We start from the raw sequence: 248,427 nt of genomic DNA, 5'->3' as shown, positions 1-248,427 counted from the left end.
TTATTTCTCTCCGTTGAACCTCAGGTGGTAATTACTGGTCATAGAAGCAGCCAGAGGGCACCGCCTTCAGCTGTCATCATGCCACGTGGATGGCATGGGGGGAATTGTATTTTCAGAGTCATTTTCATCGGGCTCTCATTGCATCACTGCTTACTCCAGGTCAGCAAAAGAGAGTAGAGAGATGCAAATGGTAACTGGTCTTTTTTGAAAAGTTCACTGCTATACACTGCAATCAGGAGAGCACAAACTGAACACCTAGTACAACCCAATTTACAATCGTAGTTGCTATAAATTAGCTCAGCAGGTTGGAAACGGCTTAAGACTTTCCAGGGCAGCCGAGTGTGAAAGGCAAAGATCTACGTTATCTATAAACTATAAACTCTCTTTCTGGTTCTGGTGGATGGTTTTTCAGTTGTAAATAAGGAGATTAATTTGGTGCCGCCCCTCTCAACTCCGTTATCTGGGAGCTTGCGTGCATTCCAGGCTTCATTTCTTCCTTTAAAATGTATCTTGAGCAGACAGCAGCTCACAACAGAGACTCTTCTGCATTGAAGTGCAGCTCACAGTTTGGGCTGCCTAGAAGTCAGGTCCTGAGGCCCCTCTTGGTTAGCATCTGGCTCTTGCATCACTGTTAATTATAGCCAGTGTAGTGACTCATTTGTATCAGCAGTTTTTATCTTTTCCTGCCAGAAGACGGCATTTCTCTGGAGAAGCTCAGGACGAGCATGGCAAACGTCAGCAAGTCAGAGCGAGCCAGGTTTCACAACAAAAGCAGTCACATTGTTTCATCTGCGCTAGGAAGCCCAGAGATTCTCACACTACTTTAGCAGGTTAGCTTGCAGTTAAGGTCATGGGCTTTGGAAAGCAGACCAACCTGGATTCAGATCCTAAGTCCTCAGTTTCCTTATCTGTGAAGTGGGGCCTTTTTGTCCCTATCTGTCTGATAGGGTCGTAGTGAGGATTAAATGGGGGGGGGGGGGAAGCATGAAAGCATCTAGTACATTGCCAAGGCTTCATAGGCATCATCTAGGAAAATGATTACCTGAGAACTCATGCTAATTTCCTTTACCTCCCCCCTCCCCCCCCGCATCCTCTTGCAGTGTCCAGACATCTTCATGCAGAATGACAAACAAATCCGTTTCCATATACTACAAACCAGGGTTAAGGTTTGCAGCAATAGGGCTCTCGTCAGCCTCCCCGCAGAGACCACATCTATTTGCTTTGTGCCTTTTGTAACACACCCAGTGGCATTGAGTGTGTGTTTTGAGACCCGTGGAGTTGACCACGAGCAGATTGTCAGGATGAAAGCTGGTCAGAGGGAGCTCTCTGTAGCTCAGGCTAGAGTCTATATGAGGTGCAAAGGTCAAAATGTACATTTTTCCATCTTGCTTTAGTAAAGTGTATGGTCCAATATCTTTAAAAGGCCACCTTCAGCCCCCCAGTGTATCTTCCCAGACTGTCTCATCCGGCACCTCTGTAGCACTTAGAGTACATATCATTTAATAGTATTTTTTATGGGTATCATGCTTTCCCACCTAGGACCATCTACCTATAAGGTAGACAGGACAAGTATTATTCCCACTGTACAGATGAGGAAGCTGAGGCTCAGTGAAAGTAGTGGCTGAGGCAGGACTTGGTCTAGGGGTTCTGTATCCAAGTTTTCTTCCAAAACGTGCTCGATGATATAGACATGCACTCTGCTCCATGGTTTCATATCTACAAGTCATATCTTCCTAACCATGTGTGAGCTTCTAGAGGAGTGGATCGTCTCCCTTCCTGCGTTACTTCCTTGGGGACTTCTCAACCTTTAATATCGATGGACATTCCCTGAGGAATCTGTTGAATCACAGACTCCTATTCGGAAGTTCTGGGCTGGGGCCTGAGACTGCATTCCTAACACGCTCCCAGGCGATGCCCACCCTGCTGATCTGTGGACGACACTTTACAGAGACCTAACGGCTGAGCTCCAGAAATACTTGCTATAAGGTGACTGATGAGTTTTGCACCTAACACTCCTGAGACTGTCCCGAACCTTTTAAGCCTGTAGAGAGCGGCCGTGAAGATGGCCCGGGGCCCACTGCGATGAGCCCCGGGGCTGTGGGACAGGACATTGGTGCTGAATACAGTCAGAAGAGCTGTATGCAGGAGAGTCCATCCATGAGGAGCTTTGTTTCCAAAACAGCCTGACCGTCCTCTGTCAGTGACTTTCCCCCAGGTAAGGAGAAGGTGGTACACGGTCCCACCTGCATATCCAATCCTCACACCTCACTCAGGTCACATCTCCACAGCAGGCCTCTCCCTCCCTGATGCGTGCCTTCCAGCACAAACTGAAACCTCGTGGTCTTGGAGCAGATTTACTCCCTGTGAGTCAGGCAGGAATTCCCCACGTCTTGTCCCTACGAGGAGCCACTTGCTTAGCTCTTTGGGTACCAAAGGGAAAAGGAAAAAGGCAATGTCTTCCAGAGCCCTGTCCTCCCTGCAGGGTGTTTGCATCACTGATTTTGGACTAACAGGTGTGTCAGGAACAGGTGTAGGGGTGTGTGTGTGTGTGTGTGTGTGTGTGTGTGTGTGTGTAAATAGAACAGTGGTTCCCAGCTAGGGGCACTTTTCTTCAAAAGCTTGCAGCAGGCAGAGTGGCTCATAGGAACTTCTCACAGGTGAATGTATAAGAACTACAGTAAGGGAAACAAATCCCCAAGAAAATATGAAGGTCTCGGCCCTTTTTATTCAGGTCTTTACTTCTAGTGACTATTTTATTGTATTTCAAATGATTGAAATCCACACACAACTTAATAAATAAATGTAAATGATACAATGTTGATGACCACATGGTCTGATTTCTTACACTGAGAAAGTAGCTGCTTCAGTGGAGGGCTCTGGGCTTTTCTCCATTTTTCAAGCAGCCTTGAGAAGGAAAGAGCGAGCCAGGCAGCATGGGAAGGGTCATCTCTCAGAGGGCTGGAGATCCACCCGACCAGCCAGCAGACAGCCATACGCAGTCAGGACCTCCTGAATAAAGTTTTGTTTCAGAGACTCGTGAGGGGATGAGGACCAACTCCTGAGGATGCAGATGCAGGGAAGTCAGTGCCTTTAAGCACACTGTGAAAATCAGCTAGCTATGAGTGAGAGTCTCAGACAGATCTCAGATACAAGCAGCTAAGGCAGACCAAGTTAGCAAATGTGAGTTTAGGAGTTAACAAGATATTTTTATGGAGCAGGGATGATTGAGAGATGGTCCAGGAGGAGGGGCTAAGATTAGTGTAGAAGGTGGGTTGGCTGAAACAGGTGGCTTCTCCCCTTCTCGGCATCCTGGGAGCATTGACGTTGACACTGGGCGAGAAGGATTGCCTGACACGGCAGGGATTCTGAGGGCCACTGAGGAGGCAGTTGGACTCCAGGAGAAAGAAAGGAGGGGTAGAAAGAGGGGGACAACTCTGCGAAGAAAGATGAGACAGATGAGGGATGGAGTGCAGATATCAGGGAGGTCTGTCAGGAAGAGGGGGCTTCTGTCTGACAGGGCCCGACGCCCCATGTGAACCCACCCCAGCTCTGTTAACACGCACCCATGGCCTTCCCAAATGGGAGATGCTCAAGGGCTAACATGCAAATGATAATAATGGGGCCATTTATCGGACATTTATGTACAGACCAGTGCCATTGTACATGCATTCTTTTATTGAGAATGTTCCCAGTTTACAGATAAAGAAACTGAGACCCTATGCAGTAGCTCACACAGGGTCTCACAGCTCACGTATGGCAGAGATTCAAACCTAACTCTGACTCAGAGCCCACACTCTCAAACCCTTCATTTTACAGTATTTATCCCCCTCGTCTCAGGGCATGTTGGCCTGGAGGAGGAACAGGAATGCCGAGAGAAGGCAACAGTGGCGCCTTCTTGCCCACCGGCTTGTTCAGATACTAGGAGTGTTTGCCAGGTGTCCAGAGGAAGAATAGGCATGGTTGGCAAAATGTTCCCTCCCCCCGTTTCCAGTTGCAGAGCCTGTTCGTAAAGTATGGTTTTTTTTTTTTGTTTTGTTTTTTTGCGGTACGCGGGCCTCTCACTGTTGCGGCCTCTCCCGTTGCGGAGCAACAGGCTCCGGATGCGCAGGCTCAGTGGCCATGGCTCACGGGCCCAGCTGCTCCGTGGCATGTGGGATCTTCCCGGACCGGGGCACGAACCCATGTCCCCTGCATCGGCAGGCGGACTCCCAACCACTGCGCCACCAGGGAAGCCCGTAAAGTATGTTTTCATTCAATATTTTATATTAAACACCAGAACTTAAATGACCTAGCATAATGTTAGCCGGACAGTGATAAAAGGGGAAAATTGAGAAACACATCTAAAAGTTCAAGGTCAATGAATACTTTTTTAAAGCAGCATCCTGCTTTCCCCAGGAGCTCGGTGTCAGAGGGAGCGGGTGCAGGAGGAAGCTACTGGCGTCTAGTGACGGTGGAGGTGAGGGAAGCTCCTGACGGGTCCCATGGGTAGGATTATCCCCTTGTCTCCGCGGGCAGCCTCCATTTTTCTAAGATGTCTCTGGGCCCTCACCATCCAAAGGAAGAAGGCCAGGGAGCCTGTCACAGATGTCTCTTGTCCTAATTTTTCTGAGGTCTAAAAATATAATGATCCATCTCAGTGGCCTTTATCACTCACCGTGGGCACAGCCTTCCTTCCAGTCCCCACTGCAGCAGACCTTCTCCCCTGGCAGGGGAGAAGGGGCACAGTGATCCTTGGTAAGGGCTTACAAAGGTCTCATGGGGGAAAGAAGTCCAGGGAGGCCGCACCTGCCCTCCTCCTAGCACCAGGCCGAGTGAGGCAGAGTTCATCCCTTCTCGTAGACTCCTGATGAAGATGCCTTTGAGTTCGCTGGGTGGGCAGCACAAAGCACGCTCTGAGGAAGATTCCTGATGCCGTCCCATGGAGACAAGCTGCCACTGTTTTTAGACAGAGACTCCTGGGCCCTGGGAGAAGCAGCTGAGGAGCTGTGACTCTTGGAAGACCCTCCCCGCACCTGTAAGTGTCTAGTAAATTCCAACCGCTAGTGGCAAGATACAATGGTTCAGCTGGCTGATCCCGCCCCTGGCGAGTCCCTCCATTCACCTCTAACAGGAGCGGTCTAGAAGGGCCCAAAGCAAAGCATGAGGATTGTTGAAAGAGGCCTTGGGGTGAGCATGCCCCCCAGGAGGCAAGAGCATCCCAGCAATGGGATACAGGCTCAGACCATGAGGCCTGAAACACTCGGACCTCAGCTTTTGCTCAGATTAACAACACTGTTCGCCTCCACGGAAGGGGATGCCACAGGGGCTTAGTCCACACGCTCAGGCAGGGTAGCCAGTTGTGCATCGAGCAGGGCAAAGCCATTCAAGGAGGACTGAGGCAGAGCCTGTCCCTGGGTTCTCGCCCGCACTGGCCCTGGGCCACCCCACCAGCAAGCCGTGGCCCGCTGCACTGCAGAGGAGACATGGGCCGCGCTGGGCAAAGCCAGGAGGGGCAGGTAGTCAGCAACTGCCCAGCTGCACTTGTCCCACAGTTGTCTCTGTGATCCTCCAGGAGACTGAAGGGACTGGGACACAAGGTCACCTCGCCACCTGTCAGTCACCCTGGCCAGCTGGTGGCTATCAGACAGGGATAGCTGGGACCCACCCTCATCAGATGTCAGGCCCGTGCCCAGGTGTCGTGAGGCATCTTTCGTATAAAGGTCCTCTCTGAACCCATCAAAATGCCTGCTGCTGGTTTCAACTTCCCAAGTGAGAGGAGAGGAAGAAAGTATTCAGAGGCCTTGGCTCAGGTAGGAAACATGGAGTGTGTCAGCAAGAGGTACAGTATCGAGGAACCGGGAGAGCTGTGGGTCTCAGTCTGGGGGCCAGTTCGGGTCTTCGGAAACACCTTGCTGGCTCCGCACTCCTTCGTTGGTATACTGAACGAGAAGAACAATAGCTCAAAAAACCAAAAGCAGCAGCAATTAAAAACTCCTGGTTCTGAGACGAATTTATAGTGCGTGGGTATTTTCAAACCCCAATGATAGATTCATATTTTATCAATATTTTACTACGGTCATCACGGTGCTACTAAACCTAGATGAAAAAGGACAGGTTTATCTGACCTGCTGTTGCAGAATCTCCAGGTATTTGTTTCATTTTGCCTATTTTCCTCCACACTAGTCCTTTTAGGATTACAGGCTGTGTGGATAGATGACACTCAGTTTCATTCCCCAGATCTGCCACTTAACCAGCCCCATGACTCTGGACGGCTGGACTGAAACCTCAGTTTGCTCATCTCTAAGGTGGGAGTGTAACACTGACCTCATGGGACAGTTGTACAGGATAAATGTGGCAAAGCGCCTCGCTGTGGGGCTCGGCACATAATGGGAAGTTAGTTAATAAACAGCAGCTTGTTCTTATGATTTTGTCTTTGATACTGTGGGCACCCACTGGGTATCTGGCTTGGCATGCCCTGGGCAGCCTCTTGGCCTTTCCTGGACACCCCCCTGCCCACTGGAAGTCAGTGAGGGGAGCCCAGGATAGTGGCAGGACGGCTGGTTTAGGCAGGGCATTCAGGCCTGGTGAATCTGACAGCTCTTTCCCCGTGGCAGGCATTCCTTGCCAACTCCATGAGGCGGAATGCAAACACCAGGCGAGTTCCGTACCACGCCCCAGCCTGCCAGGATGCAGTCCTAGAAGCAGATACGTGCAGGCTCCAGCCCGTCAGAAGAATTCATTAGGACAGCCTGTGATATGGTGCTGAAACCGGAGGCTCGTTCAGGCAGGCCGGGGATGGGGAAGTCTCGTCCCTGCTGAACCTCTCCAGCTGATAAAGGCAGCCTCCGCTGGCAGACTTCATTTTTCACTGGGCCATCTGCAACCAGTCAAGGATAACTTGTCTTTCCCAAAAAGCTCCTCGTCAGCATCAACCCCGCACAACTTCCCCCCTCCGTGAGTCAGGCACCACTCCTGGTGCCTGGGGTCATGGGGACGGGTGTGGTGTCAACAAACCAGTGTCATCATAATACAGACAGAAGCATTGAAGTGGCCGGGTGTTTATGTGGTTGATGCCCTGTTGCTTTTTATCAGCCCGAGTTATTGCCTATTTAGTTCTGTGTTAGCTGGTCTAAAATTTTGACAGCAGTGTTTTTATTTTCTTAATGTTGTCATTGCTGTTATCCGCTCTTATCACCTGTGTATATAGGGAATGTTACTACTCTCTGCCGTCGTTCTTATTCTTTATCCTCCCCTCTCACTCTCTCCCTTTTCATTCCCTCCCTCCACTTCTCTCTTGCAGGTTGGAAACTCCCAGTTTGAGAGGGTTGGTCTAGCTCTTCCTTCTGACTCTGGGGTTCTTGTGTCAGTCCTGAGGGGACATCTTAGAGGACACAGTCCATCCTTGTGGAAGGCTTATAGGTTTGGGGGGAGCTTAAGAGAAGGATCAAGCTCTTGCCTTCACATCTACCTCATCTGCCACCTTTTTGTGATTGCCGAAAAGTTTAAGGCCAACTGTAGTGGCTTGGGTCTTCCCAGAACATCCCTTCGGAGCTGAGATTGGCCAGAAGGAGCTCTTACCCTGCAGTGGACACTTCCTGCCCACAGCTAGAGAAAAGACATACCCTGCTAGCCACTGTTGTCCAACCACTACCAGTAGAACTGCTTTTATGGGCCTTCCGGAGACAGGGACATTTCAACTAGGTTAAGGAGTGATGTCATTCACTGCCTAACTTAAAATCAGAGATGAGTTTATAACTTCATTCATTTAGCAGTCATATATTGTGAGCCTCCTGTGTGTCTGGCTCCTAGTTCAGAGATGAAGCAAGCATGGCCCTCTCCCCAAGGGACCTCACAATCTAGTAGGAGAAGCAGAAATTTAAGCAGATAATACAGGTGTGGGCAAAGGATCGAGAATGAGCTTTGCCTAAAGAGGCTAGGGAAGGCTTACCAGACAATATTTTTCAGCCTGGACGTGAAGGATGCATTCCTTCCTTTCTTAGAAGGAAAAGAAGGGGAAGAACACCCCAGGCAGAAGGAACTGTAAGAATTAAAAGGACTGGGAATATCTTGGTACACCTGGAACCATAGTGGGGAAGGAAGGCAGTGGGCCATGTCCAAAAAGACTCTTGCTTTTTCAAGATGGTATATCCTCAGAGCTGGCTACCCAGTGGTACATGGCGCTAGCTTCCACTGCCTTGTGAGAGCCAGCTGTTACATATGTAGGACTTTGCAAGCTGGTTGTCAAAACATTAGTAGCTTGAATTGGGAGTGTTTATACCGTGGAAATTGGCAAGTGCTGCAAAGCAGGACTGCTCTTGTTAGTTTGTTTTTTAGAGAGCCAGTTTATACACACTGCTGTAGGCTACTCTGGGTGGTAGGTGTGTAGTTACATCCCAGTAGAGTCTGGGCAACGTGTCTCTCTGTACTCAGAGTCAGTTATTCCCTTCTCCCAGGAAGGCCCTGCTGTGTGGTTCTTCTTCAACACCTGCTCCTAAAGGATGAGGTCAAGGAGACATAGAACAACAATCTGATTCTTTCTGTTTTGAAGATGGCTTGGTTTGCGAGACCTGTGTCCCTGCCTATGTTCTTGTACTTCCTCCCATGTGCCTATTCGAAAGCCTCTGTCACTTTAGAACCTAGGGTCAGTCCCCCCTGTGATCAGTTCCATGCCCTTGATTTCCTCTCTCGTCGGTGGGACAGCACTCGTCCAGAAAGAGGTCCTGCAGGGCAGGGGCTGGGCCTCAGACCCTGGAGATCCCAGTGCAGCCAAAGTCGAGAAAGGACTGACTTTTTAAAGACATATATTTTTCTTCCTTTCACGGAATTGACCAGTTATTTCATTGTCAGTTGCCATAGCCTTGGCCTTGATAACTGTGGGTATAGTTGCTCAGACTCTGAAATCTGTGGCCACAAACTGTTGTCCCAGTGCAGTGTGATAGAAGGAGTCAAACAAAACACGTTCAGACTGCGGCTTTGCTGCTGACCAGTGGTGGCAAATGTACACGAGTTATTTGACTTCTCTGAACCTCATTTTCTTCATCTGTGTCGTGGAAGTAGAATAACGAGCTCACTTCATAGGGTTGTTGTAAAGATTAAACTAGACTATGTGTACAAAGTACCTGGCTCTGCTAGTTAATGTCTTTTTCCCTCCCCTATTGCCCTGACTACTCCCACCCCTGCCTTATCTTCATTTAGAGAATTGAGGCTGATGCTAACTTTTAAAAAAAAAATCAATGACGATCTACCTACATTTCTTCTGCTGGACCCCATTGGTTAGGTTAGGGGAGCAGTCAGTGACCCACCTGGGGAGAGAACTCACAGCTGTGGCTGTATGATCACTGTGTTCTAATCTCTCTGAATCTGTAACATGGGTATAATAATAGGTTTGCTGTGAGTATCATAAGAGATAGTGCATTTAAGGTACTTAGCAATTTGCCTGGCACATTGAGAGCCCTCAATGATGGAAGCCACTATGATCTAAATTGCTGTGATGAAATAGGCTTGAAAGGATTCTGAGTCAAAGGACCATAGAACTGGAAGGGAGCTTAGAATCCAGTCTTCTTGTTTGCAGACAAACAAAGGGCCACATAATGAGTGGCAGAGGCAGGACTCAAATCCAGGTATCCTAACTCATAGTCTAGAGTTCCCTGCATCCAATCAGCAGGAAATGGTTAATCCTTGCACAGGACTTTTTTTTTTTTTTCCTACCAAAGCTGGAAGACCAGAACAGCCCTCAAGGAAGATCATTAGTACTGGGGTTTGTTATTTTGAGGCTAATTGGGACTCACATTGCTGTGTTCCCCAAGGGAGAAACTGTAAGGGAAGGCTGGGGCTTCATTTCCAGGAATATGGAAGCTGTTACACGCTGCCTCTGAGCACAACCCCAGTGGGGACCAGAGTCCCTGAGAGCTTATGGGACATACATCATCCAGAAATCTGGCTGCCTTGAGCCAAATACAAATACAGACGAGACCCGAAACTGAGGTTTCAGCTCTCTTCAGCAAAATGAGGCATTTTAGCAGATAAGACAAAGCTGGGGAAATTGGCAAAAATCAAATAGCCTCAAAACCAATGTATTTGGAGAAGAATATTGACCATATGTAAAGTGTGTAAAAGTGATTTTTAAGTAAATTTTTTTCCCTTTTCTATTCTTGTGTGTTTATTTTGGCCATTAGCTCGAGATGACATTCTTGACTCTTGAAAATCTTCCTCTAGGAGCTGGTCTCATTTTTGCATTTTTTGCCCTTGTTTTAATCTGAAACACCCAGGACATATAAGCCTGGGAAAGGAGCGGGTGAGGGGAGGTGAGCCCATAGCTCTGTCTCATGTGGTATCTTTACACTGACTCCTAGTTAGTGGAGCAGAGTGGTGAAAATCCAAGGCTTTAGAGCCCACAGTCCCGAGTTTGTATCCAGCTCTGCCGCCGTACTCCTCATGTGATCCTGAGCAGTCATGCAGCTTCTCTCAATCTCATTCTCTTATCTTCCAAAAGGAAATAATAATAGAACTGGCCTGTATCAATCTGGGTCCAGTCAGGAGACAGAAACCACATAGTGATTTGAACAGGGGTGGTTTAATCTAAAGACGTATTAAACTCAGATAGGTGCTTAATTACAAAGATATAAAGAGAATCCTAAAGGGGACCCCAGGGCTGAGGGCAACTACCCAAGGAAGGACAAACACGGCCTTCCTGGGGCTGAGGTTCAGACTCCATTGGAGGAGGTATGAGTGGAGCCCACCTGGTCTGCTGGGTTGTTTGGCCCAGAGCTGTTCCAGTGGCCAGGCAGTAGGAAACAGCACACGTACAGGTGAGCCAAGGTGGGTGGGCAAAGAGAAGTGGGGTGTTGGGAGTCTACTTCCTGGCAGGTGACACTTGGCCTGGAATTCATGGTGTTGATGTTGGGAGGCCATGGTAAACAGTTGTCCGGGGCACAGGCCAGCAGAGGCTGGTGGGCAGATATACAGGGGATTGGGGAGCCTGGGGAACACTTGGAGTGCTTGCATCAGGAAGGCCAGAGCAAGGTGGTCACTGGGCTCCGGACAGGGCTCAAGGTTGCTGAGGAACTAGGCACCCTGGGTGGGCTAGAACACCACTAGACGTCTCCACACGTGCATGGGCAGATGCACAGAGCAGTAGCAACAAGCAAGGCAAAACAGCACATCAAAACCAGGAAAACTTCTTCCTCCCGTAATGTCTCTCCATTGCCCTCTACTGACAAAGCTTAACACTGTGCTTAGTGTGAAGAAGAAATACATCAAGAATCCCGTCTATCATTGCAAAGCAGGTACTGAAGGGTGAATTTGGAGCTGAGAGGAAGTAAATTGGAACAAAACTTCAAAGAGTTGTTTGAGAAATTAAATGAAAGAGACCATGGAAGGACAATGGCCTCACAATGCCTGGTAACTTTCTCACAATGCCTGGTAACTTTCAGTAAATGGAATCTGTCCTCTTGATTCCTGTTGATTCATCAATAGGAGAAGGGATAAATAAATAAATTGTGGTACATTCATACAGTGGAATGCTATTTGGTAATAAAAAAAGAATGAATGAATGATCAGTGCAGCAAAATGGATGAATCTCAAAAAATTTTGAATGAAAGAAGAAGCCAGAAATAAAAGAGAATGTACTGCGTGATTCCTTTTATATGAAGTTCAAGAAAAGGCAAAATTACTCATAGATAGAAACCAGAACTGTGGTTGCCTATGGAGAGTGGGGAAGAGGGGGTAAGGGAATTTCTAGGGTGATAGGAATATTCTATATCTTTATTGAGCTTTTGATTATGTGGGTTATACATTTATCAAAAGTCATCAAATCGTACACTTAAAATCAATACCTTTCATTGATTTTACCTCAGTTAAAAAAATACTCCAGTTTGCCCCATCATCTTTTTGGAGGAGGAAGGGAAAAGAATGTTTGGAATAGGGTCAGTAGATAAAATAAGAATGGAGATGTGGTAAAGATTGTTGAGGCTGGTTGTTGAGTACGTGGCGGTTTAGTGTACTTCTCTCTCTACCGTTGTACATGCTGAAAATTTCCATAATATTTTTAAGAAATTAAATGCAAAAGCGAAAGTAGAAGAACCCAAGAAATTCTCTTTCATGATGGAAGGATGTCCCTTGTTACCACTGCTATTTAACAGGAATTGGCAACACTGGCAATGACTATTCAAGGATATATAGAGACAAGAGATAATGGCATAACACAAAATACAAAAATAGAAAAGTTTTGAACAGATACTTCATCGAGGAAGATGCACAGGAAAATATATCCAAAATATCACTTATTTGTAGGTTGCATAATTATATAGCTCGTTGATCTCAGGAAAGCACCCAAGAAAGATTAGTGAGAGAAAATGAGTCCAGCAGCTGAAAATATAAGAAAATTCACTAGAATGGATTTTATTTGTGCCTTGTATCTGAAATACAAATTTGATAGAACAAATTCTCTTAAGCAATACACTTTAAACACCAAATACATACAGATGTCTTAACACAAAAGTACTGGTATTTTTTTTTGATTCTCTTGCCATGTCTATACTTAAGTATTCAAAGTCCCCCTAGTTTTTGAATTAAGGAAGCTTTTACCCTCCAAGGAAACAATTTCATTATCCCAAACACTTTTGGGGTTGCCTTTGGTATGTTTGAGCCTGGATGCTCACTACAGAACTTTCCATGAGACTGATGGGACCCAGTGAGCTTTATTTTTGGTCCTGTATCTCAGGCTCCCCTGGATTCAGGTCACACAATGCCTAACCCTTGTCTCTACTTTCAGAAGTCTGTATACCTCCCAGTCTGTTACTTCACTTGACTGGATTTTGCATTTCTTTGATTCTTAAGATATTTAAATGTCTCTGGTCTAGTTTTAAAGACCTCTAAACTTGGTAGAATCCTGCATTCTTTTAATATTTTTCCAGTGTTGGAGTCCAACAACAAATAAAAGATATTGAAACAACACCCAGCTGGATCCTGGATATTTCTCATTGCATTGTCTGACCTTGTGCTCACAACTTTCAACGTTATCCTATTGACAATGAAGACAGGACAGGAATTTGAAATGCTGTAACTATTTAGAGGTAAATGTCCCTTGAATTCCATTTTTCTCCTATGAAGTAGCTATGTTCATAATGATAATATTTAAAGGAAATAAATTGCCTCTGGTGCCTCATAAATCAAAACTTTCCCTTGTACCAAATGGTACTTTTGCCCAGGAAAATTAATTCCTCTCTCTGAGGGGGCAAGTACTAATTAATTCCTCTCTCTGAGGGGAAAGTATTAATGTTAAAATCCTAGGAGAATTTGCCCCAGTCTTCTTACAAGTACTTGTGTGCCCAGATGTGTAGACGGAGAACTCTCTTTGGTGACAACATGAGATTGAAATCAGAGTGAAGAAAAGAATCAACTCATTGCTTTTGTCGCTGCTGATGATATTGCCGAGAAACGGCCGCCCCACCTCTGACGCCCACCCAGCTCCCCATCAAAAACAAACCAGCCTGGAGTTAATCCTAGCAATGGACCCAAGCTTCCCTCCTGCCTCCTCCAGGGGATATCGGCAAATTCCTGAAAGTGCACTCAGGGTAGTTTTGCTTTCTCTGTATTTGGTTCATGCTAATTGATAACCCCACGTCAGCAGGCAAACTGCCATCCTTTATCTGTTAATCCAAGGGAATAAGAGCACGGACACGGATACAGCTATGGAATAACCCTTTTCCTTGCTCTCCTCTCATTTATTTGCCTTCTTTTTGTCCCCCCCACCCCCCCCCCCCCCCCGCCCTCTGATGGCTCCCAGAGCATGGTTTATTGAAGCATAGCCCAGACCGGAATATAAAACTCAAAAATAGTAACAACACTTCATATTTATTAAGCACTTAACTATGTGCCAGGCACTGGGCTAAGTGCTTTCCATAGATCTTTTAGTCCCCACCGTCCAATGACACAGCTGCTTCCGAGGCATCTCCACTTGGATCTTCCACAGGTATCAGCAAATCAACATGTTCACAATGGAACCCATCACCTTCCTCCCCAAGCCTCCTCCTTCTCCTCCTCAGTGGCTCCAACGTGGCTCCAGCCAGAAACCTGGGAGTCATCCTGGATTCCTCCTTCTTTATGCCCCCATCCGACATCCAATCAATCACGATGCCCTAAATCTAAATCTAAACCTCTCTCCACTGCTTCCGCTTGTCCCCAGCCCCCAACCCCATCATCTGTCTCTGGATTATCAAAACAACCTCATAATTCTTCTCTCCGTCATCAGTCTTGCCCCCTGTAATCTCTACTGGCTCAGCAACCAAGAGGGACTTGTGTAAAATGCAAGTCATCTCACCTCGTCACCTGGTTCCCTTAGGATAAAGCCTAAACTTCCCAGGGGTTTACCAGGGCTTTGAACACCTGAACCTTACCTTGCCCCAAAACTCATAGCTCCAATAATCTACTTTATTCTCTCTCATCTTTGAGCTTTTGTTCTAAATTTTGTTTGAATCCCTCCCTCTATAGCTTCCTCTTCCCATTTCTCCCAAACCCCTCTTATTCATCCTCCAGGTCTCAGCCTAAACAGAGAAGCATTCCCTGATCCCCAAGCCTGCTACCCCTGTGACCCCTCACACAATCCCACATTTCTCCTATTATTGCACTTACCATGCCATGCTAGACTTTAAACGTCCTATGGTAGGCAGAATAATGGCTCCCCAAAGATGTCTCAATCCCTAGAACCTATGAATATGTTTCCTTGCAAAAGGCATTTTGCTGATGTGATTAAGTTAAGGATTTTTTTTTTTTTTTTTTGGCGATACGTGAGCCTGTCACTGTTGTGGCCTCTCCCGTCGCGGAGCACAGGCTCCGGAGGCGCAGGCTCAGCGGCCATGGCTCACGGGCCCAGCTGCTCCGCGGCACGTGGGATCTTCCCGGACCGGGGCACGAACCCATGTCCCCTGCATCGGCAGGCGGACTCTCAACCACTGCGCCACCGGGGAAGCCCTAAGTTAAGGATTTTTAAATGGGGAGATTAAAATGGATTTTTGAGGTGAACCTTACATATAAATAGGAAAAGAGACGGGAGAGTCTGAATCAGAAAAGGAGATACGATAAAGGAAGCAAAGCTCAGAGCGATGTAGGGCCATGAGCCAAGGGGCAGCCTCTAGAAGCTGCAAATGGCACAGAAGCAGATTTTCCCCTAGAGCTCCCAGAAGGAATGTAGCCCTGAGGATGCCTTGATTTTAGCCTAGTGAGGACCATTTTGGACAGCTGATCTTCAGAAGTATAATATAAAAATCTTTATGTTGTTTTAAGCCACTAAGTTTGTGGTAGTTTCCTGTAACAGCAACAGAAAACAAACACAACCTCTGTGCAGATTTTGTTCCCTCTACATCACTAGCACCTAGAACAGTGACTGGCTCATGGTATGTACTCAGTAACATGTGGCAGGATGCTATTTTGGGAATATTACCTCTTTATTTTTCTCCTAGCCTTCTGCTCTCCCTCTTCCTACTGTAGCAGCTAGTCCCTGGGTTCTTTTCCTCAGGAAATAGGTATGACAAGAAGAAGTGGCCAGCTGGTCCTGCTTTTGAATTTTTATGTATTTTTATATTTGTATTTGTCAAAAAGTCATGAAGGGAATGACTCTAAGAAGAAATTACCAAGATTTAAAAGAAGCAGAAATTTCTCTTGAAGACCAGAAAAACATTCCTTGAGGTAGGAGGAGGTGGAAAAAGAAAATGCGGCTTGAGAAGGGAGAAGGCAAGCCCCCAGGAGGGCATGGCTGAGTGATGTGTCTTAGGTAGTCAGGGTAGATGAGCACCCTAGGCGGCCCAGCTGAAGATCCAGTGCCCTCCAGGCCTGGAGGGGCCAGGCAGAAAGGAGAAGCATCTCAGTGGGTACCTACACACACAGATTCCTGGAACAGCAGAAAGACCACCTTCCATGCTTTGGCAGTGAGTCCCCTGAAACATAGGCTAGAACTTCTAACGTTGACCAAGATTAGACCTCAGTGATGTGGGAGTTTGACGTATAGGAATTAAGTTCCATTCTAAGAAAAGAAAGTTATATTTCTTATGCTCTTGAATGTGTGGGTTGAAATTCAAACCCACCACAGGCATCCATCAAATGAACGAACTACTCCATGGCTTGATGTCTGTGCTTCTGGCTTTCACGTATCCGCAAAAGTCAACTCTGTTATGGCTTAAGTAACTATCCCGCCACAATGCAAAACTCTTTCTTAACTGTCAGAGAAAATATATTTTAATATCCCATACCACAGCAAGTGATTTAAGCCTATTTTTTTGATTTTTGAAATGAAAATTTGGATCTCTAAGCCTAATATTTTTTGTGTGTTCATTCATTAGTTCAATGCATTCAAATAGCAAGATTATATAGTATAGTGCTTAAGAGCAAACACTCTGCTGGGTGTAAATCGTTGCTCTTTCTCTTGCTAGCTGTGTAACCCCGAGCAAGTCACTTAACCTCTTTACAAGAAGCCTATGAACTAGGCTAACACATGGGCTTCTTGTCAAGATCATTTGAGCTAATATAGGTAGAATACTTCTGTTTGCATGCGCTGCCTAATTTACTTGTGTTGAACCTTTAAAGAAGATCTGATACGTGCATAAAGATTGAACGAATGTCGCGTGCTGTAATTGGAGATAAAGAGACACGATAGCTTGATATGGAAAGCACTCTGCTGGTGGGTCAGGCTAGTTGTTTTTAGCCCGTGCAGGCTCTGTTCCAGACACCGGGAATGTCAATGAACAAAACAAAAAATTCTGCTCCTACGGCGCTTACATTCTATTGGGGGAAATAGAAGAAACATTAACAACTAACCCAAATGAAGAACAGCAAATCAGGGTAAAGGCATAGGTGTTCCATTTTAAATAGGGTCGTTATTTGGAAAGAGATCCGAGGGAGGTGAGGGAAGAGAGTGTTCCAGGCAAAAGAGCCAAGTGCAGAGGCCCGGGATGGGGCATCATCATGTACTTGAGGGCCGGTAAGGAGGCCAGTTTGTTGGGGCCAAGTGGGCAACTAATGGATGAGAAGTTGCAGGAGCAAGATCGTGGAGGGAGCTTGCAGGGAATTGTAAAGATTTCTGTTTTCATTCTGGCTGGGAAGCCATTGGAGAGTTTTGAGCAGAAGAGTAACATGATCTGACTTAAAAATTAAAAGGATCGTGACCCGGCAATTCCAATCCAAGGTATATACCAAAAATATTGGAAACAGGTGTTCAAACAAAAACTTGTAGGAGAATGTTCACAGCAGCACTGTTCACAGTAGTCAAAGGGTGGAAACAACCACATGTCCATCAACTAATCAATGGATAAACAAAATGTGGTCTATCCAGAAAATACAATATGATTCAACTATAAAAAAGAACGCACGGTGTAACATGAGTGAGACATGAAAGCATGCTAAGTGAAAGAAGTCGGGCAAAAAGGTCACATGTTGTATGATTCCATTGAAAGGAAATGTCCAGCATGGGCAAATATATAGAAAAAGAAAGCAGGTTAACCGCTGCCAGGGGTGGGGGGAGGAGAGAATGGGGAGTGCCTGCCTACTAGGTACGGCTTTCCTTTGGGGATGATGAAATGTTTTAGAGCTAGACAGAGGTGATGGTTGCACAACGTGGTAAATGCACTAAAAGCCACTGCATTGTGCACTTTTAAATGTTTAATTTCATTTTATGTGAATTTTAACTCGATTAAAAAAAAATATTTAAAAGATCCCTCACTCTTCTGTATGGGGAACAGACCAAAGTGGGGTAAGGATGAAGATCTGTAAGGAGGCTCCTGCCACAGCCCGAGAGAGGTGGCTTGGACAGGCTGGTAGTGGTGGAGCTGGTGAGAAATAGGCAGATTTGTATATACAACCTAGAAGAAAAGTTCCTTGGTGTTCTCTCTGAGGCTCAGTTCTCGTGGGACCCCACGGGCTTTCTCTGTGAGAGTCCCGGTAGTTACTCTCAACACTGAGCAGATCTAGGAAGCCTGGGTATTGCTCATCTCAAGGCAAGTACTGGGCCCGAGGATGGCCACAGTGATGGGATGCTGTGGGCCACAGAGACCTTTCACCTGGGTCCATATGCTGGAGTCCCATTACCCGTGATGAAGGATTACACTCAAGAGTGGATACCATGTTAAATCTCTATATAAACGGTTTTCTTCCGACCCATCAATAAACACTGCTCTGAGAGAGAGATTACCAAATGCACTGATGGGTCTTAATTGTCCAGAACAATGACTAAGCGCCACTTGGTCAAGATTTTCTTGACTTAGCAGCTGTCCAGAAAGTGACAAATTTATGATTTGAGAGCAGTTTCATTTTTCTGCCTGAATCACACAATAATTTGTGGGAATTAGCTACCTGATAAGATAAGGGGTGAGGCTGGGGAGATGTGGCGGGGAGGGGAGAGGGCATTCAGTTCCCCTCAGTGTTCCAGGGAGGGCTGTGGAATTTTCGGCGCAGCCCTGGACACACTGCAGGGACCATTAAAGGATTAGCGGGCCCTGATGGGGCGGCTGTGCAGCGGTGATGTTAGTAAATCATGGGAGGCCGGGTCATTATCCTGGGAATTCATTCAAGTTGTATCCGCAGAGACACCAGCTATCATCCCGAGTCTTCAAGGAGAACACCAAAACCCGAAGCTGAACTCCGGGGCTCGAAGGGCTGAGACTTCCAGGTCACAGGCAAAGGGACTGCTTTCTCTTTTTGGCATAAACCCTCTTCAAAATCTTAAATCCCGCCTTCATTATCAGCACATTTTTCTGGGGGCAATCCATTGCAAGTTTACTTCTCTCCACCAAAAATTGTATCAACTTTGCATTTATTTCCTTCAGAAAAAAAGTTTCTTTTCTGAAACAGTGTATCGGACAAAAGGAAGTTTTCTTCCGTGGCATTTGTCAACAGCAGAGGCTTAGGTTGTTGCCTTTCCTCTTTCTTTGTATGTGGTTTTTCTTTTTATCAGGGGGAGGTGGGAGGAGGTGTCTTATTTCACTTAAACATGGAACTATTAGAAAAAAACAACCCTAATTCATCTGGCGTTATGGAATATGGAGGTTCTTGACAAAGGCAATGAGTGGAAATAAAAAATGTATTTGAATTGCTTGTGTTTCACTCCCCAGATGCCCAGCAAAACGGCAGCAAATCTTTTCCCCTGACCCTTTTCAGGACATTTATTAATTATGCTGCCGAGTGAGACTCTGTTTGAGGAATCTGTCTCTGTGTCCTCATGGACTGATCTGAAAGACCAATTTTGCAGAAAGAGAGGATTTTGTGTTGCTGGTTTAAGGGCCCTAACGCGCCACTGCTGAAGGGCTGTTAACAGATGAGGTGGAAGCATTCTGCTCGATTCCATCAAGTAAACTGCTACCAAGCAAAGGTCCTGAGGGCGTCAGGCCTGGGGTGGGTGGCCTGACAAATGAACTGAGGAACAAGCCCACCGGGAGCGGGAGGCAAGTGTGTGGTTAAGAGTCCCACAGCTTGGATGAAGTCCTGACGCCGCCACTTTTAGTCTGTGACTATGGACAAGTCATCTGATGTCTCTGAGCCTCAGTCTCCTCATTAATAAAGTGAGTAACGGTACTTTCCATTTAGGATAGTTCTGAGAATCAGGAGAAGTAATATCCATGAAGTGTCTGATACAGAGTACGAACTATGTAGCTAGCTATTATTATCCTTGTTTGGGGGGCAAAGGATTGCTTCCTTTGCTGTGTCCAGGAAAAACACAAATCATGCCCAGGGATGCTTTCTGGTTCAGTGCTGGACTGTGCTTTGTTTGTGGTGACTTGCCTAATTTCCCCTAGTGGAGGGGAAAGAACATTGGACTTGGGGTCAGAAAACTTGGTTTCAAGTGCCTTCTCTTCCACTAATGAGCTGAGCGCACTTGGTGAAAATTCCTTAGTCTCTCCAAGCCTCAGTTTCCTAATTTGTCAAGTGGGGACACTCATCTGGTGCTCACTGATATACTGTGAGGTTCAAATTAGATAACTAATTCATGGGGCTGTACTGTGTAGCTTGGAAAACACTCTAGGGATGGAAGATGGGGGCAGTCATGAATGAGCTATTGGATAATAGGCTACTGATGCCATGGGCCATCCCAATACCCTCTGATGGCCTTGGTCTCAAGGAGGGACAGGGGATGGAAGATAGAAGGGGTCAGAATGATCTTAACTCCATAAATGCTTTCACTTTCTGGACGTGGGACAGAAGTGTCACCCTCACCCGAGATGCCAGGTAGACCTTTGCAAGACCTAGGCCCTGTCTTGCAGCAGCTCTGCTGTGTCACTAAAATCACATTGATAATAGCTAACTTAATCACCTCATTCTCCTGCCTCCCCTGGAAGAGCCATTCTGAAGTGTGGTGATTAACCCTGTCCAGCTTAAGCTCAAGAGGCCTGGGCATGTGCACAGCAGATGGAGTGGCCTCAGTAAATGTAACTGGCGTCCATTCCCCAAGGCCAGGGGAAACAGAGCAGAAGCTGACCCACGCCTGCTCTCAGCAACTCGTGCTTTCACCTTGGGAGGAAAGCAGCAAAGACAGACCAGGACTTGATTCAGAGGAGGGCCTGGTCTCTCTTCTTTGCACGGCTGAGCTCCCTTTTATATACCGTGTGATATGCTAAGCTGAATGGTTTTGTAAAATCCCACGCTCAGAGCAATAAATGTTCCTGAATGCAAAGTGCCTTTTTTAGTACTTTTTTCTTTGTTTGGCCGCAGCATTTGGGATCTTATTTCCCGGACCAGGGATCGACCCTCACCCCTTGCATTGGAAGCACGGAGCCTTAACCACTGGACCACCAAAGTCCCCTTAATACTTTTTTTTTTTTTTGCGGTACGTGGGCCTCTCACTGCTGCGGCCTCCCACACCGCGGAGCACAGGCTCCGGACGCGCAGGCTCAGCGGCCATGGCTCACGGGCCCAGCTGCTCCACGGCATGTGGGATGTGGGATCTTCCCAGACCGGGGCACGAACCCGTGTCCCCTGCATCGACAGGCGAACTCTCAACCACTGTGCCACCAGGGAAGCCCCCCTTAATATTTTTATCTGTTCTACTCACCACCTTAGCAGGGAGCAGCTCTGGGTCAGATGCGAGGGAGGTCATGATTTTAAACATGAGATACCCAATTTCTCTGCATCATCAAATACCCCCTAGATGTAAGCCTTCCCTGCGAATTGTGCCCAGGTTTGGAACTGTGGAAGCTGGGTTCATCGCTCCCTTGCCTGTGTCAGCTCTGCTTCTTTCTGATGAGAACTCATCGTGGGCTATTACTGGCATCAGTCTCTAAGAACAGAGATCTTTGATCAAAATGCTTTGTGTTGTAGACCTCTGCAACATCACCGAAAATCATCTGAGGAGACCGTTCTGCATGCTTAATTTACTCTTTCCTCAGTTTAAACAAATGCATTCAGAAATGTACTTCCAAGTTATTCCATGGCCTTCCAACTGAACTCTTTTAAATCCAGCAACCTTATATCTAAATTGCCCTGAGAGAGACCTTCCACATGACCCTTGTATTCAGCCCCTTCTATTCTAGTCCACACCACAGTCTCTAGTAAGTATTGGTTCTCAGTCAAGATGAGTTGCCGAGAAATGGTAAGTGTGCACTGTCTGATTCAGTCATGGGCATGATTCCTATTTTTGGAGGCTAAATTTTCAAGAAAATTACTATTACAAAAGTAATGTTTGCTATCTGAAATAATTCAAAATGAAGTGTATAGAATAAACGGTAAAAGTAATCCTTTCCCTTGATCCCACTCGCCTCAGGTATGGACTGTTCATATATATATATAACATTCAAGAGAAAAACGGGATCATGCTGTATATACTGTCTGCAATTTATTTATTTTTTCATTAAAAAATATCTTGGATATCTTTCCATGAGTGTAAATTTTAGAGCAGGAAACAGGGGCCCGTGGATCCCCAGGGGAATCCACGAATGGACTTTAGGAGTTCACGCACCCTGAAATTTTATGTGAATGCACATGCATTTTCCACGGTTCATGGCATCTTACACGTCTCAGAGGGTTCAGTCACCCCAAATCGTATGAACAAAAGCACCCCAACCCCATAGTCAAGGCTTTTCTGGTACTGGCTGCTCTAAAATCACAGTTAAAACTTTTAGACATCATTGTTGAATTGCCATGGTGATATATTAGTCTAATGATGACTTTTATGAAATTGCTTTTAAATGCTAAGTATCTTCAAGCACAGAAACTCACTCTAACTCAGTAACTTGCTCAGTAGACCACATTGTACCTCTCTTTGCTCTGTAAATTTTGCAGCCGCCTTGGGCCAAAAGCAATAAAATCTGACCTGGACAAATCTGTGTAGTAACAACTGTGCTATTAATGGGGTCTCTGTGCTGGGAGGCTGCGTGATGTTCCATCCAAACAAAATGGAAAGTGAAAGGCGAGTGAAAGATGGTCCTTAAGTCAGGTAACCATTTCAGAAAAGAAATGGTGAAAGAACTTGAAGTCTAGGTTGCAAATCACTTTCTTATTCTTTGTTTTCTCCAAAGGTAGCACAGGTTAATGCTTGTTAAAAATTCTCCTAGCAACTCTCCAACCCTGCTTCAACACAACTGGAAATTATCTCGTTAATTTATGCTTCCTTGTGTATTATTTGTCTCCACCGGCACCTCCCCAGAATGTGATCTGTCTTGGTAGTTTCTGTTTCCTCAGTTGCCTAGGAAAGTGCCTGGCAAACAGAACTTCATCAAAGTCAGCTGAATGAATGAATAAATCAGTGAATGAATGCTGCCCTGCTACAATCAGTGAGAACTGAACGCCTGGAAAGCGAGGTTGGAGTCGTTCACCCTTCCTAATTGTTAAGACACAGGCCCACGTTCCCAAAGGAATAATGAAGAGAAAGATGTCCGTTTGCAGGTCACGACTCAGGCCTGCAGCAGCTCAGCCCTCAGCAAGCCATCAACTCCAGCTTTGAGGGGGTATGAAGGACAAACGCCTTTTCCATTCCCTGGCTCTGGAATGGGAGAATGCTGCTTTTTAATTTGTAACCTCGTCTTCTTTCTAAGATGACACAATGCACCAGCGTGTACCATGCAATGATTTCTCCCTCCGACACAAGCAGAAGGGGCCGAGTGGAGATGCGAAGCAGCTGCTTTGCTTTTCACCGGCACCCTGACCCTGTTCAGACCCAAAACAGTCAGCAGCCTGTCCTCTGGGCCTGCCGGGCAGCCCAAAGCCAGGTAAGGAGCCAAGGCTCCCGGGGGAGAAGTGGCTGCCGCCCGCCCTCCACCACCCCCTCACTAGCACAGCCATGTCGTTTCTTGGACTCATAAATCCCAAGCCAGTATTTGATCCCACAAGGCAAGATTGCAGTTATCTGGGTGGATGGGCCTGTCATGGGGCCTGCAGACAAACCACAGCCAGGCTGGGCCGCGCTGGAGCATTAGTCACCAGGACAGAAGTTCTGCACCGGGTCAACACCAGGGCCAGTCCAGCTCTGGCCTCGGACGGGGCCCCCAGAGGACAGCTCATTATTGTTCTCAGGAACTCAAAGTCAAGCCTTCCTGTTCTTTGGGAGGCGAGGGGGGAGGCAGGTGAGTAAATAAATCTCTCACATCTGTCGGCAGTGCTTTTCAAACGCTAGTGTGCATAGGAATTACCCCAGAGAGTGTGTTATAAATGTAGTTAGCTGACTCCATCTCCAGAGATTCTGATTCAGTGGGTCTTCTTCTAAGATGACCCTTAAAATCTGCCATCACCACCTCAAGGCTGTCTGTGCTGCATCCAAACACTGGTTTCATGTTGTCTAGGCATTGCTCCCCTCCCTCCACCCACAACCCCCAGCCCTGTGTGGGAGGCTGCAGAACAGTGAGAAGGGAGGGCTCTCTGGATTTCTGGCCCAGTGCAGTCCACGCCTCCTGCGTTAGCTCACCTGCGCTGTGTGGGACTGGGACCAAGGAGCAAAGAGGGCCAAGCCCGGAGCCGCCTGGGCCTGACACTGGGAAGCAGGTCAGCTTCTCAAACCATAACATTATGGACAATAATAACATTGATTACCATTAACCGAGCACTTCTACATGCCAGGTACTGTGCCGAGCAGTTTCTGTGCGTTATCTCATAAGGCAACAACCCTACGTGAGAGGTGCCACGGTTCTGCCCATTTATCAGATGAGGTACTTTCCAACCTCAGCTCTATGACTATGGAGGCTGTTCTAAACCCTGTCTCTCCAGGTATGGGCCAAGGACCAGCAGCAGTGGTATTTGCGATGGCTTTTAAAATATGTCCACAGAGTCTTGAGTCTCTGCCTGACAAGGGGTGGAGCTTAATTTCTCTCACCTTCAGTGTGGGCTGGAGTTAATGACTCACTTCTGATGAATAGAATACGCAGGAGTGATGGTTTGTCACTTCTGGGATTATGTGTAAGGAGACTGTGGCTTCCGTCTTCAGGGAAGCCATGCCACGAGCTGCCCTGTGGAGAGGCCACGTGGTGAGGATCTGAAGGCTCCTGCCATCAGGGACTGACGTGCCTGAGCCTGGAAGCGGAGGATCCAGTCCCTTCGGAGACTGCAGCCTGCCGCCATTTCACAAGCTGGCTCTTCACTTCATGAGAAAGCCCAAGCCACAGTCATCCAGCTAAGCTGCTCCCAGATTCCTGACCCTCAGAAACTGTGTGGGATAACAAGTACTTGTTGTTTCATACTGCTCAGTTTCGGGGTCATTTGTTATGCAGCCATCGGTAACTAACATAGTATTGTCTGGGAGCCTTTGAGAAGTGCAGACCTCAAGCCTCACCCCAGAGGTGCTGCATCAGAAGCTGCAGTTTAGCGAGACCCCACCCCAGATGATTCCCACGCACCTTAAGTTTGAGAAGCACTGTTTTAAGCCACTCCATTCACAGTCAAGAATAGAGGGATGAATACATATCTATCTCCCAAGGAAAGTCTTTTAATCTAGCTCATCTTGTGTCTTTCCTCTTTTGCCCTTTTTCACTCCAGTAAGGAAAGCCAGCATCCTCTGCCCATCGCCCCACCCAGACAGCCAAGTCCCTTGCTCTGCTGAGCATCCTTTCCCTCTGCCCCAGACCCGGCATGTGACAAGTGCCTCCTTGCACAAAAATCTCAGTAAGGGTTGATGGGAAACCGCTCAAGGGAGTACTTTAGATGGGAACCCCGGGAGAATCATGGAGGCCAGATAACACACGAATTGGGAAAAGTACCCGAGGGATGTGATGCCATAACATAAAAGTGTGAGTTTGATTCATTTCCTTGACACGGGGCCAGCTCGCCTCTAGGGGTCTCCTCCCTTTGGGGAGTTTTTAGTGACTTCAGAGGCCAAGTCAACATATTGGAGAGGGAGTAGGAAGGGGGTGGAAGGGGGTGTTTTGATTTCAAGTTATGAACAGAGGGTCACTGAGAGAACCCGTATTTGGGTGGTTGTTTCTTTCTTGTGTCTGTTGACAATGTGTGCCTGCTCTGGCCGTTGGGCACAGAGACTTCCTGGGGGCCTGAAGGCCAACTCAGGCCTTCAGACTGGGGAGGCAGCCTCCAAACTGGGTTGGGTGTCCCTCCCCTGTGCTTTGATAGCACCCTGGGCTGTCCTCCCTTATGCTGTTTATCCTCTGTAATTGCTGACTTACTTCTCTTCCCTCCCACACTGGAAGCTCTGGGAGGGGCCGTGTCTCAGCCATTGTTCCATTTATCAGAGTGTCTGGCACACAGTAAGTGCTCAATATTTATTTGTTGAACAAATACATGAATGAAGATTCCCTGTGCCTAGAACAGTGCCTGGCCCTTGCTACGCGTTCAGTAAGGGGTTATGGAATGAATGAGGGTGTGCTGATCAGTGTCTGGAGAGGTGAGAAAGTGGTGGAGCTCTTGAAGGAAGACCCCGGAAATCCTGGGAAGCCCCTGGAAAGCTGCAGCTGCTCTGCCTGGGTCCATCCCTCTCACACTGGAGCCGACTGTAGGCTTAGCTAGAGCCCGGCTTTCATCATGCTTGTTGCTCCTCTCACTTCTCTTGACTTGATAAATAGAACTGAACTTTCTGGTCTGAAAGGTGCTGCCTTATTGATTCAAAAGCTGGCAACAGTGACCCCAGCACAGAAACATTTCCTGGGGATCAAATAACCGGCTCCTCTCAGCACTCATCAATCTGCAGCCCGGCTACACGTCCACTTACTCTAGGACTTACTACCTGAACCCTAACCCTAAGTCCCCCAGGCCAGGAGATGGCCTGAATAATTTACTATCATCTTGATTTCCCAGGGTTGTAATTTAGAAGGGCTTGCTGTCTGAGGCAAAACAAAGCAATACCTTGGTTCGCTCAAGGTTCTGAGTGGTGCTACTTTCATGGAATGAAAATAACAATCCCATATCAAAAATGCTTTTTACACAGGGAACTCTGCTCAATATTATGCAACAACCTAAATGGGAAAATGTATAACTGAATCATTTTTCTGTACACCTGAAACTATCACAACATTGTCAACCAACTATACTCCAATATAAAATAAAAAGTTTAAAAAAATGCTTTTTACACAGATTTTCTTATCTGGCTTGCATAAAAAGCTAGAGATAACCATTAATACCTCCAGTTCATAAATAAATAAATACGCTGACGGAAGTTGAACAGGTTGTCCTCTAGTACAGGTACAATGCTACTGCAGATGATAATAATAAAATAGTAACGACGGTTATTTCTTTAGTGTTTATCGTGTGTCAGGCCCTGTATTTAGTACTTTTTATAGATAATCTGATTAAATGGTCTCACCAGTCTTATAGATGATGCATGACTATTACTCTCATCTGACACTTAGCAGTTACTGAACCTTAGAAAAGTTAAATAACTTGCCCAGGATTGTGAAGCAAGTCTGGTTCTCCTAGTTGCTGCTCTGTAAACTCCATTAGGACAGGGACCACATCTACCTAACCCTCTACTGAGCCCTCATGGCCAGCACAGAGCTAGCAGGCAGTAGGGAGTAAGTGCCTAGTTCTTCTGTTTCCAAATCTGACGTTCTTTCTGATTTTCTGTTCCGTCTCAACCATGAAGAAGGCAGGTCAGTGCCATGTGTCAGGAGGCCAGTCAGGCCCATTTTGTATCCATTGCCAAGGCTTTTTATACTCTGAGCCTCAGCTAGCTCACCGTCAGAACGGTCCTTGTTACGGCCGCCATGTATCGAGCAGACTGCACGTGCAGCACTGTTTCAGGCACTCTGTGGGCCTTGCCTGGGTTCCCCACACCACCCTGCAAGGGAGGCATTACTACTTCTGAGAGAGGTCAGCTGGATTCAGAAAGTTGAAATAAGTGGCTAAGGTCACGTAGTACCTAAGTGGCAAACCTGAGATGGAAGCCACATGAATGTCAAAAGCGGACTCCACAGTGTCATCTCTCTCTCTCTCTAAAACAGCTCTATTGTGATACAAGAAACCACGTAATTTGCCTATTTGACCTTTAAAATCCACTGGCTTTTAGTATAGTCACAGAGTTGTGCAACGGTCATCACAATCAATTTTAGAACATTTTCACTACCCCCCAAAAGAAACCCCTTACCCATTGGCTACTTCCTACGCCAATCCCTAAGGCTCTCTCAGCCTTAGGCAATCACCAATCTACTTTCTGTCTCTATAGATTTGCCTATTCTGGACATTTTGTATGAATGGAATCATATAATATATGGTCCATTGTGACTGACTTCTTTCAGTTAGTCTAACGTTGTCAAGGTTCATCTAGGGTGTAGCAATATCAGTACTTCATTCCTTCTTATTGTCCCATAATATTCCATTGTATGGATAGACCACATTTTACTTATCTATTCGTCAGTTGGTGGACATGTGGATTGTTTCTGATGTTACGTCTCTTACCCACCCTATTTGCCTCCCAGGGATGTTCTGAAGACCAAATAAAAATTAGGAAAGCATTTTCTATTCTAAAGTGCTGTACAAGTAGGAGACACCAGTTCTTATTGAGCTGATGGAAACAAATGAGGGCAAGTTGGTTTATGTTTATTTGTTTCCAACGAAGCACAGCATATCCTGCAGCAGTAGTTGGAAATTTAGTGGAGGACTGAGAACTGTTTGTGTTCTTATCACTGCTAGTGCCTCTTCAGCATGCCATTCTGTGATAATAGTTTCTATCTTGACTTTTATTTTTTGCTATAAAACAAATGATAGCAAGTGACTCTTTAAGGGAATGTTTTTTATTTGGAGTGATTCAAAAGTCTGGCATTTCACTTTTTATGGAAAACAGATCTATCTTCTGTCACTAAACCAGGGAATTGTTGACTGGAAATAATCTTACTAAACCAATTAAAAAAACTATTCGTGGATCTTTCTCATCAGCAGCTCAGCAATTCATATATCTTTCAGATATCAGAAGGGGCTAATCATGTGTGTGTTACTAAGGAATCCGCTGTGTATATTTTGTAAACACACTTAGATGAGCCCAAGAAGAAAACCAGGACAGTTAGGAAACTTGCATCCTCTTTTCTTCCTTATCCTGGGGTGAAATGAAACAGAAGTGGGAGATTACGTTCTTTTCCTCATCTTAATTGAGCAAACAAGGAATTGTTTCAACTAAGTCCTATAAAGATGGCATATGCCCACAAATATCCCTCGTATATAACACACTTTCGGCTTCGGTTTTTCTGCAGCCAGTCTGAAGGCAGTGTAAAAATGTCCCCGTAAAATCCTTCCTGTGTTCAGCTAGAGGCTGCTTCCACTATTTTCAAAGGGGCCTCTACACAATTCAACAGATTTATTGAGTGCTGACTGTGTCTGGCAAAGGACATGGAGACAGACATATAGAGAGGTACCAGCCGGAGCATGAGAAAGGTGATCACCAAGACAGGAAGGAAGGACTAGAGTGGGGGGGGGGGGGGGGGGGGGGGGGAGAGAGAGAGAGTGGGAGAGAGGCTGTATTGGGATAGCAAGTAGAAGGGCCGAGATGAGATAGGCACGATATACTAACAGCGACTATTTTTGCTTATACATGTACTGTTTGCTAGATACTATGCCAAACACTTTACACATATTTCTTCATCCAACCAGCACAATTGAATAATGGTAACCACCACCACAAGTGGAACCACAAGTAAGTATCATTATTAACCCCCCTTTTAAGATGGGGACTTACTTGTCCAAGTCATACCCTTAGTGAGTGATGGAATTCAGGCCAAGTTCCTAACCACTGCTCGAAATCACCTCTCAGTCAAACAGAAACCAGCCTACTCAGGATGCTCCATTTAAGAGAATACTTTTTTTTTTTTTAAAGGAAAATGAAGTGTAATTTTCTCACTGCAAATTAGGCAATTTAGCTCTGAAATCCAAGTGCTGAATATGAAAAGATCAGAGTTTAACACTTTCACCATTTGAGCATTCTTGGGATGCATATGTTATTTTGGTGGCCCTGGGTAAGGCTGGGAAGAGGGTGACTTTTATCTGTGGTACTTCTAAACACCTTCCTTTCTCCAGTGTTCAGGGCTGCTAGCCTGTTCTCTACCACCTTTCAAATGACCTTGTGGTTGCCCATTACACCCAAGCTGTCCTGTGTCCCAGATCCGATATTTGTTTCCTGAGGTTATAGAGGCGGTAGGATCTAGAGCTGGAAAAGACTGAAAGACATTATCTGCTCTAACCCTCCCATTTTGCAGATGAGGAAAACTGAGGCCCAGAGAAGTGAATCACCCCAACTCACAGCTGGATAATAGGTCTTTGATGAATTGTTCCTCCTTATGTATAACTGTTGCTGCTTTTTGGAGAAACATGAAAGGAGCCCACAGAATTCCCTAATGTCTGAGATCAAGACCACTGGCGGTTCTCAAGATGATTTAGGTGATGTTCAACAGCATTTCACTTCCTGTCAATCCTTCTGGTTCAGGTCAAGGAGATAATTTCCATTTGGCCCTGTGTTTAACACCTAACACTTGGTAACCTCTAAAACAAAGAAAGAACAAAGCTCAGGCTCAGAGTCTCTGACAGGCAACTAGCCAGCAAGAGTCTAATAACCTTGTTTTGTTTTCATTGTACTTATTACTATGCCACTATTTATGGCAAATGATACTGACTTTCTCCTTACAGTACTGATACAACATTTCTCCTAAAATGTATCTATTTATGTTTTTAAAAATTGCTAAACTCTTTTAAAAAAAGATTTATTTCTTATTTATTAATAATTTACTATTAATAAATTAAAATTATTTATTTTTATTATTTATTTTTGGCTGCTTTGGGTCTTAGTTGCTGGCACGGGGGATCTTTGTTGAGGCATGAGGGATCTTTTACTGCAGTGTGAGGGCTTCTCTCTAGTTGTGGCACACAGGCTCCGGGGCACGTGGGCTCTGTAGTTTGTGGCACGCAGGCTCTCTAGTTGAGGCACGTGAGCTCAGTAGTTGTGGCGTGCGGGCTTAGTTGCCACGTGGCATGTGGGATCTTAGTTCCCTGACCAGGGATTGAACCTGCGTCCCCTGCATTGTTAAGGCGGATTCTTTACCACTGGACCACCAGGGAAGTCCCGAAAATTGCTAAACTCTTAAGCAAATAATATTTCAGATGGTTCACAAATACGATAAAAATCTTCATAATGGTAAGCAAATGACTTAAAAGCAGGAGACATTGCTGTAAACCATTTGAGTGGCAAAGAGTCATGATTTGGGCCCCTATACAGGCCCCTGAGGCAGGCATATCTCAGATCACACTGCCTAGCTCCTTGCCTATTACGAGAAGGGTCATCTTTGTGTGAGGATTAGGGATAAATTCATGTTGACAAATCACTTAGCCTCATCCATTGCCCGCCCCAGGATCCTAACATTCCCATGGTCTGGCTTCTCCCTGGTGTGCCCATTTGTTCCTCTTCCCCCTCGCTACCCACTTTTCCCTCTAATCCTGCAATGACCTTAAAGTTCCCCTCTCTTCTCACTGTAGACTCAGACACTAAAGATGCCAGATACCGCAAAGGAATTACTTCACACGGAAGAATGGTGAGTCACTGTGGCCTCCCGGACCAGACTTCAGTGAATGAAAGAATGCTGTGTGGGGCAGTGAACGATGCTGGTCTGGGGGCTCCTCACCCTGCCTCTCGGGAACTTGGTGGGCCTCCATCTCTAGGCCTCAGTTTCCTCAGCTCTACAACAACTGCCCCGCTAACCCGGAGGACTCTGGGAGTTCAAATGGTTCTGTCCTTCATTGATCTCACCTCTTGGCTCACAGGGAAGGTGGGATAAAGAAAGGAGGAGAGAGGAAACGGTGACGGAACAGGGGTTTTCCTGATCTGTGAAATGGGAGAGAGACGTGTAGCCAGTTAGAGGCCCAAACTCATAGGGTTGTTGTGAGGATTAATTAATTAAGACAATGTCGGACTTTCCTGTGGGTCCAGTGGTTAAGACTCTGAGCTTCCAATGCAGGGGATGCGAGTTCTATCCCTGGTTGGGGAACTAAGATCCCACAAGCTGCGTGGCATGGCCAAAGAGAAAAGTAAATAAATAAACAGATTGTCTTAAAAAGAATAAAAGCTCAAATTAAAAAAAAAAAGACAATGTCTAAAAATGTCATACCACAACGCCCAGCACACAGTAGGTGCTCGAACATGATGGCTAGTCTCATTGTCGTGGGACTGCTGAAGAGGTGAGCCACCTTCTAGACACAGTGGAGGATGCTGAGACGTAGCAGGCTTCACCCAGGGTCCTTGAGTGGTGGAGCCATCCCTCAACCTGGACCGGCCTCTGTCGAGTCTAGATGGAGAATGGGCCCATCCCCTTCCCCTGGCTCTGACCAGGGACAGAGGGCACAGTCAGAAAATTAACACCAGGAAGAGAGTTAGGGGATTGGAGGCCCCTGTTTAGAGAAAAAAAAAAAAAGACAAGGAACTAGGCAAAGGTCAGGAAATCAATTTTTCTTTTCTCCTTACAGATCTATAAGTTTAGAGGCTTGTAAAGGTCAGTGTTGTTTTTTTAAAGTACCTCCAGGATTTACATCCTGAGGAACACTTGGTTTCCTCCATGGTAAACATGAAGATCCAATTAGTTTTCCCTATAATTCAAAGAGATCCGAGAAACAGGGACCTTTCCGGTTGGAGTCAGTTTGGCTATAAAGTTTCTTGCTACGTTATTCTGAGGATGAACTTTAATCCATATCTTATCTCCTGTTTGAAAATGAACATCCCTTTTCTTCTTATCATAATGTTTCTGCTTTCTTTTTCACTTTTTCCCCCCTTTCCTTAGGAGCCTTGGCCATATTCCTTTTTGGCAATTAGAGTGGATTCTTCATACTTAGTTATGTGCTGCACTCAGTTACCTTAAGAATTTTTCTCCCTGACTTGACTCCAGAAGGCATTTTAAGGTCCTGTCAAAGCAGAATGTTGCTGGAACCTGAGCTTTCTGGGCCCCGATTCTAAGTCTTTTACAGTGACCTGAAATGGTGATCACTGAATATTTCTCTTTTTTATGGCATCCTTGGTCAGGGATGAAATCACCGATGCAGCCGTTCCATGAACCCTGTTTACAAAGGCTGCTTCTCAGTCTCTGGGTTTCTCCTTTTCCCTCTGGGTTTACTAATCCATCCTGGTCTGTCCCAGGGGACTGCAGGGTGAGGTGGGCAATTGCCAAGTACAAACACTGCCCCCCTCCCCAGGGTGGGCTTTCTCCTCATGCTGTGCTGGTGTGCTGCCACGAACAGGGCTAGTTCTGGATTCCTGGGGTAAGAGGATGGGGGTGTTCTTCACCTCCTTTCATGGAGGGTGAGAATCAGTGCTCCAGGCCCTTCTGAAAGGCAGGACCGAGCTTTGAGTAAGAGAGTCTGTGCATGAGCTAAGAAGTTGTGCAGTTGGAAATCTGCAGGAATATTATTTTGTTCTCTTTTGACCAAAAGAAGAGGTGTGAGCTCTTCAGCGACAAGAGAGTGTCTTGTACAGAGATCATTTGGAAGATCTGGCAGGAGACGCTGGTCCTCTCTAGCACAATCCCCAGTTGACTGAGGATCCTGATAATCATAATAATTAGCATCTACTGAGTGTTTGCTATGAACAGGCCCCATTAGAGGCACGTTACATGTATTATCTCATTTAATCTCAGAGCCTCCCTACAAGGCAGATACTATCATGGTCTCCGTTTTACATACACAGAAACCAAGGCACAAGCAGTTTAAGTAACTTGTTCAAAGCCCAATAGAGTTAAGTGGCAGAGCACATTGCATGTGGCAGTTCAATACATCGTTTTTTCTCTATCTTTGATGAGAGAAGAAAAGGATGATGGATGACCACGCACCTACCCATATGGTTCATTTATGGAGAGGTGTTTTCGCTTTTGCCTCTTAAAAGATTGCCATTTGGTTTTCCTCTTTGCCTGTCGCCTAACGGTCTAGATAGGAAGTATATCAAATCAGAATGCATTCTGAAGTTGCAAAGAACAGAGAATCCAACTCAAACTGACTTTAATAAAGGAGATTTTTGCCCTCACGTAATGGCAAGTCCAAAACTACAGTGATCCAACACCTCGGTAACGTTATCATAGGCTTAGTTTCTTTCTGTCTTTCTGTTCTGCCTTCTGAGGCATGTACTTCTTCCAAAGGCTAATTTACTTCATGGTGGCAAAATAGCATTCTTGGCTTCATATGTGAGTAGCTGAGAAGGTAAGAGAGCACTTCTTTTCCGGCATTCCAAGCAAGAATCCAAAGATTCACTCTGGTTGGACAACTTAAGTTGTAGCTAACCCTTGAATGGAATCCTCCATTCAGTTCCAGGGGAGTGGAATTTATTGACTGACTTAAGCCAACCAAGGATCACCCCTATAAACAAGGGAAGAATCTGCTTCCACTGGCTACATGGGATATAGAGAGAGGTTGGATACCCAGATAAAATCTGGGTACAGTCAAGAAGGGGAGAGCATATCAACAGAATGAGCACTGGGTAAATAATTCGTATCTTTGAATCATTTAAAGATAAAGCATGCTTGTGGCTGAAAGTGATAGAATGCCCAATGGCTGAAACGTAGGAGATGATTAATCTCACTTTGCATGAAATGTGGAAGCAGGCCATTCCAGTGGGTGTAGTGGCTCAGTGATATTCCCAGGGACTTGGGCTTTTTCTCAGTTTCATGCTCGGTGTTTCAGCAATGGTCACAAATGGCTGCTAGAGCTCCTGGCATTACCTTCTCAAATGTGACCCAAACAGGAAGAAGCAGGAAGAATGCAAATAAAAAGGCTCTCCACCCATGCATCTTGTCTTTCACTGAGGTAAGAAAAATCTCTCCCCCAAATATCCCAGCCATCTCTCTCTTCATTCCAACTGGCCTGACCTGGATCATAGGGCCGTCGCTAGCTGCACAGGAGGCTGGGAAAGTGAATACCTGCCATATTCAGTCTCTGTCATGGGAAGAGACTGGCAAGGAAAAAATGGATGGAGAATGGCCTTGGGTAATCATCTAGTAATGTCTTGTTTTGGTAATTTTGTGCAAATGAAGTGAAGGCCTGCCCTAAGATTTTACTAGTATCCATTACAGAGAATCTGTAAAGTCTGGCTTAAGGTCTTTTCAGCAAAACTCAGACTCACAAGTAGTTAGCATTCATCCATACTATCTTCGAATACAAAGTTCAGTGTAGCATTAGGTATTCAAGTGTTGACATCAATGAGAGGTTTATCGGAAACACATTTAGGCATCAGCCTACTTTACATTGTCAGCAGTCAAGGAACACCTCACACCGAGTTAAAAATCAGACATCGAAAGTAGGCCTATAAAAATTGGAAATTCCAGCATAGACTGTTAATTAATCTGAAGTTTGCTTTTCCGAGATGGTGAAAACATTTCTCTACTAATTAACTGCCTAATCTTCAGGGCTATAAGCTCAGTCTCAAAGTACATTACAAATATCCTATCACTCAGTAAATTGCAGCTAGTATCAGCAAAATATTTTTGGCTTATTTGAGGACTGGCTCAACGAGGCCAAGAAAGTGACTCAACAGATTAGAGAAACGGTAGAGTGAAAGATGCTGAGAGCAATCTGATTACACGCATATACATCCATTATGTTTTCAGTTTCGAACTATTCCAACTGTGGAGATTTTTTTTCCTCCTAACTTCCTTTGAAAAATGACATGAACAAATTTTTCACTGCAGTTGGAAGCAGATTCTGTTAGAAGAAAGAGGCCAATACCCGGGGAAACTGTGACAAATGAATCTGCTAGGAGGAAAGAAAAACTTAAAACATTCAGAGAGCTGAGGATCCAGGAGTAATTGCAGTTTGGCTGGGTAGGGCCAATGTAGACTTACATTTAGTACTGACTCACAACCAACATTTCATGGTGCTTTAGCATTTATGAGGCATTTTTACTTACGCTGCCAGTTGGCCCAGGCTCTAATATATCTCCACCAGAGCATATTTGGTATGTACAATTATACTGGGATGTAATAGGTATTATTTTTGGCAGCCCAGCAGGTTATTCCTCATCTTCCCTTTCTGGCAGCTGATTCAGGCCTGGCCAATCATAGTATCCATTCACCTGAACCCATGGAGGACCAATCAGGGTCTTCCCCTGGGATTTTGACGTACAGCCAATAGAGTTACCCATCCACCTCATCAGCACCCCATGCTGCAAAGCTGGAAAGTAAGACTGGAGCTGTAGAGGAGAATAATGGAGATGAAGAGAGCTTAGCAACTCTTTTGGACCCAGGATCAATCTTTGCCAGATGCCAGACCCCTTGGGATGTCCTAGTTAGGTGAGCCAAAAAATTCCATTTCTGGCTTAGCTAGTTTGGGTTGAGTGTCTGTCACTTTCATAGAAAGTCCTGATTGATGCCACCATTTAAAAAATCTACAATCCATCTTTGCACGTTCAGCTTGAACTGAGGCTCTTTGACACAGTCTCCCCTGATGACTCTCCTCCTACCCTTCTTCTTTCCAGTAGCCACATCACTCACTGATTGTACCAGCTGGCACAGTGTCAAATGCAATCGTAATATTCTGTGATTTTTCAAATGTCTTTTTAGCTGTATTGTATGTAAAGTCTTATGGGAATGGATAATACAGTCCCCAGTTAATAAACAGGAGAAGTTCTGAAAGGATTTTTGGAAGTTGTTTGGTTAGAACTTGAAATACATGTCTCCAGAGAAGTAATATAAGCAATGGTTAAATTCCCAGGCTAGCTCACAAAAGCCTATTTTATGAAAACGTGTGTACAATGGCAGAAAATCACAGAAGAAGTATGCAGAAAACTACTGCTTGGAAAAAAGTAAGTTTGATTTGAGGAAACCAGGAGGTAGAAACAGGCTTTTCTGGACTTTCTGGAGAAGCTTTAGAGTTGTGTTGTTCTTCTTTTTTGAAAATCAGTTTCAATTTTTACCAAACTTATATATTCACATGGTTTAAACAGTCAAACAGTTCTCCAAGATATACCACAAAAAACCAGCAGTTTCCAAACCACTCCATCTCCTCAATTTTCTGTTTTATTTTGCAGGCAACTGCTTTTAAATCTTATAGTTGTTTATTTTGGTATTTAACACATATATCTAAGTCACCTCTTGAGTTTTCTTTTTCAGGCATTATCTGTTGATTTCCATTAAGGCATATAAGAATTCAGTTTCCGTCCTCACCTGCCCACCCTGGTACGCAACACTCACACCCTCATCTTCTTGATGCAGATCTAGCATAAACCTTTGGTTAGATCGATATGTAGTGTTCACATTATCACGACTAGATAACATGCAATTCACTGCTGAGTCACGTAGTACAAAAAAGTATGAAGATTACTTTCCCTTTGTATCACAACATTAAGTTTTCCTGGGATTAATAATTATCTTATTTTTTGTTTGTTTGCTTAAGTTGTTTTAAAATAATTTTAATTAAAAAATTTTTAATTGAAGATTTAAAATTTTTTAAAAGTTAAACATTTTTAATAAAAAGTTTAAAATTTAAAAAAATTTTAATTAAAATTTTTTTTTTTTTTGGCTGCGTTGGGTCTTTGTTGCTGTGTGCGAGCTTTCTCTCGTTGCAGCAAGGGGGGCTACTCCTCGTTGCGGTGAGTGGGCTTCTCATTTCAGTGGCTTCTTTTGTTGTGGAGCACAGGCTCTAGGCACACGGGCTTCAGTAGTTGTGGTGCACTGGCTCAGCAGTTGTGGTGCACAGGCTTAGTTGCTCTGCGGCATGTGGGATCTTCCCAGACCAGGGCTCAAACCCGTGTCCCCTGCATTGGCAGGTGGATTCTTAACCACTGCGCCTCCAGGGAAGTCCCTGCTTAAGTTTTTATGTAATTATTAATTTAGCTTCAAATTCTCTCCCTGTTAGCTGTATATCTTCTCAGTAAGTTCAGAAAAATATCATGTCTTCTATCAATTTCATCTTTTTGGAAACTTCACTCCCTGCACCTTCTGAAGTGGTTGTTTCCTGAGCCTGATGCACAGCCGCTATCCCAGGATCTCCCTTCTTCGTTACCTGGGGGATTCCTTTGCCTTACTCTTGAGTCGGATTTCTTGCTTCCTGAATCCTAACTTTCCTCTGTCTTGCTTCACTCCCTCATTTGGGCAGCGTACTTTTTCCTATAGGAGCTTTTTCTTCCTTTTGGTAAACTTAACATAAAATTTACCATTTCAACCATTTTTAAGTGGCATTAACTATACTTACATTATTGTGCAACCATACCACTAGCCATCTCCACTTCATCATCCCAGACGGAAACTCTGTACACATCAAACAACAACTCCTCATTCCTACCTCCCCACAGCCCCTGGTAACCAATGTTCTACTTTTTGTTTCTATGTATTAGACTATTCTAGACACCTTATACAAGTGAAATTGTACAATAATTGTCCTTGAGAGTTATGAGAAGTATAATTTTTGAGAATATGCGTATCCAAAAATTATCTACTTTATCACTTAATAATAACTTGGCCAGGCATATAATTCTGAGTTGCATAAACTTTTCCCTTTTAATTTTGAAGGCGCTGCTTCAGTATATGATATACCCATTAGGATCATGGGCTCTGGAGCCAGTCTGCCTGTTTCAAATCCTAGCCTTTATTACCTCTGTCATTTGGGCAAGTTTGTCAGCTCCTTTGGACCTCAGATTTCTCACCTGTAAAATGAAGGCAATGATAGCACCTATTTCATAGGGCTGCTGTGAGGATGAATTGTAAAGCACTGAATACAGTACAATATAGTTAGAGTCTACCTGAACTATTAGCTACTATTGCCTTGCACCTTCTGCTGCTGCTGAGAAGTCTGAAGCTGTTTTGATTCTTGATGCTTTCTAGGTCACTCAGTTCTTTATCTTTAGAAGTGGCTAAAATCTATTTGTACAAATATTCTGAAATTTTATAAGGATGTTCCCCCATGTAGGTTTATTTTCTGGGCACTCAAGAGGTCCTTTCAATCAGGAGACTCATGTCCTTCAATTTGGGGAAATCCTATTGATTAATTAACTTATTTATTTAATGACAGCCTCCCCTCTATCTTTTTCTGTCCTCTCTTTCTGGAACTCCTATCATTTAGTTGATCTGGCCTGTCCTTTATTTTCACCTATATCGTTTATCCCTAGTCATTGTTTTTCGAATAGTTAATGTCCAAGAGCTCTGCCTTGTTCTCATTTCCCTTTTTTTTTTTTTTAACAGCTTGTTCTTGTTTCATGGGTGCATATACTCTTTTATCTCTCTGAGAATTTTCATGAAAAAAAAACAAACGGGTTTTCTTTTCCATTAATAGCCTTTGTTTTTGCTGTCTGCTCTACCATCTCTTTAACATTAGAATCTTTCTTCTAACAAGAAGTAATTCTTGGTATCTGCCAAGTGGGGCAAAAAAAAAAAAAAAAAAGCTAATTGGAAGTTGTGCGTGTGTGGATGGGGTTTGTCAGCTATGGGCTTGGATCTGATCAGGAGCCTGTCATGTCAGTATCTTTTCTCTCTTCTCTTTGGCGGGCCAAATTCACCAGAGAAGAATTCTGCAATCTCCTCTCTGGAAGACATATGTCAGGCTTCCAGCCTGCTGGAGAGGGCTTGGGCAGTATTTAAATTTTCATTTAATCCTCTTGTTTTTAATGCACGTAGCCTCTCCGGGAAATAAAGCCTCCAGTGTTTTGCTGGGGTGGAGGACGGTCACCCAGCTGTAATGACTTGGAGAGGACATTGAATTGCTTCTTCAGTAGCCTTCCCACTACAGCTCTGTGTTCTGTGGTTTTCCAGTTCTGCAGTGCAAATTAGGATTCTTTTCAAGTGTTCATTATCATCAGCTTAGGAGTCTGCTTTCTTGGGTCTTCTGTCAGTTACCACTAGACTTTTTTTTTTTTTAAACAAGAAGAGAGCAATTGTTCATGTTGCACTTTTCACTTTACTCATCAAGAACATCTCTCCAAGTCAATAAATATTCTTGAAACTATGTTAATAGTTGCCTTGTATTCCTTCATATAAATGTACCATCATTTATTTAACCCACTTTCTACTGCTGGATAAATTTGGGTTCTTTCCAAATTCTTTCTATTATAAGCAACTGTGTGTTGAACATTTTTGTTGCAAATGTTCTGTTTATGCCTTTAATTATTTCCTCAAATTCAATTCAGTGCTACTTCTGTCTGCACCGTCAATACTTTTGACCGCTCATTAGTCCCATGAGATGCTTTGTGAAATAGGTTCTGCAAACAAATACGTTTGGGACTGCTGAGATTCTGTGTGGGTCTCGGTAGTTTAAAAAGCTCCATAGGTGCCTTTGTTGTGCAGTTCAGTTTGGAAACCATCTTGATCACAGACTCTGCTTCTGTTTCACCCAAGAAAAGCTGTGCTGTTTGAGGCCTGAGTGAAGCAGTATTAGAAAAATTGGCAGGTGTCCTAGTCCCTTCGGGCTGCTATAATAGAACTCCATAGACTGGGTGGCTTACAAACAACAGAAATTTATTTCTCACAGTTCTGGGGACTGGGAGTCCAAGATTAAGGCACAGGCAGATTTGGTGTCTTGCGAGAACCCACTTCCTGGCTCATAGGCACCATCTACTAGCTGCGTCCTCACATAGAGGGACGGGGGCAGAAGCTTTCTGGGGCCTCTTTTACAACGACACCAATCCCGCTGGCCTCTGTTTTCATGACCTATCATCTCCCAGAGGTCCTACCTCCAAATACCACCACACTGGGGATTAGGTCTCAACAAATGAATCTGGCAGGCAGTGCAGGGGGAGCGGGTAGGGGACATAAAACATTCAGCCTCCTGTAGCGTGGCAGGAATATGTGTGGCTCAGAATGACAAACAGGGGCTTCCCTGGTGGCGCAGTGGTTAAGAATCTGCCTGCCAATGCACGGGACATGGGTTCAAGCCCTGGTCCAGGAAGATCCCACATGCCGTGGAGCAACTAAGCCTGTGCGCCACAACTACTGAGCCTGTGCTCTAGAGCCTACGAGCCACAACTACTGAGCCCCAGTGCCACAACTACTGAGCCCATGCACCACAACTACTGAAGCCTGCGTGCCTAGAGCCTGTGCTCCACAACAAGAGAAGCCACCGCAATGAGAAGCCCGCGCACCACAACGATGAGTAGCCCCCACTGGCCGCAACTAAAAGAAAGACGGTGTGCAACGACGAGGACCCAACGCAGCTAAAAATAAATTAAAAAAAAAAGACAAACAGCCCAAACAGCCCTTTGTGCCTTAGCACAAGGCACAAAGTATAGCCCACCTGCCTACCCTCAGGATGTGCTCAGAGCTCTATACAGCGGGAAGTAATGCTTTTGGCATAATTTCGTTTAAAAAAGTTCATGAAATAAGGCACAGTTTGTTTGGAAGTCAAACTTTATAGTCTACATTTGGAAAAAAAAAAAACAGAAAAAAAGAATGTTTAATACCGTTGAGAATTTTGAGAGAGGGCTCCAGATAGAAAAACAAGCACCATTTCAGCAATGTCAAACAAAGGGCCAAGTCTAGTAATTCTCAAATTATAGTGAGCAGACACTTCACAAGGCAAGCTTGTTAAAAATGCAGATTTCTAGGCTCATCGCTCGTAATCTAACTCGTCATCTATAGTGTAGGCCCTAAATCCGGAACCTACAACAGGGATTCCCCCAGGAATCTGCTGTAGGTGGTTCGGGGACCAAAATTTGAGAAACTGGCATCGGCAGTATTTTGCCAGAAATCACTAGGGTTGCTTGAATCTGGAAACTTCTCTGGAGTTTCCTTGTTAGTTGTCACAGGATCTTGGGGTTAAGGCTGAGAACACTTTTTCCCATCAAACAGGGCACCAAGCCCAGAAGATGTGCTGGAGTGACCCACTTTGGAGTGGTTTTTACGGAGCCCAATGTGTCAGGCAAACGTTTGCAATGGAAGGGCTTTCTAACCTTGTCTGGCTGGCTATTTCCTGGGCTCACCTAAAATTCATGCAACCCCCTCAGAAAACAAGGCTGTCAGGCTGAAAGGCTATACAGACCCTGGCAAAGGACTTCAAAATTTTAAACAGCAATTAGAGAAAATGAGAAAACTGGTCGGCTTGATGTTTGGTCCAAGGAATAGGAAATGGCTACTCAAAATTCGGAAGCACATTTTTGGGGTCTTTTTGTTCCTCTCTGCACCTTAACTTTTTGTGCCCTAACGTGCTCCTCTTTCATCTGAGGCCTGTCTCCTACTCTAGAGTGTGATCAAAGCGCCAGCACTCCAATCTTTGACCCTAATAAGTAGCCAACGCCCTCACAGACGCTGGGCCGGATTTGGCGTTCGGGCTGCGGCGTGAGGCTTTCAAGCGCTCGCACGAATTTTACTGCGAGCTCGAAAAGGGGGCGCCGCCTTCGCGGCCCAACTGTCCTCCCCATCCCCAACTGTTGCCCCTTCCGGCCACCGGCTGCAGCCTTGCTCGGCTCCTAGGCTCTCGGGTCAACGGTCGCGGGCAGAGAAGCCCACGGAGACCTCGCGTAGAGCAGCCCCGCGTCCCCGGAAGCTCAGGCTCTCGGGCGCCGGGCTGCGGCGTTCTGGGAGTTCGCTCTGAGCGCTCCGCGGCCCGGCCCACCGCATCACTCACGACCGGTCCCCGCCGGGCCGCCCCGGTCCCTGGAAGACAGAGGGTAAGCACTGCGCATCCCGTGGACGTTCTGGAAGCCGGCGCGGGGCCGCGGGCGAGCCCCGGGAGGGAGTCGGGGTCTCCGGCGGCTCCTCCGCGCGCCCCGGGCGCAGGCCGCCGTCTGGCCCGAGCCCGCCCCGTATCAAATTCAGATACGCGGCGGCTGTACGGCTTCCCTCCGCTCCTCCCCGCCCTACAGAGCGCGGTGGACCTGGGGGCCTTTCATTGCGCGCGGACAACGCTCCTGCATGGCACTGGGCGGAAAAGTCCCTGGGCACCGGCTGTGTACCCCCAGCCCAACCTCACTTTCTGCCCTTGTACACATTGCCCTCGCCCAGCCAGGCCGCGTGCCCGTCTCGACAAGTTCACCCCCGCTCGCCAGCCAGAACCAGCTGCCTGCTTTCTCTTTGCTCAGCTCATGAATCCCCTCTAGAAAACAGACCGGAAGGGGGAGCTTTGGGCCTAGAGAAGGCTTTTCTGTCCCAAAAGGCCCGCCTCCCGCGCACCTGGTTTTAATCAGAGCCTAGGGAGAAATACGGCCAGGGACCTGAAGAATCCCCAAGAAACTCTGTCTAGAGAGAGAAAGAAGGGCGCACACGGATTGTACTTGAGCAGGCGCAGTCACTGTACAAGGTTGTAAAGACCTCGTGCACTTTTCAACTTTCTTTGGCTTGGAGAGGATGTAGATGGTAGTGATGTTAGAAATGGGATATAAACAGCAGTTAAAAACACATCTATTAACATCAGAGGACAAGGAGATTGCACAGTTGTGCACGTGTATTCTTTTCTACCCAGTTTTAGTAACAGAAAAGGAATATTGAAGACAACCTTGCCCCTGTTCCATATTCCCCACCGCCTAGTCCATGTGCACACAGATGTTTACATAGTTGCATTTTCAGAGGTACACGGCATTCTTATTTCAAATTCTGGAACAAGGGAGGTGAATTACCTCCTAACAGAAGGGAAATCTTCTTTAGTTCTGAGCAAAAGATCTCTCAGTAGTGAGCTGGAAGTTACAGATTGTATCATGCTTTCAACCTATGTTATAAAAGTTGAAAGGATAAAGGACATGAAAGGCTTTTTTAAAAGACCCCAGTGAGACATATATATTCACACACATTTTCTTTGCTCTTCAGTTAAAGCCAAGAACAAATTTTCCAATATAGCACTTTGATCTTTGCACCCTTAAGAACTCAACTCTACCTTGTACTAGAATTTTGAGAACATTAATTTTTCAGCAAACATTTCTTAAACCCCTAATCAGCGTTAAACCAGAGAACTCATGGTTGTACTGATGTCCCCTCTGCTTGGAATGATTATCTCTTGCCTTTGCTTCCCTTGCTCGGCCTAACTCAGATCTCTGCTCCAATATGCGTTTCCCTGCCCACCGTCATGCACCAAAGATACTTTATTTCTTCAAGGCACTTACCACGATCTGAAATTATTAATTTGATTATTGCCTAGCTCCACCGCAGTCATTTGGGGACCTGGCTGTTTTATTTGCTGTTAATGTCCTAGAACCATACACTGGCCAGCTCCCGGGGTCTACCAGGGCTCGTATTGAGTAAATATTAAAAACAAAAAACAAAAAAAAACTTTGCAGTTTAGAGTGTAGCCTTGGGAGCATTTGCTAAGTGATTGTGACCCTCAAGGAAACGTCTCCTGCCCCCCCACCCCCCCTTTTTCTCTGGGTAGCTTGGGTGCAGCTGCTGTGTGACCCACTGGCCCTTCTAAGGACCCACGCATGGTGACCCACCAGCCCCAGGAAGTAGGCCCTGGAGGCAGCTCAGGCAGTTTTTTTTGGGTCCAGATCTTGGACTAGAGAGCGAGTGGGATTCTCCCCCAGAGGCCTGGGACTGCTGGCCACACAAACCCCCTGACCCTTTAGCACTTCCTAGTGCTTGGCTGCATGCATAGGGCTCCAAAGTTCATGGTGGGAGCTGCTTATGAAAGATGCGCTGTTATTGTTGGACTCCCAGCACAGGGAATAATTAGGGGAGTGACATGCGCTAAAGTCGAGGTCTTTCCTTGTGGGCTGGGTCATTCACGAAGCCACGACTGGCCTGTTGCTGGCAAAGGCTCTGGATTCCTACGTGGTTCACTTCTTGGAGGAAGCCTGGGTGAGGAAGACGCTGGGGGTGGGGGCAGAAAAGTTTGGAATCTTCCGTGGTTCCTCGGGGATTGGTTGTGGTTGAGAACCACCTTGGGCAACACTGAGGTAGAGCGTCTGGGTCCACTTGCCTTTCCTCAAGGCCACTCTGGGCTCCCGGGGCCTTACAGGCTGCCCTGCACGTCCTGGGGGCTGAGTTAGCGACCGCAGCAGGGGGAGGAACCCCGAGGTTCTGGAAAATGCCAGTTGCCAGCAAGGAAGAAGCTTTTCCTTAAGCTCTGCAGTGCCCGGCATGGTGTTTGGCACATGGTGTGTGTTTAATAAATGTTCATTCAAGTATGAAGCGTGAGAGGGCGCTTCGAACTGTGTTTCAAGCCTGGCTGTGTCGGTGGACAGGGACTCTCGAGGCATCCCCATGGCCCACACTCCTCACTGTAAGATGCGAAGAATGTTATCCACTTCATGGGGTGCTTTTGAGGCTTAGATGGAGTAAATACTAGAAAGTAGTATACTCAGAGCTTGGCACGTACTAATAGAGGAGGTGCTAACACATTTTAAAAAAGTACAATATGGGAAAGGTAGCAGTTACCTCGTAGGAGAGAAACGGGAATGGAGTCAGGAAGGGGCACACTGGGGACTTCAAAAGTAACCATCGTTTTTTCTTTCTTAAACTGGGTGGGTTTTGTGATGTTGCTATTCTTTATACTTTATGTCTTATAAATGTTTTAGTAACTGCTCCATAGATGATAAAACATTAAGACTGCACACTCTGATGTCTCCTATTTATGTGACCTGTCTTCTTCTTGCACAAGCTTATGAGAGAGGAATTATTATTATTTCCAGTTTACAGATGTGGGAACTTAGGCTAAATAACTTGCTTAAGTTATACACAGGTAAATAAGAGATCCCGGATTTAAATCAGTCTGTGTTCTTGACTGCTCTGTGTGGCTTTCTTATGTGTTGCTGATATAGCAGGTTGTATCTACGCTTTAGAAATAACGAAATTCATTACCCTACCAATGGTCCACTGACATAAAATTGCACATTATGACTTATCTGTGTGAATCAGTATATTCTCAACTGTGTGAAACCAAGACAAAATATAGAAATAAGCTTGATCCAGAAATGGCTGATTGCAAATCGCCACTTCTCACCCTCTACTTGAAATTTTATATTCATCAAAACTGCCTACTGTTCTCAGTAGTTCACTTAATAATGAGAAATGCTAAAATGCTATATATTTTAATTTAAAATAAATGCATATAAAATGGGATGCCACTTATATGTGTTTTATTTACTTTTTATCTAAAACACATATGAAATCTCTCTATAAAATATGTATTGGGATTCCATCTAAGATTTCAACAGAAGAAAGGTCCAGGATGCAAGAAAAAGAAAATTGACTATTGCTGGTTTAAGAATATAATTGAGGGGACTTCCCTGGTGGTCCAGTGGTTAAGATTTGGCCTTCCAATGCAAGGGGGTGTGGGTTCGATCCCTGGTCATGGAGCTAAGATCCCCCATGCCTCGCAGCCAAAAAACCAAAACATAAAACAGAAGCAATATTGTGACAAATTCAATAAAGACTTTAAAAATGGTCCACATCAAAAAAATCTTAAAAAAAAGAATATAATTGAGGTTTAAAAATTTGATAGTATGAAACAGCTAAATGTCATTCAACAGACATTTGTTAAATGTTATTTTTTGTATAAAGCATCGTGTTAGGCACTTAGGGAGAATACAGAGATGAATAGGATAGTTTGATATTCAAAGTTGTTTGTAGTCCTTCAATGTGTAACATGTTAATATACCATTGATTGTTTTGAGATGTGATGCTAATCAAAACTGATTGTATTACGAATTATGAGATTCCAACAATTGAAGTGTTTGGGAGAATGCAAAGCAAAGATCAATGATTTCACAGCAATTCCAGTATTTGAGCTGGACTTCGAAGTTGGATAAAGACAAGGGGAAAATGAGAAGGTTCACTGAGGAGAGCAAATGCGGGGGGGGGGGGGTGGGGGGTGGGGGGGTGCGGTTGTTAGGAAATCTTGAGGCCTGCAGATAGTTCAGTTGACTAGAACGTTAGGTGGGAGATGAGGCCAGGAGGGCAGGTTGGAGTGAGAACCACGAAGAACCTCACTTGCCAGACTGAGGGGTCTGGCTTTCCTGATCCAGTGGGCAGTGGGGAGCCACTGAAGATTCCTAAGCGTAGTTGTGACATGCTCAGCGCTTCAGCCTAGAAGCATTCTTCTGATGGTGGTTGTTGAGGGAAGAAAACAAGATGTGGAGACCAGTGAGGAGGTTTTGGGGATAGTCAAGAGGGACAATCATAAGGACTTCAACTAGCATGATGGCAGGGGACATAGAAAAAAAAGTTTTGATGGAAGAGGTATGGCTGGAGCTGAATTTATAGTTTGATGACTGATGGAATGTGTTGACAAAAGGAGAAATTAAAAAAGGCTCTAGGGCTTCTCTGGTGGCGCGGTGGTTGAGAGTCCGCCGGCCGATGCAGGGGACAGGGATTCGTGCCCCGGTCCGTGAAGATCCCACATGCCACGGAGCGGCTGGGCCCGTGAGCCGTGGCCGCTGAGCCTGCGCGTCCGGAGCCTGTGCTCCACAATGGGAGAGGCCACAGCAGTGAGAGGCCCACGTACCGCAGAAAAGACTCTGAAGATTTGAGACTGGATGCCATTGACAAAACAGAGAAGTCAAGAGGAGGAGCTAGGGATATTTTTAAATAATTAGTGCATGAGGATGTGAGAAAGCTGGAGTTGAAATTTCTATCCTGCAGGACTTCTCTGAGCCTTTAGAGAAAGTATCATACACCATTTCCCCAGCTGACCACAGAAAGCCCCTTTCCTCCTCCCCAAACATTTTTCAGAACGCTGTTTGGAAATGTATAGCAGACCAGTCCTGCAAGGAAAGAGCAAGCCGAGTACTTTGGACCTTTAACAACATCAGTACCACAGTACAGCCAGGACACACCTCATAGGACACCTCACACCCAGGACGCTGGGTTCTGGGACCCAGGTCAGTTAGTATTTGCCCCTCTCTTCAGGCTGCTGTTCTAGGTACCACTTCATCATGTCTTGGGTTTATAGCAAAGGGAAAGCGCAGTATCAACTTTGAATGGAAGATGAGTGAGAATTTCACACTCTTTCCTGAAGGGTTGGGAAATTTGGGGGAGATTTTGAATTTTCTTAGGAATCCTTTCTCTTCCTCCTGAAGGGCTAGAAGACATGGAAGCCCTGTTTCTATTATTGGTGCGCTGCTACTGTTCTTGTTTAGACATCATTTCCTTTAGAACAGGGTCCTTGGGTTTTGAAACCTCATGTATGTATTTAAAATCATCCAAATGGACTCATCTCTAGGTTTGCTGCAAGCTCTCCAAGTGACATTTAGGGACATGATTCCAGTTAAATCAAAGGCTCCCCTTACCACAGAGTCATCTCCATGATTTTTAAAAAACTATTTTAAACACAAATTTATTTTAACTATTTTAAAATGTATAATTCAGTGGCATTAAGTACATTCACACTGTTGTACAAACCATCACCATTATACATCTCCAGAACGTTTTCATCTTCCCAAAGTGAAACTCCATACCCACTCATTTCCCATTCCCAACCCCCAGCCCCTGGCAACCACCATTCTATTTTCTATGAATTTGATCTCAAGGGACATCATATAAGTGGAATCATACAGTATTTGTCCTTTTGTGTTTAGCTTATTTCACTTAGCAATCCATGTTGTAGCATGGGTCAGAATTTCCTTCCTTTTTAGATGGAATAGTACTCCATCGTATGTATATGCCACATTTGTTGATATCTGTAGACATTTGGGTTGCTTCCACCTACATGTGATCTTGATTAAGTTTTTTAAGTGGTCCCTGCACGGAGCTTCCTTCCGCACACGTTGGTGATGACTTTTGGGTTTGTTTTAATTATATTTGAGTTGATAATAGAAAATCACAAATCATCTCATTAAATCAAGATGTGAAATTGGATTCATTAAGCTTTAGAGAAGAAAATGCTTCTTAATCCCTATTTCAAGTGGATTTGGATAGCAGTTCTGGACTTGATTGGAGGGCTTGGTCCCAGGAGCTAACTAGTGATTCCTGGCAGGAGAAAATCCCTCTTGATTTGGGAAGGGACCAGGGCTAGCTCACTGATAGCAGTTCAGTGTTAGGGCCTGCTGTGCTTTCCTGCCTCTTGGCGTGGCCTCAAAACAGTTGGATAGAAAGGTGGAAAAGTCAGTAGGATGTTTGGAGATCCAGGCTCAGACACCATGGAGAAGAATTTGGGAGTTTCCCGGGGACATGCTGCTTTGGAGGATGCTGTTGGTACTTAGTTTTGAGTTGGGGAGAACGGATTAGAAGAGGACTTTGGTGGAATGGGGGGGATGTGGAAACTATGAGTCCAGAGATCAGCTCAGCTTCCCACACTATCCTTTTCTCCTTCCCAGAAGGCTTTTGTTCAGAGAAAACAAACTAATTTTGACCGAGCTATTAGGTTGGAATAATTTCAAGGAAATTTAATGAGGTTTCTTCCCCCTTTGCCAGCCTCACAGAGAACAACCAGCTTTATGATGTGAATCTATCGATTCTCAAATTATGCCCTGCGGTGCCTGGGGGTGCTGCAGTAAACTCACAGGGTGCTGTGAGATAGTTTAAATTTTTAAGGAAAGCAGAGCTGTACTCAACATCTGTGGGATGCTCAAGAACCACTAGCTCGAAGTGTTCGTGGTTTCACCATTAGATCATGCTACATTCCTTTAATGATGTCACATCTTCGCGGAGTTGGGTTTTCGGTGGCTGCTGTGATAAAATCGAGTATGGGGGTGGAATCAGTGTGGAGTAGAAAATGAGCGGAGCAGTGTCCCATCTGATTCCAAAGTTTAGGAAGTTGTACAGTGCCCAGTAGGTGTACACAGTACATGAATAAGTAATTGTGATCATTTAAGAATGAAATGAAAATTTTTTTTCACTTTATCTGTATTATTCTTTTAAATGGCTACTAAATTACTAGGACATAAATAGTAAGTTGTTTGGACTTAACTACTTAACAAGTGGAACTGGTAGGCATTTCTTTCATCCCAGGGGTACCATAAAAAATTACTGAGACACCACAGGCACCGTGTCCCAAGAGATTTTGAAAATCTTTGCTTCAGTCTATCAGAAAATTCTCAAGGTTGTGTATTTACTTTTAAATACATCAAATATGGGACTGGAGATGAGATGACAAGAGAAATAAACACTCTGCTTTGAGATTTTTCTGAATTAAATAGCTTTATTTTTCTATTATAAAATTATTATGTATTGATTATTTTAAAAATCCAGAAAGATACAAAATACAAAATAAAACCCTCCATGTTACCACCCTCTTTTTCCCTCTCCCCCACTAGAGATAACAGCTGCTAACATTTTGGTGGGTATTCTTCCAGACTTTGATTTTTCCTGTGTATGTTTAAGAATAGATATTTATAAAAATTGGACCATATAAATTCTATTTTGCTTATCCCTTTTAAAAATTCACTATATTGCAGCTATCTTTCCATGTTAACATGAGTAGAGTTGTGATCACACATAATGTGTATATATTTACTTTAAACAGATTTACAAATACACTTCGAAGGGAGAAAAGCCTTTCAATTCTAAAGGCCTTATTACTGGCTGGTGGATGATTCCACTATTAGAGTAGCTCAACCATGCCCCCTTGTGGCCTAGGGCAATATTTAACATTTTTCTTCAAATTTGTGTGTAAGGCCTCGTAGTCTGACATGGAGGCTACAAAAGTGAATGAAATAAGATCTTTTTAAGGAGCTTACAGTCTGTAAGAGGAGATGAAATATCTAGTTAAATAACTATGAAAGGGAATAACATGTAATTAGACATATCTGAAGAGAGCTACCCATACGAGGAAGGGGTTAGTTCATCTTTGAAGATTAAAGACTTCATGGCAGCAACAACAATGATAACGGATAAGGTGTATTGAGTGCTTATGAACCAGGAACTGCTCTTTGCACTTTTTTATCGAAAAGATAGAATTTCCCTCCTCTAGGCCTTTAAACATGGGTAGAATCTTGTCTTAGAGGAGTGAAGAGGAGATGGAAGGAAGACAGGGGACAGTACTCCAGGTGGGGAACTGCAAGAGCAGACTCTGGGAGTTTGTACAGAGAGGAGTGGTGGGCCTTGCAGTGGCCCTTGCACTCACCTTGGAGTGATGTGGGAAACGACATTAGAAAGAGGCAAGTGCCTTGAATCCCAGCCTAAAAGATGTGATCTTAATTCTGTTGTCAGGCAATGGGAGGCAATGATTCAAGGTTTTTGATCAGGGGAGTAATTTTATCAGAGCTGGACTTGGGAAGATTAACTTTTCAGCAGTGTGAAAAATGAGAGACTCAGGGCAGAGGGGCCAGTTAAGAGGCTACTGCAATGGTCCAGGCAAGATATAATGCCCTTCAAGAGGTGCAGCAGAAAATGGAGAGGAGGGAATGAATCTGAGCTTGGTTAGAAAGCCAGCAATGACAGGATCTCTTTCTTGAGTTTTATGTTTTGATTGTTAATGTAAAACACTTCAGTAACATTTCGTGAACTTTGAACGGAGGTCTTCATACCCAGTGGGTTTATTCTACACGAACTAAATAGAATGATTTGCCAGTGTTCACATGCTGATTTCCTCCCTCTCCTCCAAGAAACTAGTTCTCTTAAGGACACCAGCTTGACCACATTAGCTGACCACATGGTCTGGTCATTTTGGCAGGGCCCAGGTCCTCTGGTAGGGCTCATGATTCCTAGCCAGTCTCTAAATTTGCAATGGTGGCATAGTATTTGGAGAATGGTGTCACAAGATGTCTCTTTTTTCCAATGAATATAAAACCAGAGGGAATGTGCTGATCCTAAGCAAATGGGATTTGGATTAGACCCGAGGAGCTGATTCTAAGGATGGGAGCTTCCTGGAATTGCACGATCAAGGGGGCTGCAGCACACTATTTTGTGGCCACTTAAAAAGATGAGACAATTAATTGAGATGGTTGGAATTTAGTGTGTCTTCCAAAATAATTCATTTTACTTACATTTATGAACGCTTATAAAAGAAATCCTACCTTTAATATTATAAGCAGAGAATCACTAGAGCAGTGATTCTCAGAGCGAGGTCACCAATTCCTTGGCAAGCCATCAGGATCTTCTTGATGGGCTCAAGCCTATCCCATAAATGTAAAGGGTGTTATTTTATAGTAAAGAGTAAGACACATCAGCTCACATTTATGCCTTATGAAGCTAATAATAAGTGGATCAGACATCTTCCTCCCAGGTCTTCCTTATCACTGGCTTTCCTGTGCCTGTGTAGGCATGTCCCTGTGGAGTATGAGGGTCCCTGACGTAGAGAGAAGTGATTATTTTGACAGCTCTTTGTGCATTTCCCCAGGAACCAGTGAACGTTTCTGCACTTCATGGGCCCTCTTACATATTGTTTCTTGAGCAACTATCTTGAGTTATATCACATTTTAAAGATAAGTAAGTTGAATAGGGAAACTAAGTCAGGGGTTTCTAGGGCATCCAGGACCTAGAATTTTGAAAGATTCACATGGCTTTTTTATCTGAATGTTAGAGAATATGCTTCTGTTCATGGGCGAAGAGGTGTGACTGAATATAATATATAACATAATATAATGCAGTTCTTGAATTTGTGGATCCCTAATTCTCATGCTTGAGCTATTTCAAACTTTGCTGGAGTCATAATTCAAAACTGATCTGTCATTGGTATACAGCAGTATCATATTCGAAACCCTATCAGATTATAGTTATGTACTTTATCACTTTTTTTTTTTTTTTTTCTGCGGTACGCAGGCCTCTCACCGTTGTAGCCTCTCCCGTTGCGGAGCAGAGGCTCCGGACGCGCAGGCTCAGTGGCCATGGCTCACGGGCCCAGCCGCTCCGCGGCATGTGGGATCTTCCCGGACCGGGGCACGAACCCGTGTCCCCTGCATCGGCAGGCGGACTCTCAACCACTGCGCCACCAGGGAAGCCCTTTTATCACTCTTTAACCATTTAAATTACATTCCTGTTAATAGGATCTGTGTTTTAACGTCAGAGGGCGAATTGGTGGATTGCACGGTTCATGTCTAGTTGAGTTTTTATGGCTAATTGCCCACATATATAGTAAGCTAACCCCTCTATTTAGAAGTGAAGGATTTTACTAAAAATGAGCATATTTTTATTACAGGCAGCTTAGTTTCATCTGCTTAAGTAGTTTTTTTAAAGATGAACCATTTTTCAGTACAACTGTATCTTAATGTGTTAACTGTATTTTTCAAATGCAGATTTTTTTCACTAGCTTAATGGGAATTCACAGAAATCATAGCCTTTTAATTAAAGCCAGTATGTTTCAGTGCCAGACATTCTGAAGGATTCCAATGAACCAAAAAAGAACACAATTTCTGCACTGGAAGTGTGCATATGGGACCCTTCAGAAGCCTGACAGAAATGCCTGATGGAAGGATTTGAAACAGGAAAAAGATTAATAAAAAGAACGTCAAAGTAGGTTTCAGAACAGTTTAAATAATGTGTGTAGCAAAATAATTTTCTACACCAAAGGGTGGTTTGATTGAAAAACTGTGACTCTTGCCTCATCTTAATATTATAAAGGCTAAATCTAACTTCAGTCCATTTAAACTAAAAAAGCTATATTTTTCAAACCTAAAGCTGGTACAAATGACTATATTTTCAGAACTAGTTCAGGTGGTCTGACAAGCGAAATTTGGAAGATTGGAAGACAAGGGAACAGAACATTTGAAATTGAAAAGATCCTTGGAAGTCTGGAGTATGCAGTCATTGTAATGGCAGCTGTAAGGAAATCACAGGATACATTTGGTTACAGTTTGATCAAACAGAAAGAGCCTGTGACCAGAAGTCAGATGACCTAAATTTTAATCCCCGCCATGCACTTAACTATCTGTGGGACTAGACAAGTCATTTAACCTTCCCATGTGTCTGTTTTTTTGGTTGTAAAATCATGGTTATAACTACTGTAACTATCTGATGGTTGTGAGGATCCTAAAACCTTCTTGAAAAGTAACGCTAAAGTGTTATACAAATGGAATTATTTCTGTGGTTTTGAATAACCATGACCAGACAGAGAACATGCTTTATTTGTCATTGCCTCGCTCAAGTGCTTGGTGTTAAGGAAAGACTCCATAGACAGTGCTGAATGCATGGAAGCATGAATGAATGGTTCCTTTCGCTCTAGTTTTATTTTTCTCTGTCAGAGACTCGGGTCAAAAAAATAGAACTAAATGTGTGATTTGGAATTCTTTAGAGTTTTACACAGGTGTATGTGCTGGTACCCATCCAAGTCTGAGACACATGTATAAACACAAACATAGTCTGGTAGACATCCTAGTATTACATGTGTACAGGATGTTTGGTGGGTTGGTTTTTTTTTTCCTACAGTACTGGATTTGGCAACTAGAGCCCTGGTAGAAAATGCAACATTTTAAAGAAAGCCAATGACAGTTGTGGCCCCTCCCTTTCCCTTCTCCATCCCCTGCCTCCCCTTCACCCCCTACTTTGGGGCAGCCTACTTGGTCCTCTACCTCCACTCATTGACCCAGTCTCCTCTCCCATCCTGAAGGCCTTTTATGGAGGTTATGGAGGAAGGGAGAGAGGAAGAGAGTCTTTTTGGCCACAGCCTTTTGGAAGAGCAGTGTTGATGATTTTCTCCTCTTTCAGCGAGGGAGAGACAGAGGCTAGGGGGTAATTCCTTCAACAAATTAAATGGTGGAAATTCCTTCTTGCTTGCAAGAAGGGAAAATTGGCTTTAGGTTTCCCTACTGCTTGGGCTTGCAGATCTGTCCCCTGGCCTGCTGGAGCAGAGGAGAGGGCTGGAGCGGGATGGCAGGAGGCTGAGGGGGCGAGGATGCCTGAGTTTATCTTGGTGTCAGGCGTGCACTGTGATGAGGGCTGTAGCGTTTGACTCTCTTGCTGGTTTTCCCACCTGTGAGGGCGGCCCACTCGGTGAGGGAGCATTCTGAAGAATCCCACGTCCAGCCCCAGCCTGCCCTGCAGGAGAGGGAGGTGATGAGATTTCAATCGAGTTAGTTTGAGATTTCAAACGGAACTAACTAGCACTCAGTGACAGGAACCCAGAGGTAATGGAACTTGCTTGAGATCCACCACTCCAAATGGGAAGGGAGATTTGACAGCAGTGATTAAAAGACAGAAAACAAAGCAAAACCCAAACTGTTTCATGTTTGTCTGGCACTGAGCAGAGACTCTTCCATAAAGTTATTACCCTAATTAGAAACTGTCCTCATGTGGTTTGACTCCAGTTACTTAATCACAGAATCCAGAGTCTGAGTAGAAAAGACCTTAAACATAATTCCTCCGAGGCCAGTTGGTTTCAAATGATGTTCCAGGAAGTCCTGAGTGGTGGTGGCAGCCCACAGAGGTTGCTCAGGACCCCCTGGGGGAGGGGGGGGATGGGTTTAGGCGGGAGGTGGGTATGGAGGAGGGTAAAGATGCTGAGAAGGTAGGTCTTCTGGTCTCTCTCCTCACCTGTAGCTAGAAAACTTTTGCTTTTATCTGCTTTATACATCAGTTTTCATTGTAAGATTACTTTTGTCCAAAGAATTCCCCGGTTAGAAGAAAAAAGCCTTCCTTCAAATCCATCCCCCTCATTTCTGAGATAAAGAAACTGAAGCTCAGACTGGGGAAGTGACAGGCTACAGGCCACAGAGCCTTGAGTGGCAAAGTCAAGACACAGGTCAGATAGTTTGACACCCTGTCCCAAACTGAAGGGTAGAGTTAGCCTCGTGAATTCAAGGTGCCTTTATTAAGCAGCTATTAGATAGAGTCATGCTGTATGGTTTTCTTCGTCTTCTTCCTAAAAGGTTAATGCAGTTATTGCATCCATTTGGTGCCTTTACTGCCGGAAAAATAACAGCCAGCAGGAGCTTTCTTGGGTTCCGTCGGTAAGAGAATCTCTGCAAGTCAAACACTATTAACTTTAATGAAGCGGCTTTGATGGTGGGGAAGAGACAGCTGACACCACATTTCCCTAACAATAAACCACTCTGACAGATAAAAACAAACAGGCTCAAGATAACGTATAGCGTTTTGAGAACAGGGCCAATAACGAATGCAGACGGATGTGAGTTGGGGTTTGCTCTAAAGCTGTGTCCCTCCATCTGTTGTGGAAACTTCTAAAAGGCAGGGCAGGACGATCTAATCTGGCTTTTACAGAAACCACTGCCTGGGTTATTATAAGAACAGCTCTGGGAGGAGATTTTAAATAAACCTAGCATCACCCTGGGCTCTTTCCGAAGACCCTCTTTGCTCTGATTTAGCCATTGAATCCGAGTGCTGATGGTTTGTTTATCCAGTTCTAGCAACCTGGGTCATATACTCCTCCACCTTCCCTGCCATGGGGTGACCCAGCCTGCTGCTGTCCTCTCCCTGGGGCGTGCGCCCAGCCTCCAGAACCGAGCCTGTGACTGGCCAGCATTAGACACGGAGCTGCCGCGGCTTACTCCCTCTTAGCAGAGCCCCCGGAGAACTAGGCCTAAAACAAAAGCCATTAACAACGACAACACCTAAAACAGTCACGGTTAGACTAGGTTTGGTGCTAAAGCCTGTTGGAAGCAGCAAAGAGGAAACTGGTGTGTAATTTTGAGCTCTGACATGATTTGGTCGTTAGTCATTAAATCTAGATTTCATTTAAACTATGGTGACACATATTAGTTTTTAAAAAATGTTTATTTCAGTTCCCTCACCAGGCTGTGTCACTTAACAAAACACCCTATATGACGTCCTTTCATGGGGGGCTGCTTTTATGTGTGCAGTGGAGGAGGGTTCATTATAATTATACTTTTGAATTTTTAAGTCATTTTCTACATGTATTTCATGTATTTTCTAACTGGGTCTTTACAACTTCTCTACTGAAGTAGATTTTCGATAGTTTCACTGATTTGCCCAGGTTCATCCAGGTAGCATCAGACCCAACACTGGATGGATTTCAAGTTTTATTCCAGTCTGACGGAAAGCTCTTAGGTTTCTGCGTGTGTGTGTGTGTGTGTCTTGGGGGTGGGGTATGGGGGATAGTGGCTAGAAAGAAGAGCCTGCCTGAATTACTTATTGAAATCCACAGAACCCTAGTGTAGCCTTACATACGAGGCTATTTTCTCTGAAGTGTCTTTCCTCTACTGAGACAATTAACAAGTTGCCCAAGTACCTGCTTTTATAATGGTAAAAACTATTACATAGCAAGTGCCCATTGTACTAGGCACTTATGCAAACACAAACACATAATCATATCTTTACCTTTCACACCAGTTCTAGAGGTGCTCTTAGTACTCTGATGTTCTACATGAGGAAACTAAGGCTGAGAGACCTTAAGTAACTTGCCCAAGGTCATGAAGCTTCTGAACCTGTGCTTGTCCCACTGCACCACACCATGTTTGGGTTTGGGTGTGAACACGTGGTCAAGGCTGAACAACAGGAGACAAAGAGGCCCTAAATTGACCAAACTACACATTAATAATAATAAAAACAATAATAACAATAGTTACCATATGTGCTAGCCCTTATGCTAATATTTCACCCACATTATCTCATTCACTTTGACAGTGCACCCTACAGGTAGAGACTCCCGTCGCCCATCAATGCCCTCTACCCCTTCATCCCTTCGTACTTAGCTTTAGATATTAAAATCCCTCTCCTGTTCTGTGATTTGACCATGAAAAAAATTGTATGTTAAATGCATATAGTTTGCCCTGGACATGCCGCCTCCCCCTGCAAGCTAGAGATGACTTAAAGCTGGGAGAGAATCCCACTGGAGATTCAGAATAACCTTAACAGGCTGAAACCTGCACTGAAACCTGCAAGAATAAAAATATGCAATTCTATATTCAGGGCAAATGTTCAGCTGGAGGCGATGGAGGTCTGCTTTAGGGGTAGCCCCTGTGAAAAAGATACGGGGCTCTTAGGTGTCCACAAGCTTAAGACGAACTTGCTATGTATGGGGCATGGCTACTGAAGCCGCAGATGCAATCCCAGAAATAGTTTTGAACCATGGATTGTCCTGGGATCCCTAAGGAAACTAAGAGGGAATTATGTATTATTTTACAGATGAAGAAACCAGGCATCTATTTATGAGATCACAAGGTGAATTTGGAGTCATTTCCAGGTGATGCGCAGAAATAGACTTGCTTAGATTAAGGTCACCCTCCTTCACCACACAGTTTCTGGTGGAAAAGCAGACCATCCCGTGAGGCGGTGGGCAGACGGAGGTCTGCGAATAGAGGCTGACCAAAAAGTAATCGGCACTCAGGGCTTTGCACGGATTACCTCATTACCACATTCCGGCCTCTTGGTGATCCCATGACATAGTTAATCTTATTCTTACTTTTTAACAGGTTAGGAAACTGAGGCTTAGAGCAGTTCGGCAGAGGCTGCCTGTATGAAAATTTTAATTATACCTGGTGTGGGACTCTAACTCAAAGTCTGAAAGAAAGAGAAAAGTCCCATTGCCCCTTCCCACACTCTTAGCTGAGATCAGATTTCTCTCTGATAGACACGCTAGGAGGACATGGGTTAATGAGGACCCTTACTGCAGGGGTGGGTGATGATGGCTGGGAATTAGTTCTAACCCCTGTGTTCAGGTCCCCGAGCAGTGAAGGGATTCGGGGCCCCAGGAACATACTTCCTTGTCTTCCAACATGAGAATGCCTCTTAGAGGCCAGCGTGACCTCTGGGTTTTGTGGGGTTTTGTAGGAGCCATCCGTGGCAGCCTAGGAGTGATTCAGAGCTCAGATTTCTCCCAGGCACTGTTTTCTGTGTATCACAGCGGCCCTCAGGATACTGTCTTCAACTTTGGCCGCTCCAGGCTAACAGCACAACAGAGGCCAGTGAGAGTTTTCAATGAGGGCTGAAAGTAAGAGCTGCGTTAGGCCTGGAGTGTATTTTCCTGATATCCTGGCTTTTCTCACCCAATATTTTTAAATGCAGATGAAATGAGAGTAAAATGAACATCAAGGCCTTGCTCAAGGGGGGAAGGACTGCAGTGAAAAGTAGTCTCAGGCATGTGAGTGGAGTGCTCGGTGGGGGAAGCCCCTGCTCACCCGCCTTTGTTTTCCAGGCGGTGAAGGATGCTGGTGCGCACTGGATGTCTGAGCCTTGGCTGTGTCTTGACCCCTTCGGCATGGAGCGCCCCCTTCTGGGCGGCCCTGCATTAGGCAGTAACTGAGCCCCTCACAGCCACAGCCCTGGTTTCCTTTTACCAGGAGGGATACAGGGCCTTTCAAGGGTCTTGCCGAGCTGATCTCCCTGTGCTGTGCAGCTGCTTCCCACTAGCTATCTACCTTATGTTTGGTAGTGTATATATGTCCATGCCTCTCTCACGCTTTGTCACAGCTTACCCTTCCCCCTCCCCATATCCTCAAGTCCATTCTCTAATAGGTCTGTGTCTTTATTCCTGTCTTACCCCTAGGTTCTTCATGACATTTCTTTTTCTTAGATTCCATATATATGTGTTAGCATATGGTATTTGTCTTTCTCTTTCTGACTTACTTCACTCTGTATGACAGACTCTAGGTCTATCCACCTCATTACAAATAGCTCAATTTCGTTTCTTTTTATGGCTGAGTAATATTCCATTTTCATATATGTGCCACATCTTCTTTATCCATTCACCCGATGATGGACACTTAGGTTGTTTCCATCTCCGGGCTATTGTAAATAGAGCTGCAATCAGCCATTCTTGTGATTACCCCTGGTAGCAGCCAGGAAGCTGGGCTGGTTGAGCAATTATTAATTTCAGAACATCGCAAAGCTCTGCCCTCTAGTGGGTCTTTAGGAAACATTCATATTCTCTGGGGAAAAAGAAAGGAAGCAAGACAACATTTAATGCTAACATGCTGATGGTATTTTAAATAGAATGGCCAGAAAGCGGAGTGCCTGGAACTTCACTGTGTTGAACACCTCTTTCTGCTTCAGTCACTCTTTCCTGGCTCTTGACAAGTTTGGGAACTGTCGAAACCAATTTAGACTATTTTAATAAAAAATGAAATGACACATCCCTAAAAACAAAACCCAGTTTGAATTCCTTGTCCTTGCTCAGGAGGGTGCCTCTACAGCCTGTTAACTTGTAACTGGTTCGTTTACATTACTGACTGATAACACAGTTGATTCTTGGGTTGCATCAACCTCCTCTCTGTTTTCTTTATGAAATATCCCTTTGGCATTTCTCACCCTATAACAAATTTTCTATTTTCTTGTGTGTAGAGAAGAAAATCCCTTTAGTAACATGGGTACCTTAATATTTAATTTTTTCTATTTTTTTTCTAAGTGAGGACAGATCTTAATTTATATGGCAAGCTGAACTGTGTGCTCCCTTCCTAAAGTTTTTAACTTTACCCTTAAGTTGACTCTTGCCTACTTGGTGACCCCACACCCTAATTTTTCCGTTTACTTCCTGTACTGCATTTGAAGTGCCTATAAATCACATCGTAGGTCAACCCTTTCCTTAACATGAATAATATTTGTATTCTCGCTGTGCAACACAATTTTACAACAATGCCAATTTATTTTTTGGCAGTCTAGACTTTCATTCTTTTCTTTTTCAAAGCCCTATTAAATTTCAAGCCTCTCTTTTAGCACTTGCAGTGATTACTGCTTTAATGCACTAACTTTTCTCTGCTCAAGGTGTATCTGGAAAATGTCACATGTGAGGATCTAGGCGGGCTGACCCAGTTTGATGTGGGTTCAAAGCAAAATTGGGCCCAATCAGGCTGTGATGTGGAGGCAGAACCAGAAGAAGGGATTGGTGAGCCCAACCGTGTTGAGTGGATTCTCACCTGATACTTGGGTTGCTGCTTACAGGCTTACTGCCCCTCCCCCCTCCATGTAGGACCCTCCTTTAATTAAAATAACATACTTTAATGATCTTGTAATCATTGGTTTGTTTCCAGAAGTTATCAGATTGCATGTGGAAAAGTCAGTGGAGCAGAAACAAGATCCACTGACCTCATCCCCCCAGTCACGGAGGAGGGAAATTCAGCATTTGGTATAGGGAGGATAAAAGCAGATAGAATTTTTATTTCAATCATATCTTCTAAGAGCTTAGTTTTTTATGATAAACTCTGGCCAGTTCCTTTCTTACTATTCCTCCCCCTTGTGAAAAAATCATTCAGTTGTACCCGTTTTCGCTTGTGTCCTTAGTAGCTGTGTGTGTGTTGAATGTTCTCTGTTGGAGGGCTTAGAATTCTATTTGTGCCCTTACACAGTGTGAAATCACTGTGCGCCTGCTCAGGCAGTGAGCAGTATTTACAAATCTATGGGAACTCAGGACTTCAGAGTATTGTACCTCTCATAAAATCATGAATGTGGCCCAGTGTTTTAAAAATTGAAGTATAGTGTATTTACATTATTGTATTATGATTATGGCCCAATTTGCCTTTCAGAGAGGTGTAGCAGAGTGTTAAGAGGAAGGGCCCTTCAGTCAGATGAACTTTCTCTGTGACCCTGGGCATGTCACTTATCCTTTCTAAGCCTTATTGTTTTAATCTGTAAAATGGGAATCAGGACAACATTGGGTGAGGATTCAACGAGGTGCATATAAAGCTCCTAGTACCTAGTGCTCAATAAATATTAGTTATTATATTTGAAGGTGGAAGATCCATTATAGGATCAGCTTGTGTGGGATGAACCTGGACTGGGGGATCAGAAAGGCCCGAATCTGGACTCCTACCTCATCCATGTTAGCTCAGTGACTCTGGACACCTCTTATAGCCACCTGAACTTCTGTGTTCTCATCCGTAAGTTAATGACCATATCCCTCAACCCCAGGGGTGTTGTGAGGCTTCTGTGGGATACAGGATGTACCAGGCTTGGCACATAGAATTTAACAAATGTTAGCTGATCTCCAAATCCCCAAGTCTCCTAAGGTCATATGTACTGTCTCCAATAGGCATTTCAACTTCATTTTACTTGATATAAGTCAGAGATAAAGAAAAGGCAACACCTTAGAATGACACCCCCCTCTAAGTTAAAAACAACTATTTAACACTTCCTTTCTTACATCTTCAAAAACCCAGGAGCCTTTGGCTCCACAGTTTAAAATACTAACTTAACTGAAACAAATATTGCTGTTCTGTTAAAATTCAGTGAATGCATATCTTGGTACAAAATGATGGATTGAAAATTCTAATCATTCTGCTGTAGAACGAAACTCCCTGACTGGGAAGTGGTACACAAGTAATTTGGGCACCAAGCGCTTTGGGCATTAACAGTCTGGCTGGAAAGATGCCATCACCGCATACCTCCAGCGTGCCTTAGTCTCCTGGCTCGTACCTACTAGTGCAGCTCTGGGCAGAATTTTTGCTTGAGTGCCCCAAAGGACTTTTTTTCTTTTGTAAATAAAGAATTCAGCCGATAATCAGTGCTTTCTGGGGGTTGAAGCAGTGAGAGAAGGGGTTCAATGACACGGGAACTATATGAAAGCTTCTTTCTGCTCTGCTGAGACGTCTGCTCTGAGGGCAGGTCTGTGAGAAACGGACCTGCCAGAACACCCTCTCTTGGTGTGAGTGGTCTGTTTTCTGCTTACATACACAGACTTGATTTATAATCCCAGTCCGGACAGCATCTGAGTCTAATTACCTGGGTATATGAAAGTTCAGGAGATCTCAACTAAGTTAGCAATTCAGGGATGCGCTTTACCAGAAGCAGATGGAAAAAATAAAACACTTTAGTTTATGACTATTTTTCTATTTGGGGGAAGGAGAAAGAACAAAAAGAGTTGCCAAATTGATCCTTGTCAAGCACTAATTAAATATTATTCATGATTAATTCTGATGTTGATGTATTCAGCGTTTTAGCGGTGTCATAGATATCTGAAAGAATGAAATAACTCACTTTGTGTAGCTGTAATAAATCATGCATACCACAGTCCCCACGTGGCCTCCTGAGCCATCCCTTTATTATTATTTTTTTAAATACATACACTTGTAGCGACTTTTATGGTGTGTTATTAGAGATGTGAGAAAATAATTTCCTAATTATGCCTTGCTGCCATTTCACTTAATTAAAAACAAATATGTTTTAAATGACAAAGAATGAATCTTTTCTGTTATTTAGAGATAGATACTGAAATATTTACAGATGAAATGATATGAAACCTGGGATCTGCTTTAAAAGAAGATCCAGGTTGTCTGGAAGAGGGGTGAGTGTTTGGGGAAATAAATGAAACAGGAGTAGCCGTGAATTGATAATTCTTGAAGCCCAGTGATGGGTCCATGGAAGTTCATTATAATATCCTCTATTTTTGTATATTTTATACTATTCTATAATAAAATATCTAAATTATATTTCCTTGGGAAGGGGCTCAAGTTTATTCTCCAAGAATGATGGTATCGTCAGTTTTCATTGTAAGCATGTGTTCTTTAAGTTACAAACCATGGCTCAGTAAATTTTGTAAATCCAGTTTGGGGTTGATAGACTAATAATGATGATGGTGATGAAAACACCAATAATAGCTTCTACTTAATTGAACATTAGCACTGTGCCAGGCACCGTGCTACTTGCTTTACACATTTATTTAATCCTGAAGACTACTGTGCAGGTTAAATATTTTTATCCTTACTTTGTAGATGAATAAACTGAGACTTAAGGAGATTCAACTACTTGTCAAAGGCTACGTACTGTATGACAGAAATGAGGTACCCAAGGTTCCAAAGCTAATTCTTACTCTGTTTCTCTTTTTTAATTTATAAAGAGACTACACTTAGTGAGGCAGTTCGGCTGGAACCATGAATTCAGGTAATTTGAGCAGGAAGGGACCTTAGAGATGACGAACAGGTGATACACCTACTCCCTGCTCCCATGCCCATGGTGGCAGCCATTGCTAATGGATTGGGGAACGGAATCCCACTCCAACATTGTGCCCCGGACAGCTCAATGGGCTCAGGGTTGGCATTCAGATGGAAGCCTGTTCATCCTCTCATTCTCTCACCGTCTCACCAGTTGAGAAAACTGAGGCCCAGGGAGAGGCAGGACTCGCTCAAGATCTCACAGCTAATAGGGGGCAAGGTACTCGTCTCCTGATGTAGGTCCAGGGTGCCTTCTACCACAATAGCTGAGGCTCCTTCCAGGTCCAACTTTTGGTGATGCTACATGTATGTGTTCATACCTGCAGCTGCTTAGAACAGTGCCGGGTGCATGCTAAGTACTGGATCAATATTAGCTATTATTATTATTATTACTATAAGGAGGGAAAATGTAAAATATACCAACTCTAAGATGTAAGGGCTATGAATAAAACCAGATCAGGGTGCAAAAGCATCTGCCGGTTTCCTAAAATGGTAACAGAGCCCAGGGCTGAAGCTGGCCCCACAGCTGCAGCCTCAGGCTCCAGGGCCCCCGGCAACACGGGCTCCTCGGCCTTCGGTCCCCGGACATCGCTCCTCAGGAATGTGCATGAAAGGCCCCTCTCTGAGGGCTCTGTCCAGTCTAGATTGATGATGTAAAGCAGCCGACCTTTTAGCATCGCCTTTGTATGGCGTCAGCGGCGCCCCGCCAGTGTAACTGGCTCAGGCTTGGCTGACTCATCAACCGCTGAGTCCCTTTCTCTGACCTGGCATCCAGGTTTGGGCTTCTCTCATAACCTCAGGCCTCCCTCTTCTCCTCTGAAGACTTCGGAATCCTTGGACAACTCTAACACTGCCATCCACACACAGTAGAATTTCGTACATGCGGAAAATGTTCTTCCCACAGTCTTTATTCTTCAGTGGCTTTGTGGGTTGGTTCTGCCTTCCCCAGGAGATCCAGGGTTGATGCAGGTATTGTGAATGGAGTTCGTTGTTTTTGTTTTTAAATCTGTGAATTAAACGGCTAATAGAAGCCCATGTAATTTGTGTGACAAGTGACAGCCTGTGTGAAAATAACTTACCCATATCCTGTTACACATTTGCATCCATTATGCTGGGTAAAAGCCGTATGTCACTGGTAGACCATTAAGTCGTAGTCACCAGTGTTCTCCTAGGTGAAAGGGTAATTATTTTTGCTGTTTGTTCGTAATATATTAATAGTCAGTGAAGAACGTTAGGGTAAAGGATTATTTCAAACAAAGTGACAGATCAAATGTGTGGAAGGCATAGTGATCCAGAGGTTGATAAGAAAAGCTCTTAGTGCAGAGATAAGCTTTAGTTCGGGATCTGCACGTGCTACCACTGATTGGCATTTCAGATAAAATAGGTGCGTACAGAAGACTGAATAGAAACTATGGAGAATAGCTTCGCTTTGGATGGAATCAGCTGTGCTCTAGAGAAAAAGCACAATTTCCTATAATGTTACATGCATACTACCGGAAGTACACAGGGCGATTTTTAAGGGACACATAAATATTTTTTGTCTTAATAGTTATGTATTCATCTTAAATGTGCTAGGAAGACATAAAAGCATACCAAACCTGTGATTTCTTGGATTATTTACTATTTATTTTGCTTAGGCTGAGGTTAAACTGGATATTTATGTTTGGAAAAGTGAGTTAAAGTAAATACGTAAATAAATAATAGTGAAGGTGGTATTCAAATATGACAATAATTGAGGTAAGGATATGCGAAGCACTGATGTTTAAGGAACGTTGGACTAAAGACTGGTGGCCTTGGAAACTTGGGATTTGCCTTTGTTCACTGGGGATGATCCTGTGTCTTGAAATAATATGTCTTATATGATGAGTCCGGCTGGAGCTCTTACAGCTTTCCACCTTTGCTTTAAATTTTCAGCATTGTAGTATTATTCTGTAACTTGTGAAGCAAAAAACAAACAAGTAAAAAACCCAAAAACTTGTGAATGTGATTCAAAGCAGGTACTGGGGGAAATTTACTGGATTTTTATCCTGAGTGTGGGATGAAAAGATTAAGGTCTTGAATGTGTGATTGGCTTAAAGGTGAGCTAACGTCTTGTCTGAACGCTGCCAACAGCTTCCTACTTGAGCTCTGGGATGACCTCAACCTGACCTCAGCTTCCACATCTGTAAACTGGGCAGGGGTTGAGATGATCTCCAAGTTAACTTCCAGCCCTGCCTTTTTGGTTCAGTCAGAATTCTGGGAGACAAGAAGAGTGATGCCACCCTTAGTGGTGTGATGTTCTGGGAAGTTTAATGTATTTCTTAGTAACCCTTCTAAGAGGGTTACTAACACCGTAAACCCAACTGATCTCTTAAAATGGACTAATGACTTCTTTAAAGGGAACACCACTCATTTGGAATGGAAATTCAGATGTGCTCATTAAAGCAAAACCAGGTCCCATTTCTTCTCCATCACACCCAGGATCTTCATGGTTATTGGTGTCCCTCACCCAGCTCAGAGAGAGGGTCAAAGATGATTTCCCAAGTGATAAAGCTGATTCTTTTAAACAGAGAGGGACTTAGAGGAATAAGAAAGACAGTTCAATCAGAGAAGTTAGCTTGAACCAAGACCTGGAGATAAAAAAAGAACATGGCTCATTTAAGGGAGATGCAAGTATTCACCAATACAGCAAATGACGGTTGCATTGTGCCCCTGTGTGCCAGGCACTGTGGCTTAGAGCGGGAGTCAGGATACAGACAATGGTTTGGTCAGGCTGCAGTACGGGTGGTGGGGAGGGACGAGATGCGTGAGGGGCTGGCTCGTGAAGGACCCTCGCAAAGGGGCCTCAGAGGCCTTGCTGAGGGTTGGGACTTCCAGCAGGCCCCTGTCCCATGAGGAGGCAGTGGTCGAGAAAGCTTTGAGATCAGAAGAACCGTGGGGAAGATGGAGGCTTTGGGATGTGTTTGCCCTTGCTTAAAGGATGGGTGTCTAGCTCTCCTCCAACAGCTCAGTGCCTGTGAGGGCCTTTCCTGTGAGGGAACCTTTCTGGCTCCGGTGATTGGAAGGCCCCTTTGAGCTTCAAATGATAAACACCCTTGTCCCCCTGGCTGGGGGCAGCAGGGAAGAGTAATGCCTCTGTTTCCGTTGTGGCCTCAGATGCTGATTCACAAATCACTTAAAAAACACTTTTTTTTTTTTTTGGTGAAAGCTGACTCTTTTCTTTGAGCTTCTCTGCTTGGAGATATTTCTGTGGATTAAGAAACATGGGCGTGTTTCCTCTTGCAAAATTCTTCACCTTGTAGCGAATTTGCCCAGACCATGTAAGGTATTGCTCCAGTGACAAGCGGCTTGTTCCTTCTGATGATTTTAGACACAAGCAGCCGGTTCCTTCCCATCAAGCAGATCTGGATAAGCCCTTGCCAATGTGATGAAAGTGCAACATTGGAGCGCATGAGAGAACTGCTGAGCCAGGCGGCCAGAAGTGGGCAGGGCTTTTCAGAAAGAGTAGCTACGTTATGGAGGGAGGGTAAGAGAACCTGGCAACACAGCCCCATGCCATGATTCACACAGCTATTTAAAACTGCAGTGAAAAGGAGCGCCCCTCCGACCTGAAGCCCAAAATCATAAAAAAAGAGTTCTGCCACTGTTATCCATCATTAGAAGAGTTAAAAAAGAGGATGACTACTTGTCTGGTAACTTGATGGACGCCTAAGTTCAAAGTCAAGCTCTGCTGCTTCCTTGCAGTGGGGCTTTGTGCAAGTGGCCGAATGTTTCTCTGTTTCCTTTCCCCTCTGAAGAGGGAATGGTAATATACCTTCCTTATAGGATTTTAGGGAGGAGTAAATTGAAAGAACTTGGCAAAGGTCTTGGTAAGTGTTCAATGAATAGTAGCTCTTGTTATTATCTGGTGGATTTTTTTTATTTTTTTGATAGCTGTCACCCTTCTCCTAACCCTACACAGTGTAGCAACAATAACAATTTACATGTGTAGACTACAGAGTTTAGCAAAGTTCTTTTTTTTTTTTTTTTTACAAATGTGAACAAAACTGAAACTGGGAGGTAAGACATCTTAACTGTCCCTTCCATTTTATTTTATTTTATTTTATTTTTTTTGTCCCTTCCATTTTACAGAGGAGTAAACGGGAATCAGAGCTCTTAACTAATGTGACTGAGTTCCCAGGGCGGATAGAGGAGAATTGTCACCCAGACTTCAGTTATTTGATGGGAACCTTGTGCTTCCATTGCACCAGTGTCACTCTCACACCAATGATGTCTTTTAGTGACATTTCCATATAAACTCCACCCACTTCCTGTAAGTGAACTGTCCTCATTCCTATGAATCAAAACACCACCAGTTGGGGCTTCCCTGGTGGCGCAGTGGTTGAGAGTCCGCCTGCCGATGTGGGGGACCCTGGTTCGTGCCCCGGTCTGGGAAGATCCCACATGCTGCTCTGCGGCAGGGCCCATGAGCCATGGCCGCTGAGCCTGTGCGTCCAGAGTCTGTGCTCCGCAATGGGAGAGGCCAGAACAGTGACAGGCCTGCGTACCGCAAAAAAAAAAAAAAAAAAAAAAAAAAACTACCACAAAAAAAAAAAACCCACCACCAGCCACCTGTGTCCTGATGCGAGCAGCCACTGGGACACATCTGGTTTCCTAGTTTCAGGGCCAGTTAGGCAGGCAGAGGAGTTGCTGGGGACACAGCCAGGGGGAAACTGGCAGGGCTTGTTACTGATCATGCCTGGGACAGACCTCAAAAATCACAAACCCAATATTCCATTCCATCTGAGTTCAGGGCAAATCTCCTTGAGGTTGCCAGGCGGCCTTGGAAAGGTGACAGGTGAATACAAGCCTGGAGAGTGAGGGTGGCCACGTGTTTACAGGGGCAGCAGCAGCTGCAGTGGTGCCCCCTCAACGCCAACGCCACCTGCATAATTCACAAGGCGTGGGAGGTTGGGGCCTGGGAGGGTTAATAAGTCATCTCTCTCAGACTTCCATTCAAGCCCTTATCCTCCAGTATCACTTTTTGTTGGTTGGTTATGGTTTATGGAACTGGGTCACCTGTTCTTTGTAGATTTTGGTCGTGCAACCTGTAGATTCCTTCTTGTTAGAATGGGCCTAACATTCTATAGTTTGAGGTATAGCTTAAATGCCATTTCTTTGTGTCCACAGGGATTAAGGTTACTGCAACTGCAGACCCAGTGTAAGCTGTTTTTGCAGAATGTCCTAGGATGTAGCAGAGCGAGGCCTGGAACTCTGACCACCTGGTTCTGATCTGGGTCGGCTCCCTGGCTGAGCACGACACTTCATCTCTGTGGCTGACGTTGCGTCTTGTCTACCACGAGATTGCTGAAGGAGTATCCAAGGCTCTTCAGCTTTTCAATTCTATGATATTTAAGCAGTGGTTTAGGAACAGTTTAGAAGAATTGATTGTGATACCTGGGTAAAACTGAGAATTGGTGAGTTGTGGAGACATGAATATTTTTATTCTTCTAAAAGTTAGTTTTGCAGCTTTACCAGGGATCACAAAAACATATCATTGAGCAGTTTCTATATACTCTTTTTGTATGAAAGCTAAAGCTTTTCTTTAAATTACAAATGTGATTATTCTTCTTTCCTTTAAAAAATATTTTAAGAGGGGCTGTCATTCATTTCAGAAGTTCCTATGCCTGGTTTATGGTCAGAAGCATGGAAGAAACATCTAAAGGGTAGAGGATTCCTGGCTGTCTCCCAGACCTGTGGAATCAGAATATCTGGGTTGTGGAGCCCAACAGTCTACATTTCCAAACAAGCAGAGAGTCCAGCAAACCCTCTGGGCGATTCTGAGGGACAGCCAGCTTTGGGAAATCACTGCTGACTTAGCCTGAGTTGTGTGATTTTGGTGGAGTCAGTGTCTGATTCCTGGCTCTGCCTTTCTCTTTCCAGTAGTTTCCTAGAGCCTAAGGCGAGCCATGGGGAGTAATGTTGATTCATTAATTGTAAAATGCTTGGACGCGTGTAGGAGAAGCAACCCAGGCTTGTGCCAAGGACCAGGGATGACTTTTCCAGTCTGTGCAGGTTGGTCCTTCGGCTGCATATCACACCCTGTCTTTGGTGCCCTGCAGTCTCTTTGCCGTGCTCTTCCTCCCCAGGGACTTCCGATCTCCCACAATGTGCTCCCGACCCAAAGTCGCTCCCTCCTCATACAAGTCAGCAGTCCCACCCTACTCACCCTACTCAGATATGACACAAATAAGTACAGTCATCTCCACAGTCAGTCTGAGGACATTTTCATCACCCCACAGAGAAACCTGTACCCTTATGCTGCCATTCCCCCATCTCCCCATTCCCCAGCACTAGGCAACCGCTGATCTACTTTCTGTCCCTATAGATCTGCCTATTCTAGACATCTCGTATAAATGGAAATCATGTAACACATGTAATCATGTGTTTTTTGGTGACTGCTTCTTTCACTTAGCATAATGTTGCCAAGGTTTACACATGTAGTAGCGCGTTAACAGTACTTCATTGTTTTTTATGGTCAAATAACATTCCATGATATAGATATCCCACATCTTATTTATGTTTGTCCATTGATGGACATTTGGGTTGTTTCTACTCTTCGGCTCTTCTGAATGATGTCCGCTCGTGTACACGTTTTGTGTGGCTCTATGTTTTCATTTCTCTTAAATATATACCTAGATGGGGAGTTGTGGGTGATATGGTACCTTAAGTCAAACTTTTTGAGGAACTGCCAGGCTGCTCTGCACAATTTTACATTCCCAGCAGCAGTGCAGAAAGGTTCCAGTTTCTCCATGTCCTTGTCAACACTCATTATTTTTCGTTAAAAAAAAAAAAAAGATAGTCATCCTAATAAGTGTGGAGTGATATCTCATTGTGATTTGCTTTTTGCCATTTTTAAGGTAATTCCTACCAAATATAATTTATTTAATCCTTCCAGGAAAGGCCTTTTCAAAATCAAAATTAACTTTTAATTTTTCACTGTAAAAAGACTAGAAAATACAGGTAAACAAAAATGTAGAAACCCCAAATCACCCACAATCCTGCTACCTGGAGAAAACCAGTTTCTTACTGTGGAGCATTCTTTAGAATCCTTTACTATGTAATATTTGCTTTTAAAAGGAGAACTCTGTAGACTCAGTGAAACCAATTGGTGGGATTGTGAGGGAGCTATTTTTGAGCAACAAGAATCCTGACCCTTCTCCTTCCCACCTAAGACAAGACCAGGGTTGGGCCTCCTGGCTTTACCCCTGCATAGGTTCTGACCTGGGTAGTGGGTGGAAGGAATGCTCGTCTCTCTGACCCCCAACAGTCCACTGAAAAATGTTGTTAACTTTCAGTCATGTTGGGGCTTCCCTGGTGGCGCAGTGGTTGGGAGTACGCCTGCCGATGCAGGGGACGCGGGTTTGTGCCCCGGTCCGGGAAGATCCCACATGCCGTGGAGCGGCTGGGCCCGTGAGCCATGGCCGCTGAGCCTGCGCGTCCGGAGCCTGTGCTCCGCAACGGGAGAGGCCACAACAGTGAGAGGCCCGCGTACCGCAAAAAAAAAAAAAACCACCAAAAAAAAAACCTTTCAGTCATGTAGCTGTTAGCGGTCAGTGAATGAAGATCCTTGTTGCCACTTAGACTTTAAAGATGGCGTTGGGGTGAGGGTTGAGGGTGGCTAGGTTCTCTCACACCCTGAACCTAAGAAACTTTTTTGACATGATGCTACAAGAGGCATACATTAAAAAAAAAAAAAATTGATCACACTAGACTCATTGGATGAAGAAAAGGATACTGCTTGTTGCAACACCATCTTTGGTAACCAGTCCCACATTTTTGCATTGATTTTGAACAGGCAGTCTTTTTCTAATATAGCTAACTGTTTAAAAGTTGAACGGTAACTTCTTTGTTTTCGTAACAACTCAAACTTTCAAAAGTTCGTTGTAAACCTGTGATTTGCATCTTCGAATGTTTTCTTCCTTATCAACGGTGGCATTCGAACTGGCAGCCAGATTCTGAGGCTAGCACAAGATTATTTTAGCTCCGATAATAAAAACTAAGTATTATGGAGCACTTTCTATATGCCCCGCTTTCACACGGATTACTTCACTCAGGCCTCACAACCACCTTACGAGGTATGATTTATCACTATCCCAGGATTATGGATGAGGAAACTGAGGTTCCACAACGTGGTCTGGCTGTGGAGTCTGGAGTGCTAGCATTCTCGAAAATGGTACTCGTCTGAAACTTGTAACTAAACACAAGAGTACGGTTGAAGAAGAAAGAATTTGCTAATCTGGACTGCCTGTGCCAGTGCCCCACTCTGTGTGGATGTCACCCTCTGGGCTACCTCAGGTGTGGCCTCCCTCTGTCCTCCTGCCCTTATTATGTGGGAAAGAGGTTTAGAATGAAGTGAGGTCAACCTCTCCTGCAGGGGACATCACTACAACAATAGCCTTTGTCCAGTTAAGCACTTGTCCTGTGAACGCACTTGAGGAGCGAGATCCGGAAAGCCAGGGTGGTTTCAGCTTTTTCTTGACCTTCCTCCCCGCCATCCCAAGGTCACGAAAGGATGAAGAGCTGGGAAGGAGCAGGCACAGCAATGGAAGGCTTATGCGAGTGGGGTGGTGATGCTGGGGGGGAGCCCTTGGGAAGGCACTGCGGGAGGGCTGAGAGGATTGTGAGTGGTCCAGGGCAAAAGGCAGGGACATATTTACTGCCAGTCCACTGTGAGCCAGGCTCCGTGCTGGGCTGTTTATGGAGAGTCTCTCAAAACAAGTGCTGTTGTCATAAACAGGTAGTAAAATCATGTTTTATTCGGACCACCTCTCAGTGAAGTCGGTGTTATTAGCTGCCTTAAATCCTTTTGGAACAAGGCTGGGTGTGAACAGCTAAGGCTGTCATCCCTGTTTGATGGACGAGTTTGCAGGCTCAGACAGATGAGATAACTTGTTTAGTGTAACACAATCCCCAAATGACAGAGGCAGGGCTGCAGTTCTGCCTTGATTTCAGAGGCGGTGAGAGTATATATTTAGTTTATTTTCTGGAGCTTAAGGTTTTGGGTCCCGTGCTACCTTGTGGGGCCTTGGGATGGGGTCAGAGTGAGCAGCCTTCTGGCCTGGTAGGAAGGGGGCTGGGATTCCAGCCAGGGTCCCTGGCCCCAGGGGCATGTGGAGGCTGCGATTGCTGACCTCATGTCCCATCTTCTGCCAAAAAATAACTGGAGTGAATTAAGAGTTTTAAGCAGTGTTTCTGAAGCTTTTATCAAGACTTTAGTGCAGGGACTTGGGTTTAGGGTCAGACCTAGGTTGGAATTCAGGTCTTGGGCTGCTTATATAAATTCTGTCAGCCTTCATTTGTGAGGAGGGGATAATACTGCCCATTTGGTAGGTTTGCTGGGAAGATAATGCTTGGTACATGGTAATGCTCAAGAAATGTTAGCTATTACTCTTATCACCACCCATGAAGGACCTTCATGTCACCCTTCTACCATCCACCCCCTCTGAGACCCATTCGATTTAACCGTTTTATGGAAGGTTATTCATTGATGCTGCCCTGTGTGGAGTTTGCTGGTGGATGGGGGCCTTCCCTATCTAACTGGGAGACTCATTTGCTGCACTGGGTCTCCCAAGGCTGTGAGTAGCTTCCCCATTGACACCCATCTGGGGCCAGAGCTGCTCTATCAATTCTTTATTAAGACCAGTTATTTTTTATTTATGATGCTTGCGGGTTCATTAAAAATGGCACTCCCTGTAGGGGATACCGCAAGGCTTTTAGCCAGTTTTTATCAGGTTGTTAGAGTAGATATGAATATTTTAATAGAGAGAAAGAGCAGAGCCTTCAACAAACTTAATTTGTTCTGGAATCTAAGTGACAGGTTTAACAGGGGTGCCAAGAAATTCAGTATAATCAGCCCAGCCAGTGGAATAAGGAACACAACTGAATGGACAGGGGCCACATTTCCAGAGGGGCCACAGGGAGCTTTTCCACCCCCGAGTAGCTGTAAATCACTGTATCCCTGGATCCTTTGAGTCCAGGTAAGAGCAAGAGTAGCCACAGGCAGCTTCTAGGCTGAGTTAAGTTCCCAGGAAGCCAGGGGGAGTGTTTTTGCAGATGCTTTTTAACATTTATAGAATTCTTTCCCCAAGATGCAGATCTTATTAAATTATGTACAAAATAATGGATAAGCCAGGTCACTGCTGCTCATCAAAAGCCTATATGGGGCCTCAGAGTCGATCACAATCCTAGATACAGTGGCTGGTTTCTTGACGTAGTTTAAAAAATATCCACTTGGGGGAGCTTTATGATTGACTTTTAAAATCTGTATCAGCTTTTATCTGCTCTGTGAGATCCCTATGACCACCCGCCCCCTACACACACCCACGACAGTGACAAGCTACTGAAGCAAGCAGCGGTTGCAGAAGTACAATGATGAATCAGTGGGAATGGTTTTACGTTATGGGCAATTCCCCTCTGGATTTTGAAGTTATTCTTGATTTTTAAAAAGCTTCCCCTTCAAACTCAGATAGTTGAAAGATAAAATAAAGGATAGCAGTACTTTCTGCGGTTTCTTGATGAGTGTTTTGCACGTGTATGCACACATCGATGCACACTTAAACAAATGCATGTCCCCGTTCATGTTAAATAGCCAAAGCAGCAGAAAAATTTCCTTCGAAGTTTCCTGAACATGGTCACTTACAAGGAAGATAAAATCATAAAACCAAATGTTTGAGCAGGGAATGCTGTTTTCCACTGTGTTCACCGTCACTCTGTCTCTCTCTCAGAGAGGTGGGGCATGGAGAGGTCTAATGAAGGACAATCCCTTGCTTCCCCGGGCAGAAGTCCAGGTTCCAGATGGTCTTTGGGGTCTACCCAGATTTGGACAGTTTTGAAATAATGGAAAGCTAGTTAGGGTTCCTAATTAGGACATTTGCTAGAGAATGTTGTCACAATATGGATGTACCATTAACCCACTTTACTGTGGAATAAAATGAAACCAATTATAAACCCACGTATACAAGTGTGACTCTACGTGTCCACCTGTCCCCACAGAGGGAGCTGGATTGTTTCTTAGAGGGGGGGCGGAATGGCTGGGTTATTGTCTGAATCTCAGTCTTATTCTGTTCTCTTCTCCTTCGTCCTCTTCTTTTGAGTTGTCAGGGCATTATGAACTCTCTTCTCATTTACTTAGTGTCCAATTATTGTATTAATAAGGCTTTGCTATTTTGACAAAGCCTCTTTCTTATTTTTCCTGCTCTCTTTCCAAAAGAGGAAAGGAAGAGTTCCGGAGGGTCACTTTTCAGCCTTTTGTCCCTTTGGTGAGGGGTGTCCCTGTCCCTGAGCAGCTTTGCCTCTCTCTGCATTTGCTTCCCTCAGTGCCATTCCCTCCCCTGCCAGCGGGGCTCCTCTCACCTTGCCCCACCTCTCTCTTACCTGACAGCTTGGCCTGTCAACAGACGAGCATCACACTCCATTGTCATTGTCCTAGGAGGACAAGTCTTAGGTACCTGCTCCAGTGAGGACCAGTCTCCCCTCCCCCAGTCACTTGTTCACCATCTTCACTGGCCACATCGATATGACTTCCACTGCTCAGTGCAGGAGAAATCTCGCCTTCCTCAGGAACCCTGTTGCTCCTGCCGGGAAGACTTTTCTTCAGGAGAAATAAAAAATGCTCCTCACTCCTATTTTCATAGTATTTTCTGGCCTTTTTGCTCTAATGGAGTGGTTTTTAACCATGGACTTTTTTTTCTTAGGACACAAATCATAGTCAGAAGCCCCGCCCAGTCCATGCCTGACTTCCAAGGGCCCTGTAGCAGGTGGTCTCTTAAGATGCCTCCCACAGTCCCTGCAGACCCCTCTGCAAGAGGACTTTGCTGCTTCTCCAGAGCATCAAGGGGTGGAATCTGCTTCTCTTGCCCTTGTGTCTGGTGGCCTTTTGACTTGCTTTGACCAACAGAATGTGTGGAAGTGACACTGCAAGCCCAGCCCCAGCTTCTAGATGCCTTGCAGCGCCCACTCCTCCTCTTGGGTCCTTGCCCTGAGACTGCCAAGACCACCGGGTGAAGAAGCTGCTCTAGTCACCAGAAGATGAGAGGAGACACGGAGGAGACGTGGAGACGTGAGGCCCCCCCCCAGCCAGCACCCGGCCCTGAGTGCCGGGAGGCATCTTGGACCCTCCAGCTCAGGTGCCCGCCAGCTGATTGCAGTAAGATGTGCAAGCCCTCCAGTAAAGAGAGGAATCACCCAGCAAAGTGCACAGCCAGGAGAGCCGGTCGGTCCTTGTTATTTTCAGCTACTAAATTCTGGAGTGGTTTGTTATGTAGACATAGAACGGAAAGAGGTGCCCTTCAGGGAGGCCTTATGTTAAGTCTGGTGTGTGTGTGTGTGTGTGCGCGCGCAAGCCAGCTTATTTTAACTTGTGAAACTGGTTTCTGCGTGATGCCAGTGTAAACAGGGGAGAGAGGCTTCCAGCTGCCCCGTGTTGCCGCTCCCTCCTGCCCACTCCCCGCCCCCTTCTCTCTGTGCACCGTACCCGTCATGGCTGTGCTTGCTGTGTACGTTTATGCACCGTGAACATTTTATAGATGCTCTGTGGCAAGTGTTACATAGAATCGGATTTATGTTTGTTCAGTCTTACATCGCTCACATCAGCCAAGAGACGCCTGCGTCTAAGGGCACAGAAAGCCCCATTTGCTCTGATGATGGCAGGGGGAGGATCTGGACCCTCAACAGCCCACCTAACCCTACTCTCTTGAACTTGAGGTGCTCCAGTGAACCCCAGAACTGTGCATTGGAAGGCCGCTGCTTTAACACGCTCCAGTGCCTGCTGGAAAACTTACAGTCACCAAGATCCTGAACTCACTAGGTGTGCCGCTAGGTACATAGGTTACTTTCCTACTGAAAGTGGATGACTTCTTTAAATCCTAAGGAGACAGCTCCTAGGGCTGCTGTTGCACGTTAACCTATTCTTGAACACCAGACTTAGTGTCCATTCTCCTAGTACCACCTGGATAATATAATGGTTACCATGTTCTCACTCCTCACCACGTGCTGCATTCTGTGCTGAGCACTTCGCATACATTGTCTCATTAGTCTTCCTGAAGGCCCTGTGAGGCAGGTATGATCGGACTTATTTTACAGATAAAGAAATGAGGACTCAGAGAGGTAACGGCATTTATCCATCAGGGCTCGGGCATCGCACAACTCCAGGGGGCGCCATTCACCTTGTCGTCTATGTAGATGGTGCCCTTTGGTGTTGTGCAGTTCACATGGTGACCCTGTCCAAGGCAGCGATCTAAGGGTTGGCAGAGCTGGGATTTCAGTTCCGAAGCCTGAGCACTTCATTTTATACAACTTTATTAAAACTTTTCACTTCACTAAGCTACTTTATTTCTTCTGTCTCTGTATATTTATATATTTGAATGTCAGTCTATCCAGCCACCTATTCATCTGTCTGTCCATCCATCCATCTATCCATGCCTCCGTCTGCCCATCCCCTCACGCAGTCACCCATTTAGTGGAATCAGTGAAGGTATGGAGTATCTGTTAAAGGTCTGAATATTCAGTTTCTTGAAATATACCTAGAAACGCTAATTTTATAGTACCTTTTCTTATTTATAAGTTCACGTGGCATAAAATGTTTAATTATTGAGTATCTGAAACAATTAGAAAAGCAAGTAACTGTCTAGAAACCCATGTACCCACAATTCAGATTTCATATTGTGCTATATTTACTTCAAATTTCCTTTGCCTCTCTTTTTTAAAGAAAGAAAATAGAACAATGAAAGTCAAAACCTACCCCCTCTCTTTCACCTCTTTCTCTAGCCTAAAGATGGCACGTCATATCCATGTCACATTCCCATGCATGGTTTTTTTACATTTACTACATCTGTATGTATTCTTAAATAATCTTTAGTGTTGTTTTGAGTTTTACAGTTTGCATTTACTATTAGTATGCTTTTGTACCTTGCTTTTTGTCCTTCAACACTATATTTTTGAGATTTATTCATTTTGACATATACGCATCTAACTGATGGGCAGTTAAGTTGCTTTTACTTCTTTTGCTATTACAACCGATGCTGTAGGGAACATCTTGGAACGTGTCTCCTTGTTCACACGTGCACGAGCTTCAGGAGGGTGGAAACCCAGGAGTGGAATTGCACATCTTCAATTTTCCTTTTTAAAATACTCTCCAAAGTGGTTGTGCCTATTTACCCACACCAGCCCTATACAAGAGTTTCTATTTTCCCATATCCTCAGCAACACGTGGCATTACCTAGCGGCTATCAAATGGTACCTCTAGTTCCCTGAGAATCATTGCATAGTTATGTAGGTCATTCAGGTTTCTTCTGCTGTGAAATGCTTATTTATAATTAATACCCTTTGCCTATTTTTCTACTAGATAGTCTCTGATTTTCTTATTGATTCATAGGAGGGTTGTTGTTTCTTCTTTTCTGAAAATCTTTTCTGGAAACAGACCCTTTGTTAGTTAATTGCATTGCAAGTACCTTCTCCTAGTACTTGCTTTTCTTTTAATTTGGTTCTGCTTGTTTCTATAGGTCTTTGCCACTTTTATCCTTGAACATTTTAAAAGAGATAAGTCATTTAATTATAGTACCCTTTCACAATATAATGGAGGTGTACACAGGTAAGTTTTCCCTACCTTTCTGCAGGAGAAATTTTTAGAAAACCATTTATTGAGCTCTTACTATTATAAGAGCAATGCATTATCCTAAGCACTTTGCATGTATTGAGCAATCCTTTTAATAACACAAGGAGATGGGCACAGTTGTTATCCCCATTTTAAAGATGAGCAAACTGAGGCCCAGAGAGATTAAGTTATTGCCCCAAATTATGCAGTGATTAAGAGATAGACCTGGGATCAGAATCCAGGGAGTTAGTTCCAGGGCTTGTGTTCTAACACTAAAAGGAACTGCTTCTCAGTGCCAAGTTCCTGCTCTCCAGAGCCCACTGGAAGAGATACACACGTAAACAGGCTCCATTTTTCAGTGAGACCAACTTGGGGCAGCACGTGTTATTATAGGAGAGGAGAGGACTTCCTGGAAGGAATGACCTTTGAGCTGAGTGAATGAGAATGAGATATTTGTGCTGGAAGTTGATGAAAGCAATGGTGAATGTGTGTGTGTGTGTGTGTGTGTGTGTGTGTGTGTGTGTGTGTGTGTGTACACTCCCTATGGAGGGTGGGGAAGGACATTCCAGGCAGGGGGAACAGCATGTGTAGAGCCCTGGAGAGAGCAGAGCATGTTCTGGGCATTGTGAGCAACCCAGTGTATTTGGAAGGTGGAATTTAGGGATGTGTGATTAGAAAAGAGGCCAGGCACAGTGCCTGGTATTTGGCTGCCATTATTATTTAATATATGAATGAATAAAAGGTTTTATTGTTACAAGTGCAATCATGAGGCGATCTCTTAATAACTGGAATGCCCAAAGCATTGTCCTTAATAATTAGGAGGACTGTTCTCCAAACCTCTTTGGTTTCAAACTTTGCTCCCGTATATATGAGGAAATGTGTGAGTCTTAACTTCCCTATATCAATAAACACAGTTTAGCGAGCTCAGTGCAGTCTTTTGCAGCTGAGGCTCCTTCAGGTCTCCTAGGTAAGCATTCAAATGTCACAGGTCATTACCGACTACTGGTCTTTACCTGTTACTAGGTCATTACCTATAGGTCATTATTGGAGCTGTCGATGTGGCTGGTTGAGAAATTCGAGTTAAATAAATGTATTCCCTTGAAGACACATGTGGTGTAATGTGGGTTATTTATGCTTGGGATTGGTTTGTTTTCAGGTGTGAATTGATGTTTTTTCATTGATTCAACTCATTAGTTAGCACCAGGAACAGACAGGACTTTTAGCTCCTGCGCCGACTCAGCAGTCACTAGAGTGTGGTTTTGTTAGGCAGAGGTAGAGGAGAGGAGAAACACAAGTCTGGCAAATGAAGTCGTTAGCAATGCCTTACTTCGTACCGCGGTGGGTTTTTGGCCTTGCCTGGTTGGGATATTGTAGTCGTGAGGCTAGGAACAAGGTCACCACGTGAATCTGCTTTAATCTGTGTCCAGGGCTAACTCCACAAATGTTGTTCTTCCCCAGGGAGCATGTGGGTGATTCATAGCTAGATCCTCAAAGCAATTCAGAGCGCGTACTCTAACATACTGTAATGACAGTGGGTCCGTAGCTTCCTCTTTGCCTGTAAAATATTTATTGGGGCATTTATTGGCATAGCCAGGGGTCTGGTGCGGGGAGTTTCCTGAGCCCCAGGGAATCAATGTGCCTGGTGTCTCTTTCCACTGGACGACCTCCAGTCCTTGTGGCCACTGCAGGGGGTGGTTAAGGGGAGAAGGGAGGGACTAGGGATCCCCTTCTGGCTTCGGGGAGAGTTTCCTTTATTCCAAGCTAGGGGTCACTTTAGTCTTGGGGATGGGGTTGAGGGTATTCAGGGAGGCAACAACAAATCCCATCTTGCTGCTCAGTCAGTGGGAAGTTGCTGGTGGTGAGGGAGATGTGTTTTTGCCATCTTGAATTCAGATTCATTTTTTTCCACAGGATCCATGTTATAGATGATACTTAAAATTTTCAGGGTAGCCCAAAACAGAAAAAAATTCTGTTTGCCTAAAATGTAACTGAAGAAGAAATGTGTTTTGGTTATGTTATGGTTCTATAAAAGGCAATATTTTTCAAACGTTTTGCCCCCTGCAATGGAATCTTTCCTTCAGACGAATGTACAAGGAAGTGCAGTATATATAACAGATAAATGCAGAACTACTGTGGTTGATGCAGGATTCAGCCTCACTGTCGCTAAGTCTTGGTCCCTGAAATTCACTTTCTTTTTGGGTTGACATAACTAGTTAATCACTGCTGCCATCACCCATTCTCTCTTGAGGGGGCGCTGTCCACCTTTACTGCTGTATTGCAAAGGGAAGGGGTGGATACACAACTCTGGTCAGGTCCCTAAGACCAGAAGGGATAACAAGTTATTCCCAGAAGGGAATAAATGTAGCAACAGGGGGGGAAAAAAAATGGAAAACTAGTGGTTCTGAAAACTATTCTGTGGATCAGTGTGGGCTGGTTGCATAAGAATCACCTGGGAAATATAAAACAGATGAATTAAAACAAAAGAAAACAAAACAATCTGGGAGCATTCCTCAGAATTCCAATTCAGTTGCCCTTGAGCAGGTCCTGGAATCTGTATATTAAAAAGCTGCTCAGGGCTTCCCTGGTGGCGCAGTGGTTGAGAGTCCGCCTGCTGATGCAGGGAACACGGGTTCGTGCCCCGGTCCGGGAAGATCCCACATGCCGCGGAGAAGCTGGGCCCGTGAGCCATGGCCGCTGAGCCTGCGCGTCCGGAGCCTGTGCTCCGCAATGGGAGAGGCCACAACAGTGAGAGGCCCGCGTACCGCAAAAAAAAAAAGAAAAAGCAGAGGCTCTATATCCTGAAGAAGGAAAGAGACTAGGGAGGGAGGGAATAAGAAGGAGCCAAGACCTGGAGAGAAAGACAGAGGAGAGATTTCAAGGGATTAAGTGTTTTTGGTGAGTGGGGTTTGGGGTCCTAGATGAGTGAAGAGCATACTGGTTAATAATGATGATAATAATAGCTAACATTGTCGTGCTGAGGTCTTTACGGAGCTCATCTCATATGATCTTCACAATAACCTAAGACAAGAGACGTGATTGGTATCACTAGTAAACAGAAGAGGAACCCAAGGCATTGGGAAGTTAAGTTACTTGCCTTAGGTCATATAAGTAGTAAGTGTTGGATACAAATTGGAGCTACTCAGGCAGGCTACTGCAGGACTTGTACTCTTGTGTGTTTTGTGTTTTGTTGTTATGGCTGTTATTGTGACTGAAGTATTTTAAAGCAAGTTCCAGTCCTTATGTCTTTTCACCCCTACATACTTCGTTATGTATTTCTAGAAAATATTTTCTACATATTTTCTTATGCAACTATAGTACCATTATGATACCTAACAAAATTAGCAGTAATTCCTTGATATTACATATAATCCAGTCATATTCAGATTTCCCTCATTATTTCAAAAATGTCTTTCTTTAATCTTGATTCATACACACCAGGATACAAATAATGATCTATACATTGCAATGGTTGTTACATCTCAACATTATTTTAATCTACAACAGACTCACTTTTTTAAAAATGCCATTAACTTGTTGAAAAACCTGGTCAACTGCCCGGTAAAAGTACCCAATTTGAATTTGTCTGTTTGCTTCTCCATGATATCATTTAACTTGCAGAATCTGTAATCCCTACACTGTATGTTGCCTCCTTTGGACATGTTGTTCTGGATCATCCAAAGCAAATGTTTGTTATCTCTTTGAAAGATAACGGGAAAGGTTTGATTTATTTCTCAGTACCTTTGCTTTGGATTTGTTTTTAATAGTTTTTTTTTTTTTTTAGATGTTGGGGGTAGGAGTTTATTAATTAATTAATTTATTTTTGCTGTGTTGGGTCTTCGTTTCTGTGTGAGGGCTTTCTCTAGTTGTGGCAAGTGGGGGCCACTCTTCATCGCGGTGCGCGGGCCTCTCACTGTCGTGGCCTCTCTTGTTGCGGAGCACAGGCTCCAGACGCGCAGGCTCAGTAGTTGTGGCTCACGGGCCTAGTTGCTCCGCGGCATATGGGATCCTCCCACACCAGGGCTCGAACCCGTGTCCCCTGCATTAGCAGGCAGATTCTCAACCACTGCGCCACCAGGGAAGCCCTGGATTTGTTTTTAAATATCAGCCTTGTGTTTCCCCTAGGGATGAACCATCATTTATTTAACTATTTTTTCACTGCTGTTTTATATTTGGTTTACAGTTTTCTCCCCTTTTTAAAATATGCTTCAGTGAACATCTTCACAAATATAACACTTTTTATCATTTCTTTAAAATAAGCACCCAGATGTGGAGTTAAACGTTATGATCATTTTAGTGGATCTTTAAATATATGAAAACTACTTTCCACAGGAATGCTTTTTTTTTACTTTAAAAAATTAAAACTTAAGGTTTCTCAGATTCAGTTGGAAGATCCCATGGGTTCTTTGGGTAACCACAGACTCAGGGGGTGGGTGTATAATTGAAGATTGGCCCCTACAATATTTCCTGATATCTTTCAAAGAGATGACAAAGGAGGTTGCATTGTATGACCCAGAACAACACGTCCAAGAGAGGCAACACACAGTGTAGAGATGAAATGAAGATAATTGAAGTGATGTCCAGATATACTGACTTAGTATGTTACAGTATTATGATTTGGGCTCATTTCAGTACACCTGTTTTAAAGGGGATTTTGTTTTCTTACGTTCTAATGGATTCTAGCTTGGTTGTTCTAATGAATTCTACAGAGAGCCAATTTAGATATCATTTCAAAAAGATTCTTAGTCAGCTGAAGTGTCATAAAGCAATGTAAAAACAAGAAATGAAAATCTCACCACTTTCCCAGTACTTGCTGTTACATTCCAGGTTGTTGTTTTTGTCTTGCTTTGCTTTTTTCATTAGATGATGTTTTACAGGTATCTTTTGTTCAGAATACTTTTTTTTGTCTTTAGGAATGAAGAATATTCTACAATGGAGATTTCATAGAAAGGGTAAGCAATTAGAATATTAGTCTCACTGATTCCCTCACACCCTCATGCCTGCCTTCTTATCTAGGTCTGTGGCATCTTTTCCTTGCTTGTGTGATAGTACTTGCTGGCTATATTAGAGTTCAGCTAAGCTGCTGTAACAAGACACTCTAAAAGTACAGTGGTTTAGCAATGTAGAAATTTGTTTCTCTCTCATATAACGGTTCCAAGGTGGTCCAGATATATGGGGCAGCTCTGCTTTATACAGTCATTCAGGAAATTGGGCTCCTCCAACTTTTTTGTTTTCTGAAAGCCGCTTTTTTTTTTTTTTTTTTTTGATGTGGACCATTTTTTTTTTTAACCACAAATTATCCATTTTATTTTAACTTTTTATTTTATATTGGAGTATATCTGATTAACAATGCTGTGATAGTTTCAGGTGCACAGCAAAGGGACTCAGCCATACATATACATGTATCCATTCTCCCCCAGATTCGCCTCCCATCCAGGCTGCCACGTAACATTGAGCAGAGTTCCCTGTGCTACACAGTAGGTCCTTGTTGGTTATCCTTTTAAATTATAGCAGTGTGTATATGTCAATCCCAGACTCCCTAACTATCCCTCCCTCCAGCCTCCCTGCACACACACCCACCCCACTCCGGTAACCATAAGTTCATTCTCTAAGTCTGTGAGTCTGTTTCTGTTTTGTAAATATGTTCATTTGTTTCATTTCTTTTTAGATTCTGCCTATAAGCGATATCATACGATATTTCTCTCTCTGTGTCTGACTTACTTCACTCAGTATGACACTCTCTAGATGTGGACCACTTTTAAAATCTTTTATTGAATTTGTTACAATATTGCTTCTATTTTATATTTTGGCTTTTTGGCCTCGACGCATGTGGGACCTTAACTCCCTGACCAGGGATCCAACCTGCACCCTCTGCATTGGAAGGCGAAGTCTTAACCACTGGACTGCCAGGGAAGTCCCTCCTCCAACTTTTGCACTTTGTCATCCCTTAGGATATAGTCCTTGTCTGTATGATTGAAGCTTTGCCCCTGCTATTCTGAGGTCCAGTTCATGAGAAAGGGAAAGAGGAGGTCTGTGACCACGGAGTTCCTTTTGACTCAGAAGTTGCACACATCACTTCCACTCATGTTCCTTTGGTAAGCACTTAGTCAAATGGTCATACATAACTGCAAAGGAAGCGCAGAAGTGTAGTTTTTGGCTAAGCAGACTCATACCCAGGAAGAAGAGGAGAATAGATTTTGATGGGCAAGTAGCAGCCTGTGACATTATCTATGAAGGTGAGCTCTAATGTCAGACAGACATGAGTTCCAGTCGTGGCTCTGCCACTGGCCAGCCGTGTGACCTAGAACAAATGATTTATCGTCTTGATTTTCTCATTAGAAAAACAGAAATAATAATTTCCACTTTATTGGGATTGTTATGAGACTTGAATGAGTGAGTTCATGCAAAGTGCTTAAGAAAAAAACACTGGTGGTTAGAAGCACAGAATTGGGAATCAGACTGGCAGAGTTAAAATCCTCGCTCTGCCTTTGCTAGTTGTGTGATTTTAAAGAAATTTCACAGAATTCTCAGAGATCCACTTTCTTCTATAAACTGGAGATGCTATTAGTGCCTACTTATAGAAAGAACTCAATGAGGTCCCCCAATGCTGGATTTTTTAAATGATTTATTCATGCTCAATAAATCATGATGGCGTTTTTGTAGTTATTATTATGTCTGTTCATTTTATAAACTCCTGAGTTTATCTCCAAAAAAGAAGTAGTAAATTTAATTGTGTAAGCATGCACCTGTCATGAGTTGCTGCGTTCTCTTAAACCTCTTGTTACTACTTTGCTCCTTCATCCTCTTAACATGTTTCGTGTGCAGCTTGTATACTAGTTCCTGTTTGATTTCTTGGGTAAGCATCTACTGATGACTTTATATTCTGAGTCACATAGACTGGGCTATTTAGTGTGAATTCTACAGTTTGTCTCAGAAGTTGAGCACAGTTTTTTCATAATGGTCTCAGTCTCATGCAGCCATTTTGAATAGATTAAACTGGCCCAAAGAAAACTCTGTGGATAGCTAAGCAATGTAATAAAAATGGAAAACTCAGGGATGATACACAGCTGCTTTAACCTCAGGATCTCTCTCTCTTGTATCATTGCAATGACCCTGAATTATATTTTTCAGGTCTAATTTTGGGATTTATTTGCAGAATTCTACTTCTCTGCGTTTATGCAGATAACCTATGGACCCATGATTGCTCCTGTTTCCTTCCATTGACCCTTCCATGATTCCCATGTGACTATAGGGACACTTTCCTGTTCCCCATCTTGCCACCCACTACTTACAGAGCTGACATGCTGCTATGTTGTACCATTGTGCTGTCCTGAATACTGTGGCATTCAGCCTGGCTCCAATGATATAAAATGAGGGGGTATAGATGCCTTTTTCAAACTTGAGACTAGCAAAAGACAAAACCCCCTTTTGTTTGAAACCATTGGAAGTGTAGTCTTGAGTTCTTGTTCTTTTAGAGAAACTGTGGGGTGGGTCCTTTTTTTCCCACACACGCACTCACTGGCTGCTGCAGTTTTGCATGGAGTAATTGAGCAAATGAAATACCAAACCTATAAAAGGTAGCATTATCAAAGTGAATGAACGAACACTTACCTAGCAGAACCATAAGACATGGAAAAATAGGAAGACAAGTTAATGATCTAGAAATTGTATAGCTTTGCTGTCTTAGAATCATGGCAGATGGAACATATGGCATCGGGTCATTTTTTGCATTGATATGAAAAGAAAATGAGTTTATTTTACAAATAAATGGAGTTTGTGTTTCTGTTTGCTGTTCATGACTATAATGTCTACTTCACTTGAAATGGAAATATGTCACCTAAATATTAAATATAGAGAAGGATTTTTTCAGCTATTAATGAATAATTTTTCTTTACATGCCATGACTTCATCCACTTCAGTAAACATTTTATGCTTTTCTCTTCGTTTGCTATTACTTTGTGTGATGAGGCTGTCTGTGAACAGAGGCATCTTAAGAAAAAAAGAGGGAATTGGTGAAAAGACAGACATGTTAAAATTATTATTTGCCTGAGTATTAGGATTTTAGATTAAGTCGTAGAATCAAATTCACTTCGTATTCTCATGGATTTTTAGATAAAACAGTATTTCTATTTCCTATTTTGAGATTCAGAATAGGCCCCGAATTCCACTGAAGTTGCCATTAAAAAAATCTACCACATTCATTGTTGTCATTGTAGTGGCCATTTATTATTTTTAACTTCACAGCATCCTTACATCAGAAGTTTCTTTTCCTTGTGGAAACCACCCCTGCCCTATTCTCAGTTCATGTGACCCAAGCCTGGCCAAAGCCCACAGTAATTGGGTAAACAATGGGCTGTGTTTGAAGCCAGGTTAGTCCAAGTCAACTGTAAGACTTTTGAGTAAAAGGCGTTCTCTGTCCATTGAAATTTCTTTTTTTTTTAAATTTTATTTATTTATTATTTTTGGCTGTGTTGGGTCTTCGTTGCTGCAAGCGGCTTTCTCTAGTTGCGGCAAGTGGGGGCTACTCTTCATTGCGGTGCACAGGCTTTTCACTGCGGTGGCTTCTCTTGTTGCGGAGCACTGGCTCTAGGCACGCGGGCTCAGTAGTTGTGGCTCGCGGGCTCTAGGGCACAGGCTCAGTAGTCGTGGCACACGGGTTTAGTTGCTCCACGGCATGTGGGATCCTCTCGGACCAGGGATCGAACCAATGTCCCCTGCATTGGCAGGCGGATTCTTAATCACTGCACCACCAGGGAAGCCCCGTTGAAATTTCTATAGGGAATGAAGTATGAAGCTGACAGAGGTGGTCTGGGCTTCTACATGGTAAGAGTCTGCCTGAGATTGAAGCCAGCTCGGAGAAAATTGATCCAAGAGATGGAGAAAGATTCTGACCCTATTGTTTGAGCCTGAAATGAGATTACCCCTGCCATTGAATTTCTTATTTTATCCCCAGACTATTCTGAGCTTGTTTCATCCACTTACAGGTGGAAGAGTTCTGGCCACTATAATCATTATGATTTTCCTCAGGAAACATTTGTCCAACACCTGCATCATTGCATGTTAACTACTTCACATGTAACAGGAAAATACTAATTATTAATAGCAGTATTAATAGCACAGTGAGAATAGAAGGGGTGCCTGGTTAGTTTCCCATCCAATGCAGAGCTCCCTTCCTCTTTATTCTTCATTGATAGTCACCTTAGAATCAAAATCACTTCATTTTTTCAAGGATTTCAAGATACAACAGTGTTTTTTTTGTTTGTTTGTTTGTTTTTTGCGGTACGCGGGCCTTCTCACTGTTGTGGCCTCTCCCGTTGCGGAGCACAGGCTCCGGACATGCAGGCTCAGCGACCATGGCTCATGGGCCCAGCTGCTCTGCGGCATGCGGGATCTTCCCGGACCGGGGCACGAACCCATGTCCCCTGCATCGGCAGGCGGACTCTCAACCACTGCGCCACCAGGGAAGCCCAAGATACAACAGTGTTTTATTTCCTATCTTGAGTTTCAGAAGAAGTCCTGAATTCCATTATCATCCCTACTTTTAAAAAAATCCACTACCATGTCAAATAACGCACTACCTTACAAAGTAGTGCATTCCAGTTTTCGAAAGTTCTAATTCTCAGAAGGTTTTTTCTTTTATTAAGTTGAAATATGTTTTATTTTTATTTCACTCATTGGTTCTAATGCTTGAAACCATGCAGATTAAAGCAAAGTTCTCTTCTACAAGATAGCACTTCACGTATTTGAAACACCAGTCATATCTCTTCTCTGTCTTCTTTGCCCCCAGGTGCATAACTCCAGTTCCTTCTCCCATCCTTCACAAAGTGGAGAATCCAGACACCTTGGTTGCTGTCACCTCAATTTACTTTTGTTTGTTAAATGTCCTTTTTAACGTGAGACTAGCACTGCGCTAGGACCTCCTTTGTTTTCCTCTAGACACTCATATGAGGGCAGCCTTATACCGAATTATATTTTGGGGCTTCTAGTTCCCATCCACACTTTCTGATTCATAGCAAGCTTGCTGTGAGCTAGTACTTTCCCTCCCTCTCATCCCTGCCCCTTTTTCTTTGGTCCAAACAGTTCTTAAGCCAGGTCTGTGTTTGAGTTTTGATTATTTGAATCTGTTTTAGGACTTTACAAAACAACCATAAGTCTTGTTCCCCTAAATATCCAACACCATGTGGAGGGTACTGTTTTGCCTATGTGTTTCTGACTCATTTGGGACCTTTGTTGTGTAAAAGTCAGTCACTGTTGCTTGGGTCACTGACATAGCCCATTGACTAGATAAGAGTATTCATTTTGTCAGTTAGGAACTGTATTCAGATGTGGGTAAGAAAGAGTGGCTTAAATACCATAAAGTCATGTGGAGAGAGGCAGCCCAGAGCTGGGTATGATGTTTGCATAACACCACGTAGGACTCAGGCTCCGTCGGTATTTATGTTCCACCATCCCAATGCCTGGCTTCCATTCTCAACATTGCCTCATAGTTTAACATGACGTTCTAATATCTTGCCCACATTCTAGATGGTAGGAAGGACAAAAGGTTGCTTCTCCTAATAGAACAAGCTCCTTTTAAGGAGTTCCCCCCAATCCCCTCAATCTTTTCACTTACATTTCACTGGGCAGTATTAAATCATGTGGACACAACTAGCTGCAAGGGAAACTGGGAAATATTCTGGGTAGCAGCATAACCAGCCAAAAATTGGCGTTCTGTTACTAAGAAAGAAAAGAAAGTGGATATTGGGAGACTACCAGCCACATTCCTGGAAAGCTGTATGGAAACATTTTCCTTCTGGCCTTGGAAGTAAAGAGTAGTAAAAAGAGCTACTTAATTTGGACAATATCTTTCCTTACTTTTGTATGACCTTTGGGTTTGGTGTGCTCTATTTTCCTCTAGGCCTATGTGGAAAGGTTAAAACGCAGTTGTTTCTTCAGTCCTCCCTCCTCCCCTCTTGTTTGCTTGCATTTAGTACTAGTCTGCTGACCTTGCAGTGGCAAAGATGAAAACTGTTGGAGCCTAGTAGTGTTTGAGTTAAATTGAACTCCTTCTTTAATACAGTAAGAACGAGGTCTGTCTTTCATTTTTTAAAAAAAAATAATTTATTTATTTTTATAAATTTATTTGTTTATTTTTTGGCTGCGTTGGGTCTTCGTTGCTGCACGTGGGCTTTCTCTAGTTGTGGCGAGCCGGGGCTACTCTTTGTTGCGGTGCACTGGCTTCTCATTGCGGTGGCTTCTCTTGTTGCGGAGCACGGGCTCTAGGCGAGCAGGCTTCAGTAGTTGTGGCACTCAGGCTCAGTCGTTGTGGCTCGCAGGCTCTAGAGTGCAGGCTCAGTAGTTGTGGCTCACGGGCTTAGTTGCTCCGCGTCATGTGGGATCTTCCCGGATCAGGGCTTGAACCCGTGTCCCCTGCACTGGCAGGGAAGGTTTCTTTGTTACTCCTCCCATTATCAGATGAAGTCTCTTCTCCCACCCCTTAAATCTGGGCTGGTTTTAAACTATCTGATGGGGGAGCGCGGATGGCATGAATTGGGAGGTTGGGATTGACATATGTACACTATCGATACTATGTATAAAATAGGTAACTAATGAGAACCTACTGCATAGCTCAGGGAACTCTACTCAGTGCTCTGTGGTGACCTAAATGGGAAGGAAATCCAAAAAAGAGGGGCTATATGTATATGTATAGCTGATTCACTTTGCTGTACAGTAGAAACTACCACAACATTGCAAAGCAACTATACTCCAATAAAAACTAAAAAAAAAAAAGTATCTGACCAATAGAATGTGATATAAGGGAAGCTGCAGCTTCTGCTTTTGTTCTCTCTGAACATTTCTCCAGTTTAGCGTACTGGAAGGTGAGATGCCACATGGAGAACTGAGGTGTTCTAGTTGATAACTCCAGCCAGCTTCCGAATAAGTGAGTGATTGAGGCAATCCAGGGTCAGTCAGCCCCCAGCAGATCTACCCACTGACTGCAGATGTTTAAATGAATCCAGCTGGTACCACATGGAGCACAGATACGCCATCCCAGCTGAGCCCTACCCAAATTGCCAATCTGTAGAATTGTGAGTAAATAAATTGTTAATATTTTAAGCCATTAAGTTTTGGAGTGGATTGTTATGCAGCAAACCACCAACTTAAACAGAAAAAAGAATTTATTGGGAGGATACAGGGTCGTTTGTAGAATTGAAGGGAAAACTTCAGAATGAAACAATAGCCTTGTAGCAGGAATTACTCAATAGTCTTGCCTGGGTATCAGTTCTGGAGTGAATGAACTCCAGCTGTTTCTCTTGTTCTTGCGTTGTTCTACAGATTCAGAGTCCTGAGGGAGAAAATTTGATGGGTCACATGTCCATCCTATGGATGTATTGATTTATGAGAGGAGAATTTGGCAGAAGGAACTTCCAGTTTCCTCTTAAGCTTTTGTACTGGGGGAGGCGATAGACACTTGGACTTATCTCCCCCGAGTTGTACACAAATACTTCCCCCTAAAGAAACCCAGGTGCTGCCAAGGAGGGGGAATGGATGGTGGACATCTTCAAAGTGACAGCTCTCCACTACCATCACTTCTTTTCCCTGATGAGGATTTTAAAATATTTATGCAAAATTTGTTGTTTCATGGCAAATAAATGTGTGGGAAATAAAAAAAAATTATGCCCATATGACAGGCATATAAGTCAATATATGGAGAGAAATTGCATCTTGGATTGAGAAGGTTAAAGGTGAAAAGGGCTTCAGAGCTCATCATGGCCAAGGTCCTCATTTTATAAATGGGGAGAGTGAATTGAAGGTGATTAGGCCAAGGGTACATTGAATTCATGACAAAACCAGAACTAGAACCTAGGTCTTTTTTTTTTTTTTCCTCTCTAACTATCCATAGCCTCAGTTGGATTTGGGAAGGGAAAAAAATTGACCTAGAGTGTTTGAAATGTGCATGTTACCTTCCTTTTGGGTATTCTCATAGCAAGGACTCTTTGGAAGGCCTCTCCGACTGTGGGTGGCACCCTGCTTAGCTTCCCTCCCAGCATCCATCATCTCTTTCCCACTTCTAAACACTCAGGCCAATACAGGTTTCCCCTGCTATCAGAAAGTAGAGCATTCCTATGAAACCCTTCCTGAGCTGAAATGGCTGAACGTGAAGGAGTAATTAACTTAGGATACATGTTGCTAATGGATGCACAAAATAAACTGAGATAAAGCACAGGCACAGTTCAGAGCTGTGGCAGCTTGACGCTGAGATGCCCAGTGTATTTCCTGGGGAAGGAGCTTGGAGGTGCCACTCTCCCTGCTTAGGGTTCGAGCTGCCTCTGTAACAGCTGCCTGCAGAACAAATGCTAAACGCTGTTTTCTCTTTTTCATAAAAACGAAAATCCTTTTCCGATTTCTTTTGATTAGTGCAAACAGGTATGAATGTAGGTCTTTTGTAAAAGCAAAGTGGTATAAAGCAAACTTTTGAAAAGCAGAACTGTATCGCTCTGGACCAATCTAAACCTGAAAAATCAGAAGCGGTTGATGTTTCAACATCCAAGCCAGCTGGCGCTTGAATCAGGATAACACTGTCCTGTCGAAACTTAAACCTGCTTAGAACTTTGGTTTGGTGGCCGCTCCACACTGTATTTTCTACTTGTTTTAAATCTCTTGGTTTTTTGAAGGATATTTGCAGAAAAATAGCAGCTTTGCATTCTTGTCAGATCCTGATGCATACTGTTTTTTCTAAAGTCCTAATCCTGTTAGTGAGACATGTTGATTAAACTGTATCATGGGGGATTATCGCATCTGAGAAGAAACCGCCAATTGGAGAATCTCAAACTATATAAACATAGACCTATCCAGGAGAAAAGACCCTGATTATTATTAATGAAAAACTGTTGCAAGAGATAAAAACAAGGTCGTAAATAGGCAAGAACATATTGAAGGAAAATTATTATAAAATAGAGTATAAAAAATATTTAGATCTCTGGTCTGGAAGGAAACAAGAAACAGTGGTTGCCTCTGGGAAGAGGGGTGGATGGCTGGAGATCAGGGTCTCCAGTGGATCTCCAAAATTGAGATCAGACTTCTCAATGTTGAACCATGTCTTTGAAGCCTTTACCTCATCACATTTCTTGTATCCTCTTTCACATGTGGTCATTATATTTAATGGACCAATTCTGCTCACCCTAAAGGTAGATTCATGTTGCCATTTGTTGGCTGTTTCAGTGTGTAATGCACTAAATCCGGGTTTGTGACTAAAGGTTTCCCATTGGCATATGTGGAGATAGCAGTTCTCAGCAGCAGCTTCATGGAAATCTTTCCATTTTGAAAGACATGATTTTTGATGTTCCTGCCATGGTTTTGCCTTCTCTGGAAATAATACCAGGATTGCCATTATTTGTGATAGGAGAGAGCCTGGAGAAAGAAAGGATGTTGGCTTCAAGGTAAAGGTTTTGGCAGATCCAGCGCCATCTCACTGGTTACAAAGCCTTTCTGGAAAGCATGCAATTATTCAGCTTGCACAGCACAATTAAGTGAACAATTCATTTGGTCTCTCTATTGATACTCCATCGCAGAGGGACTGGGGTGGCTCGGGAGATTGGAAATGGGAGCTGTAGCCTTTTCCCTAGACGTCGGGGCTTTGGATTTTTTTGTTAGGGTAGTGACCACATAGTGTCTCCCATCTGATGGCTGTGCAGCGACCCAGGTGAAACAGATTGGTGGTTTCAGGCCCATGGAGAGGCGGTCACATCTCAACATCCAGGATCCCAGCTGGCAGAAATATGTGAGGATTATACCCACGCGATTCTATTCCGTTTGTGCTTTAGTGAATTTCATATCTTGAAAATCCTACGTGCGATAAAGTGAACTTGAGAATATCTTCATAAAGCTCTGAGTGGAGGTCTCAGCCTTCTACACTTGTCTGATGATTAGCACATTTGGCCTGTTTACTTTGGCTTAGAGACTTTAAGACTCTTTAGGGTCATAAGATTTCTCCCAGCTCTCTCCCACATTTGTGAATGTCGGGGGATAAAGATCTACTCACAGTGCAGACTGCCTGAAGAAGCATGGTACTTGGGTATAGGATTCTGTTTACAACTTGTACTAAACCACGGCACATCTTGGTAGTTTTAGGCAAAATGAGGCTTCTTGTGAAGAAACAGATATGCTTATAAACTATAAGATGTGCTTGTAAAGCACCATTCAGACCTAAGATATTTCTTAACCTAGGCCTGGGGGGCTGTGTTGATTGAACGACTCGTCTTTCCCAGAATTTTCATTTTCCATTCCTAACAATCTTCTCCTACACATATACACACACGTGCGTGCACACACACACACAAATTTACTAGTTCTATTACTTTTTCTAGTTGGAGGGAGGAATCCAGATCTGGACCTCAGGTAGGTAAGCTTTTCAAAATTGAATGTAATACTTATAAAAGGAATATATATGTGCAAAATCCTAGGGTGCCACAGTTACCAGTGACATCGGCATAACCTTGTGATATGATGGAAAATTACCATTTGCCTAAGGAGTTTTTTGAAGACAACATGTGTTGCAGTGTTGGGTGTGGAAATAAATATTAACACAAAATGGATAATAAAATCCTCTCTAGAGCTTTGAAGGATGGAGTGGGCCCAAGCAGGGGAAAGTCTAGGCCCTTCTTTTCCACCAACTCATTCACCCCTAATATTTTGCTGTGATCTGAGGATGTTCCTAAAAAAGTGGTGCTTCTTGGTGTGGACACCAACTGGGCCTGAGATTCCTGGAATTTGATTTGTCAATGTCAGGCACTGTCTTTCAGGTGAAACATGCACCACCCCCCCATCCACGTGTGTGACAGGTGGAACTGATGGGAGAGCCCACAGGTGAATTTAGCGTGGTGTCAGTTGGCACATGCCTGAGCCACGTGCCTCTACCACTTACCCCAAGTTGTGGTCTTCAGAGGAACTGTCGAGGCACCGCTAGAGGGCGGCCCGTGATTGGTCACCTGACGCACTACTTTCCTGGAGCCACGTTACAAGTCAGATCAGTGCGTGCTGCCTTCTGCCCTGGCAGTGGACTGGGTGATGCGGCTGGGGGTTGGGATGGAGGTAGGGGTGGGGGTGGGGATAGCCCTTGAGTGGAAAACTAGGTAAATAATAAATGCTGGACTTCCCTGGTGGCGCAGTGGTTAAGAATCAGCCTGCCAATGCAGGGGACACGGGTTCGAGCCTTGGTCTGGGAAGATCCCACATGCCGCGGAGCAACTAAGCCCGTGCACCACAACTACTGAGCTTGCGCTCTAGAGCCCGCAAGCCACAACTACTGAGCCCATGTGCCACAACTACTGAAGCCCGTGCGCCTGGAGCCCCTGCTCCACAAGAAAAGCCACCGCAATGAGAAGTAGCCCCCGCTCGCCACAACTAGAGGAAGCCCGTGTGCAGCAACCGAAGACCCAACGCAGCCAAAACTAAATAAATAAATTTATATTTAAAAAATGAACAACTTAGCAAAAACAAACAAATAAATGCTTACCTCTGTGGAAGAGGCACTCACCTAGTAGTAGCTAGTGGTAGTATTTATTTCTCTATATTAAGAAGAATCATGAACTCTTACTTTCTTTTGGGTCCCTGTGAATAGATTACTATCATGAAAATGTTTTAAAAACTCCTTTGCTTTCTTGGCGGAAAACACTGGAGAAAGGCATGGAGGAAAGAGTAGGCTTGGACCATTCATTGTCTCTCTTCCTCTTTTCTCCCCAGCCTGACGGGATTAAAGGCCCACGAATCCCTTGGCTGTGGACTGAGTATACATTGGTCCTGAGATAGTCTGGGGATGTGGTGGGGTTGAATTTGTTTATGACATAGTAAAATGCCAGGGGTTACCTTATTTCATTACTTGATTAAGGTTTATTATTTAAACTGCAAGGTATCACTTACATACAAAACTGAATTGGAAAAGAGTGAAGTTGGATCTTTCTGTTGACAAGAAAATTATCAACTCTCATAAATTCATCAGTGAATTATAGAAACACAGTGGGATGTTTTTTCAACTCCTTTGGTGAAGGCTGTGCTAATTCTTTTGCAAATTATTTGAGAAGAATCTTGTGGGCGGCTATAGAACTGATTCATTGGCTTGCAGGAGGACTGATTTGACTTTCCTCTCCTGTGGTTGGCAGTAAATGCTTTTATTTAGTTTAGAGGAGAAAGGCTTTATAACCTCCTCTTTTCCATGACTCATAACTTTCTGAGCAGTCACACTGTGCTTTACAATGAGGGGTGTTTGGAGGAAAATGTTATCTAAATTGAGCCAGCCATTTTGAGTGTGAGAGCATGAAATACAGAAAGAGAGGCAATTGATCTATCCAAACTTCAAAGTTGCAATGTGCCCAGATCCAAAGAACTAATTTCCTGTTAAGAGGAAAGATACTTGGTGGCTATCTTAAAACAAACAAAATTAATTCTGGCTTTAAAGCTTTCAAACAGACATTTTCAACTTGCATAGGGTACCCATAATTTTAGGAAAAGTAGGTTGCTCTAGGCTAGATTGTTTTCTCTGTTGGTGGGTGTAAATGTGCATGAAAGCTGTTTGTTTCTCATGTAAAATTGTATCTGTTGACATAAGCATTCTTTTTTTTTTGAAAGCTTGGAGATGTAAGTTTGCATGGAAGACTTCACTCAGTGTTGTCTTTTCCTGAGAACTTGAATTTAGTCAAACATGTTACTGTGAGATGAATAACAATTTGAAATCTTTTACATAGATTTTTCTCTAAATTTGTATCGGAATGGGTTTGTAAAGGAGAGTTAAAAATAAATGTCAGTGGATTGGGGCGTGGGTTGAGAAGCCTCTAGGGTTGAAATATCATTTGGGAAGGGAATACTAGAGCTCAAATCATAATAGCTTGCATTTATCATCTCTGTTTTCATTGGTTACCTATTTCTGAATTCATAATCCGTTTCTTTCTTGATATTAGAAAATTACTAGAATTGGAAGACTAGAAAAATGTAGAAAAGATTATAAAATTAGATTCTTAGACTTAGGAATTGAAATATTAAAAGTTTTCACACAAATTTCATATCATTTATAACCTAGTAAAGCAAAGGAGGCATCACATTAAGGTTCACATAGGGTCCAAATTTGTTCATTTTCAACAACGTAATTTGAGGTTAAAAATTTCAGCTTTCTCTCTCTCTCTTTCTCTCTCCTCCCTCTGTCCTTCTGTCCTTCCCTCCCTCCCTTGCATCTTTCCTTCCTTTTCTTCAATAACATTTAGACCTCTACAGTTGAGTGTCCCACAGAGTATGTTTAGCAGGCTCTCTTCAAAGATCGATGCAAAATATTACCTGCCCACACCCCCTGCAATTTGCATTCAAATGCCTTACCTCTTTCACTAAGGATTGGAGGAGGGAGGAAAGGAAATTATGGATACATGGCTACTAAGTACATGTAATCATTGTACTCATTTGTCATATTGCTTCATTTGTATTTGGTCCAATCAGAAGAACTGGATTCTAGCCTTCGTTCTGCCTTTGACTGGCTGTTAACTTGTCCTGCTCCTTCACTTCTCTGAGCCAAGCTTTTCTCATCTGTTAAAATAAAATGGTTGGAATATATGGTCAATGAAGACCCTCTCTGGATTCTGTGCATACTCTTAACTTCTCAGCCCTCTTTCTGGAGGCATTTTATTGTGTTTCCTGTCTGATTTCCCGATGAATGGAAGATTTCTCCTGTGGCTGACAGGATAAAAAGAAGTGACGATTGGGTTCTTCAGAAGTTTTCTTGAGGCACATGGGAAGCTGTTTTCTCAAAGCCAAGAGGTGGTCACGTTGAAGCATACCGCTCGCCACGTTATTAATCCAGACACGTGGAACTTGTCCACATAGATGTCATCTTTCTTCCTCTCTCTCTCTCTCACTTTCTCATTTTCTCTCTCCACCTCTTTCTCACCCTCCTATCCAGTCTCACTGCTTATTTTTACTTCCTAAATATTTCTTGCCTCTAACTTCTGTTTCCACTGACAATGCTCCAGATTGAGCCACCGCCATCTCTTACCTAAATTCCAGCAGCAGCCTCATAACTGATTTCGCCACTGCCAGTCCTGCCCTATCCATTTCCCTCTGAGTAGCTGGTGTGATCTCATTTTATTCCGTTCTCTGCCTCATCCAGAGATGGCCTTCTTTCGATTCCTGCAGCATGCCAGCCTCTTCCTCTTATCAGGAAACATGCTATCCGCTTGATGCCGAAAGCTTGGCCTCTGTGCACCAGTGCCAATTCAAATCTCCGAGACAGAGTTTTGGGTGAAGTAGAAAAGGATAGCTTTATTGCCTTGCCAGGCAAAGGGGGACACAATGGGCTCCTGCCCTGAAAAACTATGTGTCCCAACCCGGGAGGATTTGATGAGGAGTTTTATAGCAATAGTTCAAGGGTGGGGTTGCTGATAAGATTAGGGTGTGTGCAGGGTCTGCACGCCTTTACTCTCATCTCAGGTGGTCGGTCTCCTAATCTTGATGAGCTTCTCTGGTCCCTTTAATCTCGCCTCAGGTGGTCTCTTGGCTGCTTCTCCCTTGATTAGCAACTGTTCGAATCTGCCCTTTGGAACCCAGGGAAGGTCACGGAGGCTGGTGTCTTGCCTACAAGAAACGGGGGACAGGAAGGCTTCCGTGCCCGGGAGCCCCACAGGATCTTGCTCAGTTTCACTCTCAACCTGGAAAACTCCTTGTCCTACTTTTTACATGCCTGGAAACTTCTCTGCTCCATCATGTCTCAGCTTAAATATCACCTCTGCAGAGGGATCTTTCTCAACAAAGCAATTCTCTATCACTCTCCCTCTATCATTTTCCCCTCTTTCCTTTTTGGCATTTATTACAGGTTGTAAAGTATTTATTTGCTTGTGTAATAAGTCTTTTTCAAAAACGTAGGTGTGCAAAATGGAATATTATTTCTCTATAGTTGAACCTAAGCCATCTTGTGAGTCCCCGTTTTGATTGGTGGCAGTGGGGGGGGGGGTGAGGGGGGTCTTGCCAACTCAAGGTAGATTCAGGTAATTCTGTATCTTCTCACTTTCTTTTTTTTAAATTTTTTATTTTATATTGGAGTGTATTTGATTTACAGTGTTGTGTTAGTTTCAGGTGTACAGCAAGGTGATTCAGTTATACAGATACATATATCCATTCTTTTTCAGATTATTTTCCCATATAGGTTATTTCTCAGTTTCTTTTTGGTAAACGCTCTTTCAGTTAAGAATGTGTTCCTGGGAATTCCTGGCAGTCCAGTGGCTAGGACTCTGCACTTCCACTGCAGGGGAGCGCGGCCAAAAATAAATAGATAAATAAATACACACCTTAAAAAAGTGTGTTCCTTTCACCCTTCTCATTTTATTCTCCCTTGAGGCACTTAAAATTCTGGAGACGCTTAAGTGTTTTCTTAGCATCAGGGACAAGGTGTCTAGTTTGTACTATTTACTGTGGATGGTCCCTGCTTAATGTATCAATATATTGAATTTTGAAGGGAATCAGTAAATAATACACCTCTTCCTTATAGCTCAGTTCTGATCAATTGAGCTATAAGACAGAAGAGGAAGGCATATGGGGATCAAAATAGCACTGCTATCATTATTAAAGCTGGTGTTAGAGAATGTTTTTGTTTTGTTTTGTTTTTGTTTTTTTTTGTGGTACGCGGGCCTCTCACTGTTGTGGCCTCTCCCGTTGCGGAGCACAGGCTCCGGACACGCAGGCCCAGCGGCCATGGCTCACGGGCCCAGCCGCTCCGCGGCATGTGGGATCTTCCCGGACCGGGGCATGAACCCGTGTCCCCTGCATCGGCAGGCGGACTCCCAACCACTGCGCCACCAGGGAAGCCCCGAGAATGTGTTTTATATCTGTGGGCAAGTGGATTTGCTTGGCACTGCTCTAGCTTCAGAAGACATTCTTAAAATAGTCTATAACAGTAAATGCTGAGGTGGTTTTAATTAGAAAAGACCAATGGTTGTCTTAATCTTTATTCTCCTTTGTCTCTGCCTGGGGGGAAAGAAGTGGTCCTGGTGAATTTTTACAACACCATTTTAGTTATTTCTTTTAGAAAACGTTCAATAACAGTGTCTGGTCCTGTTAGCCACTCTAAATACTTGTCGAATGACTTTTCCTAAATGTGTTCATTTCGTTTTGAAACAGAAAAATTGGGAAATAAGAATTATTTTATAGATTTTCGTGTGTGTGTGTGTGTGTGTGTGTGTGTGTGTGTGTGTGTCTTCTTCCCTTTAGGGGCACAAAAATGCAACATTGGAAGTAGGTAGGCAACCTTTAAGATGGCCCCCAATGGTTCCTGACTCCTGGTTTTCAAACCCTATGTAATCCCTTGTCATTGATTGTAGGCTGGACTTACATTCAATTATAACAAATAGAATACGGCAAAAGTGGTGTGATGTCACTTCGGAGATTAAGTGACATAAATACCATGGTTTCTATCTTGGCCTCTCTCTCTGAGGGAAGCTGACTGCTACAGTGGGAGCTGCCTTACAGAGAGGAGCCATGTGGCAAGGAACTGAGGGTGGGCTTTGGCTAACAGCCAAAAAGGAACTGATGCCTTCAATCTAACTCCTCTTGGGGAAATAGATCTTGCTGACAACCACGTGAATGAGCTTGAAAGTACATCCTTCCCCACTTGGCTAGAGCCTTCAGGTGAGATTGCAACCCCACCTGACAGTTCAGCTGCAATTTCTGGAGAGACCTTGAGCCAGAGACACCCAACTAAGCTGTGCCCAAATTCCTTACCCACAGAAACGGTGAGATAATAAATGTTTATTGTTTTAAGCTGCAAAGTTTGGGGGTCATTTGCTATACTACAATGAATAAACTAATACAGTATCTATGTGAAGTAAGGGTAACAGAATGTATCCAATCTGGCATGTAGTAGCAGAGAGAGGGCACTCAGATGGTGCCCAATGTGTGCCTATTAGTATTTATTTTGTCTACCAACCAAAATATTTGTTAAATTTTTCTGGGATTAACATATACACACTACTATATATAAAATAGATAACTAATAAGAACCTACTGTATAGCACAGAGAACTCTACTCAGTACTCTGTAATGGCCTACGTGGGAAAAGAATCTAAAAAAAGAGTGGATATATGATATATGTATAACTGATTCACTTTGCTGTACACCTGAAACTAATACAACATTGTACATCACCTATACTCCAATTAAAAAAAAAAATAGGGACTTCCCTGGTGGTGCAGTGGTTAAGAATCTGCCTGCCAATGCAGGGGACATGGGTTTGAGCCCAGGTCCGGGAAGATCCCACATGCCACGGAGCAACTAAGCCCGTGCGTCACAACTACTGAGCCTGAGCTCTAGTGCCCACGAGCCACAACTACTGAGCCCACATGCCACAACCACTGAAGCCGACACGCCTAGAGCCCATGCTCCACAACAAGAGAAGCCACCACAGTGAGAAGCCTGTGCACTGCAATGAAGAGTAACCCCCGCTCGCCACAACTAGAGAAAGCCCACGCGAAGCAACAAAGATCTAACACAGCCAAAAATAAATTAATAAATTTATTTTAAAAAACCAACAATACACACACACACAGAACAAAAGATTTCATGTTGTCTTACAGGAAAATGAGGTCTTTTGGGGAGAAGGCAGACAACTGTAGAGAGATACTTATTTGTTTTTTGTCTGAGTTTATTATTGAATAGAGGTGCCTGTATTAATTGCTGCTCCTAAAATGAGGAGGAAGTTGGCGGGGGATATAATCAATTACAGCACATCACATTAGGTAGACTATTGAAAATGATACCTGCAAGAGAAAATCACATTGAAATATAGGCTAGAAAATCTGGTAGAGGAAAAGACAGCTATGTCAGTGCAGAGGGACCTTGGCTTTTGATGAAGTTAACAGATTTTAGTTCAGGGATTGTCTTTATAAACATAAAACATCAAGTTATAACAAATTTCTGCCATTACCATATATTTGGAGTATTAATGCAAAATATTTTCATCATGTCTTTTTCCATCTGGAAGGGCCGAGAGCATCTGATATTGTTGTATATAGCCTCTGAGATAAGGTAATACATGCAAGAGGTGGGAACACATAGTGGTTGGGGGCATAAGCCCTGGAGTCCCATTGGCCAGGTTCAAATCTGGGCTCTCCCACTCTACTTACTAGTCGTATGGCCTGTGGCACATTGCTTAGCATCTCTGAGCCCCAGTTTCCTCACCTTAAAATCATCATAATAGTAACTATTGTCAGGAATAGATTTCCATATAAAGATTTATCACAGTATCTGTCACATAACTAAATGTTAGCTCTCATTGATTATTTTTATTACAAGTACTGTACCCTGTGGCTGGCATGTAAGTAGGCATCCAATTAATATCAAGTATCCTGCCCCTTCTTTTCCCCCCTACTTCCTAAAATCTAGCTCATAATATTTTCTGAATTCTATCTATTGATTATTTATTCTTCCAATTCAAGAAATATTTTGATGCAGGAAATTTTAAAAATGCATGCTTATTTAAGGCTTCATTTCTCCTTTTACTTCTAAAGGTTTTAATGTTAGTGAAGCCTTCTGAGATCTTTCAGCATAAAACTGCAATCAGCAGCTTGAAATCACTAGGTAACAGAAGGTTTTTTCTTTAAGTTTAGAAATTAGTAGCCAGCAGAATTAGAGGAGAGATTTCTATCATCTAGTTATTCTGGACATGTAGGATCCAGTGCCAGTTCTTTGCATTCTCTATGAGCATATCTAATTAGCAGGAAGGGCTGTAGTTGTCTGAAATTGTAGCAGAAAGATGAGTGAATTCAGTGCTGTATCAACAAGATGGAATATTGTAGGAAAATTATGGAAGGAAAATGAGCAATAGGGGATTGTTTTAGACAAAATGCAGAAGGGGTAACCTACATTAAAATAATTGTTATTTTTTCCTATTAAATAAAACTTTAATTTCAATTTGACAAGTTTAACAATGAGATTATCAATAAACTCTCAAAATAATTCTGCCTTTGTTAGCTTTTGCATTTAAAATAATTCTGTTCAAAGGAGTAATTTTTTATCTTTATCACTAGCTCAATGCCTGCGATTGAACTGAATTCATTATTCAGTTCCTAGGAAGAGATTATGCATATCAAACGCAAGTAAATTAGGGTACTGCCAAGGAGCTGAGAAGTTTACAAAATTCTACAAGATCAGGTTTTCTTGATATGTAAAAGAAAGGGGGATTGTTTAGGATATTGAACAGTGGAGAAGAGTTTAAATGCAGAATAAACCTAATATAAGAAAATAACACCTTGAAAGTGAAACCCTCCAAATTCAATACTTGATTTAACTTCCTTCAATTCTTCCTTAGGATGGAGGTGATTTTGTTATTTAATAAAATCTTATCAGTGGTCAGGTTCAGGTGCCCAAGGGTTATCCCTAAGCAAAACCACTGGGGGAGTTACTTCTTTGTTCATTCATTTGTTCCTTTGATTCATTCATTCAACAAATACTAATGAGTACCTACTATTTGCCAAGCCCTATATTAAGCCCTGGGATATAATGATGAATCAAACAGGTCTGGGTTTTGGGAAATGCTGCCTTTTATATTGAACCCCACCCTCCTCTACAGGAATATTCACAATACCTATTAGCACATTAAAGGCTCTGAGAAGTCCTGCAGTGAAGAAGCCTGTTTAACCTTCTTTGACATAATGTTTCCTAGACTTTTTCATCCTCAAGGATCTATTCTTTCTTGGAACATACTCTGGGAAATCTAGAGTAAGATGAAATATGGTGCCAAGAAAGACAGGATGACATTGAATAACAAGGCAAGTAAAACACTTTTAATTCATACTTGTTGATTGCAGGGACTCTGTCACCAAGAAGCTTGGCACTGCAGTTAGTGACGAGGGAGCATGCTACTGCCTTGATTTTGTTAAGACCTTTTCTATTCTCCATTTTGCAGTGGCCACATTTTTCAGCTTAGGAAATCATATAAGTTCAACATGACCAGGGAGATTTTTCAGTTTGTTAACAACGGTCGTGGAGCTAGCTGTTTGCCAAAGGGAACCTCCTTAACATTCATGACCCATCGTTTGGGAGGAAATAGATAAAAATGTTAAATATGTGGTTGGATTGGATTCTTTAAAAAACATTCCAACAAATATAACTGATCTGAAAAAAGCGATAATCTGCCTTTTTTAGAACTGCGTACTTTCATGAAGTTAAAATACCCATCAAAACTATCTTAGTGCATAGCAAAAAATTAATACATGTAAAGAAACGTACGCACACAGTACTTTTAATTTTTCTGCGTGCCCCGGGGCACCGTTATCTGCTCTTTTCCGGAAAATCACTCATCATGTAGCTATTGGGAAAGGGAACACTTCGGCCTCCTTTCTGGGAGAAATCCAATGCAGTATGGATATTAATTAAATTTATTAAACAAATAACACAGCGACTCAGGGAAGCAGGGGTCCATCTGCCAGTTCGGCAGACAGATCTCTGCAGAGACGCGAGCTGAATGGTAGTTAAAGCGAAGTTGCCGAGCTCAGCAGATGGGCTCTTGTCTCCAGTGGGAGAGATTTGGTGGCGGTCCAACAACTCTTTTCCCCCTCCAGGTTTTTGTTCCTTGCAACTGTGATTGAAGAAGCCCTTCTCTGTCTTTTCCCAGCCTTGTGCCTCTCTCCCCCACCCCACCCCCTTTGTTTATGTGAGCAATGTTTAAATCGGAGTGATTTGTTAGAGAGGCAGGTCCCGGCTGATCTCATTTTGTGTGTGTGCTGTAAAGCTCAAGGAGAAAATAATTAGGAAAATGTAATCCCATTGACTTTACACCCCACTTGTGTACATGACAGCAGCTCAGCCTCGTGCCCTGGAATAAGGTCTCTGAACAGATTTGAATTTAGTCAGCGTCCCCATTCTCTGCATTTGGGAGTTCACATTATTCTGAGGTTTAGATGCTTATTATTCTTGAACTTGTTCCTTAGATTAATTTGAGACCTCTATGCCTTTTAAACAATGCAATTTAAGGATTCTTGTTGGTTTTTTTTCCCCCCTAATGTCTTCATATTCTGTTGGCAAGTGTCTAGGTGCCTTAAATCCCAGTGTCTCCTTCACTTGCCATCTGGGATGAGATGTCATTGATAGTGTTAGATCAGCACATTTGTGATCTGCAGTGTCTTTCAGAAACCCACTTCCCTATCTCCAGATCCTCCTCTCCCATTACAAAGATGGTGAATTTGAAACCGTTCTGTAAGGAAGGACCACTTTGCTTTCAGTTGATTATCATTTCCCAGCATTTGGTATGATTTTTGACAAAAGCCCACTTGGACTGAATTTAATGTTAGGATGTTAGATTAATGCAAATCATCCCCCCCCCCCACCCCATTCCTTATCACTACCTGAACCTTTGCAAAAATTATTTTGTGAAGGCTCTCTCTCTCGACTCTGGCTATTTCCCCTCACCTGGGATTAGTGCCTTTCACCGGGGAAGTGGTTGGGGCGGGGCGGGGGGGAACCACACAGGCCCTGCTGGGCAGATTGTGGGCTCTATTGATGGCAAACTTTTGGACTAAATAGATGCCACCTTAGGCTGAGTCCTGAAATTCCCTTGCCTTGGAGAGATAGATCTGGTTCCAGCAAACCTGCCAGTGGGACATATTTGCAGAGATAAAGGCACCTCTGTGGAATAGAAACTCCTCCAATCAGAACGTGTTCCCTCCCTCCCCACTAAACCCTCAATTCTCTGCCAGCAGGGATTTCAGCTGGTTACAGAACTCAAAGAGAAGAGTGGGTGAATCTGGGATTATGATTATCCCCAGGTGTGCTTACTTTTATGGGAATGTGGAGGTGAAACCTTTAATCCAGTTTGTAAGAAGAATCAGGCTCCCTGACTTCAGACTATACTACAAAGCTACCGTAATCAAGACAGTACGGTACTGGCACAAAAATAGAAATATAGATCAATGGAAGAGGATAGAAAGCCCAGAGATAAACCCACGCATTTATGGTCACCTTATCTTTGATAAAGGAGGCAAGAATATACAGTGGAGAAAAGACATCCTCTTCAATAAGTGGTGCTGAGAAAACTGGACAGGTACATATAAAAGTATGAAATTAGAACACTCCCTAACACCATATACAAAAATAAACTCAAAATGGATTAAAGACCTAAATGTAAGGCCAGACACTATCAAACTCTTAGAGGAAAACATAGGCAGAACTCTATGACATAAATCACAGCAAGATCCTTTTTGACCCACCTCCTAGAGAAATGGAAATAAAAACAAAAATAAACAAATGGGACCTAATGAAACTTAAAAGCTTTTGCACAGCAGAGGAAACCATAAGACCAAGAGACAACCCTCAGAATGGGAGAAAATATTTGCAAATGAAGCAACTGACAAAGGATTAATCTCCAAGATTTACAAGCAGCTCATGCAGCTCAATAACAAAAAAACAAACAACCCAATCCAAAAATGGGCAGAAGACCTAAATAGACATTTCTCCAAAGAAGATATACAGATTGCCAACAAACACATGAAAGAATGCTCAACATCATTAATCATTAGAGAAATGCAAACCAAAACTACAATGAGATATCATCTCACACCAGTCAGAATGGCCATCATCAAAAAATCTACAAACAACAAATGCTGGAGAGGGTGTGGAGAAAAGGGAACCCTCTTGTACTGTTGGTGGGAATGTAAATTGATACAGCCACTATGGAGAACAGGATGGAGGTTCCTTAAAAAACTAAAAATAGAACTACCATACGACCCAGCAATCCCAGTACTGGGCGTATACCCTGAGAAAACCATAATTCAAAAAGAGTCATGTACCAAAATGTTCATTGCAGCTCTATTTACAATAGCCCAGAGATGGAAACAACCTAAGTGTCCATCATCCGATGAATGGATAAAGAAGATGTGGCACATATATACAATGGAATATTACTCAGCCATAAAAAGAAACGAAATTGAGCTATTTGTAATGAGGTGGATAGACCTAGAGTCTGTCATACAGAGTGAAGTAAGTCAGAAAGAGAGAGACAAATACCGTATGCCAACACATATATATGGAATCTAAGAAAAAAAAAAAAGTCATGAAGAACCTAGGGGTAAGACGGGAAAAAAGACACAGACCTACTGGAGAATGGACTTGAGGATGTGGGGAGGGGGAAGGGTAAGCTGTGACTAAGTGAGAGAGTGGCATGGACATATATACACTACAAAACGTAAGGTAGATAGCTAGTGGGAAGCAGCCGCATAGCACAGGGACATCAGCTCGGTGCTTTGTGACCGCCTGGAGGGGTGGGATAGGCAGGGTGGGAGGGAGGGAGATGCAAGAGGGAAGAGATATGGGAACATATGTATATGTATAACTGATTCACTTTGTTATAAAGCAGAAACTGACACACCATTGTAAAGCAATTGTACTCCAATAAAGATGTTAAAAAAAAAGAAGAAGAAGAACCAACAAACAGATCCACTTACCCACCCGTAACACAAAGAAGCCTTAGCTGGCCCAGCCCCTATCCAACCAGGATGATCAGTTCATTTCTGCTGCACATGAAGCTGTTTGGCTAAGTCCATCCTTGATATTGATATCAGTCCGAATTTGTGCTTTTTGAACCCAACTTGGAACTCGAATCTCATTGGGTTTAACCAGGAGATGCAGTATTTTAGCTGCTGTTGTCAGTCCCTGCCCCTCACTGAAGTTCTAACTCTTCCTCAGGCCATGCTAATATTAATAATATGAAGGCTTCCGTTACTATGGCAAATTGTTGGAATTAGGTGGAGATTTTTGTTTTTCATTAGAGCCCTGCCAAGGGTTATTGTGCACTCCAGCAGTTATTGTTACAGCCCAGTCCTTTATGGAATTTTAAAAGGCTCACCTCAAAAGACGGTCACGAAGTAGCTGGTGAAATGTGTTTGTTTACCAGTGACTCGTAGGTGAACTGCCAATATATTTCTCTAATTTGTTGGAAGTCAAAATTGGCTGGGGCCAGGAGGAAGGCTCTACATTTTGAATTCATAGGCTATCTACCAGTGTCTGTTCTGCCTCTCCTTCCACCCTGGTGTACCTGGGCTAATGTTGTTCTCTGATTTAAATCGCAATCTAGTTGCTCTGGCATCTCAATTTAAGGGAAGATTGGACGTTGTTTTTCAAGCGGAATTGCAAGTGTTTTACTCTTGTCTGAAAACAGATTGTGGCTTCTTTCCCGAGGATAAGCTTAGAAATTACATATAAAACTCAGGGGTTCATTCTTAGCAAAATGTTTTCAACCCCCTTGTCCACACATTAGTATAAATGAATAAAACAGAGAAAAAGCCAGAAAACACCCTGACAGACAGTGTGTGAATATTTCTGATCTGCTTCCTGAGCCTGCCATCCTACTGAACACATTTTGTTTACGCTATGGCTTCTAATTGCTTTATTGCAAATATTGTAGGCAGCATGACAACTTGCGACCAAATGCATAAAAAAGCTTTTGATTGGGAACAAAGTTAACATTCATCTGTAAGGAACTGGAAAGTAGCTTTAAAAATAACAGTTTAGGGCTTCTTTGGTGGTGCAGTGGTTGAGAGTCCGCCTGCCGATGCAGGGGACACGGGTTCGTGCCCCGGTCCGGGAAGATCCCACATGCCGCGGAGCGGCTGGGCCCGTGAGCCATGGCCGCTGAGCCTGCGCGTCCGGAGCCTGTGCTCCGCGGCGGGTGAGGCCACAGCAGTGAGAGGCCCACGTTCCGCAAAAAAACAATTTATTTTAAAATTATCTGATAAGGACAAGTATTTTTCAGATTTTTAAATTTCTTTGATTTGATGTATTTTTCCTTCAGGCGCTCAGGTGCAAACTTTAAAAATATTCAGGCCAGAGGCTCTTCTGTTACTCCTTACCTTCACGCTTCTGATCAATATTTTGCAAGGGAACCATATTTTGGGAGTATCATCACCAGCCTTGCGGTAACTGTCTCCAGAATTAAATGCTGTGGCTCTTCAAAGCATGTGCTTCACTGTCTAGGAGAGGAACTGAAGAATGGTATCTCTGAGCAAATTTGAGTGAGACCTAGGCCTGGCAGCTTACAACTGAAAGCACCACCGTTGACCTGTGCCTCAGAGGACACAGCCCAGATCCTGAGATAAAAAGGCAGGTTCATGGTCACTATCATCCTTAATGACCTCATATTCTGTTTCTGGGACCATGTCTGGAGCTTTTCATAATCCTGGATATGATAAATATTGACTGATTATTGGTTAGATTTGCATTTGGTTTCCAGGAACCAACGAAAATAATTCAGCACTTTTTGTTCTGGCCTCTGGCCAGATGAGTCCTCCCAGGTCCAGGAATCCCTTATCTTTGCAGTGCTTCAGAAAACTGCCTTCAATTTTTCTTTTTCTTTTTATTCCTCCTGATTTATTTATTTATTTTTTATACATCAGGTTCTTATTAGTTATCTGTTATATACATGTTAGTGTGTATATGTCAATCCCAATCTCCCAATTCATCCCACCACCATCACCTCCCCCTCCCTGCTTTCCCCCTTCGGTGTTCATATGTGTGTTCTCTACATCTGTGTCTCTATTTTAGCCTTGCAAACCAGTTCACCTGTACCATTTTTCTGGATTCTACATATATGCGTTAATATACGATATTTGTTTTGCTCTTTCTGATTTACTTCTCTACAAAAGACCCAATTTCATTCCTTTTTATGGCTGAATAATATTCCATTGTATATATGTACCAGATCTTCTTTATCCATTCATCTGTCGGTGGGCATTTAGGTTGCTTCCATGACCTGGCTATTGTAAATAGTGCTGCAGTGAACATTGGGGTGCATGTGTCTTTTTGAATTATGGTTTTCTCTGGGCATATGCCCAGTAGTGGGATTGCTGGGTCATATGGTAATTCTATTTTTAGTTTTTTAAGGAACCTCCATACTGTTCTGCATAGTGGCTGTATCAATTTACATTCTCACAAACAGTGCAAGGGAGTTCCCTTTCCTCCACACCCTCTCCAGCATTTGTTGTTTGTAGATTTTCTGATGATGCCCATACTAGCCAGTGTGAGGTGATACTCATTGTAGTGTTTTTTTTTTTTTTTTTTTGCGGTACACTGGCCTCTCACTGTTGTGGCCTCCCCCATTGCGGAGCACAGGCTCCGGACGCGCAGGCTCAGCGGCCATGGCTCACAGGCCCAGCCGCTCTGCGGCATGTGGGATCTTCCCGGACCGGGGCACGAACCCGTGTGCCCTGCCTCGGCAGGCGGACTCTCAACCATTGCACCACCAGGGAAGCCCTGTATGTCTTCTTTGGAGAAATGTCTATTTAGTTCTTCTGCCCATTTTTTGATTGGATTGTTGTTTTAATATTGAGCTGCATGAGCTGTTTATACATTTTGGAGATTAATCCTTTGTCTGTTAATTCGTTTGCAAATATTTTCTCCCATTCTAAGGGTTGTCTTTTTGTCTTGTTTATAGCTTGCTTTGCTGTGCAAAAGCTTTTAATTAAGTCAGAATTAGGTCCCATTAGGTCCCATACAGTCCCACAGGCTGCAGGATTGTAGTTCTTCTTGGTTCTGCTGTCTGCCCTCTGGTGGATGAGGCCATCTAAGAGGCTTGTGCAGGCTTCCTGATGGGAGGGACTGGTGACGGGTAGAGCTGGGTGTTGCTCTGGCAGGGAGAGCTCAGCAAAACCTTAATCTGCTTGTCTGCTGATGGGTGGGGCTGAGTTTACTCCCTGTTGGTTGTTTGGCCTGAGGTGACCCAGCACCAGAGCCCACAGGCTCCTTGGTGGGGCTAATGGCGGACTCCGGGAGGGCTCATGCCAAGGAGTACTTCCCAGAACTTCTGCTTCCAGTGTCCTTCCCCCCGTGGTGAGCCACAGCTGCCCCCAGCCTCTGCAGGAGACCTTTGAACACTAGCAGTAGGTCTGATTCAGTCTCCTATGGGGTCACTGCTCCTTCCCCTTGGGTCCTGATGCACACACACTGCTTTGTGTGTGCCCTCCAAGAGTGGAGTCTCTGTTCCCCCCAGTTCTGTCAAAGTCCTGCAATCAAATCCCGCTAGCCTTCAGAGTCTGATTCTCTAGGAATTCCTCCTCCTGTTGCCGGACCTCCAGGTTGGGAAGCCTGATGTGGGGCTCAGAACCTTCACTCCAGTGGGTGGACTCTGTGGCATAATTGTTCTCCAGTTTGTGAGTCACCCACCCAGTGGTTATGGGATTTGATTTTATTGTGATTGTGCCCCTCCTACTGTCTCATGGTGGCTTCTCCTTTGTCTTTGGATGTGGGGTATCTTTTTTGGTGATCTCCAGTGTCTTCCTGTCGATGGTTGTTCTGCAGTTAGTTGTGATTCTGGTGCTCTCGCAAGAGGGAGTGAGAGCACTTCCTTCTACTCCACCATCTTGAACCAATCTCCTCTGACATGTTGACCTCCAAATGGAAAAATCTTCTTTGTGTGAATAAAGGTGGCCTTCAAGGTCCAAGTTTCAGGGAACTGGCCCACAGTCCCCAGGACAGTCGCGGCTTTGGCTAGTGGGGCCCCTCCAGAGCTGGCAGCCTCAGTGAGGCCGCCCTCCCTTTGGGCTCCAGGGCAGCTCAGTGACAGCAGAGGGAAGAGACCCTGAGCCAGCAGTTCCAGCTATGTGGAAACTCAGGCTCCATTCTCCAGTTTTTCTAATCTCATCTTCTGAGGTCAAGCTAGCATGATTCTTTTGTTCTCACTCTACGGTAGATTTAATTCAAGTTCAGGGTCTTACAGTAGGAAAGAAATTTATAAGACCCGGAGCCCAACTCCCTTCCAATGACAGTCATGATGGAGGGGGTCTTGCTGCTTGTCCGCTTGTAACAACAGAGAGTTTACCCCTATGTTGTTGCAGTTTTTTAAATGTTTTGGTAGTTAGAAACTTATTCCATATACTAATAAGTAAAAATATCAATTTGAGGAAACCCAGAATTTGTTTCTAGAGCTGATGATAATGAAGTCACAATTCAGCTCACTGGTATCAAGGTTTCCCTTTCTGCATAATATGCCTTCAGATACGCTTACATTTAATGATAACTATCTACCAGTGCTTGGCCACTTACTGTGTGCCAGCTCCTGCTTGAAGTGCTTCACATGTTGTGTTGGCCAAAAAGTTGGTTTGGAGAAACCTGAACAAACTTTTTGGCCAACCCAATACATCATGCCATTAAATCTTCACAATGTATTGATATTCTCATCTTAAAGATGAGGAAATTGATGCTAAGGGATGTTAAATACTTGTCCAAAGTCTAATCTTGGTTATCTAAATGAATCTAATCTAAAAGTCATAGCTAATAGCCAGGGCTGCCTGGATTTGAAACCAAAATAGCTGACTCTAAAACCTCTGCACTTAACTGCTCTGCTGTATTGCTGCCCTATATTTACTCATTTCTAATTTATAACTTACTTAGATCCAAAAGGAAGTTAAGGTCTCTTCAAATAAAAGTGCACATAAAATAGCATAGTTAAAAACTGAAAGAAAAGGTAAACCCTGTTGGAGCCCTTCAAAGTTTGGAAACAGCAATCCAGTCTCCCTAAATTTCAACTATCTAAACAACATGGCCAGTTTCCTAAACTGCCTATCCATTGGGAAGAAGGTGGGCTGCTGGACTGTGAAATCTTTGTAGGCGGTGGCCTCGTCTTGTCACTGTTATGTTTCTGGTTCCTAACCAACTGTGTTAAGTAGGGATTGAAGGAGTGTGCTGGAGAAGATGACGCTGAATACGCAGATCTGACTCAGGCTGCTGTTGCTGAAGCAGGCTTATTGGGAGTAGATGTTGGGTCAAACTGGATGGCAGTTGTGACTGGGGAACGCAAGGTAAAATGGGCGTGGGGGAGGAGAAGAGGTAGAATAAGAGAGTATTTATCTTTCTTATCTATACTCCACTGTATGCTACTTTGCATTTTATGTATATATCACTGTAAACCACCTTGGACTCCTTTTATATAACGAGGCAGGATATAAACAAATGCTTATATATTTAAACAGACACACATACATACACAAAAAATATTAGATCAGATTGACCTGTTTAGTGAAATCCTTTGTTGTCCGAGGGTGGTTTCCTAATCAGGAAGAGGCTAACAGTGGCTAGATTCGCATAAAAGGTGGTGAGGCCAGAGCAAGGTGGTCAGCAGGGTTGGGTTTCTGTGTACTTACTGCGGGAGCCATCCCTGCTGGTCTCACCATGATCATCCCAGGTACTGTGATTTCTAGGCCTTTGCTGTGCTGGTCATTTTACCCTGGAACTTAAGAGAGTTCCTCTTGAGACTGAATGCTGTACCTCAAAGCCATGCAGAAAGAAGAGAAATGTTCTTGCCTTATTTATTGCAAACAGTTTTACTTCTGTTCACGCAGCTGGAAACTGTATTTGTTTTTTTTAACTTTCGCATGCGTCACACTGTCATACTGACCTTGTAGTCAACTAAAATCCCTGGTTCTTATCAGAGATTCTCCTCCCTATATTTGTGCAGGTGTTAACTTATACCTAGTTTCAGGACTTTACAATGATTATTCCCATTTTATAGGTGAGAGTGGTTCTGGGAAGCTAAGTAAGTCTTTCCTCTCTTCATCTCCTACCTTTTCTCTGTCTCCCTGGTGCCCTCTTCAGTTTTTATTCATTTGTTCCCAATCCTCAGTGTTTTACCTCTTTCTATGCTGGTTGATTCCCTTGTGCTCTTGACCAGATGGCACCAGGGCACTGAATGTTGGGGTTAAAGGGGATTTTCACAGTGTCTCTTCTGGGTGGGGAGTTATTTGCAAAGTATGAGAAACAGCTCATTGGGTGTCTCCTATACTATCATTGTGCTGAAATGATTGCCTTCCTCTGTCATCTTCATGTACTAGGTCTCCAACCCCGGGAGGAGGGGAGAAGGAGGAAGAAAGTCTACACAGTTTGATCAGAACCCAGTAGCCCAGTTGTCACTGAGTACCCTTGGCACACCCTTGCTTTGTTGTTCCCAGGGAAGGTTTGAGGGAGAGCTTGTTGGGCCTGTACCACGAGGCTGCATTGGCTAACCATTTCTAATTAGCAGCCCTGCCTGGCCATGTCCAGGATACCAAAGTCAAAGGTTTACTTTGGTATCCTTATTAAGTAGCACACCACTTATTTTCCATCAAGACAGAGGCTGGATGAGTCCTACTCAACATGAGAATCTCTCAGGTATCAGAATCTAGTTTATAAAGAAGGGAATGTTGGGAGGCAAGGAAAAGCCTGATGAAAAAGCTTCTTCCTTTCGACAAGTCAACGGCACAAGGAAGAAATCCTTTTTTCCCTCTCCTATAAGCCCTTGATAGACCAGGGCTGCTGCTCCTTGGTTGAGGTGACTGAGGTAACAGGGAAGTCTTGACTTGAATAATGGGTGTAGCCCTTTTTGTCTCTGACATCTGTGTTCTTCCCGGCCCTTACCAGGGGTCACTGAGGTGCAAAGACAGTTCTCCAGAACTTTCACTATTTGTAATATTCATTCATTTATTCATCAAATATTTGTTGAGGGCTTGCTAGTATGAGGGTATAATGTAAAGAAAAACAAAAACAATGACAGCAACAGGCCCTGTCCAAGTGGGGATGTCATTCTTGAGTGAAGCTTTCCTTCCTTTGGGCATTTCAGGGCCCACTGTGAGTGAGGGTATCAGCCTCAACCCATATATTATATTTCAGTAGTGCTTATTTTCTCTTAGTTTTGATATTAAAAAATCGCATGAATAGAAGTTCTAGTGTTTCCTTCCTGCTTCTCCAGGCCTCTCATCATTGGGTGATCCTGGAAACCCCTTGGTGCACATCCCATACTTTGGAGATCACTGGTGAAGAAGACAGGAAGATTATTGGAGATGCTGAAAGCAAACACAGTAAATGACCATTTAAAAAATGTAGGGGTAGGAGAAATGACCAGTTCTCTGACTGTGGAGCCTGGGAAGAGTTTATTTCTTTCATTTGTTCATTGAACAAACAATAAATTGAGCAGTTCCTGCCAGGTGCTGAACTGTACACTGGGGAGGAAAAAGATAATTCACTTAGTCCCTGCCCCTGGAGAACTCCCAGCTTAATGAGGAAGACTGAAATGCAAATGAGAGATGCGAAATGTATGTGGGGAGAAGGAGTGCAAAATGTTCAGAGGCCCTCACCTTCTGCATGTCTTTCTCACTTCCTTAATTGGCTCTAGTTTGACCACTGCTTTTAATTGCAGCTCCTCCTGTGTGCAGTCCTCCCCTCGACCCTCAGTCCCACTCTCCTTACCCTACCCATCTCTTTCCATGCCACTTATCAGGTTATGACATTCCGTATAATTTGCCTATTTCTTATATTTATTTTCTCTCCCACCACAAGAATGTCAGCTTCCCAAGGGCAGGGATATTGGTCTGTTTGTTCATAAATTTGTTTCAACTGCAGGAATAGTTTGTTGAAAGAACGAAAGAGGTGACCATCAAACTCCGTCTGATTATTCAAGGTCGTAGACAGACTGTGGGGAATGATCAGGAAGGATGTCATAAAGAAGGTGATGTTTGAGCTGGCTTGTACATGGTGAACTGAAATATTAAGAGGAATAGGCATGCTGTGCAGAAGCAACAGCGTATGTAAAAGTATGGAGGAAGAGAAGGAGCCCCATGTGTTCGGAAAATATGAGCGGCTCAGCATGGTTGGAACTTAGGCCACATGGTGGAGGACAATGGAAGAAGAGTCTGGTGAGCTGAGGAAGATTGTGAAGCCCCTCATATATTTTGTTTAACGCTGGGGAATTGCAGACAGCAACAGTGCCTGAAGAACTAGAAAAGAGAACTTGATTAACTTGTATAACGTATGGAAAATCTTACTTCCTCTATTTTCAAGTCCACTGTTTTTGTCCAAAGCATGGCAGTTGAGGAAAGGACTCCTAGTGGATGTCCCTGCACTTTTGGATGAGGCCTGGGAGAAGTAACTGAAAATCCAGGTTAGGAAATATGTTGTTTTCATTTTTCTCACCTGGCACAGTGCCCAACACATAGTGGTTGTTCAGTAAATACATACAGAAATAAATGAAAGAATGAACTTGCTAAGCAGTGTCCAGATGACCCCAAAGTGAAAAGAATAACACTTAATTGGTGTCGAATTCTGACCTCATTGCAATTAATTTTTACTGATGTGAATGCCCCTGGATGTGTTTGCTGCTAATCTCTGTGACTTCTTTCTGGTGTTACAGTTTTGTGATAAAGATCGTGAACTTTGGAGTCATACCAACTTGAATTTGAATCCTGGTTCCGTCACTTACTAGCTGCATGGCCTTAAATAAGTTGCTTAACCTCTCTGAGTCTCACTTTCCTAATGTAAGGATGTCAGTACCTACTGTCTAGGATTGTTTGAGAATTAAATGAGATAGTCCATGAAAGAGTTTCATAAAGTCTTGGAATTTAGTAAGCATTCAATAGCAATTGACTCTTAACTTTTTATATTAATGGGGCGGAATGAGGTACTCGAGTCAGCCTTGATAAGCATGTATAGGGTTGAGAAACACTGATGGTTTTATTTGCTTTAGATGAAGTTCGAGTAAAGTGAATGTAGCCCATTCCATTACTTAATAAGTTGGTAAACTTTTCCTTTGTGCCAAGTAGTATGAATGGAAATATAAATCCAAAAGCAGAATTACAGAAAAGGTGTGGTGACCCATAATGACCAAATGCACCGTGTACTGCATTTCTCTTACATGCTGACACCTTGAAGTGAGGTCTAATAAAGAGAGCTGGTTCTGCTGGGATGATAATAACAAGGTCAAGGTTGTAGGTTTGATGCCTGAAATCAACCAGTTAGTGTGATATAGGGAAATGGTCTGCCTTTTCATTCCAGACAACGCTGGAGTATTGAAAATGACACAGGATGAAAGGGAAGAAAGGTGGCTCCTCACTCCTAGAAAGGTCCCTGAGACTCAAGTCCTTTTGATGGTTCATTAATCTCAGCTAAATTTTGAATCCTGATGATATGTCAGGCCCTGTGCTAAGTGCTTTCCACCTGTCATCTTATTGAATGTAATGTTCATAACAGCAATGTGGGTGTTCTTTCCCCCAACATCTACTCATTTATGAGTCTTAGAGAAGTGAAGAATCTTGTCCCGGTTCCCTTGAAGAGCAAGTGGTGGAATTGGGACTTGAATCTTGGTTTTTCCACCCTGAATTCTTGACCTCCAAGCTATGCATTTTTGCTTCAAGATGGTTATACTGTGTTTACAGCTTTGTTAATGAGGGATGGCCATTTTCTTAAGAAAGATTAGAGCAATTTGACTTCCTGCTGGACACAAGATGTGTGTTTTTTCTTAGTAGCCAATGTCTAAAGACTATAAAATGCCAGCAAAATCATTCATGAAGGTGGCTCTGACAGCCATCCTCTGAATGAGTTCAGTGCTAGACTGTTCTCTTGCTTTGTTTGTTCATTCAAATGAGCCTTTAAAAAGTTGCATATATTCCTTTAAATACTGACTTCATAGAGAGGGTAGGAAGAAGTAACATATTTAAGTAATTCATTTTACTTACTGCTCTTTGTGATGTTTTGCCTGGGAATTTGCATACAATATGCATAATTAATGTGTCATAGAGCTAAAATAATTTCTAAAGTTTCTAGTTTCAGGTTAATATATTTTATAATAAAAAATAAATTATAAAAAATCAATTAAATGATTATTTGAGTCATAACCAGCTCTAAGATACCCAAAGTGTCAGATTAGTTAAAATACTTCCTGGAGCATAAATTAAGCATTTTAGGAAATGGCATTAATTCTGTTAGACTCATTCAAGATAATATTTCAGCAGATTAATACTCTGTGATTCCAAAAAGCCCAAAACATCTGATATTTCTAAAAGTTCTGGGCATAAGCCTGAGCTGTAAATAGGCTTGATTCTTATATGATCACTTAGCTTCATGCTATTCCCTGGCCCTTGACTGGCCCCAACCCTGACCAGGTATTATCTGCACCTTGGCTTTTGGTCTCCAAGGGACCAGATGAATGAAACAGAATGAATTGCTTATGCAAATTTATCACCACTTCCAAAACAGAGAGCATCCCGCCCCCAACACATACCCCTTTGTTAGTAAATTCAGCAACTATTCTTAGAGAGCAATTGACAGAAAATATTAAAATGTATATAATGTGCTAAAATTTAGCCTTTGTTTACTTAAACGTTATTCAACCTAAGTATAAAACACACTGCTAGGGCCCTTTAAATTTTTTTTGGTTAGACTTTTAATTCAACTATAAAGACAGTTCAAGTGAGAAACTTCAGCGCGTTGATTTTGTTCTTTGAGTCATTGCACTGTAATTAGTTGAGTTGTGTTTTAAATGCAGCACAAGAACATCTTTCTTGTCTGTTTGTGTCAGAAAAAAATGACTAATGAGCACTTATCAAAAAGATGAACATTTTTTCATTAGATTAAGTACAATCAAAACAGATTTATAATGTACTATTATGTTTCAGCTTGGAATAAATTGAGTAAAATAGCTAATATCTTCACAGCTTCCTGAGAATTTCTTTGCACGGCAGGCTCCTCCTCCCCCACACATTGAGACTTCAGGAAAGTGCCCATTTGTGGCAACTTTCTCTGTGGAGTCAAGACACATTCGCAAAGGATTTAGAACGCCCTTATTATTATTTGTAAAGTCTGAATATTTGTGAAGCACTTGTCAAAATTGATTTCCTTTGGATTATGCCAGTGCGCTTAATGACATAGTTCTTTAAAGTTGTTTTAAGAAGTGACTTCCCCCCGCTTTCTCTTAGTGGTCAGTCAGAATGCCAGCTGGTACTCAGTACCACGCAGAGCACTCTTCTATTTTGAGATTTTTGTATTTGCTCAAGTGGATGAATTTTAGCCTGTGTGTTACCAAGAGGTGCAGACGATGAAGGTTGATTCCTTGGGAAAGTTTCAAGTAAAGATGTTTAAGTTAAGAAACGTCTCTTTTTAAATGTCACTTGGATGGCAGTTTATTTTCAGGTCATCAAAGATTCTAAGTAATTACTTGCTCTTCTACTACGTGAGAATTAAAGTCCATCTTTGTCAGTGCCTGCTTGGGGCTGTATAATTATGTATATATCCACAAAGCAACCAATATAACAAGGCCTTATGTGGATAAAGAAGAACCTTGACTCCCTCAAGCTTTCTGAGTTTGCATAAGGGTGAATGGACAAGAGATAAATTCCTTGTATGTATATGAAGGAAAAGTAAATTGTTGTGGCCACTAGAGTCTTAACTTAGTGTAATCATAATTTTTGTTTACATTGCACACTTTTTGGGAAAAAATATTAATTGAAGTATAACACATTTATAGATGAAAGAAGCTTGACGAATTTCGACAAAGTAATATACCCATGTAAATGCCACCCAGACCAAGGTATAGGACATTACTAACCCTACAGAAGCCTTCTTTATGTCCTTTCCCTGTCGTTATGCCCCACCCAAAAGTGAACATCATTCTGATTTCTATCATCATAGATTACTTCTGATGTTTTGGAACTTTATATACATGGAATCATACAGCAGCTACTCTTTCGGCTTCTTTCCCTAAAAATTATGTCTGTGAGATTTATTAATGTGATTGTGTGTAGCAGAAAGTCTTTTTTCAAGGTTGTATAGTATTCTGTTATAGGAATATACACTTTTTAAAAGTACATTTATTTATTTATATTTTTATTTTTTTGGCTGTGTTGGGTCTTCGTTGCTGCACGCGGGCTTTCTCTAGTTGTGGTGAGCAGGGGCTACTCTTTGTTGAGGTGCATGGGATTCTCATTGCTGTGGCTGGCTTCTCTTGTTGTGGAGCACGGACTCTAGGCACATGGGCTTCAGTAGTTGTGGTACGCGGGCTCCGTAGTTGTGGCACATGGGCTTAGTTGCTCCACGGCATGTGGGATCTTCCCGGAACAGGGCTCGAACCCTTGTCCCCTGCATTGGCAGGCAGATTCTTAACCACTGCGCCACCAGGGAAGTCTGAATATCCACTTTTTCTTCATCCATTCTACTATTGATGAATACTTGTGTTGTTTTCAGTTTGGGGCTATTATGAGCAATGCTGCTATGGATGTTCCTGTATGTGTTTTTGGGGGGACATATATATGCATTTTTATGGACTATATACCGAGGAGTGGAATTGCTGGGTCATAGCACATGCAGTTGTACAATTTTAGTAGATATTGTGAAATAGATTGCTAAATTTTGTCCACCAATTTACACTTCCACCAGCAGAGTATGAAAGTGCTAGTTGCTCCACATCCTCATCAACAAAATAAAATTTTAGCCATTATGAGGGTTTAAATGGGAAATAATTATGGTTTTAATTTACATTTCCTTGATGGTTAATGATATTTAGTACCTTTTATTACACTTATTGGCCAATTGGATATCGTCTTTCATTATGTCCCTATTCAAATCTTTAACTTATTTATTTATTTTTTAATTTGGGTTGTGTATTTTTTTTTCTCATTGATTTGTAGGGGTTCTCTATATATTGTGGATATTAGTTCTTTTTGGATATGTGTAGTGCATACCTTACTGGTGTCCTTTGATAAACTTAAGTTCTTAATTTTAAAGAAGTTAAGTTTATTAATCTTTTATAATAAGAGATTTTTGTATCCTGTATAAGGGATTATTTTGCTTACCCCAATGCTAAAAATGTAGTCTGTATTACTTTCTAGAAACTTTATTGTTTTTCCTTTTACATTTAGTTCTGTAATTCATATAGAATTGAATTGTGTGCATGTTTTGAGGTGGGATAAAGTTTCATTAAAAAATATAAATTATTAAAAATATTATCCTTTCCCCCATTGCATTCCAGTGGCACATTTTTCATAAATTGCATGGTCTTATATGAGTGGCCTGTTTCCTAGACCCTGTTTCATCAATATATTTGTCTGTCCTGTGCCAATACCACTGTTTTAATTACCCTATACTTTATAATAAATCTTAATATTTGGTAATGTAAATTCTTCAACTTTATTCTTTTTCATGTTTGTTTTGACTATTCTAAGTCTTTTACAGTTACATGTAAAATGAATGATCAATTTATTAGTTTTCATAGAAAAGCCAGCTAGGGTTTTTATTGCCTTGAACTTACATCAATTGGGAAGAACTGATATCCTTCCAGTACTTAGTCTTCCAGTACACGGATGTGGTATATCCCTCCATTTATGTCATTCTTAATTTCTCTTAGCAGTGTTTTGTAGTTTTCAGTGTACAGGTCTTGCACATTTTTGACTAGTTTTGTTCCTAGGTATCTGGTGTTTTTGATGCTAGATATTCTTAGGTAGCTTATGTTTTACTAATGTAAATGGTATTGTTTTAAAATTTCATTTTCCAATTGTTTAGTGTTAGTATCTACAAATACATTTTTAAATATGATTTTTAAGGGACTTCACTAAATTCACTTTTTAATCCTTTATTTGTAGATTATTTTGAATATTTTAGGCATATACTCATAGCATTTGTGAACAATGGTGATATTTTTTCTTAAAATTAAAAACAATAAATTTATTTTCCTTGGGCCACAGTACAGTGTTTAATAGAAGTGATTGCAGACATCCTGATTTCATTCCCAATTTCAGTGGAAAAGCTTTCACTATTTTACCATTAATATATTTAATGCAGATTTTATAAAAAGATATTCTTTATTAGTTAAGGCAGTTCCTTTTATTCCTACGTTGTTAGGATTTTTAAACACCACAAATGGGCGTTGAATTTTATCAAATGCTTTTTTTCATATATTCAATGACTATATAACTTTCCTTATTTAGTTAGTTAATGGGGGTAAATTATATTGATGGACGTTCAAGTTTTAAACCAGCTTAGTATTAGTGTTATAAATTAAGTTGGTTGAGGCCTATTCTTTTTATATATCACTGGCTTTGATCTGCCAATATTTAATTTGATTTTGCCAAATTATTGCATCTATGTTTATAAGAGAGATTGGATTTATACTCTTCCTTTCTTGTAATACTTTTTCTTTATTGATAAGTTTTGGTATCAAGGCTGTACAGGCCTCATAAAATGTGTTCAGAAATGACTTCACTTTATTTGTTCTTTGGAATAATTTGTATAAGATTGGTGGTAGTTCATGAAATGTTTAAAGAATTTACTGATGAAGCCATTTGATCCTGAAGTTTTCTTTGTGGACAGGCTTTAATTATAGATTCACATTTTAATGGATATAGGACTATTTGAATTTTCTGTTTCTTCTTTTGTCAGTTTTGGTAAGTTAGTATTTTTTAAAGTATTTTTAAATATGAATTTGTCCATTTCATCTAAATTATCAAATTTATTGATCTAAAGTTATTTATATCATCTTATCTTTTTGATACCTGTGATATCTGTAGTGGTGTCCCTTTTTCATTTCTTATATTGATAATTTGTCCCCTCTTTTCTTTCTACAGTCTTACTGGGGTTTTTATGAATTTTGTTTGTTTTGTTTTATTTTCTCAAAGAACAAACTTTTGGCTTTATTGTATTTTCTACTGTAGGGATTGACAAAATATGGCTCATGGGTCAAATCTAACCCATTACCTGTTTTTGTAAATATAGTTTTATTGTAACACAGCTATTTCCATTCATTTATGTATTGTCTATGCCTGTTTTTGGATTACAGTGGCAGAGTTGAGTAGTTGTGACATATTTTATGGCCCACAAAATTTAAAATACTTACCATTTGTCCCTTTATAGAAAAAATTTACTGACTTCTCCTCTATTATTTTTATGTCTATTTTATTGATTTTTGTCCTTATCTTCATTATTACTCTCATATCCTTTCTTTTAGTTTAATTTGCTGCTCTTTTTCAAGCTTGTTGAGATGGATCCTTAGATCATTCATTTTCATCCTTAGATTTTCATTTAACTATTGTATTTTCTCTAACTGCAAGTTAGGTATATCCCACAAGTTTTTATATGTCATATTTTTATTACTGTTCTATTGAAAATGTTTTCTTATTTTCCATTGTGATTTCTTATTTAACTTTATTAATTGATTTTCAGGCTTTTGGGGAGTTTTAAAATTGTGTTTTTGTTGTAGTTATTGTTATTGATTTTTAGATTAATTCCACTGTGGTCAGAGAATAGACTCTGATTTTAATTCTTTAAAATTTGTTCAGATTTGTTTTATGACCCAGTATATGCTTTATTTTGGTAACTTCTATATGTACCTAAAAATAATGTGTATTTGGGCTTCCCTGGTGGCGCAGTGGCTGAGAATCTGCATGCCAATGCAGGGGGACATGGGCTCGAGCCCTGGTCCGGGAAGATCCCACGTGCCGTGGAACAACTAAGCCCATGCGCCATGACTGCTGAGCCTGCTCTCTAGAGCCTGTGAGCCACAACTGCTGAAGGCTGTGTGCCTGGAGCCTGTGCTCCACAGCAGGAGAAGCTGCTGCAATGAGAGGCCCATGCACCGCAACGAAGAGTAGGCCCTGGTCACCTCAACTAGAGAAAGCCCGCATGCAGCAACGAAGACCCAACACAGCCGAAAATAAATAAATAAAATAAATAAATTTATTGGAAAAAAAACCAATAATGTGTATTCTACAGTCAGTGGGTCCTGTGTTAAGTTTTTAATCATGTTGTTCTAATTTTCTATAGATTATTTTCTGCTTCTTCTTTGAGCTATTGAGAGAGGTGTGTTAGAGCTGTGCATTGCAATTGGGAATTGGTTTATTACTCCTTTAGTTTTGTTAGTTTTTACTATATTTGAGTCTGTGTTATGAAATCTTTGTTGAATTGACCTTTTTATCTTTACCGAAAGTTTCTCTTTTATATGTAGTATTACTTCTTGCCTTAAAATCTGTTTTGTCTGTCATTAGTATATCGTTTTGTCTGTCATTAGTATATCTCTACCAGCCTTTTTTCTTGTTCATGTTTGTATGTTTTCCATCATTTTACTACCAACTTTTCTGTGTCCTTATATTTAAGGTGTGTCTATTATAAATAACGTGTGGTTGGGTTTTAAAAAAATCCATTCTGACAGTCTATGCCTATTATTTGGAGTAGTTTGTTATAATTCATGTAATTATTGCTAAGTTTTATTCAAATCCACTATACTGTTTGTTTTTTGTTTGTTTCATCTATTTTTTGGTCCTTTCACCTGACATATTGTCTTCTTTTGGATTTGAAAAGTATCTTTATTGTTTAGTTTTCCCTTTGTTAATTAAATATTCTTTTTCTAATATTTTTCTGATTATCCTAGAGGTTACATCATGCTTCCTTGACTTATACTCAACCTTAAATTAGGATTGTTATCACTTACTAAAAAAAGAAAAGATCTTATAACACTATAACTGAATTTACCCTCCTATCTCTTTTGCTACTGTTCTGGGATATTTTAATTCCATATATATTTTAAATGCCACAAGATATTATTAATATTGTTTTAAGCAGTCATTATTAATTTAAATTTACCCATCTATCTACTCTTTCCATTGCTCTTTATTCTTTTCTGCATTACTATGCTTTCATTGAGGGTCATTTTCCGCCTATCTGAAGAGTGCCCTTCAGCATTTCCTAGTGTAGGTCTGTTTGGGATAAATTCTTTCAGTTTTTGTTAAAATGACTATTTATTTTGCTTTCATTTTTGACGGATGTTTTCTCTGGGTGTGGAATTCTAGCTCTGCAATCATTTACTTTAAGAATTTTAAAGGTGCCACTCTTTTGTCTTTTTTATTGTTTCCATTGAATAAGTCATCTTATTGTTGTTGCTTTGAAGGTAAAGTGTCTTTTATTTTTTTCCTGTATTTAAGATTGTCTTTGTCTTTGTTTTCAGCAGTTTTGTTATGTTTGGTTTTCTTTAATTTATCCAGCTTGTGTTCATAATGATTCTTGAATCTGTGGCTTCATTGCTTTCATTTTGGGGAAAATTTCTGCCAGTATTTCTTCAAATATTGCTTATTACCCATTATCTCTCTCTTTCCTACTTTTTAAAAAAGTAGTGTCCTATCTTTTGCTTATGTTTGTTTTGTATTTTAAAGTCTTATATCTGTTTGTGCTTCATTCTAAATATTTAGACTGATTTATCTTCCAGTTAATTAGTTCTCCCTTCTGTGACTAGTCTATTGTTTAACTGATCTATTGAATTCATAATATAATGATTGTATTTCATAGATTCCAATGCTCTGGTAAAATTATCAAATTTTTTAATCTGTTTTTTGAACATATTAGTGATAGCTTTTCAAGGTAACTTTTGATTTTTTTATAACTTCAAATTTACAGAAAACTTGTAAGAATAGCGGAAAGCATTACTTTATATCTTCTAACTAGATTCACCAATTTTTTACATTTTTGTCCTCATTTACTTTATCATCTTCCCCTCCATGCACATGTATTATCACCCCACCCACCCAACGCACACACGTTATTTCTTTCTGAACCATTTGGCAAGATGTTGCAGATGTCATCCTTCTTTATTCCTAAATTCTTCAGTTTGTATCTACTAAAAACAAGGAATTTCTCTTATACAACTAAAGTACAACTTCAAAATTAGAAAGTTTAATATTGATACAATACTGTTACCTGATCTACAGTCTAAATTACAATTTTATCAATTATTCCAATAATGTCCCTTCTAGCAACATCTTTTTCCCAGTCTAGTGTGTAATCTAGGATCATACATTGCATTTAGTTGTCATGTTTGTTTTGTCTCCTTTAATTGAAACAATTCTTCTTTATCTGTCTCTCATGATCTTGATATTTTTGAAGAGTACAGAACAATTACTTTGTAGAATGTTCTTTAATTTTGGTTTCTCTGGTGTTTCATCATGATTAGATTCAGATATTGCTTTGTTGGCAGAAATAACACAAAAGTGATACTGTGTCCTTCACAGTCCATCATATCAGGAGGCATTTGATGTTCATTTGCTTCATTATTAGTGATATTAACTTTGATAACTTGGATAAGGAGCTATCTTACCAGTATGAGCCAACATAAACGTACCATTATTAATTTGTAGTGAGTAAATAATTTGTGGGGAAATAGTTTGAGACAGTGCAAATAATCTGCTCCTCACCAAACCTGTACCCAGTATATTTTAGCATCTGTAAATGATTGTTGACTGAATCAATTATTACTATGATATTTGAATCAATTATTACTATGATATTTGCAAAATGATGATTTTCTAACTCCATTATCCTTTCTACATTTATTACTGAGCATACTTATGTAAGGGATAACTTTCCTTCACCCCCCTTTATTAATTTGGTAGATTTAATTCTTATTTAATTCAAAAGGTTATAATGCATTGATCTCATTTTGAAATTTGATGCTCAAATGTTTCAAATTGGCCGTTGGGAACTCACTCAAGCAGGCTCCATGAACTTTAAAAAATTTTTTAAATTAATTAATTAATTTTTGGCTGCGTTGGGTCTTTGTTGCTGCGTGCGGGCTTTCTCTAGCTGTGGTGAGCGGGGGCTACCCTTTGTTGCAGTGCGCGGGCTTCTCATGGCTGTAGCTTCTCTTGCTGTGGAGCACAGGCTCTAGGCGCGTGGGCTTCAGTAGTTGTGGCTCGTGGGCTTAGTTGCTCCACGGCATGTGGGATATTCCTGAACCAGGGCTCAAACCCATGAGCCCTGCATTGGCAGGTGGATTCTTAACTACTGCGCCACCAGGGAAGTCCCTCCCATGAACTTTTTTTTTTTTTTTTTTTTTTTGCGGTACGTGGGCCTCTCACTGTTGTGGCCTCTCCCATTGCGAAGCACAGGCTCCGGACGCGCAGTCTCAGCGGCCATAGCTCACGGGCCCAGCCGCTCCGCGGCATGTGGGATCTTCCCGGACCGGGGCACGAACCCGCGTTTGCTGCATCGGCAGGCGGACTCTCAACCACTGCGCCACCAGGGAAGCCCCTTCCCATGAACTTTTAACATGCCCATAATTCTTTGAACATTTCTTTACTTTCTGGCACAGTAAGATATTCCAGGATCATCTTTTACTTTATCTGTCCCATCATTAGAATCAGTTGTTTTCTTTAAGGAGCCCTGGTTCCTTTTTGTGGAAATGGGTATTTACAAACTAAGATCTGGGCGCTAAGTGCGCTGATTTTCTACTGGAGTGCCATTATGTCTAGCCTCAGCTGGGCTAGGAAATCTCTATCTCTGCCTCTAATCGAGGAGTTCATATTGATGCTCCCAGATCTAATCTAATACCAGAAGGTTCATTTTAGTCTTTTTCCTTTCCATATTTGTACGTCCTTTTTCCAAATGACAAACTTAGTTCACATTATCCTCAGTATATTTACTCACTTGCCCAGGCTTAGATTCACAGAAAGTGTTTCAGAATTGCTAACCCTACCACTATAAAAAATCATACTGACTAACCAGTGTTTAATACTTGTTAAAAGATTTTTGTTTTCAAACTGTGGGTATATAATGAAAACTCTGTATTCAGAAGTAATTATTTTTCCCTTCAGTGTTATTCATTTGAATTATAGGCTTATTCATTTATATTCCATTTTTGGTTTCTTTCCCCTCCATCTCTGTTAATTTAGCTTCATCATCTTCATCATCATCATTATTTTATGTATGTAAAGCATTAACATGCTTCCAAAACTCAAAATTACACAGAAATCTATATTGAGAGGAGGGTCACTTCCCCTTTCTCACCCCCTGCACCTTAATGCACCCTTATTAGTTTCTGGCTCATTCTTCCTGAGTTTCTTTTTTTTAAAATACAAATAAATACATTTATATTATCTTATTTCCTCTTCTTTCTTACATAAACGTATCGTACTATATATACCCTTTGGCACTTTGCTTTTATTGATTGACAGCAAATATATCCTGGAAATCACTCCATATCACATCTTCTATAGTTTTTATTTACAGTTGCATAATATACCATTGTGTGAATATACCATAGCTCATTCAACCAATCTCCTAAGTGTGTTTTTTCCCAGTATTTTTCAATCACAAATAGTGATGTACTTTGTTCGCATGTTTTGTTTTGTTTTGTTTTGTTTGTTTGTACATTCTTGAAGGTGTATCTTCAAGGTAAATGCTTAGATGCAATTCAACAGGTAAACTCACTTGTGGTTTTGTTACATACTGTCAAATTCTCCTCCCATAAAGGTGGGGGGACATTCCCACCATCAATGTATAAAACTCTCTTTCCTCATGGCTATGTCAAGAGAATGTGCTATCAAGCTTTGTAATTTTTACCAAATATAATCATTGAGAAATGGTATCTCAGCATAGTTATAATTTGCAGTTATAATTTCCATTATAACTGAAGTTGTCCATCTTTTCATATGTTTAAAGGTCATTTAAAATCTTTATTTGTGAATTGTCTGTCTGTGACTTTTGTTTATTTTTCTATTGGGTTTTTGATCTTTTTCCTCCTTCAGTTTTAGAGTTCTTTATGTGTTGGGCCTTTTATCTGTGATGTATATTATTCATAGTTATTTTTAAATCTGTGTGAGTCTGTGGGACTCTTTTTATTTTATTTTATTAAAAAAAAATTCCTCTGTTCTTCTTTCCTGGTTGGCCTGGTATTTTGAAACTCAGTCTGGGGTCTTTGCCCTCCTCCCTGGCAGCTCTAAAAGCTCATTTTTGGGTTCTCAGTGCAATGAGACTCCTGTTTCCTCCTGAGATTTTAGTCGTGTACAGTTGCTTCTGCTGGTTTCTTTGTTTTCTCTGAGCATGTGCAGCTTGTGAGTCAGCAAAGTCCTTGAGGGGAATCTGCCCTATTAGGCTCACTTCTCTGCAGCTCACTTTCTCCAGGATGTTGGCCTTTCAGTTCTTGTCAACTCTTCCAACACAGCAAGACCACTGCAAGCTGTAGGTTGCTGTTACCTCTTCAGCCTTTATTCCCCATGTGGTGAATTGGCAAGTGCCCTGATGAGAAACAGCAGAGGCCAGTGTGTTACCCTGTCCCTGGGGGTACAGACTGTAGAGTCCTGCTGCTGTGATTTTTTTCCTCCAGTGATCAAACAGCTCTTCTTTTATGTTTCATCTAGCTCCTGTAGTTGTTCTCAGACAGAGAGGTTATTCCGATACCGGTTATTCCATCGTAGCTGGTATTCCATTGCAGTCATCTTTCCCCTTAGCACATTTCATTAAATTTGTATGGAAATGAGAGAACACAGTCAAATTGACAAAGCATTTTAAAATTGACAAGGAAATGGGCCTGCTCGTACACTGCTGTGGAGGGTATGAATTGGTACCACCTTTCTGGAGGGCATTAACTTATATCAAAATCCTTAACAACTCACTTACCCTTTGACCCAGCAATTCTGCTTCTAAGTATTTATCCTAAGAAGATGATCGTGGATGTGTGCGAAGGTTTATTTACAATGCCATTTAACAAACTTGGAATCAAAATTCTCAATATGCAGCAAAAGAATATTTGAGAAATTTTGGTGCTTCAATATAATGGAATATAACAGAATCCAGCACTGCAAGTGATATAAGAGAATATTTAAGCATATTTAGACACTCTCTCTATTTAACGTTAGAGAGTATTGTTAAGCACAGGAGATTACAAAACAACATGAGCAGTACGGTCCTATTTAAGAATGTGTACGTAGATACATAAATATAAGACTGGAATAATGCACACAGAAGTGTCAATAGCTGGTATTGTTGGGTTGTTGGGGTTTTTTTCCCCTTTGTGCATAATCTAAACATTTTCCATAGGACATTACTTTTGTTCTAAAAGAAAACTAATGCACTTAAAAGAAAAAAACCTTATAGTTGATAGGCCCAATTGATAATATTTTCTGGTAAACATTTTACTTTATACTGTTTACCCAAACTCTATGCCCTTGGTGATGTTACAGATTTTGTCAGAAACAGTACCCTCCTTGAAATACTTTGTGGAATAGAGCACCCCCATACAAATACACTTTAAATTCCTACTAGTCAAATTCAAACAAAGGCTTCACTTGCTTCTGTCAATGTGTGCCAAAGCCTTTTAAAATAAGGAGTCCTTTTAAAAAGTAAGGGACTTCCCTGGTGGCGCAGTGGTTAAGAATCCACCTGCCAGTGCAGGGGACATGGGTTTGATCCCTGGTCCAGGAAGATCCCACATGCCGCGGAGCAACCAAGCCTGTGTGTCACGACTACTGAGTCTGAGCTCTAGAGCCCGCGAGCCACAGCTACTGAGCCCATGTGCCACAACTACTGAAGCTCACATGCCTAGAGCCTGTGCTCCGCAACAAGAGAAGCCACCGCAATGAGAAGCCTGCGCACCACAAGGAAGAGTAGCCCCCACTCGCCGCAGCTAGAGAAAGCCCGTGCTCAGCAACAAAGACCCAACGCAGCCAAAAATAAATAAATAAATAGGTTTGTGGCAAGGACCTGGATTATCAGGGAAGATTTATTTCCTAGCAGAAAAAAAAAATCTAATTTCCTTTTTTTTAAAATTTAATTAATTTATTTTTGGCTGTGTTGGGTCTTGGTTGCTGCGCTTGGGCTTTCTCTAGTTGTGGCGAGCGGAGGCTGCTCTTCGTTGCGGTGCTCAGGCTTCTCATTGCGGTGGCTTCTCTTGCTGTGGAGCATGGGCTCTAGGCACGCGGGCTTCAGTAGTTGTGGCTCGTGGGCTCAGTAGTTGTGGCTCACGGGCTTAGTTGCTCTGTGGCATGTGGGATCTTCCCAGACCAGGGCTCGAACCCGTGTCCCATGCATTGGTGGGCAGATTCCTAACCACTGCGCCACCAGGGAAGTCCCCTCTAATTTCCTTTTGAAACCAATGGCCAAAATGTAATGCAATTGCTTTTGTAAAACTAAAATCAAGATTTCTGGAGACCATTCTTATCCCTTATTGCTTTTTTTCTTGAAGGTACTCTCCAGGGCAGCAATTACCAGCCACGACCTTTTGGGTTTTGAGGCTGCTTCCTAGGAATATCCGTTCCTTGGCTACATCATCAGAGAATCAGAGAGTTGAGGATTGCCACCAGCACCACGAGGCCTATGGGTACTTCTTGCTCATCCAGACGAGGTGGCAGAACAATGACCAGCACGGCCGTGGGAACAATGCTGTGTACTACAGCTACCTAGACACGATCATCAACCCGTACCCGATGAGGTAGGTGTGGGTTTTGCAGCCCCCATCCTCATGTCACCCCTCTGGCATGCTCTCTGGTGGGAGTTCATGCAGGGGATTCCTCTAGTGTTTCTGCTAGTACACCTCCTTTGTTGAGCCAGATTATTCTGGAGAACAGCAGGACCGATAGGTTAGTGAGGATAGTGTCCTGCTGCTTCTGCAGTTGCAGGTGTTTGTCTGTCTTGGTCCTTTGCACTAAATTGTCAGTAAATGTGCAAGCTTTGAGTCTCAATTAAACAACTACACAACAAGCTACATAATATTCAAACCCTGAAGTTTGAGCAGACAGTAACTTCAGCCCTCAAGGCCTTTTTGTGAGAAAAGCAGCTGCTTCCCCCACCAAGGGCGCATAAGGGGGAGGAGAGAGAGTAGATGTTTATGATAGCCTCTGAATGCCGTGATGACACAGTTGCCATCGGAGGTGTGTTTGCAAGATTGGTTACTGTACGTTTGGTTAATATAATTGTCTGTGTGAAAGATTGAGCTGCACAGAGAGATCTGTGTAAATCCCAGCTCCACCTTGCATTAACTGTGCAGTGTGGATCAAATTATTTAACCTATTGCATCTTTTGTAAAAATAACTTGCATTTATTGAGAGCTCTCTCTTTGTTTGGCACTGTAAAGCCTTTACACAGCCTTTCTTGTTCAATCCTAAAACAACTTGATGAGAGAGTAGCAGATTGTTGGTCCACTGCCCAAACCTCCTTGCCTGTAACTTTCAGGGCACACTGGTCTGACCATCCGCTGTCAGCACCAGCATTTCTTTGCCTAAGGACTTTCTCTGGCCACCAGAGCCCCTTTGGCCGGGCAGGCCAGAAGTGCAAGGAATCAATGTTCCCCAAAAGCAACCTTCAGTCACTGGCTGATGGGAGTTAATGTATGAATACCCCAGCTTCCTTACCTCTTGGATGAGATAACTCTGAGCTGCACACTGTAATACAGGCTCCCAGCCTTCCCTAGTGGGATCAGGCTCCAGGTCCCAGAGTGGTAGCTTTCAAAAATGGAGATAAAATTTACATAACACAAAACCTACTATTTTAACCATTTTAAGTGTACAATTCGGTGGCTTTTAGTATATTCGCAATGTTGTGTAGCCCTCACCACTACCTAATTCCAGAACATTTCCATCACCCCCCAAAAGAAGCCCCCTACCTGTTAATAGTCACTCAGTTCCCCTCTCCTCCCATCCTCTGGCAACCTTTCTGTCGCTATAGATGTGTCAATTCTGGACATTTCGTATAAATGGAATCATAGTATGTATAATCCTTTGTGTCTGGCTTCTTTCACTCAGCATGATGTTTTCAGGGTTGGTCCACGTTGCAGCTTGTGTTTTTCTTATGGCCAAATACTATTCTGTTGTATGGATAAGCCATATTTTGTTTACTCATTTGTCATTTGATGGACATTTTGGTTGTTCCCACTTTTTGGCTATTATGAATAATGCTGCTATGAATATTTGTATACAAGTTTTTGTGTGGACATGTTTTCAGTTCTTTTGGGTATGTACCTAGAATGGAATTGCTTGAGTCATATGGTAACTTTATATTTAACTTTTTGAGTAACCATCAACAGTAACCATCACTGTTTTCCACAGTGACTGTGCCATTTATATTCCCACCAGCCGTGTCTGAGGATTTCAGTTTCTCCACAACTTGTAATTATTTATCTGTTTGCTTATAGTCATCCTGGTGTGTATGAAGTGGTATCTCATTTTGATTTTCATTTGCATTTCCCTGATAACTAATGATGTTGAGCATCTTTTCACATGCTTATTGGTCTTTGGTACATCTTCTTTGGAAACATACCTATTCAAATCCTTTCTCCATTTTTCAACTGGGTTATTTGTATTTTTATTGTTAGGTTGTAAGAGTTCTTTATATATTCTGGATACTAGACCCTTATCATAGAATATGATTTACAAATACTTTCCCCTGGAGATCCAGATGGTGGAGTAGAGGGAGGTGGAGCTCACTCCCTCCCACAAGTAAATCAAAAATACGTCTACATGTGGAACAATTCTCACAAAATACCTGCTGAAAGCTGGCAGAAGATTTCATACAAGCAAAGGTGCAAGAAAAGATCCTCACGTCACTGGGTTGGATGAAGGGAAAAGGGAGAAGAAGACAAATACTTCCTCCCATTCTGTAGGTTTTTTCACTTTCTTGCTAGTGTCCTTTGACACACACAAGCTTTTAGTTTTGATGACAGTGGTAACTTTTTGAATAGCAAATGCTTTATTGGCTACTTTCCCTTCCTGTCCCTTCCTCATTTCTGCAGGAGCACTTCACCTAAAAGAACTACCTTATAGTTCTCACATTGCATATTTACTATGTGAGGGAAATTAAATTTTTTTTTCTTCGAAAGGATATGTTTTCACTTGAAGAGTGCCTCATTCTCTTGGATGCTATGTGGTTCTGAATTGTCACACTAATTTTACTTTTTGTGCACCTGTCAGTGATTCCTCTAGAAGTAGCTTGTACTTGCTTACTTATGAATAATAAACCGTCTTTTTCAGCACTCATGATAGCTTTTAGGAGAATGTGTGCTTTATACTTTGAAATCCACAGCAGGAGGTAAAAACAGTATTTGAGGCTATTTGTAATTTCACATCATTTGTCATAGGGAAACTTGACAATGAATTTTCCCAGTTCGCTCCAGGGCTACTTACTCTTTTCTAAGGAAGGATCAGCCTTGTAATTTCTTTGGATTGACTCTCAGTTGTATTGCAGTTGAGACCTAGTGGTGTGTCTTAGTCAGTTTGGGCTGCTATAATAGAATTTTAAACTGTAAACTGTAAACTACTGTAAATTGGTGGTTTAAACAATAGAAATTTACTTCTCACCATTCTGGAAGCTGGGAAGCCCAGATCAGGGTACCAGCATGGTTGAGTTCTGGGGAGGGCCCTCTTCTTGGTTTGCAGACAGCTGCCTTCTTGCTGTATCCTCACATGGCCGAGGGAAGAGAGATCGAGCCACCCTCATGACCTCTTCTAAATCTGATTACCTCCCAAAGACTCTACCTCCTAATACCATTCCATCAAAGGGTAGGGTTTCAATATATGATCTGGGGGGAACACAGACATGTGTGCAGTCCACAACATGGCTTTTGTGACTTTTGAAGTCTTCCATTTGTAAATGGGGCTTCTAGAAAGACAATGTGCAGTTAATGATTGAGTCCTTTATCCAATGGAGGTTGTGTCTGTGTGGTCTCAGTTTGTTGTAAACCGTTTCATCCAAGGTCTGCTTCTGCCAATTTTGGGGGTAGGGATGGGGGTTGGCAGCATGTAAGGAAGAATTTCTGCCAGAATAGTGTCCTGTTTCATGTAGAAGCCTCCAGGTATTACACATTGACTCCAAAACTGTGAAAATACCCTAACTATTGTGGTCAGGGACTTCCTGATCATGACAAAAAAATGAGTTTACCTTTATACGTTTTCTAAGAGATCTGAGGATTGTTTAATAGGTTGCTCACTGACTGTCAAAAGGCAAGCCAGCAGCATATAGAGGTGTGAGGACACTGAGAAGACCAGCCAGGGAGAGGCAGCCTCATTTCACCAGTGTGAGCCAATGTGAGGAAGGCAGCTGGTCAGGTGGAAGCAATGCATCCCAGCCTGGCTTGCACACTCGCCTCCTTCCACTTGGCTTTCTAAGGATAGGTGGCACTGTACAGGTGCCAAACACCACGGGATAATCAATGAGCAACATCCTTGTCTAGAAGATTCCCTCTTTGGGGGGGGGGCGTTTCTCTGGTCGAGGGAACCAGGGAGTAATGGAGGGCGTGGCAGGGGAGGGAGAGAAAGACAGCAGAAGAGGCCACGGACTGCCCAAAGTTCCCATCACTTTGACACGCGGAAGGGGTTAAGTCATTCTCGAACAGTTTATCGCTCATCAATTGTAATTAAATATGTTTATATTAAATTATGTTCTGTAATTAATGTAAAATCCTTTAGCCTATGCTGTTATTAGAACCAGATGCTGAAGTACCAACAATATTTCAACATGACTGTGCTGCCTCGCCAGCTGTCTAACTGTAATTACTTTAATCTCAGCTTGTTATCTAATTATCACCTTTGTAAAGGGAAAAGTACTCTCTAATGCTTACTGATTGTTTCAGATGATGATGAAGAGCGGGGAACAGCTGTCAGAGATCGTGGGCCCTGCTTATCACAAAGAAGGAACTTATCCTGAGATCTGTTCTGGGCCAAACTGCTGAAAAAAGATGTCCCAGGCAGGAACTGGGGACTAGTCAGTAAGGGGAGACAGTTGGTGTGATAGTTAAGGGTCTGGCCCCTGTGGATAAACTGTCAGGTGACATCTGCCTCCTCCAGTGATGGCTGGGGGACAAGTTACTTAGTCTGTTTAAGACTTAGTTGCCTCGTCTGTAACATGGTGACAGTAATAATACTAAAATCTACCTCGAGGATTCCTGGGGAGATTAAATGAGATAAAACATATGAAGCCATAGCAGTGCCTGACAAAATGTCCATACTTAGTAAATGTTAACTATTTTTTCTTTTTGAAAAAAATCAATGTTGGTTTTCCACATTTCCATCTAAGCCAAATCTGAAACAACTGAAATGGGCATCTAAATGCCAGCGGCTTGGCACTACCAGTTTGTTTTCCAAATTATCTTTAAGTCTGTCCTTTGGGGATTGAAATTCACCTTTGCATTGCTTATTCAAAAATGGTTCACCCAACCAGTATAGATAAGTATTGTCAGGAAAATCTCTTGAGGGGGAATAAACCATTTTGGAGTATTCTTCAGTACTTTATGCATGTACTTTCATGTCAGCAGTTGATGTGGTAACTGTAGTTCATTCCAAAATAATCATTAAAGCAGATTCTCTTAGGATGTTTATTGAGCTTCTAATATCCTCCAAGCTTTACCTCTCAGGGCTGCACTCCCATCAGAGGGGAGCTGGCAGCCTCTCTCTGCTGTGGAATAGCACGTCCATCTCCCCAGTTAGACTGTGAGCCCCTTGAGGGCAGGAGAGGGCCTTCATCATTCTTTTGTATCCTGAGAAGATTGCCCCGCCTGGCATGTATTTTGTCCTCCCTCAATACATATTCCTGAAAGAACTGAACAAAATAACGCATCCTCAGACCATCCTGATCCCCCAGGGTTTTTCCTTTCCCAATGGCACGAAGAAGCACTACCTCTCGGAGCCGTGGGGCAGGTCTCAGTCCCCCATGACTGTTCCTGCATCCTCGTTCCAGGAAAACAAAAGGCAGGCCTGCAGGGAGACTGGTCAGAGCGCTCAGCTGGGGCTGACCGTCATGGTGACGTGTCAGCTCTGTGTGGTTTAGCAGTGAGAGGGGCAGGAGGGCTGAGCTGGCGCATCCTGAGGCATTCCCCCTGAGGAGGGCAGGGCAGTGGGCCTTTAATGTCAGGGATGCCCGGGTGCAAAGAGGGCTGCTTCGCGAGACGGGCTCCCGCTGTTCATCAAAAGAACAGAATTGTCCCGAACTCCCCATAAACTCCGTTCAGTAGAAGGCACACACCCAGCTCTGGAGTTACTCTTTGTTACAGTATATTTGGCTATTGAAGGAAATATCCTAAAGTGAGAGAAATAACTGAGCAGCAGAGACCTTAAATCTCTGCCTGAGCCTCATGTCCCATCACTCCTCTCATGGTCCCTTTCTCTCCTGCGGTGGTAAACCTGGTTCCTCGCCAGCAGCGTGTTGACGCCGCGCCTTCGGTTCGGCTGTTGCCTCTACCTGGAATGCCCCTGCTCCTGTTCTTCAACAGTCCAACCCTCCCAGCTACCCTCAGAAATAGGATGTGTGCCCATTCTCTGTATCCCCACAGCATCCTGGCTTTTCTCTATCAGAGGTCCACACACTTTTCAGTAAACGGCCAGATATGAAATATCTTTGGCTTGGTGGGCCGTGGGTCTCCGTAGCAACTACGAGGCTCTGCTGTTGTGGTAGGAAAGCAGCCACAGACGACATGTAAATGAACGCGTGTCTGCGCTCCAAGAAACCTTTATCGTCTCTCCCTGCTTCTTTCACTTCTCCGTGCTCTTGTCCTTTTACAGGTCAAGTCACTCTTGTCGCTGCTTCGTCATGGATTGTTAAGGCATCGTTACTGAGTTTTTCCTGTTGTGATGACGTGTCACCCTGATCTGAACTCCTCAAGCTATGAACTGTAATGTCTTAGCCTTGGTTTCCCCACAACGCAGAGCTGAGATAAGCTCTTGCATACACGTAGTCTGTTGTATTAGAAATGGATCCCAAGGAGGTAGAGTGGAACCTAGGAGGAGTGAACTAGAAGGAAGGCCAACCCAACGTTACTGAGCTGATCAGCAGTGTGGGCAACAGCAGCTGTATTCCACTGAGATCCCGAGGAGCTGTGTAGAATGGGCCTCAGAATTCTCTGCCCACAGGACAGAAATAGGAGCATTTATCCACTGGCTCCATCCCTCACTGGTCAAGGTTTGCCCCATGGGGTGTTAGGTCCCTCCCTCTTCCAAGTGTGTGCATGCGTCAGAATCATTGAGCAGATTTCTGCAACCTTAGGGCAGAAAGTGAGAGACTCTCCACACTGTCCAGGCAAGGCGCTGCCAGGTCACACCTGAGCACCAGCGTGGCCGGTTGCTGTAGCGATGGCTGGAATACAAAATGGGGCACCAGAGGAGGGGAGGCAGCCTGATAGAGGCGTCCAGTACGTATACTGTACATTTTCCTTTGCCCAGTGCAGTAAGTTGTATATGCTGAGAAGCAGTGGTTAAGAGGGCAGCTCTTGGTACCAGACTGCCCAGGTTTTGATCCTGGTTCTACTCCTTACTGATTGCGTAATCTCAGGCAACCTGCTTAGGCCTCTGTTCTTCATTCTCTCCTCTCTGGAGTGGGGATAATACTACTTACCGCAAAGGCTGCCGTGAGGTACAAAGTGCTTAGAAAAGGGCCCACGTTACATGCTCAGCCAGTGTTTGCTACTGATAGGTACTTAGTAAATACTAGAGGATTTTTAACAGTGGGCTTTTTTAAGTCAATGCTTCTGTCTTTGTTTATTTCTTAATGTTTTAATAAATATATTTAATAAAGTACTCCTTTCCAAAGGAGTATTGAAATACCAAAATACCTCAAAAAATAAAAAGCATTAAATAAATCTTTTTCACTAGAAATAGAAAATAAGAAAGAAAAAGACACAAAACATCAACCTAATTCTACGACTGAGTATAACCTTAACCTCTGAGCTTCCTGGCACCCAAGAAAACAAGGGGAGCCAGATGAGCTGCATAGTTCTCATTATCTGATAAAAGAAAACATTATTTCTTCCAGAAGAACAAACTTTTTTCTCTCAAATTAAATTCTAAAGGGAATTTACAGGAATTTACTAAGGAGGCTTGAGCAACAAAACCAGAAGGATGTAAATAGCCTGGAAGAGAGACTTCATCTGTTGTGAGCCTTACTAGTGCTTGCCATATGTGGGTACTCAATGAATGAATGAAAAATGGGAATGAAAAATGGGCATATTTTCCTAAGAGCTGGCGTCCTGCCTCTGATGACAGGTGTAAAAGCGTGACTCTAATGGCAAGGTTTGGAGCCAGCGTGGAGGTCAGAGGTGAGTGGGTCGGCCCCTGGGGGTGTGTTTGGGGGACTGGGGAGCAGGCGGTAGGTCTGTCAGCTGCCTGCTTGCTCAGGCTGCTGGCCTGACCCTGCCGGGCTCTACTGCTTCCACTTTCCAGATCTCCTTCCTTGGTCCCCTATCTCAGGCTTACTGGGCAGACTCTTTCTGCATCTTCTCCAAGGGGCAGGTGAAGACCGCCTTGCTGTGACCCTCCCAGCACGATGTTTGCCCTGCTGGGGTGGCCCTGGGCTGTCCCAGTCAGGCAGGCACCTCAGGGGCCTCTGCCTTTATTTCTCCTGCTGAGTTGCATCTCCGAGACCCCATACAGGCCACCTGCCCTCTTGAGTACATTTGCGTCTCAGGGTCTCTGTTAACATACAGTTTCTCCGTCAGTCTGAAGGCCTCAGTTAAAATATTATGATCTACCTCCTTGAGCCCATGGAAATCTCATTATAAATAGAGTAATCTCATTTGCGGGTGTGTTCTATCACGCACAGGCTTGGAAATGTATGGATTCAGTATGCCTGGGAAGTCGGGCTGTCAGATAAATACATTGTGTGAAAATTGGGGCTGGAGGTCACCAGTCTCCTGATACGCAAATCTGCCTCTGAAAATCTCATTTCATTCAGACTATCAGTTAGATTAGAAATACCCTAATTATCCCACCGAAGTTAAATTACTTTATGTTAGGGTGATATAATGAACAACCATAAAGAGGATATATATAGCCAGTCATCTTGTTAGTCACAGCAAGACCAGATCATACACTAAACGGACCTTGTTGACTATTGTAGCTAGTCCCTGTCTCACAAAAATAGGGTGAGGGAAAGAGGAAAATGAGAGAAGTTACCGGTTGTTCTTGTGGTGAGGGTTCCTGCTGCATTCCTCCACTGAGTTGCTAGAAGTTTCTCTGCAAAGGCACTGCCTCTGGTCATTAGGAGTGAGAGAGCTATGAAGGATCCACTGTGCTCTTGACTTATTAACCCCCATGGCACTGTGAGGCCTCATGACTTACAAGATAGGACCAGGTGTCCACTGCCCTTCCCTTTACTCCAGAATCCTTCCCAGCACCTGCCAAGTCATATGGCTCTGTTGCTAGGGTACACTTGTCCTCCCAGAAGGACTCACCTCTACCAGTTGCACTTGTTAAAGTAAATAACGCTAGCTGCTCTGTCAAATGGAGGTCAGTGTGTGTGTGTGTGTGTGTGTGTGTGTGTGTGTGTGTGTGTGTGTGTGTGTGTGTGATGTTCTGTTCATGCAGTTACTCAAGAACCCACCTTGTAGATCAGATTTCTCAATAGCGGGATTATTGACATTTTGGGGCTGGTAATTCTTTGTTCTGGAGGACTGTCCTGTGCATTGTAGGATGTTTAGCTGCATCTCTGGCTAAACAGTGAGATGCCAGTTAGACATCCTCCCAGGGTGACAACCAAAAGTGCCTCTACACGTTGCCAAATGTCCTCAGGGGAGGGGGACAAAATTGCCCCGGTGGAGAATCACTAAATAGACAGTGAGTGAAGGTTAAGTTTTTAAATTATTACCATTTTAAAGAGCATACACTTGAACTTCTCTCTTAGGCAGAGGATATATACGTATAGTTGGGAAGAGATCACCATGTGTGTGCTGATAACCCGTCACTGGACTTGGTACCTTCGTGCTGGTTATTGTCAGCGTTGTTGTCTGTGTCAATGGGTAGTTTCACAGAGAGGTGAAGGAATGTGACAACATCACACCTTAAAATTGTGCTACTAGGTGATTCTGTAGGGGAAAGAGTTTGGGGGTTGCACACTGTGGTCCTGAATTCCTGAGTTGGCTGTGCCGTTGCCCTTGTGATTGTGGGGGACTCAGGTCACTGCCAGCATAGGTGAGACTCTGAGCACCTACTTTCCTTGATGGGAAACTCCACCCCGCCATCCCTTCTAATATGGCCACCATTTTGCAGCCAGAGAGACGTTTTCTAATGGCCCTCATCCCAGTTACAACTTTTCCATGGCATCCAATTTGCATTTCAAATAAAGACAAAACTCCTCTGCATGTCCTGAAAAGCCCTGCAGGGTCTCCCCTTTTTCAGGCTCCTTTGGTGCCTTGTTGCCCTCGCTCACCAAGCTTGGTGTATACTAGCCTTTTTTTCCAGTTCTCGTCAAGCCCCTGACCTCATTGGGCTTTGCCTGTGCTGTGCCCTCTGCCTTGAGGGTTTCCCTTCTCTCTTCTCTCGGCTCTTTCTGACCTGTTAGTTCTCAGCTGAAAGGTCACTTTCTCAGGGATGTCTTCCGGATGCCCTGACCAGGTCTAATTCCCCTCTCCTGGGCTCTCTCTTGGGACCGCCCACAGTATCACATTGTCAGTGTTGCAGTTTTACATTCGTTGGAACAACTATTTGAAAGTGTCCTGTCTCTGTCATTTGTAATCACCACGAGAGCCATGACTCATAGTTGTATCCCAGGGCCTGGCATAGTGCCTGGCACGTAGTAGGTGCCAATACCTTTTTTTTGCGTGAATGAATTAGAGATTTGGGCTGTCTGGAAATATTAGTCAATCAGGCCTGACACTGAAATGCAACCCGTTTGATTCACTGTAGAGCTGCTGACAATTAGGAAATACGATTCCTACATTAAGCTCAAGGGGTACCGCCAGGAAAGCTAAGGTGGTTGGTGAAAATGGTGCGGCATTCGGCATAGCTTTGTCAGCCTGACTTAGTCATTTCTACTGGAAATCTCATTAGAGCTCAGAAACCCCATAGACTTCCAAAGCCTTTCACTTAAAATGTGTGTACCTGGGCAATCCATAGCCAGCTAGCAACCCCTAGGAGCCTGACTGTGTAGAAAGGACAGTTTGTGGGTAAATAGCCTGGGTAGGGGAAGGGATAGACTACTAATCACGTAGCAGTGACTCCAGTACTCTCAGTTCACTAATTCCCTTCCCAGGTTAAGGGATGGGGAGAGTAGTCTGTGTCTAGATGTCGAAGTCAGTCGGAGGAAGGTTCGGCAGCCCCACCAGAGCCTCAGTCTCTTATGATTCACAGCATGCGGCCACCTCTCAGCTCTGAACAGAGTGAGGTATGAAGTCATTTGCAAAGCAGTGTCTATGAAATTCCGTTACACGGTGCTTTTCAGTTTAAGGGGAAAGACCTTTGCGGAAACTAATTTGCAGTTGCTTTAATCATGCAGCTCAGAGATGGCGCCCTTTCCCCATCACTGCAGCTAAAAGGGCTCACACAGGTTTGCAGATTTGGTGACCCTTTCCCCACCCCACCTCAGCTCCTGGATTCCATGTGTGGTTGTTGTACGTCCCCTAATTTTTGCAATTTTTGAGACCAAAAGGAAGCCATTGTACTTAGTCTTCCTGGTGAATGTAAATATTTTGGGACCAGAACCCATTTGAAAACACTGAGAGTCAAATCAAAGCAAATGGGATGTGCGCTAGGAAGGGGATCATCCCGGGGTTGTTTCCTCTCCCCTGCCAACCTCTCCTGCCTCCCAGAGGACTGCCTTTTGGGTTTCTTTGGTCCCTTATTCACTCACAGCCCTGGGGTTGTTCAAGACCAGGAGAAGGGCAGCCAGGAGTTATAGAAAGTGAAAAGCACCTGATAGGAGTCAGGAACTCTGGGTCCAGTCTCAGCTTTGCTGTTTAACAGATTTAGTGCCTTGGGAAATTCGTTTAACCTTTCTGGGTATCTCATTTATCAAATGAAGATAATTATACTTACCCTGAAGATCATATGAGGTTTGGGGGGAAGATCGGGTGACATCAAACATAAGCATGTGGGTCTGCTCACGGGGAGTTGGTGATACTGATTTATTCCAGGTTACTTACTGAAGAGTGGTTGCCTCAGTCAGAAGACCTCCTTGCTGACCAGAACCTCTCCAAGGTAAATTTAACAGCTGCTTTAAATCCCTTTAGGCTGAACCTTTATGGCCCCTGGAATCTCCTAGGGAAAATAGGAAGATTCCGGAAAGAATCAGGCACTAACTAACCCATTTTCAGTCATCAGCACTTAGCACAGATTTGTTTATCAGATAGGCATTGGCTTCTTGGGGAGAAGAATAAAGAGACTGGGATGTGGAGACAGGTGGGTGTTACAGGTGGGAAGTTTTATGGGGTTTTGGGGTCACGTGGGGTGGCTGTGAATGTCTTTACAACACAGCGTTCTGATACTGTGCTCAACCCAGGCTTGGATAAGATAGGGTATAAGGGTGACAGGGAACACATCAGGTACTGGTTTATTTCATTTGTTAGTGAATATTAGTCATTCTTTTTGGCTGTTAGCAACTGAACACATTTCCTATAACTGCAGAAAACTCCTCACTCCCAACACACACGTTTAGAAGCTGAAAATGCCAGGTACTTATTCTCCCAGCCTCCTTTGCGCCTAAGATGCTGGCATAGGACCCAGGCTTTGTCAATGCACCTGCCTCAGGCTGTGGATCAGCAGCTACCGATGTGTTGATGTAGAGACTGCAGAATCCATTCTGGCCAAGACAGAGGACCAATGACAGCTACATCCTGCTTGAGGTGGCAACCATGACAGTGACCCTGTGTCAGCGTCCAGAGTGTGTCTGGGGATAGTGGCCGTGGCAGAGTTTTCTTCGGGGACTCGTTCTGGGATGTGCTTTCAGGTGTTGTTCCTGGCAACATAAACTTTAGATCCATTCTCCAGTCCTTCTCGAGCTCTGTGGACTCTCCAAAATCCTTTCAGTAAATCCCTTTTCTTCCTAAATTCACCAGACTTCATTTCTATGGGTTGCAATGAAAAATCCTGATTAACATACATATATAATATACTTAAATCCTCACAACCACCCTATGAGGTAATCTACCTATTGCTTGCATTTTATGAAAACGAGACTCAAGTGCAAGGGTGGGGGTCAGGCAAGCCTGAGTTGCAGAGTAGATATTTCAAAGTAGGAGCATTGAACTTCAGCATTCAGGCTCTTTGTCCAGGGCAAGGTAAGTGTGAGTATGCTGAGAAGACCTCACTGCTCTACCTGCTGGGGGGACTGGAGAGTGGCCTGGCTGAACTGGTCAGGAGAAAGGAGCACTAGGAAACACGCCCCTGTGTCACCTCTGCTAATACACGAAGTTCACTGTCAACTACATGGGGACTATAGAAATGTATGGTACCACAAGAGCAGTAACTACAACCATGATGATGACCACGGTGTCTGGCTAGGGGCAGTAAAGGCCTGGGTTATTCCATGGCACATTCCACAAGTGCTGTGAAGCAGCCAGTAACTTCTGAGTCCTCTCCAGCTATATTTTGCAAGAGAACTCAATTCAGTCCCTACTACTGCAGTGGAAATGTCTGTCTCTTTCGTCTTCAGCCCAACAGCAAGAGATAAGAAGCACCGTGCGACTCCCTGCTTTGCTGAGGTGCCCAGTGGGGAAAAACAACTTCGATTCAAGGCACAGGATGGGTTTGTGTTACTCTGGAAGACTTGAAGAACTGCCTCTTTAGCTTGGCTTACCAAAACAATTTTCTTCTTTTTGAAGATTTTGGAGGTGTTGTAGCTAATGCTGCAGGGTCTCCCTCTCTCCCTCCAGATCTTCCAGAATCCCCCCAGAACTTTGGAATTAAACACACACTTGTTAAACTTTATGACTGTGTGATAAAAGATTACAAAGCAGAGTTATAAGAAAGTAAACAGGTGACTACCAACCTCACCAGTCTGCAACCACAGCAGGGAGGAACTCTACGCATGAACTTGGTGGGGTGGGAATGGTTCATTCTAGTTGCTCATGAGCTTTGCAAGTAAAAAATTTTTCTTGAACTTTTTCAGTAAACGGATCCGGGAAAGGTATTTGTCTTGGAGTGTGTGTCATTTTAAAATAATTCACAGTCAGAAAACATACTTGCTTCTCCCTCACTTTCCATTAGGAATTGAATTTCATTCCACCATTAGCCCGTAGGGTTTATTTCAAAAGAAATGTCCACTCAATGGCTTAATGTAAAAGCATGGTTGATATCAGTGTGATACACGTGCCAAGCCCTCAGCTGGGCATTTAGGCTGATGGGAGGGTTCACAGCCTGCTGGCCAGTCAGGTGGTATGGACCCTTGGTCACACTTCCTCCCCCTGTGCCTGTGACCATGCTCCTTAATTGCTTAGAAGGATAAGAGATACAAGAATAAAATAGTTAAGGAGCCACCTTGGGAAGAATGGCTCCTACGGCAAAGGAAAATTACTAAAAGAAATATACCGGTTATCTCCTGCTTCTGTAGCTCTTTTTCTTAGTCCTGCTGTTACTGGCAAAGGAAGCCCAATGGATTAAAAGTGGTGAAGGTTTGCTGCATTTCTAACATGCTTTGGAAGTTTTGTAATTGTGAGGAAGGAGTCCTGTAAGGATGAGAAACGCTGGGCAATGGGAAGATCCTTATTCTTGTTCCTGTGTCGGGTAATGATTTACAAGTGCAAGTTCTGGAGCGGGAGGCTGGGGTGGAACTGTGGCATTTTGTAAAAAGGCCTTAGGGCTTCCCTGGTGGCGCAGTGGTTGAGAGTCTGCCTGCCTATGCAGGAGACACGAGTTCGTGCCCCGGTCCGGGAAGATCCCACATGCCACGGAGCGGCTGGACCTGTGAGCCGTGGCCGCTGGTCCGGAGCCTGTGCTCCGCAGCGGGAGGGGCCGCGACGGTGAGAGGCCCACGTACCGCAAAAAAAAAAAAAAAAAAAAAAAAAAAAATGTTACTGTAAAGTGGTTAAGCGTTTGATAGTTAGGGGTGGTGTGTGCTCAAGAGGAGGCTTAGTGGGTTTTTTTGTATTATTGAGAAAATCATGAACATGATTTGTGGACACAGTTGAGAGGGGGAGGTTGAATTATAAAAAAGAGAAGGGAAGACAAAATGAGAGTTCCCTGAGGAACAGGAGGGATGGGACTCAAAGCCCTGATAAAAATCCTGGCCGGGACAGGAGGAGGGACATTCCCATGGAGTCACAGGCTGGGTGCAGATGTCACCTAAAGTGGTTGGGTAGTGAAAGCTGAGAGAGTGCTTGCTCGTCTGCTGGCCTCCTTTCTTTCTGAAATAGAAGATCAAGTCATCTGCTGAGAGTGTGGGGTTGAGTGGACAGGGCAGGTCAGAGATTTGAGGAGAGTGAAGGAAGTTTAAATGTCAAGGTCAGAGACCACGAGTATGAGTTAATATTGGCTAGGCTGCTGTAACAGGAGACACCCTCCCCTGCCTCTCCCCCCACCCGCCCCCCACCCCCACCCGCCAAATGCTGGGCTGAAACAAGAGAGAGGTTTATTTCTCTCTTACCAGCAGTCCAGGTTGGGGGTCTGCCGGGGAGCTCAGCAGTGTTGAGGGGAGAGCCAGCCAGATCGTGCAGGGCTTTGTTGGCCAAGGGAAAGACTTTGGATTTTATTCTAAGTGTGATTAAAGATACTGGAAGGGAAGGCAGTGGGTGGATATTGGGGAGGGCACCAGGGAACCCATATCTTACTAACGCCTAGAAAGCTGAGGAAGTCTGGCAAAGTGGAAAAGGGCAGGGGGTCTGTCCACCTCTGCCCTGTGAGTACAGAGGAGCTGTGGGCTCCACCTGCACACCCCCAAATGTGTGGACCTGCTGGTGGAGAGAGGATAAGGTTTGACTTCACTCTGTCCTGAAGTCCTTCTTGCTTCTTGGATGTTCAGTTGCCCAGGGTGCTTTGCATTTTATGTTAGATCATCTCACACACGCACACGCACACATACACACACACACACACCACACTCAGATACACATACACTCATGCACTCCCACACCCGTATACATTGATTGGGCACAGGCTCTGGAATCAGGTAGATTTGGATTTAAACCCCAGCAATTGCACTTGCTAGCTGGGTGTCCTTTGAGCAGTGAATTAACCTCTTGGAGACGCCATTTCCTCCTCTATAAGATGGTGATATGACTAGAATACTCTTCATACACTTGTTGTGAAGAGCAAATTAGAGAAAGCACGTAAAGCACAGTTCCCGGCGTATGCTAAGTGCTCAATAAATTACAGCTACCATTATGAAGCTTAATAAGTAGTAGCTGTCATGATCATTTACTTTTTTCTAAGAAATTTCCATTATCTATTAAAACAAAATGCCAAAATAACTCCAAAGGTGCATTTCCATTTCAAAAGATCTCTGTATCTTGAGCCAGCATTTCCCTTTCTCTCTGGGCCCGACCAGGCAGCCTGGAGTCTGGAGAGGAAGTCATGGGTGATGCTTTTCGATGGGAAACCACCTGTCCACCTTTTGCGTTCTCCTCAGAGAAATCTGTTGTCCCAGGAAATCTTTTCTTTGGATGGCAACTTGGCTGCTAAAATGAAGTCGGGCTTGTTTGTGTCTGCGCGCAGACTGGCTCCAGGGCTCTGCTGGGGGTGGGACAGCTTGTCATTAGCAGGTGATGGTGGAGCATCCTGCTGGCGGCCCCTCCTCCTCACAGAGCCACGGGAAACCCTGCTGTCTGCTGGTGAGCGCTTCCGCGTGTGCATGCGTGTGCCCGCGTGTGGTGTTCTTATAGACTCTCCCAAGGATCTGATCTTCATCTTGTCTGCCACCTTGAGAGGCTCTGTGTCTGTGTGTCACGGATACAGCACTACCTGTTGTCTGAACCGCCCTCCAAGAGGTCAGGACATTCCTCTTCGCCCTGAGAAGGATGTGAGTAGCTTCAGGTGAGCCATTCCAGAGACTCAGTGACTCAGCCCTGCAAGGCGTGGGGACCCTGGCCTGGGAGGCTGTTTTAGTGTGGAGAATAAGTGTTTGAGTTTCTGAATCACACACTATCAGGCTTGAAGCCCAGCTCTAACCCTTAGTAGTTGTGTAATTTTGGACAACTCATCTCTCTGAGCCCCAGTTTCTTGCTCTGTGAAATAAATCCCTGGCACATAGTAAGTGCTCAACAAACAGTAAGTCACTGATAAGATCTGGGTCCCAGTCTTGGTCACTAACTAGCTCAGTAGCCTTGCCTGTCGTTTCACCTTGATGTTCTGACGGGTAGACATGTGGGGAACTCAGAAGTCTCTTCAGGCTCTGAGGTTCTGTGATGCTACCAGTGGCTCCTAGTCTACAGGTCTTGGTTCCTTTGGCCATTGCCTGTCCCTCCTGAATTACCCCTCTCTCCCGCTCCAGAGGATCATTCTTGCCAGTGTAGACACATGGTCCACTATCTCCCATCTTTAGTACCTTTTTCCATCACCCTTAATCAGTTATGTATCTTTCCCAGTAAACATCCTTAATGCTTTATTTCCTCAATTTCATAGGGGCGGGGATTCTGGGGAAACCAAAAACGTGATGTGAAGGATCAAAGCTGCACAGCAGTCTTACTTCCTCCAGGTCGTGACTCAGGAGATGCTCTGAGAAGACACCAGCTTTGTCAGTCCTCCTTGCTTGCTAATGATTGTTAATTTTCTGTGTCATCATGGCTGGGCCACAGGTCAAACATTATTCTGAATGTTTCTGTGAGGGTGTTTTGGATGAGATTTACATTTAAATTGGTGGACGTTGAGTAAAGCAGATTGTCCTCCATAATGTGGGTGGGCATCATCCAATCAGCTGAAAGTCTGAATAGATCAAAAGACTGACCTCCCCTGAGCAAGAGAGGATTCTGCTGCAGATGGCCTTACACTTGAACTATGACATCAGCTCTTCCTGCATCTACAGCCTGACTTCCTTTGGATTTGAACTGCAGCTCTTTCCTGGGTTTCCAACCAGATTTTGGACTCACCAAGCCTCTACAATTGATTGTTGATTGAGCCAGTATCTTAAATTCCTATCTCTCTGTCTGTCTACATCTATATCTGTATCCTGTTGGTTCTGTTTCTCTGGAAAGCTCTGACCAATTACTATTCAACCTCAGCCTGGTCGTGTATGTCCTTCTCCGTGGTTCTGGGTTTCTTCTCTTCTCATAGAACTTTTATCCTGACAGCTGCATAATTCAGGAGAAAAGTGACCCAGTAAACTCTGTCATACCAAGGCATTAGAGACAGATGTGTCCCCTCCCACGTGGAGATCAACTGTAGAAGAGGAAGAGGGCAATGCTCAACACAGACATCACCAAGAATGGACACTCAGGCATCAGTGGGGATGTCACCTCACATGTCCAGAAAACGAGTGTAGCACTAAAGAAGAGCCACCTGATGAAAACCTTACCCACCTGGTCCAGCTGAGTGATGAAAAGGAGAAGGGGTTGGGGTCTTAAACCTTTTGCTTAAATCTTGGCCTTAAATCTTTCTTGTGTGTCTTGGGCAAATCCCTTAACTTCTCCAAGCCTTAGTTTCCTCATCTGTAAATCGATGCCTTAATAAGGCATAGGATAGCTATGAAAATCAAGTGAATAAACACATGTAACCTGCCTCGCACATGGTAGGAGCTAAACCAATGCTAGCTTCTTTATCCTCTTAAGAGAGAGATTTATTTGGGGGAAGGCAGGGACAGTGAGAGTTAAACCTATATGAGAAGTCACAGCAACTGTGGGATAGAGTGCATCTTTCCATGGTGACTTCCCTGTGTTCTGGGTTTGCAGATGTGCCTTTAACTGCAGGAGCAGCAGAACTGTAACAAGCCATTCACCTTTGCAAAGTGGCCTGGGAGAGCTTCCCCTTGCACTCTCCTTCTGCGGTTGTTTCAGGGTATGGGTAGGAGTAGGATTGCCATGCCTCGTAGCTTTTGAGGGAGACGCTTTCTTCTTTTGTCCCACCATGCATCTCTGAGCCCACCTGGGTCACACGTGCGTTGATCAGAGTAAGGCCGGATCCAAGGTGCTCTTCCTTCTGTGGTCCCCTGGGGGAAATGGCATAGACATTATGAGAATGAAGATGCAACAAAAGCCTCAAGAACAAAGAAAAAAGGCGACACACCTTGCCCTTCTGCTCAACTCGAAGACATTCAGTTTATATCTGTTGTCCTAATGAGTAGCTTTTGAGAAATTTCATTTTGCTCTGGGCTAATCTTTCTAATTCAAAACTATCAGTCCATATTTTCAAAAGGAAATTCCCTTTTTGCAAATATCTGGGAAAACCTAAAAATTTCCAACCATGTATTCTTCCTGGTTTGTCATTCTTCAAAAAGCCTACCTTGATTTGGGAATGGAGAAACTAGCCTTATCTCAGATCTGCTTTTTTCAGCACAGGAGGCTGATAGAAAATGATATTGCCTGGTGTAGGTTCCCTGTACTGACTTGCATCTCACGTGGGATTCCCCAAGTGATTGATGTGCATTTAGTGAGAGGCTGCTGTGTTCCCTGATGGTGCTGGGTACCGTGGGGACACGGGGAAGGAAAGAAGAGTTAAGTCATGGCAACCAGCTCTCAAGGAGTGGCGAGGGGGGGCTTATAATTTTGAAGAAGCTTGCTAATCTCACTATATCTACCTTTCACTCCATGGCACCCTATGATCAGGTGGCCATCCGTTAAGTTAAGTTACCATCCGTTATGGGATACTTTCAAAGTGAAAGTAGATGCTATTAATAATTATATCAGGGCAACAGAGTAACCACTCTACTTAGTATTAAGAGCTATCTAGGTGCTTAATAAGTCTGAATAGGGTAAGTGAATGAAGACCTGATTTTTTTTTTTTTTTACTGAAGTATAGTTGATTTACAATGTTGTGTTAATTTCTGCTGTACAGCAAAGTGATTCAGTTATAAATATATATCATTCTTTTTTCATATTCTTTTCCATTATGGTTTATCACAGGATATTGAATATAGTTCCCTGTGTTATATAGTAGGAACTTGTTCTTAAGACCTGATTTCTTTCTCTCTCTTTCTCTTAAGTATTTAGATTTTGCTCTAATTTCACCAATTAGAGAAGTGGGGGTCGAGTGGGGTGGCCAGGACTTGATCTAAACGTTGGGCAAACTAGAGTCACAGATGGACAGACTCCAGACAATACCTATCATAACATGAGGCATTTGGGGCTGAGTGAGCCAGATAGCAGCGGAACTGGAATATATGCCCTCCCTCTCAACCTCGCCATGCTCTGGCCTTAGGACAGTGGGCTTAGAAGGAGGATGACTGAATAGAGAAGTGAACTTTTGTTGAGCTAAATAAGAAACTTTTTGTGCCCGTAAGTTCTAGAAGCCTTGGCCCTTAGGACCCCACTCCAAAGTCAACCAGCCAGAAAGCTCCAAGAAGTTTGATGATGCTGTAAGTGCAAGGCAAGTGTGACGAGCGGCTGAGCATTTCTCTGCCGGTTTTGGATAACGGTTTTTGCAAGTGACATTTTGTTTCAAAGTCTTGTCCATCCATCAATCCTTGTCCATCCTTCTGTTGCCTTCCCAAGTCAGCAGTGCCTCTTCCCAGCCCACCTGGCACCAGATGTTCTGTCAGCCACCACTGTGTGTCCCGTGTCCTCCGAGTGGCAGAATGCGAAATCTCAGGCGACATTCACCTGGAAGCGCTTAGCCCTCAACAGCTGCAGCCCCTTGATTACCTTGCCCGCCTCGGCAGCTCGGTGCTGCCACCGTATCAATTGCTTGTCAATTCGGTTTAGCCGTGACTTTGACTGACTGGATTGAGGGGAGTGGAAGTGGGGTGTAGGCGAATGGTGAAAATTAATTGCTACATAAGAAAAAATTGAAAGATAATTATTCCTGCTTTCCTGTCAGTGCTCGAGGGTAGATGACCTCATTAACTTGCAGCTTGTACACAATTCAATTACTAGGAAATGGAAAATACATTTTTAATTACCTCGGTGGCCTGCGTACCATTTATCTCCATTTGCATGCCCTTTTTTTTAGACTGTCGTGCTCTGAAGAAGTAGCACCATCTTAGGAAGGTTGTCATGAAAGCTGCTTCCTGGCTCCTATAATTCCTGTTTAAGGTGGGGTATTAAATGTGTGAGATTAACCCCTAGATGCCAGGTGAGCTGCAAGGCAACCCTTGCAGTAGTAATGTGTTTTTAATTAGCTTCTTATGTCAGAAAATTCCCAACTTCTAGTGAGAGAGAATTAAGGAGCATAAAATTCTGTATTCGGTTTCCAGTCATTGAAAGGAAAAATGAAAAGCCGTGGAAAGCATGGAATATTGGTGGGCCAGTACCAATATCCATCTGGATCTCAAAGGAGAATTCCGGTCCTGTTTTGATGTCTGTTATTTCATTGATTGAATTAAGTAATGACTTAATTACCTTAAGTGTATGGCTTGGTATCCTTCTTTGTTTTTTTTAATTCTATGCGCAACTTAGGAAACTGTCTAAGCCATGGCTGGTTTTGCAGCAGTCCCTGTGTGGGTATTGCCAGCTATTGCTGTCAGGATCGATTGTGTTCTGGAGAATAGCAGTCACCTCTCTGCATCTCAGTCTCCTGTCCCCAAAGTACCCTGGGCACGGGTTCCTACATACTCTGAAACAGGTAGATGTGATACCCTCTGGATAAAATTGTACATGTGGGACCTGCTCCCATCACACAGAGTCACACAACCATGGGTTGTTCTTGCCCCTACTCTACAAATACAAAACTTGAAGAGGCAAGTCTACATTGTAAAGTGTCTTTAGTCCCTATGTTTGGAAATTTGGGGGTTATATTTGCAAAGGCGGCTTATTTGTTTGTATGAACTCCAAGGATATTGTTCATTAATTGTGATGGTCATGTATCCTACATAGTAGGAACAATGAGTATATGTGCAGTATATTTTGAAAAATTTGGATGACTTCTGAATTGAATTTGGATGACTTATTGCATCTATTTGGATGTAGCGTCACCATCAAAACATTGCTCTTGAACCGTGCAGGAAATACCTAAATAACACAGCGAGACAGATGTTAATTCCGCCAACACCAGATTTGTAAAGGAGACCCTTCCTCCCTCTCTTTAGGCCTTCATGCATGAGCTCAAGAACATTGACTGAACTCTAGCTGAGCATGGGATGAATGAGAGACACCCCTGTTTTCATGGAGGTCATGGTCTAGCAAGGGAGATTGACATGTAAATCAGTAACTATGTCACCTGGTAAGTCTGACAATGAAGTATTCACATGTAACTAAGAGGCTGTGATTGAGTTTTTCCAAGGTTCCAACCCAGTTTATTTTGTTTCCAGCTCATGGTCCAGGGGAGACTTTCTAATTCTATTAAGAGATCTGTGGTTAGCTCTTTGAGAGATGGGCCTAGAGATCAAGTGACCTTAAGAAGTTGGGAGTTGGGACACGTGTTTTTGAGAAGGGGCCAGGGCTGAAATGTCACTCCCCTAGGGATTCCTGGGGATCCCCGAAGACTTTGTCTGTACAGCTATGAGAATTTGTTGCTGGAGGAGCTATGTAGGTTGTCCGTGGTTCTGTCCAAGGGTATGCTTTAAGTGTTTAACATAAAAGTTATAACATATTGACATGAAAGATACATAGCCCACAACTTACAAATAATAATATAACACATTTTATTGTAAATCTCATAGAGTCAGCTGATTATCACAGAATGCTTTTGTTGATTTTTGCTGAACTCCTGTATCTGTAACCAACCTATAGTAGTAATACAAGCATAGTTTGACAAAGCTAGACTGCAAATAAATGTCTGATTACAATCTGATTCAGCAAAGAAGTTGCTCACATCATTGATGAATGAGTACAGTTCCAGTATGAATGACACAACAAAGACGTATATCGGTACTTTATTCAGTTGTCAATGACATGAGAAACTTCTGTTGTGAGGCAGATATTAGATACTGGAAGAATGTTTTTTCATCTCTTTTGTACTACTCACATTATAACAGCCAAAGATAGAACAGTTTAAGTTTAATTTATATTGTTAACATTTTCTTCATCACCTTCTTAAGTCTAGACAGTAAACAAAACAAAAAATCAAGCCTTGATTCATAGCATTTGCTAATTTCCATGTTGTAAATACTCCCACCATAACCAATTTCAAGCTACCAAAAAGATGTCATAGAATGCAGAATTGGGAAGAGATATGCAGCAGCGTACCATTTTATAGTATTTCCACCACATGTGTAAGACCATAGTTGGTGGGAGAACATAGTAAATTAATGAGGAGGTGAGGCGTTTTGAATAGAACATTTAATACCTTTTTTTAATATAATTTATTGTCACAGCTGCCACCTATTACCTCACATTTGACAACTTCCTGGATGGAGGTTTTCATTCCAGTCCCAGGACATTTGGAAGACCTCTTTCAACACATATGCATTCTCTATAAAGATTAATAAATGGGTTCCTTACAAGGACAGAATCATATAATTGTAAAGACTGAAGAAGGTTTTGGAGTCAGACCAGGGTTTGAAACCTGGCTCTGTCACTTACTGGTCATGAGGGATTAGGCTAGTGACATATCTTTGGGCCTCTGTTTCCTCGGCTGTAAAATGGAAATAATGATACCTAACTTGCACAGTTGTTGAAGGGTTAAATGAGGTAATTTGAAGGTGTTTAGCACAGAGCCCTGCATGGAAATAATGCATAATAAATGACAGCTCTTACTATTAAATAATAGCCTATACACACTAGGTATGAACTGACTCAAATACCTTTTTCCCATTAAATGAAATAGCAGTGATGGAATGGAGAGGTTGAGAAGCATATGCTCCAGTGGACAGGGGCCGTGTGAGGATTCAGTCTCTACTTTCTGATATCCAACCTTGAATTCTGTGCCTAGGAACAAGCCAGGTCACAGAAATAAGAGCCAGGAATCACAGCCAGCCACATACTTTTTCTAGGTCTTTATACTGGGTAGACAGAACATTTAAAATTGACTTCTTGGTTTTTTTCTTATTTCAAAAATAATAAATGTTTATTGTAGAAACTTCAGAAAATATAGATAAGCCAAAATCATCAGTAAGTCCACACTCGTCAATAATCATATAACCTCTATGAACACTTTGGTGTTTTTCTCCATACATTATTTTTTTGGTAAGAATTGAATAATATTCTAGCACTATTTCATAATTTAATTTCTTTTACTTAACAAATATCATGGACATCTTTCAATGTTAGTAGGTATTCTTCCCCAACATTAATTTTAATAGCTGTGTAGTGTGCGATTATAGGAAGGTATCTTAATATATGTACCAAGCACACTACTATTGGACATTTATGTTATTACAATATTTTCTGTAATCAGATCTCTTCTTCGGAAGGAGAATTTTCCAGGTCAAAAGGAATGCACATTTTACATTTTATATTTAAAACAAACAAACAAAGAAACAAACAAACAATCTCTGCTCATTTTAAGGCTCTTCTGGCCTCATCTTCTGGAGGGAAGATGTTGTTCACACCTGGCTCCTGAGAAGGAATTTCAGACTCGTCAAGGGTGTCAGGTACAAACCTTGCTCTAGCTTTCACTCATCTTCCTCAGCATAACAAGGGGAGCAAAGGCAGAGCTTTCCTCATCCCTGAAATGCCCCCTGTGTGTCCAAGTGTTCCTTACTGTGCCCATGACATAAGGACGACTTTTCATCCCCCGAACATACCTCATACACTCCCCTGCCTTTGCTTCTTTCTGTCCTCCTGGTTAAAAATAAATCCTATGACCCTCTCTAACATGCATCTTCAGCAAAACCTCCCCTTATTTCATGCAGTTGGTTACACGTGCCTGCTTCTGCACTCGCATTTACCCAACTTGCCTTGCACTGTTGCTGTCAGGTGCAGTACTTCTCTCCTTTACTGGAATGTAGAAAGTGTGAGATCAGGGCAGTGTCTTGATGTCTGGTTTGTTTTCATAATGCCACTGCCAGCACAGGAAGCCTTGCACACAGTAAGTGATTAGTATGTGCCTATGTAGTGGGATTGATTGATGGTTAAAGGGATGTGTGAACCAGATGTGGCATGGTACTGTGGTTTTTTAGCAATGGGACCCTTTCATTCCAATAAACCCTTGCCTGGAGCTGCCCTTCCTTTACAAAGCAAATTAAAATGGAGTGCTTGTTGATGTGATGTCAGAAGCCTAAACCTTGTCCCATGAGTCTGCTCTTCACCCCACCCAGGCACATCTGTAGAACCCAAGGGGATCCTTCCTAGTCTTGAATCAGAAACCTGGCTTTGAATCCTTGCTCTGCTGCTGTGTGGTCTTGCACAAGCATCATCTGCAAATTGGATATGTTAATTCCTACCTCACATGATAGTTGGGAGGACTATGTAATACGACTTACCAAAAACACATAGCACAGTGCCTGCTGTTTAGTAAGCACTCAGAAAATGTCGCCTTATTTATTTCCCTCTCCTTCACTCTTATTCTCCCTGACTTTGCTCTCTCCTGCTCTCTTTGCTTGGCTAACAAAGCTTCTTTATACATGGAATGGGCCCATCCGGTGCAGGTGGTGGTGCTGCCCAACCTCTCCTGCCTCTGTATGGAGGGAATCCACTGCCCTCTGTGACCCTGTCCAGCCCTGGACTGTCTGTAGTTCAGGGATTCTTCTGTGTCTGATGGAGGGGTCGAAGAGCTGGGTGGAAGCATGGGGGTTTCCAGTGCCCCGATACGTCTCTAACTTGTACTGTTTTTAGTTTAAAGGCTTAAATGTCCCTTCTGACTTAAGAGATGAGGCCCTGAGGGGCCTGTGAGCCAGCTACTATTTCTGTTGGGGGACGTTGTGTCCCTAGCAGGGACTTCTGTCACTAGCAGTCTGGTGTAGTGGTTAAGGATGGAGGCTTTGGAATCAGAAAACCTGGGTTCAAATTGTGACTGTGTGTCTTAGACCTGTGTCCTTGTGCAAGTCACCTAAGACCCCCATGCATCAATTCCTTCATCTGCAAAGTGAGAATTATAATAGTAATGGTGCCAGCCTTGCAAGGTTGTTGGGAGAATAAAATGAGGAAAAGTATGTAAAATGTTTAACAAATATAACCATTCTTTCAAAAAGTAATCGTACTTCAAACATACTAATACAGACCCCTGTTCAAACTAAATGACAGCCTTCACCTAATCAACAGTAAAGGCACCTAGATGGCCCAGAGGAGGTGGGACCATGTGGAGGTATGCTTGGAACAGGCCTTGCACATAACCAGGATTAGCTATTGTTATTCTGCAAATATTTGTTAAGAACCTAATAATGATACACTATAATGAATACAATGGATAATTACACTGTACAGTAAACAACTGTACCAGATTCAAATATATTTAATACAATATAAATAACTGTATTGTGCAATAAACAACTGTATAATTGAATTAACCAAAAAGATGCTCAAACACATGAGTAATAAAAATGGGGATTAAAACAATGAAATGTTACTTTTTATGTTCTTTCCTTTTGGCTAGGATTAAAAACAATAGTAGTTCTAATTTGATGAGGACCCCGGGAAACAGGCATTCTTTTGCACTGTTGCTGGGAGTAGCTAAAACTGACATTAAGTATACCCTTTTGAACTAGCATACTACTTTTCAGAATTTATCCTGAGAAAATGATCATTTTTCTAAGCTGTAATTTCAAGGCTTTCGATTGTAGCATTTTTTTTGGTTATAAAAGAATGTGAAACAAAGTCCGTCAGTAGGGGAAAGACTAAGTCAATTCTGATATTCTAATACTATGCTGCCATTAACAATTATAATATAAATTTGTATTTCTTTACATAGGAAGACTGCATAATTTATTAAGCGATAAGAGCAAGTTACAAAACAACCTGTTACGGCATGATTCCTCATCAGTTTTAAAATGTGTCTCAATGTATAGGTATGTGTGTGCACATGTAAGAGTATGTATGTGCTGTGTGCACATAGCAAAAATCCTGGAAGTACGTACACGAAAAATTGAACAGTGGGGGAGGTTTTTTTTTAATTTATTTATTTTTATTTTTGGCTGTGTTGGGTCTTCGTTGCTGCGCGCAGGCTTTCTCTAGTTGCAGTGAGCGGGGGCTACTCTTCGTTGCGGTGCGCGGGCTTCTCATTGCGGTGGCTTCTCTTGTTGTGGAGCACGGACTCTAGGCACACGGGCTTCAGTAGTTGCAGCCCTTGGGCTCAGTAGTTGTGACTCGCAAGCTCTAGAGTGCAGGCTCAGTAGTTGTGACGCACAGGCTTAGTTGCTCCGTGGCATATGGGATCTTCCCGGACCAGGGCTCAAACCTGTGTCCCCTGCATGACAGGCGGATTCTTAACCACTGCGCCATGAGGGAAGCCCAAGGGGGGAGTTTTAGAATGGACTTTATTCTTGAAACATCTCTATGAAATTTGAAATTTTTACAATAAATATGTAATAACTTTACAGCCAGAGGAAAAGACTAAAGTTATTTTCTGTCCTTCATTAAAGAAAAAGGAACCTATTGTTTGCAAAGCAAGGTGCTGCCTGAGGGTGACTAACACAAGCACTCTGGTTCCACACTAAAGGAAACTCTGGGAGATGGACAGCGGTGTGCGGTGGGAGCTAAGCGATGAGAGAGTCATTCCAACTACGTGGGGGAGGGGCTTCATAGAGGAAGGGACATTTGAACTTGGCCCTGAAGGGTGAGAATCAGTGGGACATAAGAAAAAGCTTTGGGATTGATAAAGTAAGCTGTGCATAAGCTGCTTATAGTCTGAACTAAAGTGTTGGGTTTTCCCCCCGGAATTGCCCCTTAGAAAAGAAGTTACTTATGTTCAAATCTTTCAAGTTGTCTCATGTAATGGGATTCTCTTTCAATTGTTTTACTTTGAAAAATCACAGTAGCCTGAATTCACCTAAATCAACCTTAGTTTTCAATGCTTAGAGAGGTTCCCAACACTGATTTAGGAATCAGTCTTTGGGTATGATTTCACAATGGCAACAGTTAGAATTTGTCATAAATGCACCTTTTAGAAATCACTTTACAAAGCAATGTGATCATGCTGTGAAGGTAATGAATAGACATATAAGTACAAATAAATTAAAAAACCCACAACAGTTACAATGGTATGGGAAAGTAGTACTGTGGTGTAGGATAAAATTTTTGTCTTAGCATCATACACAGACTCAAAAGTACCGCATCTCAAGTAACATAGATGGAAACAAAGATGAAGTTCTCTTGAAAACAGACTCAACAAAGTCCTAGGTGATGAAGAGTGATGTTAGCATAAAATTATTTCATGAAATACGGAAATGGGAAAAGCATTATGTATAAATCAATGTATGATTTTTTATATATGCGATTTTGCACGTGTGTCATTCAGTTACACTACGTATTATAAGTAGGCGTTTGGCTATTTTGTCTATATCCCTAAAAGGTTTTTCCCTGGTTTTCTCATTGGAAACAAATGGGAAATTCGCATTTAGGGAGTTGACTTATATGCAGACAATAGGATATTTCCCGTGTTCAGCATACAGGTGCGTCTGATATCTATGTTATTTCAACTTGTGATATTCTTTTTTTAAAAAATATTTATTTATTTATTTGGCTGCGCCGGGTCTTAGTTGTAGCATGTGAGATCTTTGTTGCCGCGTGCGGGTTGTATTAGTTGCTGCACGCAGGATCTTTTAGTTGCGGCATGTGGGATCTAGTTCCCTGACCGGGGATTGAACCCAGGCCCCCTGCATTGGGAGCACGTACATAGTCTTAGCCACTGGACCACCAGGGAAGTCCCTCAACTTGTGATATTCTAAGTAGTAATAACAACAACTACCAGCTTGGTCACCTAGCTGTGGAATGTGTTTTTTATAGCTTTACCTTGACTCTTCATGATAAGCCTACAAGGCAGATGTGTTAGTTTGCTGCCATAACAAGATACCACAAACAGTGGCGTAAACAACAGAAATTTACTGTCTCAGTTCTGGAGGCCAGAAGTCTGACATCAAGGTGTCTGCAGGCTTGGCTCCTTCTGAGGGCTGTGAGGGAGAATCTGTCCACGCCTCTCCCCTAGTTTCTGGTAGTTTGCTGGCAACCTTTGGCGTTCCTTCGCCTGTGGAAGCATCACCCCGATCTGTTGCTTCATCTTCACTTGGCATTTTTCCTGTGTTCCTGTCTGTCTCCAAAGTTCCCCTTGTGCCTGTCTGTCTCCACAGTTCCCCTTTTTGTAAGGACACCAGTCGTACTGGAGTAGGGCCCACTCTGATGACCTCATTTAAACTGGATTACCTCTGTAAAGAGCCTATCTCTGAATAAGGTTACATTCTGAGGTACTGGGAGTTAGGATGTCAACCTGTGAATTTGGGATGGGGGCACAGTTCAGCCCAAAGCAGCAGGTGTACTATTGCCCTTCTACAGATGAGAAAATTGAGACTTGAAGTTGCACAGTTAGAAACTGGTGGAACCAGGCATTGAACCCAGTTAGGTCTGGAGCCAGCGCTTTCTCCTGCTCTGCTCTGCCACGCTGCCTTCCCGGCCTGTGTACTGGCAGACGCTGCCTTATGGAAATTCTCTCAGCAGCCATGGGGTCTGCAAGGTTTTATCTGAAGCGTTGACGCTACAATTAAGCTCTTTCATCTTGATAGCTTTATGTTCAATTGTGAACCAGAGTACAAATAGATAAGCTTTGATGTTTGTATAACTAGTCTTCACCCTTAGGGAATCTGGTAGCTAAAACCTGAGGATACGGTCCTTTCCTTTGTTCATTTACTATTTATTAGGCACCTGCTGTAGGTAGGTAATGCTGAGAAAATATAAAAAGACAGGACCCTGGCCCTCATCCATTCCGGTTGCTAGTCTGAAATGTGCATAATCAAATTAAAATTTAAAGTGGGAAGCCCATGTGTGAGAATAAATTTGGCTTAGAAATCACGGCAGAACTTTTGATTTTTAATTAGTTTCAGAAAAATAAACCCACCCCAATGCTTTAGAGCTTCCTCTGGCTTGACAGTGCTTCTTTGAAGAAAAGAGGATTCAGGGAGGAAATCGTGATACCTTTCAGGATTCTGAAAGAGCCAGCAGATGGTTACTAGTTTTTAGATGGAGGGATAGCAGCCTTCACTGAGCTGTGTCCAGCCCTATACTGGGAGCTTGAGCTGTTGACACATGATTTCACTTCATTGCATTCTTGCAACAACTGCTGCCCTAGGTGCTATTTTCTCCATTTTATAGATGAAGAAAGTGAGTCTGAATGAGGTAAGAGCGAGTGAGTGCAATCATTCCTTCCACAGATGTGTCCCGGGTGCCGTCACTTTTCAGGGGTTGAATATGCAGTAGTCGTGACACAGCCCCGTCCCTGCCCTTCTGGGGTGCACAGACCACTGGAAGAGCAGAGAGTGCAGTCTGGCTCTGCCCGTCTCCAAAGCCCACGCGCTTAACCCGACATGAAAGAAGAAATGCCATTCAGGTTAAAAAAGAAGATAAATAGGACCAATCCCAGTGAAGCCCCACAGGTGGGATAAAAAAATCACTCGACTGGCCACAATGGCATTAGCCTGCTCATAACCTCTGCTAACACCATGGAACTACAATCTAACCCAACCATAATGCCATCAGTGGGTCCCAGAATTCCACCCCATAAAATGTAGGTCGCATTATTGCTTATTGAGAGGTGAATGGAAAGGCTGGGGTGAGTTTGCTGCCAACTGTTGATTACCATATCTCCAAATTCGCATTATCATGTGGTTTGGGACCACAGGGATTCCTTGTAATTTTTCTAAAATTATGAGCAGTACTCAGAGAAATAGAATCTAGCTGACCCTCCCATTTCTAACAATGTGTTATTGATGTAAGTGTATTTCCCAAATCTTGTTTCTTTTTATTCTTCTTGTGGCTCTAACCCAGAGTCTCTGCTGACATCTTAGGCATAATTCTTTATTGTGGAGAGGTGGTTGTTTTGTGCGTTGTAGGACGTTTAGCACATCCTTGGCCTATACCCTCTAGATCCCAGTAACGCACCCCTCCAGGTGTGACAAGCAGAAATGTCTCTAGACATTGTCAAATGTCCCCTGTGGGCAAAATAGCCCCTGGGGCTGAGGGGTGAGAACTACTTCTCTAGCCCTACGGTACTTCGCATTATCAGAAAACTAGTCAACCAGCAAACATTTATTGGGTTTTCCTGTGCAAGGCACTGTATTAGAAGGTGCCAGGCCCACAATACGGTTGGAGTCTTGCAGGGGAGACAGGATTATGTGTAAAGGCAGAGAAGGAAACAGCAGATTAGAGAGGTCACAGGTGGTGACCAGCACCTGCTGAGGGAGGCGTCAGGCAGAAGGTTAAGTCACAGAGTGGAGACACCTGCGAATAATCCAGGAGCCCTGGCTATAGAGCCTAAGCTCTTAGCAGCTATACTGTGTTTCTTTTGAATACATGATTAATTTATATACATACTCCGTGAAAAGGCTAAACCCTTAATGGATGTCGACGACTTAAAAAAATCAACAAAACCTTCTCATTAGAAGTTAGTTCCTAAAAAAAATGGGAAGGAAAGAATAGTATCTCAATGCCAGGTATTACACAAATGCTTGTTAGCTGGACAATCTCTTTGTCCCTCTCTGGAAATTTGGTATATTTAAAAATAATAGTCAATGTTGACATAGGGTTTACTATGTTCTAAGAACTTTATATGTGTTAATTCAATTAGTTCTCTCAAAGATCCAATGAATTAAGTATTTATTATGCCCTCCATTTACAGGAGGAAAAAAATGAGGCACAGAGAGGTTAAGTCGTTGCCCAACATCACTCAGCTAGTAAGCGGTGGAGCTGGAATTTGAATTCAGGTGGTCTGGCTCTTAATCACTAGGCTATAATGGGCCAGAAAAGTCCCCTGTTTGGACTGATCATGATGACATAATCTAACAGTTACATGCAACAACATTAAGACTTTTCAGAGAGATGAATTCTGAATTCAGATGAGTTCACACCAGGCTCTAGACTCAAAGAGCTGACAGTCCCACGGGGGAGGCAAAAAAGGTATGAAGGAGTTACAGAGCGCAAAGGAGGGAGTAATTCATTCAGCCTGGAGTGGGCAGTGTGTGGTTTGGCGGTCTCCATCCCAGAGGGGGTGATGTGAACTGGATTTTGAAGAATGAGGAGCACAGCAAACCAGAGAAGTGGGACCAGACTTTAGGGGCGACACCACAAACAGGTGAGCACGTGTCCTTAGGGTAGGAAGCAGGAGTGCAGTACTCCTCTACAGATGAGGAGGAGGATAGAAAAGTGCGTCTGGGCCAGATGGTGGTGTTGAGGCGTTGGCAGTGGGGGAGACTGGATCACGCTGGGCTTTAGGTCTGCAGTGTGGAGGAGAGACGAGAGGGACGAGAGATGGGACAAGCCCAGGCAACAGGTGCTGGAGGCTGGCGTTTCTGGTGCCGTGCATAGAGAAGAGGCTATAAAGTAGCCATTGGAGACATGGAATCTTCGGAGATTGCTGACTGTGGATGCACAGGAAGGAGGAATACCTGGGAGGCGTTGGGTCTCTGTGTCCCCAGCCTGCCCCGCTCCTTTTCAGGATGCTGAGGTCTCACAGTGGTCACTGAGAAGCCCGCTGATGACCCAGCCCTGTGTCCATTGCAGAGCTGAATAGCTGTCCATAAGCATACAGCCTTAACCAAAGCGGCCTCGTTAGACCGCCAGAGGACACGGGATTTCATCTTCACTTCACAAGCCAAACTTGCAGTTTCAAGAACGCTTGATTTTAGCCTATGGTTGGCTAAGGAGTCAGAGGTAGCCTCCGTAGTCAACTGAGGACAGCCGTTCAGGACCGGCCCCATCCGGCCCCTCGCAGGGCTGCAAGGAGTGGCTTTCCAGAGGATGCTTTTAGGAAAAAAATAAAGTGGGGGTTGTGGGGGGAGATGTCGAAAATCAGAAAGAAGAAAATCTCAGGCACAACTCCAGACCCGGCCGTGGAGTTGCCAGGCGGCCAGATACTGCTGCCGCTGGAAGCGATGCTTCCACTTGGCAGGTCCCCGTCGTGCCGCCCGTTTCCTGTGCCCACCTCGCAGGGCCCAGGCTCACTCCCCCTGGAGGGCACTACAGCCACAAGCATGGAGGGGCTCACCAAGGTGGTGGAGAGAGAGAGGGAGAGAGGCATCTGAAGGCCCCGTGGAGAAGCTCTCTCTGAGGGCTCGCAGAAGGGGTGGCAACAGACCTGATCTCTCCTCTTCTCCTGATACTTCACTTCGTGGTTTCTCAGAGTCTCCTGAGGAGAAACAAAGGTCTTCTCCTGCCCAATTCTGCGCATCCTCCCAGGGCAGGAACACGTGCTTGGTGTGTCATGGGGACTCAACAGGTGGCAGCTTTGGCCCTAAACGGGAGTTTAGTCAGTGCTCAGTATTATGGGGAGACCAGGAGCATCCTCGCTGTGGGACCGGAGGAAAGCCTTGCTGGCCGGGCCCCGGCTGGCCCCGGCCTCAGCTGAATCTCCGACGGGAGGCTCTGGGGCCCCTTCAAGGATACCCTCTAAATCCTGTTCTGAGTTTGGCGCCGTTGTCTTCTGGAATCCGAGCAGAGGGCTGGGGCTGCCCGCCAGGGTGCTGTTCCTCATGTGTGTGTGTGTGTGTGTGTTTTTTAATTTATTTTTTATTTTTGGCTGCGTTGGGTCTTTGTTGCTGTGCAGGGGCTTTCTCTAGTTGCGGCGAGTGGGAGCTACTCTTCGTGAGGTGCACGGGCCTCTCACTGCGGTGGCTTCTCTTGTTGTGGAGCACGGGCTCTAGGTGCGCGGGCTTCAGTAGTTGTGGCTCGCAGGTTCAGTAGTTGTGGCGCACGCACGGGCTTAGTTGCTCCGCGGCACGTGGGATCTTCCCGGACCAGGGCTCGAACCCGTGTCCCCTGCATTGGCAGGCGGATTCTTAACCACTGTGCCACCAGGGAGGTCCCTCCTCATGTGTTTTTAAGCTGTCGTTGGTTCTGTCTTCTTTCCGTGAAGAATCGTGAGGAAGAAGTGTGGACTCTTCCCAACCACGCATCCCTCGGCAGTACAAGGGCGCGTCTTGAAATGAGCTTCCATCCTCAGCGGTGGGTCACGCTGCCCATAAACAGACTCCCGTTGAACCCCAGCTCTGGGGCTGCTACTTCCAGGCACAGAGACTAATTCTCAATTTCATCTGGTGACTTTTAACCCAAGTCTGTGTGGTTGGATAGGAATGAACTGACGCTGTAGCAGTCAGTTATTCTGCCGACGTTTATTGAGTAGCCTCCTGGACGCTGAGCCCCGCAGGGATGGGAAGTACACAGTGTAATAAGAGGCTGCCTCTGGTTTACAAGAAGGTATGACTTGGCCTCTAGGGCCGGATGAGTTTGTTGAATCAGTACCTTGTAATCTTGGGAGCATAACTGCAAGGCCTCGGGGGGGTTGTTAGCGTCTCTAAGCCTCGTATCCTCATTTATAAAATGTGCGTGCACCTACCTCACAGGACTGTTAGGAGGGTTAAATGAGATAGTCCACGTAGAGCACCAATTAGCACAGCACCTGGTGCCTAATAAGGTCCAATAGACGGCAGCTGTTATGAGCGGTGAGCGGTAGGTATTATGGGAACGCCAGAGAGCTTTGCCTGGAGGAGGGGACACCGGACAAGAATCTTAAAAGACAAGGAACCAGTCAGGCAAGAGGGAGGTACCTGAAAGCTGCAGTTTGGGGAAAGCTGTGGTTAAACAGTCGCCTTGGGACTTCCCTGGTGGTGCAGTGGTTAAGAATCCGCCTGCCAATGCAGGGGACACGGGTTCTAGCCCTGGTCCGGGAAGATCCCACGTGCCACGGAGCAACTAAGCCCGTGCACCACCACTACTGGGCCTGCTCTCTAGAGCCGGCGAGCCACCACTACTGAGCCCTGGCGCCACAATTACTGAAGCCCGCACGCCTAGAGCCCGTGCTGTACAACGAGAGAAGCCACCGCAATGAGAAGCCTGCGCACCACAACGAGGAGTAGCCCCCGCTCACTGCAACTAGAGAAAGCCCGCGTGCAGCAACGAAGACCCAACGCAGCCAAAATTAAAAAAAAAAAAAAAAAAAAGTCGCCTTGGAAGCTTTGCCCAACATTCTGTGATGGGCACGATTACGCATTCTCCACAGGGTCTTGGGAGCTCAGCTTTGCCTTTGGGGGGCTGTGGCATTTGTAATGTAATGGAAGGACTGAAGTGCCACAAAAGCAATATGACTTTGCGGTGGTTTCCTGGCTTGTAATTTGCATTAGACATAATTACATTTCCTAATCATAAAATGAAATATTTGTGGTCTGCAGAGAGGAGGCCGTAACACACAAAGGCAGGTCTCTCTTGGTTCCTTGACCCATTAACTGACAATTATGGTGCCTGTGTTAAACATCTTCTAAGTGAAATAACTTGCCATAGCTCTGTGCTGTTAATGCTTGAAATAATGGCATTTTCTCCCTCAGTTGCATGAATGTCAGCATTTATGATTTTAAATAATAGCACATAAAAGCCCAGCTCTGAAATATTGGCTAGCTTCCTTTGCCACCCCAATTTAGAATTTAAAGTCCTTTGACTGCCTTTATTTTTCCTCTAAGTAACTGTTGACCCCACTGTAACAGGGAGGAGTAGAGATGACTGCATATAGCAGAAAATCCAAATAATGGGCACATAAACAAGAATGTAATTTTTTTATGTAGAAGAAGTCCAGAGATGCGCGGACATGGCGGGGATGACAGGGACCCAGGCGCCTTCTACCTTTCTCCTCCACTGTTCTATCACAAAGCCTCCAACCCAAAGTCACCCATGGTTCAGGAAAGCTGTTGGAGCTGCAACCATCAGGGCAACAAGAAGGAAGGAAGGGGGAAGGACAGATGGACAGAACTTCCAGCGGAGTCAGCTTTCTTGAAGAGTTTTCCCGGAAGCCCCACATAACACTTCTGCAAATGTCTCCTCGGGCAGCACTTAGGCTCAGGGTCACACCATCTGCACGGGAGGCTGGAAAATGTAGTCATTTAGCTGAGTGATTTTCACCCAGCAAAACATTGGGGTTTCATTACCAAAGAAGAGGGGAATGGGTGCTGGGTGGCAGAGTCTTAGCCAAGCAAGATAACAGTTTCCTAAAATCTGGGGATCCTATTTCAATAAGAGTAGGAATAGCTCATAGCTGCATGTTTAGGTTTCTAAAAAATAATTTAAAAGAACTCTTTGTTTTTCTTTTACAAAAGCAACACAGTTTTATTGTTAGAAAATTAAAAATTGCAGATTCGCAGAAAGATTACAATGAAAAAAATACCAGGACTCCGTGACATAGTGACAACTACTGAGAACATCGTAACTATCCTTCCAGAACTTCCTCTGTACATTCACATATTACATATATTTTTAAATAAAATGGGATTACACTGTAGAAACTGATTTAGTCTGTGGCTTTTGATTTAATAAGGTAGGATGAACATGTTTTTCTCTGCCGATAAATACTAATCTACTTCAGACTGCTGGCATTCCATTGACTGGACACCATAGTTTCCTTAAGGAACCTATCTATTGTCGAGCATCTTTCCAGCTTTCCCTCAATAATACGGTAGTGAATGCCCATCCAGCTGAATCTCTGAACACATCCGCAATTATTTATTTGGCGTAAATTCCTAAATAAATTGAGGGTCCTAAGGATGCGCACATTTTTAAGACTTTAGGTGAGTGTGTGAAACCTCCCCCAGAAAGTGCCTCCCCAGCGATGTGGAGGGTGCCCTCTGGGGTGGTCAGTTCAGATACCCAGGGAGCCATCCTGCCTTTGTGCTTCGGAGGAAGAGCTGAACCTCAGGTAGCTTTGTAACTGCTATAGCCCCAAACCACTCAGTCCATCCAATGGCGATGAAGTGTGCGTACATTATTCTGTAACGAAATAGTGCCGTATGGGGAGGGCGGAGTGAGGGGGGGTCAGAGTGTGAACCCCAAAGCACATGACAGGATAGGATTGGCCTCCTCCGTCGGATGGTCCAGGGAAGCAATGTGCCCAGCAAAAGAAGCTCAACAGGGAGACTGAAGCCAGAGGATTTGACGTGTGCCTCTGAGCAGCTTTCGCTCCATTGCCCTCAGCCAGTAGTAGAAAAACTTCCCTGTGAACATATTTGGTTGAAAATGTTGCATCTTCTGATACCTGTGGAGGAACAGAGTGGACACCAAGTGGTTAACGGAGAAAAGAGTTAGGAGGAGGGGAAGCAAGCCAAGGTCACTGGGACATTAAGACGCCCTCTCCTCTTTGACGGGAACCGGCTGCCAACCTATTCCAGCCTGTGAGCTCACGGTGAGGTTTCTCCCGCCCTACTGGCTGCCCCAGTGATCCTGACACATGCTGAGTTCCCAGACCCCATCTCTTCTGCTCAGGAGTCCCAGTCCTGTCTCCTGGGCTACAGCCAACCCAGCCCCTGTCTCCATCACTCTGACCCCGGCCTGTGAAAGTGACCTGGCTGCTGGTCTGCTCACTTTGCTGAAGGACTGGGCTTTAGTATCTTTTGACCTTGGGCCTCTCCCAGCTCCAGGAAACAAAGCCATCTGTGTCCAAGTTATCTCTGAGGAAAAAGACTGTGTTCTCCGGGTCCTCTCAACCATTATCTTTTTCTCTATCTGGTTTCTTGTACCTGTCCTCTTTGCCAGGCTTCCTTGGTGAAGAAAAACCTATGAGAGAGGGGAGAGAAGGAGGCAGGCAGACAGACAGACAGACAATGAAAGGTCTTCCTGCCACAGCAAACAGAGACCGTGACCGCTTTCCCCCAACATGAGGACCAGCATGAGGGACACAGAGAAGCAAATCCATGAGACCCTGTCACCCAGGAGTTGTGAGTGAGGATCATTGAGTGATTTAGTTCGACTAGCATATTCTGAGCCCTATTAAGTGCCAGGTATCATTGGACACAGGAGAGAAGGAAGGGAGGGAAGGAGGGAGGGAGGACAGAGAGAGGGGAAGTGAAGGGAAGGAAAGGAAAGAAGGGGCACTAAAAACACGCCCCTTGTCGACAGGGAGCTCCTGGTGTGGCAAGAAAGATGCAGCTGGACCTAAATATTCGCAGTCAGCTGTGCTGGGTTCTAGAATAGGTGAGGGCAGGCACTTTGGGAGCAGAGGGCAGAAGAGACTAACTGTGCCTGAAGGGTGAGAACAGTTTCAGAGAAGAGGTATCAGATGAGCTGGGTCTTGAAGGAGGAGTGTGCCGGGTCGAAAGAGGAGAGACAGCAAGGCAGAAGGATGGTATGGGCAAAGGGGCAGAGATTTGAACATTGGTGGTAAGTGGGGAAAAGCAGGAGTTCCGTAGCCTGAAGCTTGGGACACGCAGAAGGTAATGGCAGAAGCAGGGTTGGGGTCAGATAGTGAAGGGCCTTGATTATTTATTGTGCAGAAAATTAGCCTTTGAGGAGAGTGGGGAAAGGTTTGGTGGGGAAAGGAGGATTTGAAGAAGTGGAAAGGCAGAGGAAAGGCAGCCCAGGGCGGGATGGGGGGACGGTGTGTACAGGGCCCGGAGGCCTGGTTAGGCATTGGCTGGAGGATTTGTGTGGGGCAGTGTTGAGATATGAGGCTGAAAACAGACCTATGTGGGGAGGAAGGAGGCACTGAGGGTTGTGAGCCAAGATGGGTATCTTAAAGTCAATGTTACAGGAAGCTTCGTTTCTTGGCCGTGTAGAGACGGTTTAGAGAGGGGAAGAGACTGAAGGCTACCAGGTCAGTTATGAGGTTCTTATAAAACCCTGTAAATTCTGTGTGAGAAAAAGTGCTTTTTCCTTCCTGCTTCTCTGGGTCCTAAATCTACTGTTATCACAGGAGCTCAAGAAAGATCATCAGAAAGCATATACCTAGACTGTATTATTTTAGTTCCCTACAGAAATGGGTTTGCCAGTTTCAGTTTAAAGCTTTGTGCTCGCCTTTTATGGAGTGATAGCACAGGAGCACTTTCTGAAGAACATCTCCATATCTTTTGCTAAGCTGTAATTAAACACATTGACCATCATCTTCTTATACAGTGAGCTTTCTGTAAGTAACCACACAATTAATTTCTCTCAAATTCAGCATGAAAAGGGAAACATGTCTCTCCAGACAAACTTATATGTTACTGTAAAGGGCATCAGATAATGATAACTATATATCCCAGTGCACTTAGCACTTTTCCCTTGGCTGCCAGGAAGCTCAGAACTAAATCTGCTCTCTTTCTCATGGACTCCTTATCTTTTTTTTAAACAAAATTATATGCTTTTTATTTATTCTTTTTTTTTTTTTTTTTTTTTTTTGCGGTACGCGGGCCTCTCACTGTTGCGGCCTCTCCCGTTGCGGAGCACAGGTTCTGGACGCGCAGGCTAAGCGGCCATGGCTCACATGGCCCAGCCGCTCCGCGGCATGTGGGATCCTCCCGGACCGGGCACGAACCCGTGTCCCCTGCATCGGCAGGCGGACTCTCAACCACTGCGCCACCAGGGAATCCCCTATTTATTCTTTTTATATGTGTTTGAATAATGTAAATGCCTCAGATACTTCTGGGAAATAGGCTGGGTGTGTAGTCTGATTAAATCTTAAATGAAATAGTTTCCTTCTCCCTGGGAAGGTAGCTCCTACCACGCTTTTCCACGCAGCCGAAAGACCTCTCCCCACTCCTCCTGTTGGCCCCAGCTCCTGACTGGTTGTGGCACCCAGCCTGCCTCTGGATCCGCTCGTCCTGGCCAAACTCCTTAGTAAGATGCGCTCACTCTGAGCCCAAACGCCTCTGTTCCCTGGCCCTTTTGGCTTGAGATGTTTTCTATCTTTTCTATATTTCAAAGCTTTGTGGTAAATAATCAATTCAAACCAGCACTGAGTCTCTCTTTCTGTAATTCTAAAAACCCATTAAATTATATTGTTGGGAGAAAACAATAGCTGTGCTAATCATGCCCTGTGCATGCGCATCTTAATTTCCCCAGAGGCCTGAATATGAATTTTTACTAACATGTTAATTTTGTGTGTTAATCAGTAGCTGTAGGCCGAATGAATGGATTGACTATGTAAAACTGTTTGATATTGAAACAACTCCTTTTGACCCCCTCAAATTGGCTTCATTCCCCTAAAGACGGTTAAAGTTAATTAAGCACTCAATAGGTTTATGGTGTTTAAATTAAAATATATTACTCCTCATTGTGTAGTCATCAAGTGAGAAAGACATCCTCCTCCTGGCTGCCTGGCTGGCTAATGGGCTTATCAAAATTCATGATGTAATAAGAAGGCCGACAAGTGCATGGGACTGTGGCTGTCACTCAAGGAAAAACACTGACCACCTCTGCCCACTAGAGGGCACAAGAAAGCCATGAATGCCCTTGGCTTGGTGCGTCGGATTGGGAATGGAAGTAGGAAAGGCCCCTTGTAGGCCTGATTCTCTCATTTGTAAGGAAAGCAGTTTATGATGCCTTTTTCTTCTAAAGGCTGAGCTGTCTCAGTTTCTCTGATTGCCCTCTTTTTTTCCCTTCTCTGTTCATATTTTACACCCCTCTTCTGCTTTCTTGGATTTATCTGTGACTCTGTGTTTCTAGTAGCAGCGTGAGGCAGAAAGCAGCCTCTGAGGGGGGGGAAAATGTTGCCTTCTTTAGTCTGGATAACTTTTCCATGAAATTTTCATTGTTGGGGGGAAAAGCCCGAGGCTTGTGCTTCTGGAGAAAGTCACTGACATGGTGCAGAGAAAATATATAAAATAACACTTAAGCCTTCTCTCCAGAAAGACACATGAAAGCTATAATTGTGCCTGCTGACTTTCCCTCTGGGCTTCTCTGGGGCTGCGGGTAGGGAATGCGGCTTTGCAGCCTGCCACGACAGTTAGCGTTGAGATCTGGGAGAACTGCTTAATGAAACAGGCAGAGTGCAAAAAGGGGAAGGTAATGGTGAATCCTGCAGGAATACTTTGAATTAAAACCGGGCCTAGGCAAAGCTGATCGGAAGAGCTCTGCTAATAAACCTGCCAGCCCCTCCTCTGTCCAGCAGACTCCTTTCTTGACTACAGGGACACTAGTCAGCCACGGACAATTGCTAGTGGTCACTTACGGAAACGTGGCTGACGGTAGGGATCATTGCGGGGTTCCAAAGGGCTCTTTATTAATGAATCTGTAGCTTATTTTTCTTAGACTGGTTTTAAGAAGCTTAAACTTTTATCTAGCTATTAAGAGTTTGTGTGTGCGCGTGTGTGTGTGTGTGTGCACAAGTGAGTCACAAAATGGACAGAAGTTACCTCCTTTAAAGGATAAACAGCCATGAGTATAAGACAGAGGGAGCAGGGTCATACACTGATGTGGTGGCGCATGGAACAGGAGTCACCATGAGGAAGCTTAAACGACACCAGGTTATTGTCATAAGTTTATACTTAAATAGGTGGGAGTCAGCCCCATCTTGGACTGATAACTGTCAAGGTGAATAAGCATTTGAAGGCATTGTTTGGCCATCTTCCATTCAGGTTATTGGTAACAGCATGGAATTTTATTTTCAAAAGACTTTTGATTAGTAATTTAGTGGCTATGACTTGAGGGCAGTGGTTTTCAAACTATGAAGCAGAGAATAAAACCTGGAGGATGTGGCCAAGGAGATGGGGGCTCTGTCCCTGTTCTACCAGAACCATGTGCCTTTCCTCTGTTTTACATTAAGATGTCATTTGGAGAAGAGGCTGCCGCTACTAAAAGAGAAAAAAAGAGAGAGAGGGAGATTTTTAAAATTTCTAGTTTATTGCCTTCTCGTTTATAAAGTTTTCCATTATTTCAAATGAAAAAAAAAGAGCCTCATAACAGACTCTTTTTCCTCTGTGATCTGTTTTCAGAGAAGGAAGCAAAGTTCAGAGAGGTCGAGAAATGCATTTGTTGTCACACAGTGAACGGCAGAACTAGGACTCCAGCCTGGGTTTTCAGATTCCAAACTTAGGGCTCCTCCCTTACGGCAGGGTAGGGCAAGGGCCTAAGATCGGACTTGAAGAGGGTCCTGGGTGACTCTAAGAGAAGTCTTGAAGGGGAGGGAGGTGGTGTTGAACCAGAGGGAGGGAGAAACCTGAGATCTAATAGGCATGACAGCAGGAGGCACAGGTGCCCCGGGGAAGGGAAGGAGGAACCGGGAGCCTCAGGGGCCTGACTGCTGGCCATCTCTCCTCCCGGACCCACCTCTGTCCTGCCTCTGGGCATCTCCCTTCATCATCATTCCAGTCCTTCGGCAGGTGGGGAAACTGAGTCACAGAAGGCTGAGCCAGTCAGGAATCAGCTCTGCAAACCTCAGGGCCCAGCCCGCAGAGCTTCCCATGTCTTTCTGGGGGAAATGATTGACTCTGGGGGTGTGAATGGAAACAGTTGTTTCCTAACAACAGCTCCCTGTGTTCAGAGACTGCCCCTCCTGGTGGCCTCCTTTCCAGAATTAACTCCTACCGGCCCTTTGACAAACCTGTCAACGGGGCCATTTCGTTCATCGTATTAAGATGCCGCCCTTTCCCCCAGTATGTCCGGCTCTTCCGTACAGTTAACCAGCACCTGGACTTTTTGTTGCCCCATTTCTGTGTGAGGAGCCCTTCCAACAGTCCTCAGCGAGGGAGCACTTGTGATTTTTGTTTCCTTTCTCTTTCGGGTCTGCAGAAAACCGTTCACGTCCCTTGCTGTCACTTCACACAGCCCCCTCCCGCAGTGAGCTAAGCTTCCTCCTCTCTTTTCTCAGCACCCCTGACGCTGCTCTCAGTCGCTCCCTTAATTCCCATCTCTGGCAATAAAACGGGCCGGAGAATCAGTGCTCCTCCAACAGGAGGTACTCTTTTTTTTTTTTTTTTTTTTTTGCGGTACGCGGGCCTCTCACTGTTGTGGCCTCTCCCGTTGCGGAGCACAGGCTCCGGACGCACAGGCTCAGCGGCCATGGCTCACGGGCCCAGCCGCTCCGCGGCATGTGGGATCTTCCCGCACCGGGGCACGAACCCGTGTCCCCTGCATCGGCAGGCGGACTCTCAACCACTGCGCCACCAGGGAAACCCAGGATGCACTCTTTCTTAGGAGACTCTGGGGAAGGAGCAGGCAGAGAGCAGAGATAATTACATTTAAAGTTTGCTCTTCATTTGTATACTTTTCTTCCTTTGTGTGGAGTTTTTCCCTCGGAAGAGGGGCCTGATAAACAGCGGAAAGCCTACAGAACCAATTAGCTGGAAAAGAAATGACAATAAAAGCCACGCAGAATAAAATCTTCTGTCAGCACCCATTGAAGTAAAACAGGTTTACGAGCTGCATCAGAGAATTAACTGTTTGATTTGCCATAAGCCAAGAGGATTTTCAACGCTTAGAATGAGAAAAAATTTTATTTCACTTTTCGTTCATATCTTAAACCACTCTCCCCCACCCCAAACCAAGACCTAATTGCAATATTTTCCCCATCTGGGTCAAAGGTATTCCTTGGAAGGTCCGAATAAGAGGCCCTCGAGCTCTCTGGAAGGGTCTGTAGTTTGCAGTCTGGGAGTATGCTTTGTTGTACAAACCTCTCCGTGTCATCTCTCCTAATCTGTGCACTTAATTGACAGCTTGTTAATAACAGTTCATTAGGAACACTGAAAACCATGTGGCAAAAACAGATCTATCTAGCGGAGAGGATGCGGTCCCTTCTTCTGAACCACTGTTTATTAAATTTCACCAGAAACAAAATAGCATGGCAAAATCAACCCACAGCCTCCTTTCGAAGCAAGGACTGCCCGTCCCTCCCTGCTGACCTCCTCAGGACACCGTGTCATCTGCTGGCTGGGGCTTTGTTCTCGCAGACTGGGAACCCATTGGCCTGTGATGGGGACATAACACAAAGGTTCCTGGGGCAGAAGAGGGAGGACTCATCCATCTGTGAAGACAAATTGGCCACTTTTAAAGGCTCCGGGGATTACAGGGCACCTCTGATCTTCCCACCTGCTACTCACCGTTCCTCTGGGTCTCTGGAGACTTTAAGTATTGTCTTCGTGGAAGCTTCTGGTAGGGCCAGTTACAATCCAAAATTCTTTCCTGTAAAACTCCTTGATCTTTCTAGGGAAAATTAACTGTCCTTTCATCTTTGTGCCCCATCACTTTACACTTCCCTCTGTTATATATTATCACATTGTGCTATCACTACTTCAGTGTCCCCTCTTGCCCTGAACATCTGTGGACTTGAGTTCTCTCCATCTCTGTCTCTGGATCCCCAGCACTGGGCAACCCAGGGTTGACTTGTTGGAATGATTGCTTTTAGGTCATATTTAAGCACTCTGTTCTCTCAGCTCCTCCCTCACTGCCACCACCACCCGCTCCACCTCAGTCCAACGACCTAGAGGAATTACATTAGAACACATGGAATAGTCTTCAGACTGAATCTGTGTGTTAAAATAGGCTGGTTCTACAAAGTAAATTCAATCGGATTTCACTGCATCAAATATTTACTGAGTGCCTACTGTGTTCCAGGACTTGGGTATCCGGTGGTGAACAGAACGGACACAGTTCCTGCCCATATGGATGTCACTGATTATTAATTACAGTAATTGCTATAGATTATAAATGTAGGAGGAGCATTCCATCTTTCAAATGAATGTGGTATTTTAAAGACCTCTGGAGCAGCAGTATACTGAGGGATGCTCTAGTGTCAAGAATTACTCTTTTTCAAAGTACATCCCTTGCTTCCTTATCCCTGTAGATTCTCCCCACCCCCCAGCCCCACCCCTTACATGCATAGTGCCCTCTTGTCACCAGAAGGAGGTGGCACACAGCAAACTATGAGTTTAAGAGAAAAATTTGAAGAGATCTTCACAGAAATTTGACATCACAAGCTTCCTTAAATTTTTTTACTAGCTGTTGAAAGATGTGCTAATCTCATGCTTGACCAGGGTTCATTTGTGTACTCTTAGGGTAGTAGCTGATAACACTTGAGCTTTGTCCATAGAATCTTTTTGTACTTTTTAACTCTTATGAAGCACCTATGTCTTAATATCCCTGGATTGTATTCAGGATTTCAGTGGAGCCGTCTGGGGGAAATCCCATCCAGGACGGGGGGGCTTGTTTTCTTAAACGCATTGTGTGGGGAGATTTTTCTCCAGCCAAAGGAGTCCGCTGGTTATGACAGTTCTCTGGAAGGACTGAAATTAATTTTGTGTGGCATGGTTGAAGCTACCAGAGAATTCAGCAACTCCCCAGTTGAATCCCCACACATCAGGCAAGATAAAGTAACAACCTTGGACACATCATGTTGATTGTGGTGGACGTTTGTTGGGGCCTCTCCACATTTACCCCCAGCTTCTCACACTGAGGGACTTTGATTTTTTCCTTTGAGGACTGTACCATTCTGCATTCTCTGCCATACAGTGTGGGTGGAATAAACCCGCCTCCAGCTCCTGGGATGGGCCCTGATTGGTCTAAGCCAGTTAGGGAAGCCAGCAATCACTTGCACATGTGATTGGTTCAGAAATGGACATGTGGCCTAGTTCTGGCCAATGACAGAGGATGATCCTAGGATTTGTGGGAGCTAGGGAAGAGGCTCTTTCTCTTCCACTGGATGTGAGGTGATCTGCTGTTGAAGCCACTCTGAGACGTCAAGGTGGGTTCCTGGAGCTGCTAGAGACCACCGTATGAAGCTTGAAGCTTATGTCCACGTGGAAGAATACAGAATGGAGAAAATGTGAAGTCAGGTCCTTGGTGAAACTGATGAAGCCTTGCCTGAAGCTTATCTCCTTTGGGCTTTCTAGTTAGGTGGGCTGATAAAGCACTCATGCCTTTTGCCTGTTGTTTACCTGAGTTGGTTATTGTCACGTGCTGCTGAAGAGTTCCTGAATGATAACTTTACTAATATCCACAGTGTCATACCTTAGAATCTACTGGTCAGAGACCAATAGTGGAATGGAATTTAGTCAAAGACAGCAGTCGTGAAAGCCTTTGGGTAGCGTAGCTCAGCTACCTACCTATCAACAGGCTCTTTTTGCACCTTGTAAAAAGTAGCTATAGGAGGACTCCCAAGGAAGGCATGCTGTCGGAGGTCGGGCAGTCTGGGTGCTAACCGTGCCGAGCACAGGCTGTGATCCACTCTTGCATCTGTTCCGTTGCCTGGCATAGAGCACTAAGGGAGGGGACAAATTCTGAGTCTGGACATCACTTTACAGGGAGAGGTGGTTAGAATGGGAACGTCTTCCAGCGCCACTGAAATGTCAGCCTCTGGAGCTACACGGTCTAGGACAGGGGCCAGTAGCCACCAGTGGCTATCAAGGAATGTGGCCAGTGTGAACTGAGATGTGCTGTAAGTGTCAAGTACATGTGGGATTTTGAAGAGGTAGTACAAAAAAAAAAAAAAAGTAAGTATTTCATAATTGTTGATATTAATTACATGTTGAAATTATAATATTTTGATATCTTGAGTTATGTAAAATATACTATTCACTTTAATTCCACCTGTAATTTCTTTGTCCTTGTATTCATGTGGCTACCAATGTGGAAAATTTAACCTTACCTACATGACTCACGGTATATTTCTATTAGTGCCTCTGTCAAGGAGAAACGACATTCCATTTGCTTTGTGTGTCAGTGTCTGACCCAGGGAGCTTCCTCCATGCTGTTTTTAAGTGGATGACTCATGACTGAAACCTGCCATCGAGAGCCTTGTCAGCAAATACCCACAGTCTGTGTTCCACTGTGTCTGTGACCTTTGTGTGTGTGTTGTGTCCTGACCTGGTGGGGTCCTGAGTAAGGCCCAGGCTGAGAGGCTGAAGGCTACTCCCCCACTCTGAGGAAGATGACTGTCCTAGAGTGAAAGTCCAGGAGAGAGGGGGCCGCAGACAGGGATGGGGCTTTGGAAGCTGGAGAAGGGAGTCCTGTCTGTCCCTGACTCACCTCTTTGGATCTAGACAAAGAGGGTTCTAGATATGCCTGAGGGCACTCGTGGAGTGGGAATAGAGAATGTGGCTTCTGCGACACAGAGGTGGGAGGACACAGATGGGAAAGGGGTCTTCAGGGACCAAGTGTGCGATGAGAGAGAGCTCAGCTTCACGATCCAGATTATGTGTGTGTGTCCCTCTGTGAACGTCCTTAAGCAAAGTCTGATCATGTTGCTGTCTGGCCTTTGTTGAGTGGGGTCCGCTGGTCTGGGCTAGCTGAGCCCTAGTCATAGCAGCAGAGCTGAGTGAGACGTCCCTAGGAGAAGGAGAAGCCTGAGACCTGCTGCCCCTCTGCGTGGAGATCGACAACCTGGTCGAGATTGAAATGGCAATTGAACATAGGCAGGTGCTTCCCTTTTGGGTCATCTGCATCTGCCTACCTTTTAAAGCTTGGTGTAGACAAATGAGTGACCCAAGTCACTGCATGATCCTGGGAGCTGTGAAGCCAAGGAGTTCCCCATAGCAGACTCCCCAAAGAGGGATCAGAGTTTAATCCCTTCCCTAGCTTCTCCATAACCCCAAAGGAGCTCAAGTGGACTGATGACACAGGAGTTATCCTATAGAGAAAAATGGTTTGGACAATGTCATTGATGTTTATCAAGGTCTTATAACCTTTCAGATTGCCGGCATGGCCATTCTCACCATTTTCCACAGTGCAGGGCTGGGGAGCGACAGGCTTTAGTTGTTTGGGGAGCTCTAGGGAAATCGGTACCAGCTATTTATTTTTAAAGTTGTTCCCAAGATTAGGAGTTTTCTGAAAATGATTCATGAAGTAAACAATTCAGTGTAGCTTGTTAGGAAAATCAGTGTGATGGTGGCACTGAATGATGCCAGAAACTCTGGAAATTCTGGGTGAGAGCCTGGTGTTTACTCTTCAAGGAGAGCTGTTGAAACTCGCAGCTTTCAGGTTCACTGGCGCATTCACTGAGTCAAGATGTTAAAGGGTGACACTAAGAAAGATTGACAGTTTAATAAGGAATTGGCATTGATTCTCGAGATCAAATCAAGCACTGCCGTCATGTTTTATCCATGCCAAGAGACCTAAAATCAACCCTGTGCCCCAAATTCATTTTGGAGGTCCACTCTTTTCTCGCCGAAGACTGTCCATCTTCCTTGATTTGGTGTTTTAGCCTTTGTCCATTTCCATTCAACCTGTCAGTTTCTAGCTTTAAAACTGGGTGGACACTCTTCCATTTCCACTGAACCCCATGGAGACATCTCAACGACATTCCTTTCTGGAATAAATGACCTTGTTTCCTGATCTTTGACTTACAGCCTCGACTTACTTCTGAACTGAAATATTGTCTTCATCCATCCTGACACTCCCCTCTCTTCTCCTTGGAGTATATGGTCTGGTGCTAAGCCTAGCACCTCTGAAAAGAATTTCCCCTACTTTCTGGTCTTGGTTGCTCTTAGTGCCTGTTTCTTTCTTAAATGTGAAGCATCAAGCGTACCTTCCAGGATGCAGGAATTGGTAACCTTGATCAGCCTTTAGCTGCAGCCCAAGAACTCCAGCACTCTTTGAAGAAAAAATGATTGCATTATCTCCTATCTACAACTCTTCACAGTTTCTGCTTGTCACCACTAATAGCATGTGGCTAGAACTGGAAAATGTTTACTCTGTAGAGAGTTGTTTTCCACTCATCTTTCTCCCTGATGTTGTTTCCATCTCCCCTAAACCTCACTTTCTTTGTGTTGGAGTTATCAAACTACATGTATTAATTTTTGAGAACTACAGTTGGGAATGAATTCTGGGCTTTTCTTAGTGATTCTTTTCATGTATACTGTAAATGAGAATGGTCATGGGTAGATTCAAATATTTAGTTGTCTAGTGTGATGGAATTGATCAGACTCCACATTTACTCAGTTATTAATTAGTTACATGACTGAACTTAAGCTGGTTACTTTGCCTGTCTGAGCCTGTTTCCACAGCTATTAAATAAGGGTAATGGTATTTACCTCATAGAATTATTCTGAGGTTCATATTAGCTTTGTACTAATACCTGGGAAAAGTCAGGTGATCAATAAAATTAGATCTTTTTACCCAATTTCTTAATGCTGTATTCATAAGAAACTCTAAGATGAAATGTAGTTATACAATGATTTAAAAAAGACTCCAGACAGTCTTTAGAGAAATAATTTGTGAAATCTGCAAACTTTTGATTACTGAGTTGAGAAAAAGAGGCAGAAATTTTAGATATTTTTATGGAGTTTGCAGAACATTTGGGATTGAGCTGTACATAAATTAAAATTTTAAATCAGATTAAAATTAGAAATGGAATTTTTAGGAAAATTTCAAATGTTTAGGCAGAAGCCAAGCTACCTACCATTTGGCAAGTTTGAACATTTTAAAAGACCTATGCTTACTCAAAACTGGTGAGAATCATTGCTTTGGAATGCCAAGGTTCATTTCAGAGGTATCTGCAAATTTTCATTGCATATCAAAAACAAAGGCTAACAAAGTGTTGATAACATGCTTATTTTAACAAAAGAAAAATCACATCAAACCATCTTTTACTATAGTATCTGTCTGTATCGTACAAGGAGCGTCACACACCGACCCCGTTACTCGTGGTACCAGCTGCTCTCCACGTGGTGTCTGCCTGTGGTATGATAATGTCAAGGCAGCCAAGCCCCGGTTGTGAAGGGATTAGGAAGGGTTGGCATTTTGTGATCCCTGGCGTGGCTCAGATGCTTAAAGAAGGTTCATCCATTCTACCCAGGGGCAATTTTTGTGGGGCTTGAAATGTATGCATTTGAGAGAACTTATTTATAAGAAAAAAGAGCACAAAATTAGGTCCATGGTCTTGAGAGAGGCCCCGGTGAGTGAAGGGCCTTGAAGCTCAGGCTTCAATAACCCCACGTCAATTCGCCCCTTCTCCAGATCAGCATGAACCGTGCAAGGAGCTGAAATCCTAGAGACTGATGGGGAAGTTAAGTTTAAAGCTGGTAATGGTTGATTGTCCCTCATCTCCAGTCGCTGAGCAGTTGTCAGAAAACTAGGGATTGCAAAAGATGAATTCGAGAATGAACACCAAAGATGTTTTCTAATTACAATTTGTGTTTCATTACGCTGAGCAAAATGTCAGTGCTAAAATCATTTTTAAGCTAATAGAAGTGCCAAGAATTACCACATAATTTGGTTTCTGTGTTCAATTTATCATACTTCTATAGATGCATTTCTGTGCCATATGTTGTCTTTTAGAATAATTTGCAAACTCTGTGTAACGTAATAGTGTATTTCACTAGAGATTGTGATTTCAGGGCTCATGGTGATTTCTAAACTACTGGAAATGTTTTCGTAAAGGGTGGAGCAAAATTGCTCCTGTGAGATCTAATAAATATCAGAAGGATGATTTTTAAAATTTCTATTCAAACCCAGGGCTGGGAATTTACTATTTGACCATTTTAAACCTCATGCTTAAATTAGCGTGTCAACTATCATCGAAGTCTTTGGGCTGTTTTAACAACTTAAATGGTCTATTTCCCTTTACAGACATTTTTTGAATATAATCATACATGAATTCTGGAGTCTGAAGATTCAGGTTTATTTTGAACAACCACATGGGATTTTAGAAATAACATTCATTTTTCTCTTTTTTGCATTTTCTTGGTGGAACCCTTGCTAAATGCCCTGAAACAGTTAATTTGGCCCTTAGGGCAGCACAAGGCCGTGGTTTCTGAGAGCTGCAAACTAGGTTGCTCCCTATTCTCTGTTCCTTTGGCATCTCTCCCTTTGGCCCTTCCCTTGTCTGGATTCCATGGAACAGTAGCTCGCTCCAAAACCCCCTCTCCTGTTTTGCTCACAGGCTGCCTGCTCACAACCATTGTAATGTACAATTAGCACTGAAGCACATGCAGATAATAAGAGAATCATCATAAAAGCGCTAAACAGAGCAAATAACATTTCAGGCTGGATTTAATCCCAAATACCTGGCACTCTGAATCAGGGAGGTACAGAAACCCAGAAGCCAAGTAAGATGACACTCCAGTTAGCTGTGGAGGACTGGAATTGTATGTAAAAATATATATATATATGCACAACCGCCATGGTTGAATTCAGACATTAATCAGGGCTGCATGCAGAGTGAGTAAATATTGTAAATTTGAAGCTAAAAGGGCTGGGAAGAAAAGGTGAGACTTTTCGGTTTAATGTAACATTAAAATGGTTCTTCTGGCCTCAGGATGCAAGAGAGACATTGAGATTAGCTGGGAAGAACGAAGCCTTCATGAGGTTGGGACCCTGGGGTCTTGGCCAGGGCTTTAAACCAGGGAGCTGAGCTACCATCTTAACCTTGGTCTGGCCATTTACATCTCTGAGCATCAGTTTCCTCTGTAAGAAATGCAAATAAAAATACTGGCTTGTATTGCTGGGCAACTTCTACCAAGCGTCCTGGGATGATCTTTCCTGAAGAATCAGAACCCACTAGGAGGTGTTTCCTGGGGGTGAGAGGCTCTTGCTGCTATGCTAACTAATAAGTTTGTTTTCATCATCGTCATAGCTAATAGTAAGTGCTTATTCTGAAGTGGGACAGAGGTTCAGAAAGGGTAAGTCCCTTTTCCCAAATTCACAGGGTAACATAGAGCCTGGGTCTGAACCTATTCAAGTCTGATTCTGATTTGAGGATGCTCTGTTCCCCTTGCGGAAGGGATGTGCCTTTGGTCACAGGAGGGCTTTGATCAGGCCCTGGCGCCCCCTTGAGGAGTACTGTTCTTCAGCCTCTCCCTCCCTCATTCAAGCTACCAGGTTGAGATGAGTGATAAGCCTGGGCTTGGGGATCCAGTGGTTGGAAAGAGCAGGGACAATTCTTTGTGCTCAAAGGAGAGAGCCGAGTTTCTCCAGATAAATCCTAGCACCTTGTTTTCCTAGAGATCCAGGGATAGAAAGTGCAAGGCAGCACTAGGGGCCGATACATAATAAATAGATCTTAGTCTTTCTCTCTCTCTCTCTCTTTTTTTTTTTTTTTTTTTTTTGGTGCACTTTATAAGGCAGTGTGCAGAGCTGAGAACTGATGATTTATTAATTACATTTTCCAGATGGAATGGCAGCCTAAGGGATGATTTTCTACCTAAAATAGACACTGAAAATGCAGAGATGCTGAAGATCTAGTAGCCAACCTTAACTTTTTCATCTTTTCAGCTAAGCTGGAAAAGCCTGCTCCTTTTCCAAAAGACTGGTTTTATACTATGGAGAAAATAGTTCTTTATGAACAATCTCCAGCCTCAGAACTTTAATTTTTACAAAATTCAATCACAAAGCTGGATTATATTAACAACTTACTACTGCATTTATATCAAAGTTAATTTTTAACAGAGCTCACCAAGTGCTGAGAACAGAGTCCTCATTTTGGTAGAGAAATTGTTTGAAATTGTGCATGATATTGATACCTTGAACGCACAGAAAGGCATTTTTGCCCAAACAGTTTTTAACCTATAAGCTGGACCTGACTTTAGCACACTGTGTTTTCACACCCAAAGTAAATGGAGCTGTTTTGCAAAGCTTAAGTGTGTATGTGTGTGTCTGTATTTTGCATCCTTTCTAATCTCCTAATAAAGCTTCTGAACTTCAGAAAACAAATCACTGGCTTCCAAAGGTTGCTGGAAGTTATTATTTTTGTTTCCTCGACATGAAGATTGCTAATCCTCCAACACATCACATTGTGTGTGTTTTTCTTCTCATGACATTAGGGTACTAGTATTCAGTACAATATATACTTATTACTTCTTTTTTCCAGTTTTCGTGGTGTGTATTTTAATAGCAGAAGGGGATTTGCTTATGATTAAGAAGGAAAATAGAGGGAGAAAAGTTCTTATTACATAAAATGATGCTTTGCTTGCATAAAGAGGATTCTCTGGGGCTTAATTGGGGAAAAATCAAACAGGAGGTAAATGTCCTAGATGTTTATAGGTTAAACATTCCATAAGTGTCTCGGAGATCAGCCCTTCCTGGCAGCCTCGAGGTGGCTAATTGCTGGAGCATCGAAACCGTTTGAGCGACTTCATTTTCCCTGGGGATTGACACTCACAACAGGATAATGCTTACCCTGATAGAAGTGTCACAGTGGGGACTCGGCGTAATTTACTGATATGATATCAAAAATAGCATTAAGGTAATTACATTTTGCACTTGTGATGTTTCACAGGCAATAATACCGTTGAAAATTGCACTTTTTTTTTTTTCCCCCAGTAACCTGGTCATTTAAAACTTTTTGTTTTAATGGAGCTGCAATGAAGCTGACGTATTTGACGGGTTGTTGTTTCTTAAATGTGTGCTCAATTTATAAATGCATAAATGCAGTCATTAGTCTAACCATTTGACCAGGGTTAAAAGACCGAGAGTAGTAAACGGGAACCGTTTCAATGGGTATTGTAAAAGTTGTCTTTTTAATTGTAGTATCAGAGAAATGAGAAAGGATGAGAACCTCCTTTGCCAAGGGCAACTGGTTATAGTAGAAACACTGCCTTAAGAGGCCGAAGACATGGAGTCCAGTCTCCCTTCCCCTGCCCTTGCTGTGTGACCTCATGCTAGTTATTGAACCTCTCTGAGCTATTGCTTCAAACAGTGCTGGATGGACTGATCTTTTGCACACCATCCAAGTTTTAATATCTATGATTACAGAAAGAATTTAAAATTTTTTAATATTTATTTATTTAGGAAAACATTTTCAGAGTCATTTTTTTAAATCCTGGGTTTTATTTCACCACAGGGATAAATTTTCTTTTTGCCCAGGGAGCATCATAGCCCTTTGAATATCAGGATTCACACTGTTTTCTTTGGACTATTGAAATTTTGGCCGTGACTTCTGGTGAAAAACGTTCCTGATTTAACTTCACCGAAGAAACCCTCATCTTTCTATTGTTCCAGGTGGGCTTGGTGAGGAGTCTCAAAGGCTGCCACTTTCTCAAACCATGCATGTCACAACTTTCTCATCCAAGCATTCATTTGGCAAATCTTCGCTGAGCAACTCTTATGTGCTGACACTGTACTAGGCTCTGAGCATACAATAGTGAACAAGATCCAGGCCCTGCCCTCCTGAAGCTTAATCACAACAGGATTTTTTTTTTTTTTTTTTTTTTTTTTTTTTTTTTTTTTTTTGCTGTACGCGGGCCTCTCACTGTTGTGCCCTCTCCCGTTGCGGAGCACAGGCTCCGGACGCGCAGGCCCAGCGGCCATGGCTCATAGGCCCAGCCGCTCCGCGGCATGTGGGATCTTCCCGGACCGGGGCACGAACCCATGTCCCCTGCATCGGCAGGCGGACTCTCAACCACTGCACCACCAGGGAAGTCCCACAACAGGATATTTTTAATTACAAGAAACAGAAAGCCACTCAACAAAGCCAATGAAGGGAATTTATTAGAAGGACCCTAGGGTATCTCCTACAAGCCTAGGGTAGGGAGCAGAGCTGAGTGTTACAGGGACTGGAACAAAGTGTTTGATAGCTTTCAGGACCCAGGCAACTTCACTCCATCTCTCGCTTTCCTCCTCCCTGGGGCTGATGTCTCTCATCACTGTGGCCTATTCCTCCGTTCTTGTCTTTGCTGACCACCTTCTCTACACGCTCATCTATTTACACACAGGACCAACTGCTAGCCTACGTGACAGCTGTGCCCTTCCAGGGCACACAATATGGCAAACTGGGTTTCAGTGCTCACTTGCCTCTCAGTTGGGTGCCTGTGTACACGATGGCCCTGCTTGCATATAGCCTTATCTTGGCAAACCCTAAACGGTGTTTTCAGCTCCCAATTCCATGTGACCACATAGCTAGGCTCCCCACAGGTAAATGATCATGTCTCTGTGATCCAAATCCAATTTCCTCAGAAAAAAAGTTAGTTGGGCCAGGTGTCCATTCTTCATTCACTCGAATGTGTCTTGGGTGGGTGAGAAACAGACCCAGGATGAATAGGGCTGTGGGAGGAGATGCTGTAGATCACTAGGAGACCCGTCTGTGCCTGGGCTGGGGCATTCCATAGAGGGGAGACACTGTAGCGGATGCTTGGCATCTGAATCAGATGGAACTGTGTGGGATGCTATGTGTAACTGAGTCCTGGTCTTACATCTAAATTGCTCAGACCCCGTAGGTTTGGAAGAACAAGATGTTCTTGTTCTTGTTCTAATGACGACAGCCGTGCTCCGTCCAACGTCAGAAAACTTTAGGATATGTTGTGGAAAGAGACAAAGAAGGTCATTATATAATGATAAAGGGGTCAATCCTTTCCATATTCCACTCCTATAATCTCACTTGAGGCTGAGACTCATGCCTTGGGCGTTTTGTAGCTGTCCTCTTGCTGTATATTGTAGATCTCACTGGGTCACCAAGCCACAAGGAAGCAGGAATATAAGTCACAGGGGAAGGAACTTCTGTTTGTTGAAATGTAACTCTCAGCTGATTCTTTCCTCTTTATTGTGTTCTAAAATTTTTGTACTAAAAGTACACATGTGTATATATATATATTTTTTTTCCCTAGTGATAGTTCTGTAAGTTTATCAGTAGGGTCTTTATCATTTTGTAAAGAACTTATGATCTGTTTGATAATCATATATGTTGACTGAGATCTTATTGATCTTCATATAAGAGGTTCATATGTGAAATCATAGATATCTACTTCATAATTCATATCACATAGGTTAATTTTAAACTCTGCATTTATCTCATAATTTCTTAATAAACAATGAATTAAAAAAAAAAGAAATGTAACTCTCAGAAATCTCAAACCAGGGACTTCCCTGGTGGCGCAGTGGTTAAGACTCCATGCTCCCAACACAGGGGCCCGGGTTTGATGCGACAAGGAACTAGATCCCACATGCATGCTGCAACTAAGGAGCCCACAAACCACAACTAAGGAGTCTGCCTGCCGCCACTAAGATCTGGTGCAACCAAATAAATAAATACATAAATTTTCTTTTCTTTCTTTCTTTTTTTTTTTTTTTTTTTTTTTTTTTTGCGGTACGTGGACCTCTCCCTGTTGTGGCCTCTCCCGTTGCCGAGCACAGGCTCCAGACGCGCAGGCCCAGCGACCATGGCTCACGGGCCCAGCCGCTCCGCGGCATGTGGGATCCTCCCAGACCGGGGCACGATCCCATGTCCCCTGCATCGGCAGGCGGACTCTCAACCACTGCGCCGCCAGGGAAACCCCATAAATATTTTTTAAAAATTAAAAAAAAAAAAAAAAAAGGAAATCTCAAACCAGAACCCCCAGTGTCCTGTAAATGTAGGAGAAGCTCCTGTGAAAGGTGCAGGCATTCATCAAGGTATGGTGATCTTTTGAAAGGCCTATTTTAGCTGATGAAAAGTAACTGAGAAGGTTCTCTCTAGGAAGTATTATCTCATTATACTGCAGGTTGTATCAGACCATATCGCAAGATATCTGACATTTTTATAGAAAAAAGAAATTTTAAAAAAGGAACAAGACATGGTTGATTCATGTAGACTTGCTCCACTAGAAAGTTGGCCTGGGTTAAGATAGCTCAGTGAGTTCATGCTTTGGGCCAGTATCTCTGCTTCAAATGTGTAGTAATGAGATATAAAATATTAAAGTAGAAAATCAGAAAGGTGTAAAAGACCTGGCTCAGATATGAACTTAATTCTATGGACAAGAAATGCAAAATGAATGGGACTGAATCCTGGGGCCTGTTGACTCTGGGTCTGGAAGTCAACAAGGATGAGTAGAAGGTCCACTTCTGAGGGTAAAAAAAATTACCAGCACTCACTGGGCCACACTCCCTGTTGCTTAAAGCTGGGGGCTGGTACGTGGCTTCCTTGTGAAAGGGGCTGGCAAGTACCGACCACTGCCTGGGAGCTGTGGCAGAATTTCTCACCCCTGGGACTATTAACACTTTGGGCCAGATAATTCTTTGCAGTGGGGTTGTTCTGTGCATTGTAGGATGTTTAGCAACATCCTTTACCCACTAGATGTCAGTAATAGCAACTACCTCCTTCCAATTGTGACAGCCAAATATGTCTCCAGACATTCCCAAATGTCTCCTAGGGGAAAAAGTAAGCCCTGGTTGAGAAGCATGGGGCTATAAGAAAGATGGAAGTTGGAGAACACAGACCCTCCAGAGTAGGAATTTAACCAAGTTGCCCACTTTTTCATGACTGGATCTCCGTTTTCCCAATAATACATGGAAACAGGTGCCCTGAAATGCCATTAAAAGATCTGACTGGGCGTAACCTGCATAGAGGTAATTGCAAAGCTCGCAGACAAGGGAAGTTGAACAAGCAATGAGAGGCAAAACAAACCAATAAATGAAACAAGAACTAATCAGAAATCTTGGAAATAAAAAATATACTCGGTTTTTTCACTGAACTGAAAAAAGTATAAGATAAACTCTAGATTATACACAGTTGAATAAAGAATTAGTGAATTGAAAGATAGCACTGAGGAAGCAGAATATGGTACTAACAAGAAGGATATTTTAATAAAACAAAACAAAACTTTTAAAAAGGCAAGAGACATAGAGGATAGATCAAGGACTACAGCATTGAAAACGGAAGAGAAACAGTACCTGACAAGAAATTGAAGAAAGACCTGACTTTTTATTTTTTCACATCTTTATTGGAGTATAAATGCTTTACAGTGTTGTGTTAGTTTCTGCTCTACAACAAAGTGAGTCAGCTATATGTATACATATATCCCAAAGACATGACTTTCTTAAGTTCAAAGTGCGTGCCAAATTCAAAGCAGTAAATATAAAGAAAAAATCATAGCTAGACACATTAAAGTAAAACTGTAATACATAAAGTACAATTTCTTATTAGCAGTAGTTAAGGCCAGCAGACACTGAAGTAATATATTCAAAGTGTTGAGGAGCAATAACTGTCAACATAAATTTTTCTACCCCACAAAACTATTATTCTAGAGCAGGGGTCTGCAAACTTTTTCTGAAAGGGCCAGATAGTAAATATTTTAGGCTTCGGGGCCTTAAGGTCATTTTTGCATGCTAGTATCTGTGTCACATTTGGGAGGAAGATAGAAATACTGAGTAATTTGAGACTTTATTGTACAAATATACAGTTAAGTGGGTAGGTTAAAATATTAAAGAATAACCATTAGAAGAATAGAAATACAATCTATAGCTTTTAAACCAACAGAATAAACAAGAGGAATTATATATATATTAAAAAACTTTGTCAATCTAAAAGAAATCAGAAAAAGCGAGGAAAGAAGCTGAGAAAAATGGATTAGCCAACAGAACTCAGAAATAAGAAGGCAGAAACAATTCGGAAATGTAACTAACCCATTAAATAAGAGACTATCAGATTGGATCAAAATGAAATAAAACACTTCAAAATCTAGCTAGATTCTAGCCCCAAATTTTAAAGAACTATCATAAATTGCATTGGGAGGGAAGGACTTTCAGATTATTCCTCTGCTCTAGCTAACGTCCAGTTCCTACAAAAGAATATATCTTGTGGTTAGATAAATTCATCTCTTCCCTTCCCTGAACTGATAGCTCAAAAGTGAGAGAATTGGATTAGCAGACACCTAAGCTTTTTTCAACTCCTAAGTTCCAAGATTTAATGCTTTCCCGGATGTGACATCTTTGTGGGCAGAGCTTTGTCAAGCAAACAGTGTATACTACTGTCCACTTCATGGAGCCTGGCCTTGTCACTCGGCCATTTAACATTTCGATTGCAGTCTCAGTTTTCACGTTGTCACTGCCCTATGTTAAGGAGCCTTTTGCAGATGGACACATGCTTGTTATTGCCAGACACTTATAGGCAGCATGGAGATTGACCTGTGAGAAGCAGGAGAGGGCTTTTTACTCCTAATGTGTTATGAAAGTTTGATCAGAGTGGGAATTTTCTGTCATGGGTGATTAGTATCAGTTCAGATTAATATTCACTTTCCCTAATTCAGTATGAAAAGTGCCAAGATAAGAGCACATTGCTAGGAGATGGAGAGAGAATGCAGAATGATGGCACTCACAAGGTCTAGGGTCCCCTTTTCAAAAGATGAGAGGCTTCCCCCACCCCTGTTTATTCTTTTCCAGAAAAGCTTAGCCTCCTTTTTTTTAAAAAAAAATAAATTTATTTATTTATTTATTTTTGGCTGCATTGGATCTTTGTTGATGTGCACGGGCTTTTCTCTAGTTGCTGCGAGCAAGGGCTACTCTTTGTTGAGGTACACTGGCCTCTCATTGTCGTGGCTTCTCTTGTTGCGGAGCACGGGCTCTAGGCATGTGGGCTTCGGTAGTGGTAGCACGGGGGCTTCAGTAGTTGTGGCACACGGGCTTAGTTGCTCCATGGCATGTGGGATCTTCCCGGACCAGGGCTCGAACCTATGTCCCCTGCATTGGCAGGCAGATTCTCAACCACTGCGCCACCAGGGAAGTCCCTAGCCTCCTTTTTTTTACCACTAGATTTTTTTCCCCAGCTTTGTTGAGATATAATTGGCATATAACATTGTGTAATTTTAAGGTGTACAACACAATTATTTGATATATGTATATATAGCTAAATGGTTACCACAATAAGGTTAGTTAACACTTCCATCATCTCACATAGTTACAATTATTTTTGTGCTGAGAACTTTTAAGATCTATGCTCTTAGGAACTTTCAAATATATAGTATTGTAAACTATAGTTACCATGCTGTACATTACATCCCAGAACTTATTCATCTTATAACTGGAGCTTTGTACCCTTTGACCACCCTCACCAATTCCTTCCCTGCCCTCTCCTGGCAACCATCAGTCTACTCTCAGTTTAGATGAGTTCAATTTTTTCAATTTTTTTAGAGCACAGGCTCTAGGCATGCGGGCTTCAGTAGTTGTGGCACAGGAGCTTCAGTAGTTGTGGCGCACGGGCTTAGTTGCTCTGCGGCATGTGGGATCGTCCCAGACAAGGGCTCGAACCCATGTCCCCTGCATTGGCAGCTGGATTCTTAACCACTGCACCACCAGGGATGTCCCAACACTTGTTATTTCTTGCCTTTTTGATAATAGCCATTCCACCAAGTATGAGGTGATATCTCATTGTGGTTTTGATTTTCATTTCGCTGATGATTAAGTGGTGTTGAGCACCTTTTCATGTTGGTCATCTGTATGTCTTCTCTGGAAAAATGTCTATTCATATTCTCTGCCTATTTTTTAATTGTTTGGGGGGTTTTTTTGCTATTGAGTTGTTTAATTTTTGATATTAACTCCTTATTAGATATATGGTTTGCAAATATTTTCTCCCATTCCTTAGGTTGCCAAACCATTGCCTGTCAATGGTTTTCTTTGCTGTTGCAGAAGCTTTTTAGTTTGATGTAGTCCCATGTGTTTATTTTGATTTTGTTGCTTTTTGATGTCATATCCATGAAATCATTGCCAAGATCAATGTCAAGGAGTTTTTTCCTATGTTTTCTTCTGAGTTTTATTGTTTCAGGTCTTACATGTAAGTATTTAATCCATTTTGTATTAATTTTTGTGAGTAGTGTAAGAGAAGAGTCCAGTTTCATTCTCTTGCATGTGAACATCCAGTTTTCCCAGCACTGTTTATTGAAGAGAATGTCTTTTCTCCATTGAGTATTCTTGGCTGCCTTGTCAAATATTAGTTGATTGTATATGCATGGGTTTATTTTTGTCCTCTCAGTTCTGTTCCATTGGTCTATATGTCTGTGTTTGTGCCAGTATTTTACTGTTTTGATTACTATAACTTTGTAATATAGTTTGAAATTAAGAAGCAAGATGCCTCCAGATCTCTTTTTTCTCCAGATTGCTTTGGCTGTTCAGGTCTTTTGTGGTTCCATGAACATTTTAGGATTGTTTGCATTATTACTGTGAAAATGCCATTAGAATTTTGATAAGGATTGCATTGAATCTATATATGGCTTTGGGTAGTATGGATGATGTAACAATATTAACTCTTTCAGTCCATGAACACAGGATATTTTTGCATTTATTTGTGTCTTCTTCAATTTCTTTCATCAGTGTTTTATAGTTTTCAGTGTATAGATCTTTAACCTCCTTGGTTAAATTTATCCATAACTGTTTTACTGTCATTGATTCTATAGTAAATGAGCTCACTTTCCTTATTTCTTTTTCTTGTAGTTCACTGTTAGTGCATAGAAACACAACTGATTTTTGTACATTGATTTTTGTATCTTGCAACTTTACTGGATTCCTTTATTAGTTCTAATTTATGTTGTTAATCTTTCCTTTTTTCCCCTCTTTTGTATTTTATTTATTTCTGCTCTCATAATTATTATTTCCTTCCTTCTGCTAACATTGGGCTTAGTTTTTTCTTGTTCTTCTAGTTCCTGGAGATGTAAAGTTAGGTTGTTTATTTGAGATCTCTCTTTTTATTCAAACTTTCCTCTTAGAACTGCTTTTGCTGCATCCCATAAGTTTTGATATATTGTGTTTGTATTTCATTGGTCTTAAGATATTTAAAATTTTGATTTCTTTTTTGATCCATTGGTTGTTTGGGAGTATGTTTTTAATTTCCATGTATTTGTGAATTTTCTTGCTTTCTTCTTGTTACTGATTTCTAGTTTCATACCATTGTGGTCAGAAAAGATACTCGATATAGCTTCTTTCTTCTTGAATTTGTTGAGACTTGTTTTGTGGCCTATCATATAACCTGGCCTAGAAAATGTTCATTTATGCTTGAAGAAAAAGGTGTATTCTGCTGCTTTTGGATGGAATGTTCTTTATATGTTTGTTAGGTCCATTTGGTCTATAGTATTGTTCAAATATAAATTGTTTGTATGGAATAGCTACCCTGCTTTCTTCAGGTTACCATTTCCTTGAAATATCTTTTTCCATCCATTCACTCTCAGTCCATCTGTGTGCTTAAATCTAAAGTGAGTCTTTTGTAGGAAGCATGTCACTGGATCTTTTTTTTTTTTAACTCATTCAGCCATTCTGTGTCTTTTGATTGGATAATTTAATACATTTACCTTCAAAGTAATTATTGATAGGCACGAATATACTGTTGCCATTTTGTTCATTGTTTTCTGACTGTTTTGTAGATCACTTGTTCCTTGCTTTCTCTCTTGCTATCTTCCTTTGTGATCTGAGGATTTTGTGTGTGTGTGTGTGGTGGTATGCTTTAACCCTTTTATCATAATCTTTTGTGTATCTACTAAAGGTTTTTCCTTTGCGGTCACCATGAGGCTTACATAAGTTATCTTATATTTATAATATCCTATTTTAAGCTGATAACTTTGATAGCATACAGAAACTTTATACTTTTATGTCTGCCTCCATATTTTAGGTTATTGGTGTTACATTTACATCTTTTTTATGTGTGAATCCAATAACAAATTACTGTAGTTATGGTTGTTTTTTAATATGTTTAATATGGTTTTAAAAATATGTTTGTTTTTAAACTTTACAATAGTTGTAAGTGAATTACACACCACCACTGCAATATTAGAGAATTTGACTTTGACTATATATTTACTGTTACCAATGAGTTTTACACATTCATACGTATTATGATGTTAATTAGCATCCTTTTATTTCAGCTTGAAGAATGTCTTTTAGCATTTCTTATAAGGCTGATCTAGTGGTGATGAAATCCCTCAACTTTTATTCATCTGGGAAACTCTTTATCTCTCCTTCTTTTCTTAAGGATAGCTTAGCCGGGTATAGTACTCTTGGTTGACAATATTCTTTTTTTTAGTATTTTGAATATGTCATACCTTTTTCTCCTGGCCTGCACAGTTTCTGTTGAGAAATCTGTTGATAGTATTATTGGGACACATTGTGGTGTGACTCCCTTATATGTGACTAATTGCTTTTTATTTGCTGTTTTCAAAATTCTCTCTGTCTTTGACTTTTGACAATTTAATTATAATGTGTCTCAGTGTAACCCTTTTTGAGTTCAACCTATTTGGTGTGCTTTAGGCCTCATGAATCTGGGTGTCCCTTTATCTCACCAAGTTTAGGAAGTTTTTAGCCATTATTGCTTTAAATAGACCTGTCTCTTTTTCTCTTTCTCTTCTTCTGGGATTCCCATATTGTTTCTCTTGATGATTGTCCCCTAAGTCCCATAGGTTTTCTTCATTCTTTTTCATTCTTTTCTTCTTTTTGCTCCTCTGACTGGATAATTTCAAATGACCTATCTTCTAGTTTACTTATTCTTTCTTCTGCTTGGTCAAATTTGATGCTTAAGCTCTCTAACAAATTGTTTAGTTTAGTTCCTATTTTCTTCAGCTCTAGATTTTTTGTTTGGGTTTTTTTTCTTTCTTTATGATGTCTATTTCTTTGCTGAACTGCTCATTTTGTTCGTGAATTGCTTTCCTAATTTTGTTTATTTGTCTGTATGTTCTTGTAGTTCACTGAACTTCTTCAAGAGATTGTTCTGAATTCTTTGTCAGCCTGTTCATAGATCTCAGTTTTTTTAGAGTCAGTTATTGGAGCTTTGTCAGTTTCCTTTAGTGGTGTTATATTTACCTGATTCTTTGTGATCTTTGATTTTTTGTGTTGGTATCTGCACATTTAGTAAGAGATCTCCTCTTCCAGTCTTTAAAAGTTCTCTTTGTCAGAGAAAGACCTTTACCAGTCAGCTCAGCTTGGTCTACTAGACAGGTCAGCTGGTAGCGTATATGAGCAAGCAGGATTTGCTACCTGGGTCTCTACTTGGGTGAGGCCACTGCCAGTGCTCTGAAGTCAGGGAGGTGTCACTGGCTGGGCTCCACAGTTAGGTGATCCTGCTGGCTGGGCTGCACATTCATGTCCACATTAGGTGGACTCCCTGATTGGGTGAGGCTGTTAGCTGTGCTCCGCAGTCAGGTAGGACCACTAGTTAGGCTCTGTAATCACCTCTGGTTGGTCAAGGTTGCAGGCTGTGTTCCCTGCCAGGGTGGTACCACTGGTTGGACTCTGAGATTTGACAGGGTTATGGGCTGAGCTGTGAAATCTCTCCTGCTCAGATGGGGTCTCAGGATGTACTCCCTAACTGGATGGTGCTGCTGGCTGGATTTTGTGTTCAGGTGGGGCCACAGGCAGGGCTTCATGATTGAATGCATCCTCAGGCTATGTTCTGTGATCCAGTGAGGCTGCAGGCTGTGCCCCAAAGTTGGATGGAGCTGCAGGCTGGACTTCACAATCAGCTAGGCCACTGGCTGTGTTGCACTCTTGGGCAAGGTTGCTGGCCATGTTCTCTAGTCAGGTGGGGTCACCAGCTGTATCCTGTGGTTCAGTGGGGCAAGAAACTGCTCTTCAGTTGGGTGGGGGTCACTGGCAGGGCTTCCTGCTTGAATGTGCCTGCAGTCTATGTTCAGCAATTGGGCAAGACTGTAGGCAAGGCTCTGCTGTGGACCAGGGCTGTAGGCTGGGCTCCAAGGCTGTCCAGGGTCATGGCTTAGGCTCCCTGGTTATGCAGGGCCGAGGCTATACTTAACATTTGGGCAGGGCTGCTGGCTTGATTCTCTGCCAAGTGGGGTTGTAGGATTGCTCTGTAGCTGCCCAGCTTCTCTGGCCAGGCTTCCTGACTGAGCAGGACTGGAGGCTATACTCAGAAGTTTGGGCAGGCTAAGAATTGCTTCCCTGCTGGGAAGGGCTATAGAACGGACTCCACAGTCAGTATGACTGGTTGGCAGGGGTCCCAAATCAGGCAGAACTGCTAACTGAGCTCCCTAGCCAGATTCGGCCACTGGTTTGGCTCAGCAGATGGGCTGAGCCACTGTCTGGAATCTCTGCTCAGGCACCACTGCAAGCTGGAAAGCCGTCTGCTGAGATCTGAGCACTGGTTGTTGTAGGCTCCACCCTCCTTCTCCATCTCTATCCCCATTGGTCAAGCCCTGCAGACTCCCCCAGTGACCCCTGTGAGGTGAGACCTGTATGGGCTTCTTGGGAAGCATATCTCAATGCTGGGGGGAGCTGGATGTTTACCTTGGGTTCTCATTTTCCTACTGCAGAAACTGTAGGCTCACAGAAGCCCTCTCACTGTGGTGCTACAACTTTTAATGAGACCTCTGTGGTCCGGGGGTGCGGGGTGCTTCAACCTCATGTCCAGGTTCTGGGATTTTCACAATGATGTCTTGTCAATGGTTAGTTGCTAGTTGGTCTTCTTGTGAGGAGGACTGAAGCTGGAAATGACCTGTGTCACCATCTTGCTGACATCACTACCTTCTAGATTTTTTTCTACCACTGTAAAATTTCCTGAATTAGTTGAGCTATCTATCCCAAGTCACAGAGGCATGGAGTAATTCCTCCACATTTTCATTCAAAATAAATAATAATAATGTTGGTGCATAATGACCCTATGTTCAGTACTCACTGTGTGCCAGACACTGGGCCAAGTTATTAACAGCTATTAATTCATTGAATTCCTTCCATCATCCCTATTAGCCCATCACAGGTATGAGGAAACAGAGGCTTAGAGGTGTTGTGGCTTACCCGAGCTCACTCAGCCAGCAAGCAGCAGTGTAGGACCCCAGCTCAGCAGGTGGGACTGAGATTCAACTACGTGGAACACTGTTGCCCCTGCTGTGGATGAGAAGACTAAAATTTTTTTAGGATCTTGTAGGCTCTAGGCCAGGATTTCTCAACCTCAGCACATTGGCATTTCAGGCCAGATAATGCTTTGCTGTGAGGGCTGTCCTGTGCCTTGTAGGATGTTTAGCAACTTCTCTGGCCTCTACCCATTAGCTGCTGGAAGCATCTCATTGCCCCCATCCAAGTCGTGAAAGCCAAAACTGTCTCCAGAAATTGCCAAGAGTCCCTGGGTGGAAAAGTCTTCCCCAGTGGAGAACCACTGCTCTAGACCCTCTCCCACCCTCTGCTGGAGTGTCTCACACAGCCTGATGGAAGTCCAGTTCCTCCTTGCCCCTGTACACTTGATAGAGGCTGTTGTTTGCAGAGATGGGAATACCTCTAAATTGTGTTTCACATGAGGGTGGGTTTCCTGAGTCCTGAACTTTTGCTGTGATGGAGGCTTCAAGTAGTCCAGTAAAAATGAAAGACTTCCTCATGCCTCATAGCAGCCACACTGGGTTTTCTGCCAGCTCCCCTTCCCTGGGAACTGTGAGATGCCCATAGTCAGCCATGTGTCTGGCCATAGCTGATGGCTCGGGGTAGATAGAGTACTCCAACTGGGCTAGGCAGTCCTGTCTCCCAGGAAGTGGGCAGTAGGACTAAGGGTGAGTCTCTCCTGGTGGCTAGCGCTGTGACCTGCAAGTGTGTCAGCTCTGGTGGCCATCTTCCTGCTCTGTGCGCTAACTGATGTAGAGCAATATTTCTCAGAGTTGGTGCCCAGACCAGCAGTAGCAGCATCACTTGGGAACTGATGAAAAATGCAAATTCTCAGGCCCCTCTTCAGACCGACTGATGCGACATCTCTGGAGAGGAGCCCAGCAATGTGCATTTTAACAGGTCCTCCCGGTGATTGTGACACACATTAAGTTGGTGTAGAGGGTGAGAGAGACCAAGGGAATATGATTGATGGGAGAGAAAGTTGGAACCCCTATGGATAAGGTAGCTTCCCAGCTCCCAGTTCCATTCTTCCCGATGCCCAGCCACGTTCCTGCCCTTGGCTTTGGTGAAATACTTCTAGGTCCTAATAACAAAATACACCCCGACATATTGTTTTTTCCCTTAAACTGATTGAAGTTGTTTTCTTTTGCTTGCAACTAAAAAAAAAATCCTTACTCATTCATCTACAGTTCATTCAGAGAGGAAATTATGTGGAGTGATAGCACCCCAGCTGCTCAGGAAAAGACTGTAATTTTATCAAGGGCTCTTGGAACAATTTAGAAACTCCAGAGAAAATACCTCATGGTTTTTTCTTATTATCAAGAGCAAGAATGTGTGTGTGTGTGTGTGTGTGTGTGTGTGTGTATTTAATGAAACTTATCTATTAAAAAACAAACACCTTCCCCCTTATCTCTCTGTATTTTTTATTCTTCATTGCAAAATATTTGGTGCTTTCTTGACTTTTCTCTCATTTTTATCCTAAGTTAGCCTAGAGATAAGCTAAAACTCAGTCAGCTGACAAATATTTATCAATGCCTAAAATGTGCCAGGTGTTTGGAGGGTCAATCAGTCATGGTTCCCAAATGGTCTCCCATCAAAGAACTTACAGTTTTGGAAGAGAGAATGCAATGATCCTACTATTGTACATTACAATACAGTGTGATAAGTCCTGGATGAAGTTCCACCTGAATTAGACTTGGAAATATGATTAGGTACCCACTGGGTAGAAAAGGCAAGCAAAGGAGAGTGTTTGGTTTGTAGTTTGTAAACATCCCAGGGGAGGAATTTGATGTTTTATTGCTCACCCCATTTTTGATTCTGACTGACTTGGAGGGCTACAGTATTGTATAAACACTGAAAACAAGGTAAAGACTTTTCTAACTTCCTAAAGCCTCTAGAAACCGTCTCTGTTATAGCACTGGTGATTCCTCTTCCTGGACATAATTTATAAACTGGACTTTCAACATGATGTGGCCTTTTAAAGCCATCCTTGTGAGGAGAACAGGCTATATGTTGGTTTATCTTGACTAGGAGAAAAATAAAAAGTATGAAGGGGAAAAAATTCCCTATTAAAATTTATAATTATAATATGAAAATTCAGTTAATTTCTTTTATCATGGTGAGTCATTAAAGACTGAAGTAGGTTCTCAGCCTTTTGTTTCCAGAACAATCCCCTAGAGGCATAGCGCTCTGTCATCCGAATGGGCCTGATTAAAGCGGGGAACCTCTATCTTCAGATTACTGCCCTCTGTCATTAGCATTACGTTATCTTGCTCTTCAGACTGATTTTTAATTTTTATGCTTGCAATTATAAATGATTTACAGGGACATTCATCGCCCGACCTGTCCTGAGTCATTAAATTCACCTAGGTTGAATGGCCTGATGTGCACCTGAAATTAACCAAATCAGTGACATTATCTTGCTGGATTTTCCAGAGGCTTTCAAAATAGAGAGGAGACCCTCTCTCCCTCTCAACTTCTTAGCTTAATGGGAAAATATTTTTAATTGATAAAAGAGGTAATTAGCCAAGGCTAAGAGGTGCACACTAATTGTGCAGTATATCTTGCAGAATTGGTTTGGCCATGGTTTCTGGAATATAGGAGGGAAGATGATCCAAATATAGATCTGGCTATAGGAACATGGGGCTAATTTGAAAGAGTTTAATCTCCCTCAATCAAGTCCAGGAAAAGAACTCTTCTAACGCTTATTGGGTGTCAGAAATGGAATGCTCACAGTGGTCCTTTTTCTCCTCTCAATGTTCTGTTTTTTTTGTTTGTTTGTTTGCGGTACGCGGGCCTCTCACTGCTGTGGCCTCTCCCATTGCGGAGCACAGGCTCCGGACACGCAGGCTCAGCGGCCATGGCTCACGGACCCAGCCGCTCCAAGGCATGTGCGATCCTCCCGGACCGGGGCACGAACCTGTGTCCCCTGCATCGGCAGGCGGACTCTCAACCACTGCGCCACCAGGGAAGCCCCCAATGTTCTGTTTGGATTGTTTTGATATAAGGTGTAGACACTTCCTCAGGCTGGCCCAGATGAAATAGAGACTGGGATCAGTGAATCTGAGGAAGAAAGAAACAGAGGTAGGCCCTTCTCTTTTCTATCATTCAGGAGCCATGTTACTGTTCTCATCCTGCTTCTTTCTTTCTTATAGCATCTGTTTACCTCAAAGCTCTCTCTTTTCTTGACTAGCGTCCTCTGCTCATCTGTTCTGTGCTTGGGCCCAAATAGCTGTTCCACCTCCATTCACCAGGGCCTTTTACCTCAAGCACCCACTGACTTGGCAACAGTCTCTACCCTTCTTAGTTGAAATTCTCTGTAGCATATCAGTGGTTTCTTATCAGCTAATGAGTGTTCTGCCCTTGTGTGAAGAACATGTCCCATTTCCACTGTGGTGAAAAGGGACAGAAGTTGTGGGCAGAATAAGAAGAATGGGGATAATAATATCTTTTTGGTGCATCTTTAAAACAGGTGTGATCCTTCACATTTTCCAGATGAGAAACAAAGGCTGTTGGATGTTGTTATTTGTGAGAGTTCATATAGCCAACAAGTGTCAGAAGCAGGAATTAGGGACAAGTTGGGACTGACTCCATCCCCCTGCTGACTCTGCAACACCCGTGCTATTTGTTTCACAAGGTATAAGAACAGGGAAGCTCCACAGCCAGGCTGAGTGCTGGTTAATTTGGTTGGGGATCCAGTGACCACCTGTGCAGTGAAAACAACACCGTCTTGCCCCATTTTTTTTTTTTTTTACTTCTTTCTGTTCAGGGACATTGATATAGCACATCCCACCCTCCCAAGATCTTGCTACATCTTGAGCTTTGGAAATAGCCCAAGGAAAATCTGGCTGAAGGGACATAAAATATATTTGTAGGGCTTTGACACTGAGACCTGGTAAGAGAGGGGGTCAGAAATCAGCACTTTCCTCACTGCCAGAGGATGAAGACCCGTGCCTCCGTTTACCAGCTCTGATGCTTATTAGTTGTATTACTTTGGGCAGTTACTTAACCTTCTGATCCTGTTTCTTCATCTGTAAAATGAGGATGACGTAATAACAAAAATTAGATGAGGCAGCAAGTGTACCAGCAAGTACAGTCCCTCACACAGTGGCCATCCAGTGATTGTTATCTATCCCTCCCTCCCTGCCTTGTCAAGACACTGAGTCCCTTGCATCTTAATAATTGCAGCCTTGATATTAGCAGTTGCTCTGGGTCTGAGAATCCCCTGTAGAGTTCTGCAAATCAAGGGACTTCAGCTTTTATTTGTCCAGAATCCCTTCCCTCCTTTAAGCGACAGCATCCCTTTACTTGGTGGGCAATGCCCCTTTCTTCCATGCGGTTCTGGTGAGGCCACCAATTCAGCATCACCCCAGGCCTGTGCAGACATAATACTCCTTTGCCTGGCCTCACTGATGGACCAGATATGGGCACATGGCCGAAGGTAGACCAATGAGCTGTTGGCAGGCTGGAGCTCTCTTCCTTTTGGGTGAGTGTTAATCTGGGATGATGTAGCCTTGAGTTGTCTCAGTCATGCCTTCTACCTGCTGCAGGAGGAAGTGTCTACAGGAGCAAAGAGAAGCAGAGTCAGAGAGGAAGCATGACAGAACTAATTTCTGAGACTGTTGCTCCAGTCCTTAGTGTCCTGAGGCCACTCTTAAACCTCCCAGTTACACGAGCCAATACATTCTCCTTTTCTGTTTAAGCCTTTGAGCGCACTTTTTATCACTTGTCGCTGGAAGAACCTTGAGGAAAACGGGGACTCAGTGTCCCCTAGTCAGGTGCTTGGGTGCAGCATGGTTAAAGTCCCAGTGATGACCTCTCCCAGCCAGAGCCATTCGGCCATGGGAGGTGCTGCCCCAAAAGATGCTGTCACGGTGCTGTTCTGTTTTCTCTTGCTCATGCTCTGTCAGAAAGTAGGCAGAACTCTGAGGCCCACTTTCACTCTCTTACTTCCTTACTTCCCCAGCTGCTGCATCAGCACAAGTGCAGTGCACCTTACAGCCCACGTGCTGCACTACTCCCAGCCATGGCCCAGCACCGCCCATTAATCTCTGACTGCATACCACTTAGAAAGCATGCTCCATTTCCTATCACAAAACGATTTAATGGGATTACAGATGCTTGCACTCACAATTTCTTCATCAGTACAAACCACCATTGATGAGAGGAAATGTGCTTACTGTTGCAGCCCTGACATAGGAAGTCATTCATCCCCATCTCTGTGTCCAAATGTTTGCTGTCTGCCACGTTTAAAATCTGCACCTATGCCTGTGGCCCCATCATAGCCACCCCTTCCTTTTCCATAAGCCTGCCTGGCCTTCACCTGGGTATTGACTCATGTGGAATTTCTCCACGCCTCCACTAGGCCATTTCCAAACAGAGCTCACTTACAACTTCCATGTTCTTCTGAACCAGATACATGGTGTCTAATGAGGCAGTCTCCAGGGATAGGCCGTGGAGTCAAATAGACTTATGTCTGGATTTCAGTGCTGTCAGTCACTAGTGATGTGACTCTGGACAAACCTGAGTTTTCTCATCTATAACATGGAGGTGTGCTAGGGTTCCCAGGCAGGCCTGAGAAGAGGTTCATATATAGTTGGTTTGTGATATTTGGCAACAGCTCCCTCCTCCTGGATCTATTTACATCTACTGTTTTGCATCAGGACTGGATGCCTTTTGAGTCATGTGCTGGTAAATGTTTTTAACAACCACCATATATGTACATACGTAAGTTCATTATACGTTTTACTGATAAAAAGGATTCTTGGCACACAAGTACAAATTGTAGTAAAATATACAATCCTCTTTATTATAAATTCCATAGAGCCAGCTGGTTCTCACAGAATGCTTTCATTGATCTTTGACTAGATTCTTCTATTCTTAGCTAACCTTTAGTTGCCTTGACAAATATAGTTCTGACATGAATGTTGGCTGATATTTTTGTTCATGTTAACGAGTAAGAAGTATGTTGTGAGCTAAAGGAAATGAGTTTTTGAATACTGGAAGAAGATTTCTTCAATTTTTGCATGACTCACACTACAGACATGATGCACTTTAAAATTTAATCTGTATTATTAACATGGTCTCAAGTCTTCAGTCTAGCCCAGGGATCAACAAATCATGGCCCTTGGGCTAAATCTGGCTTGCTACCTATTTTTGTAAATCAAGTTTATAGGAACACTGCCATGCACCTTGATTTAGGTATTGTCCATGGTTACTTCCATGATGCAAGAGTGGAGTTGAGTGGTTGTAACAGGGACCAAGAGGCCCACAAAGCCTGAAAGATCTACCACCCAGCCCTTCACAGAAAATGTTTGCTGACCTACCTTCCCTGTCTTGATAATCAATAAAACGATAAATTAATGAATAAATCAAAACAATAAATTTGTAGTGTTTGCTGATTTCTGTGGTGTAAATACTCCCACCATGGCCAATAAATTCAAGTACTAACTTAACTTTACTGAAGACAGAACTGGGAAGAGATGTGCAGCATCCCACTATATAGCATTCTCGCTCTACAGAGACTGTAGAGGTAAATAACCTCAAGGGCACACATGATAGTGAAATGTAGTAAAATAATTAAGCATGTTGAGTTTTGAATATTTATTACTTTGTTTTAGTAGCAAAGGAAGAGAGCAGGCCCCTTGAAAGAGAATTCTCCCTGAGGAGCAAGTGTCAGACGCAGTCCCAGAGCCTGAGAAGCAAAGGAGAGAAGTGGGAGGGGTCTTCAGGCAGCTGTTCCTTTAATCCACTCCAGTCCAATGCAGCTACTCTGGCAAAAGATGCATTTCCAGCCTGCACCAACCTCAACCTGGGAGAAAGCCCCCAGGAGGAGAGTTTCAGTGGGATGCCCCTGGCACATTTGGAAACAGTGAGCGCTGAGCACATATGGGCAGGGCAATGAGGGCGTTTGCCACAGTCCCTTAAATGCAGGTTTTGTCCTCTGCTGCCTTCTCTTCTTATTACTCAGTGGTCTCCACGTGCAATCTCATATCTTTCATGACTTTAGCACCCAGCGTTATACCAGTAATTCCCAAATTTCTATCCCCAACTACATACACCCTCGTTCTTCAGCTCCAGAACTCTATCTCCCATTGTCTACTGAGCTTCTCCACCTGGGTGTTCCACAGGCATCTTGAAGGAAACACTTCCGAAGCTAAACTCATCACCTTATTCTTCTCAGCCCACCCCAAACCAGACATTCCTTTTATAGTCTCATTCATGGTGGATGACATCACCATATTTTCATTCTCCCAAGCTAGAAATTTCAAAGTCATCTTTTTGCAATAGCCCTATGATTAGTCCTCCTGCAGTCAAATTCTGCTGCAATCCATCCTACGTTTAGCTGCCAGAACTGTTTTCATACAATCTGTTCACATCAGATTCCTGTAAAAATTGTCTGTTATTTGTTGTGAAAGACACATCTTGAGGTATCTGTCTTGTGCCTATTGATACTTGTAATTTACCCCTATACTCACAGAAATGGGCCTGTAGCAGCCATATTATCCCTAAGACTATTTCCATTCCCATCGAAACAGTTAATTAGACAAATTGCATTAGTCAGATGCTCCCAGGGATTTTGAATTGGAGCTAAAAGTTCTTGAATAAGGAAGGTGTAACTTGAGCTGAGGGTGGCAATATTTCTCTTGCCATACTGATTGAAAAGACAGAAAACTGCTCTGCAGAGAAGGAAGGAAGAAGTTGTGATGGACATGTTTTGACTACCCGGTATCTGCTTGGGAAATCACCTTTCTTTCACTCTCAGTCCATGTGGTTCAAGAGGAACTGGCTTTTGCCAGAGGACTCTTGCTTCCCAGGCTACAGTGATTGATTCAAGTTTGGACACATGACCCAGGCTTGGCCAATCATAGTACTCTACTCCCTGGCTACAGTGATTGATTCAAGGTTGGACACATGACCCAGGCTTGGCCAGTCAGAGTACTGTACTCCCTGGCTACAGTGATTGGTTCAGGAATGGTTCTATGACACACCACCAGGCCAATCAGTCATCCCCTGAAGTTCAGCTGCAACTGTCAGGCAAGAGGCTCCCTTTTGACTGTGGTCCTTAGCTCTATAGATAATTTAAGATAAGAGTGACCATCTTTACCTCCACTAAACTTTCTTGAAAATGAAGACGACACAGAAGAAAGTGGAGCAAAATAGAGAATGCCAGAATTTCGATGATGTCCCTTGATACATGAATCTAGCAGTTCCTGAAGTTGTATTTACTCCTAGGTTTCCCACTTTCTAAAAAGTTGTTAACATATACATAACAGGGACTTCCCTGGTGGCGCAGTGGTTAAGAATCCACCTGCCAATGCAGGAGACACGGGTTTGATCCCTGGTCCGGGAAGACCCCACATGCCACGGAGAAACTAAGCTCATGCGCCACAACTACTGAGCCTGCGTGCCACAACTTCTGAAGCCCACGTGCCTAGAGCCCGTGCTCCGCAACAAGAGAAGCCACTGCAATGAGAAGCCCATGCACTGCAATGAAGAGTAGTCCATGCTCGCCGCAACTAGAGAAAGCCTGCACACAGCAACGAAGACCCAATGCAGCCATAAATAAATAAATTTATTTAAAAAATACATATACATAACATAAAATTTACCATTTAAACCACTTTTAAGTATACAGTCCTGTGGCATTAAGTGTATTTACATTGTTGTGCAGCCATCACCACCATACATCTCCAGAACTTTTTATCTTCCCAAACTGAAGCTATTAAGAAATAACTCCCCATTTTTCTTTCCCCCAGACCCTGGAAACCACCATTCTACTTTCTGTCTCTATAAATTTGACAATTCTATATACCTCATGTAAATGGAATCATACAATATTTTTCATTTGTGAGTAGCTTATTTGACATAGCAAAATGTCTTCAAACCAGTAAGAGCTAGTTCTTTGAATAAACAAAATTAATAAACCTTTAGCTAGACTTACCATTAAAAAAAGAGGACTCAAATAAAATCAGAAATGAAAGAGGAGCTATTACAACTGATACCACAGAAGTACAAAGGACTACTATGTAGGAGACGACAACGAACAGTTATACATCAACAAATTAGAAAACCTAGAAGAAATGGATAAATTTCGAGAAACATACAACCTACCAAGACTGAAACATGAAGAAATAGAAATAGAAAAGCAATCTACAGATTCAATGCAATCCCTATCAAAATTCCAATGGCATTTTTCACCGAAATATTACAAACAATACTAAAGTTTGTATGGAACCACAGAAGACTCCGAATAGCCAAAGCAGTCTTGAGAAAGAAGAACAATGCTAGAGGCATCATGCTTTTTTATTTCAAACCCTATTATAAAGCTATAGTAATCAAAACAGTATGATTCTGGCATAAACACAGACACATAGATCAATGGAACAGAACAGAGCCCAGAAATAAGCCCACGCATATATGGTCAATTAATTTATGACAGAGGAGCCAAGAATATACAATGGGGAAAGGACAGTCTCTTCAATAAATGATGTAAGGAAAATTGGACAGCCACATTTGAAAGGATGAAGCTGGACAACTATCTTACACCAAACAAAAAAATCAACTCAAAATAAAACTTGAATATAAGACCTGAAACCATAAAACTCCTAAAAGAAAACATAAGTGGTGGGACTTCCCTGGTGGCACAGTGGTTAAGAATCTGCCTGCCAATGCAGGGGACACGGGTTTGAGCCCTGGTCGGGGAAGATCCCACATGCTGCGGAGCAACTAAGCCCGTGTGCCACAACTACTGAGCCTGCACTCTAGAGCCCACGTGCCACAACTACAGAAGCTTGTGCACCTAGAGCCCATGCTCCCCAACAAGAGAAGCCACCACAATGAGATGCCTGCGCACCACAACGAAGAGTAGCCGCCACTCACCACAACTAGAGAAAACCCTCGTGCAGCAACAAAGACCCAACACAGCTAAAAATTTAAAAATAAAAAAGCGTAAGTGGTAAGCTCCTTGACATAGGTCTTTGTGATGATTTTTTAAAACCTGCCATCAAGAGTAAAAGCAACAAAAGCAAAAATAAACAAGTGGGACTACATCAAAGTGAAAAGCTTCTGCACAGCAAAGGAAGCCATGAACAAAATAAAAAATCAACCTACTGAATGGGAGAAAGTATTTGCAAATCATATATCTGATAAGGGGTTAATATCCAAGATATATAAAGAACTCATACAACTCAATAGAAAAAAAACAAACCACAAACAATCTGATTATAAAATGGACAGAAGATCTCAATACACATTTTTCCAAAGAAGATATACAGATGGCCAACAGGTACATGAAAAGGTGTTCAACATTATTATCAGGGAAATGCAAATCAAAACCACAATGAGGTATCACCTCATGCCTTTTAGAACAGCCATTATGAAAAAGATAAGAAATAACAAGTGTTGGTGAGGAAATGGAGAAAAGGGAACCCTTGTGCATTGTTGGTGGGAAGGTGAATTGGTGCAGCCACTGTGGAAAACAGTGTGGAGGTTCCTCAAAAAATTAAAAATAGAACTACCACATGACCCAACAATTCCACTTCCAGGTATTTATCTGAAAACAAAAACACTGACTCGAAAAGATATGTGCACCCCCATGTTCATTGCAGCACTATTTACAGTAGCCAAGATATGGAAACAACCTAAGTATCCATCAATGGATGAATAAAGAAGCTGTGATATATATATATATATATATATATATATATATATAAAATTCAGCCATAAAAATGAAGGAAGGGCTTCCCTGGTGGCGCAGTGGTTGAGAGTCCGCCTGCCGATACAGGGGACACAGGTTCGTGCCCCGGTCCAGGAAGATCCCACATGCAGCGGAGCGGCTGTGCCCATGAGCCATGGCCGCTGAGCCTGTGCATCCGGAGCCTGTGCTCCTCAACGGGAGAGGCCACAACAGTGAGAGCCCTGTGTACCGCAAAAAAAAAAAAAAAGAAGAAGGAAATCTTGCCATTTGCGACACCATGGATGGATCTCGAGGGCATTATGCTAAGTTAAATGTGTCAGACAGAGAAATACAAATACCATACTATTTCTCCTATATGTGGAATGCAAACAAACAACAACAGAAAGCCCAAGCTCCCAAGCTCGTAGATACAGTGAACAGATTGGCGGTTGCCAGAGGCAGGAGGTGGGGGGTAGGAGAAATGGGTGAAGGGGATAAAAGCTTAAAAAAAAAGATTCATCTATGTTGTAGCATGTGCCTAGACTTCTCACTTTACAGAGTAAATAAATTCGCTTTTTGGCTTGAACTCTTTGGGTTATTTTTGTCACTTATGACCAAAACAGTCCTGGCTAATATAAAATGGATGTGGAGAGAAAAAAAAAGACAAAAGGTAGAGGAGAGTATTCTAACTTTCCAGTTCCCAAGTCCAGCCCCTTTCTAGGAAGGAAGTCCTAGAGGGCTCTAAAGACAGAGAGAGGAACATTGCTTTCATGCTCTCTCTCTCTTTAACAAATTCATTTCTGCTAAAATGAAAGAGTTGTAACCAACACACCTCCTCATTTCCTCTAGATGGGGTAAAGGGCCTCCATCCTCAGGGCCTCTCCCCTCCAGGTGAATCCTGTTCTTAATCCTCACTGACGCTCTCACCATTTACCAAACAATCCGGCTTTCTCATGCCTCTCTGTCTTATGCTATCCTCTGCCAAGGAAGTCCCTCTTTTCCTAAGCAGAGAACTCCTACATAGCCTTCAAAACCCTCCTCAACTGTTACCTCCTCTCTGTAAGCTTCTCTAACTTTTTAACTCTCCCAAGCCATGGACGCTTTGTATCGCAACTGTTTGCAGATTTCCTAGTCCCTAGATTAAGAGCTCTAAGAGTGCATGGGTTGTTTTTGTTTCTTTATAACCTAAGACCTAGCACAGTTGCTGACAGTGACTTCTGTTGAATAAATGAACATAAAAAATTACTTGATAAGCCTCAGTCCTTGATATTCAAATAATTAATGCACTGAGGGCTTTACAAAATTATTTATCATCTAAGTAGGTTAGATATGTTCCCTGAAAGCCTCTAAAATTATTATTTTCACTATTAATAAAAATTCAGAGTGAATCCTTAGCCCAGTACAGACAGATTTAGCAAACATTTCCAAGAGTGGAAACCCAGATTAATGATTCTTGACCATATTTGGTCAGATGTGGAATAGCATTTTCCATGGCCTAACTTGTCCTTTTCAGTATGTATTCTTTTTAAGGATATACAATTCAGGTTACTTGCTAATTATGTTGGATTGTTCCTTAATCCTTATACTCCTGAGTGAACTCAAGAAATGATGGATCATGACATCATGTAAAAATTCACCTTTCCTTGCTGTCTGGCATTCTCTCTTCCTTTTCCTGGTTCCCTGCATCTTCCTTCTCCTGATGTATTTGAAAGACATTTGAGCTGGACAGTCCAGCTAAATGATCCATTTTGTTAATATGGTACTTTTCCATAGGCGGCTTTAGATTTAGATATTTTTATTCTTGTGGAACATATAAACCTTCTCATGGTCCCCTCTGGCCTACCATAGCTTCTGAAAGAATAGAGGACCTTTTGTCTTTGATTTTATTTTACCCAATAGTCTTAAAGTTCATAAGTACAGACTGTTTTCTCCAAATTTCTCTGTACACCTAACTTTTACTTTTTCTGCAAAAGTAGCCTTTTTTAACATTTTTTTTTTTTTTGCGGTACGCGGGCCTCTCACTGTTGTGGCCTTTCCCGTTGTGGAGCACAGGCTCCGGACGCGCAGGCTCAGCGGCCATGGCTCACGGACCCAGCCACTCCGCAGCATGCAGGATCCTCCCGGACCGGGGCACGAACCTGTGTCCCCTGCATCGGCAGGCGGACTCTCAACCACTGTGCCACCAGGGAAGCCCTAGCCTTTTTAAAAAAAAAAGTTTTTGGCTGTGTTGGGTCTTCGTTGCTGTGCGCGGGCTTTGTCTAGTTGCAACGAGCGAGGTCTACTCTCCATTGCGGTGCGCAGGCTCCTCATTGTGGTGGCTTCTCTTGTTGCGGAACATGGGCTCTAGGCACGCGGGCTTCAGTAGTTGTGGCATGCGGGCTCGGTAGTTGTGGCTCGCGGGCTCTAGAGTGCAGGCTCAGTAGTTATGGCACATGGGCTTAGTTGCTCCGCGGAATGTGGGATCTTCCTAGTTCAGGGATTGAACCTGTGTCCCCTGCATTGGCAGGTGGATTCTTTTTTTAAAAAAATTTATTTATTTTTACTTTTGGCTGTGTTGGGTCTTCGTTTCTGTGCGAGGGCTATCTCTAGTTGCGGCAAGTGGGGGCCACTCTTCATCACAGTGCACAGGCCTCTCACTGTTGCGGCCTCTCTTGTTGCGGAGCACAGGCTCCAGACGCACAGGCTCAGTAGTTGTGGCTCGCAGGCTCCAGAGCACAGGCTCAGTAGTTGTGGCTCACAGGCCTAGTTGCTCCGCGGCATGTGGGGTTATCCCAGACCAGGGCTCAAACCCATGTCCCCTGCATTAGCAGGCAGACTCTCAACCACTGCGCCACCAGGAAAGCCCGGCAGGTGGATTCTTAACCACTGTGCCACCAGGGAAGTCCCGAAAGTAGCTTTTTTGATTTAAGTAGTATAACCTGCTCATTTTGGACAATTTGGAAAATTCTGAAAAGGATCATTGTTAATAAGCCCATCATCGCATAATCAGAGACTGATTTTATTTAGATATTAGTATATTTGCTATTGCTAAGATATTGGCATATTTCTCTCCATTATGTGATTTTTTTCAAACAGCTTTACTGAGGTATAACTGACATAAAATAAGCTGCACATATTTAAAGTGCACAATTTGAAGAGTTTTGGCATATTTGCACACTTGTGAAATCATCACCTCAATCAAGAAAAGGAACATCACCCAAAGTTCCCTGGCGCTCCCTTTGCAATCCCTCCTCCCAATGCTCCCCACCCCCCATCCCTAGGTAACCATTTACCTACTTTCTTTCACTGGATTGGTTTGCATTTTCTGGAAATGTATGTAAGTGGAATCATACAGTATGTACTTTTGTTTTGGTCTGACTTCTTTCACTCAGCATAATTACTTCGAGCTTCATCCATGTTGTTGTGTATTCATTTCTTTTTATTGATGAGTAGTATTCTGTAGTATGAATGTACCACACTTTGTGGACTTGTGGACCAACATTTGGTCTGTTTCCAGCTATTGCAAATAAAACTGCTGTGAATATTCATGTATGGGCCTTTGTGTAGACATGCTTTTATTTCTTTTGGGTAATTACCTAAGAATGGAGTGGCTATGTCATATGGTAGGTGTATTTTTGCCTTTTCATCAGGAAACTGGCAAAGTATTTTTCCAAGCAGCTATACCATTTTCCGTTCCCATCAGCAGTGTATGAGAACTCCAATCCATCCTCCATATTACTGTCAACACTTGATATAGTCCATCTTTTTCATTTTAGCCATTCAAGGTGGTGTGCAATGGGTATCTCATTGTGGTCTTAATTATCATTTCCCTAATGACTAATGATATTGCACATCTTTTCTTATTCTTATGCCACTCATATGTCTTCTTTGGTGAAGTATCTATTCAGATATTTTGCACATTTTAAAATTTTGTTGTGTGTCTTATTATTGACTTGTAAGTGTACTTTATATATTCTAGATCCAAGTCCTTTTTTGGATAGGTTTGTCTAATATTTTCTCCCAGTCTGTTGCTTGCCTTTTCATTTTTGTAATAGTGGGTTTTCAAGTGCAAAAGGTATTAATTTTGGTGAAGTACAGTTTATTGATTTTTTTTCTTGATAGCTTATACTTTTTGTGTCCTATTTAAGAAAATCTGCTAAACTGCAAACCAGTAAGATTTTCTCCTATGTTTTCTTCTGTTATGCTTTTTAAGTTTTAACTCTTAAGTTTTGATTTATAATTCGTTTTTAGTTAATTTTTGTATATGATGTATGGATATGGATATGATATGGATATGAGGTATGGATCCAAGTTCATCTTTTGCATATGGTTCTCTACTTCCAGCATTATTAATAACTTTATATCATCCATTAGTACGTGCGCTAGGATGAGCTTGGTATCTCTGCTGTATCCTTGCATAGTTGTGTCACTTTGACTTTCTGTATCTCAGTTTACTAATCTGTACAATGGGAATAATAGTGATTGGCCCTATCTCTCTGACAGGATTGTTAAAGAGATCAACTTGAGATAAGTAATATTGTTCATAATTTTTCCTTCTCTGGAAAGTTGAAAACATGGAAGTCAACCTGAATCCCTCCTTCATCATCATCATCACACTCAGACACCTCTTAGGTATTTCTCGAATCTGTTATCTCCTCACAACTCCGACTCCCACTGTCCTGGTCAGGCCAGACTCTTCCTTTCTCATCAGGCTCATTGCAGTGATCCTACCAACTGATCTGCTGCTTCCAGGCTTGCTGCCCTCAGACCCAGCCTCTCTGCTGCCTCCCGGCTGATCCATCAAACCTTGTCAGTCATGTTATCTTCTGCTGACACTGTCTCATCTGCAGGATCAAGTCCAAGCTTTAGGTCAAGCCCTCCATGCTCTGGCCCTGCCTCCCCTCTAGTCTGCCCACTTGCGCACATGCGCACACACACACACACGCACGCACACATGTACACATACATCCTTGCCATTGTTCACCTCCATGACTCTTGACTCTGGCTGTGAGATGTGCTCCTTCCCTGCATTTCCACTGTACTCTGGGCCGCCTCCATGCCCAGAGTGTCACGTTGCTTTTCCACATTGCATTGTAAGTACCATTTGTGTCTCCCACATCTAAATTTAAGCAGTTCAACAAATGGAACTGTTGGGCTTCCCTGGTGGTGCAGTGGTTGAGAGTCCGCCTGCCGATGCAGGGGACACGGGTTTGTGCCCTGGTCCGGGAAGATCCCACAAGCCGCGGAGCGGCTGCGCCCGTGAGCCATGGCTGCTGAGCCTGCGTGTCCGGAGCCTGTGCTCCGCAACGGGAGAGGCCACAACAGTGAGAGGCCTGCGTACCGCAAAACAAACAAACAAAAAAAGGGCACTGTTGTTTTATCCATTTTTATTTCTTGACATCCAGCATAGAGCCTGGCCCAGAGCAGAACCAAGAGTTGTTTGAAGAACTAAACATGATACTAAGAAAGGGATGACTATTTTTGTAAAGAATTATAGCAGTTCAATGCAGAAATGGCTCTTGGAAATCATCCAGGTCAGCATTTCCCTATCCAGATCCAGAGCCAGTGACTATGAACACTTTGTACCTTTTTCTCTGGAATGAGGGGCAGGCAAAGGGGAAAGGGCTGGAGTTGCTGTAAGGCCTTAATCTTTTGTCTTAGCACGAGTCATCAGCAAGTCCTAGATCGAGAAGTAGGAGGTGGGAGGAAAGGTTATTAAGGACAGTATCTGAAGATGAGACTAAGATCATCTTAGTGTCTCTCCACAAATTACTTGTTAAAAGGAAAAATAGGGGCTTCCCTGGTGGCGCAGTGGTTGAGAGTCTGCCTGCCGATGCAGGGGACATGGGTTCGTGCCCCGGTCCGGGAAGATCCCACATGCCTCGGAGCGGCTGGGCCCGTGGGCCATGGCCGCTGAGCCTGCGCGTCCGGAGTCTGTGCTCCGCAACGGGAGAGGCCACAACAGTGAGGGGCCCACATACCACAAAGGAAAAATACACACTATAGGGCAGATGCACAAGAATATGAATGTACTTACTGCCACTGAACTGTACACTTTTAAAAATGGCTAAAATGGTAAATTTTGTGCTGTGTGTATTTTACCACAATTTAAAAAGTAGACAAAGGGGTAAACTATATAATAGAAAAACTAGGCAATAAATACTTTAATGAAGTGATCAAAATTAACATCACCAATAAGGACAAATGGACATCTTGTGCCTCTGGATGTGATTGCCTGAAAAGCATTTATGCAGCATTCTAGAAAAAATGCACAACATCAATCCAACCGTGAGGAGTCATCGACAGACCCAAATTAAGGGTCTTGATATACAATAACTGGCCTGTATTCATCAGAAAAATATCAGTGTCATAAAAGATAAAGACAGACTGACGGACTGTTCCAGATTGAAAGGTGACTGAAAAGCTATGACAGCTAAGTGTAATACATGATCCTGACTTAGATCCTGCACCAGGAAAAAGAAGTTTCTTCTTTTATTAAGTAAAGCACCTTATTAGAACAACTGGTAAAGTTGGAATATAAACTGTAGATTGCTAAGACCATTGTTAAATTTCCTGAATTTGATAACTGTCCTGTGGTTATGGACGAGACTATCCTTGTTTTTAGGAAACACACACTGAAATATTGAGGGCAAAGTGGCATGATATGTACAGCCTACTCTCAGATAGTTCAGAAGTAATAAACATTAATGGTAAAGCACATGTGGCAAAATGTTAAGAATGGATGACTCTGTATAAAAGACATGAGGAGTCCTATGTACTGTTCTTGCAAACTTTTCTGTAAGTTTGAAAGTGTTTCAAAACAAAAAAGTTTTTAAATTGCCTTGGTGTTGATTCAATAAATGTCGTTACATCCATACAAGGGTATATTTGACAGTCATTAAAAATATATTTATTGACATAGAAACAAATTCATAATATATAATTGATTGAAGCAAGCAAATTGCAGTATCATCTATTTTATTCAGAACAAAACAAAAATCTCCTTTTCTGAAAAACAGTTTGAAAAGATGTATACCAAAATGTTAATTTTGGTTATCTCTGAGTTATGGAATAAAGGGAAGTTTAAAATTTTTTATTTTTGTTTATCTATATTTTCTACTTTTTCTACAATGTGCATGCATTAATTATGTAATAAAAATTATTTAAAAATCATGAAGAAACAAGTGACCAAAAAGCCTTAAAGCCACCCAAGTGCGTGGACTGACTGGGAACCCTCTGAGCTGGGTACCTGCATTCTCTGGTAGCCTCTTTCTGCAGCAGAAGCTCCAAGTCCTTTCAGCTTCCAAAATCACACTGTGGTGAATTAAAGAAAAAGAAAAAACTCCTTATCTTCCATCCTCTGTCTTCTCCAACTTTGCTTTCTCTAGATGGAAAGCCCTCAGAGAGTTGTTGCTGGTGTATTTGGTATTCTAAACTGTTCTCCACGTGTTTAAGTGTTTTCTGCTCCCTGGTCAGTTTAAAATAGGTTTTTAACTGCTGCTCCTCACAGGCTCCTGGACTTTTCCATAACTAATTGGAAGATGTTGGATTTTAAGGACCTCATGAAATGAATAAGCACCTTCCTTAACTTCCGTTCTCCCTTTTTCTCAGCAGGCCCAGGAACGATTGCCGCATTCCTGATGAGGAATTTCAGGCAAGGGCCTGAAAGATCTAATAGTCACTTTTCAAAGATGCTTTCTTTGAACTCTCTCACTCAGAGAGCGACTACAACGAAGACAAAAAGCACAGCAGTTGTGATATCATTAATGTGTCCCCCTAATCCACTCTCTCAGGGCCGTCGCTCATGGTTGACTCTACTTCTGGATGTCCAAAAAAATCAGATCATCATCTACCACATTTACCCTTCAAGATGGTGTTTTCCTGTGAATTGAGCATCATGTCATGGTCTTCTTATTTTTATTCAAAATGTTTTAATGAATTTGTTTCATATCCTTCATGTCTGGGTCTTGAGTTCTTCATCAGACCCTTTAATATTCAGTCTCTGAGCACGGATTTAAAGATTTTTGCTTGTTATATATTGTGCCTCTTGAGATATGTTGGACTTTCTTGTCATCTTGACACTGATTTACCAGAATGAACTTCCTGGGAGAACAGTGTTATGAAGAAATTGTTCCACTCTGACAGCAGGTGATTTTCATTAGTTTTGCTGAGTTTAGAGACTCAATGCGGGCAGTTTGAAAATTGCAGTAGCGATGATCTTCAGGCAGCTGTGTCTGGGCATTTTCCTAATGTGACCTATTACCAGCTCATAATATTAGCTTCTTATGTTTGGAGATAGGCAACCGAGTTTATATATAGATTTCATTTTTTAAAAAAATATTGCCAAGTGGCAAGTAAACATAGCATGAAGTAAAGCCTTGTTTATTTATTCAATCTCATATCTTACTCAACTCTAGTTCTAAGAAATCTTTGATATTACTTATGATATCATTTGTCCTTTAAAATAAAGCCAAAACATGCTTAAAAGCAACATGAAACTAAACAAAGGAAAAATTCAGTATTCTTCGGGTCATGGTTGTTCAAAATGTGAAGTGGTCAGAAAATATTTCTTCCTATTTTTATCTTAATTACCTCCGATCCCTTTCAGGAGCAAAACAGCTTAAAAGTTTGCAAATAAATTCATTTGTCTATGTAGCCATTTCCCTTGGGTTTGGAATAATCTTCCTTAACTACATGAAAAACCTAGACCTAAGGTTATACTCAGAGAGAAAGTGAGACAAGACCACAGGTATGGCCATGCCAAGTGATAGGTAACTGAGGATGCAGAGGTACCAGTTAGGAAACTACTGAGAACTGGGTTTGGTGGCAGTAGTGGGATGAAAGCTTGTGGCTCCAGAGGTGTTTAAGGAGGGGCTCAAAGGACTGATACCTGTGCCTTTACTGGCTGACTGGCTTGGAATCTGGATAGGGAGATACTGACTTGGATGATTTCCATGAGCCATTTCTTCACTGAGCCATATTCTTTACAAAAATAGTCATCCCTTTCCTAGTATCATGTTTAGTTCTTCAAACAACTCTTGGTTCTGCTCTGGGCCAGGCTCTATGCTGGATGTCAAGAAATAAAAATGGATAAAGCAACAGTGCCTTTTCTTGAGCTGCTTACATTTAGGTGGGGGAGATGCAAATGGTACTACAATAGGTAACTGAGGTAGAAATCAACCTGGAGAGTGTGGTGTTACAGTGAGGAACCCATTTCATCATAGCCTCAAAGACTAGAAGGATGGTGGAGGCCCTTGTTTTTGCTATAGGTACTGTTACTGTCAAACACTGACCTTTGTGAGAGGTGACCTTTGATCCCCTCCTTAAACATCTCTGGAGCCACGAGCTTTCATCCCACTACTGCTGCCAAATCCAGTTCTCAGTAGTTTCCTAACTGGTACCTCTACATCCACTCTTGCCTTCACCAGTCCATTCCCTACAGGGCTAATCTTGAAATGCAAACATGATCATGACTCTCTCTCCTCTTTAAACCTCCACAGCAGCTTCCCATTCTGTTAGGCTAAAATCCAATTTGTACAGGACTGGGTCTAGTCTTTCTATCCTGTCTCATCCACTACCATTCTCCCCTCCTGTTCTGTGGTACAGCCATGGGGCCTCACTGGCCTCCCTTCAGTTCCTCAGAAGCTCTATACTCCCACCTGCCTCCATCTGGGTCAGGCTCCTTTGTTATAGCATCTCACACAACCATGTCCATCTCCTGCAGAGCACTTCCCCTCAGTTTGTATTGATGTATTCCTCATGGTCTCTCTTTGATTAAGTGTAAGCTCTGCCAAGGAAGAGAATCCATCACTGCCGTATCACCGGCACCAAACCCAGTGATTGGTTAAGTCAGTAAAACTTAAGGTGAGGTCTAGGTTGAGTTACCATTTTCTGTTGAGAAGCATTAGCTCCACAAATTGGTATGATTGCATCATTGCCACAAAGGGACCAAGCAACTTCCATTTACCTCTTACCTCAATTTACCTCTTACCTCAATTTACCTCTTGAGTAAATTCCTGTCTGTTATGACAATGCGGCAGTCATTAAATTCTGTAATCATGTACTATGCAAATTACATTGGCTCAAACTTACTCTGGCTCAACTGCTCCACCCGTCCTCTCTCCCCTTCAAAGCATCTCTCAGCTCTTCCTGGAAGGTCCTAAAGTGTAACAGTTGCCACACCTCACCCATCCTGTCCTTTCCCTCTTGCTCTACTCACCTGATTCTCATGTCCCAGTGGACATGTTCTCGAAACCAGTGGCCTTGTCAGTAGTCCCCCTGTGAGATCACCATATCCACACCCCGGTTGGCTACCAGGGTTTTGACACAAGGGGTCTTCCCCACATAAAGGAAATGTTTGGCCCAAGGACAAATGTAAGTTTCTACCGCTAGAGACCAAAACAGTTCAAAAAGTTTAAAAAACAAAAATAACAACGAAAATCTTTAAGTTGCCCAAATCAGCCCAGACGTATGAGATATGCATTGCCTTATTTAATTGTCACAAAAATCCTATCATGTCTGTGCAACTGTCTTCATTTTAGAGCTGAGAAAAACTGAGGCTCTAAGATGTTGAGTGACTCACTGAAGTCCAACAGCATCGGGGCCATGATTCAAATCCAGGTCTAATGACTTCAGCTCTTAACCAGTATTTTATATTGCAGACCAAGGTCAACAGAAATGGCTGACATGGGGACTTGCATACAATTAACTTCAATTAGCCCTTGTAGACCAAAATCATTCTGTAAAGGCAATATCCAAAGAGGCTTGACTGAAGATAAATTTTTTTTTTTTTTTTTTGCGGTACGCGGGCCTCTCACTGTTGTGGCCTCTCCCGTTGCGGAGCATAGGCTCCGGACGCGCAGGCTCAGTGGCCATGGCTCACGGGCCTAGCAGCTCTGCGGCATGTGGGATCTTCCCGGACCGGGGCACGAACCCGTGTCCCCTGCATCGGCAGGTGGACTCTCAACCACTGCGCCACCAGGGAAGCCCGATAAATTATTTATATAAAGATACACAGAGTATATTCCTAAGTGTTAGTTTCATCATCTTAATCTTTTAACTTTATACATGCTCACAGTTAAGGCATTTTCTCCCCAGGTCTGTACTTCTAAATGTTTATGTATTTCTCCTTGTAACCACATAACCTCCTAACACCACCCAGGCAGGGGCCTGCTGTGCAGACTCTCAAGGCCTGAGTTTCCCTTCAGCGGCTCATGTGATGCTCCTTGAGGACTCAGCACAGTCATGCGGTCATGCCGCCCAGCTTGTGCTTATTCTTAGTTTCAGGTAGTGTGGGGTTGGATTTCCTGCCAGAATCCTGCCTTGGCATGCCATGTAACTGACCACAAGCCATGGCCCATCGTATGCTATTTATAGCAAGTGACAAAAATAGCCTCACCCCTCTGAAAGGTGTACTTGTGCCATATGCCCCCTGGCCTCCTACCATCTGACAGGCACTTCTCTCCAGACCTCAGGATGCAACAGGACTGTCTCCTCACACCGACCCAGAAGCACCGTGTCCCTCTTGTGTGCACGCCTCCTGCTCCAGAGGCAGCCAGGGGTGGGAAGGCACCAAGGCAGGGCCTCAGCCCTGGGGTCAAGGCAGAACATAGTAACAGACCCAAGGAAGGAGCTTGGGGAGTGGGAGTAAGATAAGACCAAACGCAGTTGTTGGAGTTGGGTGCAAAATCAGGGTGAGATCATGAACACTGCAGATCTGATTCTGAGTTGTGAATGCCCCAGAGACCCACTGATCTCCAAGCCTGGGCTGGGCCTGAGTTTGGGGATGGCGAGGTTAATGGAAAGGACTGGAGTGACCGGCAGAGTGTGGACAGACCCTGCCCCTCTCTAGCCGCGTGCAGGTGAGCAACTTACTTCATCTCTCTGGGCTGTTTCCTTATCTGAGAGGGTAGACCTAGAGGAACAACTCCTATGCTAGGTGTGTGCATCAGAATTACCCGGGACCTTGTTAAAATCAGGGTGCCTGGGGCCCTCCTTGTACATTGATTCAGAAGGTCTGGGAGGATCCTGGGGGTCTGGACATTTTGCAGGTTCCCCAGGAGATTCTGATCCGCCCAGTGTTGGAGAGCCCCTGTACGAAGTGAGCCCCAAGGGGTCTTCCAGCTCAAACGTCCCTTTATGCTAAAGTTTACTAAACCAGGTGTAAGAAAGCATAGAAGATAGGCGTTCACCTCACTTAATTATTAGGCAGCATTAGAATCAGACACTTTATCAGTCGCTTGTTGCATCCTAAGAAATATCAGTTGGGAGCTTATTCAAAGCCAGCTTTTTGCGTGTTAGGCTGAAACTCTGGGATTGATTTCACCCTCTTCTGTATCCTCTTTTAGGCCATCCCTCCCTGTCCCCTGGTTTAATTACGAGGGGTCACAAACTGGGGACCAGAAAGACAAATCCAGGCAGGCCACACATGAGCTTTACTTAGTCTGACCAGTGTTAGAAAAACAAAATTCAACTGAGTAAATTTGAAGATCTAATTGGCTTTATTCATCCCATCTAGTTAAATAGAAGGGTGCTCTGAGGAGTTGTACAAAGTGAAAGGTTTTTATAGGTGAAAGGAGGGTGGGTCAGGAAGGTATTAGCAGGAGAAAAGAAAGGGGTGTTTCAGGCCAGACTGTCTTCTTTGGGGGGAGGGGAATGACAGGTGTCTTTATCAGGCAGATAACCTTGTTCCCATAGATTGTTTCAGATTGACTGTTTCAAAGGTCGCATTTCTAGGAGGGATTGAAACTGCAATTAAGTCTTGGTTTGCTGTCTGAGGGGGCAAGTGACTCCATTTGGGGCTTGCCCTTTCTTTTTCATGCCAGTATTTTTTTAAAAGTCTGAACTTGTGCGGGGTCAGACTGGGCATTTGCTTTCCAGCTCCCCCTGGCCCTGCCACACCAAGTGTGTTACACCAGTGGCTTCAGCTCTTCGCCCTCACTGCCTAGACCCTGACGTTAGATCTGAGCTCAACTCCTGTGTCTAGCTTGCACCTCTTTCTGAGCATTAGCCCCAGAGATCCAGTTGCCTCTTGATAGATAATCCAGTTTGGGTACTTAACAGAAGGCCTCGCGTGTAGTACAGGGCTAAGTAAATCTTAGCTAGGGGTGTTATTATCCCTACTGTGCACCTCTTCTTAGGGTCTCACAGGCACCTCAGCTCAACCTGTTCAAAGCAGCACTCATCACTTTCCTCACCTTCACCCCAAGCTGCTTCTCCCCGTTTCCTCTTTCCACAAATGATCTCATCATTAAGTCCTCTAGACTGTGTGGCCCTGGGCTCTTTGGTCTCCTTCATTCTGATTCATCATCACAGCTTATGAAAAATCTCTCTTGATTCCATCTAGTTTTCTCCATCTCTGCTGTCACCATTCTAGTCCCAGAGACCATCATTTCTGCCAGAACGATGTAGTTACCTAATTATTCTCCTGCACACATTATTGTTTCCATCTAACCCATTGTTCAATTCGAAGCCACAGTGTTGTTAGGGGAACCACTGACTGAAACTGCCTGTCCTGGCCAGGCATTGTAGTAACCCCTTGCATGAGTCATCTTACAACAGGAGGTCAACAACCAAATGGAAGAATTTGGGAAAGGTCAGTAGGAGAGAGGAGACTCCAGTCCATATGTCCTGCCAGCCTCCCAGAATCCTGCTCGCTGGAATCCATCTTGGCTGAGTGATGTGCACGCCACCAGGAAGCACCCTGAGTCAGAGGGCTTCGCCAGAGACAACCTGGAAACTAACCCCATCACCATAGAACCTGAGACTGCGAGCCACGTGGCAGAGCAGTTCTCCTGAGTTCCCTTATACTACTGCTCTCCACCTTGGGGGCCCCTTTCCAATAAAGTCTCTTCCTTTGTCAGCATGTGTGTCTCCTCGGACAATTCATTTCCAAGTGTTAGACAAGAGACCACTCTTGGGGCCTGGAAGGGGTCCCCTTTCCTGCAACAGTTTTACTAAATAAATTTGATCTTGCCTCTCGCCTGCCTGCAGTGGCTTCCCAGGGCCCCAGGATAAAACCCAAATTCCTTACCGAGACCCCCCCCAGTCTGGCTCCTGCTTCCTCCCCAGCCTCCCCCGGCGGTCTGCATTCCAGCCATCTGGGATTTGTGTTGTCTCTTCGATTGGCACAGGGAAGAGCTAAATCAGACTCCACCTTGGATCTGTTTCTTTGACTTTAACCTTTGCTTTTAAAAAAAAAAAAAATTATTTATTGGCTGTGTTGGGTTTTTTTGCTGTGCACGGGCTTTCTCTGGTTGTGGCGAGCGGGGTCTAATCTTCGTTGCGGTGCGCAGGCTTCTCATTGTGGTGGCTTCTCTTGTTGCGGAGCACAGGCTCTAGGCACACGGGCTCTAGGCGCACGGGCTTCAGTAACTGTGGCTCACGGTCTCTAGAGCGCAGGCTCAGTAGTTGTGGCACACCGGCTTAGTTGCTCCGCGGTATGTGGGATATTCCCGGGCCAGGGCTCGAACCCGTGTCCCCTGCATTGGCAGGCGGATTCTTAACCACTGCGCCTCCAGGGAAGTCCAAGAAAATGTAATTCTTAAAGTCACAGGAACACTTAAAGAAGATGCAGTTCCTTCACTGGACTAAAATGTAGATTTTGGCTTTACCTAGTAAGCCAGAATGAAGGAGAAAATGTGAACTTTGTCTGTAGAGAGCCTGAGGTCTGGGCCTAGACCACCACTTACTGCATGCGTGCCTTTGGAAAATTTATTCAGCCTCCCTGCTTTACTTTCTTTCTTGTAAAATGGGGAAAATGAGACCTACCTTGCAGGATGGTTTTGAAGACTGAATACAAAATGTAAAGGATCCAGCACAGCCCTGGTGACCAGGTGCTCATCAATGGCATTGTTTAAAAGTCCTCCTGCATTTTAATTATTTAAAGGTCTCGTGGCCTGGCTCAGAGTTACAGGGAGCTCAGGACATACTGTACCCCTGGTGGGAAGAGGCACTATGTCTTTACTGTCAGTGCCTTAAGAGAATGAGGAAAAGCTGGCAGAGCACTAGGAAAGCAATTGCAGCAAAGAAGCATGGGAAATGAAAATGGGAGAATTTGGTTCTCACTGGATCTCGGAGTCACACTGAAGAGCAGGGATTTCTTTTCCTGTTCCCTTTTCCTTCTCACTTGCTCAGGAGGGAGGCTTCTCAGGGAGGGCAGCCAGGGGCAGGATTCCAACGGGCAGAAGAAGGAGCCTTGCTTCTCCAGTCTGCTGCTCTCTCCAGTGCTTTAATGAAATTCATATTCAGACATTAAAAAAAATATAACACTGGGGCTTCCCTGGTGGCGCAGTGATTGAGAGTCTGCCTGCCGATGTAGGGGACACGGGTTCATGCCCCGGTCCGGGAAGATCCCACATGCCGCGGAGCCTGCGCGTCCGGGAGCCTGTGCTCCAAAACGGGAGAGGCCACAACAGCGAGAGGCCCGCGTACCGCAAAAACAACAACAACAACAACAAAAAACACTTTGTTTTTTTAATTTCAAAGGCAAATCATATTCATTCTGGAAAATTCATAGAGGCAAAAAGAAGAAAAAAATTATCCAAAATTCTACTGCTAGACAACTACTGAAACCATTTGGGAGGCTATCCTTTCAAAGTTTTTTCTAAGCAATAAGGACGTAAACCAGTATATTCTTATAATAACAAACGAGATGGAATGGTACACACTGTTCCGTAATGTGATCTTTTTCACTAGGCAGATTTCCATGTCAGTAAATGAATGTATCTAATGTCATGATGGGCGACATCAGTGGATGCTCAGGTAGCCAGCCACAGGCACCCATGGTGCCCTCCCTGGATGGAGACTTGTAGCTTGTTTCTGTGAACCATGGTTCAGTGAGCAGCTTTATAGTCGAACTTAGTACAACCCACAATTGTTTCCTTACAGTGAATTCTCACATTCAGTCTTAACTTTCTCAAAAAAAAGAAGACAATAAGACTATGTGATTAAAATTTTTAAATCACAAGGAGGCCTCTTTGGAGAGGAGGGAAGAAACTGTAACTCAGCATATGATGATTTTATTTCCGATTCTGCTCAACCTCCACGTTTATCTCAAGCACAGCCTTATTTCTCGTCAACAAACTTCAGAAACAAGACAAAGTCCTTGTCCTTAAAGAGATTACAATCTAGTAGCCAGTATAAGAGACACAATAATTCTCTTTCATTTACACAGAAGTACCTGATTTTTTACCATGAGAAGCGAGGACAAGATGGATGCAATAATAATAATAGCCAATGTTTAATGAGAACTTACCATATCTGTGAACTGTTAGTATATTAAATGTTATACAATGCATACACAATGTGTATACAATTGTATAACAAATGTTACACAATGTTATACAATGTATAACAACTGTTAGTATATTAAATGTATACAGTATATACAATGTTATATACAGAATAAGCATTGTGATGTAACTTTCCAGATATTGCGGCCTGAAAACGGGCTTGCTGATGTCCCCCATGGTGGGGTTCATAGTGACCAATCAGTGCACCTTCCACTCGCCGGTCGGCTTTCCTCAGATCGCAGTGGCTGTGTTGGTCATGGAGAAAGTTGGTCATTCCAGCGAGCATTACCGCCTTGCTCTGTTTCCCCCCAAGCCCACCAAGGAGCCACCTTCCGTCGATCTCCGGCACCTCAGTGATGGCTTTTTCTTTGGCCACCCCAAGCCGGCGCAGTTTGCCGCTTTGGCCTGTACCACTGGGTCTTCAGTCCACGTCTTTGTGAATCCAGCCATCAGCAAGCCGGTGGGCCTTCCTGAAGACTTCCGGCGGGGCTTCCTGTGGCTGATGAGCCCGGCTCCAGTGTGAAGGATTGTATGGGAATCGCGCCTGCCAGAAAATAAAGTGCAGATGATCCTCTAAACAATTTCTTTTTTTTTTAAATCTAAGCATAGCTGATTTACAATGTTGTGTTAGTTTTAGGTGTACAGCAAAGTGATCCAGTTATACATATTTTTTCAGATTATTTTCCATTTAGGTTAGTACAAGATATTGAATATAATTCCTGGTGCTATACAGTAAATCCTTGTCGCTTATCTATTTTACGTAGAGTAGTTTGTATCTGTTAATCCTATACTCCTAATTTATCCCTACCCCCTCCCTTTCCCCTTTGGTAACCAAAAGTTTGTCTTCTATGTCTGTGAGTCTGTTTCTGTTTTGTATACAGATTCATTTGTATTATTTTTTAGATTCCACTATTAAGTGATACCAAATAATATTTGTCTTTCTCTGTCTGCCTTACTTCGCTAAGTATAATATTCTCTAGGTCCATCCATGTTGCTGCAAATGGCAATATTTCATTCTCCAGATGGTTTCTTTTTATTCCTTAGCATGTCTTTTCACCCTTAGGAGAGGGTATTTTTTACCCTTTATGAGAGTCACCTAGCTCCACCGATCAAGCATCTCCTTGCGTCAGGCCTGGGCAAAGTGCTTCACACTCAGGGCCTCACTGAGCCCCCCCACAACCACCCAGCTGGGCTGGTGCTGCTCTTGCCTCCTTTTACAGAAGAGGAAAAGGAGGCTTGCAGAGTGGAAGTAATTGGCCTAAAGTCGTTCAGCTAGTGAGTGGGTCTGACTCTCAAGTCACCTGGGTGTGCTCTCTACGGGCATCTTTCTTTATCTCAAATATCTTCGCAGCACGGCCACACACTTGCTGTGGCTTAGGACCGCTAATCTGATGTGAGTCATTAAATGTCCTCAGCTTCTTATACTTAATAACCATGTGAACTCTTTTATTTTTAAGTTGTGAACCTTAAAAAAAACACAAAACTTTCATATATTTAAAACAACAAACACCTTTGACAATTTTCTGATAAATCCACAACCTCCATCAGTCACTAATGCCACACGTGGAAATCTAAAATGAACCACAAATAAACAAAATCTTTGATGCTGAAATACGTAAGGACCTTATTTTGGTGTAATAATAAAAATGGTTACCATTTCCTGAGCACTGACCACACAAAATGCTTTATGTTCGTTACCTTAATTCATCCTATTTCTCTTCTACAAGGTAAGAGTTATTGTGGCCATTTTGCAGATGAGAACGTTAAGGCTTTAAAGGGAACATCTGGAGTCGGCGAAGGTGTTCTAGTCCAACCTCTGCCTCAGTCCTGAGAAAGGGAAAAGCACAGGCTTAATTTCTCTGGGCCTCAGTTTCCTCCTCTGAAAATATAACCTTTCCCAGCTGGGTCTCTGAATGTTTTTGAATGTGCAGAGAGTCTTTGATCTGCTTTTGAATTGCATTCCAAATCCCTACCACATATAACTAGCTTTGGAATACCCTGACCGTGACAAAAACAACATTAAAAGCTATTCCTGGGCTTCCATGGTGACGCAGTGGTTAAGAATCCGCCTGCCAATGCAGGGGACACGGGTTTGAGCCCTGGTCCAGGAAGATCCCACATGCCACGGAGTAACTAAGCCTGTGCACCACAACTACTGAGCCTGCGCTCTAGAGCCCACGAGCCACAACTACTGAAGCCCGTGCGCCTAGAGCCCGTGTGCCTAGAGCCCGTGTGCCTAGAGCCTGTGCTCCACAACAAGAGAAGCCACCACAATGAGAAGCCTGAGCACTACAACGAAGAGTAACCCCCGTTCTCCGCAACTAGAGAAAAGCCCACACGTAGCAACGAAGATCCAACACAGCCAAAAATAAATAAAATAAATTTATAAAAAATAAAAAGCTATTCCTTTGTCATTTAATCCATTCAGTTTCACCCAATAATAGATCAGTTTTCAGGTTTTAAAGCACTTCACACAAGAATTCTAAATCTTGGCAAGACCACTAACCAGCAGCCTGGTGTTTGCAGGCATTGATCTATCTGACTTCTGGCATTTGACCACCTGAGGAAGGTCATCAGGGAAAACTCAGTCCTTGCAGTTCTTGCATGTGCATTACTTACCTCATCTTTGTAACTACCTCAAATCCAGTTTGAGTGTTTCCCCAGACCCAGACCCTGGAACTGACCAGAATTGAGAGTGCAGATGGATTTTTGGACATAACTCCAAGTTCATGTAAATCTCATGAGTTTAAGTGCTGATGACACAATCTTCCCGCTGCTCAAAATTTAAAAACTTGAATGTGAGCCAAAGTGGTGGGTGTTATGACGCTCATTGGTTTTTAGAGGGGAGGTTCTAGAGCTATGAACTTGTTTTAAGAATACAGAAAGAGGGACTTCCCTGACCGTCCAGCGGTTGAGACTTTGCCTTCCAATGTGGGAGGTGCGGGTTTGATCCCTGGTCCGGGAGCTAAGATCCCACATGCCTCGGGGCCCAAAAACCAAAACATAAAACAGAAACAATATTGTAACAAATTCAATAAAGACTTTAAAAATTGTCTACATCAAAAAAAAAAATCTTAAAAAAAGAATACAGAAAGAATAATAATTAAAAAAATACAGAGAGAGCCAAATCTTTAGTTGCATGTACTTGGAGGAAGCTAGATTTTACTACAAAGGTGGCAAAATAAATCTAGACTTTAAAAAAATCCAGTCAGCCATTCACCACTTTACACCATATGATGTTTTTGCTGAGCTGCTAGCAAGTAGGCATGTAGCTGTTGTTTGCTGGGCACTTCTGAGCAGATATGACTCCTGCATTTGCTAACAAGGAACAAGTATAGTAGTAATCCAAGCGGATAAAGAAAACCTTCAGGTGTGCAGATTTTCTAACTACATCTTTGTTACACTCGAATTCGTTCAAAAATCTACAGTAAGAGACAAGAGGTACAAAATATGTGTTCATGTTTTGCTTGGACAGATTTTGGCTCCTAGCAATTAATGCTTTCAATCACATTAAGCATATAAATAATGCTTTGTGACATAACAGTATTTCCCATTACAGATCGATTTTGTAGCATTTGTTCATAATCAGACTTGAAATGTTACCTAGAAACAAAATATGTTTTCCTTGAAACAGTCAGACCCTATTAGAAATCTAAGGCTTTACAAATCACCATGTTAACAGCTATGTCCCCTAGCTAAGGTTTTCTTTCCTTAAATAGTGTTAAATTCAGCCCCAGAAGCACTAGTCTCTTTGAGGGTTCTCTTCTTATGTGCACTGACTTGAAAGGAAAAACATAGTGCTCAAAATATATCTAATGTCTTACTATGTATAACTTAATAAACTAACCAGTATTCCCTTTTGGGGGAAAAGTAACGTTAGCACCTTTTAAAAAGTGTTATGCTTGGGCTTCCCTGGTGGCGCAGTGGTTGAGAGTCCGCCTGCCGATGCAGGGGACACGGGTTCGTGCCCCAGTCCGGAAAGATCCCACATGCTGCAGAGCGGCTGGGCCCGTGAGCCACGGCCGCTCAGCCTGTGCGTCCGCAATGGGAGAGGCCACAACAGTGAGAGGCCCGTGTACCGCAAAAAAAAAAAAAAAAAAAAAAAAGTGTTATGCTTATAATTGGGTTACACTATATTATTTTCTCATTTTTTAAAAGACAGGTTCTCATTGCTTGAAAAAAATGTGTCAGCCTATTTCTAGGTAAGAGGAGTTATTCTCATTTCTTGACCACATCTACTGTGGGTGAGCAAAGAAATAAAGGGAACATAGATTCAGAGATTTGGAGCAGTAAAATTTAGTGTTAAACGGCAGAGATTTTGGAGCAAGGAACACCTGGATTTGAGTTCTGGTCCTGCCATATAATCAGTCTGGAATCTTGGGCAAATTACTTTTCATTCAGCGAATGTCAGGTATTTTGTAAAATTTTTTTGTAGTATCCCCCCAGGAGTATTCTCTTTGATTAAAGCTACAACCTCTCATTCATTCAGCAAATAATTACAGAGTAGTTATTGTAGGTTAGGCTCTACAGTTCTAGGTCCTGGGAGGCAGCAGTAAATTAGACAACTCAGGCTCTTGTTGTCACAGAGCTTATGTACTAGCTCGGAGAAGATGGACAACATACAAACAAGATAGTGTCAAATGGTACGTTTGGTTGAACGGTGGCACCCCCAAAAGATGTGTCTACCTCCTAACTCCTGGAACCTGTGAATGTGAGCTTACTTGGAAAAATGGCTTTTTGCAGGTGTAATTTAGGATCTAGGATTAGATCACCCTTGATTATCCAGGTGGGCCCTAAAGCCAATGACAAGTGTCCTTATGAGAGACACACAGAAGACAGACACAGAGAGAGGAAGAAAAGGCCGTAAGATGGAGGCAGAGTGGAGTAATGCAGCCACAGCCAAGGAACGCCTGGAGCCAGAAGCAGGAAGAAGCAAGCAAGGAAGGATTCTCCCCTAGAGCATTCAGGAGCCAGTCCTGCCAACACCTTGATTTCAGACTCCAGCCTGCACTGTGAGCTTCTGTTGTTGAAAGCCACCCTCTTTTGTGGTAATTTGTATGGCAGCCCTAGGAGACAAATATAAATGGCAATAGGTACATACCAAGGAGAAAATAAAACAGGGAAATGAGACGGGGACTCAAATGGGACTGCTACAAATAGTGGAGTCGGGAAGGTCCTGCTGAAGAAGCATGTTTTGAGTTACCCCAGTATGTGTGAGATGGGGGTTCCAAATCAGAAGGATAGCAAGTGCAAAGGGCCCAACCTGGAAATGAACTTGGTGTGTTTGAGGACCAGAAAGTCAGTGGGGCTGCTATGGGAGGTGAAAGGGAGTGGGGCTGATGAGTTGGGAAGGGACCAGTTGCTATAGGGCCTCCTAGGCCTTGATAAGAAGTCCAGATTTTCCTCCAACTGAAACCTGTCTCTGAAAGGTCTTACCATTAAACTGACCTGCACGTTCTCTAATTAGCATAGAGAAGTATATATGTATTAAATAAGTAAATATGAATATGTTCTGAACATTCTAATAGTTGGATTTTTAAAATGCAAAACTTTTATAATCTTACTCATGTCATCTCATCCCACTGTTAAATTCTCTATCAACAGTGAATAATGTCACAAATGGTACATATGAAGTCAAACACCACAGGACACAGTAGAAAATCCTCAGAGGGATCCTTTATTTCATTCACTTTCTCCTTCTAAGGTGGAAGTTCAACCTGTAAAAGTTATTTCTTCCAGTTCAGCCAGTGGCTTGGAACCTGCTTTGTCAATTACATGGTGTAAGTGGTCCCAGGGCAGGTCCAAGGGTTGTGGATTCACCAGGACTGGATGAGATGGGTTCCAGAGCTCCACTAAGCAGGCTTTCCTAGGACCCTACTCCCTATTCCTATCAGAGATCAGCAAGGAAATGGATTGGATTTCTGTTCACTTTTTCAAAGATCAGATCTGCTTCATTTACATGTCAAGAAAAATTTCTCAAGTATGATAAAGTGTTTACCATTTTCCTATAGTTCTTCAAATGCCTGACATTCATCTTTTCTCCCTACCTTTAAAATTCCTTTCTTTTTCACATAACCTTTCTTAACTGCTTCTTCTTGTAAAAAACAAAGACAAAACAAAAAACAAAGACGAGTGGATCTGTTGTGCACATGAGCAGGTCCATGTAGAAGAATGCACAGAGATTTATATGCCATTTACAGTAACAGCTCAGACTACAAAGTCAAGAAGAAGAATCTGAAATATCAGCCTTGCTCTGAAAGAAGCCTGTGTAGGATGAGATACCACTGAAGCTTAATCAGAATTTTCCCTCACCAATTATTTAACAGTGGCAAATGTAAAAACTCTGCAGTTAAAATACATAGCAGTCACTCCCTATAATGCCCTCTCCCCGCTCACCCAACTTCTGAATAATAGGGCTTTTTCAAATTTTATTCCCCTTCAGTTCAAATATCATGGAAAAAGCTAAAAAGTCATGTTTTAGCAATGTATCCCCACAGAGCACTGTAATTTACCAAGATTTTAATGTGTTTGGACAGAAACCTTACTCAAAGATCAGTGATGACTATTTTCCAGCAAATATTGAGTAAAAAATAATTTTAACCCCAATCTGAGGTGATAAACTTGCTTTTTGGGGGGACACAACTGCTGTAAATGAGATAATTATAGCAATTATCCAGGACAATAAAAGAAAGCCTATGACAGTCTGTCATATTATGGTGAATGTGCATCAAAGCTCATCATGGTTTTTGGTGAGATCTTCCCCATAATTAGTAGCCTGACTTCCAACAAACATGTTCCAGTTGTCCAAGATCTCCTCTTTAGTGAGCTTTTCATCCTGTAGGAGAAAGAAAAGAGCTCTGTCACAGAAACTCTGGTCACTCTGAGTCATCACAGCATGAAGCTCATGGTATTTCATTGATCTGCAACATTTAAGATATTACATTTCATAATAAGCTACTAGGTACCTCCTTCATCTACCATCACTGCCCTGCAAAACCCCAAATTGGAACAGCCTCCTGCTACAAAAGCTGTGCTAAAATATATCAGAAAAGTCCTCAAGGAATTGAGGAGCCAGAGTCTAGTTATGTCTACACACAATGCTGGCATTCCCAAGACAGGCCCCGAAGAATTCTACTTCCCTTTTATGGCTTGACTGCAAAACTTGACTGTCTCCCGAGAATTTGCAGCTGTGATCAAAATGGGAAGAGGCAGGACTTCTTTCTAAATCTCATTTATTTATTTATTTGGATACTGACCAATAGATATTGGCTCGGAGCCAGCACGGTGAGCTGGCCTGAGGATGCCGAGACTTTAATGTGATGGGCTTTCTTCTGCCTCACATGCTGCAGATGTCTGATGAGTGTCTGCTGACTGAATGAATGGATGAACAAGCTTGTCCTAGGGCAACACAGGGCACACCTCTTAAATCCATGCCTGCCCACAGCCAACAAAGTGACCGGTTCTGCGATCCTAGGAGATGGCAGTGAACGTTAAGTGTGACCCACAGCAGACTCTCCAGGAACAGGAACGTCTGGGCCTAATGAGCTCACCGTGGGTTATCACGGTGTTGGCTGAAGTTCACAGGTCTCCGATGTAGGGCAGGAATGAGAGAAGTCAATAAGGACATGGCCACATGGGCCAAGGCAAACATCAAAGAAGCAAACAGAACCAATCTTATGTAAACTGTCTCCCTTCAAGGAATGATTCCAGAGGACGCTGAAATACCTTATTTTTGTCCGACTCATACACCAGGTGCCTGGCCTCAGCCTGTGCGTGGTCATAGTCTTGTGGGAGGATCCAGTGGCGGATCTCATCTTTGTCCAGCTTCCCGTCCTTGTTCAGATCTCGGAATTCATTAAACTGCTCCCGTTCTGACAGCACCCAGTCTGGCTCAGGGCCATTCTCCTCGTGGGAAAACATATCAGCTGGAAGGAAAGGCTGTTCTTGGTTATAAAGACAAGTGGGAAGGTAAGTCCAAGAAAACCTGACCTCTAGCAATCTAGAGACCTAACCAGACACCTGGGGGCAGTCTCTTGGGTAAATAATGCAATGATTTATCCACTATGAAGGCCGCTTAGTGGGCGAGAAAGAACTGTGCTTGGGAGCCAGAAGATGAATCCTGGCTTTTGACTTAGTTCAGTCCCTCGTCTGTAAAGTGGAGACAATAACTTATTACTCAGAAGGTTATTATGAAGGTCAAATGTGAAAGCCCTCTACAACCCAGCCTGGAACTATACAGGTGAAAACTAATAACAATGACCAATAACAGCACTTTCTATGGTCCAGATGCTGTGTAAAGCACATACTTTTTTAAATTTGATTTTTCATTACAATCCTATGAAGTTAGGTGTCATTATTCCCACTTTATAGATGAAAACACCAAGGCACAGCCTTAACCCAAGGACCCACAGCTAGTATGAGAATGTAGTAGGCTACACAGGAACATGGGCACCCTGCTTCCAACCCATAGTCTTAACCACCGTGTTTACTACAATTGTTGTTTATATCATTTCCAGGGGGCTTTCACATATATTTGATTTCATCCTTATAGCAATTTTATAAGATAGATAAATACCCTCATTTTAGAAAATGGCAGGGAAAGGAAGAAGAAGGCAAAGTTTATCCATCGTTTGCTAAGCTACTAGATCTTCTTGGAAAAGAGATACCCTGAGGGCAATTTCTCTTTTGATGGAAACAGCTTGGAAATGTCAGATGGTAGAGACAGTAGGTAGTGAACGAAGGAAAAAGAGAGGCAAGACCCTGCGTTCAACTACAAGTAGACCCACACCGTCCTGGAAACATGGGTGCTGTGTCTTCCCGTTTTACAGATACGGCAACGGGCTTATACTGAGTGATTACACGACTCCCACAGGGTCTCAAAGCTAGTAAGCGGAGAAGCCAGGACTCTTAATTCCAGTGTTCTTCCCACTACGCTACATCACCACCAGTTTCCACTTGTCTCTGCCTGCCGAGAAGGCTCCTCCGTAAATTGAAGTCACTTGCTAGACAAGTCTGGACATCCGGTCTCTCTGACTCCAAGTCACTCAGAATTCAGTTTTCAAGAACAATGAGCCTACCTCCCTCTCTGCCAGTGTAAAGAATGGAATGTTTCTTTTAGACAAAGCCACTCAAAGAGTTTGCCCCTGACTTTGCACCCTTTCAATGCAGATCAGGAGGAGGGTGGGGAGAGCACCTAGTTTTAATCAAAAGTGCTACATCGTTTTAATCAGTCAGCCTTCCCTGTCAGTCTAATTCCGCCACCGCTGTCAAGGTGTCCGGGGATCTGAACCTTCCCACACACGCACGTGTACCAGGCCTGAGGCAGGCTCTGCTGCTTGCACTGATGACGGGGCTGTCAGCATTGGTTATTCTACAAAGAAAGGTAGTGCCACCGAGATGGCTTTAATTACTGTGGCGAGAGCTGCCCATCTGTTACCACAGGCAGAGGGGGACAACGTTTGGTTCTTCAGATCAAATATAATTCCAAACGATTAGAAGAAACTTTGCCCTTCATTCAGAAGGCACTAATTCTTCTGTATGGGGTGGCAAAGTAGTACAACCACACACCAGAGACTGATGGCAACACGGGCTCTTCTTTTATGTTGAAAGGTAATTAACTGCCTCTGCACAGTGGGCTTCCCAGGTGGCGCAGTGGTTGAGAGTCCGCCTGCCGATGCAGGGCACACGGGTTCGTGCCCCGGTCGGGGAAGATCCCACATGCCATGCCGCAGAGCGTCTGGGCCCGTGAGCCATGGCCGCTGAGCCTGCGCGTCGGGAGCCTGTGCTCCACAACGGGAGAGGCCACAACAGTGAGAGGCCCGCGTACCGCAAAAAAAAAAAAAAAAAAAAAACCTGCACAAAAATTATATCCATCCCATCCTTCAAATGATTTTCCAGCTTTTACTTTACTGAGACTTGGGAAAAGAAGAGCTATCACGAGAAGGTGGCCTGCAGCTGGGGCCACGTGCCAAAGCACTGAAGTAGCAGCCGCTGAGGATCAAATGGAAATATCCCTGCCGCCTTCTCTAGTCCTTCATGCTGGGAAGGCTCCTGGGCAGCGTCTGACCCGGGGCACTAACTGGAGCCTCATTCAGCCAGGGCTCAGTTACCTGCAAACACACTTCTTGATGTTGCTTCAGTGGAGCCCTTCAGAACAAAAAACTAGGAACAGTACTCCCAATGGAAGACCAAAAACCAGAGGCGTAAGACGGCTATATCATGGGGCAATCGTGCACTTTGTAAAAGGATTTACCTACGAAGGAATGCCTTTCTGCAGAGAACTCGGGCATGTAAACAGTTCTGTTGACCACAGCTCCGTCCACCCAGTTTCTAGGCCCCGCTGGCTAACAGTGTGTTGTAAAGTCTGTCCCCTGAGACTGTCCGCTCTAGCTTCACCGTACATCTCTGGGATCTCCAGTCCCATTTCGCAAAGGTAGAACTACACGGAGTGATGAAGGGCACCTCTCAGAGCCGAGGGATCAACTGCTGGCCAGCCCTGGGGTGCGGCCAGCCTTTTGGGCTCTTCTCCACTAGGAATGCCTCCCTGAATCTGCACCGCTAGGGCTGGTGTGACAAGCCCCTCTCACTGGGAAGTAACAGGAGTGACACCTACAGACTTACAGCTGCTGCTGAAAGAGTCATCTGAGGAAAGTAGCCAGACATGTGGGTGGAGGACGCTGCCCAGTTGGGACACTGGAGCAAGACTCCAGGCCAGCACTTACCAATATACTCATCCTGATCTACAAAGCCATCCCCATTCTTGTCGATGTCCTCCAGGGTCTCCTAGGAAGCAAAGCGGGGGATTTTAAAAGCAGCACCCTCTCTGCAACTGAAAATGTACCTACAAGCCCAGAGGCACTCTAATTATATCAGGAAGCCCTGCCAGGTCAACCGTCTCCACCCTCCGGCCAGATCATCTCTGTGTACTGGGAGGAACCCAGCCTGAGAACCACTGGACTAAAATGATCACAAAGACAGATTCCAGTGCTAACTGGACCCTGAACACCGAGTTGGTGTCAGAAAAATATGGAACTATTTTGGGCAATTAGAAACTAAAAGTATATCTGACTTCCGAATGTATTATGTTGTGTATTTAGTATCAATACATTTGACTTCTTAACTAGGTTTTTTGCTAATTAAATGAGTCTACTGTCCATGTCACAGAAACTCAAAGGCATCCCAGAGAAAATGGCCAACCTGAGAACAGAGCCAATCAGAAGCCCATAATCCACTTCCCCATCTTCACTGTCTTGTGTCAGATTACCTATCATTAAGTAGGTGTTGGGTGGTAAAAAGGAATGATTCTTAAAGCCACTGCCCAGTCCCTGGGGTCACTGTGGTCATAAGGATGAAGCATGAGGCAAGAGTGAGCCCATCCACGACTGGGTCCAGAGCTGGTTGTCTCCCAGCATCAAAACAATTGGAACTGCCTTGGGATATCGGCCCTGAAAACAGGTGATGGCATTTATGTTACTGTCGTGGAAAATGAAGACAGGTGGGACCCAACAAGACACTGGAAAGCAAATACACTCCAAGGGGAGCATCCTTTCCAAGCATGGTCCGACTTTGAGTTTCCATATGATTTAACAGTACAATGCATTCCATTTCTGAGTCTTTTTGTTGTTCCCTCAGATAGGACAGAGGCTAGCTCGTTGCTCACTAAGCGCATTTGTTCTTTCTGGACACACATCTAGACTGCATTCCCCTGCCTTATTATGTGTGGCAGGAGCCCTCGGAAGAGTGAAGGCAGGCCATGCCTCCTCCTCGGTCCTTCTCTTCTTCTATCTGCCGGCTGGTAGTGGCCAGGATGACCTCAAAGCCACAGGATGGTGGAGGACAAGATGGAAGTAGACTGGGAGCCTGACAACACTGGAGAAGAACTGCCCAGGAGATCCACCTGGCCGGGACCATCTGCCCGGGACTGGATATAACCTCTGATTGTGTTAAATGGCTGGGATTGGGGGCTACTTGCTACGGCAGCTACCCTGCCCTGACTGATCTCCTGGGTACACAGGTATTCCGGTATATTCCACTTCAGGGTCCTTGTCCCATGCCCTTCAGGCTGAAGAACGTTCTCACTTTGCAGGAAGGGACAAGGTTTCCATGCAGCTTTCGTCCTGGTCTTTTGCCAGCGCAGGCTCTTTCTCTATCTTACCAAAACCACAATTTCCTTCATATGCTCAAACTCCTCAGGGTGCAGAAAGGCGGTGAACTCCTCCCGGGTGGCTGTCTGGTCACCATCGAGGTCTGCAGCCTTGAACCTTCTCTCGTCACGTGGCAGCATTTTTTTAAAGGTGTGATGATCTGAAGTATCATGAAACTCTGTGGGGTTTCCTGGAGGATGTACACAGAAACGTGAAAACCGGGCGCCTAAGGCGTTTTCTCCCACATCACTCCTCCTTCACACCAAATGGTACATAGAAGACAAAAGGTCCTGACCTATCGAGTTCTTTGAAACATTTTATTTCAGAACGCCTCTAGTGTCTGTCCCTCCATACCACCATACAGTCCATGCCCTAAAGACTTGTTAGGGGCATTACAGCAAGCGGTGAAAAGCATAGGCTTGAGACCATATTAATGCCATACTTCTCTCTGCAGAACACTACTTTCATTATATTCTTTGATCCAGAACATACAGAGGCTCCCTAGTACCCAGGACATCTATTCTAAATGTCCCTTTGACTCTTTTCAAGACCTCTCTTAATCTGGCTGGGAGTGGATATGTCTTTGGTTCTCCTCAGGCCTGTCCCCTCTCGGCTCTGCCAGGCACCTAGCGGGTCTGCACCCAGTGCTGGGCACACACCCCCTCCATCATTCCCCCAAAACAAGCATGACTTATGTCCAAACCCTGCCCCTCCAGGGCACTGCTGAATGCATTGCTGCACCTTTGCCCCTCCAGCTAACCCACCTTCCCCGCCCGTCTCTACCTCTCCAAATACAAATCCATTCTTTAAGGCCCAGTTCCCAAGCCACCCTCCACCAGGAAGCCTTCCTGGATTGTTCCAGCTTACTCGGTCCTTGCTACCTGAAACTCGGCAGCATTCTGAAACTGTAACATAAAACATGCTTCCTCTCTGCTTTGTTCTCTGGGTGTACCTCTGAGACTGTAAGCTCAGGTTAGGGAGCAGTTTATTTTTTATTAGACCCTTGCCCCCTTCCACCTACAAGTTCACTCACAGTAAGCAACTTGGTGTATTCTTAGTAAGCAGAGCAGGATGTTACACAAGCAGTTTTTACTTAGGATGTTGAGACGTCTCCCCAAAGGGGGTAGATATGATGAGACAGTATAGTTTCCCACAAGAAGCTTGTTACACAGGCCCCAGCTGTGTAATCGCTCTTGCAGCACCTCTTACCTAGGTAGTAACCGTAGGTGGCTTGTTTGTATTCTTCCCAGGAAATTTTATCGTCTTTGTCCCGATCATAATCCTTCCAGACTTTGGCGACATTATCGTAGATGTACCTTTTCTGCACCCGTTTGATCCAGGTTTTCAGCTCCTCGGTGGTGACAAAGCCATCCCCATCATTGTCAATTCGATCGACAATCTTCCTGTAGTTAAAAAAAAACCCACAAGGCTATTATCGAGGCTTGTGTGATCCTGCTCCAGAAAGAGATCAAACACCTGCAGAATCTAAGATGCATAAATGCTAAAATAAAATCAATGATCCGACGGTGCTGGAAAGGATCTTGAAGTTTATCTTTTCCAAGGATGATATGCCTTCCCCACAACCACCTAATGCCAATGGCAGACACTACTAGTGGATCAGGCCCTTCTGTCCTGATAAAAAACCTTGATGTGGCCTCAGAATCCTTCTCAACACAGTGCTCTGCAGAAACTGAGTGAGTTGATTTGTAAGATGAAACCTAGCAGTCTTCCCTGATATAGTCTAACTCCCTCATTTTAGAGCAATGAGGGAGTATTTGGTACCACTGGGGTAAGAATCCATGTCCTCTGGCTCTAAGCCCAATGAAAAAGATGGAAGATTCTAACTAAACCAACCAAAAAATAAGTGGGTTTTTTTTGTTTTTTTGTTTTTTTTAATCTCACCACTTTGGATTCAAAGACTTGAAACTTAAAGCAGGAGGAGACCAGATCTTGGACGTAGCAGAAAATGTCAGGGATGAGGGGCTTCCCTGGTGGTGCAGTGGTTAAGAATCCACCTGCCAATGCAGGGGACACGGGTTCGAGCCGTGGTCTGGGAAGATCCCACATGCCGCGGAGCAACTAAGCCCGTGTGTCACAACTACTGAGCCTGCACTCTAGAGCCCGCGAACCACAACTACTGAGCCTTCGCGCCTAGAGCCCGTGCTCTGCGACAAGAGAAGCCACTGCAATGAGAAGGCTGGGCACCGCAACGAACAGTAGCCCCTGCTCACTGCAACTAGGGAAAGCCTGCGCGCAGCAACGAAGACCCAACACAGCCAAAAAAAAAAAAAAAAAAAAACAGTCAGGGATGAAAGAGCCTTGACATTTATTCAAGAAACTTGACCAGCTAAGCAGCTGCAGGAGCCTCAACCCCTTGCTCTTAGGGTGAAGACCCCTATGCCCACTGGCATCTCCTGCTCCACAGCTGGCCCAGGTTCCAGCAATTCCCCACTGGACTTCACTAAGGCACCCCAAACCCCTGTCCAGAGCAAACTTCAGGCTGGGAACTCAACAGTGTCCATCTCTAGGCCAAAGGGCCCCAAGCTAGGGATGCCATCCCTGAAGGAAACTTCAAAGACACCTGCAAGCTATTTCCAATGTTTAAGGAAGTTTTACCCTAGTAGTCCATTTACCCGGGATGATGTCATACAGGCTAATTAGGGATTTGTTTCTTTGCTTTGGGCTGGAATTTTATCTTTCTTACTGTGAACAGAAGTTCAAATCGGCAGTTACTCTTTGATCAATTAGAAATGGAAATGAATTCATAAGCACTTAAATCTCCACCTCCTACCCGAACCTGGGTAGCCCAAGCTCCTCTTTCTCAGGAAGGTGTAAACTTTACTCACAGCTTTGACTTGTCCCTTCATTTGCAATTTTAACAGGTCTCAAGACCAAAAGACTAAACCTCAAGTATCTTCCTTCCAGGAAATCACAGCTAGACACAGCAGAATTCTTTCAACACAGTGCAGTGTTCAGCCTACCTACTGTGCGCCAGACACTGCTCCAGTCCTGGGGACACGGTGGTGACATGCCCATCGTTATCCAAAGCCAACTGAGAAGCAGAATCTCAAACCAGCAAAGACCAAACCACGTCAGACAGTATACAACCTGTTTTTCTGGAAAGGACAGCATCTAATCTATGCCAAAGAAATATCCAGGACATAGCTCAGCCTGACACGTAGTGGGAGCTCAATAAATATCTGTTGGAAGCATATATAATCTTAACCTCTCTCTTTAAAAATATCAAACATGAGCTCTAGGGAAAGGAGGCTATGATGTAAATAAACCAAACGCTATAATCAGAACACCTGGACCCTAGTCCTGTGTGATCTTGGGCAACTGACTTGACTCTCTGAGTCTCAGTTTCCCCATCTGTAAATGGAACACCTACTTTACAAGGAACGTTGTGAGGAGTAGAGGAGAGAATGTGTGCCTTTCCTCACTAAGGATGACAATCCCCACCACAGGAGGATGGAGAACTCAACAAACTGGTAACAGGTAACGGGAGTAAGCAAAGCGTCCTGGGAGCGCGGGGATCCCCTGACAGCTGCCAACGAGGCTGCCCAGCTCTGCTCCAGACAATGACTTACTCATGGAAAAATGGGCCATGGGTGTCAAGAGAAGCCGGAAATCGGGGGCTGTATGTGAAATCGCTTTGATATTAAATGTTGGCAAGTAATTTACATTTTTTTCTCAGACTGCGCAGCACACTTGTGACTGCATGAAGCCTCTGGGTCCCCACTTTTTTTGTGTGTGTCTTCAGGGGCCTTAGAGCTGTCATGTTTTCAGAATCTATGGGCAGATGGTGGTGACAAAGCTGCCTGGATCCAGTCATGCTCCTGCCTCTGCAGTCCGGACTTGGAGGGGACTGTTGCACCAGGAGCTGTGGACAGAGAAATGGCTTCTTACGCTCTGCCAGTCCCATACCGCACCCATCATTTCCAACGCTCCAGCCTCCTCTGCAGTTAGCCCAGATTTACCTTATAGGTGAGCGGTGTGTCCACTACCCATCCAGTGGCTCAAGGCCAGAAAACGGATGCCACCCTTGACTGCCCCCTCCTCTCCCCCACCCACCCTGACATTGAGCCAAAAGCAAGCGCTGCCAGTTCCCCCTCCAACGTGGCTCTGGGTTTACCCTCTCCCGCTGTGCCTGATTTAGGGGCTCACGGCCACCCTGTGCCCCTGGTCTTGCCATCCGTGCCTCAGTTATGTTCTCTGCCCTACTGCCAGTCCAACTTTCCTAATGAATTTTTGGGATGATGACATTTCTACCATGTACAGAATAACGTCTAATCTCCACCTCACAGAGGTCCTTCCTGCTCTGCCCTTGGCCTCCTCGCCACTCCCACCTCCCACTTTTCCTGCCCTGTCCCTTTACTGTCCCAACACCCCGAATCCACAAGAACAGATTTCAAAACCTGTATAAGCAGGCTGTTCTCTCTTCAGTATGCCTTTCCCTGCTTATACTCCTGGTAACCTCTGAGTCGTGCCACAAGCTCTGGTCAGGTGACTTCCCAAACCCCCAAGTTACTTTCTCCAACCCGAAGCCTTAGGGAGCTCCTTTTCTCCGAGATGCGGTCATTGTGGCTTTTACATGCCACCATCACAGCAATTATGCGTAGCATCTGCTTGAATCTCTGCCCTCCGCATATGATTATAAGTACTTTATGGCCTAGAACGTAAGGTTTTATTTTTGTAGTTGTCAGGTATCTAACACGGTACCTGGAATACAGTAGCCATTCAAATGTTTGCTGCGTGAATAAATGGATGCAGATTGACATATATACACTATTATGTATAAAATATATAACTTATAAGAACCTGCTGTATAAAAAATAAATTAAATTAAATTTAAAAAAATAAATGAATGCAGCTAAGGTGTTCATACAAGGGTCAAATGGAGACCAACTCCATTACCACTTGCTCATCACCACTTGCTCTCTTACTCATCATGATGAAGGCATTGAACTGGAAGCCTTACGACTGAAAAGTGGAGTTCCCTACTCCAATCCCTCAAACCTCTCCTCCTCCTCCCTGGTGACAAACGGCTGCCACCCGGGGCCCCAGAATATATCAGCTTCCAAGTGCCTCAAGGCAATACAATGGACTGAACTCATCAATGGCTCCCTTTGTTAAAGCCCAAACTGGAAGAGAAAGTACTTCTCTGCAAAATAAAAGGTGACTGTTGGGAGGTGACTTTGAAGTTCAAAGATGTTTTTATCAGAGCAGGCAGATGGTGCACCTACACAATAGGTATAATTTAGCCTCATATTCTAACCAACCACATTGGCCTTTGGTAGCCCCCATCAGCACAAGGATGGCTGTGTTCTTTTTTTTGTGTAACAGGCCAGAAAGACCCTCCACCCCCAGGAACCAGATTCCTGGAGGCCTGGTGCCCAGTAGGCAGGCCTCTTGGGACCCTCCCTAGACGGGTCTCCATCTGGGATCAGGCTGACTGCTGATTCCTCTGTGGAAGGGTTCCCAGATACCTTTGCACAAAGCTCAAGTGTCTCCCCAGGGGCTGCGGAGAGGGTGCACTGAGATGTACCCAAGTTTTGTTTCCCAGGTTTGGTTCCTGACTCAACTGCCTTCAACAGTGAAATTCACAACCTGTCACCACACCACCCTCCAGCTTTTTGCCCCCAGCTGCCAAAAGACTGGGTGCCTCTGCTGCCATCAGAAACTGCTGGAAACAGAAAGGAGGACCAGTTTCCATTTCCACCCCCTGTCACCAAATGCCCCTCCCTTCTGAACAACAGGATTTTTATACCCCTTACTTCCGATATTGGGGCGATTAAGCAGAAGGCAAGAACACCCCAGTCCCGGCCCAGGGACACAGGCCAGGAATCAACCCTCTCCGCTGCCCCTTCATCTTCTACCCTTTAATGATAATCCTTGAGACCTTAGCAGTGTCTCATACCCTCCTCTCTTGGAATGCGGGGGGAAGACAGAAACCGGGAGGGTGGGGAAGAACTCATGTCACTAAAAGGCCACCGTGGACAAATTTTTCTTTTGTACGCTCTCTCCCCTCCCTTCTGATGCAACCCAGGGGAGGGGGCGGGCCCTGGCCGTCCTGGCTCCCGCGACCGCTGCCACGTTCTCGCCTCCCCGCGGGAAGCCACCCCGGCCCCGGCGGCGATCAGCACGCAGGGTCCCGGCGTCCGCGGGCAACTTTGCCCCAGCCCAGCCGCCGGGCCCGCCGGATCCCCGCCCTTGGGTCCCGGCGCCCAATTTCTCTTTCGCTTTGTGGCTGGCGGTCCGCGCGGCTCCCGCGCGAGTGGCCCCGCGGGCACCTGCGGAGCCCCCGAGCGTGGCCTCACCCCAGCCTCTCCTTGCTCTCCTCCGAGGTGAGCTGGTCGAAGGTCTTGGAGTCCTCCTTGCCCAGGAAGGCCTCGTGGTCGTATTGGAAGCTCTGGTTGTCCTCGGGCGGCCGCTCGCCCAGCTCCGAGTCGGGCCGCACCACGCGCTCCTTGCGCACCGTGGGCTTGGCCCGCAGCGCCGGGGGCGCCAGCACCAGCGCCAGCAGCAGCCCCAGGGCCAGCCCCAGGTGGCGACCGCGGCCGCCGCGCGCCATCGTCGGGAGCGGAGAGCGGCCCGCGGGGAGGGACCGAGCGAGCGATGAGAGCGGCGGCTCGGGAATGCGTGCTCGAAGCGAGCGCGGCGGCGGCGGCGGCTGGGCTGGGGCCAGCGCGAGGAGGGAGGGGACGGGCCGGCCCCTCGGCCAGCGCCCGCCCCGTGCCAGAGCGGAGGGGCGCGCCCCAGGCAGCGGGCAGGGGAGCACCGGGCGGCCCTGCTCACGCGCCCATTGGCCGCCGGGCTGCGGGGGTAAGCCGGGGCCGCGGAGCCACGTCGCCCGCCCGGGTGGTGGGCGCAGGGCTCGGGTTTCGCCTCGGCCCCTCCCCGCGATCTCGTCGCGAGGGGCGGGCCCAGGCGGGCTGGGCTGGGGACTGGCGGGCTGATTAAGAAGACCGGGAAGTTCTTTGTCAAGCAACAGATGTTCGGGGTAAAATTCCCTCTCCCCTTTCGGTTCCATAGAACTGAACGGAGGGAGGCGCTGGCTCTCCCCAACTTCCAGCTGGGAGCCCGAATCTCAGCCTCAGACGCCGCCCCAAGAAATGCTCTTAAAACAAATTCAACCCCACTTACCCAAACTTGGAGTGTGATTAGAAACGCAAAGAGACTGGAAGGAGACCCGGGTGGGCGAGGTCTCCTAGAAACAAGGGTCGCAAACTCAAATGTGGTGGAGGGCCAAGCAGATGACGTCAACATGACGAGGGACCATCTAAACAGAGCAGCCCTATGCACTCCGGCTGCCAGGAGGAGTGCAGGCCCCAAGTTGGCAGATGGTCTCAAAAGAAGTCAGGATCTGGGATGTCTGCTTTCATTTCTAAAGGATGGCAACTCACTGTACAAAAGGACTACATGTCTTAAACAAATCTTGTCTGTACGTTGAATCCGGAGTAATGCTACCGCTGTAGAGAAGCTCTGTAGAACTTTATGCAGTGATGAAAACGTTCTATATCTGGGCTGTCCAATAGGGAGAGGCTAGTGAGCACACTTGACAGGCAGCTAGTGGAACTGAGGCATTGAAAATTTAACTTAGATTTAAACTTAGATAGCCACGTGTGGCTAGTGGCTGTCATATTGGACAGCTCAGCTAGAGCAACGATTCTTTGTGTGTTACAGCCTTTTGAGGCTCGCTGAAAGCCATGGACCCTCTTACAGAAAAATGTACATACAGCTACAGGCTTGGATGTTTGATTAAAGTGTCAGAGGATGCACGGATCTTCTGAAGCCCCACTGTGTGCCCCAGGTTATGACCCTCTAGTCATCTAAAATTGTGGTTGAAGAGGAGCCCAGCCCTATAGCCCTGGGCAGCTGAACTCCCAGAGCTTCTCCTTCATCTTGCTCCGTCCCCCGTCCCTGATCCTCTAGAAAAGGTCACTGGGCTGTGCTTCTTGCTCTTGCAATAAGGATAACAGGACATTATCAACAGCAGTATAGGTCCAAGTACCTGTCTTTTGAAGACTTCTTTCAGTCAATTAGTGAATAATGATTGTGTGCCTTCCATGGCCTAAGCACTGGACTGGGTGTTGAGGGTACACTGGGGAACATGACAGTCATGTTTTTTGGAGAACTATAGTGTATGTGAACAAATATTCATTCATTCATTGACTCACTCATTCATTCATTCATTATACTGAGCACCTGCTAAATGTCAGGGCTACGCTGGGCACTGGTTTACTGAGTAGCCACAGATGGCAAATCAGCATGACAAGTTGTTGGGGAGGTAGGCATTCAGTGTCATGGGTTATGTCAGAGGGGATTGACCTGGGAAGGCTTCCTGGAGGAAGGGACATCTAAACTGAGACAGAAGGTGAGAGGGATAACCCAGACAGCAGGAGTTTGAATATATGAGAGGAGGATAAGTTCTGTATGAATGGGCAGAGAGCATTAGAGTTTGAGGTAAAGTCCTTGTGATCCTGTACATCCCCACTGGTTGGCAGTGAGACCCGGATTATTCCTTGGGGCCTCACCCCACCTGCACTGCCTTTGCATGAGACAGGAAGTGCTGTGCTTGAGTGGCTGGTCCCCCACTGCCTGTCCAGAGGCTTGGATTTCAAGCAATACGAAGCATTTCTTTGGGTGTGTAAGAGCTCCGCATTGAAACACAAGGGGCCCCGAGGCAGGTGGCTTAGTACCTTCTGTGTTCATCTGGCAAGCAGGATGTGATTTGTCGAGTGGGGGGTGAGGGGGAGGAGTCGGAGGAGGCACAGAGCCAAGAAGATCAAAGCTAGAAAAAAGGAGGAGGATAAAGAAGGGAATGAGAAAGTGGGTGGAGTTTGGAGCCAGTCTTTGCTTATTTGCAGTGTTGCTAGCGGCAGGCCTGGGCCCCCGGGATTGATGCAGACTCTCAGGAATGAGAATGGCACATCCTTTGACCCTGTTCTAGTTGGTTTCCTGCCAGACACTAGTGGTTTCCAACAGTTAGATTGTTCCAGAGGTAGTCTTGGCTCCCATGGGAATTACCAGAGAATTCCAGCACTGCTGTGAATGTGGAAGTTTATATCATTTCCCCTGGGCTTGCCTACATTCTATTCTTTTATGTTTTCATTCCTCTACTGTCCTATGAGAGTGAAACAAGTCCTCTCAACCAAAGGATCAGGAATGAGTGACGATATTAAATAGTCAAGGTATTTCACTGTGTAATTGCTTTCTTTCATTTTAAAAATTGCCTTTTATTTCTTCCTATGTGCATGTATGGCTAAGTATATTGTCATTTTTAATCTTTATTCTTGATGAGGCAAAGGAACCGGAGGCAAGAGGAGTGACATTTAGCAGCAGTTTGTACCAGTGGAAAGGAAAAGCATATTTCAAAAAGATGGGCTGGGGCTACCCTGGTGGCGCAGTGGTTGAGAGTCCGCCTGCCGATGCAGGGGACACGGGTTCATGCCCTGGTCCGGGAAGATCCCACATGCCGCGGAGCGGCTGGGCCCGTGAGCCATGGCCACTGAGCCTGCGCGTCCGGAGCCTGTGCTCTGCAACGGGAGAGGCCACAACAGTGAGAGGCCCGCGTACCGCAAAAAAAAAAAAAAAAAAAGATGGGCTGGTCAGTTGGGGTATGCAGATCTATTATTTCTGGCTGCAAGTAACATCATCAAAGACAACAAAATCCAACCAGAAGTTACTAGAACAATAAGAAAACTTTGTCATCTCACGGAACAAGAAGTCTCATGTTCGATCAATTTCAGAGTGGTTAATTCAAGTGGAGCTTTTGTTTTTTTTCCAAGTGGGTTGAGGACATCATCAAGAAACCAGGTTTTCTGTTTTGTGTTTTTTCTCTCAGAAGCCGGGGGGGGGAAAAGGAGTCTTTCCTCTCTTTATTAAGAAGAAAATTCTCCCAGCAGACATTCCTTCACATCTCACTGGCCAGAATTGTGTCACAGGCCTATGCCTGATTCAGTGACAGGCAAGGAGAATGGAATTTCCAGTGCTGATTTAGGCAAATCAAGATTCACTTCCTGGAGCTGGAAGATATGTAGCTTCCGCTGAAGCACGTGATTAGTGTTCTGTTGGCGAGGAAGAGCAAGCCATTGACTGTGTCTGCTAGGGGCAATCATGGTTAACTGCTTTCAGGTTTAAAAGCACCTTGAACATTCTTCCTTTTTCTACTCCTCCATTCAAAATTACACACAGTCTTCAAGGCTCAACTCAAATGTCACCTTCCCCATGAGGTTTTCCCTTATACCTCCAGTCAGAACTTATTACTTCTCCCTAAGCTTTGTATCTCACACATAACACCTTTCACAGTTTGCTTTGGATTAACAAATCTGTCTCCGTCTCCCTTAATTCTGAATTCATTGAAGGGAAGGACCACATATGATTCGTGTTTATGTGCATAAGTCCAGGGACCAGCACATTTATTGCCTTTCCACACAAGTTGATCCCCATAAGACAGCTTAGCCTTGAGGCCAGGGACCATTATTGTTGATTCATCCCTGTATACCCAGCACCAAGGGCAGTGCCTCATGCAAACAGGTGCCCAACAGATATTTTGAATAAATAGTAGAATAATAATAACTACCAATTTCTGCTTCTGGTCAAGGTGGGTGAAGGAAGGGGCTGGATTTACCTTTCCATTTGAAACAAATAAACAAACAACAAAAAAACCAGACAAAATAGATGAAACAACAATTTTCAATGCGCTGGACACCAGCAATGAAGGACATTGGAAATAAGTAAGGTGAGTTCTACAATTACCCCAGTTTACTTGCCTTCGCGTATTCTCCAGGGCATGGTTCAGAGAGGGGAAACTAAGATGAAGCCTGGCAGATTCCCTGAGTTGAAAAGAGAAAGGTGAGGGTCCAGGGACCAAATCAGCCACACTTCTTAGGCGAGAGAACACATAGCTGCACAAAGAGAGAACCCCAAAGATCAGAGAGAGGGTCCCCTTGAGTATTCAGTAGACTGCTGATCCGTGCATCCACGAGCCTGAGGAATGAACCATCTGCAAGGGGGGTTTAGAAGGAACAGTGAGTACCAGGAACAATGCCTGTTCCCAGCAGCCAGACTGGAAATTTAGTCCATGGGGCACTGGGTAAAGTGTGTACTCAGTAGGGTCTTGCCTCAGTGATGGGGAATAATTAGCCCTAAGCTGAGCACAACTCCAGAAAATGTCTAATGAGCACAAAAGCAAGATTTGAAAAAAATCAAACCATTTCCAAGTAACTGAACTTCATCCCAGGAAAAAAGTTCAAGAAAAACTTACGGGAATGCAAAAACTATCCAGCACCCAACAAGGTAAAACTCACAATTACTAGCATCCAATCAGATACAACAAGACATGAAAGCATGACCCATAATGAAGAGAATAATCAGTCAATAAAAACTGGCCCAGAACTGACACAGAATGAAACCAAGTGGGGCCCTGTGGGGCTCCCAGGCATGGAGGTCTTTCTGTTCCCCATTTCTTGGAGGCAAGACTCCAGCCTGCATGACCTCTCCTGGGTTCCAAAGGGCAGATTGGAACAGTTGCTAATCAAGGGAGGAGCAGCCATGAAACCACCTGAGGCAAGATTAAAGGGACCAGAGAAGCTCATCAACCACCTGAGAGGCTGCACACACCTTAATCTTGTCACCAACCCCACCCTTGGAGATGACCAGACCCGGTGTTGTGTTGAAACTTTGCAGAAGAAAGAAGAATGCAAGACTGTTACTGCCTTGATCCTTATCACATACTCCTGACCGTGAGCCCTAACTATAAGACCATTTCCTATTCCCCAGGGAGGGGGCCACAGTTCTTGAGGTGCTAGCCTACTGTGTTCCCTCTTTGCCTGGCAAAGAATAAAGCTATTCTTTCTCTTCCTCCAAAACTCTGTCTCCGTATTTCGGTTCGACATCAGTGCACAGAGATCCAAGATTTTGGCATCAAGATGTTAGAATGAACAGAGAAGAAGATTAAAACAGTTATAATTGTATTCAGTATATCTAAAAGGTTCTGAGGAGACAAGGAAGACACAAAAAAGACTCAAATTGAAAGTCCAGAGATTAAAAAATGTTACCTGAGATGAAAAATACACTGCATGGATATAAAGAAAAACTATTGTTTTCATTTACATCACATACAATATTCTCTGAATACCACTACAGTATTTCACTTTTGATACTTCTGACCACCAAATGTGTCTGGGGTTTTCCCCACACCACCAAGCAATTCTGCAGCACCACCTGAGTCCTACAATTTAACTCAATTCTGACATATCTACCTGGAGATAGTGTCAGATCCCACAGATTAAGGGTTTGGTCCCAAAAGACGGTCTCACCCCCAACTTCAGATGACAATTACAAGTCCAGGTTGTTACCTGTGCTTCTGACTGACCATCTATAGGTTGAACCCCCTCCTTGGTCCAATTAATTTGCTAGAGCAGTTCACAGAACTCAAGGAGAACATTTTATTTACTGGATTATAAAAGGATGTAGCTCAAGGACAGCCAGATGGAAGAGATGCATAGAGCAAGGTATGTGGGAAGGGACTCGGAGTTTCCATGCTTTCCCTGGGCTTGCCATTCTCCCAGGACCTGGAAGTCTTTACCAACCCAGAAGCTCACCAAACCCTGTCCTTCTGGGACTTATGGAGGCTTCACTACATAGGCATGCTTGATTAAATCATTGGCCGTGAGTGATTAATTCAAGCTCCAGCCCCTCTCTCCTCCTTGGAGGCTAGAAGTTGGAGGATAGGCTGAAAGTTCCAATCCTATAATCGCATGGTTAGTTGCCCTGGCAATCAGCCCTCATCCTTAGGTGCTTTCCAAAGGTCACTTTATTAACATAAACTCAGAGGTAGTTGAAAGGGGCTTGTTATGAATAACAAAGGACACCTTTATCATTCTTATCACTTAGTTCTGTGTCAAGGAGACAAAGGCCAAATATATATTTCATAAAATAAATCACAATATCACAATGGCATTACAAAATATTAATGAACTTGAAGGCACAGCAATAGAAACTATCCTAAAGGAAATATACAGAGAAAAATGAAGTTAAGAAATAAAAAGAAGGGGACTTCCCTGGTGGCTCAGTGGTTAAGAATCTGCCTGCCAATGCAGGGGACAGGTTCCAGCCCTCTGGGAAGATCCCACATGCCGCGGAGCAGCTAAGCCCGTGCACCACAACTACTGAGGCTGTGGTCTAGAACCCGCGAGCCACAACTACTGAAGCCCACGTGCCTAGAGCCTGTGCTCCGCAACAAGAGAAGCCACCACAATGAGAAGCCCGAGCACCGCAACAAAGAGTAACCTCCACTCGCCACAACTAGAGAAAGCCGGCGCGCAGCAACGAAGACCCAACTCAGCCAAAAATAAATAAATAAATTTTTAAAAATAAATTAAAAAATAAAAAGAGAATCAGTGATATTTGGGACAACTTTAAGTGGCCTATGATATGAGTAATTTGAGTCTGTGAAGCAGAAACAGAAAAAAAAAAACTGGAAGAAATAATGGCCAAAAGTTTTCAAACTTGATGAAAACTATAACCTGCAGATCCAAGAAGCTCAACAAACCCCAAGCACAAGAAGCATGAAGAAAACTCCATTGAGGCACATCGTAATCAAGGTGTTTACAACCAGTGGTGGAGAGACAACCTTAAAAGCAGCCGGAGAAAAAAAGTCATCTTAAACTTTTAAACTTAAAAGTATGTGATAAGGATCAAGGTAAAACCAGGGAGAGTCTGTAGCATTTGAACCATGAACCACTCCCTCTCGCTCCCCTTCCAGCTCAGTATGGCAGAAACTCCACTCCAGGTAGGCACAGCCAGGAACACAGGCTCTCCCACAGCTCCCAGCTGAGGGGTATGGTATTTTTCAGGAGGAACAGGCCATCAGCATTTCTCATCTCTCCTAACTATACATCATGGAAGCTAAATCCAGGCAAGTGCAGCTGAAAGGTTGGGCCTCTTCTTCCATGCACCCCTACTCATAAGGTAGAACCTCTACTCAGCCGTAACATAGTACACCTTTATATCTTTAGTTAGTATATCTAAAGTAGATCCTGATGAATTAAAATGTACAATGTAAGCCTTAGGGCAAGGACTAAGGAAAAAACTAAAAAATGAATAGTGGAAAAAAATCATTAAAAAATCATTAAAGGAATGAAAATGTTACACTAGACAATGTTCACTTAATGCAAAAGAAAGCTGTAAAGGAGGACTAGAGAAACAAAAAAGGCAGAAGGAAAACATTACCAGATAGAATTTGGCTCTAATGTAAGAATGAAAGTCACCAGAAATGGTAACTGAAAGGATGAATATATGATACTTTTCTTTTTTCTTTCTTTTTTTTTTTTTAAATTAATTAATTTATTTTTGGCTGCGTTGGGTCTTTGCTGCTGGGTGGGGGGGTTTCTCTAGTTGCGGCGAGTGGGGGCTACTCTTTGTTGCCGTGTGCAGGCTTCTCATTGCGGTGGCTTCTCTTGTTACAGAGCACAGGCTCTAGGCGCGTGGGCTTCAGTAGTTGTGGCGCTCGGGCTTAGCTGCTCCGAGGCATGTGGGATCTTCCCGGACCAGGGCTTGAACCCATGTCCCCTACATTGGCAAGCAGATTCTTAACCACTGTACCACCAGGGAAGTCCCAAGATACTTTTCTTATATAATATTTTCTTACTATTTAAAACCTTAAAAAATATAATTGACTGCTCAAACAAAATGAATAACAATGTATTGTGGGGTTTATAACATATGCATAAGTAAAATGCATACTAACAATAGTATGAAGGCCATGGGGACAGAAATGGAAGACTGCTGTTTTAAGGTTCTTATATTACATATGAAGGGTGTAATATCACTTGACGACAAACTGTGATATATTAAAGATTGTGTGGTAAGGGTTAATTCCAGCAGGCTAGGCTGAGTCGTTTTGCTAAAGTTTCTGCATAGCACTGACTCCTAATGAAACCATGAAACATACCCATTCATTGTGTTGTCTTGAAACCAAGGGTCTGTGGAATCTGGGTGGGGGTAGGGGTGGGAGGGGCGGATTTTTACCAGTTGTCAACATTGTTTTTTGAGATTCCTGGAGGACTCTGCTGTTATGTAGCAAGAATATGCTTATAGGACCAGGCCGCGTGCCCTTTGGGGCTCATTAGTTCTGAGGTGTTCTGTATACACAACAGTGGCTCCTGACCTAAAAGATTAAGTGCATTTGGCTATGGCTTTTACGGAAAGAGGGACAACAGGAGATTCCTTCTGACTTTTCCAGACCCAGGACTGTGAGATAGCCTTCGTTTTGATACATGTCTTTACTTCAATGTTGTATATTGTATCCTTTTCCTGTAGGTTTGTAAACATTGTTATTTTGGGTCCTGTGAGT

At 43.7% G+C, this 248,427-nt stretch overlaps 1 protein-coding gene and 1 long non-coding RNA gene across 3 annotated transcripts; one reads left to right on the top strand and one right to left on the bottom strand.

Annotated features, from left to right (window-relative positions):
• Window positions 1–41,570: 41,570 nt before the first annotated feature.
• Window positions 41,571–227,050, top strand: LOC109552247 (uncharacterized). 2 transcript variants are annotated; one of them, XR_002179045.3, is made up of 4 exons: window positions 41,571–41,926; window positions 82,418–82,456; window positions 129,229–129,474; window positions 212,246–227,050. It is a non-coding gene; the product is annotated as an uncharacterized lncRNA (long non-coding RNA). The 2 variants fall into 2 exon arrangements; XR_002179044.3 differs by having other exon boundaries at window positions 212,243–227,050.
• Window positions 226,573–239,860, bottom strand: RCN1 (reticulocalbin 1). The gene is made up of 6 exons (XM_019948452.3): window positions 239,387–239,860; window positions 234,276–234,469; window positions 233,078–233,256; window positions 231,645–231,705; window positions 228,649–228,848; window positions 226,573–227,758 (listed from the first exon to the last, which is right to left on the bottom strand). Exons 1-6 carry the CDS (start codon window positions 239,638–239,640, stop codon window positions 227,651–227,653), a joined length of 996 nt encoding a protein of 331 aa, XP_019804011.1. The 5' UTR covers window positions 239,641–239,860; the 3' UTR covers window positions 226,573–227,650.
• Window positions 239,861–248,427: the final 8,567 nt, after the last annotated feature.

The sequence above is a fragment of the Tursiops truncatus genome, chromosome 8, assembly GCF_011762595.2.
Source record: "Tursiops truncatus isolate mTurTru1 chromosome 8, mTurTru1.mat.Y, whole genome shotgun sequence".
NCBI lineage: Eukaryota > Metazoa > Chordata > Mammalia > Artiodactyla > Delphinidae > Tursiops > Tursiops truncatus.
The sequence above is the reverse complement of the archived record's forward strand: the minus strand, read 5'-3'. Positions and strand labels throughout refer to the sequence as shown.

Excerpts from the sequence above, each read along its gene's own strand:
- RCN1 (XM_019948452.3), bottom strand. The coding sequence starts at position 239,640 with ATGGCGCGCGGCGGCCGCGGTCGCCACCTGGGGCTGGCCCTGGGGCTG. Across the intron at positions 234,470-239,386 it reads GAGAGCAAGGAGAGGCTGGG|GAAGATTGTCGATCGAATTG; the intron begins GTGAGGCCACGC and ends TTTTAACTACAG. Across the intron at positions 231,706-233,077 it reads TGAAGGAAATTGTGGTTTTG|GAGACCCTGGAGGACATCGA; the intron begins GTAAGATAGAGA and ends TTTGCTTCCTAG.